At 41.4% G+C, this 288,358-nt stretch overlaps 3 protein-coding genes and 1 long non-coding RNA gene across 5 annotated transcripts in view; 3 read left to right on the forward strand and 1 right to left on the reverse strand.

Annotated features, from left to right (window-relative positions):
- Nucleotides 1-33,648, forward strand: part of LOC120563984 (synaptotagmin-9-like) — a 309,829-nt gene extending 276,181 nt beyond the window's left edge. For both annotated transcript variants that reach the window (XM_039808553.1, XM_039808554.1), the window contains one exon: nucleotides 32,184-33,648. In XM_039808553.1, coding sequence (XP_039664487.1) covers nucleotides 32,184-32,261 — 78 coding nt within the window. In that variant the 3' untranslated portion in view covers nucleotides 32,262-33,648. The remainder of the gene's footprint in view (nucleotides 1-32,183) is intronic.
- Nucleotides 33,649-74,734: 41,086 nt separating this feature from the next.
- LOC120564288 (UPF0606 protein KIAA1549L-like) lies at nucleotides 74,735-215,913 on the forward strand. Its single transcript, XM_039809145.1, has 16 exons — nucleotides 74,735-74,743; nucleotides 75,860-76,031; nucleotides 79,182-79,342; nucleotides 83,314-83,349; nucleotides 95,916-96,109; nucleotides 118,929-119,074; nucleotides 163,780-163,904; nucleotides 173,420-173,640; nucleotides 179,673-179,805; nucleotides 182,420-182,652; nucleotides 182,903-183,071; nucleotides 184,757-184,854; nucleotides 208,308-208,453; nucleotides 208,540-208,694; nucleotides 208,800-208,872; nucleotides 212,633-215,913. Exons 1-15 carry the CDS (start codon nucleotides 74,735-74,737, stop codon nucleotides 208,827-208,829), a joined length of 2,028 nt encoding a protein of 675 aa, XP_039665079.1. The 3' UTR covers nucleotides 208,830-208,872; nucleotides 212,633-215,913.
- Nucleotides 215,914-253,225: 37,312 nt separating this feature from the next.
- LOC120564591 lies at nucleotides 253,226-253,771 on the reverse strand. Its single transcript, XR_005640124.1, has 2 exons — nucleotides 253,595-253,771; nucleotides 253,226-253,481 (listed from the first exon to the last, which is right to left on the reverse strand). It is a non-coding gene; the product is annotated as an uncharacterized LOC120564591 (long non-coding RNA).
- A 17,705-nt stretch (nucleotides 253,772-271,476) lies between these two features.
- LOC120564412 (spondin-1-like) overlaps nucleotides 271,477-288,358 on the forward strand; it is a 483,039-nt gene continuing 466,157 nt past the window's right edge. Inside the window, exons 1-2 of the mRNA XM_039809345.1 lie at nucleotides 271,477-272,084; nucleotides 274,088-274,194. Of these exons, the coding sequence (XP_039665279.1) occupies nucleotides 271,853-272,084; nucleotides 274,088-274,194 (339 nt within the window). The 5' untranslated portion in view covers nucleotides 271,477-271,852. The remainder of the gene's footprint in view (nucleotides 272,085-274,087; nucleotides 274,195-288,358) is intronic.

The raw sequence follows: 288,358 nt of genomic DNA on the forward strand, positions 1-288,358 counted from the left end.
ATATGAAGCCCACCAGGTCTCCTGGTGATGTGCTCCCTTCTTCTCTGTTCAAGCAGGTACTTGATTCAATTGGCCCAAGTATTCTGTCTATTATGAATATTAGTTTGTCATCTGGTGTTGTTCCAGTTAGTTTTAAGCATGCGGTTATTCAGCCCCTTTTAAAAAAAAAAGCGGCTTAGACCCATTTGACAAGAGTAGTTTTCACCCGTCTCAAAATTGCCTTTTATTTCTAAGATATTAGAAAAAATTGTGAACGCACAGCTTAATGACTTTTAGTTAGAAATAATATTTCCGACAGATTCCAGTCAGGTTTCAGAGCTGGTCATAGTACAGAATCTGCTCTTTTGAGGGTGTCTAATGATATCCCGACAAGTGTTGATTCTGGAAACCGTGTTGTCTTGCTGTTGTTAGATCTTACAGCGGCATTTGATACGGTTGATCATAAAATTCTCATTGATCGTCTTAGAGATCAGGTTGGTATTCAGGGCTTAGCCCTTAAATGGTTCTCTTCCTATTTGAAGGATAGAACTATTTCAGTCAGTTTAGGGGACTATTCTTCTTCCGTTGCCCCCCTTGTGTGTGGGGTTCCGCAGGGCTCAATACTGGGACCAATTTTATTTTCACTTTATATGCTGCCTCTAGGTTCTATTTTTGATAAATTTGGGATTCAGTATCATCTTTATGCTGATGATTCCCAAATTTATCTGCCACTGAAACATGGGCAGGAAAGTGCCATTCAGTCTCTTCAAGCATGTTTGGCAGAAGTTAAGTGTTGGCTTGCAAATAACTTTCTCCAATTAAACGAGGATAAGACCGAGATGATTTTATTTGGAAATAGGGGGTGTGTGGATGATGACTGCCTGGGTTTGTTTCCTGGGAAAAACTGCCGCGTGAGGAACCTTGGTGTCATTTTTGACTCTGAGCTTAAATTTGACCGGCAAATCAATGCTGCAGTTAAGAACAGTTTCTTCCATCTTAGATCAATATCTAAATTGAAATCTATCCCCACTTTTAATGATATGGAGAAGGTTGTTCATGCCTTTGTGTCATCACGTTTGGATTACTGTAATGTGTTGTATCTGGGTGTGAGTCAGGCTTCTCTGTCCCGTTTACGGCTCGTTCAGAACTCAGCTGCCAGACTTTTAACTGGTACTAAGAAGAGAGAACACATTACTCCGGGTTTTAATGAAACTACATAAACTAATTGTTTACCCAAACGATACAGAATCCATTACAAAGCTTTTGCTTTTGTATGTTTTAAGTCCCCTGCATGGTTTAGCCCCGAGTATGTTAATGAATTAATCAGCCAATGTCAAGCCAGCAGATCCTGCGCATCAAATGATCAGTCACTTCTTGTAGTTCCACGTAACGGCTTAAAGTGTAAAGGTGATCGGGCTTTCTCTGTTGCACCCTAGGCTCTGGGTTCCTCTGTTTCTGTAACCCTTTTTTTTTCTGGGGTTTTTCAGAGTGCTCTTAAAACTCACTTGTTTTCCTTAGCATTTGATAATGCTTTGTAAGTTGTTTGTTTTGTTTGTATTGTTTTGGCTTTTATGTTTTTATACGTTATGTACAGCACTTTGGTTCCACTTGTGGTTGTGAAAGTGCTTTATAAATAAAGTTGAGTTGAGTTGAGTTGAGAGAGAGTTTGAGAAGGATGGAGGGAGGGAGGGAGAGACAGAGGGAGGGAGAGACAGAGGGAGGGAGAGACAGAGGGAGGGAGAACTGAAAGTTTTTTTTTAAGATTATTGAGAAAAAAAAAAAAAAAAAAAAAAGAAAGAAGGAAGGAGGAAAAAGAGAGAAACAGACAGAGAAAAGAGAAAGAAGGAAGAAAAAAGGAAGGAGGGAGCATAGAGAAAGGGGGAGAGACAAGAGAAAGGAGGGATACAGACAGAGGGAGGGGGAGAGACACAGACAGATAAGGAGACAGACAGACAGACAGACAGACAGAAGTGGAACACAAACGATCTAGCCTGATGATCATAGTTAGTCTAGTTAGTTGACCCCTACAGCAAGCCTGGAGTAATCAGTAGACTGTCTGTGAAAGGGTTGTCATGGTTACTAAGGGCCCGGGGCCATGTTTATAAACATCTCTTTGATATCTGTTAACAACACCCCCTTTTTTTTTTTTCTGAAACCCACGCAGCACTTCACACACTGAGAGCAAGCTCTCAAACAAAGCCTCGGACTGACAAAACTATAACTCCTATCAGTCAAATGATGTCATTGTGAGCACCCCCTTGGCCTTTGTGAACGTATCTGTATAAAATTTATGTTGATAAACTTAGAAATGTGGGCATATCCACGATTAAAAAGTGGTTCGTTCAGTGTTTCGCTGGGAAATATACCACGAGTTTTAACATTGGACCCAATGGAGATAGATTTGGACATCTTGTCATTTGGAAGCTCAACCAGCCAAAAGTAAAAGGCGTATCACAAAGCTGAGGTAGAATGCCCTGAAACAGACAAAAATACCTAAGTTTTGGTGTATAAATTGTGTATGACAAGTAAATATTGTGGGCGTGAGGCAGTTTACAGACAAGGAACTAAGATAATTTTGTCAAGCGTTCTCCCTCTAGCTGTGATGTCACCCCCCCTTGCACCCACCAAACGCAACCCTGCAGCAAGCGCAATACACACCCTGTTTAATCGATAAAATTTCATAAATAATCACTAAAATAAACAGAATTTTTCACAAAAATTGTAAAATATATCAACCTGAAAAGTAGACCCCCGCCCAGATAGCGGAATATTTTGTGAACAGTTTAAAGTTTGAATCAGCATTTTTTAGGTGGAAAGAATGTAAGAGGAAATACATTTTGAAGCAGAAGAAGATTTTAAGGAGTTGAACCCTGCCTCATTGACTTTAATGTTAAAAAAGTGTTAAAAAAGCTTAAAATTTTAAAAGGTATAAATAGTAGATAAGAATTTGAAGAAGTCCCATCATTAGCTGAAAGAGCTGAACATTTGAAAAGTTGAATGGTTTAAATAGGTGAAAGTATGCAGAAGTTACAGAGAGCCCAAAAAACCACGCAAGAGGAAAAAAAAAATAAAAAAAAAAAAAAAAAAAAAAACGAAGAATAATAAAGAACCAAATAACAATAGGTGGAATATGCAGAACAGCATTCAAAAAAATTTCCTGCGGAAAACCCTGAAAATGCGTGGGAATGCTGAATAAGCTGAACTGCGATAATCTAACTGGTTTGGAATAGCTGAAATCGTTGTAAGAAGTTGAAGTAGAGAGAAATAGTTGAAAAAGTGGAAATCGTTAAAAAGTTCAAAGTTGACGCATAAATTGTTGGCTTTAAAAGCTGAAAAATGACAAAATATGTAGAACATTGTGAAGTCTTTAGCTGAAGCTGAAGAATAGGTTAAGTAAGAGAGAATGGTTCAATAAGTTAAAGAAAGTAAGAGAGGGAGGGAGGAGGGATGGAGAAAGAAAGGAGAGAGAGAGAAAGGAGAAGGAGAAAGAGACAGGGAAAGGGAGGAAGAGAGGGAGGGAGAAGGCGGGATGAGAGAGAGGGAGGGAGAGAGAAAAAGGGGAGAGAGAGACAGAGAGAGATGGAGGGAGAGAGGATGGAGAGAGGAGAGAGAGAGAGAGGAGAGAGAGGGAGGGATGGAGAGAGGACAGAGAGAGGGAAGGAGAGAGAGAAAGAGAAAGAAACAGGGAAGAGAGAGAGAAAGAAGGAAAAGAGAAACAGAGAGATAGAGAGGGAGGGAGAAGGGGAATGGAGGAAGAGAGGAGAGAGAGAGAGGGAGGAGAGGAGGGGGAGAGAGAGGAGAGAGAGGGGAGAAAGAGGAGAGAGAGAGAGAGAGAGAGAGAGGAGGGATGGAGAGAGGACAGAGAGAGAGGGAGAAGGAGGGATGGAGAGAGAAAAGAGAGAGAAACAGGGGGAGAGAGAGAGAAAGAAAAGAGAAACAGAGAGATAGAGAGGGAGGGAGAAGGCGGGATGGAGAAAGAAGGAGAGAGAGAGAAAAAGAGAAAGAGACAGGGAGAGAGGGAGGGAGAAGGCGGGATGAGAGAGAAGGAGAGAGAGAGAAAAAGAGAGAGACAGAGAGAGATGGAGGGATGGAGAGAGGACAGAGAGAGAGAAAAGAGAGAGAAACAGGGAGAGAGAGGGAAAGAAAAGAGAAACAGAGATAGAGAGGGAGGGAGAAGGCGGGATGGAGAAAGAAGGAGAGAGAGAGAAAAAGAGAGAGAGAGAGAGAGAGACAGAGAGAGGGAGGGATGGAGAGAGGACAGAGAGAGAAACAGGGGAGAGAGAGAGAAAAGAAAAAGAGAAACAGTGAGATAGAGAGGGGAGAGAGAAGACAGTCAGAGAGAAGTGGAAGACCACAGACTACTGTTCATATTACTGCCTGTAGTATCTGTATAGACTACTGTTGATATTACTGCCTGTAGTATCTGTATAGACTACTGTTCATATTACTGCCTGTAGTATCTGTATAGACTACTGTTGATATTACTGCCTGTAGTATCTGTATAGACTACTGTTGATATTACTGCCTGTAGTATCTGTATAGACTACTGTTCATATTACTGCCTGTAGTATCTGTATAGACTACTGTTCATATTACTGCCTGTAGTATCTGTATAGACTACTGTTCATATTACTGCCTGTAGTATCTGTATAGACTACTGTTCATATTACTGCCTGTAGTATCTGGGTGTGTCTGTGAAAGTGTTGTCATGGTAACGAATGGCCAGTGGATATGTTTATAAACATGATTTGATGTCTGTAATCAAGTTGATGAGCAACACCTGCTGAATCTGTCAGCTGTGCTGTGCTTCAGCTATTCAGAGTCCCTGAGAGCGAAGCTCAAACAAAGCCTTACAGTGGCAAACGATAACTGCTATCAGTCAAATGACGTGATCCTGAGCATCACAAGGCCTTTGTGAACTTATCGGTATAAAATTTATATGGATAAACGTAAAAATGTGGTCATATCAGCGGGGGGGGGGGAAAAAAAAAGTAAATTGAAGCATGGAAAAAATATTGAACATCTTTTGGTTTGTTTGTTTTTGTGTTTGGGTTAAAGGTTTTTGTTTTTTTTAATAGGGAATGGTGTGGTATCTTTAATGTGTTTTTTTGTTTTAAAAATAAATATTTTTATTAAAGAATATAGAAAAATATAATCATTTGGAAGCTCGCTGAGCCAAAAGTATGAGACATATCGCATGACTGAGCAGATTTTCTGAAACTGAAAAAAATACGTTTTGATGTATAAATTGTGTATGACAAGTAGATATTGTGGGCGTGAGAGCAGTTTACAGACAAGGAACTAAGATAATTTTTTTTGAACCCCCAGGTGTATGTTTATCCACTCGCGCCCTTACACCCACTTTTTCACCACGGCAAGACGCAAATACACACCCTGTTTTACGATTAAAATTTATGAAATAATCACTAATACTTAAACAGATTTTTCACAAAAACTGAAAATATATCAACCTGAAAAGTAGACCCGTGATAGCTGAATATTTTGTGAACATTTTAAATTTTTAATCACGTCTGTAGGTGGAAGAATGTAGGAGGAGATACATTTTGAATCAGAAGAGGATTTGAAGGATTTGAAGGCTGCTCATTGACTTTAATGTTAAAAAAAAAAAACCAAAATAAATTTTGAAAAGTATAAATAGTAGAAAAAAAAAGTTGAAGAAGTCCCATCATTAGCTGAAAGAGCTGAACATTTGAAAAGTTGAATGGTTTAAATAGGTGAAAGTATGCAGAAGTTACAGAGAGCCAAAAACGTCACGGAAGACGGAATAATAAATAAAACCGAATAACGGGTGGAATGCTGTACAACAGCGTTCCCCAAAACAGGATAACAATAGTTGAGTTCGTTGAACAGCATTACTAAAAACGAATAACAATAGGTGGAATGCTGTAGAACAGCATTCTCAATAAAAACACAACAATAATATAAAATTGTTGTTCAACATTCCCCCCCTAAAAAAAAAATAACAAATTTAAGTGTAATAAAGATGTGAACCCCCTTCCCACTATGCATTTCCTCACGGAAAAATCGCGTGGGAATGCTGAATTGCTAAAAGCTAACTGGATGAATAGCAACATAATAAGAAAGTTGAAATAGGTAAGAATAGTTGAAAAGTGGAAATCGTTAAAAGTTCAAAGTTGACGCTAAACTGAATTGTTGGCTATAAAGTTGAAAATGACAAAATATGTAGAACATTGTGAGGTCTTTAGCTGAAGTTGAAGAATAGTTGGAAAAGCGGAAATCCGTTTAATAAGTATGAATTTCATTAAAAAGTTAAAGGTTATGCTAAAACTGAACTGTTTGCTTTAAAGGTTGAATAATGACAAAATGTGTAGAACATTGTGAGGTCTGAGTAGATTTTCTAACAGATAATTACCACACATGCAGAAATATGAAACAAATTGTATGAAAAATCTTAAAGCTCAAATGCATTTTCACTGCTGGGCAAGGGAATTTCAGGTTGGAGCTAAACTGCGTTACCATAGGTGAAGGGCTTGTTGGGAGAAGCTGGAAGAATATTTTATTATTATCGGATAAAGGGAAAGCATAAAATCTAAGGATGAGGATGTGAAATATAGGTGAGAAAAGAATGGAGACAACAAAGGAAGAAGAGGGAGAGGGAGGAAAGAGGCAGGGGAAGGGGCAACATTCAGGATTAAAGGCTGAAAGTTTAAAGACTTTAGTATTGAAGTATCAATAATCATATCCGTTAGGTGCGATTTCATGACCCTAAAAGGCTGAGGAGATTGGATATATTGCCCTGAAAAGAACATAATATGGATTAAAATCCCGTCCTGGAAATGACCCTGGAGGAGGAGAATTTAAGGGGGAGGGAGGGCAGGAGAGGGTGATGGAGATTAGGGGGATGGAGGGAGGGAGACAGAGGGAGAAGCTTCCCCATACATGACCAGAGATCAAGGAGAAGACACTGAGAAAGCTGGCAGAGAAAGGAGAGCAGACCACAAGGGGTAAATTCCCAGACTGGCCTTTTTGTCGTTAGAAGCGAGAGCTTCAAAATAAAAGTCTGCTGACAGACTGGCATCTGCTGTTGGGATCAGTAATAATTATATGATGGTTTGCTGTTTCAGGTTACACCACTTGTTTTGAGGGTTTGGATTTCGAAATATTACTTGATATTTTAACATGACATAAATAGTGGCTTTATTGAGATGCAGGCACACGACATATCATAATAATATTTATTTTACTATAAGTACATGCAAATATATAAGCTTCCTTGGCGAACTCCCATTCCTAACTGTGGGAGCAGTACAGCCATAGCTGGTAGTCCCACCCCAACCTGCCTTTAGACTCTGGGCTACAGGTTTCGTGTGTCTACTCCACCCACAAAGCATATAAATACATCAAGAATTTCTAATATCCACATTCGTCTATACAGCACAAAATGTAATATTTCTTCTGGTTGATCCAATACTGGATCCTCTTGAGATGGACACTAAATCACTTAGCTTGTTTGACCATAAAACAAAAGTCAGTCTAATAACAAAGAAATGCTATTTAATAATAAAAGAAATAGAATTTGCAAAAATGTATGCACCAATTCTATGGTGGAAATGTCTATGTGGGTGCAAGGAAAACAGGTCATAATTCAAAATAGTATATAACAAATCCATTTTTTAAATGTGCATATGGCAACTCATTGACCTCAATGATACATTGGCTTCATTTTAATTAAAATATAAACCCTGACCTTACTGGTGTCCAAGTATCTAATATGTTAAAATGGTTTTACCTGCTCTCCTATACTGTAATATTCCCAGGTAGTGTACCAATTATTGAAAAAATAAAAAAAATAATAAATAGAATAAAAAAATAAAAAACTTATATAAAAAAAAATATATATATATAGTATACCCCTATTATTTTGAAATTTATTGTTTATCTTTAGTTATTAATTTATAGGCTTAGTTATAGTTTTGTCTAACTAGGCTACACAAATGTTAAAATCATGCATTTCTTTCAAAGAATAAAACCTACTTTGAAAGGAAGTTTAATGATTAAATGGGAAAAGTAATTTAAAATATAAATGTCTGATCACATTAAAGTGGGTAGACCAAAAGATATACACAACAACATTTTAAGCTATTATGATATACACACTTAAGACACACTTTACACACTTTTGTCAGGAAAATGACCCCCACCAGTACAAATCATACCAACCGGCAATACCACCTTCTGACCACTAGGTGCACACACAAAATCGGAAAATGAACTCCATGGGGACCCTTTTTTTTTCAAGAACATTGCACCAGGCATATCAGTAGGTGGTTTTCTATTGATTCCAATGTTTATGCCTCTGGGGACTGAAGTTTTTGGACCCCAGGGGGAAACTGGGTCCCTATGAATGGAGTCATATTTCTCGAGGTCTTGGACCCCACCAGGTTATAAAACAAAGCACACACACACACTCACACTCCACACAAACACACACCCATACACACTCCTACACACACATTCTCACACACACACACACACATTCTTCTCTCATATACACACATAACACACTCACACACACACCCACACACACACCCATACACATAATTCACACACATTCTTTTCACACACACACACACACACATACACACTTACACACATTCTCTTCTAACACACAATATACACACACACAAACTCACACACACACCCACACACACACACCCATAAAACACACTCACACTCTTTCTCTCTCTACACACACACACACACACTCACACACATTCTCTCACACACACACACACACACATATCACACTCTCTTCTCTCTGATACACACAAACACACACACATTCTCTAACACACACCACACACACACACAGACACACACCCATACACACACACCCACACACACACACACACACATACACACCTCATACACACACACACACACACATACATACACACACACACCCTCACACACACCCACACACACACCCATACACACAGAGAGCGATCTCCACCAATCAGAAACATAGTAACACTTTGCATTGTGGGTAATGTAGTACTTCTTTATGACATCCTGTCAAACATACATCTCCCTTGTCTAACACACACACGCACACGCACACACACACACACACCCACATACACACACACACACTCACACACCCACACACACACGCACACACATTCTCTCTCTCTCACACACACACACACATACACACAAACACAAACCCACACACATTCTCTCTCACATACACACACACACACACACACACACACACACACACCCATACACACAGAGAGCGATCTCCACCAATCAGAAACATAGTAACACTTTGCATTGTGGGGTAATGTAGTACTTCTTTATGACATCCTGTCAAACATACATCTCCCTTTGTCTACAGCACACACGCTGCATTCACACACACACACACACACACACCCACATACACTACACACACACTCACACACCCACACACACACACGCACAACATTCTCTCTCTCTCAAACACACACACACACACACACACACATCCACACAAACACACACACACACACATTCTCTCTCACACACACACACACACACACACACATACACACACACACACTCACACACCCACACACACACCCATACACACAGAGAGCGATCTCCACCAATCAGAAACATAGTAACACTTAGCATTATGGGTAATGTAGTACTTCATTATGACATCCTGTCAAAAATACATCTCCCTTCTCTAACACACACACGCACACGCACACACACACACACACATACACGCACACACACTCACACACACACACACGCACACACATTTTCTCTCTCTCAAACACACACACACACACACACACACAAACACACAACCACATACATTCTCTCTCACACACACACACACACAAATACACTCACTCACACACACACACACATACACACACACACACGAAGACTCTCACACACACACACATACATACACTCGCTAGACTCACCAGACTATATGTAAATAATCAGTAATTTAAGCATGCTAAACCCACCAGACTCCATGTAAATCTATTCACGCTAAAAGTACTATTTTTTGAATGGAGCCTTGTGGGTTTAGCGCTAGCTCTTCATAGCTGTTTCTGGTAAACAGAAAGGTCTTAAATAGGTTTTAAAAAAGGTATAGCTCTAAAAGGGTAAGCAAACCAACACTTCACCATTAAATCAACACTGTATGTATTTAAAATTTTAGCAAATTATATATATATTGAATTGTTGAGGCTTGTGTCGCTAAACCCACCAGACTCCATGTAAATAATCAGTACTTTAAGCATCGTAAAACACACTTGAATCAAAGTTGACAGAAACCAAATAAAGCTATGAAAAGCCGTTTTGGGGCTTCTATTAACTTTTCTACCATCCACAACTCTAGGGTTGGTTGAAATAAAAACATAGTTTACCGGATTTACATGTGAAAATATATGTTGCCCCTATAACTCGCTAAAAGTACTATTTTTAAATGGAGTCTGTGTGTATGAAGGCTACTTGCTTCATAGCTGTTTCTGGTAAACAGAAAGGTCTTGAATAGGTTTTAAAAAGATATAGCTCTAAAAGAGTTAAGCCAATTAACTTGTCACCATTAAAAACAGCACTGTATGTATTTAAAATTAAAGCTAATTATATAGTATATGGAATTGTGAGTCTTGTGCCGCTAAACCCACCAGACTCCATGTAAATAATCAGTACTTTAAGCATCCTGAACCCACCAGACTCCATGTAAATAATCAGTAATTTAAGCATCCTAAACCCAACCAGACTCCATGTAAATGGTCAGTATTTTAAGCATCCTAAATCCATCAGACTCCTATTCGTATTCTCTCTCTGTCTCTACAGTGTGTGCCAAGTTATCTACTGAGCTAGTTATCGGTGCACCAGTTCCTGGATGCAACACGCGTGTAAAAAATTTCTTCCGAATATTCCAGTTAATATTATTATTCTTCATCTCTCCGCCACATTTTAGTCCCGCTAAGGCTCCACTCAAGCAGTAACATCACACAAACACATCAACATCATGGTAACGCTGGAATAATAATAATAATAATAATAAATTGAATTTATATAGCGCTTTCATGGACCCAAAGTCGCTACAGGGCAGGGTAGATTATAAAAACATAACAAAACAAAACGAAAGCAAACAAAACAAGTAGAACAAAACAAGATACAGATGAAAGAGGGAGGGGGCAGGTGGATCATGGGTAGGCTGAGGTGAAGAGATGGGTCTTGAGGCGGACTGGAAGATGGTGAGGGACCTGAGGTGCGGATCTCTTTGGGGAGGGAGTTCCAGAGCCTGGGAGCTGCTCTGGAGAGGGTCTCTGTCCCCCAAAACAGCTGATGAGACTTTTGGATGGAGAGGAGACCGGCTGAGGTGGATCTGAGGGACCGTAGAGGGTGGGTAAGGGGAGAGGAGGTCAGTGAGGTAATAAGGGGCCAGATGGTGGAGGGCTTTATAGGTGTGGACCAGGATTTTGTAGGTGATCCGGTGGGGAAATGGGAAGCCAGTGGAGTGGTTTAGGACTGGAAGGGATGGGCCAGGATTTGGAGCAGGTGAGTGTGGAAGGCTGAGTTCTGGACCAGTTGGAGTGGCGGTTGATTTGGTGGTGTTAGGTTAGAAGGTGGAATGGAGTTCTTTGCAGCGGTGGAATGTGAGATGGAAGGCGGGATGAGCCCGCGGCGGGGGGGTGAGAGGGTCTGATTTGCGATGCATGGCTATGGAGGTGAAAGTAGCAGGGGTTTTAATGACTTGACGGATGTGAGGCTCACAAGGGAGAGGGTGGAATCAAAGATAACGTCAAGTGTTGCCCACACCAGTGGGGAGATGGGGAGACAATGGTGCCCAACATGGTGAGGAGTGGGGGTTGTTGGTTTTGCTGAGTGTGGATTTGGACCCCATCAGAAGGAATTCTGCTTTGTTGCTGTTGAGTTGGAGGAAGTTATGTTGCATCCAGGTTTTAATAGAGTGACAGACAGGGAGTGATGGGGGAGAGGGAGGATTGTGCGGGGGATTTGGTGCTGAGGTAGACTTGGGTGTCGTCAGCATAGCAGTGGAAGTCCAGGTTGAAGTGGCGAGAGTATCTGACCAAGAGGGAGGATGTAGATGATGAAGAGGAGGGGGCCAAGTTACGGAGCCTTTGGGAACACCTTGAGTGACTGGTGGCTGGTGGCAGAGGTGTGGTTGGAGAGAGATGAAATGGGATCTGTTGGAAAGGTAGAAGTGGAGCGTCACTGCCGATACGGAGGTTCTTGAGTCTGGTGAGCAGGATGTTATGGTTCACAGTATCGCAAGTGGCCACTCAGGTTCGAGGGAGGATGAGGATGTTGAGGGAACCGTGTCCAGCAAAGGTGAGGAGGTCGTTGAGGACTTTGAGGAGAGCGTGTCTCTGTGCTGTGTAGGGGGCAAAACCAGATTTGAGAGGTTGAATAGGTTATTAAGAGAAGATGGGTTTGTAGTTGTTAGGAAGCGACTAGTGCGTTCCAGGGTTTTAGACAGAAAGGGGAGGTTGGATATGGGAAGGAATTGTTGAGAGAGGAGGAGATCCAGAAGGTTAATAGTGAGGCAAGCTGAAGTTTAAAGCAAAGGACAGTTCAAAAGAGTGTTAGAAGGAGGAGGGAACAAAAAAAAAAAGGACAGTGGAAGAGAGGGGAGGAAGGGACAGGAGTGGAGTTGAAGGAGGGGTGGGGGGGGGGGGGGGGGGGGGAGGGGGGGGGGGGGGGGGGGAAGGGACTGAAGTGGGAAGGGGTGGAGATGGAGGGAGTGGACTGGGTTAGATGGAGGGAGGGAGGGGGAGGAGGGAGAGGAGGAGGGAGAAACAGGAAGGGGGAGAGGGAAGGAGGGTGGAGTGGAAATGAGGTGGGGAAAAAGAAGAAAAAAAAGAAAAGAAAAAGTGAGGGAAAAAAAGGTCCTGGAGGGGGGGGGGGGGGGGGGGGGGGTGGGGGAGGAGGGGGGGTGGGGGTTTTTGGCAGGGGTCAGTGAGATGGTGGAGAGGTAGGCAGATTTGTAGCGAAGGAGGCATCTTTGTAGGCGATGAGAGGATTATAGGCTTCATGATGGACTGAGGGATGATTTCTTTGTCAGACTGCCCGTTGGCTGGCCAGTTTGTTTCATTTCCGGAGTGCAGGGGTGTACCAGGGTGAAGAGAGGTGAAAAGGAGAGTTTGTTTTGAGGGGGCCAGGGTGTTGAGGGAGGTAGACAAGAGGAGTTGAGGTGGCTGAGAGGTCATTGGGTGAGGGAGGGGTTGAGTCCAGGGAGAGTGGTGGGGAGCAGGTCAGAGATGGGGATTGAGATTTGAGGTTGCGGAAGGTGATTTCCTTGAGGGAGGCGGGGGCGGTTGGAGAAGGGATGGTGAACCCAGGATCAGAGAGGGGGGAAAGAGGTGGATGGAGGTCAGAAGGACGGTGGTTGGTGGAGCAACAGGAGGCGAAAGGGGGGGGAATGGTGGAATGAGAGAGAAGGAAATTTGGAATGTGAGAGCGGGGGGAGTCCATGTGGATGTGAAGTAACAATCAGATGGAGAGAGAGAGATGAGGCTAGTGAGGGAGTTCAGTAAAATCAGAGAGGAAGGAGGGATTTGGTTTAGGTGGCCGTAAATGAGGATCACTGTCATGGAGGAAAGAGTTTTGAAGGCTAGGATATATTGAAACGATGATACCTGAGGGGAGGGTGAGTTCTGTGATCCGGAAGTTCTGATTGAAAACTGGTTTGTTTTGGTGTTGTTTTTGTTTTTGACATACTCCATATAATAAAAAAAAAAAGGAATTAACAGTGTGAGGGGGGCGGTAGAGGAAGGAAGGGGATGAGAGAGGAAGGGGGGGGGGGGGGGGGGGGGGGGGGGGGGGGGGGGGGGGGGGGGGGGGGGAGGAGGAAGGAGGAGGGAGGGAAGGGGGATTGGTTGTCCCTAAAGAGGGAGATAGGGGGGATGAATGGAGAGTGGTAGTGGGAAGTGCAACTGGGTAGCCTGGATGCGCCAGCCCTATGGAACCAGTGGGGAAGAAACCAGATGACGGGACAGGTGCAACAGAGCGCAGGTGACCAGATGGATGGAATGGATTGTCCGTGGTGGAAGAAAAACAAACTGCGAGTATAGTTTCTGTGGATGTAACGGCGGTCTACTGAGAAGTCCGAAGCTGTTTTGATGACTGGGATGCAGGATGGAATGGAGAAGGTTGAATACCGTGACCAGTAGCAGAGTTGAATATTTGATCATGATGCAGAGCGGAGGGACGGAGAGCTCCGGATAGTGGTGTAGCCGTGGGCTAGGAGCACAGAGGTGGAGGTGGAGATGGATGAATGAGGTGATTGCCAAAATGATCCACAGCATGACCGAAGAAAGAGGAATGTCTAGTTTGTTTTGTTTTGTAGGACTGTGCGGTGGAGGGCGATGGTGAGGAGGAAGGTCAGCAACGCGTTACCCGAAGCCGCTGGTAGCGCTGCATGCGCCGCGTGAAGGAAGGGCAGCTAGCTGCCCGAATAGAACGGCGGACACAAGGGAAAGCCCCCCAGGCGGCTCCGGAACCAGTGCGAGACTGTTCAGAGGTAAGGTGTCCAGAGGTAGGGGTACACGCAAAAACAAAAGAAAGCAGACGAAGATGAATAGACGTGAGAAGCGGGATAACCAGCCAGCGCCCTTCACCGCCGGGTGGAGATGAAAAAAAAAAAAAAAAAAAAACACAGTTTACGTTTTGTCCTCTTTTCAGACCGTTTCAGATTTTCCCATGTGTGTGTATGGGGCCGGAATGTTGAGAGTTAGAGTGGGAGTCAGAGTGTGGAGCTGTAGTACGATTCTGGGAAATGTTTCCAAACAAATTGTTCTCCCTCCTACAGTTTTCACTCTTCATACATCATACTTTTTCAAAATGTAGGAAATCTTGTGGCCGTCGCAGACATGTAACTATGGAATCCACCGGACGTTTACTTTTTGCTCTACACACTCCAACTGCCGATAGAAACAGTGGAGTTGCAGTACGAGTCGCTAAAATTTTTTTCCAAACAAATTGCTCTCTCCCGTACAATTTTCACTCTACATACATCATACTTGGTCAAAATGTAGGAAATCTTGTCCCGGTCGCAGTCATGTGACTATGGAATCCACCGGACCTAAACTTTTGTTATTTTGAAACCAACTGCCGATAGAAACTTAAAAAAAAAATGGAGCTGCAGTGTGATTTCAAACCGGGTGAGATTTTCCCATGTGTGTGTATGGGGACAGAATGTTCAGAGCTAGAGGGGTGAAGCTGCATTATGATTTTCTGATAGTTTTCCAAACAAATTGCTGTCTCCCCTACAGTTTTCACTCTTCATTCATCATAGTTGGTCAAAATGTAGGAAATTTTGTGCCGGTCGCAGACATGTAATTATGGAATCCACCATACGTACACGTTTTGCTGTAGACACACCAACTGCCGACAGAAACTGAAAAAAGTATCTGAAGGATGCAGATGATTCCCTGTTTGTTACCTGCTCTGTGTCCCATATATTTCATACCACAAACATAAAAACCACATCAATGCATTCGCCAGACTTTTATCTCTCTGGTCAACATAATAATAAAAACATAGTTTACCGATTTACATGTGAAAATATATGTTGTCTCTATGCTCGCTAAAAGTACTGTTTTTTTAATGGAGTCTGGTGTGTTTACCGCTACATATTTCATAGCTGTTTCTGGTAAACAGAAAAGTCTTAAATAGGTTTTGAATGGTATATCTCTAAAAGGTTAAGACACTTAACACTTCACCGTTAAAACAACACTGTATGAATTTAAAATTTAAGCAAAACTGGGGTATCATAATTTATATATATTGTATTGGTAAGGCTCGCATCGCTATAACCCACCAGACTCCATGTAAATAAACAATCATTTTAGCATCGTAACCCACCAGACCCCATGTAAATAATCCGTACTTTAAGCCTCCTGAACCCACCAGACTCCATGTAAATAATCAGTACTTTAAGCATCCTGAACCCACCAGACTACATGTAAATAGTCAGTACTTTAAGCATCCTGAACCCACCAGACTCCATGTAATTAATCAGTAGTTTAAGCATCCTAAACCCACCAGACTCCATGTAAATAATCAGTACTTTAAGCATCCTAAATTCATCAGACTCGTATTTGTATTCTCTCTCTCTCTGTCTCTCTCTCTCTGTGACAGTGTGACATATGTATCTACTTATCTAGTGTTATTCGGATGTGCACCAAGTAGTAGGCACACTGTAAAAATTTCTTCCGGAATTTTCTAGTTGTGAGAATGCTGTTCTACAGCATTCCAACTATTGTTATTCCTTTCGGCCATTTTTTTTATTCCGTACGTTTTTGGCTCAGCGTAACTTCTGCATACTTTTAGCTATTAAAACCATTCAACTTTTCAAATGTTCAGCTCTTTCAGCTAATGATTGGACTTCTTCAAATTTTTTTCTACTATTTATACTTTTTAAAATATTAAGCTTTTTAACACTTTTTTAACATTGAAGTGAATGAGAGCCTGCTTCAAATCCTTAAAATCTTCTTCCGCTCCCAAAATTTTCAGCTCCTTCATACTTTCACCTACAGACGCCAAACAAACTTTAAAATGTTCACAAAAAATTCAGCTATCCGGCTATTACTTTTCAGTTTGATATCTTTTACAGTTTTTGTGAAAAAGCGGTTTAAGTTTAGTGATCTTTTCAGGATTTTTCTGCATTTCTAATGAGTCTGTGTGGGGATGTCAGGATAACGTCATTTGACTGATAGCAGTTATTGTTTTGCCAGTCTGAGCCTTTATTTGAGAGCTCGCTCTCAGGGTCTCTGAACTGCAGTTTGGCCCAGCTGACAGTTTTCAGCAGGTGTTACGCGTTAACTGATTAGTCTTCAAAGGATGTTTACAAACATTAACTGGCCATTGGTTACCATGACAGCACTTTCACAGACACACACAGATACTACAGGCAGTAATATGAACATTAGTCTATACAGATACTACAGGCAGTAATATGAACAGTAGTCTATAGCTCTGGCCTTTCACTTCTGTCTGTCTTCTCTCTCCCCCTCTCTATCTCTCTGTTTCTCTTTCCCTCTCTCTCCCTCTCTTTCTTTCCCTCTGCCTCTCCCTGTCCCTCTCTTTCTCTCTCTCCTTCTCTCTCCATCCCTCCTTCTCCCTCCCTGTCTCTCTCCCCCTCTCTCTCTCTCTTTCCATCTCTCTCTCTCTCTATCTTTCCCTCTTCCTCTCTCTCCCTCTCTATCCCTCTCTCTCTCTCTTTCCTTCTCTCTCTTTATCTCTCCCTCTCTCCCTTTCTCTCTCATCCCTCCTCTCTCCCCCTCTCTTTCTTTCCCTCTCTCTCTCTCTCTCTCTCTCTCTCTTTACCTCTGCCTCTCTCTCTCCCTCTCTATCCCTCTCTCTCTCTCCCTGTCTCTCTCTCTTTTTCTCTCTCTCTCCTTCTCTCTCCATCCCTCCTTCTCCCTCCCTCTCTTCCCCACTCTCTTCCTTTCTCTCTCCATCTCTCTTTGTTTCCCTCTGCCTCTCTCTCTCTCTATCCCTCTCTCTCTTTCTCTCTCTTTCCCTCTCTCTCTCTCACTCTCCCTCTCTCTCTCTCTATCCCCCTCTCTCTCTCTCTTTCCTTCTCTTTCTCTCTCTTTGTGTCTCCCTCTCTCTTTCTCTTCTATGCCTTAATACGAATCAAACTATTTTTTTTTCAACATCCTTGTCATGATTGCATTTCATTTTTCGTTTTCAATGCAAAGTTTTTCAGCCCCCTTCTTTTCAGGCAATATATTTCACATCTCAGCGATTGATGCTTTTTCATTCTATGCAGTGTATATGTCTGATAAAGTATTTCTTCTTTCAGCCTTTTCTAGTCAATTTATTTGAACTTCCACTTTTGACAGTATTACAGTTTAGCTTCCAGCTTTTCTAGAAATGTATTTCAGCTCTTACCTTTTTAAGGTAATGCAGTTTAGCTTCCTTCTCTGACAATTTTCCAGATTATTCAGCAGTGCGGTGCAATGCATTTGGGCTTTAAGATTTTTCATACAATTTGTTTGATATTTCTGCATATGTGAGTCATCAGTTAGAAAATATACTCAGACCTCACAATGTTCTATATATTTTGTCATTTTTCAACTTTTAAAGCCAACAGTTCAGTTTGGCGTCAACTTTTAAATTTGTAATGAAATTCACTTATTAAAACGATTTCCACTTTTTCTACTACTCTCACTACTTCAACTTCTTCTTACAGATTTAAGCTATTTATCCAGTTAGCTTAAGCAATTCAGCTATTCAGCATTCCCATGCATTTTCTGCAGGAAATGCATTTTCTAGTTATTCTTATTCCGTCTTCCGTACGTTTTTTGGCTCTGCGTAACTTCTGCATACTTTCAGCTATTAAAACCATTCAACTTTTAAAGTGTTCAGCTCTGTCAGCTAATGATGGGACTTCTTCAACTTTTTTTCTGCTATTTATACTTTTTAAAATATTAAGCTTTTTAACACTTTTTTCCGCTCCCAAAATTTCCAGCTCCTTCGTACTTTCACCTACAGATGCCAAACTAACTTTAAAATGTTCTCAAAATATTCAGCTATCCGGCTTTATCTTTTCAGTTTGATATCCTTTATAGTTTTTGTGAAAAAGCTGTTTAAGTTTAGTGATCATTTCAGGAAATTTTATCGATTAAACAGAGTGTGTATTGGGCTGCTTAGAGTGATGATGTCATCATCTAGTGTGTGAAGCTTAGAAAAAATTATCTTTGTCCCTTCTCTATAAATTGCTCTTACACCCACAATTTTTACATCGAAATGTAGGTAATTTTGTCTAGTTTCAGGCAATTTGCTCAGTTTTTTATACACCTTTTACTTTTAGCTGGTTGAGCTTCCAAATGACAAGAGTTCCACTTTTTTAAATCGCTGATATGCCCACATTTTTAAGTTTATCCATATAAATGTTATACCAATACGTTCATAAAGGCCTTGTGGTGCTCAGGATGACGTCATTTGTCTGACAGCAGTTATCGTTTTGCCAGTCTGAGCTTTTATTTGAGAGCTTGCTGTCAGTGTCTCTGAATAGCTGCAGTGTGCTACATGTGACATATTAACAGCAGCTGCTTGTTATTTAACTGATGACACTTCAAAGAGATCTCATCACAGACTTCAAAGCATGTTTACAAACATGGTCACAGGCACTTAGTAGCCATGACAACCCTTTCACAGACAGTCAACTTGAATACTCCAGGCTTGCTGTAGTATTCAACTAACTAGACTAACTATGAACATTAGTCTATATCCTTTGCGTTCCACTTCTGTCCCGCCCTACTTCTCTGTCTCCCTCCCTCCTGTCTCCCTCCCTCTGTCTCCCTCTCTCCCTCCCTCCCTCTCTCTGTCTGTCTCCCTCCCTGTCTCCCTCCCTTCCTCCCTCTCTCCCTCTCTTTCTCTATCCCTCCTTCTTTCTCTTTTCTCTGTCTCCCTCCCTCCTTCTGTGTCCCCCTCCTTCATTCTGTGTCTTTCTCCCTCCTTCTCTGTCTCCGTCCCCCTTTCTCTGTCTCTGTCTTACTCCCTCCCTCCCTCCCTCCCTCTCTGTCTCTCTCCCTCCTTCTCAATCTCTCTCTCTCTCTCCTCCTCCCTCCTCCTCTCTCCTCCTCTCTCCCTCCTCCTCCTCCTCTCTCTCTCTATCATTCCTTCTCTCTCTCTCCCCCCCCTCCCGCCCTTCCTCTCTCTCAATCCCTCTCACCCTTACTCCTTCTGTCTCTCTCTCTCTCTCTCTCCCTCCCTCCCTCCAGGGTCATTTGTGATTTGTGATTTCATCCATGTATATATATATATATTTCTTTTCAGGCAATATATCCACCTCTCAGCTCTTTAGGGTCATGCTTGTGTGTTCTACACAATGGATATGGCTGATAATAATACAAAGTATTTAAACTTTCAGCCTTTTTAGTAAATTTTAGTCAAATTTGTAGTCTATTTCTCACTTTTTCTATCTTTCCTCTCCTCTCTTTCCTCTCTCTCTCTCCTTCTCTCTTTCTTCTCTTTCTCTCCTTCTCTCTTTCCTCTCTTTCTTCTTATTCAGCCCCATTCTTTTCACCTAATATATTTCACATCTCATCTCAGCTAGATTGATGCTCTTTCGTTCTGTGCAGTTATGTCTGATAATAATACAAAGTATTTCTTCTTTCAGCCTTTTCAGGCAATTCATTTCAACTTTCATCTTTGACAGTATTACAGTTCGGCTTCAAGCTTTTCTAACAATGTATTTTAGCTCTTCCTTTAGGTAATGCAGTTTAGCTTCCAACTCTGAAAATTTTCCAGATGTTTCAGCAGTGCAGTGCAATGCGTTTGAGCTTTAAGATTTTTCATACAATTTGTTTCATATTTCTGCATTTGTGAGTCATTATCAGTTAGAAAATATACTCAGACCTCACAATGTTCTACATCTTTTGTCATATTCAACTTTTAAAACTTTTAAACAGTTCAGTTTAGCGTCAGCTTTTAACTTTTTAATGAAATTCATACTTATTAAAACGATTTCCACTTTTTCAACTATTCTCACTTCTTCAGCTTCTTCTTACGGATTCATATAGTTTAGCTTTAGCAATTCAGCTATTCAGCATTCCCACGCATTTTCTGCAGGAAATGCATTTTCTAGTTCTGATTAAATTTCAGTGTGCAGACTCAATCAGGCTCCAAAACGCCATCAGGTGCGTGTAGGATGGGAACCTAATAGGGTATGGCAGTTAGAGTAAGATTACTTAGACTGTATAGTAATTAAATTAAAAGAATAAAAATTATGGTGTTTTGGGTTATCAACAATACACTGAATCAGAAAGTCTATTTAGTAGCGTAGCATACTATCGTAACATACATAAATACAGTGTAACAACATACATAGTGTTTAGTAGCACAAATCAATTGACTTGAGAGGAGAGTGTAAGCCTACAGAGTTTTGAGGTTTTAAGAGGATTTGGAAGTTAGTTAATCTAACTAAGGAAGTAATCTTCACCAGTTACACTATGTGACAAATGTGCTATTACTATAGCACATTTACTACCTAACCTCCTGTAGCCTATATAGATTAAGTTCTCAGCAGGAGAATAGCTTAAGCCTACACAGTAACTGTGTGCTGTACATGTTTTACACATAAACATATGTGGTATCAAAGCCAGTTCAACTTTGACAATTGCTGAAGGCTATAGATAGCTGTCTTACCTGGTGTAAAATCGTTTGTCTTCTGGAGAAGAGGCAAACCGCTTCAGTCCAAATTTGGACACATGGTATGTTTTCAGTTGCTCTCGAAGTGCATTGATTTCTTGTTTTAGTTGCACGTAATGTTGCCTATCCACGCACACAGTAGGAGATGCTTCATAGTCATGGTCCATGACCATAAGGATGGCGATAGGTTCTGCTGCTGCTGGTTCAAGGACATTAGGCTCCGAGGCCAGTGGTTTTGCCCGCCGCTCCCAAACACCGGGTCGTTCCTTGGTTGAATAATTGTTCCACTCGAAGAATGAAGGGACAACACCTGCTACCAAAGCACGCCTTCCTTTCTTGGATATCACAATCTTGTGGGGCTTAACGTGCCGACTGCAACTTTTGTGTGCTGGGTTCGCACTTAATGAATCCACTTAGCCTGAAGACTTGCGTTTTTGGGGAAGCAGTGGAAACTAAGGCTACTGTTATAACGGCCTGAGGCCAAACAAAGTGGCACACAGCAGTGTTCCTTTGAGCCGTTTACAATTTTCAGAAATTTAGTAGCACTCCTGTTTTGGCGATGACAGCTGAGTTTGCTGGTTTGCTGAGTGATGTTTTGCCAGAAGTGGAGGTGCCGATTTCCTGTCAAATTCGAACGGTCGTCATGAGCATATAGGGCTTCTTCCAGTATGCAACATAACAAACATGATCTAAATATTCTTTAGAAGCTTGGGATGGTGTGAGGCAGACAAATGCTGATTAGGTCTAATCAGTATTTGATACAATCCTTTTCACCCAGCTGCAGTGTGCACTGAATGCATCTAAACCAAAATCACATTGTTATCAAAAATCAGCATTGCTTTAACTTTTTTAAAACTCAACAGTTTAAAAATACTGAAAAGTACTTTTGCGTAGTTATTTTAAAAGAAAATTAATTTTCTATGGCACATTGGGTTTTCTGGTCTAGAAACTACACATTTACTATTGCTAGGCCCTTGACTCCTATTTTTGTCTGTATGTATTAGGACTGTTTTTATCGCTGAATTTCTATAGTTAATCGCGATTAATCGCATGTTTTATCACATGATTAAAATTCTATTATTTTGAATTTCAGAAGTGTTTTTAAGTACATATTAATAATGGGAAGCAATTCTAGTGTATATTGATTGGGAATGGATACTGGTGCTAAAGCGATACTTTTAAAACAGTACCGATGCCTTAACGGTGCCTGAACCGATACTTTTTAAGAAAGTAAAAAAAAAAGAAGGGTACTAAACAACAGTTGGCAACATTAAAGAACGGCTTGTTTATTGCTAAGGCCATATGGTCAAAATTAAATGATTTAATAATAATGTAATAACTATAACAATAACTTATTTAGTAGTAAATAGCTGTTGAACGACAAAAACAACCACCAAATGGGAAAAGGGCATTTAACAATAACGTTGAATGCACCACGAGGCTGTAGGTTACCAGTTTCATTGAACGTGTCGATCTGTGTTTTTCCAACAGCTGCAGGTTGTTGCATCCCGGTGTCAGAATCCTCTACAGTGAAATACAGACAAACTTTACATAATTTAGCTTTAGCTGTCAGCATTGTAACCGTGTTTAATCCAGCTACTAGCTAGTGGTAGGCTAACGTTAGCTGCTGTCAAGTGTAGTGTGAACTAGCGTCACATGCAGCGATGTTTCTGTTGCCTATAACGTCTGTTTCGGAGCATCAGAGAGAAGCGCAGGCATATCAGTGGCACCGGAATGAGGCACCGAAATCCGCGTTGCTATTCCTGCAGCAGCAGGATGTGTTACGAAGAAGTATGGCAAAGTGCGGTAAAGGGTGAAAATAGTAGCCTGTGTTGTTTATATGGTATCGATGATGTGTTGCTGTGTAGAGAGGAATCTGCCGACACTGTTTCTTGATTATAAAGGTATATTTACAACAAGGAATTCAGCATCAATTTACAAGCTCTGAAGAGCCCGGAGAGCGACCAGTTTCCCAGATTCTCAAAAGTCACTCTGAGGTTCTGCTGTTAACACATGGTATATCTATTCTTCATAACTTAGGGTGGGTTCGATAACTGACCAATGGCTTCATGCCAACTGGCTCTATCTCAACATCCTGGGGGCCCATTGATAATGCATGCCAGATGTGTCCTGTGGCCCTTTTCCTATAGAAGTATCCCCCAAAAGTAGAGTAAAGTTCATCACTCCTAGCTACATATAGATAGTTCAGATATGGCCTAAATACAAATTATAGAATGGTCAGATAAAATAGGATGACAATACACCTCATATTTCCCCCCTTCGAGACTAATTAAGTCTCGAAACAAAAAGAGTAAGATTGGTACAAAATAACACTTTCCATTACATCATGTTTCTTGTAGTATAACCTTAGCAATCACACAAGTTTTCATAGAGTGTGAACAATGTCAGGAAACGTAAACAAACATTTTATGGAGTGTAAGAGCGAAAAACCTGTCTGGCAGCTTCTTTCCAAATATCCATCAATCAATCTAGACAGGAAAATTCTCTCACGGTCCCTCTGCCCCAGGCGACCACCTTCAGTACTCCAGATCAATTAGAAATCTTTTTATCAATTCATGTAATATCTTGGTGTACTCAAATACATATGGCAGCCTCAGAAATCAAAATAAAATCAAAACAATGTCCAAATTCAGACTGATCAAATCATCGGATCTGTAAAAGGACCTCGCCTTACCTAGACCCCGCTGTCCCTAAACGTCAAGAAAAACATAAAAACATCTGAGGTCTCCATGTGTATCCCACAACAAAACATTCTTCAAACAATTTAATACAAAACAAATATAACACAAAGTATATATCCATTGCAGCTCCTTTGCAGTGTCAAGCTTTCAGTGTACTGTCGTTGGAATCTGAACTTTCATCACTGTATCCTTGTTCAGAATTCTCCAGTCCATTTTATTGTCCATATTCAAGTATCTACCCCATATGCTTCTGGAAGAAAAGAAAACACAAACCAGTATCCTTGCAAAACAACATAGTAAAAGAAAACATCAAATAAAATATCAAAATTACTATGAACTAATCAAAAATAATATGAATGAATCACATATCAATCACGTGAATCACATTCCATTTCCCCCCTTTGATAAATAAAAAACACTAAATATTCAAAGAAATGTGAAAATGATGGCAGAATCAGATAAAAATGGAAAACTTTCCATCAATAATGTTAGATTTTATCCTCAAATGATAGGATTCAAGACTACGAAAGTGTGTATTGTCTCTCTTCACTCTACTTCCAGAACTAGAATCAGATTGAGCTGTAACAAGTGCTTCCCTCCTTTTGCAACACAAGCTAACTCATGTGCTTCCTAAATCCCTAAATGCAAAAAGCACACAGTAAAGACATAAACCATAGACTAAAAATTAAACCAAACCCTTATTTTAAATGAAATGTCCAATTCCCTCTTTGCTGACCATTAATAGTCAGCAACAAAAGTTATGTCATTTTAAAAATAACCCTTATCCTAATGTATCAATCACACCTTCAACAAATTAAATCAAACAAATTGACCAAATCATAAACCTCCCCATTTTTTTTTTAACATGTATGGATGTAGCCAATTAGAAAGAGAAGACCAAATTTATTTTAAGAGCCAATCATTTTCTAGCATGTAATTATGCACTTTCTACAATGTATCACACACAACACTCTCTTCACTGTTTATTTAACAGATAGTGGGTGTAATAAATCTCCTTATGTTATACACCCCGTCTTTCAACCTCATCTACTTGACATTCCTGTATAAACTGGACTGAGCAATATACTAGCATAAAGCAATGTAGCCACCTTGCCACATCATAAAATTATAACCATGCATATATTAGTCAGTACTGAATTCCCAATTGCTCAATGCAAACATTAACTGAAATTTAGACTAATACTTAAACTAACATTTCAACACATCAGTGTAGCATGTTGAACTGTGAAACTTATCCTAAACTCTTCATACCAAGTCTACTCGCAAATGTAATGTGCAGAACAATCGTTCCTTTCCATTACATTGTTTCTGTAATTAATAAGCCAAAATTGTAATCTCTATCAAAATTCAATGAATTGCAGAGCTTCACTCTGGAGTCTTTGTAAGTTATTTTACCTTCTAACCCTACAGGCTTCAGTAACACCACTGCAACTTATGCAGAATAGTGAAATTGATTTCTAAACCTCTATATGAACAATAAAAGATGCTGATTCATCATTGGGCTGTAATAACTGATTTCTGTTTGTGAATCTGTACTTAAAAAGAATGATATGAACAGATTACTGGCACACTGTAAACAACAAATTAACCAATGCAAAAACTTTTCATTTGACTAAGATATATCTGTGAGTGGAAGTTGTCTTATCTTGTCTCACATTATTACTATTACTATTTCCATGTATTCCATATGGTCCTAATGACACTCGTGATACACCTTGCCCTTTTTTGTGTTAAAGATAAAGGTGCATTTACAAACTACATCCAAGAATAGTTTACTGATGTTAATGTCAGGCTGTTTTTGCTAACAGTCACACAATTGTTCTAAGCTTATTTTTAATGAACTTCTGAGAACAGCACTCTCAATCTGCTGTTTTTAACAACTTTACATTAATCCAATTAAAATGTATACATGAGATCACTTCCCAATACATTATCTGAGCAGCACTCAAATAATAAAAGCATATTCAAAAGTTGCCTATGTTGTTGGTGCATAAAATAAAACGATGAAATGTTCTTTTAACATTTCCTAACACAACAACCGAAATAACATGTCTGTCACTAGTCTTGTTAGAAGCTGTCACAGGTCATTTCAAATTTAGTAGAATGTATATCACCAGGTACTGACAAAATGTAAGATTTTCATACCAAGTCTACTTAATTTAGAGGCATGTCTTAACCCTTCATATAGATGTTTTCACATAAGAGTAGCTCTATTTTAAAAGTAGAACAAATTACTTCTTTAGAGTATATGTATTTTCAAAATGTGTGTTGTCAGTGCATTACCTCCTTTCTATTCGTCGTTATGCATCGATGCGTCAGAGCAAATCCGGTCTCTCTCCCCTCCTTCTCTGGTCAGTCTGCTGATGTCCACGCTCATCTGTGGGGATCTGTACCAACTTGTGACTGTCCTTGTCCTCAATTGTTGGATTTCTTTCCAGCCCTGATGACACCTCCTTTCAGATCTTCTGGGCACCTCTGGAATCCTGGCTCCAGACTCCTATGAGGGTTCATCGGTCCTCCAGTTGGCCTTAACTGGCCCCTGAATCCTCTTCTGTAATTTCCTCTAGGATTCCATCCTGGTATATTGCAATCACAGGCAAAGTGGCCATCCTGTCCACAATTGAAACACGCTTGTGAAGATATAAAATATGGATCATATCTTCCAGCTCGTCCTCTTCCTCTTCCTCTCCAGTTCTGCATCTGTCCAGAAGCTAGTTGTGGGTATATAATAACTGGAATCACTAATGGTGACTGTTGATTTGGTGAACACTGATTTTGCATAACCAGTGCCTGCTTCTTGTCCTTCTTATCTTCCACCAGCTGCATTTGATTGAGTTTTCTGGGAGTTTCTCGGTCTTGTTCTTTCTGCTCATGTTCCTTTTTCCTATATAGCTCTACTTGGTGAGCTACATGATCTGCATAGACATTTTTTGCCATGCTTCCAAGTCCAACCACCTCTTCCAGTTTGCTCCTCACTGGTGCGGGCAGCCCCTTCTGTAGTTTGGCTCGCAAAATTGACTGCTCCATCTGACTCACATCTGGATCATTTCCGGTAATATTTCTCCACACCTGATAAGCTCTCGACACATAAGCTCTTGGTTTTTCTTCTTGTTTCAGTGGCTCAATTAGAATATTGTCCGGATGCACATTTGTTGGAAACATATCTTTCAGTGCTTTCCACAATCGACCTCTACTTGCGGCCAACAGCTCAGGATCATATATAACAGTTGCCACATATCGATTAAGTCTAGCTTTCTGTAGAATTTCTTCCATAGCTGGAACCCCAATAATATTAGTCAAAAGTCTCTTAATATCTCCCATGGCATACTGTTTTCCCACCATAATTTCTTCCAACTTTAGGATCCAAGGATGTGCTCCATCTTGAAGAACAGGTAACTTATCAAGAATATCTGACATATCGGTACTCTTCAAAGGCTTATGCTCCAGATTCTGTCCTCGACTTATCACTGGAAGCATCTTCTTACTTGTCTTCCCTTTTCTTGACTTTCTCTCCACTTTTTGTGATTCTTTTTTCAGCAATTTGTCTCTCTGTATCTTCAGCTTCTCGTATTGCTCTTCCAATCGCTCCATGTCTCTTTCAATCTCTTCTATGCTAGACGCTGCAGGATGACATCCCGTAGCTCCTCTCCTCTCCAAATCTTCATCACTGTCTTCATCTTTACTTTCATCAGAGGTGTGATCTCTTGTATCTCTTCGTTTCCTCCATTCTTCATCACCTCTTTTCTCCGCTCTGGCCAGCCTCCTTCTAATCACAGGATCATATCCATCCATGATCTCTTCTGAATCACCCTGACCATCATCATCATCATCAAACTCCATCCTTCTGAACCTCACTTTTCCCTTAGTTTCCAGACGTGTCGTTTTCTTCTTACTTTTGGAGTTTGGATTCATCTTTATGGTCGTTTCTGCTTGTCTTCTCTCTATTGTTCGTTCATCTTCATCACTGATGCAATAATCACCCTCCTGAGTGATCACTGCCTCACTGCCTTGTTCTATTGTCAGCACTGATCTGTAAAGGTCTTTATCACTTTCAGCATCATACATCTTCTGAGTCCAGGTGAAGTTGGGCTGAACTCCTCAAACTTCAGTTCATCTGTGAATGTTCAACAAAGTACTTTGTGGGCATGTATGACATTGCTTCTTTAATGTCAGTCTCTGATCATGCCCTGAAAACCATCTGGGTGTCCGCTTCAACCACTCAATCATGGGCAGTTGCAAATCTGTCACCCCTCCTTTTCTGCTGCTCCAACTCCCGATGTGTTTCTGGTGCCAGTATGTGGGGGATGGGACCAAAGTGGAGCGCTGAATACTGTGTCTGTTGGATGGAGGTCAGTTGTTGTTCAGGGTCTGGTATTGTCCATCACTGGTTCTGTAGCTTGTTGGGGGAGTGAGACAGGTCCGCTCTGACATCCATCGAGGCACACTGAATAAACACAAAACACAACTCCTCCAAGAGGCATTAGCCTACTTTAATCATACTCATTTTAGTTTTCTTAATTCTCTTTCTACATTATAACCTATGACACCATTGATTCAAAATATTGCTACAAAAATATTACCTAAGTAAGAAAAGTATCATAAAAATATGTACTTCAAGTACTAAAAGTAAAAACACAGAAAAGTCCCCACATTTTTAAACTGGAAATGATCACAGTAGTTCTATCAATCAACTAAGTATTTAAACAGGTAATCATTTCAACCAAACTTGTAGGCCTATATTTCATTGGGCAGTTTAACAACAATAAGACATCATATTTTCATAAACATATGTTTTATCTACACAAATCCTAAATCTTTTTTTTTTTTTGTTATATGTCAGATCACGATAAGGTCTAAAAGCAATTCATCTTTGAAATTACAATTAGTCTATCCTGAAAATTACCTAATTTGTCTTTTTCCTAGGTTTTGGTGCTTGTGATATAGCAGTCTTTACTATCCTCATCTAAACGTTTACCCTCCTGTAGATTGGAGCCCAAATACTGCAGTTATCTCTGTACCAACAATATTAATATGAACCCCGTTATCCTAATTCAAAAATACATTCATCTCTTTCTTTGTCTTTCTGTCACTTTCACAACACTCTCTATCTGTCTTTAACCAACTTAGTACATTCTTGTACCCTTAACTTTCCCTTAAAGTCATGCCTTATTTTCTTTCCATTGTCTCATAAAACTTTCTTTTTCCTTTCTGCAACATACGCTTACCATTTTCTCTCAACTTTCCTGACTATCTTTGGTAACAATTGTTACCCCTTTAATATACAGAGTATATGAACCAACGCAGTCTAAGGTTTCATTAGAATTGAATTAACTCACTGTTTCTTCACAGGAATCAGATTCATTCGCTCTGTTTCCCACCTTCACAAATGTCACTCATTTCCTTAGCACAATGACATGACCACATGTGACAGTAGGGAACGTTAACTTTTAGCAAAATCAAAAACCTTATAAAATTATCAAATTTTGAATTATTTTATTCAAAGTAAAATGATTTTAGATGTCTCGCCACTCAAAACAAGTGGTCCAACATTTTAGAATGGCAGAGGTGACAATCCTGGAGCCCATCAATCAGTCCTCTCATCTCTTACTTCCAATAGAGGTATAGAGGCTGGAATTTTCTTATTCCAGGGTGATCAATCACTGGTGTTGGGTTCCAGACGCAAATCACCTATGCCAGCTGTTAATCTCTTTCTTTCCTCCCCTTTTTTTTTTTTTTTTTTCTTCAGGCCTGAGCCTTGTTTATGCCTACTTTTATCCTCAAATCTTTCTCCCAATTTCTTTCTTTTCATGCTTCAGAAGCAAGCATAGTTAAGGTTTCCTAATTAGAAAGACATTTTAAATTATTATGCCATTTCTCTAGATGTTTTATGACATTTTTCTATTTTTCTTTCTTTATATCCGTCAACATAACTCTCATTTATAGATTCAATGGATCTCAATCAAATAGTTTCATAGTCAAACAACCGCTACTTTAACAAACAGAATACTGCACCTCAAGTCTGAAAGTCTCCCCCTTTCTCATCTTTGCAGCACAGGCTGCAGCACCCCAGTGCAGGCAGGGAGTGGCTTAAACGCCTGTGTACCCTAACATTCCTTAAATTCTAGACATGCGCAGTTTCAGTTGCCAGTGCAACTTCAGAGTGACAAGTTCTCTAAAATTGCACTCCCAACTCAGGAACACAAGACAAAACGCACAAACCAACACAAACAATACAAAACATACAACACAAACCCTACTTTGAAACTTCTTAATTTGACTATAGTCTATTTTTCTCTCTGTTTCCTTCTTCACTTATTTTACCCTAATCTGCCAACCTATACTTTTTTTTAATCTAAAAACATATCTTCTCTATAAGATCATAACGTCCTTCCAGAAGGCTCATACATTTTAACACATTCAACGTTCCCTCCAAAGGGGACTCATGGTTTTAACAGATTTTAACAAAAACGTTCTCTCAAAAGAAAGACTCATAACTCTTTAACAAACTTTGGAAACGTTCTCAAAAGAGAGTCATAGTTTTAACCGTAATAACCACAATATCGTAACTAGAACTCCCATTCCCAACCGAAACATATGTATCTATATATCTAATAAACAGGACATCATCATGACATATGCCACGCACACACAGTTTATCACATACCGCAGAGGCACCGCTGTTCTCACACACACACACACACTCTGTCTCTCATACACACCCAGCAACCAGAATGCATTAATTATAGGCCTATAATTCCTAAAGCATGATTCCGCCGTTTCCTTTTCTTGAATTTTTGTTACCTTTTGAGGTATAGACTACAATGCGAGATTACTTCAGACATAAATTCGTCAACCCCTGAAATCCATAATTTCCATTGCAGTTTATCCTACACCCCCAGTTCCTAGAACTGACCTGAAACTTCACCTAGTCATTTTCAGGAATTTGCGGCCCATCTAACATCGCCTCACGAGGGTCTCGTCGAGGGCTTTTATCAGCATTTATCAAATTAGCAGCGTTATCATCCTTATTTCCTTATTCCCCTTATTTCCTTCTTCTTTCCTGTATTTCCTCTTATTCCCTAGTGTTGTCGTTTCTGTTTCCTCCTCTCTTTTTTTTTATCCAACACCAATGTGACCCCAAAAAGCCTAGTTTTTACGCAGTGTCTTAACGTGGCCTACTGTCGAGCGTCCGAGGGCCCATTGTCTCGCTCTTGCACGGTTATACGTAGCTCACCCGTTACTAATTAGGCTAATGTACACATCTTCCTCTGTCCTTCACCTCACTTAACACCTTCTCCATTCCCCTTTCCGCGTTGCCTCACAACGCAAGTACAATTTAAAACAGACCCCAGCCACACAGCACCACAGCATAGAACACACATGGGTCGAACGGTGTAGGCCCCTCCTCAACGCACACACACAGAGACACAGACGAACTGACCAGCCTCCAGAGTTTGTGAGAAAAGCTCACCTTTATCAGCCAATGGAGCGGAAATCAGGTCGACCCGTGCCCGTGCTGGAACGTTGAGCCGGCCCGGCTCACGTCCCAAAGTCCTCGTCGCCAGATTTGTTGTTTATATGGTATCGATGATGTGTTGCTGTGTAGAGAGGAATCTGCCGACACTGTTTCTTGATTATAAAGGTTTATTTACAACAAGGAATTCAGCATCAATTTACAAGCTCTGAAGAGCCCGGAGAGCGACCAGTTTCCCAGATTCTCAAAAGTCACTCTGAGGTTCTGCTGTTAACACATGGTATATCTATTCTTCATAACTTATGGTGGGTTCGATAACTGACCAATGGCTTCATGCCAACTGGCTCTATCTCAACATCCTGGGGGCCCATTGATAATGCATGCCAGATGTGTCCTGTGGCCCTTTTCCTATAGAAGTATCCCCCAAAAGTAGAGTAAAGTTCATCACTCCTAGCTACATATAGATAGTTCAGATATGGCCTAAATACAAATTATAGAATGATCAGATAAAATAGGATGACAATACACCTCACCTGTTAGGCACAACGCGAAGCCGAGTGAAGTGAAAATAAATTAATAAATGGCGGCATGCGATTAAAAGAAATTAACACATTATGCTCGGCCCTTAATTGCATCACGATTAACGCGTTAATGCTGACAGCCCTAGTATATATGCATTAACTGAAGAGATTGGCTCTCATATTTTAACAATTATTTCCATATGTTAATTCAATTTTGATTAAAAATTAAATAAACCTGTTTGCATCTAACCTGATGGTCTTTCTCTCCCTCCCTTTTTCTTCTCCTTTTTTGTGGTCCAGTGGGTCGGACAGGGAGCGACGGTGAGTGGAAGCCAAGGAGGATCCACCAATTCCCTGAAGCTACCACCATCACCATGACCACACACACACACACACACACACACAAGGTGTGACTAACAAGCAAATACAGTAGCAGGATCAGCTAAAAACCATTACTTAAGCTGTTATATCTATTAGACTGAACAATGTTTTGTGTGCTAAAACTGCTGCAAAAGTTAATATCCACTTCTTACCTCCTAATTTGTCTTCACAACCAAAAATCACTTAACAACATTCCAACTGACTTACTAGTACTTTGATGTGTCACTTTAAGTTGTTACTGACAGTATCAAAAGGTTGAGATTATCTAACTATCTAGGTCAAGCTATTTTTTAACAAATTTTTGTGGACCAAAATCATTATGTTATAGGTATAATCTGTAGCTTGTGATTTGTGTATGTGATCAGGTATCATAGATGCAGGAAGAGATAAGGCCCAAACACATTGAAAGCATCTGACTCATGTGTTTTTAAGTACAAAAAGTACCTTTTGTTTTAAGTGGCATAATACACACCAAAAGCATTATGAGGTGACGTGCCTACTCCGACCTTTTTTCCATTTTGGAGCTTCTAATGAGGTCCCAGCAACCAAATCTGTTTTTTTCTGCAGTACCTGTTTGGTGAGAGCTAAAAGAAATAAAAAAGTAAGGATTTTTTCCCAGAGGACAATACTTTATTAAATACCTGCTGCTGTCCCTAGAGTCTGGCAAGCTAAATGTAGGCTGGTGGATATTATGAGTTTCTTCAAAAAAGCTGGAGCTGGGTTGTCTGGGGAGAGTCACGGAGCAGGATGTATTAGTTTGGGCCAGGCTGATGCAGAGAATAACCCCAGCACCATAGCATCTCCCTCCCTTCCCTCTCTCGCCGTGTGAACGACAGGCAGTGAGTGACTGAGTTACTGTGGTTACAACCATCTGTGTCATCAGGTAATTTTGTCATGGGGTACCTGTAGTAGGCTATATAAAAATGTTGCTTAAATAGCGTCCTTTTCCTAAAATACTGCTGGTTCTGTGTGTTGGCATTTCATATCTGATGCCGGGAGTGCGACAGAGGAGTATTAATTGAAGCTCGTCAAATGAGGACTGTCAATTATGCTTTCAGTGTATTTGCCCCTTTAGACAGGTTAGGTTACAGAATTATAAATGACAGAGAGGGCATTCCTGAAAGTTTATTGCTCTTGGACATTTTATTGGCTAATGTGTTAAACATTTAAATTTCTAATGCATTGGTAAAGTGCTGCTTAAACTCAACAAAGGAGAGTTTCTAAGGGGCACACAGAGAAGCTTTTTGATGCAAACGCACATGTCTTGCATTGTTTGGGCCGACCGTCCAAACCAGTGGTCTCAACCTTTTTGGTGCCAGTGCCCCCCTATCGCCCCGATCAAAAAAATCTAATCATTGAATGACAAACAACACATGTATTAGTTTCCCAGGTATCAAAAAAGCCATGTGAATATCAATTATTAATATTTACAGGTTTTTTTTTTAAATGCAACCATTTGACATTCAAATTAAATAACATCAACCAATCAGAATGACTAGATATGTAACATTCAAATTATAATTAGGTATTATCAAAAGGCCTGCTGCATGTCCCTGGTGTGAACCTCAGCACCTTTATAAGATGACTATAATGTGAATGTCCTTTTTTGGTTGTGAAGTGACCTTGGGTGTCATGAAAGGCGCTTTAAATAAAATGTATTATTATTATTATTATTACAAAAACACTAACAGTAGCCAATCAGAAACAGCTAGCAATTTAACATTCAAATCTATTTTTCATTCAAATCTAAATCTATTGTTCCAACGGAAAACAAGCTGGCACTTATCAAGGGGTAAAAGCAGGGTTACACACACGCACGCACGCGCACAAGCACATGCACACACACAAAAGTATTTGGGTGATGACAAACAACTTGAAGAACGACACCTACTGCTGAATGGAAATAAGTTTACAACCTTTGAAAGTTAGTAAGAGCCCTTTGTTGATGCTTGGAAGAGTCTAGGTTAGAAGAGTATATGTGTGCTATCGCCTGTCTTGCGAGTAAATAGCAGAAAAAAACGTTTGGAGAAACGCAACCCCATATCGCGCTGTGTTTTGAGGAGGTGTGAGAATCCCATACAGTAAACACTAACATCACTGCCTCTATCGCTTCCATAAGAAAGTTTTAAAACACCAAACACAAGCCCTGAACTGCCCGGGAGTTTGGGGAACACCTAAATGTTTGCCAAACAACAAAGCACAGTTGATATCTCTCGCTCATCTCTTTTCTTTCTCTCTTTCTTCGTGAAATGAAGCTGCCTTGAGGTACAGTAGGAAACGTTGGGTTCTATAAAAGATACTGTTACTGTGAAATATAAAGTCTACTTGTGCTACATTGGGGGGGTAAAGAACACAACAGGACGTCACACCACCCTGCGGCGATTGCTTTTTTTTCTGAACGCAGGTTCACGCTGAAGTATGGAGCTCATTTAAGACGATGCTCTGATGTCCCGTTTCCATGAAGGCAGCACGGAGCTGCACCAAACAAAGCTGACAGAAGCACAGAGAGAAGAAGAGTTATGATCCACCGTCTCGTCCAGTTGCAGTGCCATGAACTGGCAGGTTTTAATGTTGTAGAACACTGTTTTTTGCAAGTAGTTTAAAGTGTAAACATGTATTGTTATTGTGAATCTTTGGTTTAAACTAGCTTTCAAACAAACATCCCCCAAGGGCACCTCAACCTCCCCCTTTCCAAAATATTGCTTCCAACGCCCCCCATCATTTTCTGAATGCCCCCTGGGGGGCGGTACCGCCCCCGTTGAGAAACACTGGTCCAAACAAATTCTGTAAAGGTACTGCCTGAAAACAAACTTTTTTGAAACCTGGTCTCAGGGTGAGAAAAATCGTCCGTATCGATGATGTCATCGCCACACCCCTCGACCTCTAGTGCACGGCCACTCACTGCGGTGAAGCTAAGCGAGCATATACCATCTCCATGGTCAAACCAGCTCACTTCATCTAGCTAAATATTTTGTCTCTTCTCCCTGACACTTCTCTCTGCTCTGACGTTCCTGGATTCTACACAAGATATATTGCTAACGTTATGTAGCTAACGTTAAACATCGCTAAAGTAGCTGATGCTCCAGCAGGGACATAACGTTAGGGTTAGCTGTTATGGTTAGATGTTTATAAAGTGGAAGTAGACAATTTATCAACTAGCTAGCTAATCTGACTGCTTATCAACTCCTTGAACGGATTATAGTAACTGTTTATAAAGTGGAAGTAGACAATTTATCAACTAGCTAGCTAATCTGTCTGCTTATCAACTCCTTGAACGGATTATAGTAACTTTTACCACGGCTTATTGTAGAAAGGCTACAGCAAGAAAAACGTGTAGATTATCAAAAAGACATTGGATTATTGATGTTTGTTTGACTGCTGATGTTAGCTAGCACGCTGTAATCATGTCTGATGGCAGACAGAATTGCAAAATAAAAAGCAATCCAACAGCACATTATACAATGTAAATAAAGGCACATTTTCTTGCGGTGGCCTTTATGAAATGAGCAGTGGTAAAAGTTATTATAGTCCATGGATGTATAAAGAGAACGTTAGTCTAGCTAGTCATGTTATGATGGGAAGTGGAAGTTAACTATGCACTTCTTGTCCATTTTTTTGTGAATTTCTGTAGCAGAAACAGCACCGCCTATAGGCCTGGAATATGAAGTATTTCAATTCAATTCAATTTTATTTATAGTATCAAATCATAACACGAGTTATCTCGAGACACTTTACAGATAGAGTAGGTCGAGACTACACTCTATAATTTACAAAGCCACAACAATTGCAGTAATTCCCTCAAGAGCAAGCAGTGCGACCAGTCTGCTTATTAACTGCTTATCGACAGTGGCAAGGAAAAACTCCCTCTTGGGAAGAAACCTCAGACAGACCCAGGCTCTTGGTAGGCGGTGTCTGACGGTGCCGGTTGGGGATGCGATGAACAGTGGCGATAATAGTCACATTAATAATGGAACAGTGACTTCAAATGGTAGTCGTAGTAGTTCATGTCATATCAGGGTACTGCAGGGCGTTACAGGATGTAGCATGGCCCAGCAGAGCATGGATGGACGTAGCAGGAAGCAGCAGGGTTTAGCAGGACGCAGGATGACATTGCAGGGCACCGCTGAGCTCAGCAGGGAGTGCAGCAGGACCACGGCGACAGCTGCAACCAGGATCTTGGTGCCAACGTTCTCCAAGGAAATACGCTGGGGGAAAAAACATAAGGACTCCGGGGAGTAAACTCCCCAGAAGCTAGGATTAATAACAAGCATTTCTGGAACGGGATGCACACAAATGGTAATAGAAGGGGAGAGAAAAGCAGCTCAGTGTGTCAAAGGGAAGGAAGTCCCCCGGCAGTCTAGAACTATAACAGCGTAACTAAGAGAGACAGGTCATAAGGAGAGGTGGCCTGTTTGGGCTTGAAACTCTCCCCTGCCGGATCGGGCTGTGCTGGCCTGCCTCCCTCTACTTTTGTTATATATTATTAATCTAACAATTATGAAGAGAAGCAGGTGGGCCAGTTAGGTGGACACTGCAACTCCTAACTCCCTAACTATAAGCTTTATCAAATAGGAGAGTTTTAAGTTCATTCTTGAATGTGGTGACAGTTCCTGCCACCCGAACCCAGATTGGGAGCTGGTTCCATAGGAGAGGAGCCTGATAACTAAAGGCTCTGGCTCCCATTCTACTTTAAGAGACTCTAGGTACCACAAGTAACTCTGCATTCTGGGAGCGCAATGTTCTAGTGGGACAATAAGGTATGAGGAGCTCTTCTAGAATATGATGGTGCTTGACCATTTAGAGCTTTGTAGGTCAGGAGAAGGATTTTAAATTCAATCCTGGATTTTACAGGAATCCAATGCAGCTAGCTAATACAGGAGAAATATGATCTCTTTTCTTAGTTCTTGTGAGAACACGTGCTGCAGCATTCTGGATCAGCTGGAGAGTCTTAAGGGACTTATTTGAGCAACCTGACAGTAGGGAATTACAATAGTCCAGCCTGGAAGTAACGAATGCATGGACTAGTTTTTCAGCATCGTTTTGAGACAGGATATTCCTAATTTTGGCAATGTTACGAAGATGGAAAAAGGCTGTTCTTGAGGTTTGTTTTAGATGGGCGTTAAAGGATATATCCTGATCAAAAATAACCCCTAGATTGCTGACAGTAGTGCTGGAGGCCAGGGCAATACTATCCAGAGTAGCTAAGTCGTGTTGCGTGTTGAGTCATTTACAAATGGTTTCGTTTGGACGCAACTATTCTTGAAATGAATCCAGGGAAGATGGGTAAAAAAAAGATCGTTTTGGTATGTGTGGACGTAGCCTTAGTGTAAGCCATAGTTTGACCTCTATGGCTGCATGTCTTTTCGCCGATGTTTTTGTGTTGCGGATTTTCCTTCCGCTTTGTTTGTGTTGGAATTTTAAACTCCGGTGGATTTATGAGGACTATGTTTAACTGCTCCTCAGATCTCTGCATGGTAAATTGAGACAGCTAGTTAGACTATCTGTCCAATCTTAGTTTTCTCTTTCATGACTAAAACAACTTCTGAACGTACACATGTTCCACCAAAACAAGTTCCTTCACAAGGCTATTTTGCAGTGCCTCCTTAGCTTAGTGCCACCCAAGACAATTGTGATTGGTTTAAATAAATGCCAATAAACCAGAGCACGTTTATTACAGTAACAACGGTAAATGTAATTTGTTACTTCCACCCCTGTACATTTGTAGTTTTGGCCATTATTACGAGTGATAATGGTAAGCGGGTCGACTCCTTTTAGTTCGGTTTTTGGTCACCAAATCTTGACGGAAATTTGTCAATAAGAGGAGATTTCAGGGCCACTGGGGGCCTAGGGAAAAAAGGCAATCCCAATGTATTAACTAAACTGTCTGTTGTAAACAGTTTTAGACTAAGTTCCTGTTTAACTTTGACCTACTGTACTACTGTACTGTACTACTGTTTGCACACAGTTTTTCTGTGGAATAAGACATTATCACAAACATTTGTGGTGCACTTTCTTTTGGAGGTTTGGGCTCCAAATAAAGTGGTTTAGATATTCTGGATAAACTTTGGTTTGTATACAACTTGACTGAAGTCTGACTGCTTGTTATTTTTGCCCCACCTGACTTCTTAGCAATGTTGGCATTTTCCAGCTCTTGGCTAGTACTCTTGTGAATACATGATACATACATGGTTATCATAACTGATAGAAATTATGGAAAAATCCAAGAAAACAGAATATTCCTGATTATGGCAGATCTGCACTCTTCAGAAGGCCTTGTTTAATAGCTAACATCAAACCAGTGGCTAAAGACCTGTGCCTTTTTAATGGGGGCTTTGTCATCTTAAATCCAACAAATAAGATAATCACTCAGAATCATGTTTTTAATTATTAGTCTTTCCTTTGCCATGAAATGAGTGACTGGAGTGTTTACATTCTGAAAACTCACTTGCAGCAGCCTTATCTAACTGTAATAGGCCTTAATGTTATTCCTTTAGACCACACCCTGCAGTTGTTTTAATAAGCCAGTGTTTGTTTTTTGAAATTCAGATTAATACCAGTTTTGTTTATGTATTTGTCAAAAATAACAATGATAATTTCTTATGTGTCTGTGGGTACAGTGCATGCATAATTTTTCTGTGAGTCATTTTAAAATATCTCTTCTGAGATAATAATGGAATTGTAAACACAAGTTGTATTAGAAACTTAATGCTGTAAATTGACCATTTAGGTGTTATTAATAAATATTTCTATACATAACGGATTCATTTATGTGTAGTGTTTAATATTACTAAAACCAACAGGGCAAAAATTATAAAAATCATATTTTTTGCAGGAGCCGGATTAAGGAAACAGTCCCATGCAGGGTTCTAGGGTATGGCCTTGTCAGAGGTCTAAGCTCTCTGAGTGCCCCTCTAGTTTGGTTTTCTGCAGTACACTCCTCATGTCCTCAACATTTTGCAGCTCCTGCTGTAAAAAAAAAAAAAGAATAAAAGTTATAGTGCAGTATAATAAATTAACAATTATTTAAATAAAGGCAAAGAAAGGTCTTCAGCCTTGTTGTGTTGTGGCGGACCTGCAATTTTCTGGGAGTTTGTTCCAGTTATGTGGAGCAAAAAAACTGTACGCTGCTTTAGTTTTGACTCTGGGGACAGCAAGCAGACCTGTCCCAGATGACCTGAGAGGTGAGCCATCATAATGTAGTAGAATAATTTTGTCACCTATTTTAAAATTAGTCTTAGTTTTGTGCCAAATATCCTTGTTATTTTTAATCATATTTAGTCATTCACATATCTTTTTTTGTAAGTCAAGTTTTAGTCGACTAAAAGTCTCGTCATTTTAGTCTAGTTTTAGTCAAAAGAGAACTGAAGGTATCTTAGTCAAGTTTTAGTCAAAACATTTTAACCATTTCAGTCAAATAGTTATATTTTCGACCGGTGTGGCAGTTCGCTGAGGCGTCGCGTCGCTCGCTTTGGCCGAGCCAACCCCTTTTATTGCCTTCCCCTCAGTAAACCCCCGGCCCAACCGTGCCCTCTTCAGCCATACGGACGAACGCCAGTTGCCCGTCAGCGGGGCGGATGTTTTGACCTATACTAAAAGGAATTGCTTTTGACGCTTCCCTGATTAATTAGTTTATAGAGACACACACGCTCTCAGTCTAAGGAGAAACCCTCGCCCGGTTCATGGAACCCGAAGGCGAGACAAGAGGTTAGATACACACTACACCAGACATCCCCAAAAACACGGGCTCTTATCCCCCTGTATATGACAAGCACTGCCCGAGGGGATCTTTAAAACCAATGATTTTTCTTTGGTACTCACGGTCTGTAGCCGTCTCTCCCAGGGTCACCGGAGGTCCCTTCTCAAGGACGCCCGCCTTGCCCTTCTTGAGAGAGGAGGTGCTCAGAGGCTCTGACCAGGCCGTGCGGGTAGGGAAATGCACTCCCTGCGTGTCCAAGTCGATCCCCGCCGGGACCCAACTCTCGAAGGGCGGTTAAAGAGGAGTCTGACCTCACCCCTGTAAGGGGGAAACCCTCCCCGCTTGACAGCGGGGAAAAGACGATCCCAGAGAAAAATAAGCAACTGGCAAAAGTTGGGTCCCCTAGTCCAAAGTCGGACTCAGGTGTTTTTTATTATTTTGTGACAAAAGCAGAAATTAAAAGCAAGTGTTCCTTTATCAAATAGAACTAATAAAAATAAAGATATAGCCTCTGCACTAACAGAGGTATTTAAAGCTGCTTCTCTTTTCCTCCTGGCTCTGTGTCCCCCACACTCATATGAGTGCAGGTAATCTCCTCTCCGGTGTCAAAGAGGCAAATAAATCTTCCCCAAGCGCAAACGATGTCTGGGCAAACTAAGAGAGAAGAGCGCTTCTTAGCAAAAACACTCATATTTATACACAAAAAACATTTTACTCCTCCCAAAGTTATCAAAAGGGACGTACTTTATGTGCTTCCTTGTCCTTGTAAGGTAATGTAGGAAACACTTCACAAACAACATACAGTAATGAACTTCATGAACTCTACGGCACGTGTGCTGTGTATGGCCACACATGTGCCTTCAAGACGCACACACACACAGTTGCATGCACCCGTCAAGGCCGCAGCTTCTGCCTGTGCTCTTATTATCTGTCTAGGTGCTTTCCTACACTCTTTACATTTTCCCAATGAAAGCTCTTTTTGTCATAAAATGCAAAAACAGATCAGTATGTAAGCAAAAGACAGATTAATATGTAAGCAAGATATTTTTTGGGGGTTTTCAACACACACTCTAAGCAACGATATAGTTTGCTTTTCAAAACATATCTATTCAAGTGATTATATGGTTATTCTGTTAATACTAACAACGTTATATATGTTGTAAAGCAAGGAATGACATGGATTCTGCTATTTCCTTGTTTTGGGGTTTTCATCTGGCCTCGCGGACAACAATATAAAAATAAATTAAAGCTGCAAGCAGCGATGACAGGGCCTCGCTTCTTGCCCCGGGGGGTACTGGCAAATGCAACATCACATGTAGACCACACATTCCAAGTTTCATGTAAATCGGAATAACTTTTGCCAAGATAGAACCGTTCATGTTTTGACACCCACCTACAGGAAGTTGTTCCTCCATAACTTGCGCATTGTGTTAGCTATCAAAATTCATTTGATAACTTTTAGTCACGAGGGTCCACCGTGTCTATATCCAAGTTTTCATGCAGATTGGACTCACGGCCCAGGAGGAGTTAGACAAAGTATGTTTCCCATATATCGCAATGTGAATAATTAATAAAAAAAATTCTAACAGCGCCATGTAATGGCCGATTCACTCTAAATTTGGCATGAATGCTCAAGCCCTTATGCGGAACAACTGTGTCATGTTGGGTGGCGATCGGAAAAAGTTTTGGTAAGATACGCAACTTCCTGTTTCGACAGCCCCCTTCAGGAAGTTGGTCCTCTGTAACTTGCACATTGTGTTAGCTATCAAAATTCTTTTGATAACTTTTTGTCAAAAGGGTCCACAGAGTCTACGCGTACATTTTTGTGCAGATGGTACGCATGCTCTACAAGGAGTTAAAAAAAGTAGGTTTCGCATAAAGCGAATTTGCTAATTAATTAAAAAAATTAATAGGTTCCTTCGCACTTTCAGTGCAAGGCCCCAATGGTGCCTTGCACTGAAAGTGCGAAGGAACCTATTGTTTTTTGTCAGATTATTATTAGGGCCCGAGCACGAAAGTGCAAGGCCCCAACGGTGCCTTGCACTGAAAGTGCGAAGGAACCTATTGTTTTTCATCAGATTATTATTTTTCCGAGTCCTTTGTCGCATTTTTGAGGGCGTTAGCATGCACGAAAACTCACAAAAATTTGCACACGTCACAACTGGTGAAAATTGCAAAGTTCTGTAGTGATTGGGCTCGGGTGTTGCCAGGGGGCTCCATAGCGCCCCCTAACGTGCGCCTTAATTCCGAAAAAAGTAAGAAGTTAACATACCAACTTTTGAGGGAACATAGGTCTCATCTTGAACTCCATGGAGCTATTTTTAGAAAAGATTACAAAATTCAAAAATTTCCAAAATCTTGGTTTTCGTGCAATAATCTTCATTTTACGAACACTTGTTTGAGGACTTTAGGATGCACGAAAACTCTTAAAATGTTGCAGCTATGTGCAGAATATTAAACTCTTTCATCTGAATACAAATTTAGGCTTGAGAGTGGTATGGTTGCTCTATAGTGCCCCCTAATTGGTTTTAGCCCTTGGGCACATTTTTGACGGCCTCAATATATACAAAAACTCACAAAAATTGGCGCCCACATAAACACCTGGGGGCTTTGCGAGACTGTACAGTAATTTGGCCCATACCTGTAAGCGGGCTCCATAGCGCCCCCTAATGCGTAGATGGCCTTAACTTGGACATAGTTGCTCCAATCTCCACCAGATTTAATACCCATATTGCTCTAATCATTGCAGACATATTTCCCATTTACATTCATTAGCTCTGCCCAACCGGAAGGCGGCCATTTTTAATTATGCAGTTAGACAAAGTAGGTTTCCCATATATCACAATGTGAATAATTAATAAAAAAAATTCTAACAGCGCCATCTAATGGCCAATTCACTCTAAATTTGGCATGGACGGTCAAGCCCCTATGCGGAACAACTTTGTCATGCTTGGTGGCAATCGGAATAAGTCTTGGTAAGATACGCAACTTCCTGTTTCGACAGCCCCCTTCAGGAAGTTGGTCCTCTGTAACTTGCGCATTGTGTTAGCTATCAAAATTCTTTTGATATGTTTTTGTCATGAGGGTCCACCGAGTCTACATTCACATTTTTGTGCAGATGAGACTCACGCTCTTGGAGGAGTTAAAAAAGGAGGTTTTGCTCAAAGCGAATTTGCTAATTAATTGCAGAAATTAAAACCGCGACACCTAAAGGCCAATTGACGCCATATTTGGCAGACAGCCTCATTGGCACATGAGGAACAACAGTTTTAAGTTTTGTGTCCATCGGAATAGCCATTGGAGAGATACAGCCATTCCTGTTTCCACACCCACCTACAGGAAGTAGGTTCTCCATAACTTGCGCATTGTTTTAGCTATCACAATTCTTTTGATAACTCTTTGTCACGAGGGTCCTCCGAGTCTGTATGCAAGTTTTTGTGCCGATCGGACTCGCGCCTCAGGAGTAGTTAGACAGAGTAGGTTTCCCATATATCAATATTTTGCGGATTAATTAAACAAAATGAAAACAGCGCCATCTAATGGCCGATTGCCGCCAAGTTTGGCAGAGATGCAAACTCTGCCATGAGAAACGACCTTGTCAAGTTTCGGGCCAATCGGAATAACTGTTGCCAAGATAATGCAACTTCCTGTTTAGACAGGAAGTTATTATAACATGCGCATTTTTTCAATTATCAAAACAAAATTCTGATAACTTTTTCATACGGTCAACAAACTACCTGCAAATCAAGAAATGAAACACTGCTAGACAAGTTCGAAGAATGTAAAACACATGAAAAATGCATAATTAAAAAGGCGGTTGGGCGGACTAATGAATGTAAATAGAAATATGTCCGCAGTGATAAGTGCAATATGTGTATAAATCTGGTGAAGATTGGAGCAACTATGAGTAAGCCTCACGCATTAGGGGTATGGACGCTTACAGGTATGAGCCAAATCGCTGTACAGTCTCAAAGCCCCAGGTGTTTATGTGGGCCAATTTTGTGAGTTTGTGTATATTGAGGCGTCAAAAATGTTCCCAAGGGCTAAAACCAATTAGGGCTATAGAGCAACCATACCACTCTACAAGTAAATTTGTATTCAGATGAAAGAGTTTAATATTCTGCACATAGCTGCAACTTTTAAGAGTTCCGATCCTAAATCCTCAAACAAGTGTTGTAAAATGAAGATTATTGCACAAAACCAAGATTTCGGAAATTTTGAATTTTGTAATTTTTTCTAAAAATAGCTCCATGAGTTCAAGATAGACCTATGTTCCCTCAAAAGTTGGTATATTAACTTATTCCTTTTTCGAATTAAGGCACATTAGGGCTATGGACCCTGGCAACACCCGGAGCCCAATCACTACATAACTTTGCAAATCTTTGTGAGTTTTCGCATGCTAACCCCTCAAAAAATGGTAACGGGACTGAAAAATAATAATCTGACGAAAACAATAGGTTCTTCGCACTTCAGTGCAGACTGTTGGCCTTTGCACTTTCGTGCTCACTCACTATATAAAGTTATATAAATATCGCCTCTTCCTTATTTCACCAGTAAATTCCTGTTAAATGACAAAACAACCACTGAATAGGAAAAGGGTATTTTACAATAACATTGAACGCAGCGGGGGCTGGCTAGGCGAAGTTTGAAGTGAACGCAACATATGTGTTTTAGACAATGGCAGCTGCAGACTGTCGTACCTGTTGGAATCCTCTACAGTGAAATACAGGCAAACTTTACACCTTAGCTGCAGCATTTTAACCGTGTTTAATCCAGCTGCTAGCTAATGGTAGGGTAACTTTACCTGCTGCCAAGTAAAGTGTTAACTAGGCCGTAGCGATGTTTCTGGCCTCTAACGTCCGTTAATGAGCATCAGAGAGAAGCGCAGGCATTTAAGTGGCACCGAAATCTTGCTATTCAGTGCGGTAAAAAACGATCTTTAAGGCACCGGTCGGTGCGATATATTAGCACTGGCCCGGTAACCAACCCAAGTAACAGCTGAATATTCTATCTCATGATGGAAAAGTAGAGACGATTGTAGACCAAAATGAAGAGAATTTTATCTTAGTTTTATTTTATGCAAAACATATTTCTCATCTTTTTCGTCAACAATAATTAATTTATTCTTAGTCAGCTTTTGACATTGGCAGTCCTGTCATCGTCTCGTCTTAGTCATGGTAAAAAGGTCGCTAACATTTATCTCTCTGTCTGACAAATTAACACTAGTAGCAAATCAGAATTGTATTTCAGCCCTAAATCGTTAGTGATTTATAAACCAGCAAAATATTTTGAAATCAATTCTTTGAGACACTGAAGCCAGTGTAAAAACTTCAGAACTGGAGCAATGTGATCCACTTTCTTGGCCTTAGTGAGGACCTCGAGCAGCAGTGTTCTGAATCAGCTGCAGCTGTCTGATTTATTTTAGGAAGATCTGTAAAACACCGTTACAGGTGTCAAGTCTAGTGAAGATAAAAGCATGGACAATTTTCCAAATCCTGCTGATACAAAGTCCTTCAACCCTTATATATTCTTAAGGTGATAATAGGTTGAATTTGTAATTGTCTTAATGTGGCTGTTGAAATTCAGGTCACAGTCCATGAGTATACCAAGATTTCTGGCTTTGTTTGTTGTTTTAACATTTTCCTTTGAAGCTGAGCTGACTTTTAATCATTCCCTTTTGCTCCAAAAACAACCGATCATTTTTCTTGATTTAATTTAAGAAAGTTCTGTCACATCCAGTCGTTAATTTGTCAGTACACATAGTCGTTTTGTAGTAAATAGACTGCACTTTTACACGGGTTTGAGGCCACGCGAAGCACAGTCCCCGTCATGACGCATCAGTGCGTTTTAGCTGAGGGGATGCTAAAACATTTACAATTTGAAGTGTGTAAAACCTTGTTAACCAGTAATTAAAGGTCCCATGGCATGAAAAATTCATATTTTTTCATTAATATGAGTTCCCCACTGCCTATGGTCCCCAGTGGCTAGAAATGGCGATAGGGAAAACCGAACCCTGGGTATCCTGCTCTGCCTTTGAGAAAATGAAAGCTCGAAGGAGAATCTTGCTCCTTATGAGGTCATAAGGAGCAAGGTTACCTTTCTCTGCTTTGCCCGCCTACGAGAAAGAGAGAGACATCATGGCTTTCAAACAAGTAAAGTGGCAGTTGGTCAAGCCACACCCCACGCTCAACACCCTCCCTCTCTCCCCCAAAAACACAAGCACACCTAAGAACCTTCGGCGTTTATTCTCACCAACTGAATTTCCAAAAATCTACAAACACAGTAGCCACAATATAAAAACAAAAAGAACCAAATTATTCCCAGATAAGTTGAACCGCAACAGGGGGTTGTAGTAGCGGCAAGTTTAGCTATTTTAGCAGCTTTCACTTTTCACTAAACACCTACCACAACACACTAAATCCTTGTTGGACAAAAAGATCACACAGAACCTGGGATTTGTGAAATATGATTACTGTAAAGAAGAAGACGAGAGGTACAGAATGTAGATCAGGTCAGTGTTATAGCACACCTAATTATCTTCTACAGCTGTCCTCACACTCTAGAAACATTGCAAACATACATGGTGCTTGATGTATATAACCTTAGTGTTTTAATACTATACTGAGCCCAAAACTGTAATTCCAGACCATCCCAATGGTTTAGTATGTGCATTCTGTGTCTGTAGGTATTAGAGAGGGGGAGGGGGGGGGGGGGCTACCCTGCCACTTCAGACCATACCAGGGTCCAAACTGAACGCTATATTTATATACACGGGGAACAAAACAAAAAACTTAAAAATATATGTAGAAAAAAAAAACAAAAATTTAAACAAAGCCGGTTACCCCATGCATTCCAAATCGTCAACAATGAAAAGGGAACTCCCTGCCGAGTTCAACGATACCTCACACAAGACTCTACGTTATGTGGTTCATTAGCTGTGAAAAGGGGCGTGGCAAAAGCGTAGGGAGCGGGTCAAACCATCACCAATTAAAAAGGAAGTCTGTGCTGAGTTCAATGATACCTCACATAAGACTCTACCTTAAACGGGTCAAAAGTTATCAAAAGGGGCATGGCTTAACCATAGGGGGCGGGTCAAACCATCACCAATTAAAAAGGAACTCTCTGCTGAGTTCAATTATACCTCACACAAGACTATACCTTAAACGGTTCAAATGTTATGGTGTGGCCTGAGTAAGTGGGCGTGGCCATATTATAGTGGGCGGCTCAGTATCACATGTAGACCACACATTCTGAGTTTCATGTAAATCGGATGATGTTTGTCATATAAGACGCATTTCCTGTTGCCAGCGGGGGGCGCTATGACCAAAAGTCAATTTTGGCCTGTAGGTGTCCTCAGGCCTGGACCCTTGTCACTCGTGAGAAATTTTGGGAAGATACGACAACGTACACTCAAGTTACAACAACTTATTCGTTCATCGCTAAACACCCAAAATGGCCGCCATGCCACGCCAACACTGTCTGACGAAAAGTTTTTCTTTTAATAACTGTTAAGGTGTTGGGATGGGTCATCCAGTGCAAAAATAAACATAATGAACATTATAACTCATATAAATGACAAACTATTTACATTTCTTCAAAAAAAGGCCCAAATGTATCCCAAATATCTAAACAGTGACGCCATTCTTCTCTGTAGAACGGTCATAGACCGTAGTTATCTCTCTTTTTCACTTTACTCTTTGTTCTCGCTCCTATTTCCTGGAGTGAACTCTCTTTTTCGACTATATACTGTTTGTGTGATGGACCTGCCTTCCCATTGGTTGAAAAACGTCAAAACAGTCTTGCAAAGCATCATGGGAGATTTATACTAAACTGTAGCAGCCGGTAGCAGAGAGCTAGTGGCAGAAATGACGGAAAATTGATAAATTACGGACATCGAGTGGATAAATCTTGGATGTAAGTGTTTGGATTTATTGCTGAACAACTCCAAAAAGAGGCACAAGTTCCAGGCTGGATAGAAAACCTTTTGGAAAGGCTACGAAGACAACAAAGACACCCCCGTGATGGCTAGCTTGTTAGCTTCTAGCTGGAAAAAACGGTAAGAAGATCGATAAAAGTTTCATTAAATAATCTAAATATTAATCGGAGGTGCCGTGTGACGTTGTGGACGATGCCGTAGGGCTCTGAGGGTTAAGGTCATACAACCTTTTTTACTTTCAATTGACCTCACTACAGCTCAAATGTTCTAATAGCCCAGTTTTTCCTAAAAAAAAATGATGTACATTGATTGACTATAGACAACAGGGTTGATGTTTTACAAGCTTTTTTAGAAAATAAAACCAGACGGAAAAGGAATTGTAAAAATGGCCTTAGGTTCCTGGACATTAAAGTGATGGTTCGGAGTAATTTCACCCTAGGGTCCTTTGCACCATGACCTCGAGCCAAACACTCCCCCAGAAGCTTTTTTCACCTGGGTCGAACATTGGGAGAGTTAGAGTAGATTAGCGTTATCAGCTGAATAGCTTAGCGCAGAGGCTAATGGATCCGAAGTGTCTCTTAACATTACCCCACTAATAATGCCCGAAATGATACCAAACGTCTACAGTAGTACAAATAGGTTATGCACTCATAAAATGATGGATTGTAAAGTACACCAGAAGTGTATGTAAATAACACTTGCCTGCTGGTTTCTGCTCTCTGCTGCAACACAAATATTTATTAATTTAATGATTAAATAAGGTAATGTCTCCAAACTTACCTCAATTATAACTTGTCTCCTGCTAGTTATTCTACAGCACTTTCTTTAAAAAATAAGTTAAATTAATAAATATTTTTGTTGCATCTCTTTTCGGTGTTGTAATTTGTAGACGGCCCTAAGCACTCGTCTTACAGCAGCAACAACAACAGTGTTATATTAAGTGTTATATACATAAACTTCTGGTGTACTTACAAACTTTACAATCCATCGTTTTATGAGTGCATAACCTATTTGTACTACTGTAGACGTTTGGTATCATTTCGGGCAATATTAGTGGGGTAATGTTAAGAGACACTTTGGATCCATTAGCCCCTGCTGATAACGCTACTCTACGCTAACTCTCCCAATGTTCGACCCAGGTGAAAAAAGCTTCTGGGGGAGTGTTTGGCTCGAGGTCATGGTGCAAAGGACCCTAGGGTGAAGTTACTCCGAACCATCACTTTAAGTTACGTTTCTTGGTTTTCTTTTCTACTATTGAGTTTATTTTTCCATTTAGTAGCTTTTGAGTTTCTTTTGTTTTGTTCCAATTTTTTTGTCCTAATTATGATAATTAGTATTATTGGTATTGTTTTGATTTGACAAGTGTCTTTTGTTATTTGAATTGATACCTTGTGTTCTTTCAGTTTGCTCTTTTTATTTGCAATATTGTTTTTACTCTATTGTTGGGAGGTGAACCCCCTTTAATTGTGTGTGTGTTTCCCATTTTTCCCCCCATTTTTAGTTGCTGAGAGCTGAAGGTGATGGTGTTGGTGTCCGGGTGGTGGTATCCCCTTTCCTGTGTGCTGTGTGTCTTCCCGTTTTCATTTGCTGTGTTCACTGTTTTTGTTTGCGTGTTCACGGGTGACTTCCCCTGGGATCCTGTACCATCCTTGTTCCCTTCTCCCCCTCCACTGGTAAGCCTCAGCCCTAATTATTTCTCCCCCTTGTTTTGTGTGAATGTGTTTTAAATTGATTGTTTTTAAATTCATTGATTTTGTAATAAAAATGTATTCTTTTTGAAAGTTGAACCTCGTCTTTGGCGCCTTTTTGTAAACTGACCTGTGTGTCCTTAAGAATTATACTGATAGCATTTCAATCAGGAGAGACTTCGTTTGCAGATATGCAAAGATATTTATTGTACAACTGTATGATATTGAATGTACAAAGTCTTTTGGAGATTGGACTCCATCGAATTAATAATCTTCTTAAAGGGGTAGGGAATAGGAACATGACGCCCCGATGGAGCCCAGACACAGGTGGCGGCGGCGAAGAGACCAGAGACTGGACCGAAGAGGCAACGGAGCGGTCATCCGGGAGAAACACAACGACCGTAGGTGGCAGGGGAGGAGGAGGGTCGAGCGCTTTGCCTGAAACGACAGCTGACAGCACAAGGAGAGAACAGATTTAAAGCAGAGTTGTAAGAATGTGATTGTAAGGCTGTGATTGGCCCTTGAATTTCGTGGCCAAGTCTGATTGGTTTAACTGACAGCGTCACTTCTTTAACAGCTGATTTAATTTAAGAATGACTAGTGATTGGGTTAATGATGTCTTCCTGAAAGAATTTGCGCTGAGCTTCATTACAAGTAGTGATTCCAACTAATTCTCTGGGCGAAATTCCCAGGGTGGCGTTGTCGTGTTTGGTTTTGTCAGCTCTCGTGCCGCCACATTATTATTGTAATTTGTGTCAGTGTCTACAGTATTTAGTTATAAAAAAAGATTATCACTTATCAATACATCATCATCATGTTTGTCACAATTTGATTACAATACAATTTCATTACAATACTATCTTGTTAATTCCTTCATGTGCATGTAACTACCTGTATTGCTCTATAAATAGGAAATGTATAGAAATGTTTGTTAAATTTTTTTTACTTTTAACGATCTTTCGTTCATCAACTTGTAACATCACCTTAACTGATTGTGATTTTTAAAGAAATGATTATTAAAACTGTATTATTCATAAGTAAGTCAACTTTATTTACAAAAAAAAACACTATAATAAACATCAATCACATTAATATCAAATAAACTTGTGTATAACAATTAAAAGAAATTGAGGTAGCTGAATGAGGTGTTATTCAAATGTAGAAGTGAAATACAGGGGAATGCCAACAGAGCGAGAGGGTTTGTTTTTTTAGAGGCGAGGGATAAAACCAACATGATTGTCTCTGATCGGCCAGACACAACAGCTAGGGATTACACGCCGGTTTTCCTGACCTAATGCCCCATGTTGTCAGAAAATGTACTGCAGATAGGCGGCATATCGGAACTCTGTTTTCATCTCCGGGCTCCCTGGCTTCGCCAATCACCAACACATGATTCCTGTACTGTCTGTGAATCCGCAAGTAACCATCTTCAAGACAGTACAGGGTGAAGTGTGGCAGCAGGCTAATGCAAAGGTTGTTTACCTGTCTGTTGGCATCTCCCTACAGTTCCCACACGTACACCAGGTAAAAAACAGAGGACGGTGGGGCAGCAACCTGGTTCATCATCAGGGCATCAACAATTAGTCCTGGTTCCTTGGAAAAGAGCCGATTGGCCAACTCCCGGAGATGCACGTCACTCATCGGTTGAATGAGTACCTAAGTAAATAGATCACAGATGCAACCACATACGGATAATAATATACAACTTAAATGCTTTTCACAGAAAAAGATTCACATTTCTATCTCTAACCCAACTTTGAGGTTGAATTTGTGTTTATGATACTTCAATATTCAAGATACATGGACTGTACTGTGTCTGTCTGCATGATGTAGCCATTTTCATGTATTAGTGTTGTTTATTATGTTGCATACATTGCTAAGATCTATTAAAATACGAACCTCCGTCTGAACCCTTCTTTCATTTTGGAGGACCTGGATTCTCTCCTCCTCCTCCTCTGCATCTCTGGCACCTGTTCTCATTCCTCGTCTCCCCTCTCTGGTTCCTCCACCCCCTCAGCAGGGCTGTGGAACCCAATTGTTTTTGTAAGGATTAATCATTATTAGGGGTCCAAGCCCGAGTCTGGAAGAACTGGCGGTAGCAAAGCTCCGCTGTTCGCAAAGCAGGGCTGTGGAACCCTATTGTTTTTGTAAGGATTAAACATCATATTCATATTTAGGGGTCCAAGCGCGAGTCTGGAAGAACCGGCGGTAGCAGAGCTACGCCGTTCGCACAGCAGTGCTGTGGAACCCTATTGTTTTTCTAAGGATTATTTTCCTCCGTCATTATTCTTCTCTGCCTAAAACTCAGACTACAGCCTAAACCGTACATGGTGGGGGGTTGCCATTTTCAGGACTGGTCCGAAACTCCGCAAGGACCTCAGATGCAACAATTGACCCACTTCAACCACTAGGTGGCGCTATAGGGCGTTTCGCCCTATAACTCCCACAGCGTACACCCGACATTCAAAAAACATATATCCACGTGTTCCTTGGATCCAACTGAATCAAGTCATATAGGCCACGCCCATTTCCGCCTAGACTTTTATCATGAAAATTTTTTATTTATCAATTGATCTCTTCCTAGACCGTGAGACCGATTGGCACGAAATTTGGCAGGTAGCATCTCCAGATGGGCCTGAAAAAAAGTTAATTTAAAGAATTTTGATAGGATAAAAACTGTGCATGTTACGCACAAACAAATTTGTGTAGCTAACTATGAAAACACCAACTTTGCCATATCTCGGCCAAAATAAATGCTATCAACGTCAATCTTTAGATTCTTGTTTTTCATGAACCTCTGAAGGTCCCCCACGCGTTTTACGAAAATTGGTCACTAGGGGGCGCTACAAGTATAAAAAGTTTATATCTCATGAACAGCTCATCCGATTTTTACAAAATTTGATGGGTACCATCTAGGGGCACTCCTGAGGCCAACCCTAGATTGTGGTACTGAGGGGTCAAAGTGGGCGTGGCCTATGGGACCCAAGTCTAAATTTACACTAAATACACTAATGTGAACTTTAAATTTACAGGGTAGATAGACAATGGGTCATGGACCACACCTACCAAAAATTACACATGTGGACCACTAGGTGGCGCTATAATGTTTTTTTGCCTTTAACTCCCCACATTACACATTGCACATTAGAAAACCTTACATCCACGTCTTCCTTGAATAAAGCTGAATCACATCATATAGGCCACACCCATTTCTGCTTAAAATCTTTTTTGCAATATTGCGCAATGCGCAAAACCAACTTTTTCGAACTCGTCCTAGGTCGTGTGATGGATCAGCACGAAAACCTGGTACATAGCATATCCAGATGGACCCGACCAAGACTAACTCAAAGAATTTTGCTACGATAAATTATGCGCATTTGACAACCAAACAAATTTTCCTAGCTAGCTACAACACACATATCATCTCATCTCTCGGCCAAATTAAATGTTACCAGCAGTGAACTTGAGATTATTGTTCAACATCCCACTACAATTCTCTGTACCAAATTTGCCGAAGATCGCCCATTTTGCCGAAGATCGCCCATTTTCCGTGGGTGCTCGAGAGCACCCACGGAAAATACTGAGCACCCACGTGTGCCAGACTGCCAATTAAAATTCATTTAAAATTAAACATTGCAGTTGGTGATAAGTGGAGCGTCTGTCATAGTGTGATTGGTTATGTCGGTGGCATTGATTCTTAATTTCCCACGAGGCTGATCGCGGTAAAAGTTAAACTTTTCATCTCCAATACTATCTGTATTTGTGAGAAGTGGCACTGTCCTGAGTTAAAAGCCTACTTTACGGCTTTAATTCGAGATAATAGGCGTGTGTGTTTGTGTCGGCCGCTGTCCATTTCCTAAGATTCTGAAATGCAAACAATTTTTGACTACTTTTTTTTTAAAGGGCGTGTGCCTGTGAGCACCCACGGAGGAAAACTAAATCGGCGCCTATGACACCATAGTAGTATAAGGATGGCGGTTTCGCGCGTGCATGTGTGACGTCATCACACGCACGCGCAAACCTGCCATGCCAACTGATGATATGAGCGTGCGTGATGACGTCGCGGCCGCACGTCGTTACTCGCGAGCGCCATCTAGTGGACGAATATGTTAGTGCATCTAATCGTCGAAGCTGCGCAGCGCATCTAAGCGGATGTATGATGGCGTCGGATTATCGCGGTGCGTCATGGTTTTACGTGGGGTGAGGCATCATTTTACATTTTTTGTAAAAAAAAAGGTGTTAATACGTCTGATAGACCAATGGTTAGCTGTTAAGAATGGGTTTTGCTATTGGTTTGATTTTAAAAACGCCCTACAGGGTGGGGTTTGTGGTGTTTAAAACCCCTTGTTTCAAGGCTGTCTGCTCACTTTTTTATCCACCATTTTTAGCTGTTCTGCTAGCTTCGCTTGCTGCCTCGTTTTCTCAGACTTCCTCAAAGTACTCTGGGGTTTTCACTTTTTTAATTCTTTTTTTTTGGGAAAAAGCAAAAAGGAATCGTTTTTCAGCCATGGCTTTCCCGCATTTGGACAACAATCTGGATCATCTTTTGTTGAAGAAGGTGAGACATCTAGAACAGAGCCACTACATTTGGTATCGCCTAACCCGCAAAAAGAGCTATGGGGATGCGGTGAGACTGATACTGGAACAACATGCAGTTTGAGTCAGGCCCCTCGAGAAGAAGCCGATTCCGTTGAGGAGATCTTTCCTACAAGCATGGACCGAGCCATGTACATCTGATCTGGAATATGTCGGTGTCAATGGATACCGTTATTCAATTCAATACAGTGCAGGATACGTAACATTAGCTGTTTACACTAGTGTTGCTGTAGAACTATCTAGCAAAGCCAAAACAGCCTGTACAATTTCTGTGAAAGACTGGGGCCTTTTGCGTGATGTTGTCTCTCTGGACCTTGATAATCCTGGCTTGCCTGAGCTGGTGTATGTGTCTCAATGGGACAGTCGTGATGGCTCTCGTATCTATCGTGTGGAAGCAGACCGTTTCACTAGGCCTGCAGAGGATTTTATTTTCCGTAAGCTTATGCAGTGAAAGGGAGAAGTTAGTTGCTACCCGCGGTCATGAAGAATGGAAGTTAAAACCTTATCCTGTATCTAACGAGGAATACAACAAATGGTTTAAAAATGTGTTCTTTATACAATGGTGTGACTGGGAGATTTTGAAGAAACAGTTTGACACCATCGACTATGTCATCAGAAGAGACAAAATAAGGAGTTCTTATGAGAACATAAGAAAAAGATTGATATTTGGGGACACTGACCAACAGTCTCTGCCCATGCCACGGAACCTATACAAACCTAAAATCATCAGACACAAAGACTAGCAAAGCGGTGGGTCTAATTTGTATATGCTAATTATTTGCCAAAATAGTTAAAATGCTTTTCTTTTCTTTTTTTTTTTTTTCATGCTACTGTGATTGTAATGTGTTATTTTTTTTTCTTCCCAGAGGATCTGGAGTGGTTTCATTCAACCCCCTCAGGTACGCCTCCTAACACCCCTGGTCTATTTGCCCCCTAACGGCATCCGGATCTCCTCAACCCCTTTCATCATTGTCATCGCCATACTTCTATCGCGGAACACTTCCTGCCGCCCCCACCTACACCTCCTCTGCCACCATCTCTATTGTTTGGGGCACTTCCCCTCAGACATGTGCATATCAAGCTATACCCTCAACAACTGCTGTATTACAACAGGGAGGTGTTGCTGATTGTTCGGACACAGAGGCGCCTGATCAGACTGATGGTGTGGTGTCATCTTTGTTTATAGATAAGCGTTAAAACAGCTTCTCTACATCTTCTTAACATAGTTCTTTACAAGTATTTGGAAGAGCTTTGTTTGGAGTGTCAGATCAATCATCCAAGCCAGAAACAGCATGCCTGTTTACAGGGGCTACCAGAACACTTCTACACTGTCCACTTTGAACAGCTTATGAAAAGACTACTGACTGATAAATTCATTGGTGTCGTGCAACGTTTTCTGTCCTTGAAACATCTCACGGGCTGATGAGGGTAGAATCAGGGGAGTATCTGAAACAGTTTTGTACGAGTTGAAAGCGTCTGAAGATGTTACGACTAAAATCAGTGCTATGTATGACTCTATGATAGGGAATGATCTTGTCAAAATAGCCGAAATTAGAGATTGGTGACTATTGGAGAGATTTATATGCTAGAAAAAACTAACAGGGTGAAAATATGGGGAATTGTTTATGTGTAATGTATAACCATATCAGTGAAGCGATACCACGTATCGCATTTATCTGTTATTTTAGATCAAGCCATTGCTAATAATGTGAGCGATGTTGAAAAATACCAATGTAAGAGTGTCGATGTAGATGTGTTACAGTTGTGAGTAGGTTAGAAAAACTGATGGTGATTGTAAAGAAGACAATAAACAGCACCCTTTTAGGAGGGATGAATTGCAGATGTTATTATCAATGTTAATGACCCGTGAGCATAGTGGAAACATTTTGTGATGTCATAGCCAACATTACACGTAATTTTAAGATGCTGAAAGTTTATCACCTGCTTACTATGTATACAATGCTTGTAGACACCGTGAGTTTGTATGTGCAAGAAAAACAGTATACCGATGTCTTACAGGGTTTGCAAAAACTGCATATATTCATAATCAGTAAAAAGCAATGTATCCGTATTAGCCAATATGCTATCTATGATAGAATAGGTTTCACTGTCTTCATAACTGTCATATGTAGGACTGTGTGAGTGTGTTTTGTAAAAATAAAAAGAATGACATAACTCTAATGTGTTCACTTGTGTTTTAAATGAATCATGGAGAAGGTTATGCACAAAATATACTATGATCCGTCCAACCCAGGAGGGTTAGGAGGTGTACAGAGGCTCCGTGATTCCGTCAAAAAAATGTACCGGCTTGTCTCCAACTATCCCCACGGTTAAAAGTTTCTGCTGAGGCAGGATGCATATACACTGCCGCCCTGCATTGAAACACTTCCCAAGAAACAGAGTGATTGTTAATGGTATCGATAAGCAATTTCAGGCTGATTTGGTGCGATATGTCTGAATATTCAGCGGAAAGCGATAATGTGCAGTATTTATTGACATGTATTGATGTGTTTTCTAAATATGCCTGGGTAATATGTCTTAAAAACAAATCGGGGCCTAAGCGTGACAAGTGCCTTTAAGGAAATATTGGAACAAGGGCCACACCAGAAGCTTCAAACAGACTCTGGAAAAAAATTTTATAATAAGGTTTTTCAAAAATTGATGACACAATATAAAATTCACCATTTTCCACATCGCAGCGAAACAAAAAGCAAGTGTTGTTGAAGCGTTTCAATAGGACTTTCAAAACCAGAATGTGGAGATATTTAACGGCTGTTAATTATGCGCGCCGCTATATTGAGGTAGTACAAGATATGGTTTGCTGCTTACAACTCTGCATACCATAGGTCAATAAAAATGGCTCCGTCCTCCATTATGTAAAGACAATGAGAAAACTGTCTTTAACACTCTGTACAAACTGAAACCACATGGAACAGTGCTGTTTTAAATTTCAGATGGGGGAACACCGTTAGGATATCAAAGCACAGAGGCGTTTTTTCGTAAAGGTTCCGAACAGGCGTTTACAGATGAGTTTTTACAATATCAAAGCGTATAGGTAGAACTCCTCCTGTTTATATACTGAAAGACAATAGTGGGGAGCCGGTGACAGGTACCTTTTCGAAGCCGAGTTACAGTCTTGTAATTGTAGACAAAAACAAAGTGTTTAAAATTGAGAAAGTGCTGGCTCGAAGAAAACAGGGCGTAAAAGCTTGTACTTGTGAAATGGTTAGGATGGCCTCAGAAATTCAATTCATGGCTCTCTGAAAAGACATAGTTGATGTAAGATAAAAGCTGTACCAGTCTTGTAATATTAGTCATTGTGTTTTGTTAGTGAAAGGTATTGGAGCTATGAATAAAAGCAGTTTTTGTTACGCTGCCTAGTAATGCCTCACCAATTAGTTTATCCAAATAATAAGATTTGGCAATTCAGAACAAAACTGGCTAAACCACTCATATTACAAGAGCCGTATGAAGTTGGTCTTATTGAAATTCAATACCCCAGGGTCTGGAATAGTTTCACTGAGAATGATGCCAAGGTTGATTTCATGTCGACCGAAGCGAAAATGTTCAACAAGCTAAGGCTAAGCAGTTGGTTCTTATAATACGATCGACCGCATTGTTAAAGAATATAATATGAAATGTGCTAGCTACCCAACCTAAGCCTACATAACTATGACACACAATCCTATCACTAATAAGATTCTTTTACGCGGGAGAGCGGTTGGAATATTGTGTTTAAGGGCGTCTGGCCGAAATTCTTGGGTTCATTCCAGACTCTGTGTTCGAAATTCACATTGGCCCTCATTTAAAATGTGCAGCTCCACACCCGGCAGACATTCATGGAGGTGCGTTATAATATATTTATTTATAGTGACATTGTGGACTACCAGCTAGTCGGTGATAGTCATGTACCCTACTCCGTTGTATAAATATCTCTGATGAGAGCAAGCGTATGCCCACTCTAAGTTACGACAGTCCTCACTACACATCGTTGTCGCCGCTCGAGTATTACTGATATTCAAATAGAACTTCCGAGACGATCAGAACCAACACATCCCTTTCTCATACGGAAAAGTAATTGTCAAACTACATTTTAGACCTGTGAAACAGCATTGAAATGATGAGGAAAGCGTATACATCCGATGATGGAAGATATATGCACTATTACATGAATCAAGCTGGTGGAGAGTTGCCGGGATTCATAGGCTCCAGCACCAATACGGACATGGATTAGGGGGATATTCAGAAATTTATTTCGAATGGCTGTCCCCTTTTAAAAAAGAGGGTTTAATATAGCCAAACCTCATCTGAAAACAGCAGCAAGTGGTTTTATTGGTGATGTTGTGACTAATGTCAGAAATGCCGTGGCATCCAGACAACAGGGAAATGGGCTAATGGTGTACAGGCGCAAAGCATTAAAAGAGCCCCACCAGGATGTGGGCGTAACCGGATTATGAACAAAAAGCATAAAAGCACACCAAAAAGCGAAGGATTGTCAAAAAAAGGCATCTGTCAGCAAGGCGTAGAGCTCCAAACCGCGCTCTCTGGCCCTGACAAAAGACATATTTTAATTTTACAGAATCAATCATGGCGTTTATTCATAATCAGTCCGAAGAGTGTGTGAAGACAGAATTGGATCTGTTTACAGTACCGTACACACAAACATCTATCGAAAAATCAACATTTGTAGAAATCCCCCAATGTCAGCTCTAGCGGCGCCGGTCCTATTGAATTTTTCATTTGCGACTGGCGGAGGATTATCTAGACCTTAACGATTCATACTTGTATACGGTGTAAGGATTACAAACCCTGATGGCACATTGTTGGCTACCGCAGCTGATGTAGGTTTTATAAACTATCCTGGATGCAGTCTTTTTTCACAAGTAGATATAATGTTGGGTGATAGACTGATCACACAGTCTTCAAATCATTAATCCTTATAGAGCCCTTATAGAATGTCTTCTGAATTATGGAGAGGAAACGTTAGCTCACGCAATTTAGCACAGGGCTATTTTGTAAGGACACAGCTGGCAAAATGGATGAGACATCTATCACAGGCGATAATGAGGGGTTGGCACAAAGGGGTGAATACACATCCGAAAGCCATATTGTGGAATTAATAGCACCAGTACATGCAGATTTGTTTTTCAAGAAAAACTATTGCTAAATGGTGTTGACATGTCTTTGAAATTCATCCGTTCAAAGAGCGACTTTGTACTAATGACCCTGGGAATGTCCAATTCGCTGTGAAAATAATGTCTGCTAGTCTATTTGTCAAGAAAATAACAGTTGCACCAACTGTAAGACTAGCTCATAGTCGTGCCTTACAGCATACTAATGCAAAATATGCTATTGACAAAGTATCTCTAAAACCTTCTCAATACCTACAGGCACCGTGTTTTGCAACCAAGAAAACCTGTTCATAGGACAGATTCCTAAATTTGTAGTCATAGCTTTCGTAGATAATGAAGCATACACAGGATCGTATGCCCGTAACCCTTTAATTTTGGAAACTATAATACAGAATTTATTAGCCTTTATGCAGATGGACAGCCTCACCCAGCCCGTCCTTTTTCAGCCCTTTTTCAAAGAGGACAATATGCGGGAATATTATCAACTGATTGAATCAACAGGACGCCATTTAAAAGACCGGTCACTAGCCATAACACGATCTGATTTTGGGTCTGGTTATGCGCTATTTTGTTTTAATTTGGAACCCGGACGGTTGGGGTCAGGAGCGTTTCACTGATTAAGAGCGGCAGCGTTAAGCGGAAGTCGCGGTTCAGAAACCCCCTTCCGAGGACTGTGACCCTTATCTGCTATTCCGTTTTTGATTCTGTAATCCGAAATATCTAACAGAAGGCAAGTCCTATTGGATCATTACTAAAGATGAATACGATAGAACTCACTAAGCGTACTCAGAAAAAGAATGAATAGAGACACAAATTTCTTAGGAGTAATGCCATGTGATCATCTCCCAAAAACCGTAGGTTGTAAATTACCCGCTATGTTAGTTGTAAATACACAACCCAGTAATATGCCCGGTGAACACTGGCTAGGTATTTACATTACAGAGAACAAGCATGGTTTGTTCTTTGATAGCTTTGGACATCCACCTACCTTTTTTTTCAGGAAATTAGCAATTTCCTCTTAAAAACTTAAAAGTGTGGAGATGTGCCATTCAACAAAACAAGTTCAAAATAATTATTCTACAACATGTGGACAGCACTGTGTTTTTCTTTTTATGTCACATTCAGAAAAAGATTCCTTATACAAAAGTATTGAGCATGTATGGGGCCAATCTTGTATGCGACGATACAATGGTTAGTCATTTTGTTAGCAGAATACATCAGATGTGTGTCATGATCAGAAATTTAAATGTGTACAATGTTCATGCGCCACCTATAGGTAAAAAAATTGTGTAAAAATGGTGTAATGATGTTTTTTTTTTCAAAAAATAAAGAATGTGGAATATACAGTGTCTTACGATGTCTCAATTTTTGCATTCCTTTTTTATTTTTAAAACAAATTATACAGGAAAAATGCATTCAATAGATAAAATTAATGTAAAACATTCATTTAATGTCACAGGTTTACATACAACACAGCATTTTCATATGCCTGAAGAAATTACCCACTCAATGGAAAAAAAATTTAATAAAAAATATAAAATGTATGTCACAAGTTAACATACAACACAGCATTTTCACATAGTTGAATAAAGAAAAAAACACCTGAATAGAAAAATAATAATAAAAACAGATTTAAAATAAAAATAAATTTATGTAAAAACACATTCATTTAATGTCACCAGTTTACATACAACACTGACTTTTCGCATAGTTGAATAAAGAAAACACACCTCAATAGAAAACACATCTCAATAGAAAAATAATAATAAAAATAGGTTTAAAAAGTAAAATATAAAAATTAGTGTAATAATAAAAATAATAAAAATAGGTTTAAAAAGTAGAATATAAAAATTAGTGTAATAATAGAAAAGATTAAAAACTAGCTTGCGAGTCTTAGTAATGGATGGTGTAATACTAAAGGTTCTAGGAGTTACTAGTTTGGCCGTAAATCAGATGCCCGTTTGTGTATTAAATACAGGGGCCATTTCTTAATGCTCTAGGAGGTCTTGTGAGGATCGTAAAAGCCATCATAGGCGTTTGTGTATTACTTCAGATGATGTATCTGTTTTAAAAGCCTCAATAGAGCAGGCGTCCTTGTGTTTGGGATTACGGATATTGGCACATTTAAACTAGCTAACGTTTTTAAAATATGTTCCACCCTTTTTGGTCTAGAGGCGGTCTGCAACATTATTATGGGCTGTGACACTTTTCAGCAGATCATACAGATGACTACCTGGCACATTCTTATTTCCAACAACTATTTCCCCTTGATCTGTCCAAGATATCTGGTCATTGTGTGCGGGATAATGAAGCCAATATGTATTCCGCATTTCTTTTTGTTTCTTATAGGCATATGTTTCAACACTTCTGTTTTTAACATATTTTTCTTCTTCATCTTTTGAATCCTTTGAATCAACTTCAGGCATTGATAATGTAATCACCACGTTTCGCGTTCACCCTGTTTTATCATGACCAGGTACCTCTGTAGAATACTTGAATATCTTTTAGCTTTTTCATATACATCAATGTCCTGCTGTTTCAATATATCACTCATGGCTCGGTCCAATTCACTTTGTACAGACTGTGCACGAGATACATTTGAGGAGTCCGATGTTTGAGGATGCTGTAATGCTGCTAATTGATTTTTGTGGAACCAAAAACATTTTTCTGAGTGTGTTCCATCTCAACTCCTGTTGATAAGACTTGCTATGAATGGGATAGCAGCCCCCAGTAGAGGCAGTAGAAACCCTCCTGTTTGATTGATTGTCTTTTTTTTTTTTTTAAATGTTTAACTTTTTTTTATCAGCTATCAGTCTAATAACTTTCTTCTTTTTCTTTAACAGCTTGTACTGAATATTAGACAACGGTATTTGACCTTGTAAGACATTCAAAGATATTTCACAAAGGGCATTAATAAAAAGTCTGGACTAAGCGTTGCTCACAATGACACCTACGCTCTCGGGGTGATGCCTTATGTAGCATGTCTAACAATGTAAAATTCCTCTCCATTCGGTTTTGACATTATTACACCTTTTTTCTAAGGCATTATACAACCTGCTGTGGGGATATCAGAAGCGGTTCTGAGTCTTAAAATGCTCGGGGGTTGTGGTTTTATAATCTATCAATAGATAGCCAAAGGTGTAACTAGTTGCATCGTTAAAAGCCTCTAAAAATATTTACTATTACCGGGGAACATTTGGCGTGCCAGTAAGCTTATCTGATGTTGATCTCTAGCATTTTTGAAAATAATCATATAGTTTGTATTCAAACTGGTTATACGACTAGCTTTACCTTGAATAAACAGATTCTGCACTAGATATATACAACTAAGGCGTCTATGATGGACATACTGGGTGAAAACTTTTTGAACTTCCAAATTATCACTGGCTTGATTCATTAAATGCGTCTATAATGAGCAAATTATTCTTAGTAGTAGGCAAAGAGTGTTTACGTGCGAAGCGATTCAGGAGACCTTGTACAAAGTTTATATTCAACGTTTTAAGTAATTGATCGTATATTGGTTTGCCAGCATGAATAGATGTATACAATGTTATCGATTTTTTGTGAAATAACGCCACGACATGTTTTCAATAATGTCTTTGACAAAGTATGTTTTTCCACAATTAGAGGGACCACTGATAACAAGGCTGAAAGGGTGTTGAAGCCTACCATCAAATCCTGAAACATCCCTAGTAGCCGCCATAAGGTACAGTTGTATAGTCTTGGACGCCCCCGTCGGTTTATTGTAAGCGACCTGTACTTCCTGGTGAGTGTGTACGTTTTTGAGATGGAACTGTTTTTGTCGCGTGTTATTGTGAAGGCCGTTGTGGTCAGATGGTTAGGAGGCTGCGGCTGCTTGGTCACAAAGGATTGAACAAGCCCAATTAACGATTCATGTGTAACCACTTTGGCATTTGTGGCATTGAGGGTTACACCCTTGCATTTAACCTGTGTATTTCCTTGGCGGTCCTATAAGCATAGCATTTAGGACCCCGAGCTAAACTCAGTTATATAATCTTCGGTAGGGGGCCCACAGACTTGGACGCTATTTAGTTCATCCGTTAAATGCGCCAAGGTAAGGACCTAGAGGTGGGATCCACTTCGCCGTCTCTGCTTGTGAACAGAATGCTGTCAGTGTCAACATATAAAATACCGTTCCTGCAGTTTATCCAACAAATCATATAGCTCCATGCGAGCATAGGCTGTGGTCATGGCCCCTATAAAAACATTCACATCTTTTACTCTGGATACGACCCCCTCTGTGTATCGCCATTGGACAATCGCTACTTCTGGTGAGATGAATGAGAACTGGCCGAACATCAAAAGTGTACGCTGAACATGAGCTATTGTGAAGCCGGATGGTTCGGTTATGAGCTCAGCAGTAGTCATGTTGCTACACATGGCAAATTTGCCCCAAAGACTATTCAGAAGCAATTTATTTGTATGCCTGACAGCTTTGTTAAAACATATCTTGGTCGGATCAAGACGAATGCCTTCGTGTGCATAATAGTCATCTATGTACTTTTGTTTTTCGTCTTCCGTTTTGATATGCCCAGGGTATCCTGAAAAGCTTCTTGCTACGTTTAAGAAATGTTTTAACATAGGCTTTAAAAAGCTGATCAGTTTTTTTCTGGGAAATGCCAAACTTCAGCAATGGAAACAATCTTATACCCTTTCTCTATGGCTTTCTGTAATTCAAAGCGTCACCCAAGCGCTAGACAACAACCTCTCTTGATCGCTATGTGTGCATGGTGTTGTTTGATTCATCTGAGCAGCCACCGCCGCGTTTATAGGGAACATCAGTTTACCGTTACAGTGGTAGAGCAACACAGGGTGATACAGGCCTCTGGGCGGTGCTACTGTACATTTCACAATGCCAAAGTATTTGTTTATGTCATCAAAATCCTTGTGTATTATTTGGGGGTGTCCTATTGGATAATCTCTTTTAGACTGAACAGTTGGGTACAAACTTGTGAAATCATAGTATCTGATCTTTTCATCATTTTTCTACCTTGTGGTACAGTTTCATTGCATTTGTGTGCGGCGCCTCCAAAGAGGGATTCTGCGCGGATTGAGGACGCCCTGGCTTTTCATATGTTAACATGAACTCCTTAGCGTCTGGGTCATTGTCCACAGCCTGTCTCCAATCACATTCCCACATCACCACAACTTTCAGCTGATGCTTATTTTTTTAGAGCAGACACTCTGTTATGGAACTCCGATAGCGAGTTCACCCTGTGTTTTTTTTTTTGGTGAGAGGATTGATTTCACCTGGCGCATAGCACTTATCACAGCCGTGAAAAGAAGCAGCCATTAAATTCATAACTACGTGTGTTTGTCTTCACAATAGCCATCTACAAAGAGAACTGACCAAATGACTTTTCACCTCTGTTAAGAGCGTGCTGTATGTCAAAGGCCCTCTCTGTCTGCAAACATACTCAAGCCACTGTATTTGAAACATCAGAACATGTCTTGTTTTGCCTAAGGTAGGCCCCTTCGTATGTCAGAGCAACAGAATCTTTGGGGAGGAACAACGTTTTAAATACACCCATACATGAGGGAGGCCAATGTAGGCGTATGCAAGCGGGTCTAGGCCTGTGCACTTTCGTGGAAGGCCTCTCTGTATATATTTTGCATGCTTTAATCAAAGACCGTTACATCGTTAACACAATAGCTGAGCAGCTCTTTTCCGAAAGTCAAAAGTGTGTGTCGCGGACCGTAGCGTTACCACTCCATGAGCGTTTTCTTAAAGGCGTCACTCATAGCATCATAACCATATAGAGCTGGTGCAGGGTTACGGACCAATATAATTCTCATTCTCTACGCTTGTTAAATTCGGTGTGGGAAGAAGCCTTTGAGAAGATCGGAGAACCCCATGGCTGCCGGTGTTTTAGATAGAGCCATAGGGATAAAACTGAACGAATCGATCAAGCGTTGATTGAAAGTAGAATCGATCATCAGAAGCACCCTAGAACCGCGCATAGTAATAGTTGGACAAAGTTTCTGACTCACCAGATACTCTAAAACTATATAACTGTCAAAACCTGATGCATTGTTTTGCTATAAAAGTATAGCCTCTGTATTTCTCCTGTCTGTAGTTCTTAATGAATGATACGACACAGTTTGTTGTTTACGTAGCAGTTTTTGACCGTCCATATCCATGGCATACAAAATTAGCTTCATGCAAGCCCACATTGATAGCGTGTTTTGAAATGCGTAAAAGATATACTTATCACTACTTTCTTTGCGTTCGCGGGTTGGTATATAGCAAGAGTGCGTAGTAGCCCCTAAAGGCTCTCTACAATGTAGGCATTTAGGTTTTTACAGCTGTGTGGATTTTTCGACACGATATGTTACATGACAGGACTACGCATATTTGATTTTTATTACAGGGGTATAAGCCCGTGTTTCACGTCGGGTTTTATGGTTTTCAAAACACTGTTGCGATTTGCATATGCGTTCACAGCCTGTGCATTTTAATGGTGCTTGTCAGGTATACAATCAGTGTAACACACATTACAAAGCCAACTACAAAGGTGCCCCAGAGGGTTCTGGTTGGGTCTTGTAACACCCCTCATAAGCGTCGACGCCCCAAAAAAGCCGTTTTATTTACGATGAGATAATAATGTTACGTCATGCAAATACAACCATGCTGTTTTCACATCTGGTTGGTGGTGCGTTTTTGAAGATGTCGTGGGTTTTTACATCCGGCTACATGATGGAATATCACAATTTTCATTTTCAAATGTTTCTGAAATCTGTCAACATCAGAAGAGCGAAACCTTATGTGTGTAGTCAAAAGCCAAATCACTATGCAGATGCTTAGCATAATTCATCTTCTCATCATACGACCATCTGCTATTTACATAATGTGCCAGGCAGAGAGAAAAGCAGAGATTGTCGTTACCAGCGTTATTCTTGGGGTTATACAAAGCATTACCTTTTTCTGACAATATTTGATGGGTAACCAATGCTTCCTAGTTTTCGGCGTCTCCCGACACCCCTCCCGACATATTGCGCGGCTATTGTCACAATTAATTCTAAAGAGTCATCGGTCAGTGAATTATCGTTACTCTGCGCCGCGTGCGACTTGCTCCAGAAATGTGTCCTGAAACAATACGTAACTACCACCCTCTCTCTCTCTCTCTCTTCCTCTCTCTCCTTCTTTCTCAATCCCGCCTTCTCCCTCCCTCTCTATCCTCTGTTTCTCTTTTCTTTCTCTCTCTCTCTCTCCCTGTGTCTCTCTCTTTTCTCTCTCTGTCCTCTCTCCAATCCCTCCTTCTCCCCTCCCTCTCTCCTGTCCTCTCTCCATCCCTCCTTCTCCATCATCTCTCTCTGTCTCTCTCTCTCTTTTTTCTCTCTCTCTCCTTCTCTCTCATCCCGCCTTCTCCCTCCCTCTCTCCCTGTCTCCTTTCTGCTTTTTCTCCCTCTCTCTCCTTCTCTCTCATCCCTTCTCCCTCCCTCTCTCCCTGTCTCTTTCTCTTTTTTTTTTCTCTCTCTCTCCTCTCCATCCCTCCTCCCTCCCTCTCTTACTTTCTTTAACTTATTGAACCAATTTCCACTTTTTCAACTATTCTTCAGCTTCAGCTAGGGCTTTCTACCACAATGTTCTACATATTTTGTCATTTTCAGCTTTTAAAGCTAACTTTTTAACGATTTCCACTTTTCCAGCTATTCTCACTATTTCAGCTTCTTCTTACAGATTTCCGGCTATTCAGCCAGTTGGCTTTTGCTTGAGTTCAGCTATTCCAGCATTCCCACGCACATTTTTCCATGGAAATGCATTTTTCGTTATTATTCCGTTCTTCCGTACGTTTTTGGCTCTCTGTAACTTCTGCATACTTTCACCTATTTAAAACCATTCAACTTTTCAAATGTTCAGCTCTTTCAGCTAATGATGGGACTTCTTCAACTTTTTTTCTACTATGTATACTTTTTCAAATTTTAAGCTTTTTAACACTTTTTTTTAACATTAAAGTCAATGAGAGCAGCCTTCAAATCCTTCAAATCCTCTTCTGCTTCAAAATGTATCTCCTCCTACATTCTTCCACCTACAGACGTGATTCAAAATTGAAAATGTTCACAAAATATTCAGCTATTCGGGGTCTACTTTTTAGGTTGATATCTTTTACAGTTTTAGTGAAAAAGCCTTTTAAGTTTAGTGATTATTTCAGGAAATTTTATCGATTAAACAGGGTGTGTATTGCGTTTGCTAGAGTGGATGACATCACAGCTAGAGGGTGAAGCTTTGAAAAAATTATCTTAGTTCCTTGTCTGTAAACTGCTCTCACGCCCACAATATCTACTTGTCATACACAATTTATACATCAAAACGTAGGTATTTTTGTCTAGTTTCAGGAAATCTGCTCAGTCATGCGATACGTCTCATACTTTTGGCTCAGCGAGCTTCCAAATGACAAGATATCCACATCGTTCTCCATTGGCTTCAATGATCAAACTCCTAGATATTTCCCAGCGAAACACTGAACGAACCACTTTTTGAAATCGCTGATATGACCACATTTTTACGTTTATCCATATAAAGTTTATACCGATACGTTCACAAAGGCCTTGTGATGCTCAGGATCACGTCATTTGACTGATAGCAGTTATCGTTTTGCCACTGTGAGGCTTTGTTTGAGCTTCGCTCTCAGGGACTCTGAATAGCTGAAGCACAGCACAGCTGACAGATTCAGCAGGTGTTGCTCATCAACTTGATTACAGACATCAAATCATGTTTATAAACATATCCACTGGCCATTCGTTACCATGACAACACTTTCACAGACACACCCAGATACTACAGGCAGTAATATGAACAGTAGTCTATACAGATACTACAGGCAGTAATATGAACAGTACTCTATACAGATACTACAGGCAGTAATATGAACAGTAGTCTGTGGTCTTCCACTTCTCTCTGACTGTCTTCTCTCTCCCCCTCTCTATCTCTCAGTTTCTCTTTTCTTTCTCTCTCTCTCCCCCTGTTTCTCTCTCTGTCCTCTCTCCATCCCTCCCTCTCTCTCTCTCTGTCTCTCTGTCCTCTCTCTCTCTCTCTCTTTTTCTCTCTCTCCTTCTTTCTCCATCCCGCCTTCTCCCTCCCTCTCTATCTCTCTGTTTCTCTTTTCTTTCTCTCTCTCTCCCTGTTTCTCTCTCTTTTCTCTCTCTCTGTCCTCTCTCCATCCCTCCATCTCTCTCTGTCTCTCTCTCTGTTTTGCTCTCTCTCTCCTTCTCTCTCATCCCGCCTTCTCCCTCCCTCTCTCCCTGTCTCTTTCTCTTTTCTCTCTCTCTCCTTCTTTCTCCCTCCCGCCTTCTCCCTCCCTCTCTCTCTCTCTCTGTTTTTCTTTCTCTCTCTCTCCCCCTGTTTCTCTCTCTTTTCTCTCTCCATCCCTCCTTCTCCCTCTCTCTCTGTCCTCTCTCCATCCCTCCCTCTCTCTCTCTGTTTCTCTTTTCTTTCTCTCTCTCTCCCTGTTTCTTTCTCTTTTCTCTCTCTCTGTCCTCTCTCCATCCCTCCTTCTCCCTCCCTCTCTCTGTTCTCTCTCCATCCCTCCTTCTCCCTCCATCTCTCTCTGTCTCTCTCTCTCTTTTTCTCTCTCTCTCCTTCTCTCTCATCCCGCCTTCTCCCTCCATCTCTCTCTGTCTCTCTCTCTCTTTTTCTCTCTCTCTCCTTCTCTCTCATCCCGCCTTCTCCCTCCCTCTCTCCCTGTCTCTTTCTCTTTTTCTCTCTCTCTCCTTCTTTCTCCATCCCTCCTCCCTCCCTCTCTTACTTTCTTTAACTTATTGAACCAATTTCCACTTTTTCAACTATTCTTCAGCTTCAGCTAAAGACTTCACAATGTTCTACATATTTTGTCATTTTTCAGCTTTTAAAGCCAACAATTTAGCGTCAACTTTGAACTTTTTAACGATTTCCACTTTTTCAACTATTCTCTCTACTTCAACTTCTTCTTACAGAATTCAGCTATTCAACCAGTTAGCTTTAGCAGTTCAGCTATTCAGCATTCCCACGCATTTTCCGCAGGAAATGCATTTTCTAGTGTTAATTAAGATTACATTTCTTTTGGAGTAAGTGTTTAGTTGTTTTCTTTTGTTATTTGTAATTTACATATTAGTGTTATTGTTAGTCTCCCCCTGGGAGTCAAACCTGGTCTGATCACCCAGTATATAAGTCCCCATTGTTTCTTGTATAGGAGGTCAGTTGTATTTTTGAGTTTGTTATGTTCAGAGCTTAAGTTCAGTTTGTTTGTTTAACCTCTTTTAAGGGCCCAAACTTTATCTTTATTTGTTGTCAGAATTTTTTGTGGGTAAAATAAAAAAACCTTTTTGAAATCTCCTTGCGAATCCTCATGCCTAACTGCTTGGTCCCCTGACAAGCACCATGGATTTCGTTGTCTAGTTAGTGCTCACCTTTCTTTGAAAAAGAAGTCGCTACCAATTGTTTCCCCTCATTCTGTTTCTCTCTCCTCCTCCTGTCTTCTTTCCTTTCTTTTTGGTAGCATGATTTGGCTTTCTTTGAGAAAAGACATTTCTACAGCAGCAGTTTGCGCTCCACCAGACGCTCAACTGAACTAGCTAACGTAATGCATGCAGGTGAACTAAACCATTTGGCACATTAGCAGGGGTGAGACCTTTTGTATACAAAATAGTCAATCAACCAAGTTATTCTGCCAATACACTAACACTACATTTCATCTGATATGCATTATGAAATGTTATTAGGAAATAAAAATATCCAGGTAAAATAAAATATATTCCAGACTTTTCAAGGGCCCTCTCTCCCCTTGGGCCCTGGTAATCAGTATTGGTTTTACCCTCGGTCCGATGCCCCTGGTGTCTGTGCTGCTGCTCGTCTTTATCCAGAGAGCGACACTAGCTGAACGCACAGGTCTGCTTCAGAGCTCGCGTGTATCGTGATATATTAATTATTGTCCAACTTCTCCCGCTGTGTTTTCCTTTTGGTTAGATTCTACATCAGATTAAACAGCACAAACCAAAAATACAGACCACTGTACAATCTGCATCTGTTATTTTTATGGCAAAATAATATTTCAACTTACCTCAATTTGTGAATGTCTGATAGAAGTTCTCCTTGAAGTCACAGCTAGCAGCAGTGCTTTCCGAATGGACTGCTAACGTTTTGAGCGCAAACAGCGGCCTTTGCATACAGGCCCCTTATAGATGTCCTAAGAACTGCCTGACCAAATAACAATTAAATACAGTAAATACAGAAATTGAGAGAATTAACAACGCGTTACCGCTCACCGGCTTCATTATGAATGAGCCAATTAGTGTTGTGTGCATAACAGGCGGAAAGAGTACTGAAAATCTGTACTCAAGTACAAGTACTGTTACATTGCTAAAATATTACTCTGTTACAAGTAAAAGTACTTGTGTTAGAGAAATACTCGCGAAAAAGTACAATTTGTAAAAAAAAAAAAAAAAGTAAGTATTAGTTACTTTTAACCACCGTCACTTCTCCAGACTAGGGCTGGATGTGTGTTTTCCTTTACCAAAAGTTAAAATGCCAACAATCTATTAATCATTAATAATTGATTAGATACAAAACAAGTGTTTTTCCCTCATTTTTTTCTCAAACAGATCTACTGTACCTTTTACAGCCAACACATCAGTCATTGTTGGTGTATGAGCTACAACTTGATAGAAACACATGCTACTCCTTGGTCCAAGGACATCTAACAACACAGAAGTGGAAGACAGATTGATGATGAGGCCTCCTGCAAGTCCTTTTCTAACAAATATTGAATTACAATTTCCTAAGCGGTAATAAATGCATCATATTCATGTCCATAAAGGTACTAGCTGTCTGTGAGCTATTTGGCCTCATCTTCAAAAATGAAGTACCGTAAAACTTCGAATAGGATCCCGGAGTTTTATTTGATCAAATAGACCATTGGGACAGGCATCTATGGGATGTGGATAACCGTATGGGGTTATTTGTAGGGATGCTTGACATTGATTTTGTACCGATATCCGATATACCAATATTGTCCAATGCTTAATTTCCGATACCGATATTAGCAGATACAGATACCGAAACATATGATCGTTTATAGGCTTACTGCCCACTGTTCCATGACTCCCTTGATACTGGGGATTTGAATGTTTTGAAGGACTAGCCAGCAACCGGTAGGCTAACGGTGGCGGGGTGCTTACCTCCCTTCGGAGAAGATGCCAACTGAACATTTCTTTGACTGAGGTAAACTGAAAACAAATAGCAACACAAGAACAAAAATTCAACTCATTCCACTCATTGGGGCTTAGATCTGCCCTGCTCAAGAATTTATTTACTCTACAAACCCTGTGTGTATGCTGGTTGGCCAACAACCTACACCCAAATTTTGTCTGCATTCGCTTTGAGAGGAAACAAGCTTTCCAATAAGGTATAAAATGACATATTTTATTCATTTTAAACCATTTCAGATATTTACCGATATTGAATTTTAAAGCCAATATCGGCCGATAATATCGAGCATAGTTATTTGTCTAAATATGTGTTTCTGCCCCAAGGGACAGGCGTCTGGGACTGGGCTATTATTTGAAGTGTTACGGTAGGCCTGCAACCTTTCTGAGAGTCCACTAATCAGCATAATTCAACACAGCGTAAACTTTGACCTATTTTGATGTTTTTTACATTTTTGGGAAGTTACATTTTTCATTTTCTGCACGACTAACAAAAATGACTGATGGATTGTTTTGGCAAAAGATCTACATGTATGCAATGTTTGTTCTTTGGTGACTAGCGTAACTTGAAATGTATTGAGTTACAATTACTCAATCTCAACATGCTTGATTAGCCTAAATGTAGAGTTACTACAAGTTACAAAAAATTGTACAGTAAGTAATTACATAACTCAATAGGCCTACATAGTTACTTTGCGCCTCTGCCATGCAGGACCCATATATGTGTTCCCAGTTCAAACCCATGGCCACTTGGCCCATAAATATACCATGCAGGACCCATATATGCGTTCCCAGTTCAAACCCATGGCCACTTGGCCCATAAAAATGCCATGCAGGACCCATATATGTGTTCCCAGTTCAAACCCATGCCCACTTGGACCATAAAAATGCCATGCAGGACCCATATATGTGTTCCCAGATCAAACCCATGCCCACTTGGCCCATAAATATGCTATGCAGGACCCATATACAGTGGGGCAAAAAAGTATTTAGTCAGCCACCAATTGTGCAAGTTCTCCCACTTAAAAAGATGAGAGAGGCCTGTAATTTTCATCATAGGTACACTTCAACTATGAGAGACAAAATGAGAAAAAAAAATCCAGAAAATCACATTGTAGGACTTTTAATGAATTAATTGGTAAATTCCTCGGTAAAATAAGTATTTGGTCACCTACTATTTCTGGCTCTCACAGACCTGTAACTTCTTCTTTAAGATGCTCCTCTGTCCTCCACTCGTTACCTGTATTAATGGCACCTGTTTGAACTTGTTATCAGTATAAAAGACACCTGTCCACAACCTCAAACAGTCACACTCCAAACTCCACTATGGCCCAGACCAAAGAGCTGTCAGAGGACACCAGAAACAAAATGGTAGACCTGCACCAGGCTGGGAAGACTGAATCTGCAGCAGGTAAGCAGCTTGGTGTGAAGAAATCAACTGTGGGAGCAATAATTAGAAAATGGAAGACATACAAGACCACTGATAATCTTCCTCGATCTGGGGCTCCACGCAAGATCTCACCCCGTGGGGTCAAAATGATCACAAGAACAGTGAGCAAAAATCCCAGAACCACACGGGGGGACCTAGTGAATGACCTGCAGAGAGCTGGGACCAAAGTAACAAAGGCTACCATCAGTAACACACTACGCCGCCAGGGACTCAAATCCTGCAGTGCCAGACGTGTCCCCCTGCTTAAGCCAGTACATGTTCAGGCCCGTCTGAAGTTTGCTAGAGAGCATTTGGATGATCCAGAAGAGGATTGGGAGAATGTCATATGGTCAGATGAAACCAAAATAGAACTTTTTGGTAAAAATTCAACTCGTCGTGTTTGGAGGAGAAAGAATGCTAAGTTGCATCCAAAGAACACCATACCTACTGTGAAACATGGGGGTGGAACCATCATGCTTTGGGGCGGTTTTTCTGCAAAGGGACCAGGACGACTGATCCGTGTAAAGGAAAGAATGAATGGGGCCATGTATCGTGAGATTTTGAGTGAAAACCTCCTTCCATCAGCAAGGGCATTGAAGATGAAACATGGCTGGGTCTTTCAGCATGACAATGATCCCAAACTAACACACAGCCTGGTGAAGGGAGTGGCCCGTAAGAAGCATTTCAAGGTCCTGGAGTGGCCTAGCCAGTCTCCAGATCTCAAACCCATAGACAATCTTTGGAGGGAGTTGAAAGTCCGTGTTGCCCAGCGACAGCCCCAAAACATCACTGCTCTAGAGGAGATCTGCATGGAGGAATGGGCCAAAATACCAGCAACAGTGTGTGAAAACCTTGTGAAGACTTACAGAAAACGTTTGACCTCTGTCATTGCCAACAAAGGGTATATAACAAAGTATTGAGATGAACTTTTGTTATTGACCAAATACTTATTTTCCACCATAATTTGCAAATTAATTCATTAAAAGTCCTACAATGTGATTTTCTGGATTTGTTTTTCTCATTTTATCTCTCATAGTTGAAGTGTACCTATGATGAAAATTACAGGCCTCTCATCTTTTTAAGTGGGAGAACTTGCACAATTGGTGGCTGACTAAATACTATTTTGCTCCACTGTATGTGTTCTCAGTTCAAACCCATGGCCACTTGGCCCATACAAATGCCATGCAGGACCCATATATGTGTTCCCTGATCAAACCCATGCCCACTCGGCCCATAAAACTTCTATGCAGGATCCATATATGCGTTCCCAGTTCAAACCCATGGCCACTTGGCCCATAAATATACCATGCAGGACCCATATATGCGTTCCCAGATCAAACCCATGGCCACTTGGCCCATAAAAATGCCATGCAGGACCCATATATGTGTTCCCAGTTCAAACCCATGCCCACTTGGACCATAAATATGCCATTCAAGACCCATATATGTGTTCCCTGATCAAACCCATGCCCACTCGGCCCATAAAAATGCCATGCAGGACCCATATATGTGTTCCCAGTTCAAACCCATGCCCACTTGGACCATAAATATGCCATTCAAGACCCATATATGTGTTCCCAGATCAAACCCATGCCCACTTGGCCCATAAATATGCTATGCAGGACCCATATGTGTGTTCTCAGTTCAAACCCATGCCCAATTGGCCCATGCCTGTCCCTCATGGGGCCCATGTAATCAGCTCATATGGGCTTCCTATGTGGGACTCATACTACAAAACCTACATGGGACCCGCTGATTTCACCCAGCCAAAGCCCATGCCCACACAGTAACCATGGAACCCGTACTTAACCCATCTGGGCCCCACATGTCATTGCTGGCTGGGTAGTAATCACTGAGATTGTTTTTTAAACTGAATTAACTTTAATCTGTGGGTTTTGGACAGTTGGTGGAACAAAATAAGAAATGTTATGGCATCAAGTTGGGCTTTAAAAATTGTCACATACATTTTTCACCTTTTTCTAACATTTTATAGACCAAATAATGGATTCATTGAGAATAAAAATGATCATTAGTTGACATTCCGTAGAGCAAATTTTATACTTCTTTTACGTTAAAAAGGTTTCTGTATGGGAGCAGACTCCAAGTCTTATCACATGTTAGAGTATCTTTGAACAGACAGAATCAGAGTATCTTTGCATCAAAAAAGAGAGTTCTCAAAACTGACCCTGCTTTGACCACACATTGTCAAACCTTCAACAACAAAATAAATAGGCAAATTAATTAATAATGATTATAAATATGATTTTAATACATGGTAAACAGGTCTCAAGTCTTTATGCTTTACACAGCCTGAAGCTCTAATGGGAAGTCACAGATGACCAGTTTTATGGCTGCAGAAATGGAGGAGACTGGGAGAGGCGTACAGAGAGAGGGGTTGGGGGTGGGTGGTTGGGTTGTAAAGAAGGGAGAAATCATCCAGCCATTTAATCCCACACATCCCTTCTTTTTGACAAAATCAAATTACCAGACTTGATTAAACCGTGTGATGTGTTTGTCTAAAAAAAAAAAAGTGTTTGATGTATAATGAAAGGAAATTGAGATTTCAAATGACTCAGTTATCCTCGAGTGTCTTCCCCAAGTGCAGTTATCTTGCAGCAAATGGTTTGTCATGATCTAAGCAGCCTAGCCAATTCAGAACTTTGATTGGGCTACTGTTAATATATAATTTTAATCTCTTGGTTTGGAGATATAAAGGATTGCATGTTCAATTTGTCTGTAGACACTCTGTTGTGCTGATATTCTCTATTTTTAAAATGAACTATGCCTAAGACACTTTTAAACAAATTAGTCTAGAGCTGATATGTAATGATAATGTATTTGTATGTAGCCATAAAACATTTTTACAAAATGCCATTATCAGCTTGAGATATTGGACACTTTATTTGTCCTCTTCCAGATGGTGAGGATGCGTCGACTGCCTGGTCCAAAGAACCCAGCAGAGATGACCTATTTTGCCCAGCTGAATGGAGCACCGATCACTGGCTCCACCGCTGCCAAGACCCTTAGCAGTCTGGACTCGCAGACCATGGCTTTGACACTGGGATACTTTGTACAAGTGCAGGCTGAACGTAAGATTATTATCTTACTGGATAGTGTGATGTTACATTTTTGTGTATCATATATGTAAAGGACCAAGCAAGTCAGGCACAAGAGACACAATACAAGTTAAAGGTTTTATTTCATCAAATGCCAGTGTCCATGAGAAACACTTCACTTTAAAGTGGTTATAAACAAATTTAACCCTCTGAGGACGAAAGACGCACGACAACACTCCTACTCAAAAAGCGATATTACAAAAATGTATTTGACATTTTAATAATATATTACAGTACTTTGTTAACCTAAGACTTTGGTAAACTCATTTTAAAGCACTGAAACAATTCGCCCAACACATCAAAAGTTAAGGTTGGCTTTCAAAAGAGATTTAAGGAATTTTAAAAAGCGAACATCAATGTTTCAGCTTTAGCGCCTAATTATCTCTTTACACATTGCTCTAGAAAAAAATGTGGTCTTTACTATACGGAAAGCCAAGTTTGTTCTGAACATTTTGATATGAAACACATGGGGATCGGTTTAATGCAAATGCCCTAAAAAGGTAAATTTAAGAAGATGTGTGAAAATACCCTTAGACCTCAGAGGGTTAACAGGACAATGTAATGCAGCTCTTTCTAGCCTCCTGGGACCTGAAGACTGCAGGGAAAAAACCATGACATTAGTAAAGGGATGACATTACCACTAGCTAGTTTCTTGCTCGGCACAACCGCCTGTAAAATGGACAATTATCATTTTTACACTTTTTTTTGTACAGATTTAACAAACAGGACATAGTGAGCTTAAGAGATGCTTGTAGGTGGATTTTGTTAGCTAAATAGTTACATTCATATTACAGATGCAGTCAACGCACAGAGCACACTGTAGAGACACCACACTGGGGAAAACTTTCCCAGTTTAACTCGTTAAACTTGAGTCCAACAGATAAAGCCCTGGCTTACTGTAACATTGTGTAGCTTTTGGGTATTTCCATAATGCCCAATATCAATACAAATTCAAACTCACAAATTCAAAATCAAAGACTGTTTGTACACACTAATCTGATTAAGATAGCTGAATTAAGTTCAGGAGACTTTAGTTTTTATTTTTTTTGCAGAGTTTGAAGTTTATTAATGAAGGTAAAATCCAAAAACAAAGAGGATAGCAGGGCAAAAAAACATACAAACAAGAAGTCCCAAAAGCACGCAGGCCAGGAAGCAAGGAAGCCAGGAATGAGCAGGCACACACAGTACACCACCCAAAAAAAAACATGAAAAACTCAGAGCGATACCTGACACCACAGAACAGCACCACATGGAACGAAACATAATGAACCCACAAGACACAAAGGAAACACAGAGACTAAATACACAGGGTAATGAGGAAACAAGGGACAGGTGACACTAGGGCTGGGGAACAGGTGAAACACATCAGACAATCACAAGGGCGGGAAAACCAAAAGATAGGAAGTAAAACAAGACAACACATAAGGGAACAGAGAGACTACAAAATAAAACAGGAAATGGAAAACCAAACAGAAAACATGAAACCAACTAAACAAAGAAACTTGACACAGGAACTAGACATGACAGCTACAGTTCCATTTGTAGCACTTACTACAAGTAGTATATAAGTTAGGACCAGGCTAGGTCTAGGTCTAGGTTTGGAGGAGCAGTTTGTAGTTAAATAATAATAATACCCCAGACCAAAATGTAAGTTTGAATGCCGGCTTGTTAATATAAAAGAATAGAAAGAATTTAGAAGCAGGTAGAAATAGTAAATGGTACCAAATAACAGTTTACATACACAATTCACAAAAACATAGACACAATCTTTGCATTTAAATGCAATTTATTCAAGTTTTAACCTTTTCTTGGAATGAAAAAGAAATGAAATACTATTTTTCTTATTTTCCTATTTGGTTTCAAAAATAACTTTCAACTTAAGTACAATTAAAGTTTATTTTTAATTATTATTATTATTATTATTATTATTATCTTGAGTTAACTCAGTTTTAAGTTCTAATTTTAATCTCAGTTAGTCATAAATTCTTATTTCAACTTAGTTAGGGCTATTTTAGAATCGTTGTTATTTATTATTATTGCTATGCCAGTGAGCCACTGAAGCTAAGCTTTTGCAATATCAAACCCATTTGCCAGTTCAGCGCAACATAGGCTACATGGAAAATAACACAAGGAATGTAAAATCAAATATAACATTCACAGTTCAACAGAATGAAAACCTATGGTGAATTATATTCAACACACAGTTAAACCTTAATCAGTCTCTTTTCAACAAGTTCAAAATTTTGCTAGCACGTTGTGCAGTCCATACAAATTCCGCGTGATGTGATGCAGAAGGAAAAAACGTTGTCGGCTTAAAGTGAGTCCACTCTTACAGAAATCCCAAGTCCATCAAACTCCACTCGCATCAAAGAATTGCAGACTAGTCCTACCGCAACCAGGATGAATGAGTTGGTGTCCTTGTACAACAGGATACTTCTTTAACATGACAAATTAATAGGATGCATTACTATTAAAACTTGGATATTCATTTTAATCTTATTTAACCTGGTTGAATCATGAACTTTATACCTAATATTATGAAATTTGTCTGCATATATTTTATTGCTATTTATTCAAATTAACATTAATCTGAGCTATTTTAATCTGGGTTACACATTACAGTCATTCAATGACGTTGCAGATGCGTAAGACTCGGTAACACTGACAATCAGAACAGACTGGTATTTTTTGGGAGGGGGGCTTAAAGAGACAGGCTCTAAAAAAACAGAGCGGTCAGACAGAGGGTCAATACAGGTATATTCAGTCTGGCAGTATGAGAAAAATAATGTGTTTTTTGAACATTAAAGCATGTAAACATTTTCTAGTAGAAAGCCAAAATACAATTATGAACCTGAAAATGAACATAATATGTCCCCTTTAACCTCTTATGCTAAGCTAAGATAACCTGCTGGCTCAAGCTCCATCCAACTCCATCTTACTCTCTGCAAGAAAACGGTTAAACATATTTTCCAAAATGTCAAACTATTCTTTCAAGTGTGTACAACCAGATCCGTTGGTGTGTTTTTTTCTGCTTGTCTTGGTCCAGCCATTTGATGGCTAAACTGCTCAGGAATGATTGTACACACAATCCAATACTGAGGAAGAATATTTGTATGTTTGTAGCTGTGGTAAAGACACCGCCCAGCAACCTGTGGATCATGGCTGTTCTAACGCCTCTCTTCCTGTTGATGGTGGTGATCGGTATGGTGTCCTTCATTCTGTGTAAGAGGAACAGGGTCATCTTTAAAGCTGGCGCCTTCAGGACCTTCAAAACCCGCTCCAAGGTAAGACTGTCAAATTTAGTCGTCCAACTTTATCCCTTTACCCTGCTTTTGTGTACTTCCTTATGTTCCTTTACATCTCCTTTTTCTCTTTGTTCTTCCTCTTATTCTTTCTTTCTTCTAGTATTAATAATAATCAGCTGTTGTCTCACTCTTGAGGAGTAAAGTGTTACCCCAAAATGTTCAAAGAGCACTGCTTCACCTTAACATGTCCCAAAAGCCAATTCTATAGTTACATTTTAACAAAGATTACATAACATGGTTCTGAATGAGTGACACATCACACAGCAAACCCCCCGATTTTCCCATATTTTTGTGTCTTAGTGACTGATGGAAACATCAATTTTTGAAATTGGTCCAGTATTAAGCAAGACCGCTGCTGCACCGAAACATGCTGCAATATAACGTTAATGAGCAATCGCACACCTTCAATTTACATCCACTTGTTTTGCCACTGACATGCTAAGATGTCTGTGTCTGACATTATTATGGAAAGGATCCCTACAGAAGTTAATCTTTTTGTAGCATAAGATCCTTTTAAAAAAAACATGAAATAGCCCCAAAATTGCTATCGCCAAAACAACCAGACTCCATTTAACTAAACAGTAATTTCATCATTATAAAACACACTTCATTCAAAGGCGACAAAAACAAAATAAAACTATTAAAATCAGTCTTAGTTTGTATTTTTGCTGTTCCAACAATCACCACCCTGGTTTGGTTAAAATAAACCCTTAATTCACCCATTTACTTGTGGAAATATGCTGACTCTATACATGCTAAAAGTATTGTTTATTTAAATGGAGTCTGGTGAGTTTGGCAATTTTGGGGTTGTTTCTGGTTAAATTCAAAAGGATCTTACTCTTTGACAAAATGATATCTCTCTGTAGGGATTCTTTCAATAATGTTGTCAGACACTTAGAATAACAATCTGGAAAAATCACTTTTATTGAACCGAAATTCACAATGCCCATTTGCCTGATAGGATTACATTGCAGCCCCGTTCAGCTGCCGATTACAGGAGGTATTAGTGGACCATTTTCAAAGAATTTTGTTCACAGTAGTCACTTAGACACCAATGCATGGGAAAATAGGGTTGAAAAACAAACAAAAATACCATTCAAGTTGTTTCTTCAGGTCACACAAATGTAATCCCATCTGTGCAGGCCTCACTAATTTGTTTTTTCCACTGCCCAATAGCCCGTGGTCATTGCTAATCATGCATGCTTTGAAGACTAATCGGCCGAGGGAAAATGGGCAGGGCTCAGTGTACTGGAAGTGAACATTCGGGTAATGTTGGCCCTTTCACAATAATAGTGCTCACTTGACATCAACTCATTTGAGGTTAAATAAAAATCAATCATTTCAAATGAGTGTGAAATAGATTGCCACCAGCTGGTTTGATCAGGTCAGATTGTTCTCCTGGACACAGTGCGGTGGATGAAGCCATGAACAACAGATGCTTGTGTCACTGCAGTCAGTGAAATGGTAAACAAGCAATAAGCAGGCCAGCATAATTTGTTCTGAAGATGCTCTTGACATGGCTCGGGTTTGTTCAGAATTCCATAATCTTGAAGTTTCACATTTGATATCAAGATTAGACTTCCACTCCAGTGAGAATAACATTGTCATTGGCTACAAATGCACAGAATAACCTGCTTATTGATGACACTCTGGTTAAGGTCTTATTCAGGTCAAGCTGTTTACGCAAAGGAATCTCCCTTATGTTAAAAATAACCCAATACACAGAATAATTCTTTCTCCAGATCAAAGAAGACTTAAAAGCTTTGACAATCATCATCATTGGCCACCAGCTTTGAACACCTCTATAACTTGCAAGGCAATGATTGTGTGACCGTGGGGGTTAGCCAAGCTAGCTCTACCTCTAGCGAGTTAATCTGTTAGCATGTTTAATGCCAACTGACCACTACTTACTGTGCAAGCTATAACGTTATCTCTAGACCACACTGGCTGTGGGTTTGTCAATGTCAATGATTTTATATAAAAAATGTTACAATGGATAGACTTCACAGGGAATTGACTGTGGAAAATTACATTTGTTGTCTTTGTACAACAGTGGCTTTGAGCATGTGCTCTAAGGATCTGGTATTTCTCTGAGACATTCTAAACAGAGCTGGTGTGAGTCTTTTGCTCTCTGATAGATTCACACAAGAATTTGAGGGAAAATTCTGTGATAATAGTCTGTAATATACAGATACTGGAAACTGATTTATATTGAAGAGATCCTTAAATATAGTTTTAAAATGGTTATATATTATGATCAATATTATGAAATATTTTGGAGGGAGGTTAAAGTCTTTATTTAGTTTGTTTCTGCCAGTAAAATTGTGTTTACTTTTGAACATTTTTGCTTTGATTACATGGCAATAAAAAACTATTATTGGAGTGCTCTTCAAAGTACCTTTATATATTATTATCCACATGTAGGATCCAGCACCCAGTCTTCAAAGTCTTCTAAGTTTCAATGTGAGTTGAGCATGTTAAGTCTTATTTTTCATCGAAACTCTCCAATAAACTATGGATGTTTAAAATCGACAGTTTGTGTAAAACGTGTGTTCCCCTTTGACTTCTCTGAGGGGTGATTAAAGGATACGAATGGTGATATTCTACTGGTTATCATCAAATCCCATGAAAAGACCAAAACCAACCATGAATTGATCTAGATTGTGGGAATCTAAAGCCTGATATATCTTATTCCTATGTGCCATAGAGCTCCATTGTCAAAACATACTAATGGGGCACGCAGTTGCAATGGCCGACATGTTCCTTTACAGTACCATGAACATGTGCACTTTATTTTTGAATCAATCCCACAAACGCTGTCCTGCTGTCCAGGGATGTATTCGGACAAAAAATCAGCCCGGGACTTTGGGATAGAGCGGCCTTTAATGAAGTGCGCACCTAGAACATTTTCTGGAAGAAATGTTAATAGTAATAATACTACCTAATGTAATACAGATGTAAAACAAATAAAACTAAGCCTTTGTGGTATGAAGAGAGTCTGATGTTGTTAAAGACTTTCAACTCAGGATGTTTTGCACACCTGTCTCCTCAATTTTAATTAATTCAAAACAAGACCTGACTAAGTATAAGTGAGTTGGAACAATAAGTACCAGTTCACTGCAAACTACTGCTAACCTCTGTACCAAAAACATGTAGATGATCAATAGAGCGCACAGTCAATAACTTAAGGACAATAACAAAAAAAAGACAATCAAATACAATAAATTAAATGTGTGGCCTATTTTAATTAGTTGAGGAGTTTAGGAACTCATTTTTATGATATCATATTAAATGAATTAACTATTCACTCTCAACCAGCAAATGCACAATTTACTCCGGTTTGAGTAATGTTTGCTAAAACCTACAGTAAGTGCCTGCCCAAGCTGTTTTAGGAAATCACTGAGCCTTTTAAAGAAATGAAATTAATGTTTGTTTGTGACGCGTTTTTCAGTAGGAACCAATGGGTTCGGGCCTCATTGATTTTCAACCTCCCTAAGTATTGAGAAACACTAACAGATTGTTGGTTTTCATCTTTTCATAGGATTTGTTGACAATACTTCCTACCCCCCTACTTCCAGTGCCCTTGCTCGGACCATCCATCTTTGAACTCTGCCTTCATTTTGATCTGTAAAGTTTTGTGACTATCTTGCACGGTTGTGACGCTAATGCAGTGACCAGAATTTGGCAGCATACAGACATATAAACACCTGGCAAAGTACTCAAAACCACTTTAGTAGTTCCTGCTACATTAGATGTCTCCAGGACCACATTTTGCGATGATGCAACACACACAAACACACAGGTAAAAACAATACCAGCGTCTCTGTCACGGCTGGTAAAAATATGTCACTTCTTTCTATACTATCCAATCCTATCCTATTCTACTCTATTCTATTCTGTTATTATATTAACCCTTCCTGACCTTGTCCCTCGACTTTCTCCCTGTTTAGACCTCGTATCGAAGGGAGGGAAGTTACCACCACCAGGTATTCACTAGACAGTGGTTTGATTGATGACTGAATGACTGACTGAATTACTTATTGCATTACTGAATGAATAATTTACTGCATTGTTTGCTGATTTTGACTGACTAACTGACAGTCACTAATGGACAACTGTTGTGTTGGCTGCTTATTTCTGTATGTGCTGCCTGCTGTTGCTGGGTAAATCTGTGCATGTGGCTACTGTGCTGTCGATATGACTTATTCCCAGTGGCGCAAAAAGTGGGTATGCGCTATATACAGTGCATAGGGGCGCAGCACCATGGGGGGCGCCAAGCGATGGTCAAAAAAAAAGAAATACATTTTATTTTTTTGGTATTTTCTATATGTAGCTGCTGTTGTGCGTTTCTAATGTTATATAACATTTTAGAGGACTAACATGCTAGAATAGGCGCCCTATCTCATAATTGTCCATCATAGAACTTTGACATAGAAGAGGGAGGGGATTACGAATCCTACTATGGCCACGCCAAGACCCGCCCTTCAATAGCAGCGCTGAGTGAGCAGGTACGAGTAGTGAGTTTTCTATGGAAATAGATGGATAAAGCAAAAAAGCTGCAGGAAAACCGCAATTCCGCAAAACTGAGGTTGCTGAGCTGAAAACTGGAAAATATACACTCACCTAAAGGATTAAAGGACACTGTGTGTGTCTGTGTGTGAGTGTGAGTGTGAGAGAGAGAGAGAGTGTGCAAGGAGGAGAGGGTGACGCAACCCGGGGGTTGCTCGGTCACGTCCAGATTAGCCGTTAGCTCATTGAAGCTAGGCTATGTGTTAGCTGCACAAAAGCTATTTAGCCTCAAGAATACGATAGTGGGGTGCGTTGCAACGCCACGTGACTAAGCTAGTCAGTTAACTCTCAGACTAACGTGTGGTTGACAAAGAGACACACACTAGCTACTTTGCTATGGGCTAGCGGTTAGCTATTCAACATAAGTGACTCGCTGTTGGCCAGCTGTTCACTTGGGCGTGTGTATGTCCATACGTGTGTGTGTGTGTGTGTGTGTGTGTGTGCGTGTGTTAGTGAAAGAGGAAAGAAAGCCCCTTAGGAAAGGGAAGGCACGTTGAAAAACCTGATTACCTCACTCAATACAATAACTAAAACTCTGTGAAAGGGGAGTTAGCAGGTAGCAATTACAGTTTTAACAAGCTACATATTCAACACAACATCGTGATCAAATGATACATTCACAGAAATAGATTTGACTCGGCGGTCACAATCATAGATTAATAAATCAAACGCGCACCAATAGCGCTTATTAATCAGATCACATTAATGGCAACACAAATAGCAACAATAGCAAGTTACTCATTAATAAAACACACTATTTATCTCTGCCCAGACCATAAGCCTTCTTACTGTGTGTTCAGTCCATTTGTTCCTGTCCATAGATTTCCACAGAAATAAAACAGAACGGGTCCATGTCGCTCGTCAGCGGCCACGGAGAAAACTTCCTCTCCAAAAAGGCAGCAGGGAGAAAGTTTAGTTGACTTGAGAAGAAAAGCGTTCTTTCCTTCGTCTGCAGACATGACAACACTGGTGTGTCGTTTCATAGGATCCACAGTGCTCCCAGCACCGAAATCAAATCCACTTTCTCCAGAAAATAGAATTTTTAGCACAAGCACTTGGGCGCTGACCTGTATTGGGGACCAAGAAGCTGGTTAAACCTGATTTAATCAAAAAGGCCTCAGATTGAGCTGACCAGAGAGACAAAGGAATCGTGGCCTGTATGTAAACCCCAAAGCCTGGTTAATTCACACCTCTATGCTAAAGTCCCAGCCAGAAGGGACAAGTGTCACAACTGGCAGGAAGTCAAAGAACTACAAGATTGTAGTCTCGACACTTTCAAGAGTTTCGAGTCTTCCTATTGGGTCAGCGGGACCATAAACACAGCATGGAGTCTTGACCTATAAATAAGCCTGATCACCCAAAATCCTGTTGTCTTCACTTGCAACTCACGTTGCTGACAGGAGGCGCGCAAGCGCTTGTGCTGAACCTCCATTTTCTGGGGAAAGTGGATTTAATTTTGGTGGATCCTTGAAAACGCACCAGTGTTTTTCATATCTGCAGTGAGAAGGAAACAACGTTTTTCTTCTCAAAGTCGACTAAACTTGCCCCTTGCTGCCTTTTTGGAGGGAAGTTTCTCCGTGGCCGCTGACGAGCTCCAGGGACCCGTTCTGTTTCATTTCTGAGGAAATCTATGGACAGGAACAAACGGACTGAACACACCGGTAAAAGGCTGACGTCTGGGCAGAGATAAGTAGTGTGTTTTATTAATGAGCAAAGGGTTCGCTACCACTTGTTGCCATTAATGTGATCTGTGATTTTAATTATGTACTGGTCTATACGTGATTATTAATCTGTTTTCTGTGAATGTATAAATTGATCACTATACTGTTTGATTTTGTTGTGTTAAGTAGCTGGTTAAAACCGTAAGCGCTACCTGCTAAACCACTCCTTTCACGGAGTTTAGTTACTGTCTGCGAAACAATCGCGGAAATCAGCTGTTAGCCACTGAGTTGGCCGTTATCGATAACTAAGATCAGAGATGTGTCTTTTGTTTTCCTCCTTTATTCTGTTCCCTTTAAACACAAAAAACACGGACAAAGCAGCCACGTAGCTCCCGCTAACAACGCTGCTAGCAAGGTCGAGGGTGGGGGTTGCCCAGCAAACCCACCTCGACCTGTTCAACCCTCTCCGTGCACCCAGCACCACTATCGCCCTCTTGAGGCTAAATAATTTTGTGCAGCTCACAGGAGTAGCCATTTTGGGAGTTGTTTTGTGTTAGAACTACACCCCGACACCACCCTCCTCTTTCACTCTCTACTCACACACAAACACACACACACACACACACACACACACACACACACACACACACACACACACACACACACACACACACACACACACACACACACACAAAAACAGACGTGTCCACAACACATGCTGTTTTGTTTTTGCTTTGTTTTGGGTTGTGAAACTGAAAAAGGTATATACGTTTTATTATTGAAGGATTATTGATTGGCTACTGATAATTGGTGTTACGAATAAATTGGATTGTAATTAATTAGCAGTTGCTGGTGATTATTTGTGTATTTGTTGTGATAATTGCTGGTCGACGGGTCCGCTACGAAATCACCCCTTCCCTTTAATTCCTTTTAAAGGATTTTTACAGAAATGAGACTGTTCCACAGTTTGATTATTGGTCCCTGACTTGCAGGGTGGTGCCCCGTTTTGATTGTTTGTCGATTTGATAAAGTTATTAATAACCATATTCATAACTTTATTAATATTGATAAAACATATTTGATAATTTGCCAATGATCAAATCTGTACCCTACGTGAATCCTACACCTGTTACAACCAGAGTTGAGATGGAAAGCTAAGATTTTGGTGTGTCAGCCCAGCCCAGTCTCATGCCAGGTCGTTATATAGTCACGTTATTGTAATCTATTAAGTCGTGGACAGGTTACGTAAATGCCGTTTTTTTCGTGTGGCGATTACGAAATTGAAAGCAATGCATTTTAATGGGAAGCATATTTCGTGATTCCATAGCGAAGCAGTGAAGTAATTGATAAGGGGCGAAGTCCGCGTAAGGGAGGTTGGTCGGGGTAGATGGGTCATAAAACACAGGACTTTCGCACGCGCCCCGGAGCGACGATCCGTAGCGTGTGGCAGTACCTTTGTACCCTGGGTTCCTTACCCCGTTCTTTTTTCCTAACCCCAACCGTCTCGTTATTGTGGCGTTTCATTTCCCGTGTCCCGTGTGGCACGGTTCCTTACCCCGTTCTTTTTTCTAACCCCAACCGTCCCGTTATTGTGGCGTTTCATTTCCCGTGTCCCGCGCGTGCGCGGCCGCGAGTGGCCGCCGCCGCCGTTATTTTGGCGGGGGGGGCTACCTCATTTCACGTGTCGCGTCCCCCAGAGCAGGTTCGAAAGCGTGACCTGTACACGTTCAAAAGTCGTTGCATATACACGAAAAAAACGTAAAAATCGTAACCTGTACACGAAATTATGAATCAAAATAACGTGACTATTACACAACCTGGCGTGAGACCGGGTTGGTCAGCCGGTTTTATAGGTTAAGGCCCCATGCTGTGTTTATGGTACCTCTGAGCCAATGGGGAGATTCCTTCATGAAGGTCCACTCAGGACGCCATTTCATGGCCCCCTTATCTCCTTTCCTTCATTTAGGAGTTTGGAGCAAGGGATGTGGAACTTACATGTAGGCCTCTGTTTGAAAGACCACATGGTCTCTGAGTCTTTTGTCTCTGAGTGCCCGTTGGCCAGTGTTCTTTTGTACAAGATCAGTTTATGCACATTTGTTTGGATCCAACAACTTCTATGTCCAAAAGGTCAACGGTCAACTTCATCATAATGGTCTGCAAAAACACTTTTCATGCCATTATTTAACGCCATAACTCAGGAACAGAAGGGGAGATTGTGACCATGTTTCACATTTGGTCGGATATTGATTGGTGACACTAATCTTGGATGTCCATCTTGAAACTGTGTTGATTGTTTGGATCTTCTGTGCTTCTGTGTGTGAAGCATCCACATTTCGCCAATTTTTATTAAATTGCTTCAAAGTCTTCACTACATAAATTATGTGAGTCTGGACAGACATGGATGTAAACTGCAACTTGACTGGTTGGAGGCATACAACTGCAAGGCGGTAATTCTAGTTATATAAGGTTCTCCACTGAATGATATACTTTATCATGGCTAGACCCAAAGCAGAGCAATGGCCACAGACCATGGATAAAAAAATTGCTAGAACAGTTTGAATTACAAAGAACCATACAGAGGCCACGTCTGTGGTTACTGTTGCTGTGGTAGAGCATGTCAGCTGATTTACAGGTTATTTTGGTCCAGCCTTTCCCGTCCTCATCCCTCGAGAGGCAAAGTGAGGGATGGATGGATTACAGGAAATTTTTGTAATGGAGTAATGGAGCTAGTGTGACTCCAAAGCACAACAGGTTGTAAACACCCCCAAATATATGTACATGATGTGTCTGTTGTCCCCGCTTTACTGTATCTTCTTATACTATAGTATTATATAAACATTTAAATTTCCAAGCTCTAAGGTTTTGTTTGTTTTTACAATCCTTCATAAACATTTAACATTACAGTATGTAATAATATTTTTTTTTTACGAGAGAGCTCATCAAATATTAAAGAGTCCCGAAATATGAGATTTCACAAATGGTGCCGTGAGGCTACAATCACTGTTCCTATCCACAGCGGTATTTACCCTCTTCCAATCCCAAGTAGAGAGCAAATGAGATAAATATTTAAAACCGGAATTTGTTTGGGAAAAACTTGTAGCAATGTGATTAAAGCATAGATTCAAATGTTTTTGAATCTATCTTAATACAAGGCTCACATGCCCACATGTGCATTGAAAGACTTACAGGTCACTGTAAAATCACAGCTACTGTCCACAATAGCTGTGATTCTGACTTTCTTAGATAGTAAACACAGAGATGTGACAGGAATTGAGAGGCTTAAATTGAACAAAGGCCCCCAGCTGTACCCATACCAGGGACATTGTGATAATGTGGTGAGCATCTTAGACCCCTAAACCACCAGGATACACACATAGATCCCTTCCTAAAGGTGATTCCAGTGTAAGAGATGGGGGGCACTTGTCGGTCAAAGTTGAAATGTAAAATGATAATTTGAAAATGTAAAGTTCAATGTAAAAAGTCAAATTTAAAATGCAAAGCTTAAATATAAATGCTTAAACTGAAATCTTTTATTGAATGACAGAAACATCAAATATGAAACTCAAAATGTGAAATTGAAAACTAAATCTAAATATTTAAATACAAAAATTTGGTAATTGCTATTTTTGATTTTAACATTCAACTATTCTTTTAACATTTTTTCAAGTACTTGTCATCGTTAGACTGGAGGGTCTCAAGTCCGACAATTTTCATCCGTTATTTCCCCACTAAATTCACTTCTGAGAACGTTTTTGAGAACGTCAGATTTCGACCTCATTCCGCTCGCCAGTTCCGGGTGAGTCCCGACTGCCCTGCCGCTGACTGAACATGTCAGGTCGGCCAAAATGAACGGCGACAGCCCCCCAGACTGACGACGGCACGGGACACACCATACAGATTCGAGTCACTGACCTCGCCAGACGTCCAACGGCCAATAATCGGCCCTGTATGTCAGCACCTTTACAGCTGATGGGGTCTCTCACGTCAGACTGGAGAGTCCGACAATATATCGGAGCAAATGTGTAAGCTAGTTGCAGCCGGCATTGCCTACTCGCCGGCCGGCCAATGAAGCTCAGAGACTCCACTGTCAGCTGGAAGTCTGTCAAGTCTCCCACCAGCCATTGGGCCACGCCTCCTCATTTGAATTGATAAGTGTCACTTCAAATTGAAAAGCCTTAATGTTAAATAGAAATAGCAGTGGTGAATCTTAAAATGTCAAAAGGCAATTATCAAATATAAAATTCAAAAGATAAAACTTAAAATTGAAAATTATTACATTTCAACTTTGCTTTTTCAGTTTCTTTTCTTTTTTAAATTATGGCATCATTTTTCTTAGTAGAGTAGTAAAATAATATTTTTAATTTGATCTTGTTTCGTTTTCTCTTTGGACTTTCAATTTGAATTATGAATACATATTTCCTCCATAGGGGACCCCCTCTTATACAGTATGTCCCTTGAAAGAATTTAAGTAATCTGTTTTTCAAACTTCTATAGTCTCTATTATGTACGGAGCCCCTAAAGTCCCAAACTTAAGTCAACTTGTGCGCAGTTATTAAATTGGGTGTTGTTATTCTTGCTAAGAAGGAAGAAGTTACTGTAGTTTTTGGGCTAGGACGCTAGCGAGCTATTTGAACTAATTAAAATAGGCCATACATTTAACAGAGTTTAACAGTTAATCAATTGTTTTGGTGTCAGCTATGGCCCACAGTAGCCTGTGTTCTGGTAAGAAATTAAGTTGCAACAAAATCCAGCTTACGTCTCATCGTCTGCTTATTTAGGGACGTTACAATGAGTACTCTATCTCGATTCTGCATTTAGTTAGATCTCAATGTGCAAATTAGGTTTTTAAATCACTTTTTGCAAGGAAGACTTGCTAACTACTGTTACTACTCATAGCTTTTGTTGGGCTTTCTTTAAGCTAGCAGTAAGTGGCGGAGTTAGATGACCTTTCAAATTCCATTTTCCCCTAAAAATGTAGTCACCCTCTACTAATTGCATTTAGACTTGACCAGAAAACCTTCAGATGTGGTCTGGATGATCCGACCGCAGTGTCTGATCACAGTGCATTCTGTGTGTATTTAAACCTTAATGCCAAGTGTCATTTGAATACTAACCAGACCAAAGCAAAATAATAGACTCCATCAATGATTTATATTAGGTCTGCATCTGTGTTTAAGCATTAAAGAGGGATTTTGCGGAGTCCGGCTGACTTCATCACTCAGCACGTCTAATGTGCAGCTGAAACATTCTTCAAAATGTCTTTTACTCCCTCTGAGCTTTCTTGTATAGGCGTGAAAGCAACAGATAGTTGGCTTCCATGTGGATTACAATATAGGTGGAATCAGCAAAAGTAAAGGCAATCCATTTTTCATTTGTGAGGTGTTCAATGTGTGTTCAAGTTATTTAGCATTTTGCTGCATCATGTCCCATACCCACTCCAGGGTTTATCTAACTGGTGCAGCACCATAATGATGTGAGCCCTAGTCTACCCTGCTGTGTGTTTTATTTTATTTCTTAAATGTGGTACATTTTTTTGCATGTAGCTTTGTGGTAAGCTTCCACTATTCGCCCTGCTAGAGCTGAATCTAAATCAATATGGCTGCAGGGGGAATAGAGCATATCTCATCCATCTGCTGTACCTCATCAAGCTGCTGTTGGCTGTTGCTCTGAGTTCAAATTAGACAAGAGGAGAAGCTACAGTTTGATAGTACAGGCAAGGTAAATAAGTGTATATAATTTCGTGTTGCAGCGGGATTGTGAGCGCAGTCACATGAGTAAAAGAAATGGTTGGATGCTGTTTCACTGTCTTTCTCTCTCTTCTCTGTTGCTCTTTTACTCGTTCACTGTTCTAAATGGATATGGAGAAAACCACCTTGTATCTCTGACTGACTGATAAGAGGCTCACGCCGTACAACAAGTCTTGTCCGCCGCCAAAGATGTCTTTAAACTGAACTGAGCTGCTCAACCAAGATGAAAGATGGCCATTTGTTAAGTCAACATGCTGTCAGTGGACAGCGAAAGAGAGGGAGAGATGGTGGCGGAGATAGTAAAGATAGGGTAAAGAGAATATTCACAAAGGAAGAAGATGCAGAAGGATATGTGAGTGTGAAAAAAACAGACAGAGAAAGATTTTTTTTTTTAAACAGTGCAGTAAAATACAAGTCGTGAAATGTCAGGCGCACTTTTCAAGGTTACACCCCTCGGCCGTGTCATTTCTGAGAATCTATATTGTCTCCATGCATGACATCCATTATCCACCAGCCACAGAATGATGCATCTTTTACTGCCAATGTGCAACCCTGACACTACATGTTTTTACACACACACACACACACACACACACACACACACACACACACACACACACACACACACACACACACACACACACACACACACTTAACACCTCAGAACCAGCATGAGGGCATAGGCGAACTAATGTTGCACTCTCCATACATCTTTCACACAATATAGTCACAACTGTCATCATACATCACTTCAGCGACTACAAGGCGCATGCACATACATGCAATATCAATCCATATATTCATGCCATGGTGAGAAGGCGCATATCCCCATTCTCTCTCTAACGTGTGTGTGTATAAGCACATATCAATTTCCCGACACTGTGTTGGAACTCGCTGATGGCAATGCAGTGTATTTTTGATGAATTATTGACAACGCCTACATCCAGATGCCCATGCTGCCTGACCTCACATGCACTCAGAATTTAGCATGCATCATCAAATGCATTAGGCGTCCCATTTTAGAGCTGCTCAAAATAGAAAAGGGAAGGCAAAAAATCTGGGATTTGTCTGCTTAGTTGTGTAACCTAAAAAAGGACTTTCTTCTGTCTTCTTTTTTCTCTCTCATTCTTTATTCCTTAATTTAAAATGTATTATATATATAACACAAACACGGACTAAAAAGAAATTAAAACCAGGCGCTAAATGGAAGAGGGACATAATTTAATGTAGGCTACTGACGTACAACCACATTACGCATTGTAAAGTTTTTTTATGAATACAATAGACATATTACATACCAGAGGGCCAATTCGGGGTCGGTTTTGAATCATTTACAATCCCGTAACTGTCTCCCATCTTTTAAAAGCCCAACCGAGATTGACTTGAGTTTTCGCCCGTCGCCTGTCAATTTCTCTTTCAGCTTTTATTCCTTAATTTAAAATGTATTTAGTGATACACAGAATGTGTCAAGGCCTTGGAGGCTTTAGCAAAACCCATAATTTTTACCGTTTTCTCTTTGTCTATTTATGCAAAAACCCCTGACAGCAAATCACCTGTGTTTATCTTTTGGGTGGAAAAATAGTACCCAGTAGGCAGAAATTCATTTTATTAAAGTGGCTATGTGTAACTTTCAGTTTGTATTGATTCCAGTGGCCACTTTGGACAAAAGCGGTAGTGTTTTTAATTACACTCCTGCTGTCTTAAAGGTCTTTTCTTTTTGGTGCTGTACCCACTGTATTACTGAGTTAGGTTATATAGTTGCAATGAATATTTTGCTCAGACAGAAAATCATTTATTTACAATAAGAAAATATGTTACAGATGCGTCATTGCATTTCAAGTGTTGCATTCGGTAACTTAGCCTGGATCTATCGTGAGCTAAACCGGGTAACGTTATCAATGTCACTGTATCAGAAGCCTAAGCATTAAGAGTTTGTTGTAGCAACGAACATAATAATAACTTTAATTTATATAGAGCATTTCATGAAACCCAAGGATGCTGTACACAAGAACATGGGGACAAGGGAAAAGAAAATAGTAGGCTAACACAAACACGGACTAAAAAGAAATTAAAACCAGGCGCTAAATGGAAATGGGACATAATTTAATGTAGGCTACTGACGTACAACCACATTGCACATTGTAAAGTTTTTTTATGAATAAAATAGACATATTACATACCAGAGGACGAATTCGAGGTCGGTTTTGAATCATTTACAATCCTGTAATCCTCTTAAAAGCCCAACCGAGATTGACTTGAGTTTTTGCCCGTCGCCTGTCAATTTCTCTTTCAGCTTTTAGTTCCTAATTTTATTTCCTGTTTTCTGTGAATGCCCTGTCCCAGTATCATACCTACAACAGATATCTTCTGAAATAAAATTAAAATACAATTAGGACTATGTAAAAAAATCTCCTGCTACCCTTTTACCTGGCTGGATACTTACTAACACAGGGTTTTCTGGTGTTACCCCGAAATCTGTGACCCATCAGAATGTGTGATTGTAGAGCCGGTCTACCTGCCGTGAATCATTTTAGGCTGGGCCATCTATGCAGCACAACAATACTTAATTCAGAATGGTTTGACATATTTTGCCTTTAACAAATATTGCTCCCCCCCCATGCAATTTAGATATTGCACTAGTCCATATTGCGATTTCAATTAAATTGCAACAAAAGTGTAAGTTATTGTGGCAATAAACCCTTTTCTGATTCTGATTCTGATTTTTATATAGGTTTCATTTAGGGCTGCACAATTAGGGTGAATGGTGCATACATGAACAAGCAAACAAACATATTAAACATTAATATGAAATAAACAACAAATACAGAAACAAATATATGCATGGAAAATAATTGTTGCATAAGGAAAAAGAGGCTGAATAGCTTGAGTGCAGAATGTGCAAATATAATATATAATATGTGCAAGGGAAGATGTATAGTCCAGGATGAAGGTTAGTGCTAAGTGTAGTGACTAGGGGTGGGGGAGGGGGTTGAGTGTCAGTGACCGGGGCCTTGTTGGTAAGGCTGACTGCAGAGAGGCGTGAGGTTTTGGTCCTGATGGGCCACAGCCTCCTGCCAGAGGGGAGGGGTTCAAACTGTTTGTGTCCGGGGTGAGAGGGATCGGCTACAATCTTTCCTGCCCGCCTCAGTGTCCTGGAGGTGTACAGGTCTTGGAGAGACAGCAGATTGTAGCCAATCACCTTCTCAGCAGAGCAGATGATGCGTTGCACTCTGCCCTTGTCCAGAAGTGCACCATAATTGTCTTTGACAGGTTGAACTTCTTCAGCTGCTGCAGGAAGTAAATTTTCTGTTGGGCTTTTTTGATGACAGAGCTGATGTTCAGCTCCCAATTGAGGTCCTGGGATATGACGGAGCCCAGGAAGCAGAAGGACTCCACAGTGTTAACTGTGGAGTCACCCAGGGTGATGGGGGAGGGTGGGGCTGCGTCCTTCCTAAAGTCCACAACCATCTACACTGTCTTCAGATCGTTTAGCTCCAGGTTGTTCTGACTGCACCAGGTCACCAGGTGGTCAATCTCCCACCTGTAGGCGGACTCATCCCCACCAGAGTCCAATGAGTGTCGGCCGTGAACTGCAGGAGTTTGACGGACTGGTGACTGGAGGTGCAGCGTTCTTTTCACTGTTAATCTTGTTTACTGTTACAGGTCATTTATGATCATCAGATGAAAAATTACAGTTTCAGAAAGATTTACATATAGTTACTTTAAATTCATTTTTGATGGCGCCCCCTAACTCTGCAATAACCAGACAGAATTGTGTTACAATAGAGAACTTGTTTTGATACAGCTCATCAAATAATTTATTTGTAAACAGTATTTGCATAAAGTAGTAGGCTAACGTCCTTGTTCTATCATAGGCAAACATTCACACTAACAGCCAGACAGCAGCAAAAACTGAGTCTACAGGGTCTTATTTTAGGGAAATGGGACACATTTCTTGAGCTTTAACTCTTGAATTGAATTTCTACAAACATGAAGATGTTCAGGAGAAATTGTAATGTAGCATTTTCTCAAAATGTCTTGGGAAATAACACACTATGTGCATCTGTTGTGTGCTTTGATTGTTGAATTTATCTTGTGACCATGCCTTTTTGAGGCTACAGTTTGCTATACTTTGCTTTGAAACTGCTATTTTTTTTGTGCCTGCTTTAACACCCATTGCTTGTTATTGTGGCTTGTAAATTACATAGCACTTATCAGCTTTTATGACATAGTAAAGTGTATAAACTGTCCTGTGGAATCCTACAGAATGTTGTGTTGCCTTTTGCTGTCTTTGCATGTGTTTTTTTTCTTTAAAAAAACGCTGATTGTTTTGATGTATCAAGTCGCTTTTGGTCCATCAATCCAACAGGCAAACTGATAACAAAAGCCCATTTTATAAGCACAAGAACACCTTTCTGAGTTATTCTGCAATTAATCTTCTGGCCAATTGGTTTGAAAATGTCAGCGCCAGCATTCAGTTCCTGAATGGATTGATCTACAAGCTGCAGTAGCTTTGATCTTGTTAAAATCAAGGGTTTTCTGACTTCTGGTGTGTGTTTTCCTTTTCCTTGCCAGCCTGTCCAGGGCTTTGACTACGCCAAGAAGCACATGGGTCGAACGGGTGATAAGGCTATCTCCATTACCAAGGAGACACTGGTACTGGGGCTGCCTGTACGAGATGCTCCACTGTCACTGTCATTGGATAACAAGGTCCACCAGGATGGGACCGCCAGCAAGAGGCCTCCATCTGCTGACATACACAAAGGAGGGTAAGACAGTTATTGTCTGTCTGCTTTGGGGGGCATAAAAAGAGTCAAACTTGAAGCAGCAATAATCTTTTCATCACACATTTTAGATATTTTACCTGTTATGGCTAATCATACACTGTATGCAAAAAGACAGAACAAAACCAAGGTTGCAGGGTAGACAGCATAAAGTGTGATTCAATGGAACATAACAAACTACAGGCTATAGCCCACCCAAATATGGGCGCCTGGGTAGCACACCTGGTAGAGTGCGTACACATACAGTATATAGAAGTTTACTCCTCGACAGAGCGGCCGCATGTCTTCAGCTGTCCTGTAAAAATAAGGCCTAAAATTATCTTTAAAAAAAAGCCCACCCAAATATGCCCTAAATCAACCTCTGCCCTGGTACCGGTTTCTATTGAGTTGTGAGCTTCTTTCAGTGCTTTTCTAAATGCTGCGCATGTGGCATCAAATTGATATTTTTGTTTGTCGTCAAGTTGGTAAAGATGTTTTCTAAATGCTGGACATGTGTGGTCAAATTGGTGAACACGTTTCTTTTATTTGCTTGTGTTGAGTCTATTTGCATGTTTTCTTAGTTTGCAGTATGTTGAGCTCTCAGGGCCACCATATACAAATATTGTTTGCAATAATTAGGTTTGGAAACATTACAGAACACCAAATGCATATAAAGACAAACTCAAGCTCTTAAACTATTTGTTAAGTTACAGAACAGCAAACAGTTGGCGGGTTGGCATTTGCTGTTACTGTTTGGTGTTTGAACAAACCATCATTAAAACACAACTGTAATAGATGCCAGTCAGAGTCTGGGAGAAGAGGTCACTTCAATCACACTGCTGACATTGTAATTCATAATTCATTACAAATGTAGATGTTTTGGCAAAGCCTGCTTATTCAAATCATTCATTTAGCAATGTGGTTCTGCACAGATACAGGGATAAAATAACTGGCTGATCAGACATATTGTCTTTTCGCAGCTGGAAGCCTTGTAAAGAGGAAACACAATGTTCTTGAGAAGCTGTATCAGTCAGTGAACAAGCCAGCGACACAATACCAAGCTTTGCAGCAGAACCAGACATCAGTGTTTGTTTATGCATCTCAGTGTTAAGACAAAGAAAAGCCAACAGTAAGCAGTGCAGATTCAGACAGATTAACATAATCTAAAGATAAATCCAAGAAGCTGTTTGGAAACAGTAAGAAGACAAAATGCATGTATGTAGATGCAAATTTGGATTAAGCAAATGACTAGGTTTTTAGAACTAAGGGTGTGTGGTGTGTCCTGGTTGGCTGGAAAGGTTCCATTTAAGCAAAAAGAGGCTGTGAATTATAACAGGTCAAATATGTAAATTACTGTAGAACAAATTTGTACTGCAGGTTTGACACCAGGGATTTTAGATACAACAAATGTTGTATGTAAGAACCTCACAGCAGGTTATTGAGGGGGTTATTACTCAGCATGGGGCAAGTCCCATCCACTTTTTAAAATTATTAGTTTAGACCCATTGCATTGTTTTATCCACTCAAGGCGCTTTTCAGAGCGCTGGGTCAGGGCTTCATTATCAAATCGATTCTGCTTGCTTATTTAGAAAATGCCCAAATCAATGAAACTCCATTCCACATTTCCCCTGCTACTTTGTACACAGACAGATTCTCACATAGCACGCTCACACACACAAGCTTGCTAAATGCCTCAAACGTAGTTGTCATTTAACTAAATGTTCATATTTCATTTATTTGTTATTTTGTTCACCTGTTACTTGTTTTTATGCTTCCACACCGGATGTTCTCCAAAAAAAACTGCTAAATTGTGCGGAACACCCTTAAATATGCATATAAGAAAAATCATCAGCTTCATTTTTCAGCACCAGAGGTTGCCGCTGGGGGAGGACATCCAGACTCCCGTTAAATTGTCCCACCCACATTTTCAGTGCTTCCTATGCCCACGTTACTCAAGATGATTCCCACTACCAGTTTAAATGAATCAGGCCTCATGACAGACCTGCTAGACCCGATGGAGCTAGCTATATAATCTCATGTGAACACAGGCTCGCCACTGGACAATGAAGTGTGTCACATTTTTTTTATTAATAAATATTGCACTGTCTAGCAACTGTTAGTATCCATTTACATCCACATAAAATGTGACGTCGACATCAACACGTCCGGTTTGATGTCATTTTCAATATTTCCAGATCAATACAGTGTAGAGACTAACTTTTTTCTGTTTAGAAGCAGAAAATGCACAATTTCAATGAGGACCTTCCAGAACTTTTTTAATGTAGCCGAAAACTACAGCGTCTTTGTACAATAAATCTATAACAGATGCATCCATAAATTAATTATTATTGTTATGTAATGCTCAATTTCTCGTATTGCTTCAAGATAGCGTCCTTGTGGACTCCAGTGTCTTTTCTGAGACTTTGCACAATAAGTCCATAACAGTAAAATCACAACAGAACGGTTATTTCAGCCATCTTGACTCCCAGAATGTTGTCAGGTGAGTGTTTCAACCATCAGAGGCTGTAATTAATATTGCATAGATTCTTAGAGCAGAGCTTCAGGTCATTCAGGCAGCCCTGGATGTGGAAATTATTGTGATTTGGCCTCATGATGTCTAATAGCAGACAGGAAATACATTGGAGAATGACACAACTATCTTTTTGGATAAAACCGTATGGACTTATTGGGGAATAAACTAAATAGATTTTTATTTGTGTTAGTTACAGTTCATTTTTTTGTTGGAAAACAATTCCCACATTCCAAAAGTCTTATTCATAATTATTCTCTATGTGAATTCAAGACATTTCTGTGAGATTTGATTTCTGTTTAGTTGTTAGATAGCCCAGATTGTTCATCATCATTTTCAATCATTATTACACAAGGAAACCAGGTGACCCAAATATTGGAAAAAAAATGTGTTAGACCCCAGAGGGATATGGTGACTAATGTGATTAATACATTTTGAGATAATTGGCATGGGCTGGAGCCTGCCCTCGTGGGGCCGATTAACAAAAAATGTCTGACGACACATCTAAAGGCAGTCAGTGTCAGTGTGGCTGCCTAGAACAAAGTTAGTGCTCCCCCTTGTGTCAATTTTGGCATTCTACGGGCAGACGTCAGCATCATGACAACAAGCCTTCAACCAGCTGAACTAGCTTACAGGGCTAAAAAACTATTGTATGGGCGTCCCCAGCCCCCGCTCCTATACTCCCAATAAGAAAAACATTTATCAATTATGTAATTTGGGATGGCTGTGGGACGTTAAGCAAGTGCAATTGTGAAGCCTTTTAGCATGACAATGTAATGTTTTGAAAATGACATTTGTCGCATTTTCAAAACTATGTTGCAAGTTATAGCCTACAACTAAACAGAGACTAAAACAGAGACCATGCAGACAATCACAGTGTAAATGTTCATTTAAGTTCAGCAATATGCTGATGCCGAGGAGAAGTGAGTTGCAGTAGTCCAGTCGGGAGGAGATAAAGGCATGGATGAGTCTTTAAGCAGCGGGGGGTGTGAGAGAGGGTCTATTTTATCACATGCACACAAAAAAATCAACAACTATTTGTAATGGTATGATATCGTATCGTGTATAATAGAAAATGAAATAATATGATTATTATTTAGATATTAATAGATAATGCTATCGGAACAGCATCAGAATGTTTGCTGTAATTATCTTTTTTGAGAAGTTGAGAAAATGTGCCACAAACATCATCCCACTTCCTCTTAGAGTCATAGCTCAATAAAATCGAAACTTACAGACATTATACACAATTTGCTACAACCCCAAAAAAAAGTAATACATTTACAGTGGTGTCAAATAAACATAAACACCCATACATCTTAAAAATAAATGTTTAGAAATCATATAAAAAATGTGCTCCTTAAAACTTCAGTTCTTCACTCACAGTCATCATATTCATAGCCGTGTCTGTACAGTGTGAACAAGAACTGCTAGTAGAAAAGCAGCATGACTTTCCATGATTCAGATTTGCCAAAATTGTCAAATTCATGTTTAGACTTTTAATCTCAACATTAATCATCAGTAACCTTTCCCTGGTGTTGCACAGGTGTTATTTTTACATGAAGTTTAACCCAGGCAACATTCGCAACATAACAGTTGAGGGAAAATTGACAAAAGTGCATGCCAATCGGCAAGAGAGATTTTCATATTTGAGCAAATAGGTTTCTCTTTTTTCATTGATAAAATGGACCAGTGCAAATCTGACTTTTATTTTCCTTTTTAAATTTACAATATTTCTACCGAGACCATTACTACTGTAGTTACAGTACACAGCTTTTATTGAAAAATAATAATAATAATAATAATAAAATTTGATTGAAAAATAAGACAAAAGATGCAAAACATAGTATAAAAAGACAAATAAAAGCCAATAAAAAAACACGTAAAATAAAAATATGCAAATAAAAATAATAGCAATAAAAAGCGATACAAAATAAAAATATCAAATACATTACGCTTTATTATAGTTAAAATACCATGTTATATATGTTATTTTGTATATTTTGTGAGCATCTATACTCCTACAGTTCATATACGGTAAAAGGAGTATAAATAGCAGAAAATAAGGCAGTCCAGATGATTTCATAGAGCTTTCTCAACCACTTCCTTAGCAAATCTGAATACAGATACACCCATTGGATAGCTGTTTCAAAGGTTTTTGCCTTTTATTCAGGAAATTACAAACCCAGATTCACCTAATTAAGCCCAGGTGATTCTGTGGTTAAATAAAATTTTTGGATGAATGATTTTCTCCTAATTTTCAGTAAAAAAAGAAACTGTCCTTTCATTACCAATAATTATCAGTATTGGATTTTATACTCCCTTCAAAATGTCAAGCCTCTGCTCGCGCCCACACACATTTTTTAAATATGCAGATGACATTGAATTAGATGGTTTTATTCTTGCTGCAAAATTCTGCATCTATTATGTAGTGTGCAGATAATTATCTACAAGAAAATGTATGCAAAATAAATTGTCTTTAGAAGAAACAAGTCAGAAGTCCCCCTGACACATAATAATAATGAGTCATTAGAGAAGAAAACATGATTTAGCAATGTTGGTACCTTACTTTTACTGTAAGAAAATGTCACACAGAATATTATTTCAAAAGTGAGTGTTTTGGAGTTGTTTTAGAGGTCTGTGTTTTCATAGTGTTATTAGAAGCATGCTCTGGGACGAGACCCACTGATCAGTTACAAGCTTCGAACCTCTATTCTTATTTTTACCAAAAAAAAGTCATAAAATCCTATTACTGACCTAAACTATCAACTGAACAGATTATAATTTGTCCTCACAGGCACTGATAACCTAAAGTGAATTACACTGGTTTACTGGACACTGTATGTCTGAGATAACATTACAAAGATGGAAGATGGATATTGTGGAATTTAGGGTGCATTTGATGCTAATAATCTTCATGTTTTATGCTACTTGTCTCAACATGGCATTTAATACAGCGATACAGCTTTTTCCATATAGTTTTAGCTGTATTTTTTAACTACTCAAGGTTCATGTGATCTGTGATCTATGTGCACTAATCTTTGTTACTGTGTTCTATTTTTTATGCATGAGAGACAAATACGTTTTTTAACCATCCGTCCTAATCACAGTTTTAAATGTATTTACCAAAATGTGCAAAACTGTCTTATTCCCAATATATTTAACTAGGATTATGAGTTATAATCTATGCTATGCATGAAATTAAAAAACATTAGAAAAAAAATTATGAAAAATATTTTTTTAAACTTCCATTTCAAGACATTTTCTACTACAAGCTTCACCCACACACACACATTCAATGGTGACATCTTTCCTTTGGCAAGTTTTGAGCCATAAATAAGATGCATCATGCCTCCTCTCACAGAAATGAAAATTCTGAAACACACACACACACACACACACACACACACACACAAGACAGTGCCACATATTTACACACCACTAAACGGAAATGCATAGTGGTGGGATTAGTTGTGCTTTGCTTCTTGAGGACGATAAACACATTTATATTTATAACCCTGGCTATAGCCATGTCAGAGGGAGCCATTCAGTGTAACAATGATGACAGATAAAAATGCTGGAAGGGCTGGCATCATTGACATATATTTAATGGACCAATAGATCCCGTTGCTCTGGACGGAGACCAGTGAAGGCTATTAGAAGTACTTTTGCGGTGATCCCTTGCTTTACTGCGCAGCCTCCAACTGACGGAGACAACGTAAATGTGACGTGAGCAACGTGTCTGAAAGTTGTAAGTCTTCTGGTAGCTGTGCCAAGAGAAATCTCAATCATTCCCAATCTTACAGAGACGGAAAGCGTAGGTATATGTAAGGAGATAACATAAGCACAGGCTAATTATTGCTAACTAACATGCTAGTTAACATTAGTAATTAAACCTAAACAGCTAATGTAAGTCGAAACTGCCTGCAAGCTTCTCCTGTACTATACGGTAATTCCACTTGGTTATGACACAATCGTTAGCCTATTTTTACAAAAACGTCTGCTATGGAGCCATAACGTGAGGTACAAGGTAATGGAGCCTTTTATACATTGTCGTGTTTCTTTAGAACTAAACAATGGACAAATAGAGTCGCTTCAAACGCTTCAGATGTAAAGTTATTCGCAGTCAAGTGACGTAAAAAAAAAATGGTGGTCAGTGGAATGCTAACAGGAGGTGATACCTTTGTAGCAACAAAATGGCGCCATCGGAGGTTCGAGTTCTGAAGCGAAGCTTACCCCCTTGGCTGGCATAGTGCAATAATCAACTGTATATATTGTTATGAGAATGACTCCAAATGACTCGTAAGATGTATAGGCTAACAGTTCATTTCCTAACATAAGGTGTGCTAGTAAAGGAAAGGCTGGCTGGCAGTGGGTTGAGTGGGGCTTACCTGGAACCGCGACCTCAGCTACAGGGGCAATACCAGGATTTTTTAAGTGGGGTGGTACAGGAGGGGACCAATAATCAGTCAGGGGGGAGGGATTTTATCAGAATACAGCATAGCAAATCAGCTTAGAAATATAGGAAATATTGGATAGGATAGAACAACATAATGTTATTCTGCTAAATAAAACATCATATAAAATATCACATCACATTAAATATCACATTAATTATTAATTTGGGCCCGAGCGCCGACAGCGGCAAAGGCCCTATTGAAACTAAGGGACTGTTCGTTATTTATTTAAGGGGCCACCGCAGGAGTTTTGGGACCTTTAGCCAAAAAAGACATGACCCTCCCCTCACCAGTAAAAACATTTCTATGACCCTCCAAAACAATTTGGAAAAAAGGCATGACCCTCCCCCAACAATGTATTGATACCTTCTGTAGTGGTTTGCACTTGGCAAATATATACAGATTCCCATTTTTTTTTTACAGCCATGACATACTGGACTAAACCTCTGCATTCTCATCTGACGCATCACACTCCTCTGTTATGGTGTGGGGGCCATTTCGGTAGATTTACACCCTAATGTTGTTGTGGAAACACAGTAAGCATGGAAAATAAATGCACACTTCCTGCATTAATGCATTATTTCAAATACTAAGTTACTCCTCTAGTAAACTAGTATTCACATGAAATAAAACAATAAAACATTGAGATCATTCAGCAAGGCACTCTGGGTAACATTCAACACACAAACTGGTTGCTATGGACTCGTCACTAGGCTTCCTCCACTTCGCCGTTTAAACAAAGTGGAATAAACATATAAAAGTCCAAATCTACACAAAACCCACAATCAATTAGTAAGCTGACATCAAATGTGGCATTTAGGAAACATTTATTGCAACCTTGGCATGGTAAGATGTCCAGATAGTGCAACAGTCATTTTCGTTTTTTGCGTCCTGCTGCTCGCAGCAGGACTAAAGCAGTATATGAAATCAGATGTATTACCTACCACCATTTAGTTGTTTTGTGTTATTTAAGATATTTATAAAATATCTGATCTTGCCAGACGTAATTATATTCCACTCATTTTTTAAACAATGCAATTATCCGTTTCAGCCACCAGGAGGGCAGCTCCCCCTACCCCACAGCAAACTCATGGTTCAGACCCATCTGGTAGCGGGGTCCGAGACTAAGAGCTACATGGAAAAATTTGCATCAAACAAGCCACTTTGAAATGTTGCTGTTTCATGAATACAAAAGTTGGGTGACCCTCTCCCTCTGGACTGAAAAATGTTGGATGACCCTCTCCTCAATAAAGAATAAAAAGACATGACCCTTCCCTATTATCCTCCGGTGGTCCATTCCATAAATACCGAACGGTCCCTAAAGGAATTCTTCCTTCTTTCTTTTTTTTCCGGGAAAATGAACCGCCTTTTTGAGGGGCTTAACATACTCAAAAACTCATCAAAATTGGCACTCGCATCAAGCCTGGTGAAAATGTATGTATTTTAAGGGTTTCGGGAATAGGCGCACAAAAATGGCTCGCTAGCGCCCACTACAAAGTTTTAAAAATTGAGCCCCTGCAGAATGTTTAACGTAGACCAACGCAACGTGGTACACATATGTAGCATGTCAAGACATACAACAAAGCTCATTGGAGCCATACCCTTAACGCAACAGGAAGTCTTTCATTTTGAATTGAAATTTCGAAATTAGTGCGATTTTGGCCATTTCCACGTCGTACTTTAACAAACTCCTCCTAGAGATTTCATCCGATCGACTTCAAATTTGGTCTGTGCCATCTTAAGACATTATAGATGAAAAGTTAATAAAAGAATTGTAATGGTGCAAGTTATAGAGGACCAACTTCCTGTAAGGGGCCATCGAAACAGGAAGTGGGTGTAACTTGAGTGTACATTGAATATTGTTGAAATTGATAGAGAGTGTGGCCAACTCAAATCATGTGCGCCATATTGGAGACCAACGTCAGATGACTCTACAGTGTAACCCTATGGGTCGAATATGCTATCTTGAAATAAATTGCTTATTTTCACCATAAACGGGCATATACATGTTATTATCAACGTTTGCCAATATGTAAAAGGCGCTTGCGGAAATATTTCAGTGTAAAAAATGCCCATTGTAGTGAGTGACCAGTTGCCTAATAAGTCTCTAAGCAGTGTTTACCTTTCTAATGTCCGCTAGCATACGTACAGGCTAACTATAGCCAGTTAGCTTTGTGTGTAAAGTAACAAAAAGCCACCCATCTCGTAGGAGCGTAGCTTTTCATTCAATAAAATTATGGTACAAAAGGTGCACTAATATCACAGGTCTTATGTTGACAACATGGAAGCAGATATAGGAAACTCCAAAGGCAGTGTAATATTTACCTAGCAGGCTAGGCTAACGCTGTTGCGCTAATGTTAGCAAACATCGGCGTAGCTGTCTAAACTTGTGAAAAGCCGAACAACATCCCCGTCCAACCTGTGTTTCACTTTCCCTCCAATATTATTATTAACATAATAAAGACACCTGGACTCAGAAGTTAATGAACATGCTTTATTATGCCTCAATGGTGCAAAAATAACTTCTGTAATAAAATAAAATAAAATCTGTAACAAAATAATAGCTCTCTTTTAAAATAAATAAATATATAATATAAATAACAAATATAAAATAATGTTCTAAATATGACCTCTTCTGTGTTAGAAAATCCAGCTTCAACAAAATATCTCTTAATACCTTTTCAATGTAATAACATAAATAATAAAGACACTGAAACATATGTGCCAGCTTTGCACACGGTGCACTCCGCCTCCCACTTGTCCGGTCCCGACCTGGACGGTACGTGGGACATTTTTTTTGCTGTTCAACTGTGAAGCTGCACTAGTCTTGTTTTATGGTTGTGCGCAGGCTCCACGCAGAGCTTTCGCCGTTCCCTACGTAAGTGTCCTGATGTTTATACTTGTGCATTGGTGTGTGTGTCGAGCCGGGATATGTGTGGGGAGTGGGTGATAGAGCGAGGGAGAAGTGAGAGTGATGGCGAGTGAGTACGACTCTAGAGTGTCTCCCCTGTGTTTTCTGACCACGGTGGGAAATCTTTAGCAGGAAACGCTTCAGCATTTTGTGTGCAATGCTGCTCCGCTGTCTGCTCTGGTCCCTGTGTACGTGCGCGTCGCAGAGCCGCCCACAAGGTAGCCTCTCGGGAATTACGTCACACAACAAAATACTAGTAGTATTGTGTGCAAAGCGCCACTCAATTTAAGTACACGCTTAATGGTCCCATGGAAAAAAAGTGAAAACCGGACATTTTCATGAATTTATAAAACCCCCTCGGACGCCCCGGACATTAAGTAAAAAGTGGACATGTCTGGGCAAAAGAGGACGTTTGGTCACCCTAATTTAGGTACATGGAGTTCTAGCGAAAAAGCTAACGCTAGCATAAGGCATGGCTAACTTCAAACTTCATTCATTTCTTAAGCAGTGTTAGAACTTTTTTGACAGCATGGTACACATTAACGATGGTAATACTATATTTGTCCTATGTAAGTTGATATCATATCGAAGAGAAAAATTGACATTCACCTCACACAATAATGAACAGCTCCCATACTTTTCACCTTTTTGGTTCACGGGGGGACTTGTGAAATCTTTTGCCGCTTCCCTGTCTTTCATTGCAGCCAAACGCGAAACAGTTGGGCATTTTTTCAGTGATTTATGTCATTTTTTAAATAATTTATTACATTTTTCCACTATTCCCTGCACTATGTCAATGGGAATCAGATGAATGTTGGTATCCAACATGGAGTCCACGAAACACGTGATCACCTCGGAACCAATCGCATATAGGGATAGCTCAGAACATTCGATTCCCTAGGTCACACAATGTTTCATTGTTCTACAGAGAGAAGACGATAATTTATACAGCTCAATTGAGTAAGGCCTCACTAAGCCTACATGAGTCCCAAGGCAAATTAGCTCAGTAACGTAGCTACAGTAAGCCAAGTTGGCTAGCATTTGTTTTAGATAATGTTAGCACTTAGCTAACGTTAAATGATAAATTTGTTTCAGGATTTGTACTGCAGAGCATGAATCCAATTTGCCCACTGGGATATGTTGGGTAACTTAGCTAATAAGCTAGTAACTAACATAACGAAACAACAAACTATGATCAATACTTAAACTTTATTAATCTTGTAGGAATCTGCTGTGGAGTGGTTTGTGTTTCCTCCAAAGTGTAACGTTAGCTGTACTGAGCTGTCAGTCAAACATACTCCAAAAACTCATTAGCCAATGGGGATGCACCCCTGTCGCCCACGCAAGAGGTTTGGGCCAGAATTGCAAACAAAGACTTTGGAAGCGCAAACGAGAAAGCTGGGAGCAAAACTGCAAACGTGATGGAGAGAGCAAAAGACTGATCATTGAGAAAGAAGCAGAGGGAACTGTAAACAAAAAGACATAATATCAAACAAATAACATACCAATAGTTCAGACTACACAAATGTTTTGTTTGCAAATTTTAAGTTTTACCTTTGAGGTGAAATGCTTTTTGCTTGAGAAAGTGATATTTGTTTGATACTTGAGAAGTTTTGCTTGGAATTAAAGTCACAAAAATAATCCCATACATCTGACATATTGTGATTACTTAAATATTTAATTTTGATAATTTGTCTGCACAAGTTATTTAATGTTGTCTTGTATTTTCTTAAAACAGTGAGATAATTGTATTCTATGTAAATTAATTCAGATCTACGCCAGCACCAAATCCCCTCTCCCATATCAACTCCTGTCTGTCAGCTATTAAAACCTGGATGCAACACAACTTCCTCAAACTCAACAGCGACAAAACAGAATTCCTCCTCATAGGCTCCAAATCCACACTCAGCAAAACCAATAACCCCACTCTCACCATCAACGGAACCATTGTCTCCCCATCTCCACAGGCCCGTAACCTTGGCGTTATCTTTGATTCTACCCTCTCCCTTGAGCCTCACATCCGTCAAGTCATTAAAACCTCCTTCTTTCACCTCCGCAACATCGCCAAAATCAGACCCTCTCTCAGACCCCCCGCTGCTGAAAGACTCATTCACGCCTTCATCTCCTCCCAACTGGACTACTGCAACTCACTTCTCCTCGGCATCAGCTCTACCAACATCAACCGACTCCAACTGGTCCAAAACGCATCCGCCCGACTCATCACCCGCTCCAAATCCTGGCACCACATCACTCCAGTCCTAAAACAACTCCACTGGCTTCCTATCTCCCACCGGATCACCTACAAAATCCTGGTCCTGACCTACAAAGCCCTCCACCATCTGGCCCCCTCATACCTCACTGACCTCCTCTCCCCGTACCAACCCTCAAGGTCCCTCAGATCCACCTCAGCTGGTCTCCTCTCCATCCAAAAATCCAACCTCTGCAGTTTTGGGGACAGAGCATTCTCTAGGGCAGCTCCCAGGCTCTGGAACTCCCTCCCTAAAAATCTTCCAGTCCCACCTCAAGACCCATCTCTTCACCTCTGCCTATCCGTAGCCCCACACCCCCCCTCCCTTTTCATCTGTGCCTGAATCTTGTTTTGTTTGGTTTGTTTTGTTTTGTTTTGTTCTGTTTTTGTAATCTACCTCCCCTGTAAAGCGACTTTGAGTCTATGAAAAGTGCTATATAAATTAAATTTATTATTATTATTATTATCTGCGCTCTCTGTTTCAAGATGCTTATTGAAGACCTAAATCAAGCGGAGCTGTATTAAAAACAAAATCAATTATTTCAGCTGCAGATTGTCTGAGGAAAGAGAAAAGTCCAGACTGAATGATGAGCACGGATGAAAGTGGATGAATGAGAGCATTTATTCTGCTTACTGCATCCCTGAGAGAGCTACAGTGTGTGAGGCATGACTAAAAATGAGAGGCAGAGAGATGAACATCACTTTCCAGCGGTGGGATTATTGGTTCTGTTGTTCTTGTCTCTGGCCTTCCCACACAGATTTACATGGAATACACACTGTATTTCTCCCTCCATCCCTCCGGCTCTTTACTTAATACCAAATTACTTTTACTGAATCAGCCAGCCATTGACCGTTGCTCACTTTGCACTCTATGTCTCTGTGTGTGTGTGTGTGTGTGTGTGTGTGTGTGTGTGTGTGTGTGTGTGTGTGTGTGTGTATATGTGTTCACACAGACAGGGTGTTTGCCTCGCCTGTGGCTCCGTAATGTCCGCTCTCGCAGATTTGTGCATCTCACACCACCTGTAGACAGGCCTGTCACCTTGTGTAGCTGCTGTGGCTTACATGCCTCAAAGGCTGTGTGTGTGTGTGTGTGTGTGTGTGTGTGTGTGTGTGTTTGTGTGCTTGTGTATTCTGTATTTGGTTTTCGTGCCTGGTATGTCTGAGGCCATAACAAACAATGTATGTCTTCATACATTTTTCTGCATGAGTGTATTGACTAAGAGTCAAGTGTGTGTGTGTGTGTGTGTGTGTGTGTGTGTGTGTGTGTGTGTGTGTGTGTGTGTGTGTGTGTGTGTGTGAGAGACATATATGCATACTGAGCTTTTTCCATCAAGGTCCTTGGCTGCTGAACAACCTGCCCATCAAAATCAGGATTGTTGCTGCTCTACTTGTCCTTTACATTTGTTCTGTATGTCCCTACATGTTCTATGCATTCATAAACATTGTTTTGTAACAGGATTCATTTTATTAATAAAAACACAAATACAATAACTGCATCCTAAAATTATTATCATTCCGAAATTTGACAAAGAGCAACAATGTACAGTAAAGTACAATAGTACATAGGCACATGACAATTTTGTATTCATATTATGCTACTATAATATACTATCAATCCAGGCTACAGTCAATTATATTATTTATGCATGTATGTTGCTTTACCTAAAATAAGGGGGCTCCCTTATGTTGCTTGCCTCCTGTTCCTCGCTCATTTTCAGGTTGTGGTTGACAACTGGCGGGGTCTGCATTTTTTGTTGTATGACTTGATTACCATTTATCGTGATTGGTGGTTCACTGTGCATGCAGAGCCTGTATGTCACACTTCAAAAAACTCTTTCTATCCAAGAACACTTAAATTGGTGTAAATTACGTTGTATCAGACACAGACTTCTCTTGTAGATTGGTGTTACGCTCTAGCTTTGCGGCCCTGAACCGTAGTTGAGAGAGACCCCTGTTTTTTATGCTAACTCAATTAGCTTTACCCTAACTCGTAGCTGCTATCTAGCTTTTAGTCTGGCAACTCTGCTCTGAAGAATGGTCAGGAGACGTCGTGATGATGTTGCATTAAACAGGTGCCTTTTTTTTGCAGCGAACACAAAAGACTGTCTATTGTAGCTTCACTACCCATGGAATAGCACGCGCTTCATGTGTCTGTGGTCCTGACGCTTAAGTACTTTACTACACATGGGAGAGCCTCACTTCCCATAACAAATGCCAGACCTCACATACACATGATTCCTACATGACCACCTGTCTTAAAGGGGAAGGGTAGGCTGGTAACATTAGTCATGGAAAATGAAAACCGTGCAAATTTTCCTTTTGTATCTGTGGTAGAATTACGAACTCATGCTGTGTAAGTTGAGACGGTGGTACCCTAGGTCTCACTCAGGTCAGTGTCCAACATAACAACATAACCTGTCTCAGGCAGAGTAGTAGTTCAACTCTATATCTCCATAGATGATGGGAGACGTAGCAGCTGTATGATAAAACAAGTGCTGCCTTAGCAGCTGTATGATAAAACAAGTGCTGCCTCAAGCGCTCCCAGGTCAGTGGGGGAAGTTAACACACAACTCACATTCATATGCACACACCTAACATTCATACACACAGATGTAACGCACACAAAGAATCACTGGATAAGATGTTCTTTAACTCAGACATGTGACTTCTTACGTAGGTAAGAATAGTTGTAAATAATCAAATAACATCTTCACACATGCACAGTTGGGTGAAGAAGGACCTTACTTCTAAATATTGTACGTCCAGCATGAGTTTATATACTCCTGCAGGAAGACAGGCATTTTAGAGTCGGGATGGCATACACAACACTACGCTGTGGTTAAATTGTACTGCTCAATACTAATTCTCCTTGATCAAGATTTCATCGTATGTTTCTGTGTAAGTCATCTAACCAGACTCGAGCTGCTCCTGAGTTTTTACGTAACAGTATCAAGCAGCAAAAAATGTGCCAATGTAAATGTAATGCCATGTGACTATTGCACATGCGCACATTCAACCCAGTCTCACGGGAGTTTGTGAAATGGTCACATAGTTTAATCTTTTGATCTTTTGAAAAAGTCCTAAATTTGCTCAGGTATTGTGTTTTTGGTCTTAAATAATTTTAAACAGGTCTTAGGTTTCCTCCAATGCATATTGAAATGCTCCGCAGCGTTTTACAATGTTTTTTATTTTGATTCTGTGGAGATATAGTTCTTTCTTTCCCTAGTCCAAATAAGCCTACAAATGAGGCCAACATGCAACTTATATGGGGACTTCCGGTTATGGCGTCTTAGTGAGAAGCTGCATGTGCGTGAGGCTCGCTGTTAAATCCTTTGAAACTATCCTTAACTTGGACCAATAAACATAATTCTATTTGACCCACGTGCTTCTACTGGACAATATGCCACCAAAAAATATTGGACACGGGTAATGCTAGCAAAATACCGCTGGATATTTCCAATGAAGCCAATACACGGGAGGCATCGGAGACTCCAGAGGCACCCGAAACACCGGAGATGCCGGTGGCGCCGAATCCGACAAACAGTGACCTTCTCAAGGAAATTCTGTCGTTGAAAGGTGACATGGCTAAACAATCTACAGACATGCTGAAAGCAATTAACGATATAAAAGGTATATACAGTTACACTCTCAAAGAATCAATGAGACGGAGGAGCGAATCTCACAAACAGAAGATGATGTAACCCCTCTTCAAGGCAAAGTTAAAATACTGGAGAAAACAGAGGAGACTCTTTGCGACAGCATTACAGAGCAAGAAGACAGGAGCAGACGCTCCAACTTGAGAGTGGTTGGGCTACCCGAAAAATCGGAGGGCTCAGATATGTGGTTTTCTGGAGAAGTGGCTCCGAGATACACTGGGTGAAGGTTTCACCGTGCCCGCCATCATAGAGAGAGCACACAGGATCGGGCCTTTTACCCCTAAATCTACATCGCCACGGATGGTAATAATGAAGTTTCTGAACTACCGGGACCGGGAAACAACCCTGAGAACCGCCAGGAAGATGACGGAGGATTAACGAGTTGCTTTTTTCCCTGACCTCTCCGCGGAGACACGCAAACTGCAGCAGCGCTTCAACGGTGTGAAAACCCAGCTTCGTGCACTGAATATTCGGTATGGCATGCTGTATCCATCCCATCTGATCATCACGCACAATGACAAACGCAGGATTTTTAAATCGGTTGCTGAGGCTGAAGAATTCGTTCAGGAAATAAGCTCCCAGACTTGTGGCGACTCCGAGACTTAAACTAAGCTTCTCCTGCATGGAGCCACTGACGAGTAATGGCCATGTAAATGGACAAAATTCAACGGATAATTTAGTAAGTTGCCTTATTGTTAAAATACGTTACTGGCATGATTGTCTTAAGGTATGTTTTTTATTTTTATTTTTGTATTAACGCACTGGGTGCACGTTTATGTGCGTCAAGTTTTATTTTGGTTTGAACATTTCTACTACAGCTAGCCCATGTGTGGCTATGTTATGTGTGCAGATTTACACGTTACCCACTATGTGGATAAAACGGTTTATATAACCCAAGTTCCTAGTCTTAAAGGGTTTAGCATCACATTTCGTTTGGGAAATGTGTGGGGTTTTGTGTTAAGGGGCTCACTAGTTGGAATGTAAGAGGTCTGAACAAAATTGTCAAGCTTAAACAGGTGCTGGGCAGAATTAAACAAATGAAGAGTACAGTTTCTTACAAGAGACACACTTGGTAGATGAAGATGTGAATAAGATTAGATCTAGGTGGCCTGGTCAGGTATTCTCCTCTAATTTTACGACTCATGCAAGAGGGGTCATAATATTGATTCATAAATCCGTTCCATTTGATCTAAAAGATAAATATTTGGATCCATCTGGGAGATTTATTATACTTAGTGGAACTATAATCTCTACATTAGTCAACTTGGTATGTTTATACGCCCCCAATGGGGATGATCCTGCCTTTTACCAACATTTCTTTTTAACTATGTCAGCTTATAGGAGCCTGTGCATCATCGGAGGAGATTTTAATTGTGTGATGCATCCTGCAGTAGATTGTTAATTTAGTGGAGATTTGGAGACAACTTTATCCGAGCAAGATTGAGTATTCATGTTTTTCTGTTACCTACAAAACGTACTCTCGGATAGATTTATTTTTGGTTTCCTCTGGTCTGGTATCTATGATTCAGAATTGCTGGTATGAGACTATACTACTCTCTGACCACGCCCCAATTATCTTATCAATTAAGTTTCCCAATTATTATTCATCTCCACTTCCATTTCGGTTTCAAGCTAAATGGCTGAAGTCCGTAGAATTTGAGAAATTTCTTGAAGAAAAAATAACGGAATATTTTAATTTTAATACAGACCAGACCAGGGCATCAATAAAATGGTAAGCATTTAAAGCCTATATAAGGGGAGAAATAATGAGCTACACTTGGCATAAATCAAAAATATATCTAAATAAATTGAAAGACATTGACAAGCAAATAAAGGAACTGCAGGACCAGCTATATTACTGTGATGACACTGAAAAATATAAAAAGCTTCTCATATTAAAATCTGAATATAATGAACTCACTACCAATAAAATAGCAACTAGTTTAATGTGGTTGAAACAGTCATACTATGATCAGCGTGAGAAGGCAGGAAAACTCCTGTCTTGGAGGCTTAAAAAAATACTGACAAGTAGGGCTATTAACTCAATTGTACTTGACAATGGAGAGAATTTAGTGGATCCAAAATGTATAAATGATGCTTTTGCAGAATATTATGAAAATGTATATAAATCCCAATATCCAGATAATATGGATAAACAGGATCAGTTTCTGGACCAACTTCAATTCCCAACCTTGTCAGAGGAGATAAAAAATGATTTAGATGGAAAACTGAGCATTCAAGAACTTAAGGAGGCACTCACCCATGTGAATACAGGCAAAGCCCCTGGCCCTGATGACCTGCCTATTGAGCTTTACAAGAGATTTTCAGATAAATTATTACCTCATCTACTTGAAATGTATAATGAGTCCTATGAGAAGGGTATTCTACCCCCATCCTTAAGATTGGCAGCCATTTCACTTCTGTTAAAACCATAAACCCAGGTAAAGCCCAGACAGATATGGGCTCATACAGGCCTATATCCTTGATGTCATGTGACACCAAAATACTATGTAAGGCTCTGGCTCAGAGAATTGAACCACATATTCCTAACTTAATTTCGAACGACCAAACTGGATTTGTTCTTTTCACAATTCCCGCCGATTATTGAATATATTATACGAAAAACAATTTGCCATGGATCACGCCTTTTTGTCATTAGATGCCGAAAAGGCGTTTGACAGGATCGAATAGTGTTATCTTTTTGGGACACTCAAAAGATTTGGCTTGGGAGAAAAATATTTGAACTGGATCCAATTGAGCCCATAGCCAAAGTTGTAACAAACAGCCAGTTATTGAGACCTTTTAGCCTATGTAGATCGACACGACAAGGATGCCCATTATCACCCCTTCTTTTCTTGTTTGCTATCGAGCCACTCGCTATGGCAATACGTAATTCCCCTGATATTACTGGTATTCAAATCGGAGGAACAGAACATCTCTTGTCTCTTTTTGCAGATGACGTCGTTTTGTTTTTAACTGATCTAGGGAGGTCTTTTCCAGGCTGTTGGCCAAATTCTGAAGGTGTTTGGTGAATTCTCAGGATATAAAATTAATCAAAAGAAGCTCCCTGTTAATGCCGAACAAAAATAACCCTACAATACAAACACAATTTACATGTACCTATGAAGACTTCACTTACCTGGGAATTAAAATAAATCCTGACATAAAGAAGATTGTATCTATTAATTATGATCCCTTAGTAAAAAAAGGTATTGGACTCCTTAGAAAGATGGGGTGGGATGCCAATTTCTATGATAGGTCGCATTAATATTATTAAAATGTCCATTCTCTCAAAATTCTTATATCTTTTCCAGTCCATCCCCTTACACATTCCAGCCTCCTTCTTTTCTTCCTTGAATAAAACCCTTACCAAATTTATATGGAATAGTAAACACCCCAGGCTGCGGCTCTCCCTTCTATATCTGCCCTATGACCGAGGGGGGCTTAGATTGCCTAATGTCAACTTGTACTATTGGGCAGCTCAACTTTGTGCTGCTACTTATTATTTTTCTATCACTGATGCACCATCTTGGATACACATTGAGAACAATACATTGAAGCTACCTTTGACATCGTATCTTTATGCAGCCGAAATTAAACAATTATTAAAAAACACGAAAAATCCTTTTCTCAAAAACACTATCAATCTGGCACCAATCTCATGCTGCCTTGTTGGAGGTATCTAAGCTCTCATGCTTGTCGCCAATTTGGGGAAATCATAGATTTAAACCAGGAAGAGCAGACATGGGGTTTAGAATTTGGCTGAATAATGGCTTGAATAAAATTGGGGACCTATATAGTGAAGGAGTATTGATGTCTTTTGAGCAATTGGAAAATGAATATGGTTTGCACAAAAAACATTTTTTTAAGTACTTACAGGTCAGAAGTTTCATCACTACCCAACTAAAGTCTACTGTGAAACCCCCACTCTCCACTATAGAGAACATAGCTGTTAACCATCATCAGAGTAGAGGTCTGCTTTCCAAATTTTACAATATTTTACTACTTTTCTCAAAAGAAAGATGTCTTTCATATTTACAAGCATGGAAAATTGATTTATAAACAGAAATTTCAGATGATGAGTGGAACAATTCTTGCCTGTTGGCAAGGTTTAGATTGCTGCAGTACAAATGGTTATTTAGAACCTATATTACTCCTGTAAAACTTCACAATTTTAATTCTAATATTCCTGATGTATGTGTAAAATGTGGTGTTGACAAGGGCACTCTTCTTCATTGTATGTTGCAATGTCCGGAACTTCAGATTTTTTGGAAGGAGGTTACTACATTTATTTCCCATTTGATTGAATGTAACATGCCTATAGACGGTAAACTCTGCTTACTGCACATTTTTCCTAATGGTTTTGAAGGGACCACAAAAAAGAGGAAGCTTGTTAGTTTCTGTTTATTGAAAGCTAAGCACGTAATCGCTCTGAACTGGAAGGACACAGAAAGACCAAAGATAAACCAGTGGATTAAACTAATGTCTAGCAACCTGGCACTGGAGAAACTGACCTACATTGCGAGAGGAAAACTTAAAGATTTTAAAGATATGTGGTTGCCTTTCTTGCGCCTTGTAAAAGCATGTGACATGTAAACTATACTTTTTGTTGGTGGAGTGAGCATGGGGTTCTAGGGTGGGGGGAGGCCTTGTCTTTTGTTTTTTCCTTTTTATTTTTTCTTTGTATATTTTTTCTTTTGAATGTTTGGAAAACGTTTTAAAAATTCAATAAAGATATTTGTGAAAAAAAAACAAACATGCAACTTATATTGCAGCCAATTAGCTTTTGTGTTATTGAGTCTCCTTCTGATTGTAAAACAGACATAAAATGGATTTAGTTTTTTAGCTATGGGGAAGTGCAAATTTAGCAATACTCGGTTTGCTAACAACGTATTTGAAGCCCACTGCTTCCTATGTAAGAAAGGAATTCATTTTGTGACTCTGCATTTCTGTCGTAATATAGGTCTTAAATTGCATTCATAATGCTCTTTAAAAGGTCTAAAAAAGTCTTAAATTTGACTTGGTGTAACCTGCAGAAACCCTGTATAATATTACATTGTGCAATTGATGAACGTTAATAGCAAGAGACTAAAGGGGAAAAAACATCAGCATAATTTTTGATTGTTTGATTTAACATCACACTGCATCATTAGTTTTCAATTACTTGTTTGAAATAATTTGGGGTAACATATTAATTATTATATTCAGAAGATGATCATCATATCAATCACTGGAGTTATAGCTAGTAGCCATCCTACATATTTTCATAAGTAAGAAGGGACGAGATTAAGGAAGCCTTTTTAAGTAATTAGAAGAACAAGCAGATTGTTGGTGAGGTTTTTTCTGACAGAGCAAGATGTATATAGCTTTGTGTGGGTATATGTGTACATATACACCATGGGGCACACTGCTATCCTCAGCCTACTGCACAAAGACACAAGTCATTTTGCATATTTTGCTGAAATAGAGAGCTTTATGCAGTGGTGCAATGCCAACCATCTTATTCAACCATTTCAAAAACTGAGGAAATGGTCAAGACATGGGTCAGTGGGTATCAGTCGTCATAAATGATGAACCAATCAATCAAGTCTGCTCCTATATGTACGTTGGCGTTCATTTGGACAACACCTTTGGGTGGAAGGCCCGTGTTGAAAGTGTGTTATAATTTACAGCAGAGATTATACTTTTTTCTAGTGGTGGTGACGGCGCAGTGGATATAACACATGCTTTTGGTGTGGGAGAACTGGGTCCAATTCCCACTGCGATACATCAACCAATGTGTCCCTGAGCAAGACACTTAACCCCTAGTTGCTCCAGAGGTGTGCAAACTGTGATATATAGCAATTGTAAGTCGCTTTGGATGAAAGCGTCAGCTAAATGACATGTAATGTAATGTTTTTATGCACATTCAGGGTGAATCAAAGGATTTATGTTATACCTGTATTACAGATCATATTCATATTGGGATGTCAGAAAGGATGGCAATATCTCAAAATATTTTATTTAGCTTGCTTGTCAGGTGACTGCAATGAAGGTTGTGGAGAGAAATGGAAATCAGTCTCTCCAGGCAAGCACAGAGAATATTGTCTGATCCACGCCAAGTATGACCTCTGAACCTTCAACCCAGTACATGTTTGAAGGCTTGTCATTTAGCAACAGGAGGGGCTACACACATGTTCAACTCCTGTTTTTCTGCTGTGAATGGGCTTTATTCCGTTTCAGATTGCCTCCGCCCGCCAGCTGGCCGACCTAGCAAACAGTACATGAAACAGTTTTGTTTGTTGTTGTTGATTGTTTTTATCTTTATTGTATAAATCCTCAATCCTCCACATGTGACAAAAACATTAATATTACCACCAGTGATGAAAACCAACAGTAACATTACAACATTTTGATTTCAACTTTTAGGTAGTACTACTGCCCAAATGACTGGAGTTCTGTGGTCACTTCCTAGAGTTCCTGACAGGATATGACTGACCGTTTATTGGACCCACAGAAGAGCAGCGAACCACACCACACATCATTTGCAGCCCTAGAATATTTGTCCAATTACTTTAATTACTATAAAGACCAAGCTCAGAAGCACAAAGAAAATCTGAGACACGTAAAGAAAAAATCCGAAGCACAAAGAAAAACTAAAAATCACAAAACAAAAATAGAAACACAGACAATACAGTCATGCTGAAGCTGTGGTTGTGGATGCAAATCACATTACTTTGAATTTCATATTCTTGCTGTTTTTCATATTTTGTAATAATAGTTTTGGGTACAGTTTCTAATATTAGTTAGTTGTTTTGTCCATTATATGTATGCACACTCACATACAGACCAATACACATTTCTTTGGGTTGTAAAGCACCTTTAAATGTTTTTTTTTATGCTCTATTAATGTTATTTTCCAAATTAGATTTCAAGTTGATAGTGCCAATATGAGATGATGCACTGCTTGTGTACTGCTTGAGACTTACAAGCCCTCCCCTCTCCTTCCTCCCTTGCCTCTCTCTGTTGCCATGGATACTACAGTCGGTTGCCAAGCGAGGAGGACGGCTCTGTGTCAAGTAACGGCTCTGGGAAGCTGAACACCAGCAAGAGCTCCTCAGCCCGAAGGACGGCGACCGGCAACAGCAGCAAGAACGGCAAGGAGGAGCTTCACAAGAGGAGCCCCAATGGTGAGGAGGAAGAGGGGGTCAGAGAGGAAATATGGAGGGGGGTTAAGAGAGATGATGGATAGATAAAAAGAGATACATTCTGCTCCTCCTTTACGTTTGCACCCACCACAACGTCTGTCATAGTTAATAAACAGGTGTTAATTCCTCCCCCCCCCCCACACACACACACACATTCTCATACTGTCATATTTTACCCAAAGGATAATTAATACAAGCTTATGAAGTGCATATGAGCACAGAGTGAACATACTCATACATCCAGTGACTCAGCCTGCTTCTGCATCATGTAATTGTCAGTGACGACACTTATAATCATCATCTTTTACTCATACACTGAATCAAAAGAGACATCTCAGGTGTTTGTATTTTTAAGTGTTTATGTGTTTTAATTTGGATGCAATCCTGAAAATGCTATGGAGATAAAAAACAAAAAACAGTGGTTTGCAGGGCATGTGCCATAAGCACTGCATGAAGTTACTTTTGAGTAGAATCACAGAGGAAAGACAAGAAAGTGGGTGAATTGGTGAAGAGCTGCGACAGCCTACTGTCAGATTAGGTGTTATTCAAATCCATACAACCCACACCATATGGTTTGTGCATTAGCAAAATGACTCATCTTTAAACCGGTGACACTTTTCTCTTAATCCTACGGAGAAAATACTTTGATACACTGTGTAACTATTAAAAAATAAATTAGCATGGTCATTTTTTCCCATCTTTTTTTATCGAGGCTGTGGGTATATTAGTGATTATCTCCATCTAGTCCTAGATACACACAGAAACACATTTTCCATTCCAATCAACTTAAACACAAAAAAAACCCAGCAGGCATAACTGACACTACTACTTAATTACACCATAGACTGTGGTTACATGAGCAACAGAGCACACTACTGAATGGAACAGTCACAATCCTAGATGTTGCTATCGACAGCACCAAACCTTTTTTTTTTAAATAAAGAATTAACTTTGGGTTAATCGCTTTGTTTATGCTTTATGCTAGCTACATGCTTGTCTCATTAGCCCGTTTGCTTAAAAAAACACGTCTGGAGAACTAAAGAACGGTCTAAAAGTTTTTGGATTATAGTGACACAATCGAGACAGCTGATAAGGTAGGCCAATCTGTTGAACTTTTTGGGATATGTGCGGGGCCATAAGAAGTGTAGGGGTTCTTTCTGTGCACTAATGTATACAATTTCTTACTATCGCGAACTCTTGTCAGGGGAGGTCATTCATTTGGGTGCCAGCTATGGCTTGAACAGATAGCCTGCTATGCCACCCGATGCAGCCTATTAATGTAGTTAGTTTTTAATCAATGCAACTAACTAACTAGCGTATACTTTTGACTTTTACTTTGTTACATTTTGCAGCAATTATCTATACTTTTTACTCCACTTTATTTCTACAATGTTCCTGTTTTCTGATCAGTTTTTCCCCCTGCCAAAACGTCTTCCTGACCGTCACACGTTTGCAGTCCGAGGGAAGCCTTCAGCAGTGGCTCCTGCACCGCCACGCCAAGACCCGCCCTTCAATAGCATTTATTGGCCAGGAGCGTACTGCTCCCGGTACTACCGCTGCTCCCGTTACTGCTGCTGCTCCCGATACTCTGCTTGGTCATACGTGAAGCATCCGTTCACATAGGGTTAATATACAAACCGTATATTTATCTTAAAAACACTCCCGGTCCTCCTCAGCTGTGAAGGCACATACTTGTTATCCAAGCCGGTGTGTTCTCGCTAGATAAATGTGTGCAGCATTCTGAAGGAATTTATGCTAAAAATGTGACAGATTACGTCTGGCCTTTTCTGACTCCAATTCTTTGGTCACTACACCCTAAATAGTGTTCGTTTACTGGTAGATCAGAGAAATAAAACTGCAATTGCAATTTGCAATTACGTGTACAGGGATCAGATACTACAATACAAGTCTATCTCTCTCCTAGCAAACAGACAGAGATAAGATAAGATAAGATAATACTTTATTGTCTGTTACACATGGTTCCAGAAAATTGTCTTTGACAAGGCTCCAGTTACGAAGAGACATTCAACAGACATATAAAAACAAGACATGGGGTTAATTGAGGTATCAGCTCACTGTGGTGTTCATTTTGTGCTATTCAATATGGCTATTGCAGATGGGATGAAGGATTTCTTGTAGATGTTTTTTCGTGCCAGTGGTACCCTAAAACGCCTGCCTGATGGTAATAGCTGGAAGGAGTGATGGAGGGGGTGAGATTCCCCCAGCATCTGATGCCCGGCTAACTCAAACCCTCACTTTTTATCCATTTCTGTCCCATCTTCTGGTGGTGCTGTCATCAGTTTGGATACAGTCAAGATCTTCTCGGCTCCAGAATGGCTTCTCCCATTCTCTGGTCAAATTAGACAAGCTGTTATTGTTGGGATTTGAATACCTGTGTGTTCTTAATCTTCTGCAGACTTAGGGAGTTGCGTGAGAGCCAAGGTCACTTTCATACCCTGTGCTACACTTCTCACGCTTGCAAAACACTGCACCATTGTCGTCTCTGCCTCCTCCGGTCAGACGAGACCTTTCTCAGTTCCCAATCATTCCCCGGGTGCCAATATCCCATACTCCCTTTATAATGTCTTATCACTTTAAAAACCAGATGGCCTCTCATAACCCAGAGAAGCAGAGACAACAAGGTCAGCTCATGAACTGAAACCGCTCACCTTATTCTCACCAAATATATTCCTACAATTCACTGTCCCGTGGAAAATAATGCAAAGTCGAGCTTCATGCAGATCACCCTGATAGATAACCAGAATTGTAAGTCAGAATGTAAACTGGGCCACAGATGGTAAGCACAATTAAATTAACCTAAAACTAACTTAATTAAAATGCCACAGCCCATACTGTTTTTTTTTTAATTATTAGAATGTAGACATTAAGATAATAAATTGTTATGCAAGTACTTTTACTTTTAATACTTAAAGTACATTTAAAATGAGGTACTTTTTACTTTTACTTAAGTAGGGTTGTCATTGTGGTACTTCTACTTTTACTAAAGTAAATATGTATCTGGTTATTTGTACTTTTTACTTAAGTACTGAGATTCAGTACTTCCTCCACCACTGGTGGAGTGTGCGCGGACGCGGGGTGCGTGACCCATGAATGTAGCTAGGCTATAACAATAATAACGGCGCAAAATGGTGTTGATCTTAAATCCGTGGACATTGTGAGAAAGATCTGGCCCTAAACATCCAAGCTCGGGCGCAATTCAATCATCGTGCTACTAACAAGCTAACGTTAGCTCGTCTGGTTAGAATGGGCAAGTGTCTGAAGGTCTGGCCAGAGATGCAGACGAGGCTGAGGGCAATGGGGCTGAGGTTAGCACAACAAGCGGATCGGCGTGCGTCTGGCGCTAATGAAACGGGGGAGCTGAAAGACCCACCTGCAGGTTCCTGATCAGCTAGCAACGTAGAGAGGGTTGTGAATAAGACGATGACGGTGTTGGCAGTGCTCCACCTTTGGTAGGGTATGTTTGAAACGCAGCCAACATGCTAACGTACATTTGACGGTGTCACCCAGATGTGCAGATCACCGGGATGAGGAAAAAAAAAAAACTGGAGCCCAACTCTTTATTCCTGCTGCTATTAAGCAGCCTTTAGATGCATAAGTAGAACAGGATGAAACAATCACTGAAGCAACTGGCATTTACATTGGCATATTATATTACATTATCTTATCTAGCCAAGGTGGAACTAATTGTGACACCACCATAATGCACACATTTTATTTTTTATCATCCTTATTTATTTTGATTTTTTTAAGTTTCATAGCATAAGAGCGATTCATGCAACAAATACTTTATTGATGTTATTAGAGTACAAACATGCCTTACAAAGCTATTGTGAACTAAATATGATTGTTGAGTATTATAAAATGTTTTATTAAATTCAGGTGACATTACCTGGTAAATCATTCTTTTCTCAGACCTAAAATCCACACTGATTTTTCATTATATGGCTGTGAAGTTGGCATTAAATTTCATCCTAGGTGGTATTAAAAAGGTCTTAAAAAGTCTTAAATTTAATCCTGGGGGTACCCTGTTAAACCGTACCGAATGCAATTTATTATCCCGTCTTTTAAGACATGTCCACAATCTTTCACAATTCGCCACGGAAGGTTTGGATTGAGCGTGTTAACATAAAATAATAATAATAATAATAATAATAATACGATCATGCAATGCTATTTGTCATTATCGCGAACCGTTGTGTAAGTGCTATGACAGCCTTATAGCCTATTTTGCTTTCACTTTTAATGACAGTAGGTTATGACTGTATGTTAACATAAAATAATCATGCAATTAAAATAGTCAACTTATAACTTTGCTAAAAAATATTATTAATTTATAGCACAAAACCCGGAACCAGTTTCCTCGAATGTTAGCGTCATGATTTGTGTGCGTCTAATGGTAACCACTATTTGGCAAGGCCACTAGCCGTCATTGATGTGTTATTGCTAACGGAAGGCACAGATGTGTCTGAGATAGATTAAACAGTGTTTATTTATGTTTCATTATTAGTAGCCCTTGAATAAAAACAGTGAAGTTTTGCAAACTTGATTTTATAGATTTGACTTGGTGTTGAATTGCATATTAACAATAACATTTTTTTTCCTTTAAACACATTTGGCCTGAATTAATTAAATAGAGTGTAAGGTAAAGCCTTTCTACAATATGATTGCTGCAGTAGAAAAGAACAGCAATGGTTAGTCGTGGGATGGTACTGAAATATTGTTTTGTTCATCAGGAAAAGAGAAAACTCGCTATACCTTTAATTTGCTGTTTTTATCTTGTTGTACATTAAAAACCATAAGGGCGCGATCGCAAAAGGGGTGCTATCTATATAGGTAGATATGAACAGCTATGACTTTTTACTTTAATCCCTGGATTTCCTTACAACATAAATAATATATGCTTTCATAGCCGATGTGATTGTCAGAAATGATACGCCTGTCTCCTCATGTGCACATGCACTTTTTATTAAAGGATTTATTTAGGTTTCATGATTGATATAAGCAGAGCTTTCTACAAGCGTCGGCTTCCGGCCAAACAGCTTACCACTCATTTAAGTCTATAGGCTACTTTCCTGTCTTAACTTTTGATTCTTATAAAATACTTTTGATTAACAAGTTGCAATTTACTATGCTTGTACATTATATGTATGCCTGTATTTCCCAGATCGGCATTGAAGGTGAGCTATAGGCCCCCACGGTGTTGCACACTGTTCTGGGTTGGAAAGAGGGTTGCCCTAATGATTCATATGTGAGCATCTGGGTAGGCTTTCTTTCACGAGTGGACCTCCTAGTTTGTGGAGAGGACTATTCCTCGCTGTCGGACAGTCTTTCCCTTTCCTGGTTTTCGTTCCGCTGTCAACCACACGTCTCACTGCATAGCATCCTCCTGCACGCCCGTAGAGCATCAGCACAGGCCTCTCAGATCTCGACCGTCCTCTCGTCCAGCCTCACCTCTGGTCCTGTCCTTGGCCCACATTTCACCACTCCTGCCTTGCTGCTCGCTTCCTCTCTCTTCCACTTGCTTCCTGTGTTCCTTTTTTTTTTCTCTGTTCTCAGTTGTCCCTTTTCATTGCTCCCGGTCTCTCTACCACACCTGCCTTCAATCAGTTAATTGGTTTCACAACTGTCTTTACTCAGCCCATCAGTCCAGGCCGTGCTGCGGCCAAGTCAAAGGGAGGGGGCGTGGTCTTGAGTGGTCGGGTTTGTCCAGATCTCTCAGTTGCTGTTGCGTGATTAGAGTTTCTTTGAGGCTCACACACAGGCTGCACTTGTGTAATCTCAGTTTCTTTTCTTACTGGTATTCTCAGTATTGTGGTACATCATCATCATCAGAAGCGTCACTGCTTGGGTTCCATTCTTTCGGTTCCTTTGTGTTTGACTGACTTTTTCTGGTTCTTTGTCGACATTGTGGTTCTATTGATTGAGTGGGCGTGTGTCTTGTTGAGTCTCTTTTTCCTCCAGTTGGTGTTTTCTGTGACTGCTGGGGTAAATCTACAGGTAAGTCATTGACCAAGTGAAGCAGATTGCGATGTAGTGTTCGTACCTTGTTTCCACCTTTTTCTGGGGTCACTTTGTAGACAGGCCCCTCAGCAATCCTCTCCTTCACAACATGAATCATGCCTTCCCAGTACGATCTTAGCTTACCGGGGCCTCCTCTTTCACTCAAGTTATGCACCAACACCCGGTCCCCTGGTTCAAGGACGACGCCCTTCAGGTGGCGGTCATAGTATCTCTTTCCCCGAGAACTTGACTGTTGGCTATTCTCAGAGGTGAGTCTGTAAGCTTCCTTCATTCTAGAGGCCCATTTATCTGCATAGCCTCTAGGAGAGGTGGCTTCTTCATCAGCAGCCAAACCAAATATATCCACAGGCAGACGTGGGTGTCGGCCGTACATTAGGTAAAAGGGTGAAAACCCAGTAGCCTCATGCCGGGTACAGTTATAGGCATGGACGACTTGTGGTAGGTGTTCTCTCCATCTTTCCTTTTCCTTTTCCTCCAGGGTTCTGAGCATTTGAAGCAAGGTACGGTTAAACCTCTCTGCTGGATTTCCCTGAGGATGATAGGGAGTGGTCCTTGAGTGACCCACTCCACTGAGCTGTTGCAGGGTTTTGAAAAGTTCATTATCAGATTCTCTTCCTTGGTCATGATGTAGTTTCCATGGGTAACCAAATCGTGGAATGAAATCATCAAATCATTTTTGGTAGCATAAGCTTGTGTGAACCTGGTAAAGTGGTCTACAACTACCAGAATGTACTCAAAGCCCCCTTTGCTAGATTCCAAAAGTAGGTAGTCTATAGACACAATCTCAAGTGGTGAGCTGGTGATGATGCTCCCCATTGGTGCTCTGATGTGTAAGTGTAGCACCGGTATCACACCACTTACTGCGCCACTGGACCAGTTCTAGGTTCTAAGGAGTGGGGAGCAAGAAAATAATTACACACCAGAGACCGTTGCTTTAAATACAAAAGGCCGGCAATTTACTGAATGCAAAACACACATAAAATACAGTACACAAAACAAAAATACCCTGCAGGTTCTTAATATTGGGGTAAGTATAATGAATGAAAAGGTATTTCACTCTCTTTTTGTTCTTTAGTTCACCTAAGTTATTTTAGTCAAACTAATCTAATTTAGACCAGTCTTTTTCCTAGGTTGCACCTATTTTAGAATTCCTATTTTACTTCCTGAGTTAACTCTTTTTCCTTTTCTTTTACGGGTAAGAAAATACCTTCAAATACACAATCAAATCAAAGTGAACCACAAGCATTTCAAATCACATTCAAAAACATGAACTCAATATGAAAAAAAGTATAACACCCTAAATCCAAGTTCAAGTCCAGATGTGAATTCAATTGTTCAGTTCAATGAAGAGTTTCAGTTCGATTCAGTCCAAAAAGAATAGTTCAATCAGTTCTCAGTTCAGTTCAAAACCAATTCCTGATACTCCTACCACTCTGGCAGCGAGTCACCATATGCAGGAGATTCCCTCACTGATGCGATGGAGAAGATGAGTTGAAGGTCTGGGTCTGGCTCGCCATCTTGAATCCCGTCTGTGCATGTGCATGCCCGCACACTGCAGACCAATCCTCGCTCCGACCGAGCTTCAAACCAAGCAAAAAACCTGACCTGTCTAACAGGTCATAAGCACAATAAATCTCTTTAAATCCTCAAATTACACAACTAAATGTTTCACAGTCTCTGAGTTGTAACGTTACTGCTACGGTGTTTTTTCACCTCAGAAATGGCGGCGGAGCTGTCTCTTTTAACTCAAGGCTCCGTCTCCCACACAAATTACTGCACACATCTTTCATTTACACAGCATACATTCACTTTTATAACATTTACAGTCTTCATAAACCCAAAATATTAACTGGTAAACAGTTTATGACGAAGCATTTCCTTGTAAACAGCTACGTTTTTAGCGTTAGCTCTCTGCCAGAAAAAAAAAGGTATAACACTGCAAAAATGCAAGAAAACAACAAACCTCACCAAAACCGGTGTGGCTTAGTTCTCATAAAATCCCCGTCAGTTCCCGACCAGGTAAATTATGTTTTTCAACTGCAAAATCAACTTTTTCACTCTTTTCTGTGCTCATTAACCAACGCTCGTTCTCTCCGATTTCTCCTCCGCTCTCTCAGGTCTCTGCTGCAGCGTCAGTGAGGTGCTACGTCTAGCGTCACTAGTCCCTTAAAGGGGCAGCGACATTAATTTTCTGTCAGCATACTTTTAATCTTAAACATTAAATTATTGTTGTATAAACATTTTTAATTAACTCAGATGAATTAACTTACATTAAATGAATCACTTAACTTTCAAACTTATTTATGCAGCTTTTAAACTATTTATTCTTATTTATGTCATATTTTAACATGGGTTACATCAGACAGGTTTTTTCTGCTTGATGCAGGGACACTTTCTCGTCACATAAGCCTCAACATAATGTATCATGTATGGCAAATATAATCTGTCTCTAGTTAGGCCCAGGACTCTTTCGGTCCCCATATGACCCATATCATCATGGAGATACTTCAGGACCAAAGGTCGGTACTGGGCAGGCAAGACTAGTTGACTCCTCTGGCTGGTTTTCCTGTACAGCAGGCCATCTATGAGGTGAAGTTTCCCCCACTCATGTAGAAGTTTCCTTGTAGGACAATTAACTCCCCTTCTCATGTCACTAGTCAGAGTGTTGCTAGTCTCTTTCAGTCTGATGACTTGACTGAAGGCAGGATCCTCTCACTGAGATTTGATGAGCTCGTCAGAGCTTATCGTTGTGAGCAACTCTGGTGACTGTAAGTACAACTTCTCTTTTGACAGGTTCAGGGTGGCGACATAAGCAACATCTCCTTGCTTAGCTGCTCTGCTGCCTTCCCATGTTGCCAGAATTGTGTCTCTGGGCAGCTGTTCTGTGCATGACTCTACATAGCCGTCAATGTCTAATGGCAACCTGGAGAGTATGTCAGCGTCCACATTTATTTTCCCTGGTCGATATCTCACCTCAAAACGAAAGTCAGCAAGCTTACCAACCCATCGGTGGCTGACAGCATTGAGCTTGGCATTGCTCATCACATACGTTAAAGGATTGTTATCCGTGTACACAACGAAGTGGGGCGCGTAGAAGAAGTAATCTCGAAATTTCTCACTTATGGCCCACTTCAATCCAGGAATTCGAGTTTGCCTGAGTGAAGGTTGTAATTTCGCTCTGCAGGCGTCAGTGTCCTGGATCCATAGGATATTACTCTGAACATCCCTCCCTGACGTTGGTATAGCACTGCATCAAGCCCTTGTTCTGATGCATCTGTGTGTAGCACGAAATGGAGGGTGAAGTCAGGATAACCAAGCACTGGTGGGTTGGACAGGATATCTACAAGATGATCTAGGGCTCTTTGGTGCTCCTCCATCCACTGTATCGGTGTCCTGGATGACAGCTATACCCCTTTTCCCTTCTTTTGCTTGGGCTGAGGCATCACAGTGGCAGTGTTTTTGACTTGCAAGAGCTCATACATTGGCTTGGAGATTTTAGAGAAGTCTTGTACATATGTCCAATAATAGCTGAGGAATCCCACTAGCTTACGGACTTCTCCAACCGTGCTAGGGGTTTTCCCTCTCAAAGCCTGAATGGCCTCCAGATCATTAGGGTCGATCCGCACTCCATCAGCAGAGACCAGCCTTCCCACGTGACGGACCTCTTTCTTGAAGAGCTCACACTTAGTTGGCCTGAGCTTTACTCCGTGCTGTGGAAGGGCCCTCAGGACGCGTCTGAGTACCTCGACATGATCTTCAAATGTCTTAAAATAGCAGAGGACGTCATCTAAATATGGAATGCAGTATCCATCCCGCAGGGAGTTGAGCATTTCCTCCATGCTCCTCTGAAATGCAGCTGGGGCGTTCAAAAGTCAAAAGGGAATGCGCACCCACTCATACAAGCCCCATGGAATGATGAATGCTGTCATGTGCCGGGATCCCTCTGCAATGAAGCCTTGATGATACGCTTTTCCTTGATCCAGAATTGAGAACCAGCTGTATCCCCAGAGTGTGTCAATTAGATCTTGAATACGCGGCAGGGGGTGTCTGTCTGGGACTGTCTTTTGGTTCAGGAGCCTATAATCAATGCACAGCCTCAAGCTTCCGTCCTTCTTGCAAACACAAACCACTGGAGCAGAGTATGGGGACTTTGATTTTATTATCCACTTCTTTGCCAGTAAGTCCTGTATGTACTCTTTGACTTCTTTGTATAGAGGTTTCGGGACTGCTGCATAGGACCGCTGCACCGGGATGTCATCTTTCAGAGTTATGCTCATTTGGAGGCTTGGAACACACCCCATGTCGTTCTCATCCCGAGCAAATGCATTTGACTCCTCATAGAGCATTTTCTTCACTTCTGCTTGTTGTTCATTGTTCAATTGGCTTACATTGACGGGGGGATGCCACAGCTGGGACCGTTGCTCTGTTCAGCCATTGTCCTCCTCATCCTCCCCAACAGGTACAAGTGAGTTGACATTTTGAACCTCAATGCAGTCCGATTGGTCTGTTTCCACTATCTTGTTGATTGGCTGGATATTGCCTAACACTGTGAAGTTGCCCAATGTAATGTTGTGTTGGGTGTAGTTGCACACTGGGATTTCAACATAAGGCCGCTGGGTGTGATGAACCTCAACCAGGCCATCACCAATATCTAGCTGGTCCAGTCTCAGGTCTGGATGGTTGACCTCGAACAGCACCACAGATTCAGTGAAACCAGCAGGCACCTTACATTTGATGTGGACAACTTGACCTGGGTGGACAATGACGTCATGCCGACCAACTCTCACAAGTCCATTGTCATGTACTGGTTCCTGGGTCTGTACAAAGTTCACAATGGCCTCAGCTTTGTCATTTTCAATTTGCATGGCCTCCCTCAGCAACTTAACAATAATGGCAATCACTTCAATTTCACTCTCCTGCCCTAGGATGAGCTCTTCGATCACGATGACGCCCAATATTGGTCTCACAAGGCTCACACAACTGACCAGGAAGGGTACTCTGATGGCAAGATTTGGATCATCATTGCCAGGTAAGTTAAAGGTAACTTCCACCCATCCATCGTATGGTATCGGCTTTCCATTAGCTGCTGTGAGATCCAGTCGTCTATCTCCCATAAGCTCACACAGTGGGCACACTTCCTGTTGAGGCAGGTATTTTTGTTTCCATGTGTGGTCGTTAATGCTAACCTGGGCGCCAGAATCTAGCAAAGCAGTCGCAGTATACCCACTTAGATTACATTTCAATAAACATGTCTTTCCAATTAGCTTAGCTACTCACTGTGATGTTGACATGACCTTTGGTGATGAATGAGGAGAGTCAACAAGATTGTGGTTAACCTGTGCTGGTACTGGCTTGCTTGTATCTGGGTGGGACTGAATGCTACAGTCGGTCACCGGTTGTCCCTCTGCCATGACCGGGGGGCGTTTCCCGACGGCTTAGGTTTTTTTAAACATCCCACAGCACGGTGCCCCTCTTCCCCGCATGCAAAGCAGTGATTGCAGTTAGTCCGATTACTGGCAATGCAGTTAGGGCAACCATGTGGTCTCTCTTTTCTTAACTGTCTGTTCTGTTTATTGGGACACTGGCAGGTACACTGGGGTTGAGGCTCAGATGTTGATGGCTTAGCTGCTGCTGTAACATTTGACTGTAGGGAGCTTACTGCCTGTGCCAGGGCCTGTACTTGAGCACTCAGCTGGTGGAGTAGCTCATCTTTGCCACTGGTGTCAATGGTACACTGTCCCTTGTTAACCTCAGTGATGTTAACTTCACTATTCTGAGCGTGAGCTAATTTTGGGCGATTGCTGCGTCCCAAGCGCCGTTTCCTCTCACTCTCCTCACTTGTCATTTTTGTAACTTGTCTCAGAAGAGCCTCATCATCGGTGACGGTAGGGTCTGAGAGAAGGGGTCTTAACTCCCGCCTGATATCATCATGTTTCTCACCCAAGCCCTGATAGACTGTGCGAAGGAATACATTCTGTGCTGTTCATGCTTCATACTTAATGTCGGAATCCATCTGTCTTGATGTGAATATCACTTTTTGTTTAAGCCTCATCATTCTGTAAAGAAACTGGTGTGGCGTTTCATGCTCATGCTGTTTGGCATTCATCAATTCCTGAAACAGTTCAGTGCTGCTTTTCTCTCCTAAATGTGATTATAGGAAGCTCTTTAACTCTGTTATTGTCATTTCATCCTTGCTGGCGAGCATTTCCTTGAAGTTGCCAGGCTTTATGATACGAAACACGGCTCTGGTGATTTCGTCTTTGGTGTGTTTCTCCTTTAATCCTTGATCAATCTGTTTACTGATACTACTGTAGCTTATCTCAGATGTGTTATCCCCAATTTGTCCTCCGTGTATCTTGAATTCTTTCCTCTGCAAGAGGGGAAGGTCTTTGAGGGCAATCACGCTTTCAGTGGTGCTAGTGGAATGTCGGACAGTGTTTGAACAAGGTAACTGTGTGACATGTGCACTGACTGACTGGTTACTGTCATTGTCAGTAGGTTGAGTGTCGGCCGTGTGTGGGGTTAGGGAGACACTACCCGGTTTAAGCTTTTGACACAACTCATAACTACAGAGCAGTTTACTTAGCTGTGATTCAAGTGCATTTGTTTGAGGAGATAAAGCTGTTGTTGCAGTTTCAGTGTGTGTACCTGTAGCATGTGTGTTAATATGACCAACATCAGATGGTAAAGATTGCAAAACATCAGCCAATACACAGTAAAATCTCCCCCACCCTGCTTACGGTTGCTAATAATGTCACCAATCATATCTTTTAGGAAAAGTATCTGCGACATGCCCTCATCCTCTAACTCCAGCAAAACTGTACTTTCCATGTATGAACAAATGTAATCCATACAGGCTTCTTCGTCATGTTTGTTTAACTTAGCTGGGTCTTGGTCCGGTGTCTGTGGGATAGCTGTTGTAATCTGGAACAACTCCTCGGCAGAAAGGCGGAACAGTCCCTTCTTTACCGTTCAAACCAGCTTCTTCCTTTCGTCTGCCATTGTGTACACTCATCAGATGCCCTTGAAGTCCCTCGCTCTGGCAGCAGTCAGACTTCCTGGATTCTAGCAGCCCCTCGCTCTGATGACGTGCCACACACTGGTCCACAGGTTCAGATATCACTGGATCCACAACATTCTCCAACCATGGGTGTTGCAGATCCCGAGCAAGCCCCCATGAGCTGTACGGGTCTCAGATTGAGAACCCGTAAACAGATACAGTAAGATTTTCTGTAAAACAGGACAAAAGATCAGACAACAATACTTTTTCTCTACTTGTACAAAAACCATATAAATGTACTATCTCCCCTACACCAAACTGATCAAAAATTACAAATGTACTGTTTAACAAGATATGTATAAGTATACAAGTTTTAAAGCTTCACAAACCTGTAAAACAGGACAAAAGATCAGACAGGAGATGAGTGCTTGCATTCACTGCAGCTTCGCTCAGCAGAATGACGAAGCAACGAGAGTCTGCTCACCAAGAGTGTCCGTGAGAGCGAAGCACAGCGCCACACTGCCCCCTACTGACCGTAATGTTGTATTTAGAAAAAGCTTTGTACTCTTACCAGAAATAAATGATTAACCATTATGACTCTTATCAAACGTTTTTCTCTCATATAAATAATGTCCCGCAATAAAACAGACAAAATTACATAAAATGTGACCATACATTTTGTGTGCGTCACACTTACAGCCGCAACATCTCCTTTACAACAATTCACCACATTTACAATTGGGGAGGCAAACTCATTAAAATATGCAATTAAGATAAGTGTATATGATCGAATGTGTGTCATTAGAACATGCCAAAGACTACCAAATTTGGGCTTTTACGGCCAAACATTTCCCGCCTACATCCTACAGGATCCCTACAGAGATAGGCCTTTTTTAAAGATTATTTTTTGGGGCATTTTAGGCCTTTAATTCCACAGGACAGATGAAGACATGAAAGGGGAGAGAGAAAGGGAATGACATGCAGCAAAGAGCTGCAGGTCGCAGTCGAACCCGCGGCTGCTGCCTCGAGGAGTAATCCTCTATATATGTGCGCCTGTTCTACCAACTGAGCTAACCCGGCCACGAGATAGGCCTTTTTAAAACCTCTTTAAGACCTTTCTGTTTAACCAGAAATAGCTCTGAGGTCGCTAAACCCACCAGATTCCATTTTAAAAAACAATACTTTTAGCGTTTATAGAGCCAACCTATTTTCACATGTAAATCGGTAAACTATGTGTTTATTCCGATCAAAACTAGAGTTGTAATAGTTAGAAAAGTGGAAAGACGACCCAAAACTGCTTTTCATAGTTTTATTTAGTTTCTGTTGACTTTGAATGAAGTGTATTTTATGATGCTAAAACTACTGTTTATTTAAATGTTTTTATGTTTTAAAAAAAGGATCTCACTCTTTAACAGAAAGGTAGACTTCCTTTTATAATCCTTTCCATAATGTTGTCAGACACTTATCTACACTAACCTGAGCCGGTCAATGCAAAACGAGCACTTTTTTGAACGTAAATACAAGCTGCACGATTGCCCTATTAACTTACATTGCATCTTGTTTCGCCACTGCTGACTGCAGCAATCTTGCTTAATACTGGACCAGTGTCAAAGATTGTTGTTCCCATCAGGCACTTATACCTCTTTCACACCACCTACCAGGGTTGGGCTAGGGTTGTATGATCAGGTTCAACCCTTCTTTTGGAAATTCAAACCAAGCCAGTCTACATGGGTATATTCCTGATCATGACAATTCAGAGCTCACCTGGGTCAACCCGGGAGCAATGCATAACAGTTACCTTAAGTGCTAGAAATGGGTGGGGCTTTCACCTCATATTTAGTGAACAGCTAACATCACATACTACAGTCCATCTTTATACCAGCAGAATTAATGTTTTGTTGATGTTTCATTTTATGATTCTTTCGCAGTGATTACGTTCTAAAGCACAAATAAATAACCACCAAACACTTCTCAGATAATTTTGTGCAGTGATTCTCGTCCTCTGCATATTTATCGCAGCAGCTGGAAAAGGAAGTAGGTTACTCTAGTATTGGTTTTTGAACAGACGAGGGGAGAACATTTGTCTTTGTTAGATTTCATTAAAAGTAAAGTTGGGCTTTGCTGTTGGCCCTCACGACTCATTTAAAAAAAAGACAAAGACAAAAAAGAGAGACATTGTGCTACCGCAGCAGCCACTCTGACCTGCAGTCTGCAGACGGGTGTCAGAAAGAGCGCCGGTGCTGAGAGAATTTAACAAAACTTGTTTTTATAAGTTAACGTTCTACGCTGGGTTTTTACAGGCAGTTTTGCAGGCAGTTTTCCCTGTAAAGCTCAGTTCAGTTCAAGTTTATTTCATATGCATATTAGTACAGAGTACCACAGCAATGAAATACAATGTGCCTTGGCACTCTCTCAACACCAGTCAATAAGTAACAATTATAAATAACATAAATAACATAAAAACATCTAAGCACAGAAACCATAGTAACTAAGTTCAGTCCTCCTTCCTGTTGTAGCCTAATTACCTGGGGTTAAAAACTATCCCTGAAATGTGATGTGCGCGTTGGGATGCTCTGCAAACGTCTCCCTGATGGAAGGTGGGAGAAGAGATTGTGAGCAGAAAATCCTGAATAATACCTAGTGCCTTCTTAGTGCTGCGTTTCCAGTAAATGTTTTGGAGTGGTTCAAGTAGAACCCCTATGATTTTAGATGCGGTTTTGACCACCTTTGTCAGAAGATTTAGGTCATGTGAAGTTGCCCTGCCAAACCACACTACAATGTTGCCTGTCAGTATACTCTCAATCGTACATTCTGTAGAATGTTAAGGGACATACCATATTTCTTAAGACACCTCTGATGTGCCTTATTGATGGTAAACCTGATTGAAGGACCATAAGAGGGAGTCTGAAATGTGGATCCCTAAGAACTTAAAGGTGTTGACAATTTCAACTGGAGAGTTGTTAATATAGACAGTTGTTGGTTTTGTGGTTATATTCTACGTTAATTCGCGAGAACTTGTGGGTCCTCGTGACTAAAGCTGTCAGTCAAGGCCGCAGCCGTTCCGCAACAAATCCAGACCTGGTGGGTATTGACGGACAGCGGAGCACGCAGCAGACCCGCAGCAGAGCCGGTCCGCAGCCGTTACGCATGCTGTGGAAATGAGGAGTTAGACGGCAGCCTTGAGGTGCTCCAGTGTTTAACACTATAGAGGCTGAGTATGTAGTGCCAACTCTAACTGTCTGGGGGCGGCCTGTTACGAAGTCTTGTATCCACCTGCAGATGGAATTGCAGAGGCCCAGGTCTAACAGCTTAGATATTAAAATTTGATAGTATTAAAGGCACTGCTATAATCAACAAATCCTGACATACGTATCCCTGCCCTCTAGATGTTGGAACACAGTATGTAAAGCCAAGGATACAGCATCATCCACAGCTCTATTTGATCTGTATGCAAATTGTAATGGATCAGTGGAGACAGGTATGCTGTTGTTGATATATTCCTTCACGAGCTGTTCAAAACACTTCATAATCACAGAAGTCAGTGCTACAGGTTTAAAATCATTCATACAGGTTGCAGTCGTTTTCTTAGGCACAGGAATTATGATTGATTTTTTAAAACAATTTGGAACCACACAAAGAGAGAGTGACAAGTTAAAAATGTCAGTGACTACGTTTACATGCAGCCAATAACCCGTTCAAAACCGGAATATTAGCAATAACCCGGTCGCGCACGGTCATGTAAACACTGGCAAAAACCCGAATATGCTCATATTCCGGTTTTTAAAATATCCCCATCAAAAGGAACATTGATTTGTGTTCTGCGCATGTTCTATTCGCAAGGAATCTTGGTCTTTTGAGTAGAGGAACTTCTTGTATGCGCCAGAAAACATAGTTATAATAATAATTATATACTATAATATAGTTATATATATGCCAATGCAGAAAACCTGCGCACAGTATACCGGAAGTAAACAAGAAGTAGAGGTAAACATGGCGAGACGCAGCACAGCACCACACTTTTGGAGCGAGGAGGAAACCAATTTCTTTATTAGTGTGGTGAAAACCATGAATATAATGTCTTTTGTTGACGGCAGAAAGTACCGAGATAGTGAGATTTATAAGAAGGTGACCGAAAAGTTATTGCGTCTTAAGGTTGTCCGTAGGCTACGTCCAGACGCTAACCATGCGTCGCCGTTTATGTCGGGATATTGCCAATTGATTACAAATTCCATGTAGGAGTAACTCTCTCTGATCACGCATGTAGACGGGTTATTCCGAATGTTTCAGAAACCCGAATAGTGACCTTAACCCGACCATAACCCGAAAATTGACAGCTAGTCATTGAAAAGAGAGGCAAGTTGGCTATAACATGTCCTTAAAGGAGAATTCCAGTCGATTTCAACACGTAGCTCTGTTGTTTGTAAATTTGGAGTGCTGGCAGTAGCGAGAAAGACAAAAACAATCGGTGTTGCCTACACCGTTTCATCCTCCTGCTACAGTTTGTATGGCGTTATATATGTGCCTCATTCCTGAGCGAGTAATTGTATGTTTTGAGCACAGAGAACTATATTTTGCAGGCACACTACATTGCATTTTGAACAGAAATTAACACTCGCAAAAAATTATTTAGTTTGAGTAAACAAAAACCTATTCCATGCACAATAAATGTATTTGCATGTCTTTCTCTGCTCGCAGGTAGACGCTGCTGCGCTCCGGTCATATCTCCCTCGCTCTCAACCTCTTCACTCTGCACGCTCAACTCTAAAAACACTCGCTTTATTCATGCCTGCAGCCCGTTTCTTGACCCTGCCATGGTCTGTGCGCCATCAGAGCAAAAGGCCACACAGTTTTCCCATTTAAGGCCGTGTTCTTTGAGGTAACTGTCCATGATCTTAAACAGCTCATCAGCTGTGGCTCTATTTTCTATGTATTTGCAAAACAGCAAATCCTCGTACAGTGACCCGCCATTCACAAAGCGGATGTACGAGATGAACAAGCAGTCTTTATTGCTGTCAGTAGCTTCGTCGTCTTTTAATTTTTCTATGAGTTGTTCCTCAAGATCACTTGAAATGTTGCATATACGTCTCGCAACTGTGTCGTTTGACAGGGGGACAGCTTTTAATTTTGCTGCGCTTGTCTCGTCAAGCATAATTGACACCATGTCTAGAGCAGTGGGGAGAATGAGCTGCTCTGCAATTGTGTGTGGTTTTTTTGCATTGTGCAATTCTGTATATTGTATATTCTCTATATGAAGCCTTCTGTGCTTTACTGTTTACTAATGCAGCTTTTATCATGTGAGTCTCCTGTTGACGGTATTCTGCCAGTTTTCATTGAAAGAAATCAAGTGGCTTATTGACGTGAATGGGGTGTGTGGTCTCTAGGTGTCTTCTTAATTTGTTGGGTCTCATACTGTCTGCTGCTAGCGGTTTAAGCACAGGACACACACCTTCATCATATTTTCTTTTCGGTTGGCTTTTTGGTTGATTAGGCCCGTCTGGTTTGTGTCTCTCTGCTGGCGCTGGCTCGACAACTTTTGAGGTCCATGTCACAAATTTATCCATGTTGTGTTATTGCCCACACTAGCCTGCTACCCAACGGAAACATAGATATTTACACATATATCTATGGGCGCTATCTATTGTTCCGCTACAATTAATATGCCGATGTCACGTCAATCATTATTTTGGCACTTCGGTTCCAGGTTACATTTTTCTCGGGGTCTCATATCTAATGTTCTTTTAATTTAGATTGCATGTAGGCTAGTAATGACTACTTTGTTTGTGGGTGTTTTGTTTTGAATGTATGATATTTGTTGTCATTAAAGAAAGGCATTAATAAAGGGGTGGGGAGGGGAATTCCTGTTACACTTGGTGTCGCCCCCGGGGGTGATCGGTCTAATAAGCGGCAGTCACTCCCTAGTCTAGTGCGCAGTCTTGCTCCAGATTCCGGGAGATTGGATCTCATTTGCGGGCGTCAAGGAGCCGCTATCAATATGGGGGAGACTCCCGAGTTGGGATGTCTGGATAAAAATATAAAGGCATAAAAAGGAGAATTTCCTCCCGTTTGGCGCGCCGCACCTAGGCCTGTCACGATAGTCAATAAATCAATTAATCGCACGATAAAAAAAATGAGCTTGATAAGGCTCGACAGGCTCGGACATACACGCCACTGTGGACTCGTCAGTCTCGCAAGTGGTTTAGGAAAGTTGCTGCATGTGTCCGACAATGCACAGAACATTAACGGTACAAGCCTACACTGTCCGCGGACACGGAGTGTGGAAAGTATATCAGAGTTGCACCAGTGTTTGTGTGTGTGTGTGTGTGTCGGTGTGTGTGTATGTGTGTGTGTGTCGGCCTGCCCCCACGAAGCTCCGACCTGCAGAGGAGCAGAAGCCGCACCTTTGCCAAAATGAAGACTGAAAAACAGAACTATTTTCGTACAAACATTTACTCGCCATGTGGCAGATAGCCATAGAGATAGATTTAATTTATTAATTATATATTATTTAAATTTAATAATATTTAGTGTTACATAATTGTAAAATGTAGTACAGAGTCTGTAGTCTGAGAACAATTCCACAACTGTACATCAGCGTGAAAGACGACATACTAAAGGAGCTCAAAGACATATTGTGGATATTGTCTTCCAGTTCCAGTGTTAAATATTCTTTAGAAATAAAAGTGTATTGACTTTGAAAAGGTGTACCTGCATTATTATGGCATTATCATTATATTAGATGCAAATGGTCTCTCAACGACAATATTATCGTTTATCGCAATAATTTCTGGGACAATTTATCGTCCAGCAAAATTTGTTATCGTAGTCACGTCTCTATTCCCCAGACGCGGCCCACACTTTGAGAACCGCTGGGTTAAGGAAAACAACAACGGGGAAAGCAAACTTCACACGCGGGAACCGATCTCCGGTCTCCGGGGTGAAAGCTTGAAAAGTCCTGTGTTTTTCCCTCAGACATACATTCTTCCTTTTCCGATTGCTATTGGGCAAGTGGGCGGAGTCAAACGTTTAGCTCCACCCATGTTGAGCCACTCCTCGATCTGCGTACTGCAGTCAGGGCTTACTCAACATTAGCCCAGCATGGATAAAGTCTATGCATCCAACATATTCATCCGAAAAACTCCTAAAATGTCACAATACAGCCACTTGTAAAAGGTTTGTAATACTGGTTACATAGTTATTGTGTTTTATTAACCTTATAGGGGTGATAGAATGATTATATAGGGTATTTCACACTGTTCCTTAAGGTCTCCTAATGGGGTATGTAACATTGGTTGGGCTGAAAATGGTCTGGTTGATATTTTATTGGCCCTATGCATCCCTGTGTTTTGGCCCTATTTGTAACAAGAGCTTTTCTTGCAAATATGGTATGCTCATGAATATTTAGATGAGATGCGCGCTGATTGGTTGAGCGAATCCCCATACACACACATTAGAGACGCGCGCTGATTGGTTGAGCGAATCCCCATACGCACACATTAGAGAAGCGACAGAATCTCATATTCCAGACACTGCAATGTTTCATTACCAAATTCACTTCTGAGACTTTTTTATGCGAGAAATCAACTATATAAAGCTCAAATATGGGCCATTTTACGAAAATTGATGGTTAATTGCAAATTTGCTAAGACGTGTCGGACTTTAGGAGCTCCACACAGTCTGACGATAAAGCGGCAGCCTGCTGGGCTCCATACCCAGGGCAAAGTCACCCTTTGTGGATTACTGCACTACCGGGGCTCTGCGGCCGGCTGCCGGCATAACTATAATATATTTACAGTTTGAATTTCGTCACGGCACAGCTACCCCAAGGTCTTACAAAGCTAACAAAAGCTGTTTGAATTTGAATTTAAGGCATTTTTATGAACGTGAGGGGTCTTGTTAAGGAGCAAGCTTGCCAATTACATTGGCTAGCTAGCTACACTTTTGGTATAACTATAGTATAGTTACAGTTTGGATTTCGTCACGCCACTTATATAACATCTACCCCAAGGTCTTATAAAGCTAACCGTTGTGTCCGATTTCAAATTAAGGCATTTTTGTGAACGTCGGGGGTGTTGTTAGGAGGAGCAGCTAGCTAGCTATGTGTCCCATTCAATACAATGGGAAACGATTGCGGCTAGCTAGCTGCACTTTCGGCATAACAATAGTATATTTACAGTTTGAATTTCATCACGGCATGTATATTACAGGTTCCCCAAGGCCTTACAAAGCTTAGCTAACACTTGTCCGATTTCGGATTTCAATTTAAGGCATTTTTATGAACGGTGAAAACGATGAAAGGTCTCGTTAGGAGGAGGCTAGCTAACTCTCATTGATGGACTCCAGCTCTGGAGCTCTGTCAGGGCAGCAGCGTTTGGTAGTCCAGTCACCCAGAAAGGGTGAGTTTGCGCATTGAGTACCGTGGGGTAACGGCCGTGATGGAGCTCAATCGAGCTCACAGCCGGCCGGGGTCTGTGACGGAGGACAGGCAGGGGGCGGCGATGTAACAACCCAGGTAAATTTGCAATTAGCCATAAATTTTTGTAAAACGGCCCATATTTGAGCTTTACATAGTTGATTTCTCACATGAAAAAGTTTCAAAAGTAAATTTTGTAATGGAATAGCAGAGATCTGCGCGACCTAGATTCAGAAGACTACCTGATCTCAGGTCAGTTGTGTAGCCTATATAAATGTTGGGGCGTGACCGTTCTCTTAATACATCCATGGATGTGACAAAGGTACAGGTCTTGGGATGCTTACGTCAACTTCCAGCTTTGTGGAGATTTGCCCGTTTTCAGCGGCAGTTTCAAAATATGAGATTTTCATAGTAAAGGGGTGTCAATGGGATTTTGAGCTTCTATGTATGTCCTATTTACCCACCGAACTGTCGTTATTCAGCTATGACATGGTAAAATCGGTTTTGCATTCTATCACCCCTTTAATTCTGTTTGCCAAGGCTATATTTTATTGGCTTGCAAAGTAGCTATCTGTTGCTAACGCTAACGTTAGCTAATTTATGTCAAAAATCTGTAGCTAACTAACGTTACTGCCAAGATATGGTTTCATTTTAAGACAGTATAAACACATAACACTTGACGAGACACCTTTCTGGTCTCTAGTGAAACCATATCTTGGCAGTAGTTAGCTAACGTTTCTGCTTTTTGATATAAATTAGCGTTAGCAACGGATAGCTCCTTCGCAAGCTAATTCAGGTTAATAAAACACGGTAATGTAACCAAAGTATTAAAAACTACTTACAAGTGGCTATAGTGTGACAGGCCTACTGCTGTTCAGTCTCGCATTGCAAGACCTAACTCAGCTAGTGCTGCGAGGCCTGTTCAGATGACATGTCGGTGTCACTGCCCGATGTGAGTCGAGTGCAGATGTGAGTCGCGCATGCTCAGATTTGAACGGTTTACAGCATAACGTGTCATACCCGATGTTAGCCGAGTCAGACAGGCTCTGGTTGACAGGGTTCTAAATTTACTTTTTTGATCACCAGCCAATCAGAATTCAGAATTTCCACTAGCTAAATTTTTTTCTGGTGAAAATAAGAGAAATTATGAGTGCCACTGAATGCATTTGATCATTTTATTAAAAATGTTGGCATGAAAAATACATATAAAGTACAATACATACAACAAAATATACACAGAAAGTGCAAACATTTAATTTCAAGTTTGGGATCTATCTATCTATCTATCTATCTATATACAGTATCTATCTATCTATCTATAGTATCTATCTATATTTATATCTATCTATCTACAGTATATATCTATCTTTATATCTATCTATCTACAGTATCTATCTATCTATCTTACATCTTTATATCTATCTACAGTATCTAGCTTTATATCTATCTATCTACAGTATCTATCTTTATATCTATCTTTCTATCTATCTACAGTATCTATCTTTATATCTATCTATCTTTATAATTCAATTTCAATTCAACTTTATTTATAGTATCAAATCATAACAAGAGTTATATCGAGACACTTTACAGATAGAGTAGGTCTAGACCACACTATAATTTACAAAGCCCCAACAATTCTAATAATTCCCCCAAGAGCAAGCAGAGCGACAGTGGCGAGGAAAAACTCCCCATTAGGAAGAAACCTCGGACAGACCCAGGCTCTTGGTAGGCAGTGTCTGACGATGCCGGTTGGGGATGTGATGAACAGAGGCAATAATAGTCACTTTAAAGATAAGGAATAGTGACTTCAAATGATAGTTGTAGTAGTTCATGTTATATCAGTGCGCTGCAGGGTGTTGCAGGATGTAGCGCGGCACAGCAGAGCATGGATGGACGTAGCTGGAAGCTGCAGGGTTCAGCAGGACGCAGCATGACACTGCAGGGCACCGCAGAGCTTGGCAGGGAGTGCAGCAGGACCACGGCGACAGCCGCAACCAAGATCTTGGTGCCAACGTGCTCCAAGGAAATATGCTGGTTCATATCTGTCTTTATATCTATCTATCTTTATATATATATCTATCTATCTACAGTATCTATCTATCTTTATATATATACAGTACAGGCCAAAAGTTTGGACACACCTTCTCATTCAATGCGTTTCCTTTATTTTCATAACTATTTACATTGTAGATTCTCACTGAAGGCATCAAAACTATGAATGAACACTTACGGAATTATGTACTTAACAAAAAAGTGTGAAATAACTGAAAACATGTCTTATATTCTAGTTTCTTCAAAGTAGCCACCCTTTGCTCTGATTACTGCTTTGCACACTCTTGGCATTCTCTTGATGAGATTCAAGAGGTAGTCACTTGAAATGGTTTTCCAACAGTCTTGAAGGAGTTCCCAGAGATGCTTAGCACTTGTTGGCCCTTTTGCCTTCACTTTGCGGTCCAGCTCACCCCAAACCATCTCGATTGGGTTCAGGTCCGGTGACTGTGGAGGCCAGGTCATCTGGCGCAGCACTCCATCACTCTCCTTCTTGGTCAAATAGCCCTTACACAGCCTGGAGGTGTGTTTGGGGTCATTGTCCTGTTGAAAAATAAATGATGGTCCAACTAATCGCAAACCGGATGGGATGGCATGGCGCTGCAGGATGCTGTGGTAGCCATGCTGGTTCAGTATGCCTTCAATTTTGAATAAATCCCCAACAGTGTCACCAGCAAAGCACCCCCACACCATCACACCTCCTCCTCCATGCTTCACGGTGGGAACCAGGCATGTAGAATCCATCCATTCACCTTTTCTGCGTCGCACAAAGACACGGCGGTTGGAACCAAAGATCTCAAATTTGGACTCATCAGACCAAAGCACAGATTTCCACTGGTCTAATGTCCAATTCTTGTGTTTCTTGGCCCAAACAAATCTCTTCTGCTTGTTGCCTCTCCTTAGCAGTGGTTTCCTAGCAGCTACTTGACCATGAAGGCCTGATTCATGCAGTCTCCTCTTAACAGTTGTTCTAGAGATGTGTCTGCTGCTAGAACTCTGTGTGGCATTCATCTGGTCTCTAATCTGAGCTGCTGTTAACTTGCGATTTCTGAGGCTGGTGACTCAGATGAATTTATCCTCAGCAGCAGAGGTGACTCTTTCCTGGGGCGGTCCTCATGTGAGCCAGTTTCGTTGTAGCGCTTGATGTTTTTTGCGACTGCACTTGGGGACACATTCAAAGTTTTCGCAATTTTCCGGACTGACTGACCTTCATTTGTTAAAGTAATGATGGCCACTCATTTTTCTTTACTTAGCTGATTGGTTCTTGCCATAATATGAATTCTAACAGTTGTCCAATAGGGCTGTCGGCTGTGTATCAACCTGACTTCTGCACAACACAACTGATGGTCCCAACCCCATTAATAAGGGAAAAGAATCCACTAATTAACCCTGACAAGGCACACCTGTGAAGTGAAAACCATTTCAGGTGACTACCTCATGAAGCTCATTGAGAGAACACCAAGGGTTTGCAGCGCTATCAAAAAAGCAAAGGGTGGCTACTTTGAGGAATCTAAAAAATAAGACGTTTTCCGTTATTTCACACTTTTCTGTTAAGTACATAATTCCATATGTGTTCATTCATATTTTTGATGCCTTCAGTGAGAATCTACAATGTAAATAGTCATGAAAATAAAGGAAACGCATTGAATGAGAAGGTGTGTCCAAACTTTTGGCCTGTACTGTATATCTATCTATCTACAGTATCTACAGTATCTATCTATCTTTATATCTATCTATCATTTGAATCACATGTCTTCAGAGCTCTTCTTCTTCAGAGGTGGTGCCATCAGAATCTGAGCCACCCTCTGTTCCTTTTGTTCCATGTTTGCGCACAGTCAGGCCTGCGTGAACGCACACTGTCAGCATGCCAGATGTCAATGGCTTTGGTTGGGTCAGGTGAGCACAACCGGGTTTTAAGGAGGTCGGCATGAGCGCCAGTCACTCTTTACCTGCTTCATAACACTGAACCCTCTTTCACAGTCAGCTGTAGTTGCAGGGATGGTGAGGAGAGCATAAAAAAGATCAAGGACATCAGGACACCGATGGCGCAGCATTCTGTTCACAGTAGGCCAGGTCTTCTCAAAGGTTCTTGTAGCAGGGTGAGACAGGCAATATGCATTATGCACTTGCAAACAATTATACATTTTCAAATGCAACTTTAGTTATTAAAAGATGGCATCAAATTTGGATTGTGTCTTTAACAAATTACATTTACTCTGATTCCTGATAAACAAAATAAAACTGTCTCACAATATTAGACATTTCTATAGAGCTTGGAAACCTTTCAAGCACTTGTTTAAAAATGCTACTGATAAGGAACATCAGTATGAGATTTTTTTTCTCAAACATTCTCCAAGTACCTTGGCTGAATCCTGCTACATACAGTTCAGTCTTGAGAATTGTCCATTGATCAGGGATCAACTCCACATCCACTCCAGCAGACCGTAAAAGAGGTCGGAAGTGACTGATGAGTTTGTTTACCTCTTCATCACCAAAATCTGAGAACAAAAGGGAAAACATTAATATAAAGTTAAGCAGTTGTCTTAAAACATAAAATGCGTAAAGATTTGTTCATTACATTTTAATTGCTAACCTGAACTTGTGTCTGCCTCTGGCCAGCACTGGAAACTGGTCAGCCACATAGCCTGCAGGACACCACTGTTCATATCACTAAATCTAGCAGTGATGCACCGGCACAGAGAATCGATCAGCTCATTCTTTGCCTTGTCATGCCGGTCGGCATCAGTAGGCTTCAGGAGGACTCCCTCAGGAGTCTGTGTACAGCACTGCTCTCAGCTTAGGCCCAGGTCTATAGTTGTGCAGAGATAGATGGATGGGCGTCTTTTTATTTATACTGAGGTGAAAACACACAAACACAACCTAAAAATCAAATCATAAATTGTAGGATATAAGATACATACCTTGACTTGTACTTTTCTATGACAGCCTGAGTGGAGGAAAGGCAGCTCTGAGCTTCAGCCAGGGTTGACACTGACCTCTGCAGTGACTTGGAGAGTTGCTCAGTTGATAGATGGTGTCATGGAGATGGCAGCAAAACCTGAGCACTCCACCATCCTTGCCTATTTTGAGGAACCCCTTGGCTTTTGCCCTCAGAACAAAATTGATGTTCGTGGCCTCCAGGGACAACTGCATTATATCAGACAGCATTTAAAACTGATTAAAAGAAGCAAACATTAAATAAACCATCTACACTGCTGGTTTTAGTAGGCTATACATTAACATACCTTCTCCTCCAAGTGGCGTACAATGCCAGCATATCCCCTGAGAAAATGGTCAAGTGCATGAAGAGATGTGGTAGCCACCTACTCTGGTTGGCATCAAAGCCTTCATGTGGAGCTCCCTGAAGTGTTGCTTTAGGCTGGCCCTGTCCACTCCACTCTTATGATAAAAGGTGTAGGTCCACTAAACAGGTCCTCAACTTTCCTGGCCATCACATTTTTCCTTATTCCGTCTGAAAAGGCAAGCTCTAGCTTATGGGCCATGCAGTGGATCCCCAGCACATTTGGTCTGTCTGTATGCAGTTTTGTAACTACATCATTGTTTACTCCTGTCATTACAGATGCTCCATATGTGGTGATTGCCACTAGCTTGTTCTTCCAATCAGTGCTGACTCCACTTCCCATTATACTGCACACTGCTTCAGCTATATTTGTAGCATCTGGCTTTGAGACAGCTTTTACCTCGACAAAATCAACTTTGACCTTCCCCTCACTGGCACTCCTGACGTAGACCATTTCTTCTTCCATCGCTGCACTGTCCAGAGATCCATCTGACATGACCGAGATGAACTTGCCATCTGATAATCTTGCCCTCATCTTTCTTCTCTCTTCCTCTGCTATGTAGTGTATGAACATTTTTGCCTGGTAGTCATTTGTGTATGTCTCTCCTATCTTCAAGCCTTTCTTCCTGTCCACCCTGAAATTAATTTTTGTGTAAATGAAGCCACTGTTAGCGCCTACAACACAGTAGCTACATTTTCTTTTTGAAACCCCCAAAGGTAAAGTTTCACCTGTGTCTATGTAATTCAATTTCAATTAAATTTTATTTATAGTATCAAATCATAACACGAGTTATCTCGAGACACTTTACAGATAGAGTAGGTCTAGACCACACTCTATAATTTACAAAGCCCCAACAATTACAGTAATTCCCTCAAGAGCAAGCAGTGCGACAGTGGCGAGGAAAAACTCCCTCTTGGGAAGAAACCTCGGACAGACCCAGGCTCTCTTATGTAAGCACTCTGAATAGTATTAAATTCCATGGTTTCTCGCGCTGGTTTCACTGCAAACTGCGCGCAGCCAATGGGCGTATGAAACGTCATCACGTAGCATTACGGCACAGTGTTCTTGGGAAATGTAGGAAGTACTGCCAGGGGGATAAATGACCAAGAACAGAGCCTTATGTATCATGCATGTAATGCATCATGCATCACTGGCCAAACTGGCTACTAAGTTTTTATTAACACCCGCCAAAATGAATTTTAACCCACATTTGGCGGGTTGGCGGGTGTTAATTTAGAACCCTGCTGGTCGAGTGCAGATGTGAGTTGCGCATGCTCAGATTTAAACGGTTTACTCCATAACGTGTCTTACTGAAATTTGTGAAATCCATAAAATAATAAAAGTTTCTCTTTACATACAATAACAGAAAATGGTAATCATTTCAAAAACGTTTTAGCAATCTATGATTGTTTGATTGCTAACGTTAGCTCAAAATGCCATTCAAGTGACAGCCTTTTCTTGTGTTTGATTGCTAACTTGTAGCTAGCAGCAGCAGTTATTTCAAAAACGTTTTAGCTATGCTTCTCCGTGAACCATCACCTTATCGTGGTGGAGAGGTTTGTGTGTCTCTGTGAACCTGAGGGCTGTGTTGTCTGGAGCTTTGTGCTCCTGGTAGGGTCTCCCAAGGCAAAGTGGTCTCAGGTGAGGGGCCAGACAAAGAATGGTTCAAAAACCCCAATGGAAAAACAAGGTAGAAATGGAGTGACCCTGCCCGGAGGAAGCCCGGGGCCCCCGTCTGGAGCCAGGCCCAGACGGCGGGCCTTCGTGCGGCGCCTGGTGGCCGGGTTTGCCACGGAGCCCGGCCGGGCACAGCCCGAACAAGCTATGTGGCTCCCATCTCTCCAGCCCATGGGCCCACCACGTGTGGGAGGAACCGCTAGGGTCGGGTGCGCTGCCACATGGGTGGCAGTGAAGGTCAGGGGCCTCGACGGACCAGACCCGGGCAGCAAACGCTGGCTCTGGGGACGTGGAACGTCACCTCTCTGTGGGGGAAGGAGCCGGAACTGGTGCGGGAGGTGGAGCGCTACCGGTTAGATCTGGTGGGGCTTACCTCTACGCACAGTCTCGGTTCTGGAACCGTACTCCTGGATAGGGTTGGACTCTTTTCTTCTCCGGAGTTGCTCAGGGTGTGCGGCGCCGGGCGGGTGTGGGGATACTAACAAGCCCCCGGGCGGCGCTACGTTGGAGTTTACCCGGTGGACGAGAGGGTCGCCTTCCCTACGCCTGCGAGTTGTGGGGGAAAACTCTGATTGTTGTTTGTGCATATGCACCAAACAGGAGTTTGGAGTATTCGGCCTTCTTGGAGACCTTGAGTGGAGACCCGTACGGGGGCCAGTGGGGGACTCCATTGTTCTGCTGGGGGACTTCAACGCACATGTGGGCAATGATGGAGACACCTGGAGAGGCGTGATTGGGAGGAACGGCCTCCCTGATCTAAACCAGAGTGGTTGTTTGTTGTTGGACTTCTGTGCTAGTCATGGATTGTCTATATCTAACACCATGTTCGAACATAGGGATGCTCATAAGTGTACCTGGTACCAGAGCACCCTAGGCCGAAGGTCAATGATCGATTTTATAATCGTTTCATCTGATCTGAGGCCATATGTTTTGGACACTCGGGTGAAGAGAGGGGCAGAGCTGTCAACCGATCACCATCTGGTGGTGAGTTGGGTCAGGGGTGGGGAAGACTCTGGACAGACCTGGTAAGCCGCAAAGTAGCGGGTAAATTGGGAACGTCTGGAGGAGGCCCCTGTCCAACGGACTTTCAACTCGCACCTCCGGCGGAGTTTTTCGTGCATCCCTGTGGAGGCTGGGGGGGCTTGAACCCGAGTGGACAATGTTCAAAGTTTCCATTGCTGAAGCCTGCGGCAGGAGCTGTGGTCTTAGGGTCTTAGGTGCCTCAAGGGCGGTAACCCACGAACACCGTGGTGGACACCGGTGGTCAGGGAAGCCGTCCGACTGAAGAAGGAGTCTTCTCGGGATATGTTATCCCAGAGGACTCCGGAGGCCGTTGCAGGGTACCGGGGGCCCGAAGGGCTGCAGCCTCTGCCGTGAAAGAGGCAAAGCACCGGGTGTGGGAGACGTTTTGAGAAGACATGGAGAAGGACTTTCGGTCGGCACCAAAGTGCTTCTGGAAAACTGTTCGCCACCTCAGGAGGGGAAGGGGAACCATCCAAGCTGTGTACAGTAAGGATGGGACACTGTTGACCTCAACTGAGGAGGTAATAGGGCGGTGGAAGGAGCATTTTGAGGAACTCCTGAATCCGAACTAATAGCCCTCTATGTTAGAGGCAGAGCTGGAGGATGACGGGGATTGTCGTCGATTTCCCAGGCGGAAGTCACTGATGTAGTCAAACAACTCCACAGTGGCAAAGCCCCAGGGATTGATGAGATCCGTCCAGAAATGCTCAAGGCTCTGGGTGTGGAGGGGCTGTCCTGGTTGACACGTCTCTTCAACATTGGCGTGAAAGTCTGGAACAGTGCCAAAGGAGTGGCAGATTGGGGTGGTGGTTCCCTTTTTTAAAAAGGGGGACCAGAGGGTGTGTGCCAATTACAGGGGTATCACACTTCTCAGCCTCCCTGGTAAAGTCTACTCCAAGGTGCTGGAAAGGAGGGTTCGGCCGATAGTCGAACCTCAGGTTGAGGAGGAACAATGCGGATTCCGTCCTGGTCGTGGAACAACGGACCAGCTCTTCACTCGCGCGATCCTGGAGGGGGCCTGGGAGTATCGCCCAACCGGTCTACATGTGTTTTGTGGATTTGGAGAAGGCGTATGACCGGGTCCCCCGGAGATACTGTGGGAGGTGCTGCGGGAGTATGGGGTGAGGGGGTCTCTACTCAGGGCCATCCAATATCTGTACGACCAAAGTGAGAGCTGTGTCCGGGTTCTCAGCAGTAAGTCGGACTCGTTTTCAGGTGAGGGTTGGCCTCCGCCAGGGCTGCGTGTTCTGTCACCAATCCTGTTTGTAATATTTATGGACAGGATATCGAGGCGTAGTCGGGGTGGGGAGGGGTTGCAGTTCGGTGGGCTGGGGATCTCATCGCTGCTTTTTGCAGATGATGTGGTCCTGATGGCATCATCGGCCTCGCGACCTTCAGCACTCACTGGATCGGTTCGCCGAGTGTGAAGCGGTTGGGATGAGGATCAGCACCTCTAAATCGGAGGCCATGGTTCTCAGCAGGAAACCGATGGAATGCCTTCTCCAGGTAGGGAATGAGTCCTTTACCCCAAGTGAAGGAGTTCAAGTACCTTGGGGTTTTGTTCGCGAGTGAGGGGACAATGGAGCGGGAGATTGGTCGGAGAATCGGCGCAGCGGGTGCGGTATTACATTCCATCTATTGCACCATTGTGACGAAAAGAGAGCTGAGCCAGAAGGCAAAGCTCTCGATCTACCGGTCAGTTTTCGTTCCTACCCTCACCTATGGTCATGAAGGCTGGGTCATGACGCCTCCCTAGGGAGGTGTTCCAGGCACGTCCAGCTGGGAGGAGGCCTCGGGGAAGACCCAGGACTAGGTGGAGGGATTATATCTCCAACCTGGCCTGGGAACGCCTCGGGATCCCCCAGTCGGAGCTGGTTAATGTTGCTCGGGAAAGGGAAGTTTGGGGTCCCCTGCTGGAGCTGCTTCCCCCGCGACCCGACACCGGATAAGCGGACGAAGATGGATGGATGGATGGATGGATGGTTTTAGCTATGATTTTTTGATTGCTAACGGTAGCTCATAGACTGTGTGTTAGCTCAAAAAGCCATTAGCATCTTGGAGGCTACTTGTCTCAAAGTGACGTATGCGCAAACTCACATCTGCACTCGTCGCAAAGTGACGCATGCGCGACTCAAATTGGCGCTCGACTCACATCGGGCAGTGACAGTTGGCTGCTGTTTTTGAGCTAGATTGCTTGTGAAGGCTGAGTCAAACTAATGTTAGTCACACAAGGATATTTGAGTCAAACAAAACAACAGCATTATAGTACACACAAATATTAAGACATTTCTGTGATATAAGTCAATAATACAAAATACTGACCGAAATGTGTTTTAATCCAGTAACATTAGTCGAACAGCTCCACTGTAGTAAGTATTTGCTGTAGGTGTTGACTGAAAAAGACTGTTCCTCCTAGATTTTTGTTTCCTGCTACTTCCGATCTAATTGGAGACGAACAGCCAATCAGAATTGACCTTTAATTCTCCGATTGGTTGGTTTTGTGGCACACCTGTAACGCCATGAAAATTTGAGCAAGTGTGTCTAGAGTTGAGCGCGCAGTGAAGAGGTTGAGAGCGAGGGAGACATGACCGGAGCGCAGCAGCGTCTACCTGCGAGCAGAGAAAGACATGCAAATACATTTATTATGCATGGAATAGGTTTTTGTTTACTCAAACTAAATTATTTTTTGCGAGTGTTAATTTCTGTTCAAAATTCAATGTAATGTGCTTGCAAAATATAGTTCTCTGTGCTCAAAACATACAATTACTCGCTCAGGAATGAGACATATATAACGCCATAAGTTTGCACCCAGGAGGCTGAAACAAGGCAAGTTTTAAACGTGCTTTTAGCCTATTAACATGTTCGATATGTCATTACAAGTGCCTACCCATGTGAAGTGATTCCTTCCAAGTGAACACAGTGAATCTGACTGCAGTAGATGTGAAAGAAATGCATAAATGTGCTAATTCAGCTCTGTTTAGTTCCGGTATTGAGATGGCAAGACTTAGGAACCATCTACAGGGATACAACAAAAATACTGTATTTATTAATTTAATGACTAAATAAGGTAGTGTCTCCAAACTTACCCCAATTATAACTGCTAGTTGTACTACAGCACTTACTTTAAAAAAATAAGCATATGCCTATTTTTGAAAATATTTTTGTATCTTTTTCGGTGTTGTAGTTTGTAGACGGTCCCGAAGCACTCGTCCTGCCGTCTCAACAATTAGCAATCAATTAGCAAAACTTTGTGAGTAGGACTGATGGGAATTCTCATGGAGAGTCAAACAGCCGACATTTGATGGTAAGATGTTTGAGGACCGGCGAACAAGAGTCAGATATCACTTCTGCATTAGTGCACCACGAGTTAAAGCACACACCCCCACCTTTCGACTTGCCAGTCGTGTCTTTGGCCTGGTCGAGGAGCATTATCAGATAATCTATCTTGTTGCCGATAAAATAAAAAAAAAAAAAAAAAAAAAAAAAAAAAAAAAAAAAAAAAAAAAAAAAAAAAAAAAAAAAAAAAAAAAAAAAATGTTTGCCAACAGCATACTTGGTATTGGAATAGGTCGGTTCCGTAGCCTCACCAACAGTCCCCCACATCTTCCTCTCTTACACCCATATCGCCTTCGGTAACCAGTGCGCCAGGTCTCTGATGTTTTGATAGATGTTGTAGACAATTTTGGAGCATTTTGTCTGATTTGTCCAATAAAGTAAGTGATAAGGCTGCCTGTGAAAATCCTAGTTTTATACAGTGTATGGTGAAAACCCAGCGCAAAGCACAGTGAGACAAATTTATCTTGTTTTTTCAAAGTGTGTGGGAACCTGTGATGACCCACTGTCATTTCCAACCAATCACATAATTTGTGCTGCCCCGGCTGTTAGCAACCCAGGTTGTGCGCAGATCGTATTGAAATCAAGACACAAAAACATAGGAAAATAGGGTCCATGTTGAAAAAAACGGTAGTTATCCTTTAAAGGTGATTCTGATACTTTGATAAAAAAAAAAATAATAATAATCTTTTTAGACCCAGGATTATAAAACACACATGCTTACACTACCTGTTATCAGTGGAGGTAGTTAATGTACTGCATCATTGACATGACGTGTTCAACAGATTACAAAGCAGATAATTTTCCAGCTTTGCAGATTCAGTTTGGTGGCATAAACATTGCTCTGAACACAGATAATGCTGCAACATTGCAGAATCAAAACAAAATGTCTTTTGCATCAGCAAACCAATGTTCACAGTAATTTCTGTGATTTATAGTGTTTACCCGGAGGAGAGGAGGAGAGGATGAATAATTGTTTAATTTTCTCAGACTGGAGCACACTGCAGCTCTGTTCAAGGAAATGAAAGGATAATAAAAGCGTAAATCCAGTAAACTAGAAGCATAGATGTGCGATTCATAGAGAAAGAAGTATTTAATACAAAATCATATGAAGGACAATATAATACAGTATAGATGAAAAAAGACATGAAAAAGAAATAATAAGAGTAACAGAAGAATGCATATAAGTGGAGTATTACTATAATAACCTCTGGAGAGCACCTTTCCCACTGGGAAAAAAACCCATTGTTTTTTGTCTTTAGTGGAAAAGACAAAAGCCATTGTATTTACCCAAAGGATAATTAATGTGAGCTAATGAAATGACTCTGCAGTAGTCACAGGTATTTATCGGCTCCAGCTCCGATCTGCAGTGATGGAAACATGACACCTAGGTGGACACACCAATTTTCGCTCGCAAAATTCATTGTTGTGATGCTATGACACTTGTCGCCTCTGTCTGTAACTTATGTGTAACTTTGTCACATCAGCCACAAATTTCGTCCGTCTCTGTGCAATATTGCACAAGTGCGTTACCTTAATGCTTCTTTTCACCTGCATGATTTTAGTGCTCGGGTTAATAAAAGTAATACCCTTTTAAAGCCGTGTCTGACATTTTCAATGTTTCTGACAGCTCTTATGTGATTTGAAGGTTAGACTGAAAGGATGAAGTTACAGTGATTTTAATTGCCCTGTTAAAGAAATAGTTTGAAATGTTGGGAAATAAACATTCTGATTATATTATGATTGTCACAAGTTAGGTAATGGCGATAAGGTCCAGAATTCATCCTGGGACTCTTCTCTATCTCCTGCTCTTTGAAACGTATCAGCTTACAACATTTGAAAAATTAAGCTATCTTCGAGCCCTCTGAATGTATTACCATCTTCTCTAATTTTTAAAGTTTACCAATTATTGCCCCTGCTGTTTCAGCGATTCTAAATTCCTCCTTGTTGACAGGATGTGTCATTACATTACATTACATGTCATTTAGCTGACGTTTTTATCCAAAGCAACATCCAATTAAGTCCTTTCAACCTTCAAGGTACAAACTCCAGATAACAAGTAGTAAATGCAAGTACATTAGCTTCAAATAAGCAAAACTACAAAGAACCATATTAAAGTGCAGCTGTAAAAGAAATATATACAGTTTTTTTTTTTAACCAAGGTGCAGTCGGAAGAGATGTGTGTTTAGTCTTTGGCGGAAGATGTGTAGGCTTTCCTACTTATGGCCGTCCTGATGTCAATGGGGACCTCATTCCACCATTTAGGAGCCAGGACAGCCAACAGTCGGGATTTCGTTGAGTGATTAGTTGTCCCTCGCTGTGAGGGGGTGGCAAGCAGGTTGGCTGATGCAGAGCGGAGTGCGCAGGCTTTGACCACTGGGTTTGACCATGTCCTGGATGGAAGCTGGGGCTGATCCGTTCGTGGCCCTGTATGCAAGTACTAGTGTCTTGAACCGGATGTGGGCAGAAACTGGTAACCAGTGAAGAGAGCGGAGGAGCGGTGTAGTGTGAGAGAACTTGGGTAGGTTGAAGACCAGCTGAGGTGCTGTTTTGAATGAGCTGCAGGGGCCGGATGGCACATGCAAGCAGGCCAGCCAGGAGGGAGTTGCAGTAGTCTAGACGTGAGATGACTAGAGCCTGAACCAGAACCTGAGCCGCCTTCTGCGTTAAAAGGGGACATATCCTTCTGATGTTGTGCAGCATGTATCTACATGATCGGGGAGTTGCAGCAATGTTGGCAGTAAAGGAGAGTTGGTCATCAAGCGTCACACCCAGATTTCTAACAGTCTGGGTGGGGACTACCACAGAGTTTTCAATTGTTATGGAAGGAAAAGTCAAGATTGAGTTTTTAGATGGTGTGTGGACATCCAAGAATAAATGTCAGTAAGAACGAGGAGAATTAGTTGGGTGTCTTTTTGCGTAGCTGTGGTAGGAAAAGCCATGCGACGAGATAGTTGGTGTTCAGAGACCAGAGGAGGGGACCCAGGACTGAACCCTGAGGGAACCCAGTTGTGAGTGTGCAAGGTTCTGAGATAGATCCTCTCCAAGTTACCTGGTAGGTGCGGTCTGCCAAGCGAGATGTGAGTAAGGAGAGCGCAGAGCCTGAAACACCCAGATTCTTGAGTGTCGAAATGAGGATCTGGTTGTTCATTGTGTCAAAGGCAGCAGAAAGGACCAGAAGGATGACGGCAGAAGAGAGAGGTGGTGGCCGGCCTTGAAGCCAGACTGGTGGGGATCAAAAAGGTTGTTCTGGTGGAGATAAGTAGAGAGTTGATTAAAAATGGCAAGCTCAAGAGTTTTGGAAATAAATGGAAGAAGGGAGACGGGTCTGTAGTTATTTACCTAAGAAGCGTCGAGTGTGGGTTTTTTGAGGAGAGGGGTCACTCTTGCTTCTTTGTGGGCGGGAAACTACCAGTTGACAAGGACGCAGAGGAAAGGAAGAAGGTCTGGAGCAATAGACTGGAGAAGGTGAGAAGGGATAGGAAGTAATCAGGTTAAGAATTTGATTGGGAGATATATAGTATAGTTGTTCTCTTAGCACGCACTGAGTCAGACAACAACGGAGCTGGGGAGGATTTGTGAGCCTGCCGTGAAGTAAGAGGATAGAGAGAGTCAAGAGAGGAGGATAGAATAGAGAGGAGAGTGTCTGTGTCAGCGTTGGGAGGCATGAGTGAGAAAAAGTCAGGTGAAGGGAGGGTTGATAAAGTAGATGAAGCCAGAGAAGATGGAGCGAGTGAGCGAATGTTGCGGTGTACAGTTACAGTATCTCTTGACATATGGTTGTAAGCTTGGGAGAGTGGGAAAGAGTAAGAGATGAAGAAATGGTCTGAGGTATGGAGTGGGGTAACAACTTGTGAGTAGGAGGGGAAGGTGAGAGTGAGAGGGCAAAAGAAGAGAGAAGATGTAAGAAGTCAGAAGATATTATGCTCATTTTCAGGTTCATAATTGTATTTAGAGGTTGTACCAGAATAGGTTTACATGGTTTAATTTTCAAAAAACACCATATTTTTTTTGTACTGCACATTGCTGCAGCTCCTCTTTTCACCCTGTGCGTTGAGCTCTATGTTTTAGCTACCGAGAGAGGCATCTCAATCAGCACTGGCCCAAGCCTTTTGGGGGACCTAAGCAGAATTTGATTTGGGGGCCCCCCTCCCACCACGCGGAGTCACCTGTGCTTGACGATTATTGACACAAATGTCCCGCTATAATGTTACATTATAAATGAATACAGTGAGGTTATGTATCAATACAGTGACGGATTATGAACTACTGTCCCCCTGGGCACAGATGCATAAGGACCCTCCCCCCCTACTCTATTTGTGCAAAAGTGGGTGGAAAAGGTGAGGGGTGCTCCCCCAGAAAATTTTGAATTTGGTAGTTGTGATTTCCTGTATTCTGGTGCATTTTGGGGATGGTCAGCTGGAGAAGGGCAATACCTAAATTTGTTCAGATTCATAGCGTTTTGCTTTTTGATTTATTAAGGTAGTGACTTCACGCATCTACTTGGGCTTCAGGGCCAAACAACACGTTCTATCCCACAGGACTTTATGTTTGAGTAAAATATTACATCTATTTATCCTAATAGGGATGCATATTTAGATTTTTTTTCCTGATCGATAGCCCGCCCGTGTTAACCGCTTATTAACAGTTAACAATCAGCCGACTAAGTCCAAGTCCACCCGTCTGGGAGAGTTAGCAGCCACAATGTTGCGTACATTGTTGTTGACACATGCAGCAACTTTCCCATTCCCCAAGTCTCCACCACATCAATTAGTTTAGCTGCATGGTTGTCAGCTGTGGGTCTGCCTGAAAAAAAATCAGGATTCATGATTTAAATCGATTACCCCCTACTTAAAATCAATCTGCAGATGACAAATAAATGACAAGATCACACACACACACACACACACACACACACACACACACACACACACACACACACAGGGCATGTATACCATTAGGATTATTCATGCCAATTTTATGTAAATATATTGGTTTGAGTGTTTTCCCTACCATTGTATTGGTGCCCTCCGTGAAAGAATAACAAAATGATATTATGCTATATATTCAACAAATTATATAATTATGCTATATATTCAACAACAACTAAACGGATGCGTGAGATAAAGCTGTTTTCACACATACAGGTAATTCACTTCTCGTTCCTCAGTAAAAGTCATTTGTCCATAGTCAAATTGCCCCTATTTTCACCTGTTGCTGAGTAACGTACATTAACATGCCATGGTCTCATGAGTGTAGCATACCTGTAGCAAGCTCCATCGTAGTAATTAGCGGTAAAAAAAAACATTGAAGAGGAGCTCCATGCTACAGAGCGGTGATTGCTAGTTGTTAAAGCAGCTACAGACCTCCGTCACAGTTCGGTCGTATCAGCAGCTTTTAGTGGATGTGTTGAGCCGCATCAGAGTTCCTCAACACCGGGTCAATGGTGCTCCGTCAGGTCAGCGGTAGTTATCCAATAATAGGTGACTTTGAGCCGGGTACAGAGCACAATGAGATGCTGGTCATTTCGGCGGATATTACGGTTAAGTAAGTAATGAAACGAGTAGTTAAGAAATTAACTAATATTAGCCGCTGCCGCTGCCATGTTGTTTGTGTAACGCGTGGGGGGAGGGCTGGGCCCATTCTGAACTACGGGAGCCCAGATGGGACCATCGGCGAATGTTAAGAGAAAAAAAACAACACTCGATTGGGGGCCCCCTGGTGGCCATGTACTGTACTCTATTCTAATACCACTCAGTCATCTTAAGAAAACACTTACGGGCCAATGACAGTAGTATAAATTGTCCTTATGGCAACGGTCAGTGTTCAGAGTACACGTTATTTACATGCAGTGTCATGTTTCCGATGTGGTTCACAGCCTCTGCTGATTGTGACGTCACGCCACCTGTCCTGCCCATAACTGTTACACTCATAGTTGGTAATACAGACCTGCAAACCTTGAAAAACTTTTTTGATTTTCATTTATTGTCGAAGTTCTGGTTCATGAACACGGTGGCACACACGTGGAAAAAATGCCATTAAATGTCAAATCTGTATACATTTTAAACCCTAGAAAATAATTATGTTCAAGTAGGCTACTTGAATTAAATAAAACATGAATTATATTAAATACAATTAATTGGATCATAATATAATCCAATAAAATACATTACACTGCATAATGAGCACTTTTACTTTTGGTACTTTAAGTATATTTTGAAAATACTTTTGTACTATTACATAGGGAAGATGTTGAATGCAGGACTTGTAACTGACAAGTCATTTGTAACTCTACAACACTGTTTTTTCTACTTTTACTGCAATACATAATCTGAGTAAGTCTTCCACCTCTGGAAATCACCAACAACAGTTGTGCATGAATACCTGCAGCAGTGTTTAACACTGAAAACACACAGCTCAGTTCAGAGTTTCCTTGTAGCTCTGCTACAGTAGCAGATAACCTTTGACGTTACCTGCCGGTCACATCGTCTCTAAACAGTCCACTCACAGCGAAGTCCTGCACGGATCAACAGATGTTAGAGTCTGGCGGCTGCTCGCTCTGTTTGTTATAAGACGCACACCGAGCAGATTAATGCGCTCACAGAGCCAATCTATGCAGATGTTACCTCTCGGTGTTTGGCTAGCTAATAAGCCGTTAGCCTGTTAGCTTGAGCTTTGTCTGAAGGCGCCGAGCGGCCAGCCAAGGTCCGACAGACAACGACACATTCCGCACATCCTCTGCTCAGTTTAACCGCTAACCCCCCGGTACCGGTCAGAGAGGCTTGTTTACTTTGTGTCTCGATCCTGCGGTGCGTCCAGTAACGGGCTCCGGTCAGTTTTTAATTAGCCTACATTAGTAACAGTTAATTTTGTTACGGTATGAACTTAATCCTAGGAAAGGCAAAACATATATAAGACCGTTTGTAACGAAATCCAAGACTTTGTATACCAAATGCAAGGCTTTATTAATAATAATATAAATAATATTTCTCCAAAGTTGACAGTGGTAAATTAATTCATTTCACAATTTCACCTTTCTACATCAAATCAGTTTACCTTTGCAAGCACCGTCCTCCCTTTGGGAAACCCATAGATATATGGGGGAAACCAACCAAACTAAACAGGAATGAGGGAGGAATAACACTTGCATCTGATGCTTTCATTTTACTATCAGTAGCCGATATTAGAGGAAGGAACCCAACGCTGTGATTAGTCAAACTCTTCTTCTTTAGTTTTTTTTCCAGCATGCTCGTGGCTGCTACGCTGTTTTAGCCATAGGTTTTAGCCGTCCACTACCATCAAGTGTTACTGAGACGGTTACTGCGCGTCAACGAGTGAACTCAAAGTAGTCACCTGATTTTCGCGTAGTTTAAAGTGACAAATCGTATCACCGTATTTTGATGTCAAAATGCGTATCTACTACGCAAAATGCATACAGGTTGGCAGGTCTGGTAATAGGTGGCACAGGAACAGCAACAAATAAAGCCATCTTAGCTGCAGCCAGTATGAACGGTGACAGTGTGGGTTTGGAGCTGAGTTAATGGCAGACTGTTGTAGCCTTCCAATGAAGCAGTCTGCCATATGATGTCAGTCAGCCAGTGAGTCACAGTAGACCAAGTACAACACTGTCCATCTGCTGCTCCCTGCAATACCATACACACATTAATATATAGAGCCTCATATACTGTAAGAAGCAGACCACACAAGCCAAACAACATGAAACTGCACAGAGTTGTGTTTTGAAATCCTGAGCCATGGGACCTAAATACAATTAGTATTGCAACACAGTCTCACGGCAGTTCGTGAAATGTTCACGTAATTTTTTTATCTATTGATTCGTGTACACGGACACATTTATCTCGTTTTTTTGTGATGGTCAGCACGTTTTTTAACGTGCTGACCATTTTTGGCTTGGGTTTAGGAAAACAATAACGGGACGCGAGAGAAAAGAAGAACAGGGACGTGATCCCCAGTCTCTGGAGCACGCGGGACAACAACGGGACGGTTTGGGTTTTGAAAAGAAAAACGGGGAAAGGAAAAGTGACACGCAGGACACGATCCCCGGTCTCCGGGGTGAAAGTCCTGTGTTGTTTGACCCATCCACCACCCCAACCAACCTCCCTATGCGTATTTTCGGCCTTTCTTACTACTCGCTACCGTAGTCCAGGGGCTTAGCCCAAAGCTAGGGGGGTCCGGGGGCATGCTCCCCTGGTGGAGATTTTTTTCCCAATTACGTCAGCTAAATGCACTATTTTTCAGGCTGTTTGAGATAATAGAATGCCTAAAATTCTATACACTATCTGGGAAAATGATGATAGTTACTCAGTGTAAAAAAAAAAATAATAATAATAATAATCACCAAGTAGAGCCTACAACCTATTTTGTATTTAATTGTTAAGGATGACTCATTTTCACCCCTGGCAACTAAAAAGAGGCAACCATTATCTGACTATTTTTAAGTTAGCCTACATAGGTAAAATTGGAATTTGGTGTAAACATCATTACTAATCTTAAGAGTTCAGTTCTGTTTAGTTTGTGCTTAGCTGATAAATTTGCTACATCAGAATCCATGAAATGGAAAAAAGAACAATTGAAGCTTTAACTGCACAACAAGGTTTATCGTGTATTTTTAAACAATACACAAGTAATAATAATGTAATATAATAAAACAATAAATATCTGTTTTAAAACAAGAACAATTTATTAATTCATATATTTCAATTTATACAAAAATTATCCTTAACAGGTAAAATAGAAAGCAATTCAGGTGAGGATGAAGGCCAGGTGAGGAGGGTAGTGATGGTGTCGAGTGGAAGAAGAGCAACAGCACTTCTGATAATCCTGCAAGAAATGATAAGCACAAATCAATCCGAGGCAAAACTTACAATCTAACAACAACATACAACAGGAAAAGGTCACCACCTGCACCACCAGAACAAGAATGACAGTTTAAAATCATTTTTTTAGTTTTGAGTTGATTAGCTGATTAGAGATCTTGTCAGGTCGTATAAAAAATGATTTGTTCTAAAATTCTAATACATTTGTACTGGAGTTTTGATTTACATGAGCTGTAAGCCCTTATCAGCAAAATTAAAACAATAAAAGGCTTGAAGTATTTTACTTTTTATGTAATGAATGTAGAATATATTAAAGATTTACTTTTTAAATTAATGTATGGGGGGGGAAAAATCACTTTTCCAGTGATATTGATGCATCTGTACTTGGAATTGTTGTCATCAGGAGGAGGAAATAAACTTTCTCATGTCTTTCTGATCTTCTTTATCACTATATTTCTCAATTAGTCTCTCTTCTTATCCCACTAATGTGCCGAGATTAGCTGTAAAACATGCCCTGAGATAACTTTTGATAGCATTTGATACAAGCTGTGTGTTTTGGTTTTACGAGTTATATCCATAACTTCAGCCGGTTAGCCAGTAAGCTCGCGACACCGATGAAACATACAACATGACAACATGCATGACAACAGCCCGCCAGCCCCTGATGACAAGTTAACGACGAAGAAGAAGATTTATATTCTTCTTCGTTAGTTTTTATTGGCAGTTGGCAAACAAGCTGAGTGATGCGCGATGCATTACCGTCCGCCACCACGCACGGTAATAGAGCTTTTGTTTCATTTTTTGCCGCTCCAGTCAGAAAGACTGAGAGAGGAAATGAAACAAGAAGTTATTTTAAAAAAGAAAAAAGACTGGGTTGAGTATTGTATTGTTCTAATCTAAGGAGGGTTGCCATGACAATAATTAAATATTACATTAGTGACAGAATAAGACAAAGGTCATTATTTTGGAGTGCACATCAGGGCCAATGGAAGCATGAAAAAAAAACAATACATAACACCAGGAAGAAATCAGAAAAGCCGCCTTTCAGAATTGCGCATGAAGACCGTGATACACACACATCAAATTGTCTAACACACACACCTACTGTACATACAAGCAATCCTTTTATGTTCTGTTATGTTTGGTTGTTTACATTTATCATTTACTAGGTCAGGGGTGTGAAACATATGGCCCGTGGGCCATAACCGGCCTGCCAAAGGGTCCAATCAGGCCCACTGGATGACTTTGCAAAGTGTGAAAATTGCAGAAAAGTAATTAATTCCAATTCCAAATTCACCACTTTAATCTCAGAGAATCAGGTGTTTTCCCATAAATTTACAACTTTAATCTTAAAAATTAAGTTTTTTCTCAGAATATTACCCCTCTCTCCAGGGTCCGTATCTTTATTTTTTTTCCTACAATGGCCTTAGAATGCTGTTGTAGCGGAAGTAACTTGCATTTGCCAACATCAATCTGACAAGAAACTCTGTGGCAGATAGAGTTTCTGGTCTTTCTGGAGTGGTTTACTGGTTTGGCCCACTTGAGATCAAATTAGGGGTATGTGGCTCATGAACTAAAATGAGTTTGAAAACCCTGTACTAGGTAGTGACAGTTTTTGCTGCTAGTCCCAAAAAAATACCTGAGTTACAATGCTTTATTCTGTATCTTAATTACAAAAATGTAACATGTTTTTCTGTTTTTTCATTTGTTATTTGTAGCCAGACTTTTCTTAAACTCAATTTGCAACTAAATAAAACAATATACTCATAGACAAATTGTGTCCAAGGAAACAATGTAGGAATAAAATGCAATTGTGTGTAGAAGCAATCACACGCTGCACTTTACCATGACTCATTAAAGGAATAGTTTGACATTTTGGGAAATGATAGATGTGAGGATCAATACCACTCTCATATTTGTCCTTTCAATATAAGGCTACAGTCAGCTTAGCTTCGCTTAAAGGTATAATATTTAACTTTTCTGCATTCAAATGTCTTTTTAAAAAATTACTATACCTATGTTATACATTTTGTTGAGTTGTGTACTTTTGTATTATCCTAAATGTCTCCAACAATGTCCAAACCCAGAGAAATCCATAATTTTAATCAAGGTAACGGTCTGTTACATTTGTTTGCCTGTCATTGGCATCTTATCCCCTTTGTGCATGCATCAGCATTGTGTCATAAATATTGCGTACTTTTTATCCAGTTTTAAGCCAACAAGGAATAAAGGACTTAAGTCATAGGATGAGAGAAGAGAGAAACAAGTTTGTCACAGCCCCCCTCCAGGATGTGTCCACCTAACAGTGTGAGAGACAAACTGATTTTTAACGTGAATCTGCTTTATTCAGTGTTTTTACTGGTGTTAATCACAAAATTTGTTTTGGAGAAGAGGAGACCTCTGCGGATAATTAGGCTCCTGGTTTGATTGAGAGACCCCTAGCTGGTGGGAAATTACATATTGTACGTTTAAAGACTGGAAACATGGGTAAACCATTACCCTGGCTCTGCACATCCCACGAAACGGCACAACCTGTTTTTTTTTTACACGTTTTACAACATGATGTAAAATGTAAATACACTTTAGAGGTGTTGGAAAGTGTAGTTCTGTATTTGCTATACTAAGCTAATCATCTGCTGACTTCCCAAAATTCCCTGCACTTCCCTACTGCAGAATGACAAATAGGTGCAGTACACAAAACTCTAGCAAGCATCAAATCCAACCTTAAATGCACTCAAACAGAGGGTAAGCCACTCATACTAGGGCAAAAGCTTATTGAACACAAGGAAGGTCAAATTAAATCAATCTACATTGAGCTATAAACTGATGTGATCTGCAAGCTTTTTCCCCTATTTGACAGTTATGCTTAGAGGATTGAACAAAATTGCCATTTGAATATTGTGGGAATTTGTGGCACAATTTGTGATATGTCTATGATTGCAACTTTACAGCTTACTGGAAGTACTGTCTCTGTCTAACTCTTTCTAACCTATTTGTCTTCTTCTTCCCAGACCCATACGAAGACCATTCAGGCTCTCTGCGTCTCATCACCATTAAACCCATGACTGCTCAGCCAACATACTCTTATCCCTCCTCCTCATCCCACAGCCAAGACTCTGTGGTCCTCAATGTGGAGGTAAGTCCACATCAGGGACAGATCTACAGGGCGGAAAGCTGCCCCCCTAACTTCAGTGTTAAAAATCTGTACTTGTAAAAACACACTGCCACTATGTCCACAAGCTTCTTAAAACATTGAAACAAACAATTAATTTATACTAATTAATGATAAATAATAATTGTAGATGTAATCCTAGTCCCCTGCCCCTCATATACTTAGCTACATCCTTAGTGACTGAGCTGCCCCCGAGCCTCTGAAGGTGGAGTCAGTTTCCCCAGGTGAAGTTTAAACACACGTTTTATTTAAAGTTACATTTGTAATAAATGTAATGTATGCTAAAGGCGAGTCAGCATCAACAACAGTGTCTATTACGTTAGCCAAAAGTCAAATTGCCCCATCGTGACTTGTAAGAGCATTCTGCCCTTTGATTAGTTTTGATTTTAGTAAAGACATGAACAGCATAATACAAAATATTACAAACTGGCATGTTTTAATTCATAACGTTTACAGAGGGTTGCCGTTTCGGTGGCGTTATGTTACAACACACTACACATTGCTTGCTGAGACCGATCATTTGTATGTGATTAGTTAAAGCGTAACTCTTGCCAAAATGCAACCTAGGGTCTTTTTGTGAATGTACCCGAGTCAAACTTTCATTTAAAAGCATATTTAGGACGGAATCGCCACTTTTAAGATTTACCGTATTTTCCTTTTTCGGTCAAATGGCCTTTTGAATGGGAGTGCTATGGGCACTTTTATGCTAGCCTCAAAATAGCTATTTTAAAACACTAAGAAGGCTCGAAACAACATGAAACTTTGCTTGAAGTATCACCAGGGGCTCTACACCTTAACGGAAGCATTGAAAACATTGTTTGTGTACCCAGAGTTTACTAAAAAGAAAGGTTTTGAACAACTCACCCTAGCTTGTGTTGTTTCCGGCCGCAGCCATTTTATCAGTCAAAAACAATCGATTTCAACATAAAAGGGAGGAAAGTAAAGATGGAAAGCTCCTAAAGCTTAGTTCCATATAAATGCATGGATTATTTCTTGTTTTGTCATTATTGAAAAACAATATTGACCTTGTAATTGAAAAAGGAGCCTCATATGGAGTCTGTTCATTCGCATTCGGATATCGACTTGTTTTGACTGCCGAGGTGGTAGCGGAAACAACAAGAGCTACGGTGAGTTGTTGGGATTAAGAAGGCTAGTCTAAACATAACTGTTGTGTGCATGTAATAAATCTGTTCTGATGTTAAGTTTGTTATGCTACATAGCTACAGGGCCCTACAGTGTAATGTAATACAAGGATAACCAGAGACTTTTTACATCTTGAAGTTTGCAGGCCAGAGTAGCTGGAGATATTAGCTGAAGCCTAAAATTGGGGATATTGCCAGCTAAGAAAATTCTGAGTAGTGCACAGGAGGAAGAGGAGGGACATGAAGAAGGAGAAGGCAGTAAACTGGAGAGACCAGGAGGGTCAGAGCAGGAGAAGACCACAGAAGGAGATGCAGAAATAAGTGAAAAAGAAGAGGAAAATGAAGAATTGAGTGTGAGGGATGAAGAGGAGACTGCAGATTCAAAGAGAGGGACAGAGGCAGGGAGTGATCAGGAGGAGGCAGATGAAGACAACAGGGGGGAAGAGGCCTGCCGTTACCCCTGGACCATATGGTTTGTTTATATTCTCCTTCCATATAAATTGCAGTACAGTAGCATAACATGTCATGTCACTCAGTAAAATGACATTTTTTCAGTTTTGGGCTATTTCTATTCTGTTGTATATGTTATAGGGTTAGATATGTACAGATATACATATATACATAGATTATCTAATGATGTTTTACAGTTTCTCTATCATAGCATTTGTTTGACCTTTTGTTTGATCATAATTACTGATAAAATAATTCAATTCAATTTTATTTATAGTATCAATTCATAACAAGAGTTATCTCAAGACACTTTACAGATAGAGTAGGTCTAGTAGTTCTCCCCTTTCTACCTGCCTGGTCAGTGCTGCTGCACATGAGGAGAGAGCACAGAGGGGAGGGCGGGGCTGCTCCTCAGTCACACAACAGAAGAGAAAGGTGACTGTTTCGGCGGCCACAGGAGAGACATACATTGCGTGCTCGCTGGACAATACTGGCGACTCTTTTTTTATTTTACAGAAAGTCGCTGTCTTTTCTACAGAAAGTCGCCAGATTTGTCGCTACTCGCTTTTGTGAAAAAAAGTCGCTAAATTGGCAACACCGCCCACACACACTGGCTCGACGCACACACCAGTACACAAGTATAAACATCAGACCACTTACGTAGGCTACGGTGAAAGCTCCGAACTTCCTGTCGAAAGCATCTGATTTATTTATTTTTTTTTTAAACTGAAGGCATTTAATGGCCAAAATATTATTAATAAATATTTGAATATATTCGAATATTAATATTAATTAATAAGAAAACGAACTTCGAATATGATTTTTGGGCAAAAGTCAAAGCCCTAGTCTAGACCACAGTCTATAATTTACAAAGACCCAACAATTCCAGTAATTCCCCCAAGAGCAAGCATTCAGTGCGACAGTGGCGAGGAAAAACAGACCCAGGCTCTTGGTAGGCGGTGTCTGACTGACCGGTTGGGGGTCTGATGAACAGTGGCAATAATAGTCACAATAAAGATAATGGATCAGTAACTACAAATAGTAGCTGTAGTATTTCATGGAATAACAGGGCACTGCAGGGTGTCACAGGATGTAGCAGGGCGTAGCAGGGCATAGCAGGGCGTCACAGGACGTAGCAGGATGCAGCAGGACGTAGCAGGGCACTGCAGAGCGTAGCAGGTGTAACAGGGCATAGCAGGGCGTGCAGCAGGACCACGGCGACAGGCTGCAACCATGATTTAGGGGCCACCCTAATCCAAGGAAACATGCTGGGCGAAAAGAAAACATATGGACTCCGGGGAATAAGCTCCCCAGAGCTAGGTTAGTAACAAGCATTTCTGGAACATGGATGCACACAGATGGAAAGAGGGAGGAGAGAGAAGCTCAGTGTGTCAAAGGAAGTCCCCTGGCAGTCTAAAACTATAGCAGCATAATTAAGAGAGACAGGTTAAGGAGAGGAGCCTGGTCGGGCTAGAACTCTCCCCAACCGGATCGGGCTGTACTGGCCTGTCTCCCTCTACTTTGATTATGTCATTGATTATATGGTAGATGAATCTAACGACTATGAAGAGAAGCCGAGAAGAGAAGGGAAGGGGTGCTGTGTCTGGAGAAATACACCCTCCCCCGCCGGTCTAGGCGAACGCTGCAACTCCTCACTCCCTAACTATAAGCTTTATCGAAGAGGAGAGTTTTAAGTTTACTCTTAAATGTGGTGACGGTGGTGACATTCTACTTTTAGAGACTCTAGGAACCACAAGTAGCTCTGCATTCTGGGAGCGCAGTGCTCTAGTGGGGCAATAAGGTACTATGAGCTCTTCAAAATATGATGGTGCTTGACCATTTAGAGCTTTGTAGGTCAGAAGAAGTATTTTAAATTCAATCCTGGATTTTACAGGAAGCCAATGCAGAGAAGCTAATACAGGAGAAATATGATCTCTTAGTTCTTTTCACAACACGCGCTGCAGCATTCTGGATCAGCTGGAGAGTCTTAAGGGTTTTATTTGAGCATCCTGATAGTAATGAATTACAGTAGTCCAGCCTGGAAGTAACACATGCCTAGTTTTTCAGAATCGTTTTGAGATAGGATGTTCCTAATTTTGGCATGTTACAAAGGTGAAAAAAGGCTGTTCTTGACGTTTGTTTTAAGTGGCCGTTAAAGGATATATCCTGATCAAAAATAACTCCTAAATTTCTGACAGTAGTGCTGTCCTTGTAATGTAATAATGTAATGGAGTCCAGGGCAATACCATCCAGAGTAGCTATATCTTTGGATAATGAGGTTCAGAGGTGTTTAGGGCCCAGCACAATCACTTCAGTTTTGTTTGAGTTTAACATCACAAAATTGTAGGTCATCCATGCTTTTATATTTTTGATGCATGCTTGGAGTTTAGTTTAGCTTAGTTTCGTCTGGCTTAATTGATAGGTATAATTGGGTGTCATCGCATAACAATGAAAGTTTCCTAATAATATTGCCTAGGGGAAGCATATACAAGGTGAATAAAATTGGTCCAAGCACTGAGCCTTGTGGAATGCCATGGCTAACTTTAACGTACCTGGAGGATTTATCGTTAACATTAACAAATTGAGATCGATCAGATAACAAGGACTTAAACCAGCTTAGTGCGATTCCTTTAATGTCAACTAAGTGTTCCAGTCTCTGTAACAGGATGGTATGGTCAATAGTGTAGAATGCAGCACTAAGATCTAATAAGACAAGTACGGAGACAAGTCCTTTGTCTGAAGCAGTTAGAAGGTCATTAGTAATTTTCACCAGTGCCGTCTCTGTGCTATGATGCATTCTAAATCCTGACTGAAAGTCCTCAAGTAAGCTATTGCTATGTAGAAAAGCACATAGCTGATTGGCAACTACCCTCACAAGGATTTTGGAGAGGAAGGGGAGATTAGATATAGGTCTATAGTTGGATAAGACCTCAGGATAGAGGTTGGGTTTTTTCAGAATAGGTTTTATCACAGCTACTTTAAATGACTGTGTTACTTAACCTGTTAATAAACCCATATTGATCATATCTAGTAATGAAGTGTTAACCATGGGTAACGCTTCTTTAAGTAGCCTCGTTGGTATGGGGTTTAAGAGAGAGGTAGTTGGCTTGGCTGAAGAGACCTTTAACATTAAGTTGAAGGTCTATAGGATAAAAGCAGTCAGTTTATGTCAGGTCTTGTCGTTCTTTCTAGCAGTCCTGTGTTTTTAGGTGAACCGTTAGAAGTTGAGGGCAAAATGTGATGAATTTTATCTCTAATTGTTATCATTTTAAAATTAAAATCAGAGCTATAGGAATAGATGGCTCAGTAGAGCTGTGACTATCTGTCAGCCTGGCTACAGTGCTGAAAAGAAACCTTGGGTTGTTCTTATTTTCTTCTATTAATGATGAGTAATAGTCTGATCTGGCATTTCTGCGTGCCTTCCTGTAGGTTTTTACACTGTCTTGCCAATCTAAACGAGATTGTTCCAGTTTGGTGAAACGCCATTTATTTTAAAGTTTTCGCGAGATTTGTTTTAATTTGCGAGTTTGGGAGTTATACCAAGGAGCTAGTTTCCTTTGCTTCATGATCTTCTTTTTGAGAGGAGCAACAGAGTCTAAAGTTGTCCGTAGCGAGGCCGTAGCACCGTCTACAAATTTATCAATTTGGGAGGGACTCTGTTATATTAAGGCACGACATTGAGTTAAATGCTGTTGGAATATCTTCCTTAAATTTTGCTATAGCATTGTCAGATAGGCATCTAGTGTAGAAGCTTTTATCTAATTTCGTATAGTCGGGTAGTGAGAATTCGAAAGTTGTTAAAAATTGGTCTGATAATAAAGGATTCTGCGGAAATACTATTAAATCTTCAATTTTGATGCCATATGCCAGCACAAGGTCGAGGGTGTGGTTAAAACAGTGAGTGGCCTTATGCACACTCTGACTAAAACCAATTGAATCTAGTAGTGAGTTGAAAGCAATACTAAGGCTATTGCTGTCAACGTCCACATGAATATTAAAATCACCTACAGTAAATTGTCTGATTTAAGGACTACACATGATAAAAACTCTGAGAATTCAGATAAAAATTCAGATAACGGACCTGGAACTCAGTAAACAACAAGAAATATAATTGGATGTAATGATTTCCATGTTGGATGTTGAATATTAAGAACAAGGCTTTCAAACAAGTTATAATTTAGTTTAGGTTTAGGATCAATTAACAGGCTTGAATCAAATACGACTGGGAGGAGTGGCTTCATTTAGACTAATATATTCTTCATGGCCCAGGCAGGTTTCAGTAAGAATAGATCAGTTTGATTATCTGATATCAAATTGTTCACCAATACTGCTTTAGAAGACAGAGATCTAATATTTAATAGCCCACATCAAATTTTCCTATTCTGTTCTATCATTGCAGTCGTTTTAATTCCAATTAGGTTGTTAACTATAGCCCTTCTTTTGTTTACCTATGATTTAACCGATCTGAGTCGGGGGACAGACACCGTGGTTATTACTATGAGTTATTACTATGAGTGGGCGACTGCTCTAACGGAAGCACAGAGGAGCGCGTTGCACTGCACCTCTGATTTGTAATATCAAACTTGGGTTGTCATGGTTTATGACCGATAATAGACTCGGCCCGATTTTTTTATATGAGAGTTGCTCTGTCCAAAGTGGGATGAATGCCATCTCTCCTAATCAGACCAGGCTTTCCCCAGAACGCCCTCCAGTTATCTACGTAGCCCACATCATTAGCTGGGCACCACCCCGACAACCAGCGGTGGAAGGATGACATGCGGCTGTACATTTCATCGCTGATCAGGTTTGGCAGGGGTCCAGAGAAAACTACTGAGTCCGAAATTGTGTTTGGCTATAAGCGCTTAAGTATAACTGGCAGCGCCGGCCCGAGCCTTTGGGGGGCCCTAAGCAGAATTCGATTTGGGGGCCCATCTCCCACCACGCGAAGTCACCTGTGCGATTTTTGATACAAATGTCACGCTATGATGTTACATTATAAATGAATACAGTAAGGTTATGTATTAATACAGTGACGGATTATGAACTACTGCCCCCCTGGGCACATATGCATAAGGACCCTCCCCCCCTACTCTATTTGTGCAAAAGTGGGTGGAAACGATGACGGGGGGTCAGGGGGTGCTCCCCCAGAAAATTTTGAATTTGGTAGATGTGATTTCCTGTATTCTGGTGCATTTTGGGGATGGTCAGCTGGAGAAGGGAAATTCCTAAATTTGTTCAGATTCATAGCCTTTTGCTTTTTGATTTATCAAGGTAGTGACTTCACGCAACTACTTGGGCTTCAGGGCCAAACAACACGTTCTATCCCACAGGACTTCATGTTCTCTATTTATCCTAATAGGGATGCATATTTAAATTTCTTTTCCTGACCGATAGCCCGCCCGTGTTAACCGCTTATTAACAGTTAACAATCAGCCGACTAAGTCCAAGTCCAGCCGTCTTGCATACATTGTTGATGACACATGCAGCAACTTTCCCAGTCCCCAAGTCTCCACCACATCAATTAGTTTAGCAGCATGGTTGTCAGCTGTGGGTCTGCCTTACATACTCTGTGTTAGTAGGAAGTAGGGCTGGGCGATATGGCCTCAAAAAAATCTAAAATGGCCCCCTACTTAAAATCAATCTGCAGATGACAAATAAATGACAAGATCACACACACACACACACACACACACACACACACACACACGGGGCATGTATACCATTATGATTATTCATGCCAATTTTATGTAAATTGTATTGGGGGGGCGCCCTCCGTAAAAGAATGACAAAATGATATTATGCTATATATTCAACAAATTATATAATTATGCTATATATTCAACAACAACTAAACAGATGCGTGAGATAAAGCTGTTTTCACACATACAGGTAATTCACTCGTTCCTTAATAAAAGTTCAATTCATTTTGACTTTAGTCTGCAACCTTGCCTCTATTTTCACCTGTTGCTGAGTAACCTACATTAACATCCCATGGTCTCATGAGTGTAGCATACCTGTAGCAAGCTCTTTCGTAGTAACTAGCCGTAAAACAAAAAAAAATACATTGAAGAGGAGCTCCGTGCTACAGAGCGGCGATTGCTTGTTGTTTAAGCCGCTACAGATCTGCGTCACAGTTCGGTCGTGTCAGCGGATTTTAGTAGATGTGTTGAACCGCATCAGAGTTCCTCAACACCGGGTCCGGTGCTCCATGGTGCTCTGTCAGGTCAGAAGGCGATTCAAGTCGAGCTACATGTTCAATTTGCAATGCCGATTTGTCAAGTGGTGGCAAGGACCCTAAACAATACACAACATCGCTGCTGTTAAAACATTTGCGTATGAAACATCCGAAAGAATACGAGTTGTGCATGAAAGAATCTACAGACAGCAGCCAAAATGCACAGGTATGGCAAAGGAAGGACAGTAACAGCTAAAAACTGTGGACATTGTTTAATTCATTAATGTGTTTACTGTGTTAATGGACTGAGGATGGGAGTAGGATTCGGTATTCAGTTTCCAATTTGGCAGAATCTTAACCACTGGATTCAATATTTGGCCGAACCCAAAAAATCTGGATTCGGTGCATCCCTAAACTGGATACTGGATTCCAAAATGGCATCAATAAAATTGCTCGGCTGGCACATACCGCAAAAAGTTTATAATCTTCTGTGTTTACGTAGTAATATGTGGCCCATTGAATATGCTCACTAGTGTTTCTCCCACTGGCCCCGTCCGCAAGTTCCCATAGACTTTACATAGTGGTGACATCACAGGTTTTTAAATCGCTTTTCTTGGCTTGAGAAAGTTTTTTCAAATATAAAAAGTCCATGGATTAAAAATTCTTAATAGAAAGAGTCATAACGGACCTTGTTTGCAGTTGTGCCCTGTCATCAATTTTACAGGCTTTTCTATTACAATGGTGGTATATGGAGAAAATTATTTTTTTTCGGGATTTTGCGTTGCAATACTGTGAGTGTCCACTGGAAAAAAAGAGGCTGCAAGGCTAAGCAGCGGCACCGTATCCAGTTCTGATTTTACATCCATGATTTGTACTCAGAATGAGTGTAGTAGTTTAATAACTCCACAACATCAGCGTAACATGAGCAGTACATGGAGTGCTGTCAACTAACTTTCTCACCTACTTACAGTTCTTCACGTCGACAGTGTGTAATAACTCTCACTGCCAGAGGGAGTGACCAAAGTTAGAGACTCCAGCTTTAATATGGCAGATGTTTTTTCAGTCATTGTTTGGTCATGTTTATGTTTGGAAGTGTTTTTTTTTGGAAAGATTGTGTTTGACCTCTACTAATTTGAAGAACTAGAGATTACTACTTAAAAAAAGATATCCACATAGTGAGTGAGCTGTAACACCAGAGCACTAGTTTTTGTGATTGAGAGTGCATTAAAACTAGTCAGCAAGCGATCAGAGAAGTCTAAATAGTTGATTAGTTAATTACCAGATAAATGACTGAAATAACTAGCTGGAGTAATGGATGAAATAGTATTCTAAAAGTTTTGGATGGATCAGGGTTGTTAACTCTCACCTCTCTGTAGCTGGAACTGCGATACACAGGCTGATTATCCCTCAACTTTTAACATAAAATCAGAAAATCCCCTCGGGGCCTTCTGGTTTTCCAGTTCATTTGCAATTGATTAAGTGCGTTAGTAGAAAATATGTTTAGGGTGTGACACATTCTCTGATTGTGTCGGGAATACTTGTTAAAACACATTGATTGCAACACAAATACAAGTGATTGCGTTAGAAAGAAAGGACAAAAACATTTTTAAAAATGAAACAGTTCATCATAAAAAATGCTCTCAATTACTTGCCTCTAAGCGGATAGAGCCAGGTAAATATGATTGCTTAAAATCAATATGGATTGTTTGCAGGCAAACCATGGTGGGCTGAAACAAAAGTCTGACATTGAGCACTACAGGAACAAACTGCGGCAGAAGGCCCGGAGGAAGGGCTATGGAGAGTTCTCTCTGTCTGAGGGTGGCAGCCATGGTTACAGTCACCATGACACCAGGCACAGTCGGAACGACAATGGGGTCAAGGAGCCAATGACTGCTGAGGAAAAGAGGGCATCCTTCGCAGGATGTCATAAGAGGTATGGCGTACAGTAGATACCAGAAAACATAGGAGTTATTTAATCTGAATATAATTTAATGCACGTCATCATTGAAAACATAAGAATGTTCCTTTACTCACAGCTTCATTGGCCGTAACTGCATTGCACTGGTTAAACAAATATTAAGTTATTAATTAAATATTTAACCAAAATCACCAAACATTATGGCAGTTATGTAGAAATGTTTGACAGTCCCAAAATTAGAGGATTCAATTTATGTGACATATTCTGGTTTTGTTCCATTTTATCTCAACTATTTAACTGCTTAAAGTGCTTTACAACGCTTCCACCAAGAATTATAGATCGACTGTCTAGATGTAAAACATAGTTGCTAAGCAACACATAAGGAGTGAGTGGTGATGGGAGATTTTTGGTCAACACATTAATATTTCACAGTTCATGAAGATGTCTGTTATATCTCTTATTTTGGTCTCGAACTGATTTAACACATTCAACCTTTACACAGTTCAATAATGATTTTATATTTGCTGTTTAAGCAAAGACAAGCACTTATTTGCCTCCTGAAAGTTAAACGGAAAATCTGTGGATGTTCAGTAGATGTTGAGTGGATGTTCAGTAGTTTGACTGAAAAGTCATATCTGAAAAAAAAAAAAGAAACACCACAGCATGCAGTACCAGGGTTTGTATACAAAAATGTGAATTGGCCTAAATTAATTCCTGCTCATGCTCAATGTCCATTTTAATCACGTCACTTGTCATCTTTCTTGTAAATCTTTATATATTTAAGATTAGTTCCCTTTTCATTGCTGACGAGTTGAAGTGTCTGAGTGCCACGCAAATGCACGGTCGCAAGGAGCGGCGTCCGCCAGTAACTCCAACGCGCGCAGAGGCGCGAGGGCCTGTCCAACGCTGCTTGCAGCTTTAATTAGGGCCCAAGCACCGACAGCGGCGAAGGCCCTATTGAAAGAATTATTATTCTTTATCCGGCAAATTAATTGCCTTTTTGAGGGGCTTACCATACTCAAAAACTCACCAAAATCGGCGGTCGCATCAAGTCTGGTGAAAATGTACGTATTTTAAGGGTTTCGGGAATAGGCGCACAAAAATGGCTCGCTAGCGCCCCCTACAAAATTAAAAAAATGTAGCCCCTGCAGTACGTTTAACGTAGACTCACGAAACTTGGTACACTTATGTAGCATGTCAAGACGTACAAACACGCTCATTGGAGCCATACCCTAAACCCAACAGGAAAGCTGCCATTTTGAATTGAAAGTTCGAAATTAGTGCAATTTTGGCCATTTCCACGTGTCGTACTTTAATGAACTCCTCATAGAGATTTCATCCAATCAACTTCAAATTTGGTCTGTGCCATCTTAAGACCTTAGAGATGATAGCAAGTTATTAAAAGAAAAACTTTTCGTCATAGGGCGTGGCCATTTTGTGCATTTCACCATCGAAACAGGAAGTGGGTATAACTTGCGTGTACATTGTCCAGTTGGCTCGAAACTAAACAGGATTCACGAGTGTCCAACCCTGACATCTGCAGGCTGAAATTGGCTCAAAGTCATTACGCCCCCTAGTGGCAACAAGAAGTAGGCCTAAAACTCCTCCTAGAGATTTCATCCAATGGACTTCAAATTTTGTCTGTACCATCTCAACACCTTAAAGATTAAAATGTATTAAAAGAAAAACTTTTCGTCAAACGGTGTGGGCATGGCGGCCATTTTGAGTATTTAGCGTAGACGAGAAAGTGGCTGTAACTACAGTGTACATTGTCATATCTGATTGAAATTTCACACAACAAGAGTCCAGGCCTGAGGACATATACAGACAAATTTTGACTTTTGTTCATAGCGCCCCCTGCTGGCAACAGGAAATCAGCCTTATATGACAAACATCATCCAATTTACATGATACTTATAATGTGTGGTCTACATGTGATACTGAGGAGCCCTCTATACTATGCCTGCGTTCATGCCACCTCGGAATAACAGGCACCGCCCCCCTGGTTACGTTGTTTTTCCGACTGGCAGCGTTCACATGGTCGGGATGCGTGTTCTTCTTCTTCTGTTATATTGGTGTTTGGCATAACAACTTTTTGCATGACTGCCACCAACTGTTGGCCGTAGCCGAGAGCATCAGGTGTGTGAAAACATGGAGGCCACAATAACAAAAGATTTTCTGCTGTTTTCTTATGCGAGCATCCAAACAGCACATCGCCAGGTGTTTGTTTGTGTTATCTGCAGGACAACCAACGGGAAAGGACACGGATAATGTTTTTTTTTTTTTATACATGGGCCTATTTATGAATAATTTGAAACATATTATGTCTGTGTATGTTTCTTGGCAGAGGCATTTGTCCACAATAAACAGTTTATTGTCATTAAAATATGTTCAGTGAACCAAAGTCGCCTCCATCAAACGTCAGTTGTCAACAACGCGTCACCAACTGGGAAACTCGGGTATCAAAATCCAGCCCGAGTTTCCCACAGGACGTTATGTGAATGGTGACGTTTTCACTCGGAAAAACGTTTTTCCGATGTCCATGAACGCACGGTTTAACCACGTCCCCTTTCTCAGGCCACACCCCCTTTCATAACATTTGAACCGTTTAAGGTAGAGTCTTGTGTGAGGTATCATTGAACTCAGCAGATAGTTCCTTATTCATTGGTGATGGTTTGGCTCGCCCCCCTATGATCAAGCCATGCCCCCTTTCATAAATGCTGACCCATCTAAGGTAGAGTCTTGTGTGAGAGTTATCAGTGAACTCAGCAGAGACTTCCTTATTCATTAGTCATGGTTTTGCCCGCCCCCATTCATAACTGGTGACCCATTTAAGGTAGAGTCTTATGTGAGGTATCAATGAACTCAGCAGAGACTTATTGGTAAAGGTTTGCCCCATCCCGTATGCTTTGGCCACACCCCCTTGCACAGTTAATGAACTATAGAATGTAGATTATTGTGTGAGGTATCATTGAACTCAGCAGGGAGTTCCCTTTTCATTGGAGACAATTTTCAGTGTCTGAGTGCCGCGCAAATGCACGGTCGCAAGGAGCAGTGTCTGCCAGTAACCCCGACGCGCGCAGAGGCGCGAGGGCCCATCAAACGCTGCTTGAAGCTTTAATTGGGGTTGTGTTTATTAATGAAGCCTCAGCCTTCAAATAAAAACAAAAAATGTACAATGCCATTACATCTGCATTGAAAATAAAATACAAATAATGAAATGTCACTGGCTACAGAAACCCCAAATTACAAATGTGTCCTACTCCTGGCACTTACCAGTACCTCTTGCATTTTGCTGCATCAAAATGAGACTTGGCCCTCTTTGAATTTTTCTCATCCACCTTTCTCCTTACGTTTTCTACTTGCCATTTTCACATCTGATGTAGGCCTATAGAATGGGTAAACTAAGCCCGATCTGCCGGCAATTTGATTTCGCCCTGTAATGTTCAATCTTAAAAGATTAAGCTTGTTCTGGTGATAGCCAGACTAGTAGGCCTACTCTTCTTCCTCAGTTTTTTTTTACACGTAGCATATAAGTGATCATATTAGCGCCCCCTGCTGTTGGCTGTTAATATCGCTTTATTAGACTTTTTTTGTGCTGATGGCCGTCGGTTGGACAGCCGTTCTGGACTTTTCCCGAATGCACAGATTGTCAGTCTGTCCCTGGTAGTAGATAACATCAAAAAGTGTATATGCTACGTATATATATCGTATAACATCTCATACATACAAGTTACAATAATTAAATAAAATTATAAAATTAAAATTAAATAATTAATTAGGCTGTTTTGAAAGTAAGTGAGAAAGACATGCAGAAAGAAGCACTTAGTGCACGATACAAAAGGTGTTAAACGATCAGCCAAATGCAGCATAAAAAAAGGTTTTACTAATCAGTTAACTACAAATGTCCACTGTAAAACATAATGGAACTGTACATAGGCACCGGCAGGAATCTATTTCACAGTACCGCCTGCCAACACCTTGGTTCCCACTTAGAGAGCGACTGAGTGAGCAAGAGAAAGAGAGATTGATTCATGTTTTTTCCACTGAAGTTGAAACAGGCAGGGTTTACACAATCATCATTGCAGCCTTCATAAAGTAGCTCATATTTGCAGAAGAGTCATGCAGAAGGTCAAATACACCACACAGCCAGGAACAAGACCAACACACACACACATTCTATTTTTGTGATTTACAATTTCTTTATTTTTTTTATTTTTTGGGGCTTTTCCCTTTATTAGACAGTGGATAGATATAAAAGGAGGAGAGAGAGGTGGAACGACATGCAGCAAAGGGAAGCAGGTCGGATTTGAACCCTGCACCACTGCAGCCAGAGGCCGCCCCAATTACTTTATTTTTTTAAACAAACAAAACATACAATTCGCAACATGAACATATATCCCGCCCTTTCATCATCACCACCCACCCAGACAAGAATCAAGAAAAGATAACACAGTAACTACAATATTCAAGACCATTCAACAAAATAGTAACAAAATAGACAAAAACCATAAATCAAATAAACATATCTATAAATGACAACACCATAAGCCCATCATACACATCTCTCCCCAGCACAAAGCTTCTTAGGAGCCCTCCAGAAAGCTCAGGTACTTTCCCCACTTCCCACTTTCCCCTTATCTAAACATTCTAGTGCCTTCGAGGTTGAAGAACAGGATCCAAAAATCCCCACTAACAGATGACGAAGTTGCAAATATCTAAAGAAATTGAGACCTTGGGATTCCAAATTGATTTACCACTTCCTCATAGGATTTCAATATGCCACCAAGATACAGATCTCCCAGTGTGACAATTTTCCTTTTCCAACCAATCCCAAAATGTGAGATCTACCAATACATAACTTTGGATTTCGACAAACACTTTATGAAGTATTTAGATATGGATCCAGTTCAAAGAGCCGGGCCGCTTAAGTGAGAGATTATCGGATGTGTTTTTGCCACACCATACTGTTTAACAGACAGGCTTTGTAAAGGCTATAATGGGGCAAGAACAGATTGCTCACAATACCAGGGTGGGGCTCTCTCAGGAGGAAATGACCAGTGGGCCAGATGCCTTAAGTTAAAAGTATAGTGTGGTGGACTCACCCAGTAAGAGCGTTTGCCCCATGTTGGTGGAGTCCTGCAGCGGCGTGGGTTTGAATCCAACCTGCTGCACTTTGCTGCGAGTCATCCCCCATCTCTCTCCCCCTTTCATGTCTATCCACTTACAAATAAAGGGAAAAGCCCCAAAAAAGTAATCTTTAAAAAAAGTTCAAAGTATAGTAATAATACAACATATTTGGTAGAACCAAAACTCCTCTATCAATTGGTCTTTGTAAATTTATTAAAATGTAACCTTTTTTTTCCCATTCCATATAAATGTCTTTGTTATCCTGTCAAACCATTTAAAATATGACAGGGGAACCTCCAATGAAAGAGATTGGATAAGGTAATTCAGCTTGGGAACACAATCCATTTTTATAACTGTTATGTAGTGACTGTAGGATTACATCCTACGACCAGTAGGGGACTCCATTGTATTGGTTATAAGGAGTTTACACAGAGCGGGGAGCGGCAGTAGACCGTAGAGTAAATACGTCATGTAGGTCATGTTGTAACGTTACCAAACTGTTGCCTGCAATAAAGCTAGCTCGACGGAAGTGTCTGCATTATTAATGGATATCTGAAGATATCACAATAACATTGACCTTCCCTGCTATTGAGAGATTGAATGTCACCCATCTATTAACATCACAAGATATTTTATTCAATAATGGATCCAAGTTAACTTTAACTAGGTCTTTTAATTGGGAGGGAATAAGATACCCAGATATACAATACTGCAGACTGCAGTCTAAATGCTGAAATGTCCTTCGGCACAAATGTGTGTTAATGTTAATAATCTGATGCGTAGGTGGCACCTCGTATGGTAGCCTCGGCCACCAGCGTCTGAATGTAGAGCGCTTTGGGTAAAGACTGGAAACGCTCTATACAAATGCAGTTCATTTACAGTTTTTTAGAGTGTTTTGTCTTACACCTGTCCATCAGGTACTCCCACCCACGGGAGCCCACCTATTGGAGCCGGCAGTCTCTGAGCAGCCCAAGCCCAGTAGAGACGGAGATGGACCTGCTGGTGCTGAGAGAAAGATCCAGGAGGGGCATCCGGAACAACGGCTACGATGTGAGAAACTGGACAAGTCATGGATCTTCTGATGAATGACGTGTCAATGTTATTTGTTGTATTTGAAAACACTAAGAGAAATTAGGTTAGAAAAACATGTCAGATACAGGAAAAGACTGTAGCTGAAGCAAACACCTCTATAACACTTAAGTTTGAACCAGGATCGAGTGAGTAGAGAATGTGAGGGATTTACTGTAGGAGAAATTCAGAGAGGAAAGACCATGCATAGCTTTTAAGAATTTTGAAGTTGGATCCTGTAAGAAACTGTAATAAAGCAGCTGAGGTTCAAACTCTGACCAGGTGAGTCATACAGAGCGATAATGAAACTGTGGATGGATCCTTCTTCCAAAAAGCTCACATGATAGTTGTAGCAATGTAAACCTCTGCCACTTTGTCAAACGAATAAATAATTAATTAGTCCTTTCTTTTCCTCCTTTACTCCAACTCTGATGCTGTGAGCTTACACATTGAAGATTAACAAATTCCCTTTCAATGAACTTTATAAACCTACACCAAAAAAAAGAAAGATAAAGACAAAGGGAAGTAATACAGAAAGAGAGGAAATGACAAAAGATTAGAGAATATGCACTTCCTTCATTTTAATGGCAGCAGAACTTGGAAAAAGGAAGAAAAAATAGGTAAAGTGGAGACAACAGTTCTGCAATAAAGACCACCTTCATGAAAGTTATAATGTTAACAGAGTTTCTGATTCAAATGTATGGTTATTTTGGAGGATGTAGTTTGTGGTGCTGTATTGCGTTGCACTCACACACCCAGTTCAACAGCAACACAAACTACATCCACCAAAATGATGATACAGTTGAATCAACACCTAATAAACTGGTCACTAAGTGTATATTAATTATTATTATTATTGTTGTAACTGATGTACTGATGTAGTAATATTGCAAGAGAACCTGCTCCATAGAGGGTAAAGGTCTGATGATTCAACCTGATGATGACAGAGAAAAATGTCTGGGAAACTGCAGACGTGTGGTGCATTTTCTATGGCTATCTACTTCATACTATCTTGACTCACTAACTTTAGTGAGTGCTGCCTGTTTTCAGCTTCTCCATGAACTGAGAATACTTTTTCAGAGATGGCAAAAGTACTCACTTCCCGTACTTAAGTAGAAGTAACAAAGTACAGGCTTTGAAATGTACCAGGTTTTGAAAAACCAGGTTCTTTATATGCCATTGTCTACGTTTTAAATGGATGTCTGCCAAACATCACATATATGATTATTGTGACAGAGACTGGGAATCCAGCTTAATAAGATTCTGACTGAGTAGCAAGATATGAATTCAATTGTGATTCTGTGAGAATTCACAGATCCAGTTTCTCTTTTTTAATCGTCCCCTTAACATTTAAAGGAATCTACATGTATGTGTGTGTGCTCAAATATAGAAAGAAAATAAAGGATACAATATGAATTACTAAACATAGATTAATTAAGAAGTTCCCCATACTTTTAGAGTTACACAGCACATTGGCCAGGAGTCATACTTGATGCCTCCTAGCCTATCTCAAACATCTCTCTCAGATAAGGCCAGGGATGATTGGGAACGTCTTGCTGCTTGTCTGCCTAATCTCTGGGATCTCTGTTTTCTTCATTTTCAATCATGTCGCCGTCCATACTACTAGTGCTAACGTTACCGCCATCAAGCTGCAATTATTTGCCGCAAATGAATGCAGAATGCGGCCGAATCTGTCGAGTCGTCTTGTAGTGGTGCGTTACATGCAACGTAGCCTACAGTATATTCCCATCCAATTAGATTGAATTCGGTATTGATCACATGAAAAATAATAACGGTAACTCCAGCGAAATTATTTGAAACTTGTTAGTGAGGACTAGATTAGGACCGTATTTAAAGCTGATGCTGGTTTCCAACTTCGCACCCCCCCTCCCCCCCAGGTGTGTCTGTAAAACACGGACAGAGACAACTTCTCTCTTTTGATGCTTTACAAGCAACGTGAAACCTAGCTAACAGGTGAAGAACACAAACAACTAAATCACTAGCTAACCTACTTTAACTGTGCAGGAACTATAGAACAATACAACAACAGGCTTAAATGAACTGACAACATAAGTTATACGACTTAGAGTTCTCAAGGACACACACGATCTCAACTGATTATCCTCCGGACAGCAGTTCTTTCTTTTTTTCTCACTTTTTTCTGTGGCAGACGCTACCGGTCGGGGTGAGGCGGTGGTCCGCTATTCTCCGACATTATCACGCCCTCTTGTACAAAACTAAAGTAACGAGCCAATTTTTAAAATGTAAGGAGTAGAAAGTACCGATATTCGTGTTAAAATGTAAGGAGTAAAAGTAAAAAGTCGCCACAAAAAAAAAATAGTAAAGTAGAAATATCCGAAAAATCTACTTAAGTACAGTAATGAAGTATTTGTACTTCGTTACTTCCCATCTCTGTACTTTTTAATACCAAAATTGTTCATATATTCCAGAGGGCATGTGTTCTTACGTTCATACAGTAGGTGGGTAGAGATGGAGACTTGATTTGTCAGAAACACGTGTTATTTCGATGTCCTCATCCCTTAATGGCTAAGTTGATGAATGCACCCGTCTTGCTGACAGTGTGTGTGCTCTGCAGGGCGAACCAGAACCGTTTGAGGAGACCAATGTGGACCGTCTGATGAGCTCTTTGGGTTACGGAGGTGTCACCGTGAACGGCAGCCTTGGGGTGAAAGCTCATTGTGGCTCCGACTCCTCCACACTCAGCTCTCAGCCTTCCATTGATGAGGTCCGCACGCAGATGCATATGTTGCTGGGCAACGCCTTCAGCCTGGCACCTCCGGACCACGCCCCCCCTTCTCCTCCAACCAAGTAAATTTATAATTTTCACAGATTAGTTATTTCTTAGCATGCCTGATTTACAGTATTGTGGAAAGGATAGAGAGAGTTACCATGATACACAATTTGTTTAAGAGTGTACATCCCACCACAAGTTGTAGAGTAGATTTTCTGAACATGTCTGCTTGATTTTATATAGTACACTAGAGACAAACTAAAAAGAGAAGGTGTGCATCTGTTGACTTTTTCTTTTTTGTTAACGTTTTTGTTAACGTCTCATCAGGAGCCACTACCATCACCACCATCATGCCCACAGAGCCTACAACCCATCCCACACCAGCCACTACAGTGACGGGGTGACCAGTGCCCCAGGGACCATGAACCATCCCTGTGGAGGCAGGCAGAGGAGTGCAGGCTACGAGGACATGCATCAGTGTAGCCTGCCCAAACCGGTAAGCAATAGAAGGACTTTTAAGGGCCAAATTACCCAAATTATATAAAAAAAAAAAAAAGTCCTTAATTTCAACAACAGATGCTTTGTTTACATGAAATGTAATAATTAGGATACCAGCAGGTGCATTGTCATATCCTGACTAATATGCCCAATGAGTGAAGAAATGTTGCGAGAATTAGGCCTACCATAGAAAATGAACTTACACAAACCTCAAAACCCGACAGTAAACCAGATACAGATCCTAGCTATTAGCGTTTCTCCAGAGATGCATTCTTGCAGGCTAGTTGATTGCCCTACCCTGTGGCTTCTAATATGAACCTTAGCCTCTAACTATAATCCAAGGAATCTCTATCTTTCTGTTTGTCCTTCACATATCTCGCAAACTGTTCATCCACTCTACTTTACCTAAGAACTTGTATTGTGGAATTTGGTGCAATTTGGACACGCAACATGTTCAATATTAATCAACTTTGAATAAACAAGCAACTAGCTGTATGCAGAAGCGGGGGCTACAGGGCTCTGTGGAGTTGAACATGTTTTCCACAGTGGGTTAAAGCTACTTCATAGCACGGTGGTTATGTCAAAGCAAGCTACTAATATGCCTATTTTAAAATTAAAAGGTACAAACACCGTAGCAACATGTCCACAGATAGAAGATGAACAGTACTGTGTGTATGACTGATTTAATGAGAGACAAATGAGAGAGAGGTGCTGAAAAAACAGTATATTTATACAACTCAGAACAACTTCAATTTCACTACTGTTCATGCTTGGAGCAGCCATTTTGGATTGTGATGTAGGGATTGGTGAGGTTCTCCCGACTTTCGAAATCGGAAATCCGACAGGGGGGTTCCAGTTGACATTTCCGACTGGGACTGGGAAATTCCAACTTCCCAAGTCAACTTCAATGCACCAGTACTACAATTACAACCAAACTCTTATTCACTTCGAATGTATTTTACCGGTGTTTCTGATCGTGAGTTGCCGTGAGTTGGATGTGTGATGAAACTAAGTCATGCTCAGGTGTATTGCTCAGGACCCAAGGAAGCGCAGTGGTGTACAGTAGTCACAACAGGACCCAGTGCATGCTACTTACTAGTTATGAAGCATACACACAAACATACACAAACACACACACACACACACACACACACACACACACACACACACACACACACACACACACACACACACACACAGTATATATATAGTAGGAAAATGTACCTAAATCAGTTTGAGCCCATCATATCATCATATGTTGGTTCATCTGCATATGCAGGTATATACATTTTTGCACACATTTAATTTTTATTTGTAGATAGGGCCACGCAACACAACATTTCATACAACCAACATCCTCAAATTATTATATCATCACTAGATCCTTTAAAATGTTTCCACACATACTTGTACAGAGGTTGGACAGAAAAGCTGCCGTTAGTGCTCTCAGTATATGAATTGTCAACAGCTGATCTGCAAGGGAGAAGCTTTAAAGAGATTAAAGAGACTAATGCAGCTTGAATTTGTATTTATCTTCTGTTTTGCTCTGATCAGACATCCATCCGATTTTGTAGCCCTTTTTATCCATCAAGATTTGTTTGTTGTTCCGTACACCATTGTGGCATTTTGTACTTTGTAGAGTCCAGATGCTAGTTAAATATGTGACATTTGTGGCTTCTGCAGGGTTTTCGGTTCACCCAGCTTCCTGATATGGGTATCGGGTGTCCCCCGCCACTGATTCCCTCAAGACCAGGACCACCACCTGGGACCTCATTACGACGGTACCACACACACTCACACAAATATAGACAACAAAAGACACTCGGATGAGAAAATTAATTAATTAAATATATAAATAAATAAATGTAAATTTATCGAAACAAATAAACACAAGGAACACACTGCACCCTCTGTAAAGGATAATATATAGACTAAATGCTATAGAGGTAAATGCTCTACCAGGTAGCAAAACATCCACTGTGCTGTTAAGATTAAAAAAAAATGTTGGGGGGCATTAGTAGAGTAGACATGCTTCCAGAGGCTCCTCCGTGCCAATCTTCATATTTAATATTTTCAGAGTCTCACATCTCATTTCACTTGCCTCAGGAACTTCCCTCATACAGTGTAGTCCAGGTAGTGGACTTTTCACGACACTATGCTTAATATTGAAGCGGCCTCACCACTTTAATGAGAGGCGCCGCTCTGCTATGTTTCAGAGAATTTACATAGTTTGCCTGTTTATTTATTCCCAGGAGGAGTTAACAGTACAAAGTACCCTTTGTTTTTATACAGTACAGGCCAAAAGTTTGGACACACCTTCTCATTCAATGCGTTTCCTTTTTATTTTCAGAACTATTTACATTGTAGATTCTCACTGAAGGCATCAAAACTATGAATGAACACATATGGAATTATGTACTTAACAAAAAAGTGTGAAATAACTGAAAACGTCTTATATTTTAGATTCTTCAAAGTAGCCACCCTTTGCTTTTTTTATTAATAAGGAAAAAACTTCCACTAATTAACCCTGACAAGGCACACCTTTGAAGTGAAAACAATTTCAGGTGACTACCTCATGAAGCTTATTGAGAGAACACCAAGGGTTTGCAGAGTTATCAAAAAAGCAAAGCGTGGCTACTTTGCTTTGTTTTGGCTTGAATAAGTGGGCGTGGTTAAAGTATAGGAGGCGGCTCAGTATCACATGTAGACCACACATAATGTCATATAAGGCGGATTTCCTGTTGCCAGCGGGGGGGCGCTATGACCAAAAGTCAATTTTGGTCTGTAGATGTCCTCAAGCCTGGACCTTTGTCAATCGTGAGAAATTTCGGGCAGATGTGTCAACGTACACTCAGAGTTAGAGTTTTATGAATCATGAAACGTTTTGAGCCAATTGGACAATGTGGGGCGCTATGAACAAAAGTCAATTTTGGCCCCTGGACCCTTGTCAAGCATGAGAAATTTCGGGCAGATATGACAACGTACACTCAAGTTACAACAATTTCTTTGTTCATCGCTAATTAAATTTTAATGATGATAAGACGGAGGTGATGGTTTTTGGTGGTACCACTGGGACCCCCCTGTAGATCTGGGTTCCTTGGGACGGTATATTAAACCTAGCATTAAAAACCTAGATCAAGGCTGTTGTCAGATCAAGCTTTTTCCACTTGAGGCAGCTGGCCAAAATAAAGCCAATACTGTCAAGACAAAATTTTGAAACGGTAATCCACGCCTTTGTTACCACTCGGCTGGATTACTGTAATGCACTTTATGTGGGGGTAAGTGGGTCCTCCATCGCCCGTCTACAGATGGTACAGAATGCTGCTGCACGTCTTTTAACTGGCACACGCAAATATGAGCACATTTCCCCCATCTTAGCCTCACTCCACTGGCTGCCTATTCAATTTAGGATCCATTTTTAAATTATTAGGGCCCGAGCGCCGACAGCGGTGAAGGCCCTATTGAAACTGAAGGAATTATTCTTTCTTTCTTTCTTTCTTTCTTTCTTTCTTTCTTTCTTTCTTTCTTTCTTTCTTTCTTTCTTTCTTTTCCGTCAAATGAATTGCCTTTTTGAGGGGCTTAACATATTCAAAAACTCACCAAATTTGGCGGTCGCATCAAGTCTGGTGAAAATGTATGTATTTTAAGGGTTTCGGGAATAGGCGCACAAAAATGGCTCACTAGCGCCCCCTAGAAAGTTAAGAAAATTGAGCCCCTACAGTGCGTTTAACGTAGACTCACGAAACTTCATTAGAGCCATACCCTAAACCCAACAGGAAGTCCGCCATTTTGATTTCAAAGTTCGAAATTAGTGCGATTTTGGCCATTTCCACATGTCGTATTTTAACAAACTCCTCCTAGAGATTTCATCTGATCAACTTCAAACTCGGTCTGTGCCATCTTAAGACATTAACGATGAAAAGTTGTTAAAAGAAAAACTTTTCGTCATAGGGCGTGGCCGTGGCAGGGCGGCCATTTTGTGCGTTTCGCCGCCGAAACAGGAAGTGGGTGTAACTCGAGTGTACTTTGTTCGATTACCTCGAAACTTTTCACGATTCATAAGAGTCCAACCCTGAGGACAAATAACGGCAGATATTTACTTAAAGTCATAGCGCCACCCAGTAGCAACAGGAAGTAGGCCTAAAAGTCAAGGTGCTATACTTTAACGAACTCCTCCTAGAGATTTCATCCGATGGACTTCAAACTTGGTCTGTACCGTCCCAACACCTTAACAATGAAAAGTTATTAAAAGAAAAACTTTTCGTCAGACGGTGTGGGCGTGGCGTGGCGGCCATTTTGAGTGTTTAGCGATGAACAAAGAAGTTGTTGTAACTTGAGTGTATGTTGTCGTATCTGCCCGAAATTTCTCACAATTGACAAGGGTCCAGGCCTGAGGACACCTACAGGCCAAAATTGACTTTTGGTCATAACGCCCCCCGCTGGCATCAGGAAATCTGCCTTATATGACAAACATCATCCGATTTACATGAAACTCAGAATGTGATACTGATCCGCCCCCTATAATATGACCACACCCACTTATTCAGGCCCCGCCCCCTTTCATAACATTTGAACCGTTTAAGGTAGTCTTGTGTGAGGTGTCATTGAACTCAACAGAGACTTCATTCTTCATTGGTGATGGTTTGGCCCGCCCCCTAAGCTTTAGCCACGCCCCCTTTTATAACTAATGACCCGTTTGATGCAGACCCTTGTGTGAGGTATCATTGAACTCAACACAGACTTCCTTTTTAATTGGTGATGGTTTGACCCCGCCCCCCAAAGCTTAAGCCACGCCCCCTTTCATAACATTTGAACCATTTAAGGTTGACCCTTGTGTGAGGTATCAATGAACTCAGCAGAGAGTTCCTTCTTCATTGGTGATGGTTTGGCCCACCCCCTATGCTTTAGCCACGCCCCCTTTTATAACTAATGACCCATTTCATGTAGACCCTTGTGTGAGATATCATTGAACTCAGCACAGACTTCCTTATTCATTGGTGATGGTTTGACCCGCCCCCTATGGTTAAGCCACGCCCCCTTTCATAACTTTTGACCCGTTTAAGGTAGAGTCTTATGTGAGGTATCATTGAACTCAGTACAGACTTCCTTTTTAAATTGGTGATGGTTTGAGCCGCCCCCTACGCTTTTGCCACGCCCCTTTTCACAGCTAATGAACCATATGACGTAGAGTCTTGTGTGAGCTATCGTTGAACTCGGCAGGGAGTTCCCTTTTCATTGTTGACGATTTGCGGCGTCTGAGTGCCGCGCGAATGCACGGTCGCAAGGAGCGGCGTCCGCCGGTAACCCCGTCGCGCGCAGAGGCGCGAGGGCCCGTCCATCGCTGCTCGCAGCTTTAATTTTATTCGCTTTTAAAGCCTTGAATGGTCTTGCCCCGCCCTACCTCTCGGAGCTTCTATTCCCTTATATCTGCTGCTCCTGAGTGTGCCTAGAACTAAGCGGAAGCTCAGAGGAGACCGTGCCTTTGCTGTGGCGGCCCCTAAATTATGGAATGATCTGCCTCTGCACGTTAAACAGGCCTCTTCTGTTTTTAAATCCCGTCTTAAAACCCATCTCTTCTCTGTGGCCTTTGACACCTAGTGTGATGTTGACTTGATGTACTTCTTTTAATTATTTGGTTTGCTTGGTTTTCATAGTGCAACTAATATTTTGTATTCATGTTATATTGTTATGTATTTTATTTATGATGTTTGATTTATTTTTCTGTACAGCACTTTGTTCAACTTTGGTTGTTTTAAAGCGCTTAACAAATGAAGTTGGATTGGATTGGATTGGATCGCTAAACACTCAAAATGGTCCCCACGCCACGCCCACAACATCTGACGAAAAGTTTTTATTTTAATAACTTTTCATCTTTAAGGTGTTGGGATGGTACAGACCAAGTTTGAAGTCCATTGGATGAAATCTCTAGGAGGAGTTCAATAAAGTATAGCACATTGACTTTTAGGCCTACTTCCTGTTGCCGCTAGGGGGCGCTATGACTTTAAGTAAATATCGGCCATTATTTGTCCTCAGGGTTGGACTCTTATGAATCCTGAAAAGTTTCGAGGTAATCGGACACTTCCTGTTTCAGCGGCGAAACACACAAAATGGCCGCCCCGCCACGGCCACGCCCTATGACGAAAAGTTTTACTTTTAACAACTTTTCATCGATAATATCTTAAGATGGTAAACACCGAATTTGAAGTTGATCGGATGAAATCTCTAGGAGGAGTACGTTAAAGTATGACATGTGGAAATGGCCAAAATCGCACTAATTTCGAACTTTGAAATCAAAATGGCGGACTTCCTGTTTGGTTTAGGGTATGGCTGCAATTAAGTTTTCTGTACATCTTGACATGTTACATATGTCTACCAAGTTTTGTGAGTCTACTTTAAATGCACTGCAGGGGCTCAATTTCTTTAACTTTCTAGGGGGCGCTAGCGAGCCATTTTTGTGCGGCTATTTGCGACACCCTTAAAATACGTAAACTTTCACCAGACTTGATGTGACCACCAAATTTGGTGAGTTTTTGAATATGATAAGCCCCTCAAAAAGCCAATTCATTTGACGGGAAAAATAATAGAATAGAAACAATAATTCCTTCAGTTTCAATAGGGCCTTCGGCGCTCGGGCCCTAATAATTCCTTCAGTTTCAGTAGGGCCTTCGTCGCTGTCGGGGCTCGGGCCCTAATAATTCCTTCAGTTTCAATAGGGCCTTCGCCGCTGTCGGCGCTCGGGCCCTAATAATTCCTTCAGTTTCAATAGAGCCTTCGCCGCTGTCGGCGCTCGGGCCCTAATTAAAGCTGCAAGCAGCGTTGGACGGGCCCTCACGCCTCTGCGCGCGTCGGGGTTACTAGCGGACCTCACTCCTTGCGACCGAACATTCAGACACTGCAAATCGTCAGCAATGAAAAGGGAACTCCCTGCTGAGTTCAATGATACCTCACACAAGACTCTACGTCATACAGTTCATTAGCTGTGAGAGGGGGCGTGGCCAAAGCATAGGGCTCAGGGCAAACCTTTACCAATAAAAATAGAAGTCTCTGCTAAGTACATTGATACCTCACATAAGATTCTACCTTAAACAGGTCACCAGTTATGAAAGGGGCATGGTATAAGCATAGGGGGCGGGCCAAACTATCAGCAATGAGGAAGGAACTCTCTGCTGGGTTCAGTGATAGCTCACACAAGGGTCTACCTTAATCGGTTCAAATGTTATGAAAGGGGGCGTGGCCTGCGTAAGTGGGCGTGGTTAAAGTATAGGAGGCGGCTCAGTATCACATGTAGACCACACATAAGTTTCATGTAAATTGGATGATGTTTGTCATATAAGGCTGATTTCCTGTTGCCAGCGGGGGGCGCTATGATCAAAAGTAAATTTTTGAATGTCCTCAGGCCTGGACCCTTGTCAATCGTGAGAAATTTCGGCCAAATTGGACAATGTACACTAAAGTTACAACAACTTCTTCGTTCATTGATAAATGCTCAAAATGGTCGCCATGCCCACACCGTTGGATGAAAAGTTTTGCTTTTAATAACTTTTCATCTTTAAAAGGTCTTTAGAATTTGAAGTCGATCTGATGAAATCTGTAGGAGAAGTTTGTTAAAGTATAGCACCTTGACTTTTAGGCCTATTTCCTATTGCCACTAGGGGCGCTATGACTTTGAGTAAATATCGGCCTTTATATGTCCTCAGGGTTGGACACTTATGAATCCGGAAACGTTTCGAGCCAATTGGACAATGCTCAAGTTATACCCTTCTTGTTTCGATGGCAGCACAATAACTTCAGTTTTGTTAGAGTTTAACATCAGAAAATTATAGGTCATCCAGGTTTAGCTAGCTGACTGGTTTCGTCTGGTTTGATTGACAAGTATAATTGGGTGTCATCCGCATAGCAGTGAAAGTTAATTGAGTGTTTCCTAATAATATTACCAAGAGGAAGCATATATAAGGAGAATAGAATTGGTCCAAGCACTGAGCCTTGTGGAACGCCATGGCTAACTTTAGCGTACTTGGAGAATTTATCATTAACATTAACAAATTGAGATTGATCAAAGAAATAGGACTTAAACCAGCGATTAGAGCGATTCCTTTAATGCCAACTAAATGTTCCAGTCTCTGTAACAGGATTGTATGGTCAATAGTGTCAAATGCAGCACTAACATCTAGTAAAACAAGAATGGAGACAAGTCCTTTGTCTGCAGCAGTTAGAAGGTCGTTAGTATTTTTCACCAGTGCCGTCTCTGTGCTTATGATTCTTTCTAAATCCTGATTGAAAGTCATCAAATAAACTATTGCTATGTAGAAAATCACATAACTGATTAGCAAATACCTTCTCAAGGATCTTGGATAGAAAGGGAAGGTTAGATATAGGTCTATAGTTTGCTAAGACCTCAGGATCGAGAGTGGTTTTTTTCAGAAGAGGTTTTATCACAGCTATTTTAAATGACTGCGGTACATAACCTGTTAATAAGGACATATTGATCATATCTAGTAATGAAGTGTTAACCACGGGTAATGCTTCTTTGAGTAGTCTCGTTGGGATGGGGTCTAAGAGACAGGTAGATGGCTTAGCGGAGGATATCTTTAACATTAATTGTTGAAGGTCTATAGGATAAAAGCAGTCTAAGTATATGTCGGGAATAGTCGTTCTTTCTAGCGGTCCTGCGTTTAAAGGTGAACCGTTAGAAGTTGAGGGCAAAAGGTAATAGATTTTATCGCTAATTGTTATAATTTTATCATTAAAGAAGCTCATGAAGTCATCACTACTCAGAGCTAGAGGAATAGATGGCTCAGTAGAGCTGTGACTATCTGTCAGCCTGGCTACAGTGCTGAAAAGAAACCTTGGGTTGTTCTTATTTTCTTCTATTAGTGATGAGTAATAGTCTGATCTGGCCTTTCTTAGGGTCTTCCTATAGGTTTTGAGACTTTCTTGCCAATCCAAACGAGATTCTTCCACTTTGGTGGAACGCCATTTACTTTCGAGGTTTCGCGAGATTTGTTTTAATTTGCGAGTTTGGGAGTTATACCAAGGTGCTAGTTTCCTTTGCTTCATCATCTTCTTCTTGAGGGGAGCAACAGAGTCTAAAGTCGTCCGTAGGCAGTTCGTAGCACCGTCTAACTGAGGTTAACAGTTATGAGGTTAACATAAAGGTCCTCTGTTATGTTAATGCATGACATAGAGTCAAATGCTTTTATCTAATTTAGTATAGTCAGGTAGTAAGAATTTGAAAGTAATTAAAGAATGATCTGATAATACCGAATTCTGTGGAAATATTATTAAATCCTCAATTTCAGTACCATATGCCAGCACAAGGTCGAGGGTGTGGTTAAAACAGTGCGTCGCCTTGTGCACACACTAACTGAAACCGATTGAATCTAACTCAATAATGAGTTGAATTTGAGTATTAATATGACTGGGAGGAGTGGCTTCATTTAGACTGACATATTTTTCATGGCCTAGCCATGTTTCAGTAAGACAAAATAAATCAATTTTATTATCTGATATCAAATCGTTTACCAATACTGCTTTAGAAGACCTAATATTTAATAGTCCACATCTAATTTTCCTATTTTGTTCTATCGTTGCAGTCGTTTTAATTCTGATTAGGTTGTTAAGTATAGCGCATCTTTTGTTTACCTTTGATTTAACCGATCTGAGCCGGGGGACAGACACCGTGCTTATTAGACTATGAGTTGGCGACTGCTCCAACGGAAGCACAGAGGGACGCATTGCACTGCACCTCTGATTACTAATATCAAACTTGGGTTGTCATGGTTTATGACCGATAATGGACTCGGTCAGATTTTTTGATATGAGAGCGGCTCCGTCCCAGGTGGGATGAATGCCGTCTCTCCTAATCAGACCAGGCTTTCCCCAGAACGCACTCCAGTTATTCACATAGCCCACATCATTAGCTGGGCACCACCCTGACAACCAGCGGTGGAAGGATGACGCACGGCTGTACATTTCATCACTGGTCAGGTTTGGCAGGGGTCCAGAGAAAACTACTGAGTCCGACATTGTCTTTGCGTATGCACAAAGTGACTCAACATTAATTTTAGTGATCTCCGATTTACGACCATTTACGTGAAGTATGATCTTACTGTATTTACAGTTCTTTTTAGCCAGCAGCTTTAGATGGGATTCTATATCGCTCTAGCCCCGGGGACACATATGACCGCAGCCGCTGGGGCCGCCGGCTTCACATGTCGCAGTATGGAGCTCCCAATAACCAGAATTGGCTTCTCAGTGGGTGTATCACTGAGTAGGGAGAAACTGTTAGAGAGGCGAAGATGCTCCGGTTTAGACCGTCATATGTGCACTCCCTGGTTTAGATCTAACGCTACGCTTCCCTCGGACAGTCACCCACTCGCCCTGCTGCTCGGGGTCTGCCGGGGGACAGCTAGCAGAAGCTACAGAAGCTACAGTATGTTGGCCCGCTTCAGCTACGTGGCGCTGGCTAGCTACGGAAGCATATGATTCTGATTCCATGATGAGGAGCCGTGCCTCCAGAGTAGCGAATATATTACATTTATTACATGTATCGTTATCACTAAAGGAGGGAGAGGAATAGCTAAACATTTGACACAGATCAAGAGAGAGCAGGAGAGGGAGAGGAATTAGCCATTGCTAAAGTAGCTAACAGCGTTTTCACAACTGTAAGATCAGCGAGGCAGTCGCTGTAAGGGAAGCGAAGTATAAGTGCTTGAGTAGAACAATTGTAATTCAAATGCAATCCAGGCAAATAGCCGCTAATTTAAACAATAAAGCAGAGTTGAGTAAGTTTTTGCTGGAGCAGCAAACTAGCGTTTGTAACACGGGAACACTGGAACACCGGAAGTGACAATACGCTTACCGTACACGTCAGCACGTCAGAGTCGTTCGATAACTGACTGCAGGAAGGTTCTCTTTTCAGGTCTCCAACAATTGTGTCTCAATGTCCTCTGCTATTTCCTCAATGCGCCGAGTGATGGTGCTAGCCGAAAGAGGCACCTGTGCTATCTTTTTAACCGTAGCCTCTCCTAGAAGTTCACGGCAAATGTCTTTAGTGGCGGGCACGATCAATTCTTCACCAATGGTGAATGGCTTCTTAGCCATAGCAATGCGATTAGCCACCAAGTATGGTGCTCTCAGTGCACTCGCATTTGTTGATGTGATGGCCCTCAGTAATAGCTTCTGTCCTTCTTGTTCATGCTTTTTTCTTTCAAAATACTCCGAAGGCTTGTCTTTTAATGCAGGATGCTTGGTTTCCAAGTGGCAAAGCAGTTTTGAAGGCTTCATTGCCTCATTAGAGAGCCGGTCGCCGCATATTATGCAGAGCGTATCACCTGTCGCGATAAATCCATATTTTAAGTAGGACTCCTGGTATTGTCTGTTAAATGCAGCTTTCTTTTTCTTGGAAGTCGTAGGCTCTTCTTCTGTCTCCTCACTGGGCCTTTTCCCATTCGCACAGAAAATTTCCAAAAACGTTTGTTTTTACTCATTTTGCTAGCTTGTGGGTTTAATTTTAGAGGCAACGTATCACGTGACCGAGACAAGCGTCAAGAGTGAGTCATAGACAGATGTATCAGAGGGAATCAGGTCATTTTTCAAAATAAAACATTGTTCAGACTCAGATAATGAATAAAACAGGAATAATGTAAGTTATTTATTCTTTCGCTGCGGCCCGGTACCAAATGACCCACGGACCAGTACCGGTCCGTGGCCCGGGGGTTGGGGACCGCTGCGCTAACCGACAACCACAGACCGGGCTGCAATGTAACCACACATACGTACAAATGTGCATCGCTAATTTTAAAACCTCTTTAAGACCTTTCTGTTTAACCAGCTAGCGCTAAACCCACCAGACTCCATTTAAAAAAACAATACTTTTAGCTTGAATAAATCCAACATGTGAATCGGTAAACTATGACTAAATCAAAACTAGAGTTGTGATGGCTGTAAAAAGTGGAAAGATGACCCAAAACGGCTTTTCATAGGTTGATTTTGTTTCTGTCAACTTGTATTTTACGATGCTAAAATTACTGTTTATTTACATGGTGGCTTTAGCGAAGGCAATTTCGCGAATGTTTCGTTATGAGGAGAGGTTAGTCTGTAAAAAGAAAGTACGGTTAAGATCGGTATCTATTAACGCAGTGGTTCTCAAGCTTATTTCAATAATGTACCCCCTTTGAACAGTTTTTTTAAGCCATGTACCCCCTAACCAGCGCGAATAGTTTTTGGTAGAAAAAAAAATGAAGTCTCTATATAAAGAGGAACAATACAGCAATGTCAGCGATAGATTTACTAAACAACTTCAACATTTAAATGCTGATTTTTTTTTTTTTAAACAAAACCTTGGGAAAAGACGGTAGAAAGAAGGAAGTAAGGCAAGAATAGGTCGAAAATAGTAATACAAACTTAAAAAAAAACAGTATGACGGAAGGCAACACTATAAAAGATAAAAGTTACAAAAAATTAAAATAGGCGACAAACTGAAAAAAAGACGGTAGAAAAAAGGAAGAAAGGAAGAATAGGTCAAAACAAATGACACAAAACCTTCAAAAACAGGGAAAAAAAACTTTGAAAAAAAGCAAAGAAAATGACAGTAGAAGTAACTACAGCCCAAGTACCCCCTGCAGTCCTCCAAAGTACCCCTAGGGGTACACGTACCCCCATTTGAGAAACAATGTATTAACGTATCTATGTCTTTATACAGCAGAATGAATGAAATTCATTCAATGAAAGCATATTCTTTAAATATTACCCTTGCTCCAGTTTGTAGCGCCTGCTACAATTTGTCTCTGAGTTGTGAAGACGGCGTACTGCTTTCTGTAAATTACAAGACCAAAAAAATACACTTTTATAAAGCAACTCACCCGCTTAGCTCTGCTAATGAATTGTGCTGAAAGAAGGCAGGCACACAGCTGTGCTGCTCGCATGCATGGTGTGGTTTAAAACATTACTGCCAAAGTCCAAGTAGCCACCTGTTTAACATCCAAAGACAGTCATTGTACTTCTCAAGAGTTAATAAACAGTACAGACTAGCTCGCAGTTTCATTAATAATCATATACTTACATTGTCTTTTCCTTTTCTGTGGGCGCATCTTTACAGAGCCCCGGAGGTGACATGGAGGAGAAAAAAAAACGCTCCGTACATCTTGAACAACTCCTGTGTGATTCCAAGTGAAGTTTGACAGAGTGTACAGAAAACTCTTTTACCAGTTGGCCTGAAATACTCCCATACTTTGGAAGCTTTTGATCTAACTCTCGGAATCATCTCCCTCTGCTATTTTTCAAATCGAAGCAGTGAAGGCGGGGCGGGGGTAGGGGCAGAGTGATAGAGAAAGACAAAGAGGAGGCAGATTAACCAGCAGGGCGCGAACAGCGCACACACTGGTGTGGAGGTGAATTACAGTGAGTTTTAATGAAATACTGGGAGTTTAATAACAATAGGACAATTCAAGTCCAGATTATGAGGCCATTTCAGCAGAGCCAACAGCTTCATATGCCATGGACATGTGAATATGGTGCTGAATTTGCCAGTACTTTAAAAAGACAAATGGTTGGGACTTTGTCATGCAATGACACAGCTGATATGCTTTATGTGAAGCACAGTGTTTTGGTCAGCAGAAAGACTTCTCTTAGAAAACTGTACAATGGTGCCTCTGTCTCCATTCCACCAGACAATCTTGGATGAGCAAGACCAAAGAAAGGTCACTGTAGTCATGCCACTATGCACACTGGTTGAGCTCTAGGAGACTGAATGAATCATGGAATGCACATTTTACCTTTGTGGCGAAGCCTGATTAAAACTAATTGTTGAAATAAATTGGTATGTGTATCTTTTTACATAACATTGGTCATTGCTAATGGCATACACAGTAATTAATCTAGCATACTTTCATTAAATAAATCAGTTCAAGCTCAAATTTAAGAGTCTACAATTAGGCTATACTGAGCCTGATCTAATACCTTTTAGAAAAATGTCACCTGGGGTAAAACTCCACCTGCTGCTACCCTGATTTGCATTTGTATAGCTCACAGCATTTTCATTTACATGTTAAAGCCTCCAATAGAATTAGGGGGAGGGGGGGTCATGGAGGGACAACTGCCAAGCAAGGCCCACGTCAATTTCCGACAATTCACGGCAGTTTTCGGTGTTGCCTGTAAATTGCCGTGTACAGTCGTAAAAAGTTCCACGACAATCTACAGTGCCGCTTACTGACGAAAATCCCACTTTTCATGCAGTGAGACCCTGCAAGTGACAGACCAATCGCTCTTTAGAATTGTGACCAAAAGGTGATAAGTAATCTTCTAGCCACAAAATTGGGTAAGCATATCTCAACAATTGTACATCCTGTCCAGAGTGGATGTATATTATCATTTAGCAATATTTGTCTGCTTTTGAATACATATGTGTTCCATGAGAAGGACACTCAAGCTGCCATCTTATCTCTCGATGTCCAGAAGGCATTGGATCAGATTGAATGGTCTTACATGCTAGAAACGTTAAATCGATTTGGGTTTGGAGTGAACTTTATAGCATGTGTTAAAATAATTTATTCAAATCTAGTATCTTCTATTCCGACTAACAGACAAATCCCAACCTTTTGATCTGCAGCGCAGTGTGAGACAGGGTGATCCCCTTTCCTCCTGCTGTTTGAAATTGCTTTGGAACCTCTTGTAATAGGAATCAGGGGTGACTTGGGTATCCAAGGTTGAAAGTCTTGTGAATCTGTGTGGATGATTTATTAATTTGTTTATCTGACCCGCTAGTGTCAGTGCCCAACCTCCTGAACTACATTAAATAATTTTGTAAACTAGGGCTCCTGGTTAGCTCACCTGGTAAAGCGGGGGCCCATGTATAGAGGTTTACTCCTCGACGCAACGGCTGTGGGTTCGACTCTGACCTGCGGCCCTTTGCTGCACAGAAAAACATAGCAAAACCCTCTCCATGCCAAAAACTGTGTCAACCACTAGTGTGGATGCTATACAAATAAAACATTACATAAATGTAGACACTCTGTGTTAGACTGTGGACATTAATAAAGAAGAATCAAAATTTCATTATGATACCTTATTGCACAAACGACATGGTGTCAGAAGTGGGATATCGTTCCTGGAGACATTCCTCGGACAACTTCGTCTGTAGGAATTCAATTCAATTCAATTCAATTTTATTTATAGTATCAAATCATAACATAAGTTATCTCGAGACACTTTACAGATAGAGTAGGTCTAGACCACACTCTATAATTTACAAAGCCCCAACAATTCCAACAATTCCAGTAATTCCCTCAAGAGCAAGCAGTGCGACAGTGGCGAGGAAAAACTCCCTCTTGGGAAGAAACCTCGGACAGACCCAGGCTCTTGGTAGGCGGTGTCTGACGAGCCGGTTGGGGGTGTGATGAACAGTGGCGATAGTAGTCACATTAATAATGGAACAGTGACTGGATGTAGCGGGAAGCTGCAGGGTTCAGCAGGACGCAGCATGACATTGCAGGGCATCGCTGAGCTCAGCAGGGAGTGCAGCAGGACCACGGCGACAGCTGCAACCAGGGTCTTGGTGCCAACGTTCTCCAAGGAAATACGCTGGGGGAAAAAAAAAGCATAAGGACTCCGGGGAGTAAACTCCCCAGAAGCTAGGATTAGTAACAAGCATTTCTGGGATGGGCTGCACACAAATAGTAATAGTAATAGTAACAGTAATAGTAACAGTAATAGAAAGGGAGAGGAGAGAGCAGCTCAGTGTGTCAAAGGAAGGAAGTCCCCCGGCAGTCTAGGACTATAACAGCGTAACTATAACAGGTAACTAAGAGAGACAGGTCATAAGGAGAGGTAGCTTTTTCGGGCTTAGAACTCTCCCCCTGCCGGATCTGGCTTGGCTGGCCTGCCTCCCTCTACTTTGTTATGTATTATTAATCTAACAATTATGAAGAGAAGCAGTTGGGCCAGTTAGGTGAACACTGCAACTCCTCACTCCCTAACTATAAGCTTTATCAAATAGGAGAGTTTTAAGTTCATTCTTGAATGAGGTGACAGTTTCTGCCCCCCGAACCCAGATCGGGAGCTGGTTCCATAGGAGAGGAGCCTGATAACTGAAGGCTCTGGCTCCCATTCTACTTTTAGAGACTCTAGGTACCACCAGTAACTCTGCATTCTGGGAGCGCAGTGCTCTAGTGGGACAATAGGGTATTAGGAAGTAGCCTACGTCAACGTTTTAAGTTTCGACCACGGTAAGCAACAACACCAAAATGGCAGATGGATTCAGATGTCCGGACCCTCTCTTTTTCGACGAGAGTTTGAACGAGAATATGATATTTTCATTGCCGCCGCATACAGTGATAAACCTGCCCTCACCAGAACTTATATACTCCTTAACCTTGCAGGACCAGAGGCTATAGAGAGGGAGCAGTCATTCACCTATGCGCCCGCGGTACTAGGAACAGATGACAACATCGTTACTCCAGCGGAATCCAGAGAGGACCCTGAGTGTCTTAAAAGGAAGTTTAAAGAAATATGCAACCCTGAAACAAACGTGATAATGGAGAGGCACAGCTTCAACACCAGACATGAAAAACTGGCGAAACGATCGAGGCATATGTGAGTACATTGAGATATCAGGCTAAAAACTGCAATTTCGGTGCATTGGAAAACGAACTGATAAGAGACAGACTGGTCTGTGGAATAAGTAGCGAGAGTGTCAGATGCACACTGCTAAAAGAGGCTGACCTAAAACTGTCCAAAGCAGTATGCATTTGCCAAATTAGTGAACTCACAGAAAAACATAGCAAAACCATCTCCACGACAAAAACTGTGACAACCACCAGTGTGGATGCTATACAAATAAAACATAAAAAAGTCTACAGCAAAATGAAGCGCACTATGAAGGAAAATTCCTCATCCATCTCCAGCTGTCGAAATTGTGGGGGAACCCAATCAGCAGAACGTGACCATTTGTCCAGCTTTTGGCCAACATTGCCACAACTGCGGGAAGCAGAACCACTTCAAAGGCCAGTGCAGGTCTGCCAAGTCAAGTAGACCAAACAGCTATATGCCGAAACAGACTCTGGCAGTGACAGTGAAGACCCATTCACCATTGAAGGCTTGTCTTTGCATGATGATGAAGGGAAAACTGACAAGGAAGGACACGGAGACGTGGCTCTGTGGATTAATACCGGACTCTGCGCTGCAGCTGGCAGGCTTCCAACTCTACAGAGCGGACAGAGACACGGACCTCTCCGGCAAAACTAAAGGTGGAGGAATCGGTTTCTACATCAATAGCGGTTGGTGCAACGACGTGACAGTGATCCAGCAGCATTGTTCTCCTAACCTGGAATATTTCATCATAAGCCTTTTTATTCACCCTGTGAGTTCGCGTCATTCATTCTGGTCGGTGTTTACATCTCACCGCAGGCCAACGTGCAGGACGCGCAGCGCATGCTTGCCGACCAGATTCTGTGCGTGGAGCGGACCAACCCGGAGTCCCTAGTTATTGTCCTTGGTGACTTTAATAAAGGGAACCTCACTCACGAACTCCCTAAATATAGACAGCATATTAAATGCCCGACCAGAGAGGAGAACATTCTGGATCACTGTTACACCACAGTCAGGGATGCTTATCACGCCGTCCCCCGTGCTGCACTGGGACACTCTGACCACGTCATGGTCCACCTGATCCCCACCTACAGGCAGAAACTAAAGCTCTGCAAACCTGTTGTGAGGACATCAAGGAAGTGGACCAGTGAGGCTGTGGAGGATCTCCAGTCGTGTTTGGATTCTACTGACTGGGATGTGTTCAGGACTGCTACCAACAGTCTGGATGAGTACACAGAGGCTGTGACGTCATACATCAGCTTCTGTGAGGACTGCTGTGTTCCATCAAGCACCAGGGTGAGTTACAACAATGACAAACCCTGGTTCACAGCCAAACTCAGAAGGTTAAGGCTGGCTAAGGAAGACTCGTTCAGGAGCGGGGACAAAGACAGATTTAAAGAGTCAAAGTACAAGTTTAGCAAGGCGGTGAAGGAGGCTAAACGACGGTACTCTGAGAAACTCCAAAACCAGTTCTCAGCTAATGACTCTGCAACTGTCTGGAAAGGACTTAGGCAGATCACCAACTACAAGCCTAAAACCCCCCACTCCTTCGATGACCGACACCTAGCCAACGACCTGAACGAGTTCTACTGTCGATTTGAAAGACAAAAGGACAGTCCTGGCACCATCCCCCACGACACCTCCCTACAGCTACAGCCACTGTGCATCACCTCCACCTCCCCCACCTCAGCAGGGCCCTGGGCCCCCCCACCAATGCCCTCCTTAAAGGTCTCCACCTCCACCCCCCTACCCACCTCAGTGACGACTCTCTCCATCCACGAGAGGGACGTCAACAGACTCTTTAGGAGACAGAATCCCAGGAAAGCTGCTGGACCAGATGCTGTCTCCCCATCAAGCTTGAAGCACTGCGCTGACCAGCTGTCTCCAGTGTTCACAGACATTTTCAACACCTCACTGGAGACATGTCACGTGCCAGCCTGCTTCAAGACCTCAACCATCATCCCTGTCCCCAAGAAGCCAAGGACCACAGGACTTAATGACTTCAGACCCGTCGCCCTGACCTCTGTGGTTATGAAGTCCTTTGAGCGCCTTGTGCTTTCACACCTCAAAGCCATCACCGACACCCTCCTGGACCCCCTGCAGTTTCCCTACAGAGCCAATAGGTCTGTAGATGATGCAGTCAACCTGGCCCTCCACTACATCCTCCGGCACCTGGACTCCGCAGGAAACTACGCCAGGATCCTGTTTTTGGACTTCAGCTCTGCCTTCAACACCATCATCCCGGCTCTGCTCCAGGAGAAGCTCTCCCAGCTTGGTGTGCCTGACTCCACCTGCAGGTAGATCACTGACTTTCTGTCTGACAGGAAGCAGCATGTCAAGCTGGGGAAACACGTCTCCAACTCACAGACCATCAGCACCGGATCCCCTCAGGGCTGTGTTCTTTCGCCTCTGCTCTTCTCCCTGTACACCAACAACTGCACCTCCAGTCATCAGTCCGTCAAGCTTCTGAAGTTCGCGGACGACACCTCCCTCATCGGACTCATCTCTGATGGAGACGAGTCCGCTTACAGGTCGGAGGCTGACCACCTGGTGAAGTGGTGCAACCAAAACAATTTAGATCTCAACGCTCTAAAGACAGTGGAGATGGTTGTGGACTTCAGGAAGAACCCAGCCCCACCAGCTCCCATCACCCTCTGTGGCTCCACAATTGACACTGTGGAGTCTTTCCGCTTCCTGGGAACTACAATCTCCCATGACCTTAAGTGGGAGCTGAACATCAGCTCCCTCGTCAAGAAAGCACAACAGAGGATGTACTTCCTGCGGCAGCTGAAGAAATTCAACCTGCCAAAGACAATGATGGTGCACTTCTACACAGCCATCATTGAGTCCATCCTCACATCCTCCATCACCATCTGGTACGCTGCTGCCACTGCCAAGGACAAGGGCAGACTGCAGCGTGTCATTCGGTCAGCTGAGGTGAGGTGCAATTTCGCGCCCGAACTTTCCGCTCCAGGACCTTTACGCCACCAGAAAGCGTGGGGAAAGATTGTGGCTGACCCCTCCCACCCGGACACAAACTCTTTGAGCCACTCCCCTCTGGCAGGAGGCTGAGGTCCATCAGGACCAAAACCCCCACGCCACAATTAACAGCTTTTCCCTCCGCCACGCCTTATTAACAAGGCCCGGAAACCACCCTGACTCTCCACCTGGCTCTTCATGCCACTGTTCTCTCTGCTGTAATGCTCTTTGCTCTTTATTTATTTATTTTATTTTATTTCTATCTTTATTTTTAATTTAATACATACTGTGTACATATACTTATATTGTTTATACCTATACTTATATTGTTTAATATTACATTTAGAGAATGTGTGATGTGCACCAACAACACCAAAACAAATTCCTTGTATGTGTCAAAAAACGTACTTGGCAATAAAACCCTTTCTGATTCTGATTCTGATTGCTTTGTGACTGTTAATGACAAACAACTAAGTCTGTAAGTGGACACAGGAGCGAAATGTAACGTTATGTCCTTACACACATACAATATGCGCATCTGCATAGACCCCAGAAACCATAACAAGGCCCTCATGGGCCCCGACCATCCCATGCGCACGGTGGAGGAGGTTGCCGCTCAGATGTCAGGTGCCACTATCTTTTCCGTCCTTGATGCCAAAAGCGCCTTCTGGCAAGTCAGGCTGGATGATGCCTCATCTCTCCGCACAACATTCACAACTCTGTATGGCCGATTTAAGTTCCTAAAGATGCTGTTCGGAATTAGTACAGCCTCAGAAGTGTTCCAAAAAGCCATGGAACAAATCTTTGCAGGATATCCATGTGCTATAATCGTGGACAACATCATCATCGGTGGCAAAGATCCTGATGAGCATGAAAGAAACCTAAAAACGGTACTGGATCATGCCAGACAGGTAAAACTGAGACTGAATCCAAGCAAACGCAAGTTTGGACTCAACGAGGTGAGCTATGTTGGGCACACATTCACAGATAAAGGAATAAAAGCGGACCCTAGCTCTTCAGCGCTTTTTAGGGATGGTAAACTACTTGGGCAAATTCTTTCCAAACCTAAGTGAACTCAGGTGTGAAGTGGTGTGGAATTGGGCGGAGCACCAACAGAATGCTTTTGACAAGTTCAAGACCTGCATCACAGCCCACCTGTACTCCATTACTATGATGTAAGGCAACCAGTGACACTCAACCTGCGATGCTTCACAATATGGTTTAGGAGTTGCCTGCCACCAAGAGGGGAATCCGGTGGAATACGCGTCTTGCACACTGACCCAGACGGAGACGAGATACACAGAAATAGAAAAGGAACTTCTAGCAGTGGTCTTCGCCTGCTACAAGTTCCATGACTACATCTATGGCAAGCCGGTCACAATTGAGACCGACCACCAGCCCTTGGTCACCATTTGCAACAAACCATTTCACACCATCCCAGCGCGCCTGCAATGCATGATGCTACAGTTGCAAAAATTTGACCTGACTCTCACCTACAAAAAAGGAAAGCACCTCTACTTAGCCAACACAATTTCCTGTGCACCAAGATGCAACGTCAGCCCCCAGAGGTCAGAATGGCCCGATTTTTTGGTGATGACAGTTCAACTAATATCTCCACGGCGCCTTGTCGAGCTCCGTCAATACACTGCTACAGACACAGTGCTGCAGAAACTCACCTATTTCACCCAACAGGGCTGGCCAAAACATTCGTGCAGTGTACCTACAGAGTTGAGAGCATTCTTCAGTTTCCGTGATGAACTCACCATCGAAGACAAGGTCATCATGAAAGGAAACAGGGCAGTCATGCCCACTGCCCTGCACTCTGAATATCTGAAGGTGCTACACATGAGACACCCAGGAGTTGAATCCACGAAGAGAAGGACGAGGGAAAGTGTTTTCTTTCTTTGTTTTTTTTTTCATATTTGCATTTCTATTATAAAACTGCTGTTAGTGCAGAAGTATGTGATTCTATGTTTCTCATGTTCAGGAGCCACAGCTAAAGAAGGGAGACGTAGATAGTGGTACTGTTTAACTGTTTTGACCCTAAAGTGTTACCGTACTATGAGTGGGTCTTGCGGGATGGACTTCGGGAGTAGAATGTTTTTGTAGAGCGGGAACTCCATACAGACTGTGGACGTTAATAAAGAAGGATAAAACTTTCATTCTGATACCTTATTGCACAAACGAAAAAACCCTAAGCTTTTATTTAAACAAACTTTTCTGGACGTGGTAGACAAATTAAAAGATAACATTAGGAACTGGAAGTTGCTTCCCCTTTCAATGATTGACCGAATCAATGCTATCAAAATGGTTGCACTTCCAAGGTTCTTGTACCTTTTTTAAAACCATCCTGGTAATTTAACAATATCCTTTTCTTAACAACTGAACTAGGTTACCCTCTTATTTGTCTGGGCAGATAAACCCGCTCGCATTGCTAAGGCCCACCTACAGAAGAATGTCAAAAGTGGTGGCCTCGGCCTTCCGATATGTAAGCATTATTACTGGGCTGCAAATACAAGGGCTCTCTCTTTCTGGCACTGGGGCTGTCCCAACAACAACTGGTCTGACGTTAGATTTTGTTCTCTCTACAAGTGCTTGAAAGAAAATCATGTGTTTATTAAGCTAGTAGTGGTGTGCGATACTGCAGTATTTGGTATTGATCCGATACCAAGTAAATACAGGGCCAGTATCGGTGATACAGATACAATATCAATACTTTTTAATAATTAAGATGGATGCATCATAAAATTGCTAAATCTGAATGAATTGTTATGACCTTAAGTGTTTTTGTGATTTTACCTTTGGATTATTAATTAATTAAAACCCAGGAAAGAATTTTCATATGCTTGAATACATCTGTTGTGTTACCATTGTATCTTACAACCTTTTTACAAATCATACAGCTTCATTTTTGGACTGAAAATATAGCCACACGGCGCTACTCTTCCTGATTGATTGATTGATTGATTGATTGATTGATTGATTGATTGATTTTATTTGACCACTTAAATATAAAAAAAAATATGAAACAGCACTCTGTGTCATACATTATAAATACATAAATAGTCAGTGATAACACAATAAAGCCCAAAGACACAATAAAGCCCAAAGACTTATTTCCATTGTGGTCCCTGCCATTCTTCTGCCATCTCTGTCCTGCTTGTGTGTGTGTGCTGCTGGCCACTGCCAGGCCTGGCTGCTTGCTTGCTTGTTTGCCTGGCACTGAGTCACGTGACGGTACAACATCAAATCACAAGAGGGGAGAGGAGGAACAATGTGTGCCTGCTCCGCGCTGTGACAGGAGCAGCATTTGAAAGCATCGGTACTTACACAAACACAGACAGCCAGGTCGCCTTTTTGATGAAACCGCAGAAACTGAAACTAAACTATCGATCTCATACACTGGTATTGATCAATATCAATACCAACGTTGGTATCGATATTATCGATATTTAGATCGATCTGCCCACTACTATAAGCTAGTATCTACCTTTCACTCTAAGCAATTCCTGCAGTTAAGATAGCACACCGGAGAATACAGAGTTTTAAAATGGGCTAAAGAATTTTAATCAGCATCATTTGAACCAACTGCCCTCCATCCACACTATCTGTGTCTCTCACTCTTTCTCTTTCAGGCCCATATGTTAGTCTGTATCATTTGAACCGAGCAGCTTCTTAATTTAAATGCTGTTGCTGTGTGCACCGTGTTGCTGGGCACTTCAGCACTGCAGAGAGTGATTGACTGTTCAGCTGTTGTGGATTGCATGGAGAGACATGTTTGCCATCTAGTGGACAAACTGATTAAGTAACACTTACGAGTAAACATGTTTGACCTGCAATGTACTGCAGACTGCCAGGAACAAACTGACATTCAGTAAAATTAATTATTATTTGTATTTAATTTTTTGCAGTTGTTCACCTTTTTATAATGTTGATATATAATGTATAATTGAGATATAATACAGGACTTCAAATGTTTGTATTTTGTATGACAAAGACAGCTCTGTTGGTTTTACAATTATTTAGGGTGTGTGACCATTATTCTTGCTTGAAAACCAGAAACAGAAATGTGTGAGTAGTTAATAAGTCAGCTTGTCATACATCAGTTCCTCTGTGCCCTCAGGGTGGAAGAGTGCGGCATTTTAATTCCTCTTTAGTATGCAGTGTGACTGAGGCATTAGTGTGCATAGTGCATTATGGTCCTGAGCCCTGGCAATGACATCTCTCATCCGGTCTCATGTACAGTGGCTAGTATTTCTAAAATTCAGAAGAGGATGCTGCAATGTAGAAGAGGTAGAAAAGGATAATGACAATACCTGTCACACTGAAAAATTGTGATCTACACGGAGAACAATAACAAGGCTCTGGAACAAGGACATTGCTAAGGTTTTTCAGATGGTGAGGTCATGAGTTTAAGTACCCAAAATTTCAACCTGACACCAAAAAAACAGTCCAAAATAGGTTTTAATTGTTTGGATTTGTTATATTGTATTTGTTATGTTTTCTGTAATATTCTGTCAATGGAAGTTCTAGTTGCAAAGTTGCAAGGCCTTCTCTTTGTTACTAGGAAAACAGTTCTGGTGGGGAAATATTGAATAATTAATTGTTTTTGTTGGCCTATAAGTGGGAACAATCAAATCTAAATTCACTGAAATTAGCATATACAATACCAACCGTTATTTTTCTACTAATTCCACCTCCTTCCCTGGAATTTTAGTTTTAATGGCAGCATATATATATTAAAATATACATAGCTAATTATTTAGTATTTTGACACCAACATTTGGGTGTTTTGCTTTGACCAGATGTTTGCTTTGAGTGCAGTGTTATTGGGCAGTGGATATTTTTATCCTTAAAATAATTAACGATTTCATAAAAATTAAACTACAGTCATATCATAAAAAAACAATTTACATATTTCCCTCATCTTTCACTTGCTGTGAACAAAACATGCCATTACAACAGTATTACTACTGTTGTAATATATAGTCATTAGTATGCTATGCAGCAGTCTTTTAGAGACCTTGGCTAAAAATATTTGGGTATAATCAGCCCATACTTGTCTTGAGTCTTGTGTGTCTATTGGAATAAGTAATTTAAAAAACAAACAAACATGACTATTATGCCTGTTTTTTGGATGGCCTTTGATGGGTGTAAATTGTCTTGAATTTAAACACATCAACCAACCTAATTTTGACTCTTCAGCTGACTTACCTAGTCACTGCTTTGATACCAACTGAAACTTCAACTGTAAACATCTTACAAACTTCAAATTCATCTCTGACCCCTTACAATTAACTGAAATTTCAATTGCTTTCATCATTTGCACTTTAGCTGACATTCCAACTGCTTTTCTTTCTCTTTAAATGATAGTTCATCTCCTTTTTTTTCAAATGACAGTTCAACAGCTTTCAGCACTTAATAACTGTCATTTCAGCTCACTTTCATTTCAGCTACCATCACTTACTTTAGGGGTTGGCAGTAGCTCAGTCCGTAGGCACTTGGCTTGAATTGAAAAAAATCTAATTTCCCATTTCTGGGATCAATAAAGTATGTCTTCTTCTTCTTACAGTTCAGATGTCAGTTCACATGTTCAACTGTTACGTTAACGGCTGCAGTTGTGTGATTACTGTAGATCAGGTCAACATCCATCCCTCCTCTCCACTGACAGTTCCACCCCTGATGTTAGTCTGAAGCCCCGTGTGTCAGAGGCCTCAGACCTGCAGGCCCAGCAGCACAACGGAGCCCCATACCTGCCGCTGTCCAGGACCCCCTTCCCTGCTGTCACTGTCGACCAGTCCATCAGCACCTACTCAGGTATGACATAGTGGTGGTGTTGTAATACAGACAGTAGCTATAAGTGAAGTTCAGTCATTGGCTAAATCGATCTTCATATCTTACAGGAAACCCAATAACAGCAGTCTACGCTATATCTGCCAACCGCCCTGGTTACTCAGACTACTTTGTCATGTCACCGCCGTCCTCATACCGTAGCCCATCCTGGATGTCCTACCCACCTGAGCCTGAAGACCTGCCGCGCCATTGGAACGACACACCAGTGAGACACACACATGTAGTTTACAGTCATACATGACAAGCTGCAAACACTTTCTGAACCAGTATTTTGTTCAGTATGTGAAGTATTTCTTCTCTTCCCCCGCAGAACTCACGTCATCTTGAAACCATCTGCTAAAGTCGTCTGCCTGTGACACTGAGTGGAAACAGCCGATAGCTTGGTGGGTCATACCATCTCAGCACTGCAATGTTATGTTGTCATGCTTGTATACTGGGTGGAGATTTGTTTTTTTATATTTAAAAATATATTTATACCTCAAGACAGCAGATATTTGGTACTTTTGGTGAGAAATGTGATAGTATTTAGATATTAAGATGCTAGATTTTGATGAAAACTATTATTCCAAATATGACAATATATCGGAATTTGACACAGGTCATGTAAACAGCATGTTCCATTTGGATATTCTGAATATGGCCTTCCAAATATAGCATTTTACGATTAAAATGTGGGATATGTCGGTAATATTTGGGTTTTAGAAGCATTCTTTGGTGATACACAAAGATGTTTGCAGCGCATTTGAGTTATGTGTCTCAATTGGGTTTTTTACCGCAGTTTGAAACAGCTTACAGCCTCTTGCCTGTTTACGGCTTATGGACAGCTCTGTGTGTTGCTATGGTTGTTGTACACAAACAAACTAGCTAACAGTTTGCAAGGCTAGGGTAGAGATGCATACCCAAAAGAAAAGCCCACATTTGTGATTGGAAGCAGAAAAACACCTACATTTAACAATAGTTAAAGAAAGACTTGGATATCAATTAGTTATCAGTTGGTTATTGGATTGCAAACAACGCAATAGCAACCTCATTAAGTAGGTGGTTGAAGGAATGAAAGAGGGCGGCTGTGTTTGCAAATCCACCACCGGTGAAAAATAATCCTATTTTGCACGGCTGCATTTAACGGGAATATTAGTGGAATATTAATTTTCATTAGCCATGTAAACGGCTTAGTAGGAAACTGACACTTCACTTAAAACACATTACATTGTAATGTCTTCTGGTGTTTCTAGTTTCCCCTCACAGACTTTCTGGAAAGTTATTGTAGAATTTGTCCCTGGGTTGGATACAACAGGCTGTGTAGATTGTGTAGATTTTTACTTTTGTAAAAAAAAAAGCATATCTATTGTTGCATATATGCACTACTATAATCAAAATAAACAATTTGACATATATCTGCAAACATGTGACCCAAATGTCCTCTTTTGCCATAACAGTATGAGTAGGTGTAACAGATGTGATTAGGGTGTGAAGACAGACAACCTCAGCTGACAGTTTTCCAAGATGTATTTTCTCTGCAGAAGACAATATAACATTAATTTGCTTCTGGTCTACTGTTTCCTTCTATCTACACCTCTGCTCCTCAGCAATACAAGACGTTATTGTCAGGGTGATCTCATTTTCTATCATACGTACACAAAAATCACATCACAGTATAGCATCTCACTCAACTCTTAGTATGCACATTGTTAGCCAACAGGAGCAATTAGAATATACTCGGAAAACCTTACTTGAATTATAACAATAGTCTATGTGACAAACATGAGAACCAACATTTTATACTTTTTAACACTTTCAGTGGGCAAAGTTAAACAGTACGTGGGTTTGGGGACTGCACAGATAACAAAAAGAGTATAACGTCTAACAAAGAAATACACATACCTGCAGAAGACAATATAACATTAATTGGCTTCTGGTCTACTGTTTCCTTGTATCTGCACCTCTGCTCCTAAACATTAAATAACAGAATTTACACACTCAAACTGGACCACTGAGCCTCCGTTATTTACAATGCACAGAAACAGCGCAAAAATGGCGCAAAAAGAAAGAGTTAAACAAAGCATCGTTAAAACTTATATTTAATCATAAAAATGGCACTAAACAGCTTAGTTAATATCGTATTAGCTTAGAGGCCCTAAATAGTGAAGGGTCACAACACAATTTTCAAAGAAAACAATAAAATAGCACAGCAGCATTTTACACACAACCTACCTCAGCAATACAAGAGGTGAGGAGAAGACGGAAGTTACGGCGACTTAGGAGGTACAATAGAGGCGCAGTGAGCAACAACATCTCCGCCGGAAACAATAGAAATATGATAAATAAATTAAACTCAATGAGATAAAATTCACAAATACCCCAAAAATCATTAAATAATGATTAAAATATGATTACAATTAAATTAAACACAAATTGGAAATTAGAATTAATAAAGTGCATTTTTAACTCCATTACATACTGTACGTAGGGCAAAAACACGGCATTACGCCAACCAAGCAGGGAAGGAGACTGCTAGCAAGCCAACATAGGTGTAACCTCTCAAATTAAAAAGCTAAAAACAGCTTTGTAAATGATTATTCTGTAAAGAAATGCACTCAACATGTTTGCTAGGCCTCAAGGACACACATAATGCTCAGTCCATCCAGAAAAACGCGATTATGCGATCGCATAATTCAATGCATAATCAGCCAAAGTCTGCATATTTATGCGGGGGCCGCATTTTTTCAAATACGCCGCACTTTCGCCGCATAAATTGCCGATTTCCACGCAAAATATGCAGGACTTGCATGATTTCATAATCCCCGCGTTTTCATTGCAAAAAAGTCACATATATCTTAACAGAAAGTTAAAATATGTTAAAATATGTTAAATATGTAAAATATGACATAATTACGCAACGTGAACATCATCGAAAAGCAGGGTGTTGGGGGAATCACTTTTTTTGCAAGTTCCCCCAGTTTTTGCAAGTTCCCGCAATTTCGTTGCATAAAATTGCATAAATATCCCGCATATTCCATCGCATTTTTTAAGAAAACGTGCCGCATAATCAAGGATTTTTGCCCGCAACAATCACGAAAAAACTCTTTTTTCTGGAAGGACTGAATGCTTTTTGATGATTAACACTGATTGTGAACAATAAACCTACACAGGGCACTTTTAACAATACCAATACATGTACAACATATTACTTAAACTCTGCCTGTAAACATTTATTTTGTTCAAACGTATGTTGTTATGTTATGTATGTTTGTTTTTGCCTTGTTTGTTGAACTTTTGTTTTGCTGGTCTAGAAAGCCTTTGGCACACATTATCTCTGTTGGAGTTTAGATTGCAGACCAGCCTTCAGGCGTTGCACTAGTGCTCAGTGGAAGGCGACGCTGTACCTATACTGATGCTTTTTTAAGTCAGTTTAGAAAATACTTTAAATTGAACCAGAGTAGATAATTAAAGCTTATGTGGTAGTAAATTTACTAAACTGTGTTTAACATGCAGTGGCACCCCTTCAATTAGATAAAAATACAAAAATAGAGGAATAACACAAAAAATCCCACATCACATAAAAACAAGTCAGCAGGGAGACCTAAATTTGAGACTTGAAACATCATTAAGTCACACAATAAAGTGACATTCACAATATCTCTGCTGTGCATTTTGTTCACCTTTGCACACCATTTTGTGCAATACAAAAGTTATTGAAGAGGAAAAATAAAGCTGCCAGAGCTAACAAACTTGCTAATGGTCAGTTTTCAACATCATAATTGGTCACTAACAGGACAATAAGTCCAAAACGTTTATTCAAAATATGTGTTCTGCAAATCATTGCTCTTTAGTTGATCATTTATATTACAGAGGAGGACAAATACAAATGTTTTATGTGTGCAACACAACTAATAAGCTCCAATAGCTTCCTCTATTTGGATTCTCCCCTCAAAGGTCAGCACTGTCAAGACAGCTTGTTATTGATCAACAGCACAAATTTGTGTGCAATTGTTCAGTTGAACTCTAAACAAATTGCGCCATTTTGAATCCTTGTGTGTCCAGGCATTTGTACTGAAGGACACAAATAGTAGCTGATGAGTGAACATTTAACCTAAATCTGTAATGGAAGAGCAGGTCAGTTATACTGTATGTGTTTTTCTCCAGGTGTCTCTTTGGATGGGCAGAAGACCTCCCTCTCACTGAAAACTCCCTGGAGCTATATCACCCCACCTTCACTTCGGCCCGGTCTTTGTCCTGTCTGATTTATTCATCACAGGTGGACACGCCTCCGCTACCACCTTACCCCCACCTCCTCCTCTCTCTGCTGGGCTTGCCTCCTTCTATCCTCTTTCAGCCCGCTTCATCTGCAGCTTATAGCGTTTCTCATCCACCAAAACTCCTTTGTCCCATAAGCCCCTTGACCTGGTCAAAGCTCTGCTTCAATCTCCTTACCAATGTAAATGTTCAGCCATAATTCTCTATCTTGTATTCTCTCTGAGCCCCTGGCCTCACTGGCCCTAACAGGCCCCTCTGGGCCTCTAGTCACTATATATTTGTACACTGCCTCCTCTGTGGTAACCACCATTGTACAGCAAGAGGCCCCTCACACTGCTGATCTGAACTGAGCTGAGCTGCGTGAAGCTTTACTGTGCTTCCCTGTGTAATAACACGTGCAGTATGGATGAACAGGGTGAGTACATTACAGTGTGACATGCAGGGCGACATTTTAACTAGTTCTCTGCCCCAGCAATCATCGCACAGTAGCTGCATCTGCCCAGCACACGAACGCTGCATTATCAGTATCGTAGTGCCCCAGCCGTGGCCAGTAGTCTACTCCTCTCATCTGGACTGGACCATCCTGGACTTGTCCCTAATTTCCACCATAAAACCAGGAAACCTGGACTGACTTAAAACTGTGCTTTTTTGATGAATCCAAATTCCTACTGTATGTAAACATTATACAGCTGGTTAATATGTGTATTTTAAACTTAAGTGAGAAAACAAATCTAAAGAAAAGGGAGAAAAAAATCTTGTCTTGAGCTGTCTCAATTTCAGTTTTTTAATATTTATGTGCTTTTGTCTTTTACTTTTGTGCATTGATTATTATCAATGGATTACTGTACAAAAAAAACTTAGTGAGTGTTTCTCTTTCACTCACAGTATTTTAAGTAAAAAAATATATATTACATTTTTCAAAACAGAGAAATCGGTGGCTTAGTTGTCAATGGTAATAATGGCATTACTGTACTTTTAAAAATAATTACTTTGTTTACTCTCTTACTTCATCAGATTCAGTAATGAAAATAGGAATAAGTCACTTTGTTATGTTGATCATCTAATTCTGAAGTTTTTGTCTGCTAATCATTAGGCAGACCTGGGTCAACTATTCTAAGTTCTGCATTTTGTAGCTTTGCAGCCGCTGCAGGATTTGTTTGACTTCTGACAAAAGATAAAAACATTTACTACATGATGACTTTGATTTTAACTTCTTTCAATTCTGGTTTGATGCAGGTCTGATGAAATTATGAGAACACACAATTATTTATAGGAATACAGTTATTTTACTTGAAAGGTATTCTACTGTACAAGGACATTTGACTTGATTTGTCTTGATGAATACTTGGTCACTGGACTATGGTGTAGTATTGTTCAAGAGACTTGCTGGGCTCAGATGAGCCTTATATGTAACGATTAAATGTATTACTGTATATAGCAGATTATTTAACAGAGAGATTTATGCAAGTACTGTGGGAGGGATACTTCACTTGACATTTTTCTGACCTCATTTTTCTTTCTTAAATTTCCACTTCGTTTATGATGGACTTCATAGTATTACTAAGAAAAAAGAGGACAGAAAATATTACAGATAAATACATTACTAAAGGAACAGATGGATGTACAGTATTATTTATGTTTGAACAAAGCCATATACCAGTTAAAATAATGCATTTTTTGCAATTTCTTCAATACATAGAATGTCACAGTCTAAATTATATTTACCTTATTTTTTTTATATGGTAACTGGAAATCTGTGAGCACACTGTGTGTAAGGCTCCTCATCATTTAGATGGTACAATATAGTCATATGTTAACAGCTAGGATATACAGTGTTATGTTAAAAGTGGCAAATGATACCAAATGAGAAAATATTAGATAGGAAGTAATGAGGTAAGTAATAAATATATAGTAAAGATAGAAATGTAAAGATAGGTTAGTATATATATAGTTAAACATGAGATGAGCACTTTTATAAAGAGCCCAAACTTTGGCGAAAAAAAAGCAGAATCATTGTAAAAATGCTGTTGTATAGCATGGAATATTTAGATTCTATAAATCTACAAACCATTTGGAATTTCTTTCAACTTAGCCTGAAACTGTACAAAGGTTTTTAATATTGTTTTTTTTTTCAACTAAATTACGATTCACTTTTCTGGACAGGACATGTTCACAGTATTATGTTGGGGAACATTCTGAAATGTGACTGTTATAGGCCAAAAGGTAAGTAACTAGTAAAACATGTGATAGCTTTGAAACAGACAGTTATGTAGGGAGATAAAATTTACAAATCAATAAATTCAATTTTGACAGTTACATTAATAGAGGATATATGGAAAAAGAAAAATTTCAGACTGCTTTGGAGGCTAGTCAAAAGTTTCTTAGGGGACTTGGCATACATTAGAGGACTTTGTAATCTTGACCTCAGTATTTCTACAATCCTGGCTATAGCCTGCCTCTAGATTTATGACTTTGAGATTGAATTCCAAAGGCAATATTAATATGTAGAATATATCTACATGCATTTAATACAAAGCCTGTATCTGGAAAGTAGCAAAGATAAGAAGTCATCTTTCTTTCATCGGTCAGACAGTCTTCCCCTTTTTAAATCTAGGCCTGCACATTAGTTATGGTCATCTGGGGGGAGTGGGAGCAAAGGTAAGAGATGACAGTACTAGAGCATTATGAGCGCACACAATTGGTGTTTTAAATCATCATTATCTTCACTGGAGATCTGCAGCAATCATATTTAAATCATACTCTGTATACTGTATAAACCAGCATATGGTTGAAAATAAAACTCTTCCACTCCTGTTTATCATTTTATTTGACTCCATGTAAAAGAGAGGGGTGGGTTTTTGTTTTTAAGCAGTAACTTTAAGAAGGAGACTTGATGCTATGCTATAAGTTAATGTGCAATGTTTGTGCTTTACACGGGTAGCGGCAAGATGCTTTTATTGACGACGGACTCTAGGATGGACTGACAGTCAGTAGTTTTTTTCTGCCGTTTGAGCCATGTCATGATGCTGAGATATCATGGCGGCGCTGATGATGTCACACTATCTTTATTCGGGTGTTGATGAGGTCACAGTGACAACAATAAATGCTGTTGGATGTAGTTAAAAAGAAAACTTTTTGGTGAATTTAAAAATAAAGACAACTTACAATTCTTTTGGTTCTCATGCTTTTTATTGTTGTGTCATTTACTCTTTTTTTACAATACATTTGTGATACAACATATATTGCCTTGTTGATATATGGTCCATATTATTAACTAATTAACTTCTGTGCATGTATACATTATACAGTAGATCCCCATATTATGACCACTAGAGGGAAGCAGACATATACAGTACAGGCCTTATCTTCAGCACTCCTTTCGGACATGCTTCTTCAATCAGTGTTTTCCCCATTTGGAAAATTCTTAAAGCAAGTGATCAAAATTACTTATCTGTTTATTTCTGTGTTGCGTGTGCTGGCAGCCAGATGCAAAATAATGGAAATACATTCTGTTTTAAGGTGAGGGAGTTGCATAATGAATAAAACAGCTCAGCTGGTCTAACAGCCTCCAGTCAGTGACCTTGACTCTTCAAACCCAAGCAAAAAGACAACAGGAAGAAATGTGGCTGTGGTGATTTTGTTTACAGACACTGCTACGAATCACAGTACAGTCAGCCCTGCTCATTAGGCCTCTGATTGTAGCCTAAATTAATGGTATGTGCAACCTTAGTCAATGAATTTTTTTCTTAGAGAGTTTTGAGCCGAAAACATTTTTACAATTTTTTGGTATTGTATTTAGAACGAAGGAAAGAACAGCTTTCCAGGACCTGGTTGCACATTTGTGTGAAATTTGGAAATTAGAATTAATAAAGTGCATTTTTAACTTGCATTACGTTACATACTGTAGGTAGGTTAAAAACATGGCATCACGCCAACCAAGCAGGGAAGAAGACTGCTAGCAAGCCAACATAGGTGTAACCTCTCAAATTAAAAAGTTAAAAACAGCTTTGCAAATGATTATTCTGTAAAGAAATTAACTCTTTGCAAAATGCAGCCATTTTCCCCTGTTGCCATGGGAAAGTTATGAAGTGACGTAATTACGCGACGTGAACATCATTGAAAAGCAGGGTGTTGGGTAATTTCACTTTTTCACTTCATAATATAAAATTGCATAAATATCCTGCATATTCCATTGCATTTTTTAAGAAAACGTGCTGCATAATCAAGGATTTTTGCCTGCAACAATCACAAAAAAAACTCCGCATTTTTCTGGAAGGACTGAGCAGAGCCAGGAGGAGTGTGTTTGTAGGCAGAGCTGAAGTCCACAAACAGCATCCTGACATAGGTTCCTAAGGAGTCCAGGTGCCGGAGGATGAAGTGAAGAGCCATGTTGAATATGTCGTCTACAGACCTGTTGGCTCTATAGGCGAGCTGCAAGGGGTCCAGGAGTGGGTTGGTGAGGGTTTTGAGGTGAGCCAGAACAAGGCGCTCAGAAGACTTCATAACTACAGAGTTCAGGGCGACGGGTCCTGTTATCCTTGTTTTCTTGGGGACAGTGATGATAGTGGAGGACTTGAAGCAGGCTGGTACGTGGCATGTCTCCAGTGAGGTGTTAAAGATGTCTGTGTGTCTGTGTCTTCAAACATTTTCCTATTTATACATCTAGCAGACATGAAGCAATGTTCTTATTCATTTGAAGCTGTTTCAGCCTCCTGATAATGTAAGTTTTATGTAAGACCAAAGGCCACCAAATCATGAGGGAAATATTTCGCTATTTAGCCACAAAATGGTGATATTCCCTATGGGTTTTTCACAGCAAGCGACTCATTTCATATTACACATTATACAGTCATTTGATGTATTGTAAAAATAAAACTATCAATTAGTGCAGATTTAAACAGCTTTTTTGCCACTTCTGGCCTGAGCAACAAGCTGAAACACAACATTAACATAACATTACCATATAAAGTTGTCTCTGATATTTACTCTACTTTTTACTGCTTTGGTCTGCACCAACTCTTGAGGAAACATATCTGGCTGTTCGAATATTATATTGTTCAAAAAAGTGTAGTTCAAAACATGGTTTGTATCTGTAACCATAGTTTTTTAGCTGCTAAATGATTCACTATGTCCACCAGCTAGTTATTAGCATTTAAATGGTAATTTTGGTATTTTTCAAACTGGACTCTATTTTCCCATGCATTTGTGTCGAAGTGACGAATGTGAAAAAAATTCTTTTAAATTGGTCCATAATTGAACGAGAATGCTCTAACATGCAAATGTGCACCGTCAATTGACTAGAAGTAGTTGTTTTTGCCATTGACAGGTTAAAATTGTTATTATAAATGTCTGACTACATTATGGCAAGATTAGAAAAGTTATGGAGGACTAAAAATGACAGAAGGAAAAATAAATAAATAAAAGTATAAATAAATGCAGAAATATAGTGAAAATAAATACATTTTGGTAAAATAAATGGCTATTTCTGTATTTTTACATGTATTTATTTTTTATGCATTTCTATATGTATTTATTTATGTATTTATACATTTATTTATATATTTATGTATTTATATATTTATATATTTATTTATTTATATATTTATATATTTATACATTTATTTATTTATTTATACATTTATTTATTTCTGTATTTCCACATTTCTACATTTATTTATTTCTGTATTTTCACATTTCTATATTTATTTATTTCTGTATTTCCACATTTCCACATTTATTTTTCCCTGCACCTGTATGCTAATTGAGTGGGGGGTGCCAACATCAGTCTGAAGAAGGATTGGTTAGCTGGGGGCCGTGTCGCTAACCAGACAGAAGCAAACGATCCATCTATCCATCTCTGGATGCAGGCTACCTATGAATGCTGCAGCTAGTGTGTAATACGGTGTAATACAATCTATGGTAATGAGTCGGGCGGTGCTTAAAGAGCAATGTGCAGGTTGAATTCATAACTGAATTAATAAGTAATTTATTGTGTTTGTGCTGGTTGCACAAAGTCCAGTCTGTCAGAAAATCGTGTACATCATTTTCCTTGTAGGAAAAGCAAGGTTTTTCGTTTTTGGGTGCGTTTTGTGCAGGTGAAGTGAGCAGACTTCACTGCCGCGTCTGTCACCACACACTCGGTCGTTTGTAGTGCTCATTTCACTCCGGAGAGTTATAGACCTGGGGTCTCATTTATAAAACTGTGCGTAGGATCCTTACTATAAGTGTACGTGCGCCCAAAAGCCCAAATTGGCGTACGCTGAAAAAAAGTCAGATTTATAAAACCGTGCGTACGCACACCTGTAAGCAATGTTCCCTTTATAAATCACAGATTGACTACAAGTGTGCGTACGTGGATCAACCTCTTATCCCGCCCTGTACACGCCCATTTTTAACCATAAATAGTCAATGTAAAGCACCTCGTGAATGCTGATCAGTATGTTAAAGACCCTGGCAGTTGTTCTTCGTTACACCGAAACATGCCGAATCATGACGACTGGCGGAGAAAAAAAAAAAAACTCTCAGACGCTCGGGAATTGCTGCCAATTGAATTGATTAATTTTGGCCTGTTGTCGCACAGCGTATGGAAAACGGATCTATAGACTACCTTTATTCATAAAATCTTCCAAATCAGCAGGCATTACGGTACTCGGGGACAGCTTCGATATACCAGACGTATATAATAAGATTTAACAGAACTATATATTATATCCAAACAAGCCTTAGTGATGAAGTTGAAGATTATATATAATATTTATTTAAAAAAACACTTAGCTGTCAGCCATTTCCCTCTGGAAACAGCCGGTTTCACCCTCTGTGGTGAGGACCTGTATTTGGACTGGGATGGCACGGTTCCGGCGCGTTGCCCTCTCTACTGGACCCAATTCAGTACATAGATCCAAGAGCGCAGCTATATTACTATTACAGCTACATTAGGGAATTTAAATCGGCATATGAGCAATCGTCATCGTCATGGTGCCTGAAATCTCTTTTTCTCCTGATTCTTCCATTGCTGTCCTCCTGCAGGGCCAGCAGTGCCATCATGCAGCATTACACACGGGTTCACCGCAGAATTTATGTTTAGTCTACAACAATTTTTGATTGTTAACACCTTGCTAAAATCACAGCAACAACTGGTATCCCCCACCCCGAGATACAATTTGAAATCGAAATGTAATAGGCAAACACACTTTTCTTCATGCAGGGTTTGTTATAAACAGTATTAAATTTTAGACCGATAACAAGGACATAGAGCGTAACGATTGCGCGAGAGCTTAATGGCTGTATTTCCAGACTTTGACATTTGATGATATATGCACAGTTTTAAAGACAGATATTTAGTTATTTACACTGTGTTGTGCAGTTATCTAATGGTAGGGTATTTGATGCTATCCTGTATTCCATGCAGTCGGGCCATCTCCTACTCCTGCGCTCCGTAGCGGACAATGTGATGGCAAGACAGCGCTGATTAAATATTAAGAATGAGTTTTTATTTAAGATTTGAGTTTGAGGTGTTTATGGAACAATTATCACTCAGTACAAGCGCAAATAACACTGCTGGATTTAATCTTCATATGGTGTGAAGAAATGTGCATGAGGCATTATTTTTTAATACATATTAAGCAACACATTCTCACACCCAACTCGTAAAATAAGGACGTTCGGTCAGGAGCCTTTCTCGTTCTTATTTGACGTTAAAAGTCTCCTTTAGCGTCTCATGTAAACGTGCTTGGTCGCCACTATTGCCGTCCCTTTTTCGTCCCTTTTGACGCGCTTTGCGGAGGTTGGGTTTAGGAGAAAAACAACGGGGAAAGGACGCCTCAAAAGCCGGGAAATACACCGCGGGTGAAGCGCGACAATAACGGAATCGAGGTTGGGTTTAGGAGAAAAACAACGGGGAAAGGACGCCTCAAAAGCCGGGAAACACACCGCGGGTGAAGCGCGACAATAACGGAATCGCGGAGGTTGGGTTTAGGAGAAAAACAATGGGGAAAGGACGCCTCAAAAGCCGGGAAACACACCGCGGGTGAAGCGCGACAATAACGGAATCGCGGAGGTTGGGTTTAGGAGAAAAACAACAGGGAAAGGACGCCTCAAAAGCCGGGAAACACACCGCGGGTGAAGCACGACAATAACGGAATCGCGGAGGTTGGGTTTAGGAGAAAAACAACGGGGAAAGGACGCCTCAAAAGCCGGGAAACACACGCCGTAAACGGGGGAAACAAAAGAAAAACAACGGGGAAAGGACGCCTCAAAAGCCGGGAAACACAAGCCGGAGACAGGGAAACAAAACGCCATAGACGGGGGAAACAAAAGAAAAACAACGGGGAAAGGACGCCTCAAAAGCCGGGAAACACACTCCAGAGATGGGGAAACAAAACACCACACGCTGGGCGCGAACCCGAGTCTCCTGAGTGAAAGTCCAGTGTTTTACCCATCCGCCACCCCAACCACCGTCCTTATGCAGCAATTTCCCATTACATACCACTCGCTAAATCTCATCCAACTGCGGCTCTCCCCAGTACGTTACACACATACGCCGAAGGGTGCCTTTTTCGTCGCATCAGACGCTGAAGGACACTGACCAAACGTACTTATTTTACGAGTTCGGAATGAGAACGGGTTGTATTAAGAGTAGCCTAACCCTTATTCCCACTGCAGTCTTCAGACTTCAGTTCACCACCTCACCATCTGCGTCGCCAATTCCTATTTTGTCTCCAAAATGTGCGTACGCATGGGTCAGAGTTTGCGTGGAGGACCGCACATTCTCCCATCGAGTTTGTCAAGGACACTGGCCCTCATTTATGAAACGTGCGTACGACCTAAAACAGGCGTACGGTGGGCGTACGCCGATTCCTACGCAAAGCTCGGCATTTATCAATTTGGACGTGAGCGTAGGCTGCGATCAAATCTCACGTCTGGTCTGAACTCGTTTACGGAAGTTTTCCAGTGTGACTAGCAGTGGTTCATGGTATAACCACCCGGTTCAGTAGATTGTGGTGAAATGTTTATTCAGTCGCCTATTTAAACGAGCGCATTGGCAGTCCTGAAGTTGAAGCAATGGCAGATCTGGCTCTGTTAGAGGACCTTAATGCTCGCTTAAGACGCGAGAGGGTTTTTCTGGACCGTGCTGATTTCTTTATGGAGAGTGACCAGTGGCTAATGAGTCGTCTTCGTCTCCCAAGGCATGTCCTTCTGCAGCTATGCCACGATTTAGAGCCTCGGTTAAAAAGAGAGACTCACCGGTCCAATGCCATACCTGTGTCAGTGCAGTTGCTCTCTACATTGGGGTTTTTGGCCACCGGGACCTTTCAGCGGGAGATCGGGGACAGGTCTGGTATATCACAGCCAACAATTAGTAGAAGTATGCCAGCAGTTTTGGCGGCTATCAAGTCCCTTGCTGCTAGGTATATTCAATTCCCATATGATGATGCTCAGCAAACTGTGATTAAAAGACAATTTCATGAGATTGCTGAATTTCCAAATGTGATTGGGGCGATTGTACTTATGTGCGTCTGAAGCCACCATCCATGAATGATTACGCATTCATCAATCGCAAAAACGTTCATTCAATCAACATTCAGATCATATGTGATGCCAGGATGTCTGTTCTGAATATGGTAGCCCGGTGGCCTGGGGGGACACACAACTCTTTTATTTTTCAAAACAGCAGCGTTGGAACAAAGCTACAGGAGGGCGCACTGCATGGCCGGAGTCATCTCCTCGGTGAGTTATGCCCGCGTACAATTAGAAAAGTTTTACATAGTTCTTCGGTGAAACGGTTTGATGTGATTCCTCTAGGTGACAAAGAATCAGAATCAGAATCAGAAAGGGTTTTATTGCCAAGTACGTTTTTTGACACATACAAGGAATTTGTTTTGGTATTGTTGGTGTACATCACACATTCTCTAAATGTAATATTAAACAATATAAGTATAGGTATAAACAATATAAGTATATGTACACAGTATGTATTAAATTAAAAATAAAGATAGAAATAAAATAAAATAAAATAAATAAATAAAGAGCAAAGAGCATTACAGCAGAGAGAACAGTGGCATGAAGAGCCAGGTGGAGAGTCAGGGTGGTTTCCGGGCCTTGTTAATAAGGCTAGTGGCGGAGGGGAAAAAGCTGTTCATGTGGCGTGAGGTTTTGGTCCTGATGGACCTCAGCCTCCTGCCAGAGGGGAGTGGCTCAAAGAGTTTGTCTCCGGGGTGGGAGGGGTCAGCCACAATCTTTCCAGCACGCTTCAGAGTCCTGGTGGCGTAAAGGTCCTGGAGCGGTGGGAGATTGCAGCCAATCACCTTCTCAGCTGACCGAATGACACGCTGCAGTCTGCCCTTGTCCTTGGCAGTGGCAGCAGCGTACCAGATGGTGATGGAGGATGTGAGGATGGACTCAATGATGGCTGTGTAGAAGTGCACCATCATTGTCTTTGGCAGGTTGAATTTCTTCAGCTGCCGCAGGAAGTACATCCTCTGTTGTGCTTTTTGACGAGGGAGCTGATGTTCAGCTCCCACTTAAGGTCATGGGAGATTGTAGTTCCCAGGAAGCGGAAAGACTCCACAGTGTCAATTGTGGAGCCACAGAGGGTGATGGGAGCTGGTGGGGCTGGGTTCTTCCTGAAGTCCACAACCATCTCCACTGTCTTTAGAGCGTTGAGATCTAAATTGTTTTGGTTGCACCACTTCACCAGGTGGTCAGCCTCCGACCTGTAAGCGGACTCGTCTCCATCAGAGATGAGTCCGATGAGGGAGGTGTCGTCCGCGAACTTCAGAAGCTTGACGGACTGATGACTGGAGGTGCAGTTGTTGGTGTACAGGGAGAAGAGCAGAGGCGAAAGAACACAGCCCTGAGGGGATCCGGTGCTGATGGTCTGTGAGTTGGAGACGTGTTTCCCCAGCTTGACATGCTGCTTCCTGTCAGACAGAAAGTCAGTGATCTACCTGCAGGTGGAGTCAGGCACACCAAGCTGGGAGAGCTTCTCCTGGAGCAGAGCCGGGATGATGGTGTTGAAGGCAGAGCTGAAGTCCAAAAACAGGATCCTGGCGTAGTTTCCTGCAGAGTCCAGGTGCCGGAGGATGTAGTGGAGGGCCAGGTTGACTGCATCATCTACAGACCTATTGGCTCTGTAGGGAAACTTGCAGGGGTCCAGGAGGGTGTCGGTGATGGCTTTGAGGTGTGAAAGCACAAGGCGCTCAAAGGACTTCATAACCACAGAGGTCAGGGCGACGGGTCTGAAGTCATTAAGTCCTGTGGTCCTTGGCTTCTTGGGGACAGGGATGATGGTTGAGGTCTTGAAGCAGGCTGGCACGTGACATGTCTCCAGTGAGGTGTTGAAAATGTCTGTGAACACTGGAGACAGCTGGTCAGCGCAGTGCTTCAAGCTTGATGGGGAGACATCTTTCAGCTTTCCTGGGATTCTGTCTCCTAAAGAGTCTGTTGACGTCCCTCTCGTGGATGGAGAGAGTTGTCACTGAGGTGGGTAGGAGGGTGGAGGTGGAGACCTTTAAGGAGGGCATTGGTGGGGGGGCCCAGGGCCCTGCTGAGGTGGGGGAGGTGGAGGTGATGCACAGTGGCTGTAGCTGTAGGGAGGTGTCGTGGGGGATGGTGTCAGGACTGACCTTTTGTCTTTCAAATCGACAGTAGAACTCGTTCAGGTCGGGCGTAGGTGTCGGTCATCGGGGAGTGGGGGTTTTAGGCTTGTAGTTGGTGATCTGCCTAAGTCCTTTCCAGACAGTTGCAGAGTCATTAGCTGAGAACTGGTTTTGGAGTTTCTCAGAGTACCGTCGTTTAGCCTCCTTCACCGCCTTGCTAAACTTGTACTTTGACTCTTTAAATCTGTCTTTGTCCCCACTCCTGAACAAGTCTTCCTTAGCCAGCCTTAACCTTCTGAGTTTGGCTGTGAACCAGGGTTTGTCATTGTTGTAACTCACCCTGGTGCTTGATGGAACACAGCAGTCCTCACAGAAGCTGATGAATGACGTCACAGCCTCTGTGTACTCATCCAGACTGTTGGTAGCAGTCCTGAACACATCCCAGTCAGTAGAATCCACAGCCACAGCCTCACTGGTCCACTTCCTTGATGTCCTCACAACAGGTTTGCAGAGCTTTAGTTTCTGCCTGTAGGTGGGGATCAGGTGGACCATGACGTGGTCAGAGTGTCCCAGTGCAGCACGGGGGACGGCGTGATAAGCATCCCTGACTGTGGTGTAACAGTGATCCAGAATGTTCTCCTCTCTGGTCGGGCATTTAATATGCTGTCTATATTTAGGGAGTTCGTGAGTGAGGTTCCCTTTATTAAAGTCACCAAGGACAATAACTAGGGACTCCGGGTTGGTCCGGCTCCACGCACGCAGAATCTGGTCGGCAAGCATGAGCTCGCGCTCCCGTACGTTAGCCTTCGGGTGAGATGTAAACACCGACCAGAATGAATGACACGAACTCACGGGGTGAATAAAAAGGCTTACAGTTTATAATGAAATATTCCAGGTTAGGAGATCAATGCTGCTGGATCACTGTCACGTCGTTGCACCAACCGCTATTGATGTAGAAACCGATTCCTCCACCTTTAGTTTTGCCGGAGAGGTCCGTGTCTCTGTCCGCTCTGTAGAGTTGGAAGCCTGCCAGCTGCAGCGCAGAGTCCGGTATTAATCCACAGAGCCACGTCTCCGTGAAGCACAAAACAGCACAGGTAATGGTGTGCGTAATCCTTGCTGGCGGAGACGCACAAGCACACCGGCCCATTTCCCTCTCCTCCGGCGTTTCGCTGCATGAGCAAAGGTGAGCGCACCTTTGACCAGAATGTCCAAAATTTACAGTGAAGGGAGAAGAAAATTTATTTAAAAAGGTTATCCCCTGACTGAGTACCTTATAACACCGCTTGCAAATCCCCAAAACGAGCAGGAGCGCAGGTTCAACAGTGCGCACACACGCACACGAACCACAGTGGAGAGGTGCATAGGTTTGCTCAAGGGCAGGTGGCTCTGTCTTGGGTCAGCGGGGGGAACTCTGCTATACACCCCAGAGAAGGTCTGCAACATAATTATGGCATGCGGGGTTCTTCATAATATTGCGCTGGAGAACGGGGTGCCATTCGATGAAGTAGGCCTACAGCCAGATGACCTTATGCATGGAGATTTGTGGCCACATCAGCCACCATTGGGGGCTCTACGAAGGAGACAGGATCTAATTCAGCGCTTCTAATATAGTACGTGCTATCTTTGGGTAAGAATACCTCAAAAAATACAATGTGGAACGTTTAGTGAGAATAATTCATTTATTTATTGGAAATGCACTTCAGGTTCTCATTTATCTCTTTTAATGTATCATTAATGGCCAGAAGTGAACTATTTATTTCACCCATCCATCTGCAAATTTCTGCCTGTCTCTCCAGGACTTCAGCCGTTAGTACAGAGGCCCGTGGTGGTGGACCAGAACGTAGAAAAGCTCTCCTCTTCCGCCGGTCTGTGTGGACACTGCTCTGCGGAACTTTGAGCACTGGTGCTTGGTTCGGACTGATCTTTAAAAAGAGAAAATAAAAGATTCAATGCACTTCATTTGTGTGATTATTTAAGGCAGGCAACAAATCAGTGATACTTTTGTAGGTAGCATCCAAAAACAACATTTGTTCCCCAAATTTTTTAAGATGCTCCAGCTGCCATGTGGAACTGTAAATCTGACAATCATCATGGGTTGATCCTCACTATGTGAGAGTGGTTGAAAAAGTAAAATACTGTCTTTCAACTCAGACTGGATTAGTTTTTCAACAGATACACTGTCATTTCCATCCATTCTGATGTATTTATTGAAACTGTCTCTAATTTGTGTTATGTCCTGTGGAGAGACAAATAATGTTCTGTCCATGAAGTCTGTTTTTCCCCAGCTCTGAGACCAGTCAATGGATTTTAAAAGAATGGTGCTATTTGAGAGTCCTTGAGGAATACCACCGTGAATGAATTCAACCAAGTCCTCGTTTATGCGGTTCATTCTATTTTCTTTTGAGTTGGTTATGTCATGGCCACTATGCTCGCACATCTGCCTCACAACACAACCCCTGATATTGGCAGATGTTATGAAATGGAAGGACACATATGCCGGACAGGAATTTGCCCTTGTCGTCTTAGGGTCACCAGCTGAAGAACCTGTTTGACGGTTTGATCGCTCACACCTCCACTGAATTACATTTTTCCTGTTCTTCCTATCGGAGAATGTCCCTTTTCCATTCTCATTTAGGACATCCAGTTGGTTCCTCATGAAAAGGTCAACTGGAATAGTCATTTCATTCACATTTTCTATTGTGCGCTCTATTTTTGGATCTCTGTCTTTCTTAAAGGAGAATTCCGGCCAATTTTTACGTTAATCTTGATCGCTATAGCTACGCGAATACTTTCGATAGAAAAAACCCCGACCCGAATCAGTGCAGGTAACACGGAGAAGCTGCAGCTACGTACGACAAGCGTCCCCTGAGTTAAAACGGCAGTGCTCGGGGCAAGTTTTAGAGTGCCTTTGTGCCTCTTAACAGACACAAAATGCAATTAATATGTCTGTGCCACATGAATAGGGCCCTTACGTGTCAACAAGATGCGTTTTCAACTCAGACATTGTTTAAATTCACCTACCCTGGTCCCTGTCTCGATCCTGCCGGTAGCTAGCTTGCCCTGCTAGCTGATAGACGTTAGCTGCTAGCTGCCGTCCGGTGAGTGTATTCAGACAGGCTTCTGTGATAATCATCCCAATAACAATCCACAGAGCGGTGGTGGTGTGGCTATGTCCTCCAGAGGACAGGTCATGTCACGTCTTGAAGTGTGTAGTGCGAAACAGTAGTGCGGTAGTAGCTGTTAGCTGCTAGCTGCCCTCCGGTGAGTGTGTACATCCAGATAGCTGTTAGCCGTTAGCTGCTAGCTGCCGTCCGGTGAGTGTATTCAGCCAGGCAGTTACTGAAGGCTAGCTTTAGCTTGTGCTTGGAGCAGCAAGTTCATCTGCCTGTTTCCCCTCTGTCTGTCAGTCTCGTTCTTTCCAACTCTTGTGAGTTGTGCTAGTTCTTCGTCTGTATACTCGGGTTCGAATAAATAAGGACGACCATCAAACTCAAAAGGCTCTTCCGTGTGTTGTATATCTGCTATATTCTTCATACTCCAAGCTTCTTCCCTCATAAACAACTCCGCTTTTCACTCTTCACACACTACGCTCCAATCTGCACACTACTGTTTACCTTTTTCTGCTACAACTGAATTCCCAGGAGACAGCGCGATGCAACAGCTAAGCTTCAGTAACGCTATTACTGTGCAAGCCACAGACATCGTTTATCCCGTTTCCATGTAGTTACATAGTCACTGATATGGTCATAACCACTACAGTGCTCAATTACCTATTTTGAGGGGAAAATAATCTAAACCTTTCGCTGCAAAGGCATGATCTGTCCTATGCAGGACATCCACCAGCCCACCGGGCGCTCCATGGATTTTTATTGGGATGATTATCACAGATGCCTGGCTGAATACACTCACCAGACGGCAGCTAGCAGCTAACGGCTAACAGCTATCTGGCTGTACACACTCACCGGAGGGCAGCTAGCAGCTAACAGCTACTACCGCACTACTGTTTTTTTTAGGGGGGAATACACTTCAAGACGTGACATGACCTGTCCTCTGGAGGACATAGCCACACCACCACCGCTCTGTGGATTGTTATTGGGATGATTATCACAGAAGCCTGTCTGAATACACTCACCGGACGGCAGCTAGCAGCTAACGTGTATCAGCTAGCAGGGCAAGCTAGCTACCGGCAGGATCGAGACAGGGACCAGGGTAGGTGAATTTAAACAATGTCTGAGTTGAAAACGTATCTTGTTGACACGTAAAGGCCCTATTCATGTGGCACAGACATATTAATTGCATTTTGTGTCTGTTAAGAGGCACAAAGGCACTCTAAAACTTGCCCCGAGCACTGCCGTTTTAGCTCAGGGGACGCTTGTCGTACGTAGCTGCAGCTTCTCCGTGTTACTTGCACTGATTCGGGTCAGGGTTTTTTCTATCGAAAGTACTCGCGTAGCTATAGCGATCAAGATTAACGTAAAAAATTGGCCGGAATTCTCCTTTAAGACCATCCTCAATGGACTTTCTCCAATATGTCTCCATTCTCTAAAGAGGAGGAAAATAGAATAGATTATACATAGCACAGGTACATATACCTCCTTATCTTGTCAACTATTAGCAACCAGTATAGCAAAGCAACTCCTCATCTAAGCCTTACCCTTAACCGTCTTATGTCTAGGTGTCTTAAAGTTATCTAGCAACAACTGGATGTCTGTGAGTAACTCAGTGTGACAACATCCCCTTAACTGCCTTGCAGGTATCTACAATTCAACAGGCTGCCTCAGAGGTAGCCAGTATTACAAAGCTGCTTGGAAGTTAGTCTGTTTTAACCTACATATGTCTGGGTGTCTCCAAGTTATCTAGCAACAACAAGCTAGTTGGAAGTCAGTCTGTCTGTACCTAGCTCTTTCTGGATACCTTCCAGTTATCTAGCAACAATTGGCTACCTTTGAGGCACCTAGTGTTACGACATCACCTCAGCTGCCTTGCAGGTATCTAAAATTCAACAGGCTGCCTCAGAGTTAGCCAGTATTACAAAGCTGCTTAGAATTCAGTCAAGCTTTACCTAGCTCTGTCTGGATACCTTCCAGTTATCTAGCAACAAATGGCTGCCTTTGAGCTACCAAGTATTACAAAAACATTGTCTGTGCTGCCTTCCAGTTATCTACAATTCAACAGCTGCCTCAGAGGTAGCATGTCTTATTGCTATGTCTAGATGTCTTACAACTTATCGGGAAAGACACCCACTCAACCACTGATCCGCTGCCGTTACCTGCCACAAATCCCACACCACCTGAAACTATCTGCTCACATCAGGATAGTCAATTCATCACCTTTTCCTAGCTAGCTGTACAATTAGTCACAGAGATAAAAAAGGTTTTCGATCAGCCCGTTAAAGGCAAAGAAATTTTCAGTCGGCTGTTATCTCTTTGCCAGGAAGCTAAATCTGTGGCCGAATACTCCATTGAGTTTAGAATCCTAGCAGTTGAAAGTGGTTGGGGTGAGATAGCACTCCAGAGCATTTTTTCTCATGGCCTCTCTGAAACCATTAAAGACGAGCTGGCGGTGAGGGATGAGACCCAGTCCCTCAAGGATCTGATTTCCCTGGCTACAAGATTGGATAATGGAATGAGAGAGCAATGCAGAGAAAAAACCCACTGTCCCAAAACCCTTTCCCTCAGTCCCAACCTCCCTTCCAGAGCACTTCAGATTACCCCTCCAGTACACATTCTTTCCCCAAGGATCCACCCGACGTCTCCAGAGCAGAGCCTATGCAACTCGGACGCACCCGACTCACCCCTTCAGAAAGGCAGCGGAGATTCAGGGAGGGGCTCTGCATTTACTGTGGACAAGCCGGACACCGTCTTCAATCCTGCCCGCAGCTGCCAAAAGCCTAGGCTCACCAGAAGCAAGGGGAGTTCTGGTGAGCCAAAATCAATCCTTCTCTCCCATTCCCCGTCTACACACACAGATTGAATCGGTTTTAAAGTGGGAACAATCTTCCTTCCCCCTCAAAGCCTTCATTGACTCGGGAGCTGATGATAATTTCATTGATGACACCTTTGCTCTCCAATGCGGTCTACCCATTCATGAACTTCCCACACCACAAACTGTTAGAGCACTGGATGGCAGGCTTCTTTCCAGGGTTACCCATCAGATTGCATCCATCACTCTCCTTCTGTCAGGCAACCATCGTGAGTGCATCCAGCTGTTCCTGATACCTGCCCCTAACATCCCACTGGTACTAGGTCAGCCCTGGCTTCACCTGCACAACCCCCACATAGACTGGTTCTCTAGCACAGTTAAAGGCTGGAGCATTCACTGCCATGCTGTCTCCAATCAGCAATGTCATCTCCAGCGCTCTCAATCCCTTCAACTCCTGAGCCCCCAGATCTGTCATCAGTCCCCAGTGTTTATCGCGACCTAGCTGAAGTGTTCAGCAAAGACAGAGCCCTTAGTCTTCCTCACATCGACCTTAAGATTGTGCTATTGATCTGCTGCCAGGAGCCACTCCCAGTTGGCTCTACAACCTAGCTCGCCCTGAGAGAGCTGCTATGGAGAAGTATATACAGGAGCTGTTCTCTCTCAGTGTAGCCCCAAAGATAACAAACTTCACCCCTGTTCTGCCCCCACTTTGTGTTGCATTAGAGACATCTAGTGGTTGTATTGCATTTGAGTTCTGATATTTTAGTCCCTCCTCTCTTGCCGTTGGTTTCCTTTTTGCTTCTGACTCTGGTCTACATAGAGTTGCTGAAGTTACTCTTGTCTCTTTGCCTTTGCTAGTTTTGAAGGTCTAAGTCTGTAAGTATTTCTGTATGAAGTATATCTACTTTGATATAGTCTTTGTGTATTTTCCGTTTTAGCATAACATGTATGTTGTATTACTAGATGCTAATCACGATTAGCATTTCTCCATAGACATCCATGGTAAAGTTATCTTAAATGCTTATTAGTCCTGCAAGTCTCATGATAATGGCCAATTTTTCTTATGGGATCGCTATATGTTAGACTTGAGTTGCATATTCATGTGCAGTACAGGCCAAAAGTTTGGACACACCTTCTCATTCAATGCGTTTCCTTTTTATTTTCATGACTATTTACATTGTAGATTCTCACTGAAGGGATCAAAACTATGAATGAACACATATGGAATTATGTACTTAACAAAAAAGTGTGAAATAACTGAAAACATGTCTTATATTCTAGTTTCTTCAAAGTAGCCACCCTTTGCTTTTTTATTAATAAGGGAAAAAATTCCACTAATTATCCCTGACAAAGCACACCTGTGAAGTGAAAACCATTTCAGGTGACTACCTGATGAAGCTCATTGAGAGAACACCAAGGGTTTGCAGAGTTATCAAAAAAAGCAAAGGGTGGTTACTTTGAAGAATCTAAAATATAAGACATGTTTTCAGTTATTTCACACTTTTTTGTTAAGTACATAATTCCATATGTGTTCATTCATAGTTTTGATGCCTTCAGTGAGAATCTACAATGTAAATAGTCATGAAAATAAAGAAACACATTGAATGAGAAGGTGTGTCCAAACTTTTGGCCTGTACTGTATATGTAAATATGGGCAGTTTGTAATGCCATATTATTATGTTTCCACAGTTTTACAAAATTGGAAAGATCCTTACCAAGGGCCTCTCTCTACTCCGGTTTCCTGGATCTTTAATTTCATGGATCTTATGTTAGCTATCTGCTACGCTAACCTGTTAAAGCAAGAGCAGAATAGTAAAAAGACTTAAAATTCAGTCTGCTATCAAAAGAAGAGTGAGTTTTCAACACTGCAGTCCAGAAGCTCAGCATATAGATTTAACAATCTATCACACTGCATGAAAAGTGGGATTTCCGTCCCCGTAAACACCTGGAAATGCCCGGAAATCCCCCTAATTTTCAGCAGTTATCGACAATTTACAGGCTGTGAACGTCACGTTCGTCTGTGCCACATATTGTCGGAAACGAACCATGACGTATGTGGAGAGCTCCCGCGGAGGTGTTAATGGATCTAATTTGAATATGAATAGCAGCAACACCGCGCCTGGCCAGAGAGTGTCTGGCCTGGCTGGAATTTCCTCACTCAGGATTGGATGCAACCACTACTTTTAAACAAGAAAAATCTCTCATGAGTGGTTGATAGGTCTGTCATGGGTTAGGCTATTGGTCACCCTGGGCCATTATTATTAGAATTATAATAATAAAATTATATATATATTTTATGTATTATATATTTATGTATTATATACTTATTTCATATATGCTATGTTTTATATTCATGTCATTGTTATCCTAAGGAAAATGATTTGCCAGGAACGTGCTGTTTATTCAAAAATAGAGCTTTATTGACACAAAACACAAACACAATCAGAAAAAAACTATGTACAAAGTATAGGAGACACTCACAGCACACACAACAAATATCCCACGCTCACGAGAAGCAGCACCGTCAACCCCTAACCCGCGGCCGCCTCGGAACTGTTGGTAACCGGCAGCATTCTGTCTGAATTTGGTCCATTTTGCAGGCGTCTGTGGTGCTTTGTCCTGTATGTCTATGATGGCGCACTTCCAAATGCCCAACTCACCCGCAGCCAGCACACTCTGTCTCGCTTCCAGCAGCTGTAAAATCAATCAATAAAGACAATCAGTACTGCGCAATGCACTGCTTATGGACACAACACATCTATGAATGCACCTGAAAAATATTCACATTAACCAAACGTTAATACGTTAACCACATTAATCTTACCGTCTTTTCTTCTCGACCGACTCCAAGCTGAATTCTTCACAGCTTCTACCCGTGATGCCAGAGCTGTTGTTTCTCGCTGAAGCTCCTGCGTGCTGTCTCGTAGTTTACAGGCAGCTGGAAAACAACTAAACGAGAGTGGTATGAATAAAAAAAACAAAAAACATAAGTCACAGTGAAATTAAACAAGGAAAGATGAAAAAGTAAAATACTTACACACAATGGCATCATTATCAGCGTCTGGTAAATCTGGACTTGCAGACGTAGCTCCGAGCAAATATAGATCACAGCCTCGCTATGAGGCGAGGTTAGTCTGTAAAAACAAAACAAAAAAACAACAACAAAAAAGATCGGTATCTATTAACGAATCTATGTCCTTATACAGAAGAATGAATTAAATTTATTTAATGAAAGCATATTCTTCAAATCTTACCCTTGTCTCCGGTTCGTAGCGCCTGCTACAGTTAGTCTCAGAGTTGTGAAGATGGCGTACTGAATTCCTGTAAGACCAAAAATACACTTTTATAAAGCAACTCACCCTCTTAGATCTGTAATGAATGGCGCTGAAAGCAGCCAGGCACACAGTTGTGCTGCTCGTGTTTAAACTTGCAGGTTTAAAACATTACTGCCAAGTCTAAGTAGCCTGTTTAACATCCAAATACAGTTATTGTACGATCAAGAGTTAATAAACAGTACAGACTAGCTCACCGTTTCATTAATAATCATATACTTACGTTGTCTTTTCCTTTTCTGTGAGCGCATCTTTATGGAGCCCCGGAGGAGAAAAAACAACTCCTGTGTGTTTGCAAGTGAAGTTTGACAGAGTGTACAGACAACTATTTTACCAGTTGGTCTGAAATATTCCCATATTTCGGAAGCTTTTGCTCTAACTCTCAGACTCATCTCCCGCCGCTTTTTTTCAAATCGAAGCAGTGAAGCCGGGGGTAGGGGGCGGGGCAGAGTGATAGAGAAAGACATAGAGGGGCAGATTAACCAGCAGGGCGCGAACAGCACACACACTGGTGTGGAGGTGAATTACAGTGAGTTTTAATGGAATACTGGGAAGGCTTAATAACCATAGGACAATTGAAGTCTAGATTATGAGGCCATTTCAGCAGAGCAAACAGCTTCATATGCCATTAACATGTGAATATGGTGCTGAATTTGCCAGTATTTTAAGAAGACAAATGGTTGGGACCTTGTCATGCAATAACAAAGCTGATGTGCTTTATGTGAAGCCCAGTGTTTTGGTGTCAGCAGAAAGACTTCTCTTAAAAAAACTGTACAGTGGTGCCTCTGTCTCCATTCCACCAGACAATGTTGGATGAGCAAGACCAAAGAAAGGTCGCTGTAGTCATGCCACTATGCACAGTGGTAGAGCTCTAGGAGACTGTGAATGAATCATGGAATGCACATTTTACCTTTGTGGCAAAGCCTGATTAAAACTAATTGTTGAAATAAATTATTTTGTGTATCTTTTTTACATAACATTGGTCATTGCTAACGACATACAAAGTAATTAATCTAGCATACTTTCATTAAATAAATCAATTCAAGCTAAAATTTAAGAGTCTACAATAAAAAGATCTATTTTAAGAGATTTTCTTAAAATGAAGTTAATACCTTTTAGGAAAATGTCACCTGGAATTAGAGGGAGGGGGGGTCATGGGGGGACAACTGCCAAGTAATCAATATCCGACAATTTCCGGCAGTTTTCGGTGTTGCCTGTAAATTGCCGTGTACAGTCGTAAACCTGAAGTTCCACGACAATCTACAGTGCCGCAAACTGACGAAAATCTCACTTTTCATGCAGTGTCATGGAGGAACAAAATGAAGAAAAACCTCTGCCATACTCAGAAGGTGGGCAGTCTCAATACTCCTACCATTCCAGATGCTCAACCCATTCTAGTCGTGCCTCATCACACGGTTCTGCTGCCACAAGAGCTAGAGCTAAAGCGGAAGCTGCAAAAGTCAAGGCTTCATATGCGCAAAAAGAAGCAGACATGCTAATCAAGCAGGAGAAGAATTTAAGAGAAAAACTGAGCTTGAAGTGGAACTGAAACGTAGGAAAACTGAGTAACAGGTCAACCTCAAAGCACTGAAAATACAGGGTGCTGCTGAAGCAGCTATTACAGAGGCTGAAATCCTTGAAGCAGCTTATGAGGAAGAAGTTGGAAAACCAACACAGCAGAATGTGACAAAATTAGCTCCGTATCACTCTCATCAACGCACTAGTGAGTATGTGCAACAACATTCTCAGGAGCACGAGGAGCAACAGTCTCAACTCATGAAACCACAACCCATCTTTTCACCAAAGCAGCAGCCAAACATGGACAACAGTGATACAGATAATCGTGGTACCCAAAGACACATTTTGGGAGAAATTAGCGATGTCATGTTCCAAGAATTACCAGCAAAACGCCAGAGCATGAGCACAGCCTACGCTCAGCAAAGCCACACACGCCCTTTGAAGTTCTACCAAGATGAACGCCGCCCCCTACAGACTCCCATCACACAATCTAAAGGTAAAACCTACTTCTTGCCCTCTAGAGCACCCCTGCATGATCAGTCAGACACAACAGACTTAGCCAGATACCTGATTCGCAAAGAAATAGTTAGCTCTGGACTCCTAAAGTTTGATGATAAACCAGAGAACTACTGGGCCTGGAAAGCTTCCTTTGTCAACTCCACCAGTGATCTGAACTTAACCTCCAGGGAAGAGCTAGATTTATTGACTAAATGGCTGGGACCACAGTCTGCAGAGCAGGCCAAACGCATCCGTGCAGTTCACATTAATAATGCCAGCTCAGGACTCAAAATGGAGTGGCAGAGATTGGAAAAATGTTACGGATCAGCAGAAATGATAGTAAACGCTCTGCTTAAGAAGTTAGAGGAGTTTCCAAAGATATCAAACAAGGACAATGAGAAGCTGTGGGAGCTAGGGGACCTGTTGCTAGAGCTGGAGGCAGCTAGGAAAGATGGATTCTTACCTGGACTATCCTACCTCAACACACCACAGGGAGTCAATCCCATTGCACAGAAGCTCCCCTATAACCTTCTGGAGAAATGGATCTCAGTTGGCTCTAAATATAAAGACGACCATCAGGTTCAATAGCCTCCCTTTTGCGTCTTTGTTAAGTTCATCAGAGACCAAGCAAAGACGAGAAATGACTCCAGCTTTGCCGAACTGACCATGAGTGGTTCAGTCAAGTCGGATAAACCTCTGAAACCCACCAAACCATCTGTGTTCACCAGGAAGACTGAGGTTTCTTCAGAAAGTGAAGATAAGCAAAACATTATGGAGAAAACGGTTGAGGATCCTGATAGATTATGTCCATTACATAATAAGCCCCATCCTCTAAGAAAATGTCGTGGCTTTTGCAACAAGACCTTAGATGAACGAAAAGCTTACCTCAAAGACAAACATATCTGTTTCAAGTGCATCAACAAGTCACCTCGCCAAGAACTGTGACAAATCTACAAAGATACAATGGACCCAACAATGCTCCATATGCTCAACAACTTGACCTCGGCTGGGTCATTGTTGGACAAGTATGTCTCAGAGGAGTCCACAAGCCTAGCAGCATCAATGTTTACAGGACCGATGTTCTATCTAATGGGCGTACGTCTTTCCTTAGACCATGTCCTAGTGTTATTCACATCTAAGAGAAGTTTGACAAGAGGATATCAAGTCACAGTATTCAAACCTTGAAAGAGATGGACATACTGGAAGACGACACCGATGACCTTGGAAGCACAGTATTCAAAAGAACAAAAGAGGATGAGAAAATAGCTTTGTCTATTGAATATCAAGCCTTCCTTGAGATCATGGACAAAAACGTCCACATGAATGATGCAAACAGTTGGGTAGCTCCCTTACCCTTCCATTCCTCAAGGCACCATCTCCCAAATAATAGAGAGCAAGCAGCCAAACGTCTCTCATCTCTGTGTCAAACACTGGAAAGAAAGCCAGACATGAAAAAACAATATATTGATTTCATGCAGAAAATCTTTGAGTCAAACCAGGCAGAACTAGCTCCGCCATTGAAAGAGAATCAAGAGTGCTGGTATCTACCAACATTTGGCGTCTACCACCCTAAGAAGCCAGACCAAATACGGGTGGTGTTTGACTCCAGTGCCAAGCACGAAGGTGTCTCCCTCAATGACATCCTCTTAAAGGGACCAGACCACAATAATACTGTTCTTGGTGTCCTTCTTCGTTTCCGCAGGGAGCCCTTTGCAGTCACAGCAGATGTGCAACAGATGTTTTACTGTTTCACAGTCTGTGAGGACCACCGTGACTTCCTAAGGTTCTTGTGGTTTGAAGATAACGACTTCACAAAACCAGTGACTGAGTATCGAATGACAGTACATGTATTCGGTAACAGCCCTTCACCACCTGTGGCCATTTATGGCTTGAGACTGGCAGCGCAAGAAGGACAAAAAGAACATGGCCAAGATGCTAAGCAGTTCGTCATGCGGAACTTTTATGTGGATGATGGACTCACCTCATTCTCCACTGCAGATGAAGCCATCGACGTTCTGAAAAGAACAAGGGAGATGTTAGCTGAGTCAAGCATCATGTTGCACAAGATAGCATCAAACAGCAGCACTGTTATGAACACTTTCCCATCTGAAGATTGTGCCAAAGATCTTAAGGATCTGGATCTGTCATCTGATCCTTTGCCTCTCCAACGCAGTCTAGGCCTCAGATAGGACCTTCAAACAGACAGCTTCTCCTTCTGCGTGTCTGATGAGGAAAAGCCATTCACTAGAAGGGGCATCCTTTCGACGGTCAACAGTCTCTATGATCCCTTGGGGTTTGTGGCACCAATCACGATTCAGGGAAAGGCTCTGGTGAGAGATATCTCCATAGAAGAGTACGATTGGGACACTCAACTACCAGACGAAAAAATTATCCAGTGGAACGCCTGGAAAGATTCCCTGATGGAACTTGAGCTGCTCCAGATCCAGAGGACCTACCTTTCCATTTCTACATTCATAACACGTCCAGGAACTTCTATGTCAATGTCGCAAACAGAGTGACAAGAATCAGGAAGTCCTTGCACTCTACTCAGTGGCACTACATCAGCACCAGCCATAATCCTGCAGATCATAGATCTAGGTCTGTCCAGCCGCTCTCCTAAAAGACACCAACTGGTTTGCAGATCCAGCTTTTCTGACAAAACCTGAGTTGGATGAGTCTTCTCAGCCAAAGGTATTTGACCTTCTACATCCAGTCTGATGCAGAAATTCGCTCTTAAGTTTCAACCTATGCTACAAAAGCTATAGGTGGAGTTCTCAGCTCTCATCGGTTTAGTAGATTCTCCAGTTGGAAATCACTTACCCGTGCAACAGCCAGGCTCATCCAAAAGGCCAGAGCCTACTCCAAAAATACAGACCACAAACAGAGAATGGATGAACTTCCTCAAGCAGGACTCATAATCATGAGAAGCGTACAACAGGACTTCTTTAAAGAGGAAATGAAAAGCATCTCAAAGGGTAAAGAAGTCTCAAGACACAGTTCAATCAGAAGTTTGGATCCCATCGTTGATGATAATGGTTTGCTGAGAGTTGGAGGCCGAATATCGTCAGCAGACATGTCCTGGGAAGAAAAGCATCCAATCCTTCTTCCCAAAAACCATCATGTCTCTACTCTGCTGGTAAGACACTACCATGAACAGGTTGCTCACCAAGGACGACACTTCACTGGAGGTGCAGTTCGAACAGGTGGACTGTGGATAACTGGGAGTAAGAGATTGATGTCAAGTGTGATTCACAAATGTGTGATCTGCAAAAGATTAAGAGGAAAGTTGGAAGAACAAAAAACTCCTCCAAACCCCTCCCCTGCCCCCCCCCCCCCCCCCCCCCCCCCCCCCCCCCCCCCCCCCCCCCCCCCCCCCTCACATCCTCCACACTCCTCTCACATGGGTGGAGTGTGGGAGAGGATGATCGGTGTTGCACGCTGCATTTTGGATGCCATGTTGTTGAACTGTCGCCTCTCTCATGAAGTACTTGTGACACTCATGGCTGAAGTCATGGCAATCATGAACGCAAGACCCCTAGTTCCAGTGTCCTGGGTGCCAGCTGCTCTCACGCCAGCAATGCTGCTCACTCAGAAGATTGACCCAGTATCTGCTCCTTTAGGGAACATGGATCTTAAAGATCTTTATAGCAAGCAATGGAGGCAAGTCCAAAGCCTCGCTGAAACTTTATGGAGACGCTCCGGCCCCACAAGAAGTGGAAATCAGAAAGACCAAACCTGCAAGTTGGAGATGTGGTACTCCTTAAAGACACTCAAGTTAAAAGGAATGAGTGGCCCACAGGTGTTATTGTGGAAACCATCCCCAGCCATGATGGCAGGACCCGGAAAGTCAATGTGAAGATCATGAGACAGGGTACTCCCAAGGTGTATTCAAGACCTGTTTCAGATGTTGTACTGCTCCTCAGTAAAGGGACATAGTGGTATTATTTAATACCAGGCGGGGAGTGTTCTGCCCCCACTTTGTGTTGCATTAGAGACATCTAGTGGTGTAAAGTTGTATTGCATGGTGTAAAGTTGTATTGCATTTGAGTTCTCATATTTTAGTCCCTCCTCTCTTGCCGTTGGTTTCCTTTTGCTTCTGACTCTGGTCTACTGAGAGGACATGCTGCAGTTACTCTTGTCTCTTTGCCTTTGCTAGTTTTGAAGGTCTAAGCCTGTAAGTATTTCTGTATGAAGTATATCTACTTTAATATAGTCTTTGTGTATTTTCCGTTTTAGCATAACATGTATGTTGTATTAATAGATGCTCATCGCGATTAGCATTTCTCCATAGACATCCATGTTAAAGTCAGCTTAAATGCTTACAAGTCCTGCAAGTCTCATGATAATGGCAATTTTTTCTTATGGGATAGCTATATGTTAGACTTGAGTTGCATATTCATGTATATGTATATATGGGCAGTTTGTAATGCCATATTATTATGTTTCAACAGTTTTACAAAATTGGAAAGATCCTTACTAAGGGCCTCTCTCTGTTGGAAATCGAGAACTCTTGGCAGTGGTTCTGGCTCTAGAGGAATGGTGTCACTGGTTGGAAGGATCTCAACATGCCTTTCTGGTATGGACTGACCATAAAAACCTTGCCTACCTCCAGTCCGCCAAGAGGCTGAACTCTCGCCAGGCAAGGTGGTTCTCATTTCTGGGGAGGTTTAATTTCACCTTAACATATCGACCAGGATCCCGCAACCTGAAACCAGACACTCTGTCTCGCCAGAGTGATAAGGACACACCCAGTACAGCACCTGAGTCTATTCTTCCTGAATCCTGCATTGTTGCTACCGCTGTCTGTGACATTGAGACCAGGTAAAGGTAGCACAGTCTATGCAGCCCATCCCAAGTAACGTGCCCACTAACCGTCTTTTTATGCCTGACTCTATGAAATCCCAGGTTCTACAGTGAGGACACTCCTCTAAACTCACCTGTCATCCTTGAATCCATCGCACTCTGTCTTTCATCCAACAGCGATTCATACCCTCCATTACCAAGGACACTCAGGATTTTGTGGCTGCCTGCTCCGTCTGTGCCCGTGGCAAGGCTTCTCATCAGCCCCAGGACTCCTATGCCCCTTCCTGTTCCAGGTCGTCCCTGGTCCCATATCGCTGTGGACTTCGTTACTGGACTGCCCCTCTCGGAAGGTAACACTGCTATACTGACGATTGTAGATCGTTTCTCTAAAGTTGTCCATTTTGTTCCCCTTCCTAAGTTACCGTCAGCCTTGGAAACAGCCAATCTACTGGTCCAGCACGTTTTCCGCCTTCATGGAATCCCCAAGGACATTGTTTCTGATCGAGGGCCCCAGTTTTCATCTCAAGTTTGGAAGGCTTTTTGTGCGGCGCTGGGTGCTTCTGTTAGCCTCAGCTCTGGATACCATCCTCAGTCTAATAGTCAAACAGAGCGGGTGAACCAGGACTTGGAAGCGGCGCTCCAGAGCACCCATCTCCCCTGGATCGAATATGCGCACAATTCACTCTCCACCTCTGCCACCGGTATGTCCCCATTTATGGTCGTGCTGGGTTACCAATCTCCCCTGTTTCCTGTGCAGGAAGAGGAAGTGGCGGTTCCGTCTGTGCAGGTACACCTTCGTCACCGGGTCTGGAGAGAGGCCAGAGCTGCACTGGTGCGCACCACTGCCAGGAACCAGCGCCTGGCTGATCGCCATCGCACTCATGCTCCTGCCTACGCCCCGGGTCAGAGAGTGTGATTGTCCTCTCAAGACCTTCCCCTGCAAGTGGAATCACGTAAGCTGGCACCTCGTTATGTTGGACCCTTTGTGATCGATCATGTCATTAACCCTTCCTCCGTCAGGCTCAAGCTGCCAGCTTCCCTGAAGATTCACCCCACCTTTCATGTCTCATTGCTCAAACCCGTCTCATCCAGCCATTTGTCCTCTCCGGCTGATCCCCCGCCTCCCGCCCGGGTTGTGGATGACCATCCTGCCTTTACGGTGCGCCGCATATTGGATGTGCGCCGCCAGGGTCAGGGTTATCAGTTTTTGGTTGACTGGGAGGGATACGGCCTTGAGAAACGCTCTTGGATCCCTTGGCAGTTCATTCTGGATGCTGCCCTCCTTCGGACTTTCTATCGGGAGCATCCTGATAGGCCTGGGGCGCCCGGTGGTGCCCGTTGAAGGGGGGGGGGGAGCTAGCCGTAACATGTATACTGCACACCTACATAATTCACAATGGAAAGTAAAACAGTTCATTCATACCATTCTCAACTTCAGCAGCTCACTCAGCATTGCGCATAAAATCCAAGAGTTACAAGTCCATGGCTTTCCCTTATTACTTTTGCTTTGAAAGTGGTTGACCACTTCTCCAAGAATTTGTTGGCTGTGGCCTCACCAAACAGAAGTCTGAAATCTTGTTCTATCTGCAATTTAACACACAAAGACAGAAATGATGAGTGTTACCTGATTGGATATTTTGATGATGCAGTGATTTAAGTTGTCATACCAGCCCTGGTGTGTCCAAAAATCTTGGGAAGACCAAGAAGACATCTGATGATTTGGCTTCATCGTTGACCATTGCTTGCTGATATATGTTTCAAATATATTTATTGTGAAACATTTCATTCAACAAAGGAGTTTGCATGGCATTTACATGTTTCCTTAAGAATAATCAAAACAACAAAAAACAGTAACAGACATCATACAAATAGTAACAGAAACAGTGACAGACGTAATACAAATTGAAAATATATATACAAATAAAAACCCGACATAACTTACCACCCCCTCCCTTTAACTCCTCTAAGGATCCCTTTCTTCAGTTACCCACCCCTCCCACCCCAGGAGTGTATTCTTACTCATGTCTTAAAGGCCTTCTCTGCCAAGGTAAGAGATTTCTCAAAATCCCTAAGCTTTTCCTTCAGGATGAATCTAATTATCTCCAAGTGTAGAGTATCGGTCAGTTCTGTCAGCCAGTGCTTGAAGGAGGGCACCTCTTTCTTTATCCAAAAAAGTAAGATAAGTTTTTCTGCGATTATAGCACCATATGCCAGAAGACGCTGTTGTGCTACTCTTAACTTCCTTAACTCCTCAGATATACCCGGAACTATTAAAAACAGGGTCAGGCTCTATCTGGACCTCCAAGATCATAGAGAGAAAATGAAATATGTTGCACCAGAACTCTTGCAATTTGGGACATAAAGTGTGGCTTCGAAGTAAGGTAGCATCCATGCATTCACATTTCTCACAGAGGGGTGACACTTCTGGAAATATTTTATGCAATATGGCTTTAGAATAGTGAAGTCTGTGAATAATTTTAAACTGTATTAAGCAATGTCAAGCATTAATGGAGCAGTCATGGATATAGTCCAAGCTCTCCTCCCAAACATTTGGTAGTATTGAGACATCTAGTTTCTTTTCCCATTCTTCTTTTAAACGGTCCATATCTGGAAGACACATGCCTTGTAAAGTCTCATATATTTGAGAAATTATGTAACGTGACTTAGCAAACAGTTGTAAGCAGGTCTCTAACTTATCTGGCTTTGCATTGTCGAAATTGGGAAGATGAGCTCTGACATAATCTCTAATCTGAAGATATCTGAAAAAATTATTCTTAGGCAGGTTATGTTTCTCCTGAAGTTGTTGGAAAGATGCAAACGTCCCTCCCACATATAGGTAGCCTACATTCCCAATCCCCATTGGCTTCCAGATATTAAAGGTCCCATCCAGGGTGAAAGGGGTAAAGGAGGGATTTGCTGCAATAGGTAGCAAAAATGACAACGCATTTTAATGGCATTGATTCTACCCATCAGAGAAATTGTGAGTGTTTTCCAGAATTGGATATTGCATTGAAGCTTGTCTAACAAGATAGGGAAGTTAGCTTTATAAAGATCACTGTACTTCTTGGTGACCACTATCCCCAGGTAAGTTAGATTGTCTGATGTGACTCGGAAGGGAAGCTGACTGAGCCATTCTCGATATTCAACTCGTATTGGTAGTAGCTCACTTTTGTTTCAGTTTATTTTGTACCCAGAGAAAGTGCCAAATAGATGAAATACCTTTAGTATTGTTGGAATTGTTAGCTGTGGTTGGGTACAATATAGCAAAATATCATCTGCGTACAGGGAGATTTTATTCACCGTATATTCTGTATTATAGCCATGAATCTCGGTATGTGATTGAATAGTTTCGGGAAGGGGCTCTATGGCTAGCAATAGCGGACTAAGTGGGCCTCCTTGCTTTGTAGCCCTACCAAGCTGAAATTGGGTAGAAAGAGTTTGATTACTAAGTATCCTAGCACAGGGGCTATTGTATAATAACTTAGTCCAGGACACAAACTTCTCTCCAAAATTAAGTTTTTGCAAAACTGCAAATAAGTATGGCCATTCCACCCAGTTGAATGCCTTTTCGGCATCCAGACTGAGAATAATCAGGTCTTGTTTGGGAAGTCTGGGAGAGTGCATGATATTAAAAAGACGTCTAAAATTATGAAAAGAGTTCCTGTTGGGGATAAACCCAGTTTGATCAGGGTGAACCAACTTTCCCATAAAAGCATTAAGTCTTGTGGCCGTTGTCTTTGCCAGAATTTTTTGATCTGTATTTAATAATGATATTGACCTATATGAGCCCACTTCTTCTAAATCTTTCCCTTTTTTGGGAAGTAGAGTGATAGTGGTTTCAGTCAGAGTCTGAGGCAGTATGCCATTCTCATATGACCGGGAATATAATTTACATAAATAGGGAGCAAGTAGTCGCCCAAACTTCTTGTATATCTCATTGCTTAACCCATCGGGACTTGGGCTTTTGCCATTCTTCAACGAACCACTGGTCGCTAGCAATTCTTCATAAGTGATGTCTGCATCTAAAGCACTGCGATCCTCTTGACTTAATGTTGGGAGTTCACATTCGTCTAAGAATGACTGCATTGCTTCTGGTGAAACATTTAATTCAGATGTATATAATGCCTCATAGAACTGTCTAAATCTATCATTAATGTCTTTAGGAGACACAAGGATATTACCTGTTCTTGATTTAATCCGGTGGATGGTCCTGTCATTCTCAATTTTCCACAGTTGCCTCGCTAATAGTTTATGTGGTTTATCACCAAATTCAAAGTATTTCTGTTTCGTAAACATAAAGGCTCTGGTTATTTTACTTGATAATATTTCATTAAGTTTGTACTTAAGTGCGTTAGTGTGATTATATAAAGAAGGTTGATGGGCATTTTCCAAATCTAACTGACGTATTTTTTTTCTTCCAGTTCCAGTTGTTTTGCTTTGTTGCGAGGACTGGAAAGAAATAACACATCCTCTCAAATAAGCCTTGAAAGCTTCCCACAATACTGTAGGAGAGCAATAATTTTTATCATTGGTTTCAAAAAAGAATTTAATATGTAATTCTAAATATTCACAAAACTTCACATCTGAGATAAGTTGAGGGTTAAATCTCCAGTTTCTCTGGGTTGAAGTATTATCGCAGAGTTTCAATTGAAAACTAGAACTGCAAGCAGTTATGACGGGGCCCAAGCCTCCGATGCCAGTCGCCCCCGACGCCCCAGGGAGCCGTGCCAGTAGCCCCCAATGAACCGGGTAGCTGCGCCAATGCGGGACATGAAGCATTACGCAGGGGGGGCAAACGTTGGTGAATATCGAGAGGTTTGATGCACAAGGTCTGCGGTACTCTGCCATTGCAAATGTAGTGGTTAACAGTTCATCTCTATGCATATACAGACTACCTTTAATAATTATCTACGATACACAAACGTCTGAATCCCCCTGACCACAGGGGATAGCAGAAAGAAATGAGAGAGTGACTGAGAGGGTGGAGGGGGGGAGGTAGGTGTGGTGGTTGAAGGAGCAGGGGAGGTGGTCAGGTTGTTGTAAATGGTGTCATAGGCGCCGATTGAGATTACCTCCGTGGGTGCTCACTAGGGGTGGTACAGTTCATGATAAACGTCCCAACCGCTCGGTTCGCTAGTCTCGGTTCGGAACGTGTGTGTACCGCACGGTTCGTCAGTACACTGTTAATGTGCACTAACCACTTACTGCCGTAGTGCCCACTTTCGACACCTATGTTAAAACACTTAATGGAAATGATGAGCGGGATGAGCGTGACGAACGCAACCCATGGCAGCTGATTGGACGATCGCATCACATGGGTCTTGCTGCTCCCGAATTTCAAAACAGAGTGTCATGGCGGCTCGTTCATAATACGATCTCATATTGTAATAAAATAGTTTACCGAAACGTGTTTCTGAAAACATTTTAAGTGAGAAATAGGCCATGCAGTTGCTGAATCTGTCTTCATTTCAGATCGACAAAGATCAGTTTAAAAGATTTTTATAGTCTGGTGTGTGAGAACATTTTGGATTTCACGTTACCTATGATGAAATAAAACAATATATAGAACTGCCACTGTGTGCATTTATTGTGCAACATGCATTCAATATACAAATTTTAGCTATATATCATTATGCTTAAGTATATTCTGGAGTGTTAAAGATTAAAAGAAAAAATAACAAGAACCGTACAGAACCGAAAACCCTGACCAAAACCGTGATAAGAACCGAACCGTGGGTTTTGTGAACCGTACCACCCCTAGTGCTCACAGGCACATGCCTTTTAAAAAATAAAAAATAAAGTAAAAAATTGTTTGCATTTGAGAACCTTAGGAAATGGACAGCGGCTGACACGAACACACTCAATAATTTAGTCGTAAAGTAGGCTTTCAACTCAGGACAGCGCCATTTCTCACAAATACATAATGAACATTATAACTCATAAAGGACAAACGATTAACATTTCTTACACACAGTGTATCAATCTTGGATGTAATAGTATGGATTAATTTCACAAAGACACAAAAAACTCTGGACTTTTAGACTGGATGCAAAACCTTCTGTAAGGGCTAGGAAGACAAAAAAACATCTGCATAAAGGGGAAATTGTTAGCTTTTAGCTCCAAAAGTTTCGACTATTTATAATTATGAAGTTATAAAGTTACGAATCAGTAATCAATAACTGTCGTTGGACGTTGTATACAACATGCTCGACCTCAGAAGGGGTTAAAAGGCCCAAACGGGTATATGTTGACTATAGCCCCCCTTAATGGCCGATTTTCACTAAATTTGGTAGAGAGCCTCAGGGCTACATGCCAAATGAGCATCACAAGTTTTGTGTTGATTGCTTTTACTGTGGCAGAGATATTGTAATTGCAGATATCCCATTTAAATGCATTGAGTTATTGGCTGAAAAAAATAAACGTTGCTTATAGCGCCCCCTAAAGGCCGATCTTCGCCAAATTTGGTACAGAGCATTGTTGTGTGATGTTGAATAAGGACCTCAAGTTATTTGCTGATAACATTAAATGTGGCCGAGATATGATATGATACATGTGTGGTAGCTAGCTAGGAAAGTTAGTTTGGTTGTCAAATGTGCATACTTTAACGTAGCAAAATTCCGTCTATAACTTTTTGTCAGGTCCATCTGGAGATGCTAACAACCAGGTTTCGTGCAGATCGGTCGCACGGCCTAGGACGTGTTTGAAAAAGTTGGTTTTGCTCATTGCACGATATTGTGAAAGAAGTTTTAAGCAGAAATGGGCGTGGCCTGTATCAGGTTATTCAGCTTGATTCAAGGAACACGTGGATGTAAGAATTTCTAATGTAGGATGTGTACTGTGGAAGTTAAAGACAAAAAAACATTACAACGCCACCTAGTGGTCCACATGTGCAAATTTTGGTAGGTGTGGTCCATGGCCCATTGTCCATCTACCCTGTAAATTTAAAGTTGTTCACATTAGTGTAAGTGGTATATCTAGACTTGGGTCACCTTGGGTCCCATAGGCCACGCCCACTTTGACCCCTCAGTATCCCACTCAAGGGTTGGCCTCAGGATTGGCCCTTGATGGTACCCATCAAATTTTGTATAAATCGGATGAGCTGTTCATGAGATATAAACTTTTTGTACTTGTAGCGCCCCCTAGTGACCCATTTCCGTAAAACGCATGTGGGACGTCCAGAGGGTCATGCCAAAGAATAATCTAAAGTTTGGCGTTGATAGCATTTATTTTGGCTGAGATATGGCAAAGTTTGTGTTTTCATAGTTAGCTACACAAATTAGTTTGTGCGTTATATGCGCAATTTTTATTGTACAAAAATTCCTTTTATAACTTTTTGTCAGGTCAGTCTGGATATGCTACGTACCAAGTTTCGTGCAGATCGGTCGCACGGTCTAGGAGGAGTTCGAAAAAGTATGTTTTTGATAAATCGCGATTTTTCACGCATAAAAGTCCAGGCGGAAATGGGCAAGGCCTATATCACGTGATTCAGTTGGATCCAGTGAACGTGTGGATGTATGGATTTTGACTGTCGGAAGTACAGTGGGGGAGTTATAGGGCCAAACGCGTTTTTTCTGCTATAGCGCCACTGGGTGAAATGTGGAAATGGGTCAGTTTTTGCACCTGAGGTCCTTGCGGGGTTTTGGACCAGTCCTGAAAATAGCAACCCCCCACGATGCACGGTTTAGGCTGCAGTCTGAGATTTAGGCGGAGAAGAAGAATAATAAAAATCTGTAGAAAAACAATAGGGTTCCACAGCTCCGCTGGAGATGTGAACCGCGTTGCCTTGCAACACGCGGTTCCCATGCCCCCTCGGGCTTGGACCCCTAATAATCAGTAGAAAAACAATAGGGTTCCCACGCTCCGCTGGAGATGTGAACCGCGTTGCCTTGCAACACGCGGTTCCCATGCCCCCTTGGGCTTGGACCCCTAATTAAAGCTGCAAGCAGCGATGGACGGGCCCTCACGCCTCTGCGCGCGTCTGGGTTACCGACGGACGCCGCTCCTTGCAACCGTGCATTTGCACTCAGACACTGCAAGCCATCACCAATGAAAAGGGAACTCCCTGCTGAGTTCAATGATACACAATACTCTACCTTAAACAGGTCACCAGTTATGAAATGGGGCACGGCTTAAGCATAAATGGCGGGCCAAACCATCACCAATGAATGATGAAGTCTCTGCTGAATTCATTGATACCTCACATAAGACTCTACCTTAAACGGGTCACCAGGTATGAAAGGGGCGTGGCTTAAGCATAGGGGACGGGCCAAACCATCACAAATGAATAAGGAACTCTATGCTCAGTTCAATGATACCTCACACAAGGGTCTACCTTAAACGGTTCAAATGTTATGAAAGGGGGCGTTGCCTGAGTACGTGGGCGTGGTTAAAGTATAGGGGTCGGCTCAGTATCACATGTAGACCACACATTATAAGTTTCATGTAAATCGGATAATGTTTGTCATATAAAGCGCATTTCCTGTTGCCAGCGGGGGGCGGCGCTGTGACCAAAAGTAAATATTGGCCTGTAGATGTCCTCAGGGGTCTTATTTATAAGCGTGGCGTATGCACAAAACGGGGCTGAAAACGTGCATACGCCACTTCCCACGCAAAGGTTGTGATTTATAAAAAACAAACTTGACGGGAGAATGTGCGGTCATCCACGCAAACTCTGACCCATGCGTACGCACATTTTGGAGACAAAATAGGAATTGGCGACGCAGATGGTGAGGTGGTGAACTGAAGTCAGACTGCAGAGAGTAAATGGGAATAACGATTACTTTTAATATGTTAAAGTATTAATGCCTCACGCACATTTCTTCACACCATGGGCCCTATTTTAAAACGCAAGTATCAAACGTGAAACGCAAGTAGCTTTGTGGGCGGATCTTGGGCGCTGTTGCTATTATACCGGCGGGATAAATGACTCTTGCGCCCGACGCAAATCTAAAATGGGTTGGTCTGAAGTAGCTAGGTGTGGTTTGGGCGTAACGTGAAAATAACCAATCAGAGCGTCATCTCACATTCCCTTTAAGAGCAGGCACGCTTGTTCCATGGCGGATTGCTATCGCGAAAAATTCCGTACGGGAGCTGTCCGAGATGCGGCAAAGTAATAAATGCCCGTCTTGGCCGGGTGGCGATGTTGCTGCGGCCTCTCGGGCGCATCTTTCCCAAGTCTGGAGAGGATTGCTGCAGCCATGGAGCGTGGGCCTCCAAACGCACCGCCTGCACCTGTTGTGCCACTTCCTCCTCCCCCCCACTCCATTGCCGTCCACCCGCTCCACCAGGAGTACATCGAGTGTCCAATCCCACCGTAGTTCAACATCACATCTCCTTAAGTCTTCTAATATTTCCTCATTTATGTCATCAGCACATCCATGATTCATGGAAATGTTGTGTAAAACACAAGCCACAAAGAATGCTGCGACTTTTTGAGGACTGTATTGTAAAGTGCCTCCTGATCTATCCAAACACCTAAAGCGCATTTTCAGTAATATTTTTCTTCTTCTTTCTACATTATGGCCAAGCATGCGCCCCTAAAATAGCATCTGAATAATGCGCTATAATAATAATGCGAATAATAACTGACTTTAGACTAGCGCCACTGACTTTAGACCAGGTTTTTCCTGGTCAGTGGCGGAATTGTTTTCTGAAACTGCAAAATACCACCAGGGAACTTTTGCGCCTGAACACGCCTCCTCTTTTCATTGAACCGCCCCCGGGAGCGCAAATACATTCCCTAATTTACCGACGTGCATCTGTGGAGGGAAAAGTCCGCTGTGCGTCAGGTGCAAAATAGGAATGATACGTCGGTGTACAAAGGCAATTGCGCTGAGTGCAAGATAGGGCCCCATATCATGATATCATGATCATGATTAAATCCAGCAGTGTTATTTGCATTTGTACTGAGTGATAATTGTTCCATAAACACCTCCAACTCAAATCTTAAATCAAAACTCGTTCTTAATATTTAATCGGCGCTGTCTCGCTGTCACATTGTCCGCTACGGAGAGCAGGAGGAGGAGATGGCCCGCCTGCATGGAATACAGGATAGCATCAAATACCCTACCATTAGATAACTGCAGAACACAGTGTAAATAACTAAATATCTGTCTTTGAAACTGTGCATATATTATCAAATGTCAGTCTGGAAATACAGCCGTTAAGCTCTCGCGCAATCGTTACACTTAATGTCCTCGTTATCGGTCCAAACTTTAATACTGTTCATAACAAAACCTGCATGAAGAAAAGTGTGTTCTGAGATTCCTTAATATAGCCGCAATAGTAATATAGCTGCGCTCTTGGATCTATGTACTGAATTGGGTCCAGTAGAGAGGGCAACGCGCCGGAATCGTGCCATCCCGGTCCAAATACACGTCCTCGCCACTGTGGGTGTTTCCAGAGGGAAATGTCAGACAGCTAAGTGTTTTTTTAAAATAAATATTATATATAATCTTCAACTTTATCACTAAGGCTTGTTTGGATATAACATATAGTTCTGTTAAATCTTATTATATACATCTGGTATATCGAAGCTGTCCCCGAGTGACGTAATGCCTGCTGTTTTGGAAGATTTTATTAATAAAGGTAGTCTATAAATCCGGTTTCCCTACACTGTGCGACAACAGGCCGAAATTATAGTTCAACTGGCAGCAATTCCCGAGCGTCTGAGAGTTTTTTTATGTTTGTTTGTTTTTCTCCGCCAGTCGTCATGATTCGGCATAACGAAAGAACAACTGCCAGGGTCATTAACATACTTATCAGCATTCACGAGGTGCTTTGCATTGACTATTTATGGTTAAAAATGGGCGTGTACAGGGCGGGATAAGAGGCTGATTCACTACGCACGCTTGTAGGTAATCTCTGATTTATAAAGGGAACATTGCTTACAGGTGTGCGTACACACAGTTTTTTAAATCTGACTTTTTTTCAGCGTACGCCAATTTGGGCTTTTGGGCGTACGTAAACTTTTAGTAAGGATCCTAAGCACAGTTTTATAAATGAGACACGAGGCCTGGACACTTGTCAATCATGAGAAATTTCGGACAGATACGACAACGTACACTCAAGTTACAACAACTTCTTTGTTCATTGCTAAACACTCAAAATGGCTGCCATGCCCACACTGTTTGACGAAAAGTTTTTAAAATAATTTTTCATCTTTAAAGGTGTTGAGATGGTACAGACCAAATTTGAAGTCTATCGGATGAAATCTCTAGGAGGAGTTCGTTAAAGTATAGCACCTTGACTTTTAGGCAAACTTCCTGTTGCCACTCGGGGGCGCTATGAGTCAATTTTGTCCAGTGTTATGAATCCTGAAAAGTTTCGAGCCAGTTGGACAATGTACAGTGAAGTTACAACCACTTCCTGTTTCGGTGGCGAAACGCACAAAATGGCCGCCCCGCCACAGCCATGCCCTATGACGAAAAGTTTTTCTTTTAACAACTTTTCATCTTTAACGTCTTAAGATGGCACATACCAAATTTGAAGTAGATCGGATGAAATCTCTAGGAGGAGTTCGTTAAAGTACGACATGTGGAAATGGCCAAAATCGCACCATTTTCGAACCCTGAAATCAAAATGGTGGACTTCCTGTTGGGTTTAGGGTAGGGCTCCAATGACGGTTTCTATACGTCTTGACATGTTACATATGCGTACCAAGCTAGCGAGCCATTTTTTTGCGCCTATTCCCAAAACCCTTAAAATACGTAAATTCTCACCAGACTTGATGCGAACGCCAATTTAGTGAGTTTTTGAATATGTTAAGCCCCTCAAAAAGGCAATTAATTTGCCTTAATAATAATAATAATAATAATTCCTTCAGTTTCAATAGGGCCTTCGCCGCTGTCGGCGCTCGGGCCCTAATAATGCAGTAAGGCTCTCAGACTCGTCATTCTGTATTTCTTTTCAAATATTTATTCTCCTGTGGATCAACTTTTCGCATTTAATGTTATCTCTGCTGAGTCAACACACAAGCCTAGTTTCCATCCACATGTTTTTATGCGAATTAAGTGATATAGAATGAAAAATGCCTTATGGAAACAGTAAAATTCGATTGAATTTCATGAAAATCGACTCAAAGTTTATTCATTCGGTCTCATCGGATTTTCTCTTATCGGTAAACGGCTTTTGCGAAAACGCTGATGGAAACGTTATTTGAATAAATGATGAATTGCAATTAGGTTTTAGGTTATTTTATGGTTAAACAGGTCAGAAGTGATGAAGATTGCCGCGTCATGCGCACTACCGGGAGTGCAGACGCAAATGTCCCTTATGAGGCAACAATCGACTACTACAGCCTGTAGTATGATTCATGGCCAGCCCTTTCTATTGATAAAATCCCTGTTGTTGTTAGGCTCTCATTTTTCAGAACTCAGAGGAAGGCCCACAGACACTGAGGAGCAGTTAAAGGCCCCGTTTACACGAAGGGAAGACGCAGATATTTTCCTGCGGTTTGGCCTCTCATTTACACGAAAACCCAGTTTTTAATCACAAAAAAACGATTATTTCTAAAAACTCCGGCCAAAGTGGAGATTTTGGAAAACTTTGTTTGCACGTTTGCATGTAAACTGAGACAAATGGAGGTTTAGGCAGCCGAGAGAGAGAAAGAGGTCATGATTGGTTGCTGTTGCTATTGTCGGGATTCTGATTGGCTAACGTGGGCTTGAGCTTCTCGTTACACTGCCACTTACAGGTCTGGCGTGCTCTTGACTGTGTTGACGGCATATATACACGGGTACATATAAACGAACACTTTTCTGAAAACTGAGAGGTTAAAATGTCCATTTATGAAAATAGCCAGCCACGTGTAAACATAGCAAAAGTGTTTATTAGCTCAAACTTGGAAATAAACAGAGAGGAATAGTCCAAGTAGTAGCTCCAGGTGGGGACTGAAGCTGGAGGTCGGCAGACAGGTGTGTGGCCAGGCAGGCTGAGACTCGACGGAGGGTGAGCGGTGATGAGAGCTGGGTGAAGAGGCAGGTTGCGATGAGAGCTGAGTGGTGAGGCGAGCAGGCAGCAGGAAGGCAGGTATCAGCAGGGTAGCAGCAGGTCCAGAGACAGAATCTGAACAGAGGAGATAACGTGTAAACTAAAGCACAATGTAGCAACAAACACAGAGCCAGAAAGCTGGGATACTAGGAATGGAATCACTAGTTGAATGTAATGAGCCAAGTTACCACTGGAATGGTTGTTAACAAACTGGCGCTGAAGAGGTGAACAGCCCGGGTAGATAACTGCTAGGTGATTAGTGGAGATGAGCTGCAGCTGAGCTGGAAACAGAGCAGGAGAGAGTGGCCACGCCTCTTGACCTAGATTCTCTAGGACACGCCTCTGGCCACAGCAGGTGGGAACAAACACACAGACAACAAACACAGGGGAAAAAGGGAAGAGGATAACAGGCAGGACAGGGAAACAGAAAAAATATAAAAACAGGAGAATTAGCCTACCTTTGAGCAAGTTTGGAGGAAAGTATGGAACCATTTCAAACAAGTTATGGGCAGTGACAACATATGTGTTGGCTTTGTCGAGTGCATTAAGTGCGGCACGCTGCTCGCCTATGACAGCAAAAAAAGGGGATGATGAACAAACACATGAGGCAGGCTTGCCATGGCAGAAAAGATGATTCAATGTCCTCTTTTGTTACTTCTCCAAGCATACCCCTCCTAAACAGATTTCTGCAGTTCAAACAACTCTGAATTGTAGCTGAGAACGTCAGTTATAATACAGCCCACGTATTAAAAAAAATGTTGGGTTTAAATCGGGCTCGGGCTCATAATTACAGTTAATGTGTCGGGCCAGGCCGGGCTCGGACACAACGTGCACAGGCTCGGGTAGGGTCGGGCTTGAGTTTTTGGGCCCGATCTAAGCTCTAGGCTGCACGTCTCACTCCAGCTGAGTGGCTGCAGCGCAACCAGGCGGGTGACTGCCTTCATTTTGGGGACGCAACGCACTTCATTGCCAAATGTCCCAAGCGGCCATAAGGTGGGAGTACTGGCGGGCCAAGATTTGATTTCTGTGCCCACGGCCCCCCACTTCCAAGTTCCTACTAAATTGCTAAAGAATAATCTTTCTCTGCAATTGTCCCCTCTTATTGACTCGGGGGGCGAAGATAACTTCCTCGACCATAGAGTGGTTAAACAAGCCGGTTTTCAAGTTGAATTGCTACCCTCTCCAATCAGAGTAACAGCCATAGATGGACACCATCAGTAACCCATCGAACTGTGCCTGTCAGCTTAATTCTGTCCGGCAATCACCGTGAAAAGATTAGTTTCAAACTCAGGTCCGCTGCTACAACTCCACTAATCCTCGGTTTTCCTTGGTTAAGACTCCACAATCCACATATTGATTGGCAAAAATAACAGATCCTCAGCTGGAGTACACATGCCGCTTGTCTGCTCTCCGCTGTACCTCCTAAAGAGGGCACACCTATTCCACCTCCTAAGCCTCCTGACCTCATGTCAGTCCCCAAGGACTACTCTGACCTGGCGGAGGTTTTCAGCACTCTCGCTACCCCCTCATAAACCGTACGACTGCACCATTGATTTGCTTCCGGGTGCTCCTCTGCTGCTGAGTCGTTTACACAACCTATCCCAGCCTGAGAGAGTAACCATGGAGAAGTATATTAGTGAAACGTTGGCAGCAGGCATCATTCATCCCTCTTCGTCCCCTCTGGGAGCTGACTTCTTTTTTGTTGAGAAGAAAGATGAAACATTACGTCCCTGCATAGACTTCCGAGGCTTAAATAACATCACGGTCAAGAACAAATACCCCTTGCCGCTCATTAACTCAGCCTTTGAACCCCTTCAGGGCGCCACGGTTTTCTATAAACTCGACCTGCGTAATGCCTACCACCTCGTTCGTATTCGGAAAGGTTAAAAATGGAAGACAGCATTTAACACTCATTTCAAGTATTTGGTCATGTTGTTTGGGTTGACGAAAAAGCTGTTTTTCAAGCCATGGTATATTATGTCCTGAGAGACTTTTTAGTCCAACATGTATTCTGTCCCCATGGATTACCTGTGGCCCACAGTTCATTTCTCATGTCTGGAAGAGTTTCTGTTCCTCCCTAGGGGCGTCAGTGAGTCTGTCTTCGGGGAATCCAGAAATCTTCAAATGCAAAGCATTAAAGCCATGCTAGCAGGGATTCAGTTCCATATGCGATGCCAATACCCAGCTTTCTCGGGAATCCTTCTATCCAGCTGCTACTCAACAGCTTAAAAAGCATGTCCTCCAGGCAATGATAAAAGACTGCCTCTCACTATTTCACTGGTGAATAAGCTGGTGTCAATGTTAAGGCTAGGTTGTTTTTCACTATGTTGGAAGCAGTTCTGCTAATGGCTTTCTATGGGTTTCTCAGGTGCTTTGAATATACAACCAGATCTCTTGCCTTTAATCCTCACCATGATCTCACTTTCTCTGATTTAACCGTAGAACACATGTACTCTACTGTATATTTCTGAAACATTCAAAGTCTGACAGATCTTGCCAAGGTACACCAATTATTATTGTTAAGACTGACACTACTTTCTGTCCTTTCTCCTCCATGATGAAATACCTGCATCATTGCTCCCCGACTCATCGGTCGGCTCCCGTTTATCAATGATGGTTGTAAACTCTTGACAAGATCCTGGTTCTCCTCCACGCTGTGTGATCTATGCTAGAGTGGCGGCCTACCCCCAGAACACTATACCCCTCACTCTCTAAGAATCGGCGCAGCTACAACTGCTGTGCTTCATCTGCCTACCTCAACATTAAAATCCCTGGGCTGCTGGTCATCCATTGCTTACCAACGCTATGTCAGACTCCACAAGAAGGAGATCTTGTCTACGCAAAAGATCATGCACCCCATAAAGCTTAATAAATATGTATAGCTGGCTTACTGTCTATCCCATTATCGCATATCAGGTGGTTTCTTGGGTAAGGGTATTCATCCATGTTAGGATAACTGTAATGTTCTTAAAGGAGCACTGTTTTTCCATTAGGTAGTATATTCCCCTTGTGGCTGAGGAGCTCATAGGGAATGGCCACATGGCAACTTGTGCCAGGCCCACACATAGCAGTTTCACTAGATAGAATATTCCCCCTGTGGCTGAGGAGCTCACAAAGAATGGCCACGGTGCCAGGCCCACACATAGAAGGTCCTTGCATAAATAGCACCAGCCTCCGATCTATGTAGTTTTGGGGGGAAGCTACTTTATCATCACTCCCTAGTATCTCATGTAAACCCAATCTGTGGGGAGTGATGAGGTCGAAGTCGGGCCGCCAAACAAAATATTTTGCTGGTATAATAAAAATTTCAAACATGAGTTGTCTGACTGTAATATATAATACTATAATAATAGTATATCTCAGAAGGTTGAATTCAATTTATTCAGGGCAAGACAAAATTATTTTTAATCGTGAGACAAAGCAGGAAAACTACTTGCTAAATACATAAAACAGATGGAATTGGCTTCAACTATTCCTGCAGTTAAATCTAATTCTGGAGATGTTTTTACAGAAACTGTATGTTAACAAGATTTTTAAAGAATTTTACACTGATCTCTATAGGTCATTATCTACCTCTACTGATGAAGAAATGTGTTCCTTCATAGAGCAACTAGGGTTTCCCAAACTGACAGAGGAGCAAATAGAACTCCTTGCGGATGCTCACGTACAAAGCCTGAGATTTTAAAAACTGCTGATGGCAAACTGATAATGGAAGATGAATTCCTAAACTTTCTTGTCACTAGAATGAAGATACGTAATGATGATGGAATTGTAATGCTGGCTGTAGGGACCCTTTGCCACTCAAAAAACGTCCACTACGATTGCTGGGTGGTTTAATTGAACTATTTAAGACGCGCGCACTATGTGATCCAATGTCAAACCTCGCCAGTAAGCATTTATTTTACACTTAGGCAATTCCCATACATAGAGTCCATTTATATGTGTAAACATCAAGACACAAACACATTAATTCCACTTTCCTTCTCATACAATGTTGCACGGTCAAAAACTGTTTGCTCCCTTCTCCTGCCACCACCTGTGCCCAATTGGACATTGATTAAATCACCTCTGTCCAAGCCAAATGGACAGCGCCCTGGGTACCCCTAGTGGCGGGAGGTTTAACGGCAACAAATAATAAACATAAACCCAAATGGCTCTCACACACCGGCCCCTAATTGTTTCTGGCAGAAGACAAAATAATTAATAACTTTAACACAAGGAGCCATTGAACTAACATAAAAGATAGACATATAGACATATACTATCTAACATAAAAGAACTCCCCATAGTCCAAAAACGAATAATCCTTGGCCTTCCATTGACCACAGTTAGAACTTCCATTGATTCTTATTAGTCTCTTATCAGTCTGTTGCTTCACAAAGAAGACAAATCTTTGTCACCGGTCTTTCGAGTACACTGGTCTTGGTTTGAAGACGAACAGAACGTACAAGTCCTTTCCTATCAGGAAATGTCTGCAGTATTCGTCCAAGTATCCAGGATCCACGGGGTGCTGTTGAATTGACGACAACAACTACATCTCCAGGTACGAAGCTTCTTTTTACTCTATTCCATTTTTGTCGTTCTTGCATCAATGGTAAGTATTCTTGCCTCCATCGCTTCCAGAAGAGATCAGCTATGTAGTGAGCTTGTCTCCATCTCCTTTTAATGTACAGATCACTTTTTTCAAAGAGTCCAGGTGGAAGAATAGGTTTTCCTTTCATTAACAAAATGTGATTTGGTGTTAATGGCTCATGATCATTGGGATCTTCAGACGATCTTGTAATAGGACAATCATTAAGTATGGCTTCTGCTTCACATAACACAGTGTGAAATCCCTCATCGTCCAAACACTGCTGGCGAAGAACAGTGTTCAGAATCTTTTTGACCATACGTATGATCCGTTCCCATACGCCACCATGATGGGATCCAGCAGGGGGGTTGAAACTCCATTTTATTCCTTCCTGTGCCAAAGCATTTTTCTCCTTTGAGCAGTTTTTGACTTAGTTGTAGGGACCCTTTGTCACTCAAAAAACGTCCACTATGATTGCTGGGTGGTTTAATTGAACTATTTCCCAATGAGCAAAAAGTCATCTAGAACACGTATAATAGATGTCCTTGTTTGACATCCAGAAGACGTCCTCACAGGAGCCAGAATGAAAGTTTATTTAACGTCTTTTGTGGACGTTAATTATAGACGTGCTACAGACATCATTGTTAGACATCCAGAAGACGTCATCACAGGGGCCAGAATTCTGGTTGTCATTGGACATCCATATTATAGCCAGTGTCAACGTCTATTCTCACCTAGTTCTGTCTGTTAGTGGACGTCTAGATTATGGCCTGACAGGACATAATTTCCCAGTGTCGTTAATCAACTAATTCTGGATGTCAATGGACGTTCAGATTATAGCCAGTTTGAACGTCTGTTCTCAACAAGTTCTGGCTGTCAGTGGACGTTTAGATCGTGGCCTGATTGGACATCTTTTTTACGTCATTTAGCAACCTTTTCTGGATGTTAACGGACGTCCAGATTATAGCCAGTATGAATGTCGGTTCTCGAATAGTTCTGGCTGTCAGTGGACGTTTAGATTGTGGCCTGATTGGACATCATTTCATCAACTGTTTCTGGCTGTCAATGGACGTTCAGATCATGGCCTGGACGGACGGATGTGATATCAACCTGTTTTGTACGTCCACAGACATCGCTTGCTCAGTGGGTTAAGACGCGTGCATTATGTGATCCAATGTCAAACATCGCCAGTAAGCATTTATTTCACACTCTTTGAAGTTTGTCCGAAAATGACTCAACACAGGGTCTTCAGAAGGATAATAACGTCAAAGCGTGTCTTAAGGTTCTTAACAAGTGTGGGAAAGACTTCTCAAGATTTGTATCGTTTTATCTGGATGAGCTTCCACCTGTTACATTTAGCAGCATTGATGCATCAGCACTCCTTGGTAGGATTGAACAGCTAAACAAGGAAGTGTCCGGCGTGAAAAAGATTCTGAAACTCAAGCAAGCGTATGTGAAGATCTGCGAGCGGTAACTGCGGTGGACCAGCGTGTGGCCGAATTGGAGAGGCCTTGTGTACCAACTCATGACCACCAGTATTGTTCCGGAGGGAGATGGATGATGAGCGAGCACCCTGGTTTCAGACATTCCAACGGGAAGCGCAGCATTAAATATGCCTCCACCAACACAGTCACAGTCACCTAAATGGTGCGTGATTGTGAAAGACAGCCGGTGTTTAAAGCTGATGCAGAATAACACAAACGCTGTGGCAGGGCATCCACAGCCAAAACCCTGTAACACTCGTGAACCAGCGAGAAGGGAAGGAAAGCAGATGGGAATAGTTGGAACTGGTAATGGGAGCAATATTCAAGTGATCAGAACCAAGCTGGTGAGTGTATTTGCTACTAGATTTGCTCCTGATCTTGAAGCTGACACCTTCTGTGATTATCTGACTAATAAACTGGGCAGATCAGTTACACATATATTATGATTTTGCCATTGCGATCATATATCGTTTTCTCTGTCTCTTAATGTTAAGAAGCTACCAATTTTATCTACTGTGTATAATGGCATTAACACAGGAAGATTAGCGTGGTCTAAAAAAAAAAAAAAAAACATAGAAGATGTCCAGAATTATCAAATTAAGACTGACGGGTTGCTGGGAAAGATTGCACTGCCCAAAGATGTCATAACATGCTGCAATATTAATTGTAAGAATTCACAACATAGTAAAGATTTATGTTTTATATGAATCGATTGTGGAATCACTTTACATTGGCAGTAGGCATTTTTATGAATTTAAACGTATTATCAAGCCCAGCTGCATGTCACTTTATATTATTTATATAAATTTAGCACAAAAAGTAAGGAAATTTGTGTTTGGTAGATTACTTCTCTGTGGTAGCAATGCTTTTTGACAATAAATCTTATACCGTTGGAAAGCCTGTTTAGTTCCCTTTCAAATGGTGCCCCATTTGTAAGGAACATACATTTGTGGGATGAGCAGCAGCGCCGAGTATGTGGGTTGCGCCCATGAAATATTTGCCAAATCTTCTCTGCCATTGTCAAACATATGCAACACGTGCACTGGAACCTGAACATGTGGAGGAATGTTATGTTCAGTGATGAGTCCAGATTCTGCCTACGGCAGTTGGATCATAGGGTCAAAGTGTGGAGAAGACGCGGAGAACGCTATGCTGATTGCCGCACCGATAGAGTGACACCTTTTGGTGGAGGCAGTGTGATGGTGTGGGGCGGCATCTCCCTCAATGGAAAAATGAGGCTTGTCATCATTGGAGGCAATCTCAATGCAGAAAGATATAGAGATGAGATTCTGCAACCAGTGGCAATCCCATATCTCTGCAGTCTGGGACCGAACTCTATCATCCAAGATGACAGTGCTCGCCCCCACAGGGCGGGGTTTATCAGAGACTACCTCCAGAATGTGGGAGTGGAGAGGATGGAATGACCTGCCAGCAGTCCTGACCTCAAGCCCATTGAACACTTGTGGGATCAGCTTGGGCATGCTGTTCGTGCCAGAGTGACCAACACAACCACGTTGGCGGACTTGTGACAAATGCTGGTTGAAGAATGGGATGCCATCCCACAGCAGGAGGTTCAGTACTTAAAAGCACACAAGGAAGGCAAACACGACGTAGGTCAACTCTGAGCTGGATTGGGGGGCTGAGGCGGGCAGGCGGAGGAATGTCCAACTTTCTAGCAGGAATCCAAAACGGGAGGAGCAGACGGTACAGCAAGCCACAGCAGCAGGTCTGGGATGTAGGTCTGAACAGGGAAAAGCAGGACGTTAGCAAAGGCACAAGAAAAATCACTCTAGCACTAAACTGACAAACAAAGTTTGATTTGGGAGCCTAGTTACCACACTGGTAGGTGAAACGATCTGGCGCCGGTGGAAAGCCATGCCCAGGAATATATGCTACATGTTAGTGAGTGTAATCAGAAACAGCTGCGCAGGTGAGTATCAGTGGAATCGCCAGCAGCTGCTGCAGAGAGGTAGACCACAGCCACGCACCTTGACCTACTTCAGGAGAGCCCACATACACACAGACAGACATCACAGACACAGAGGGGAAAAAAGGGGAGAGACACACACAGGACGGGGAGAGAACAGCTACCCACATAACACAAACACCAAACGAGTCAATGGCAGAATAAGCTGTTTGGCATTGGCAGAGAAGATTTGGCAAATTTTTCATGGACGCAACCCACATACTCAGCGCTGCTGCTCATCCCACAAATGCATGTTCCTTACAAATGGGGCACCATTTGAAAGGGAACGGTATAAGATTTATTGCCAAAAAGCATTGTTACCACAGAGAAATAGTCTACCAAACACAAATTTCCTTACTTTTTGTGCTAAGTTTAGCTTTAAATAGTGTCAAACTTACCATGCTGGACAAAGTGAAAGTCACTTTCCTTGCCTTCTTGCCCGCAAACTCAACAATAAAGTCTTTGTAATCCAGTGTTTGTGAAATTGGCTGCACTGTTGTGTAACTGACATTGTTTCTCCCGTCTCCTTCTTCCTCGCTTGCACTTTTCCTGCAAACGCTACTGTAACCATTGTAACGGCGTAACATCTTAAATGAAAAAAAATATTTTCAGATTTTTTGACAAACTGGAATTTCATTTTAGATCACATCAAGTCAAGAACATCACAAAGAAAATATTGAAAAATACACTGCATTATTGCAAACCAGGCAGGCGCAAGGCCCTCAGAGGCACGAGGCCCCCAGAGGCGCGAGGCCTTGTGCTGTCGCACTGTTGGCACAAGCCATGCGACGGTTCTGGACTCAGGTGTTACATCATGTTAGATTACAAAAAAGAAAATATACACATGTACATATATACATAAACATATATAGACATATACATGCGTACATGCAAATTTAATCCTACAGAACCCCCTGGTGAGAGTAGTAGAAATATCCATTCCAATGTAGGACATATAAGGCTCCCATGTTCTATAAAACACATAGGGCTAGATTTATCAAGCCGTTTGCGCCTGTTTCCAGGCGCTAATTGGTCGCAAAGACGGACGTAACCGATGCGGGCTATTTACAAACAGGGCGCACTTGGGTAAAATCGCAGATTGTCTGCCACATGAGCGAGAAGAGACAAGTTGCGCTTTCAATATGCGTTCGTGGGAGGGTCGTGGGGAAAGTGGGAGTTCCACCCAAAAAGGTGGGAGGATAAGCGCAAAGTGCACCTAATTATATATTCCGTGGTATTTACAAAGACTGTCAGTAAGAGCGGGCCTCTATTCTGCGGGGGAAATTCTCCGCCTCTTAAAAGCAGGTCTAAACCAGCCGCAGTCGAGTTTCCTCGTAGACCTTTGTGCCGCTGGTGAAATGGCAACAGTAATTTAAGCAAGACGAAGACATAGGCGAGGCTGAAAATATTTTTAACAGAAGAATCACACTTTGTCAGTGAACATCATTTAGCGTTACAGATCAAGCAGCCGTGCAATATTAGAGTTACTGGAAGAAATCAAAGATGAAATTGAATCTCCCACTCAGCGTTCACATCCCATTCCAGCAGTTGTTAAACTCCTCGCTACATTACAAATATTGGCATCAGGATCATTTCAAACAGTCATAGCATCAGCAGTGGGAATATCGCAGTCTGCACTCAGCTGTATCACAGCACCAGTACCGCTTTGCTACAGCGCAATTTACGGTGTAGTGGGCGGAGAAAGACGCTGATTGCCTGATGGGTGTCAGGGTTGATAAATACTACGCAAAATGTGGAAGCATAGCGTGCGCTATTACCGAACTCGCATAAACGGACGCAGCGCAAACTGCGCTAATGTTAGTAAATCTAGCCCATAATCTTTAGAATGTACCACACAAGTTAGGTAATCAAGTGAGATATATTCAAGTATGACCTTATGCCACTGTGTTTTGGTTGACTTTGTCAGTTTTCCAATTCAGAAGTATGCACTTCCTTGCTCAGAACATTAACATTTTATACAGATTAGATTTGTATTTATCAGTAATGGAGCGGTTTGGTATTCCAAATACCATGCATAGTGGGTCATTTTCTAAATGAATGGTTAAAATGCTGTCAATTTCCTGACCTATAATGTGCCAAAATCTCTGACTTTTCCCCAGGACCACAGGCAATGGGTGAGAGTAGCCATTTCCATGTTGAACTTGAGGCAGAGAGGGGAAAAAGCAGCATTAAACTTATGGAGTAAAGAAGGGGATATATGAGCTCTGTGTATAATCTTTAGTTGGATAGCTTTTATTCTATTATAGACGCTGAAAGGGGTGATAGAATGATTATATAGGGTACTTCACACTGTTCCTTAAGGTCTCCTAATAGGGTATGTAACATTGGTTGGGCTGAAAATTGCCCAAATGCTATTTTATGGGCCCTTAACAACCCTATGAATATGGCCCTATTTGTAACAAGAGCTTTTCTTCCAAATATGGTATGCTCATGAATATTTAGATGAGCTGCGCGCTGATTGGTTTGAGCGAACCACATAGAAACACATTGGAGACGAGACAGCAGGTCTCATATTTCAGACACTGCAAAGTTATACATTGTCTACTATTTTGTTATTAAATTCACTTCTGAGACATTTTTATGCAAGAAATCAACTATATAAATTCGGACTTTAGGAGCTCCACACAGTCTGACGAGAAAGCGCCAACCTCCATACCCAATGAAAGTCACCGTTTCTCGGTTACTTACTACCGGGGCTCGGGGCTCCGCGGAGCTGGCCGGCTGCCAGTTGCCGGCATAACTAGAGTATACTTACAGTTAGAATTTCGTCACGCCACTTATATTACAGCTACCCCAAGGTCTTATAAAGCCAACAATTGTGTCCGATTTCAATTTAATGCATTTTTGTGAACACGAGGGATTTCGTTAGATGCTAGTGTCCCTTCAATCCTATGTGTACAGATCGCGGCTAGTTAGCTACACTTTCGGCATAACTAAAGTATATTTAGGGGTCCAAGCCCAAGGGGGCATGGGAACCGCGTAATGCAAGGCAACGCGGTTCACATCTCCAGCGGAGCTGTGGAACCCTATTTTTTTTCTAAAGATTTTTATTCTTCTTCTTCTTCTCCGCCTAAAACTCCGACTGCAGCCTAAACCGTACATGGTGGGGGGTTGTCATTTTCAGGACTGGTCCAAAACCCCGCAAGGACCTCAGGCGCACAAATTGACCCATTTCCACCACTAGGTGGCGCTATAGCAGAAAAAACGCGTTTGGCCCTATAACTCCCACACCGTACACCCGACATTCAAAAACTATACATCTACGCGTTCCCTGGATCCAACGTGATATAGGCCATGCCCATTTCCGTCTGGACTTTTATGCAGGAAAAATTGCGATTTATCAAAAACCTACTTTTCGAACTCCTCCTAGACAGTACGATACAAGTTGCGCATATACAAACTAATTTGTGTAGCTAACTATGAAAACACCAACTTTGCCATATCTCAGCCAAAATAATTGCTATCAACGCCAAACTGTAGATTATTCTTTGATATGACCCTCTGGAGGTCCCCCATGCGTTTTACGAAAATTGGTCACTAGGGGGTCGCTACAAGTACAAAAAATGTATATCTCATGAACGGCTCATCCAATTTATACAAAATTTGATGGGTACCATCAAGGGCCAATCCTGAGGCCAACCCTAGAATGGAGTACCGAGGGGTCAAAGTGGGCGTGGCCTATGAGACCCAATGTGACGCAACTCTAGATTCACCACTTACACTAATGTGAACAACTTTAAATTTACAGGGTAGATGGACAATGGGCCATGGATCACACCTACCACAAATTACACATGTGGACCACTAGGTGGCGCTATAATGTTTTTTTTGTCATTAACTCCCACAATACACATCGCACATTAGAAATTCTTACAGGTTTTGCATCCAGCCTAGAAGTCCAGAGTTTTTCGGGTCTTTGTAAAATTAATCCATACTGTTACATCCAAGATTGATACACTGTGTAAGAAATGTTAATGAAATGTTTGTCAATTATGAGTTATAATGTTCAATATGTTTATTTTTCCACTGGATGACTCAAAATATATAGAACTGTAGATGTGTTGCTCATTCGGCATGCCAAATTGTACCAAATTTGGCAAAGATTGGCCATTAGTGTGCGCTATAATCAACATATAAGTGTTTTGCCCTGTTAATCAATGTTAATGGCATATTTGCAATGGGAATGTATCACAGACCTTGCAGCTCACACTTCTCAATATTTACTGATGTTTACCTCCTACCGTTATGTTTTGGTTTTCGCTTTTGCGTTCTCCCCTGGTGTTCTACAATAAACAAACTTCTTAATCCACCTGACAAAGTTTCTACAACCTTCACAGTAGACAAATGTAACTCTTTTCTCCCACTTTTTCAATCCAAAATCAACACCATTCATAGGCGCTGATAACGTGCAATTAAACATTGCAGTTGGTGCTAAGTGGAGAGTCCATCATAGTGTGATTGCTTATGTCAGTGGCATTGATTCTTAATTTCCTACGAAGCTGATCGCGGTTACGTGTCAGTTAAACTTCTCATCTCCAATCCTATCTGTATTTGTGAGAAGTGGCGCTGTCCTGAGTTGAAAGCCTACTTTACAGCTTCATTATCGAGTTAATAGGTGCGTGTGTTCGTGGCGGCCGCTGTCCATTTTCTAAGGTTTTGAAATGCAAACAACTTTTGACTACTTTTTTTTTTGTTAAACAACGTGCGCCTGTGAGGACCCACGGAGGAAAACATCAATCAGCGCCTGTGACACCATTTACAACAACCTGACCACCTACCCTGCTCTTTCAACCACCACACCTGCCTCCCCCCCTCCACCCTCTCAGTCACTCTCTCATTTCTCTCTGCTGTCCCCTGTGGTCATGGGGGTTAAGAGGTTTGTTTATAGTATAGAATTGTTAAAGGTAGTCTGTATATGCATGGAGATGAACTGTTAACCACTACATTTGCCATGGCAGAGTACCGCAGACCTTGTGCATCAAACCTCTCGATATTCACCACCGTTTGCCCCCCCCCCTACGTAATGCTTCAGGTCCGCATTGGCGCAGCTTCCCGGGTCATCGGGGCGACTGGCGCGGCTCCCCGGGGCGTCGGGGACGACTGGCATCGGAGGCGACTGGCATCGGAGGGGGGCCCCGTCATAACTGCTTGCAGTTCTAGTTACAGTTTGAATTTCGTCACGCCACTTATATAACAGCTCCCCTAAGGTCTTAACAAAGCTAAAGCTCCGATTTCAATTTAATGCATTTTTGTGGATTTTAGAGGTCTTGTTAGGAGGAGGCAAGCTAGCTAGCTCTCACTGATAGAGCTCCATCCAGCTCACTCATGGACAAGAGGCATTTATTTCCCCAATCGTTTGTTTAAATAACTCAATACACGGGGGTATCGAGCACCGTGGGCTGCCAGCCGTGACGGAGCTCCATCTACCTCACAGCAGGCCGGTTTAGCCATCAATTTTTGTAAAACGGCCCCTATTTGACCTCTACATAGGTGATTTCTTGCATAAAAAAGCCTCAGGAGTGAATTTAGTGGTAAAACAGCAGATGAACAATTTCTGAGATCTGCGCGACATATTCAGAAGACTAGCTGACCTCAGATCAGTTAGTGGCCTATGTAAATTTTGGGGCGTTACAAAGAAGACATAGAAGGTAGAACCAAATAAGGAGGAGTTTAGAAGTTGACGTCAACTTTTAGCTTTGTTCAGATTCGCCCGTTTTCAGAGGCAGTTTAAAATTGTGAGATTTGCAGAGGAAAGAGGTGTCAATTGGATTTTGAGGTTCTATGTATGTCCTATTTACCCACCAAACTGTCGTTATTCAAATACGATAAGGTAAAATCGGTTTTGCATTCTATCACCCCTTTAAGATTCTCACACCGTGCCAAGCATCGTCCCATTGACCATCTGTAATAGCTACATTAAATCTAGATAAATATGACTTACGGATGCAGACACTGCTGAAAGTACCCGTGCCGTCTTCTTCTCTGGAAAGAAGTTGTTTACAAATTGTAAAACCGTGGGCACAGTTTAAATTAAATCAAGGACACGGATTGTAAATCCGTGGGCATAGTTTATAAAACCGAGGGCATGGATTTGTAATCTATGTGCACGGTTAAATTTGTTTTCCTCAGATGACACCAGGGCGACTCCGTACAATAATGATTTCTTCAAACTGAATAAAATAATTGGATGTTGAATGCAGGAATGTTACTGGCTGGTATTCAAACTGATTTTCCATTCTGAAAGGTCAGTGGGTTGTTTTTCTCCACAGATGGTCAAGAGTAGCTCCAGACGTCTGCCATCCGTCAGACAGTTTATAGTGCAGAGTCACTCCAGATGGGATCCATCACACAGAGACATCCAGGCTGATGCTTTTTAGTTTAACCCACTCCAGCTCTGAGAACTGCTTTCAGTTAGGTAACTAACTGAAAAAGATTTGGACACACACACACACACACACACACACACACACACACACACACACACACACACACACACATACACACACACGTAACTTAAACAACATTGATCATTTGATTGTAGTGTTTTAAATATAGCCCAATTCCAATGAAGTTGGGATGTTGTGTAAAACATAAATAAAACAGAATACAATGATTTGCAAATCATTTTCAACCTATATTCAATAGGAAACACTACAAAGACAAGATATTTAATGTTCAAACTGATAAACTTTATTGTTATTTGCAAATATTCACTCATTTTCATTTTGATGCCTGCAACACGTTCCAAAAAGCTGGGACAGGGGCAACAAAAGACTAGTTAAGGAAGTAGATAAGTTAAGGAATACTCAAAAAACATTGGTCACGATCGGGTATAAAAAGAGCATCCCCAAAAGGCTTAGTCGTTCACAAGCAAGGATGGGGCGTGGTTCACTACTTTGTGAACAACTGCGTGAGCAAATAGTCCAACAGTTTAAGAACGTTTCTCAACTTACAATTGCAAGAAATTTAGGGATTTCATCGTATGCAGTCCATAAAATCATCAAAAGATCCATATAATCTGGCGAAATCTCTGAACGTAAGCAGCAAGGCCGAAAATCAACATTGAATGCCTGTGACCTTCGATCCTTCAGGCGGCACTGCAATAAAAATCAACATCATTATGTTAAGGATATTACCACGTGGGCTCAGGAACACTTTGGAAAACCATTGTCAGTTAACATAGTTTGTCGCTACATCTACTAGTGCAAGTTAAAACTCTACCATGCAAAGCGAAAGCCATATATCAACAACACCCAGATACGCTGCCAGCTTCTCTGGGCCCGAGCTCATCTGAGATGGTTTGACACAAAGTGGAAAAGTGTGCTGTGGTCTGACAAGTTCACATTTAAAATTGTTTTTGGAAATCATGGACATCATGTCCTCCGGGCCAAAGAGGAAAGGGCGCATCCAGATTCTTATCAGCGCAAAGTTCAAAAGCCAGCATCTATGACAGAATGGGGGTGTGTTAGTACCCATGGCATGGATAACTTGCATCTGTGAAGGCACCATTAATGCTGAAAGGTACATACAGGTTTTGGTCAACATGTTGCCATCCAAGCAAAGTATTTTTCAGGGATGTCCCTGCTAATTTCAGCAAGACAATGGCAAACCACATTCTGCATGTGTCACAACAACAACAGTACAAGAGTGTGGGTACTAAACTGGCCTGCCTGCAGTCCAGACCTGTCTCCCATTGAAAATGTGTGGCGCATTATGAAGCACAAAATATGACAACGGAGACCCCGGACTGTTAAGTAACTGAAGTCATACATCAAGCTAGAATGAGGAAAGAATTGCACCTCAAAGCTTCAACAGGCATCAAATTCAAAATGAGTGAATATTTGCAAATAAACAATAAAGTTTATCAGTTTGAACATTAAATATCTTGTCTTTGTAGTGTATTCAATTGAATATAGGTTGAAAAGGATTTGCAATAATGTTACGTTACGTTTTACGTCCCAACCTCATTGGAATTGGGGTTTGTACAAGGAAAGTCTAAGTTAAAGTTAATATAAGTTTAGCATGTTTGTAATTCAGACAGAAGAATAGAGGATTACATGTACAATGTCATAAAGGAACAAAATAAATTTGAAAAAGTAAATGGATCAAATATATTACCTAACCTCAACTTATTTCTTCAGCTGAGTCAAAACTACACATTTAATATGAAACCTTAAACCCTGCATTTCCATTTTCCCTCATATTTTTCTCTACACTATAAAACTTGAAGAGATGGGAGAGTAAAGGGAACAGTGATGAGGAGAGTGACACATTTACTAAGTAGCCTAGCTCTAGAGTCTAGAGGAGCTAAAGGTGCAAGGATACTATGGCGACACCTAGTGGCCAAAACACAGTCTCCTATTGTAAATGCGGATGTCCTGTGAAAGTGTTTACAAGAGATTATAGTCAGCGGCTGCGGTCGAAAGGTCCAAAGAATTACCTCCTAAATCCTTTCCTAACCACTTTGACTTAACCCCGATGGTAAATGTCATGAAGTCAAGGAAAGGTGTGAAGGAGAATTCAAAAGGAATTAGGAAAATACAACAGCGGTACAAGGAGAATCCGACTGGCCTTAAGGCCGTTTTACAGTTGTGCGGAGGCTCCACGCAGAGCTCTTGCCGTAGCCTACGTCAGTGGCCTGATGTTTGCTGGTGTGTGCATCGAGCCGGCATGTGTGTGTGTGTGTGTGTGGGGAGTGGGTGATACAGCGAGGGAGAAGTGAGAGAGTGACGGTGGTTAGCTCTGGAGCAAGTACCAACTCTAGAGTCAAAGTGAGAGAAACAAAGCGTCTCCCCTGTGTTTTCTGACCAAGGTGGGAAATCTGTAGCAGGAAAAGGTAACCCTCTCCTTGATTTCACGTTGTTTATGGAGAAGGAGAATCAGGAAATGAGCCGGGGGAAATGCAACGCTACCAAGCCACGGCCAGGTGACGTGCGTCGCTGCGACGTGTAGTTACATTTTTCGAGAGGTGCGCGTCAGGCTACAGCGTAGGGTCCAGCGTAGACGCAGAGGGGTCTGCGGGGCTATGCCATCGTTTTTACACACAAATATAAAATGGCCTTTACACTCGGCTGCGTAATCATGCGATGGCCGATCGTATATATCATCAACAAAACATATATAGTGAAATAAGCCAGGGGGGATCCATTGGGTTAGAGTGCTGTCAATCTGACAAATTTGATTTCCATTGGATCAGAGTAGTCACTTTGCTGCCTGCCAACCACTGCCTTTCCATTTGGTAAATGGATATATACTTTAAACACACATTGTATGGCAACTGTGTACTTTGTTGAAGTTTTGAGGACAGTTTAGAAGTAGAAACAGCAAAATTACATTGTGTTGTTCTATCCAATATTTCCTATATTTCTAAGCAAATTTTCTATGCTGTATTCTGATAAAATCCCATGGGTCCCCCCTGACTGATTATTGGTCCCCCTCCCTGTGCCACCCTACTTAAAAAATCCTGGAATCGCCCCTGGTGAGGAGATGTGAGGAAAGCTAATGGCTGCTTCACGTACACCAGATATCCATACAGAAAAGCATTTAGTCTACAAGGAGGTTATCAAATAAAATGACAGCATCTTATAATGGCACTCATGTTCATACACTTTAAGGTTTATTAGAATTAAATCATTTTGGAATCAATGTGGAGCAATTAATAGAAATAACATTTGAAGTTCGGTTTTGCACTCATGAGAGGAGCACGCAGCTCAGACTGTATTCTGGTGCATGCTCATATCTAGAAAGCGCAACTTTGTTGTTGTTTGTTTGTAACTTAGGAGCATCGAACAGTGGTATGATGTGCTTGTTATTCAGTGATATTAAGTGACAACGTAACAGCGAAACAGATTTAAAATCTTTAAACCTAAAATTTGCCGTCGAACAACAAGCAGAACATTTGTATGTTTCCCCAAAAGGCAGCTCCGCGTGTGAGTTCTACACACAGTGTGTGTAGGCTACTGTATGCGTGTGTGTAACTATGATTGTGTCTTAGGGGAGGGCTGGCTCTTATTAAAGTGCGGAGCTACAGTTTGGACCTTCCCTCGCCTCAAGTCAAGGAGACATCCGCGTGCACCCGCGCTCGGTTATTTTACGGCCCCCGCTGCTTCCATGCTCTCTCTCAACCCCACACACTGATCCGCGAACAGCAACAGCAGCTCCTCTCTCTTCTGTTCCAGCTCAGCACCGCTTAAACGTGGTGCGCCTCTGACGCGCTCTCTCCAGTTCAGGATGGAATCGTCTCCTTCTCTTCACCTTTACCACTGACTCTGACGCTGCTGTAGTTTGGTGGGAGTTCCTGGGGAAGTGCCTGGAACTGGTCCTCTGTCTGCTGTTTCGCCTTTCCACTGGGCGTAGGCTACTTTGACTCATAACTACAATTGTACACTTATCTCCGGGCTCCGAAATGGGACTGTATTTACATGCGCTGTTTTTGCAGTACTATTTCGTCTCGAGTTTCGTGTGCAACGCTGTCGCTGTCGCTTTCGTTGAGGAGCCCTCCGGAGGCAAGTCGGACGGGTACTGCGGGCGGATCATCCGGGCGCAGACCCAGGGGACTCGGAGGGATGGGCACCATGAGTTCAGACTCAGAGTGGAGGGGGACCCGGAAACCTATCAGCCGGGCAGCACCTACAGAGGTAGAGTTTTTTCAGTCCCATCTTGCAATCAGTGCGTATCTTTATTGTATTATGTTTCCAGAAAACTTGAGTAAGTTTAACCACCTAACATTGCAACTAATAGCCATAGTAATCTAAATCTGTACTAGAAACTGAAGTCTGGAGGACACCATTTTCAAACTAGTTAGTCTGCCTCATCTGGCTCCTGCAGGGAGAGTTGTGGTTTGATAAGGCTACTTAGTGTTATAATGTCTGACCTATATTCACTTCCTCTCCTCTTTCTGCAAGCAAGGGGACACACACAAACACACACACACACACACACACACACACACACACACACACACACACACACACACACACACACACACACACATGCATACATCCAGATCTGGCTCTAATTATGCTGACCTCTGGGTACGCCTGGTGGATTTGCCTACTCACAGAGATGTGTGGCTAGTTCAGAAGTTAACACTAAGCTTTTTTCAAAAAATAACAACAATCGAAATGCAGCTGTTTCACTTTCTCTGTTTTAAAATCCAAACTTTAGTCATACAAATTCAAATAACTCCAGGAATACAATCTGGGGGGTTTTAACAAGACCTGCCATTCTCCAGTTTTGACACAGGCCTCAAAAACAAACACAAAAATCAAAGGTCTGACATCATATTCCAGATCATGCAATTGTTTTGCTGTGATGCCACATTTAGCAACCAGGGCTTAATTATATTCAGTTATTAGGGACCTGTAAAGGACATCAACAAAGAAAAAGAAGTTATTCCCTAAGCCTTCACAGCCTTTAAAGTGATGGTTCGGAGTAATTTCACCCTAGGGTCCTTTGCACCATGACCTCGAGCCAAACACCCCCGCAGAAGCTTTTTTCACCTGGGTCTAACATTGTGAGCGTTAGCGTAGAGTAGCGTTATCAGCTGAATAGCTTAGCGCAGGTGCTAATGGACCCACGTATGTATCTCGTAAATGACCCCACTAATAATGCCCGAAATGATACCAAACGTCTACACTAGTACATATAGGTTATGTACTCATAAAACGATGGATTGGAAAATTTGTAAGTACACCAGAAGTTTATGTAAATAACACTTGCCTGCTGGCTTCTGCTCTCTGCTGTTGTTGTTGCTGCTGTAAGACGAGTGCTTAGGGACGTCTACAAATTACAACACAGAAAAGAGATGCAACAAAAATATTTTTTAATTTAACTTTTTTTTTTAAGTAAGTGCTTTAGTATAACTAGCAGGAGACAAGTAATAATTGAGGTAAGTGTGGAGACATTACCTTATTTAATCATTAAATCAATAAATATTTTTGTTGTATCTCTTTTCGGTGTAGTAATTTGTAGACGGCCCTATGCACTCGTCTAACTGTAGGTAGCAGCAGCAGCAGCAACAGAGAGCAGAAGAGAGCAGGCAAGTGTTCATAAACTTCTGGTGTAGTTACAAACTTTCCAATCCATCATTTTATGAGTACTAAAATCTTAATCCTAATCTTTCAGTTGATAACCTTAACGCTCTACTAAACGCTCCCAATGTTAGACCCAGGTGAAAAAAGCTTCTGGGGGGGTGTTTGGCTCGAGGTCATGGTGCAAAGGACCCTAGGGTGAAATTACTCCGAACCATCACTTTAATTAGCAAATAAATTCACTTTTTAGAAACAAGGTACGATTGAAAATATTGACATCTTCCTTCTCGGCGCCACAAATCTTAAGATAAATGGGATGGCATGAAAAATGGGTCCCGTTCCTGGCTGGTTCCCCGTACCATACCCCCGCCATGAGATTTACAGGCTCTCTTTTATTCTAATGTGAGATGCTAAGCCTATATATACATCCCTCCCTCTACCACAACACACTGATGCTCACAGGAATGCTGCTGTCATGTGTGTTTCCTTGGCATCATCCAGAGTGACCCTGCGTCACGCGGCGTGCCCCTGATGTGTCCATGTCTGTGCCTCTTCACTGCTCAGCGTCTCTGTGTATTAAATACACACTTCCCTCTCCTCCTTAACAGTGATCCTCCTGGCAATCAGCCCTGCTTATTTCAGAGGTTTCACTCTTATCGCACTGAAGGAGGGCAGAGAGGGCACCACAGACGACGACTACACCGGCCAGTTCCAGGTAAGGATGAGCAAGTGTGGAGAGGAAAGGAAGAATTGCTGAATACTGAATGTGCTCTGAGTTTTCTGGAAAAGTTAGCAAAAGCTAAACTCATTTGCATGCACATGGGAATCGACGTACTGCTTCCCGCTTTCTTCTGAAATGAAGGTTAAAGGAGTTGTTGCTGACAAACTCAAACAGCTCCCTCGGTTGAAGCCAGAAAACTGAGCTCTCCTGTTGTGTTGGAGAAGAAAAGAGAATCTAGTTGCCTCTTTGGTGCAGCTCTTCTCTGGTGAGGCAGACATGGCATATTTCCCACTAAGTTGCAAATATGTCCTCCAGCAAAAGGAGAGAGGGAAGGAGATGGCAGAGGAGGATAGAGAGGCAGAGGCATGTGAGGACAGAGAGAAAAGAGATAAACAGAGAAAAAGCAGGAAAGGGATGTGAGATGTTTGGTTCAGTAGTAACCCAGCTCCCACTGAGTGCTCTTGAGCCAGACTTCCTCAATTACCTCTTGCTCTGTGTAAACAGGAACACACATCTGCAGCTCTCTTTCCACATGGTGAGCCTAACCAGACTCTCACCAAAAAGAGCAGGAGGCTGTTTTAATGTAGCAACAGTAAGATTTTGCTTCTTGTTTCCACAAGCCCACTGTCTTTAAAAGAAATGTTTGTTGAGGTTGTGTAGAAATGCTGCTTTCCCTACATTCAGACAGAACAGTTAGTGTATTTTTTCATTTCATTTCATTTTTATTTAAATAGGGACAGATGCTTAGACAGACATTTGTGCAACAAATCTCCAATGTACAGCATCACAGCATTTATAGCTATTGCTAATTTACAATGCCTGTCCCTAGAAGGACTTTTAAACATGAAAACAAACATTAAACATTGGCACAATTAAAATATATAAGGCACACAAAACACCTACATCTGTACCCACCACCCCACCCCATGCGCCCATACACCACTCCATTGATGATAAAGGGAAATAAACTACAGTGATCAATTTCTGGTATGTGGATGAACAGGCAATCCAGAAGCTGGCTCAGCCTTTTTACATGCAAAGAAATTCTATATTGTTATGAGGACAACTCTGTTTGTCTTAGGGTCTCTCAAGAGTTTTTGTGTAGCTTTCGTATATGATGTAAATTAAGCACACATTAACTTAAGGTGGCCTTTGGAGTGTTTGACCACTATGGAGCAATGTTTTAAAAGTGGGTCCGTGTTTTACTTGGTATTGTTCATTCACACGGGATGAAACGGTTACTGGTTTAATGATAAACCACCTTAAAATTCCTGATGGTAAGTATTAGCGTTAAAATTATCATTAAAACCGTGTTTTACTCCTGCACCCATGGTAAATACTGTACAACATCTATTCCAGCGGTTCCCAACCTGGGGTCCGGGCACCCCTCAGGGGGGTGGCAAAGATCACAGGGGGTGCGCAAGTCTTTATCTGGTTTGAGGTTGAGGTAAAAAATTCTTGTTGTGTCATAAATGTGGTGGACATTATATTATTAACATAATACATATTTCAATACAATTCAGATTTATTTATTTACTCTTAGACCACACATTGTGGAGTACAAAACATAAAACAAAACAAAACTCTGTACAAAGGTAAATAACCAGAATGGATATTTAACACAAACTAAATTATTGAAAGAAAAAAACATTGCTCAAAAAGTCCCCTAATCCAAATAGTATCCTTTATTTATCTGTCTGTAACAGCACCACAAGCTACAACATCCACAATGGTCATAAAGATGAATCAACACCTCTCTATGAAGGTTGGATTTGTTGCAAGACTATTAGACTGTTATTAGTTTTAGCTACGTTTACCTAATAAACTGAGTGTAATGTGCACTATATGGCCAAAGATATGTGGACAGTGGAGTGAAGTCAATGGACACCTCAACTGTACATCTACTCCTAAACCATCTGGCTGCAGGAATTTCATAAGTGACACAGGAAACGCCCACAAACACCAAATTGTTAGAGAGTAATTGTAAATCATACAGTGTCACAGAAATATGCACAGTTAACAGTAATACGTAATTGTTTCTGCACACAGCATAATTTTTGTTTTAATTACATGCCACTTTGTAACACATTAATGAAGTAGAGACGTAATTTATTGATATCATACTATGTCATTCCAGTTTACTACGTTGCCAAGTGGCTCTTACTAATGCTTAGTCTCTAAACTGTACGGTAACGTTATAGGGTGACAACAAAGTTTAACATGCTCATAATGTTATTTCTAGTAGGATTGTTTTGATCATGGTTAACAGTGCTGGGCCACCACACGACAAATTCACCACGTAATGTCAGCTGTATGGGTGGTCGACTAATCCAATGCTAAGGTAGCCAGCAAGTGCACCCTGGTCCGTCTGCCTCATCCCGGTAAGAGGCTTCGTCGGGATGAGAGTGGACAGCCCCAAGGAAGCCAGCAAAAGGTGACGGTGAGCCGGGTACGGAGCACCGTGAGGTCACAGTTGTTTCAGCGGCTGTTGCAGTTAAAGGAGAATTACGGCCAATTTTTACGTTAATCTTGATCGCTATAAATATGTGAGTACAGTCGAAATCGGTGCAGTCAACACGGAGTAGCTGCAGCTACGTCTATGAGCTTCCACTTAGCTAAAACGGCAGTTGTCTGGGCAAGTTTTAGAGTGCCTTTGTGCCTCTTAACAGACACAAAATGCAGTTAAAATGTCTGTGCAACATGAACAGGGCCCTTACGTGACAACAAGATGCGTTTTCAACTCAGACATTGTTTAAATTCACTTACCCTGTCTCTATCCTGCCGGTAGCTAGCTCTTCCTGTTCGCTGCTAGCTGTTAGCTGCTAGCTGCCGTCTGTGATAAGTGTGTTCAGTAAATCTTATTCTGTGATAATCATCACGCAACCGTTCCGTGTGGATTTGTAGCTCATCCATTTTGTGTGTGATCAATCTGGTGTTGGTGAGTAGGAGGCTTGGCATTGTCAATCTGTGTAGTAGTTTTCTTAGCCACGCTAGCAGGCCTGACCGGGATCCTTGCTTCTGATTTCTCCCCACCTTCGATGCCTCCCGCTCCCGAAAACAATCCAGTGAGCGCCCGGTGGTCTGGCTATGTCCTCCAGAGGACAGGTCATGCCTTCACGACGAAAACTTGTAGTGGTTATGACCATATCAGTGACTATGTAACTACATAGAAACGGGCCAAATGATGTCTGTGGCTTGCACACTGATAGCGTTAGAGAAGGCTATAGCTGTAGTCTCGCGCTGAAGTCCCGGTGTAGCAGGAAAAGGTAAACAGTGTGCAGATCGCTCTGAGAAGCAATCCTTGCAAGTCACAGACATAATTTGGCCCTCACGCTTGAAACAAAGATTGAAGATGTCAATCGACTACAATTTTTAATCCCAATTTATTGCATGAGTGTCCTAGTTAACTAGCAATATAAAGCAATATAAAAATATATATATATTTGCTCTAAATGTACTTTAAAAGGGATATTTTAAAAGTTTTTAATGATCAAGTGGTATTTGAGACTAGACGTACTCCGGTGGTATCTCAGTTCGACAGTAAATGCAAATAACTTACTAGTCTTGTGGAGAGAACCATCTGGAAGGGCTTTGAAACTCAATTTGCCCTTCAAAAGACCCTTTTCTTTATCCATTTCTGCCCAAGGAGCTTTGTTTCTGCTAGCCATCCACTCCTGTTCATGAATATATATAATTATATATATAAATATATATAAGACCCGTAGGACCAGTTCCCATTCCACGCCTCATTTCCTTTTAATCCAGCCCTAGTGAGCTCCCCAAGCAGGATAGATGAAATTAGAAAACGTTTTTAAGTGAAGTTTGGTGCTTAGAATTCATAGTGATTGTTGTTATCAGTTTTCACAAACACATACTTCTTGTATGAAAACAAAAATTACTGGGTAACCACATTGTTTTCTAGCTTACAGTAGAACCTTGGTTTGGTCTGAATTGAGTCAAAGGTAATTTTGAGATATCTGCGCTGTGTAGTCACACATTGCAGCTAACTTGCTCGTATCCTTTTGGTTTAAACACTTTATGCTTAAATCTCATCTCATCTCACTCTGCTCTAGTTGATTTCTGCACCCTGCACAATAAATACAGTCACAACCTCAGAGTCCCAGCAGAACCTTGAGTCAGGTAGAGACTATGGAGTAGGCAGTACAAACTGGAACAGAGCTTGAACAAAGTTAAAGTTGACATTATGGCTTTGCAAGCTGTTTAATGCATATTGGCAAATCCATCAGGAACTTCTTGTTGTGTATTTGACAGTTGTAATTGACACCTATGTCTACATTTGGAAAACAATTAGGGTCTCTAGAGATGCTGCTGTCAAAACACTGTCAAGAGAAGTTGACTGTATGAAAAAGATGTGTCCTGCATTATGCTACATTATAAGAACTAGGGCTGAACGATCCTAATCGCAAAGGCTGCGATTTGGTTACGTGACTCACAAGAGCAAATCAGTCTGCACTCCGCAGAGAAACTGCGCCACCACCCCTACCCCTACGCCGTACCTTGAGCAGATTTCTGTCATTCAAACAACTCTGAGTTGTTGTTTGTTTGTTTAAAACTGAAGTTTTTATTTGGTCTCCAGTCCATACATGCAGTTAATGAATACAGGCACGCAGAACTGAAGGCTCGGTTAGCAATGATTAGCTTTGATTAGCGGTTATCTCCAGTTAGCAGTTAGCTCCGATTAGCGGTTAGCTCCAGTTAGCTCCGTTATAAAGATCTGGGGCCAGTTGTTCAAAACATTTAATCTGGCTCAAAATTATCCGGATTTGGAAATCCCATTTTTTGCTATCCAGGATCAGGTAATCCGTCTTACTTTTATGCCGGTTTTTCAAAGCAACATTGGATTGGATCACCCTTATCCAGATAGACAGTTTTCAAGATTACCAAATCTGGATTACCAGTGCTCTAAATGGGACAACATATCACAATGTGGGTTACCAGCTATGTAAAGAACAGGTAGGAGAGCCAACATGGGGTCACTGTGTTTCTTATTTTGAGACAAAACACAAAAATAACATAACCATCCACTTCCATTCATAATTTCTTTTATGACCCCTCATCTTAGTTACAACAAATAAAAACAAATATACATTAACAAATATATTGTGGATATTTTGAAAATGTCTTAAAAACAAAACAAAAGGCTAAATGTCTAATAGTTTACAAAATACAGAATGTTCAGGGTTCTTCTTCATCTGAGGAGGAGAGACCAGCATTTCCAAGCCCAGCTTTTAGGAGGCGGAGCTGAAGTTTGGCTTTGGTTTGCTGCAGATTGGTCAGCTTGATTTGTTCCTCTGCCAGGAGTATCTGTGCTTCTGCTCTTTCAGTTTCTCGTTTAGACATGGGGACATCATTTCTATTTTTGTTTTATTTTTACTTTACTATACTGAATAGCTTAATTGGTAGCCTATGTCTACTTCATCTACTTTATCACAGTTACAACGGTTACACAAGTCAAGTGCAAAATATAAATAAAAGTATATACACTACATGATACAAATGTATTATTTGACCAATTTTAAAGTGTTACTACATTTTCTTCCTGGAATCTACCTTGAAATCCTACACCCTGTTGGGATCAGGATAATCCTGTTTTTTTGGATCAAAGTTATCCAAATCCTACTGACAAGTTTTGAACAACACAAACTGAAGGTTTGATCCAGATTAAAACTAGGATTGGATTCTGTAATCTAATCGGATTTCAGAATCCTTCTTTCCCTTTTGAACAACCCATTTTCAAGATTTGATCCAATCCGATAACCTTTGAACAACTGGCCCATGGAGTCGAGGAGACTGCTGCGGAGAGGGGTAACAACCAGACTCTGAGAGGGGTAACAACCAGACTCTGATAAATGACGTTCGGGGGCCACGTTGTTTCAACGGTTTTATTAGTACAGTTAATCCCACGGCAACACCTGCATGCTACTACTAATGTAACAATAGCCTCTCTGAGCAAGTGCAACGTTGTTGACGCTGTCATGCACACGGCACGCAACTTCATGAAGGGGAGGGAGGGGCTGGAGGCAGCTCCTCTCTGTGTGCAGTAAAAGAAAATACACCGATGTATATATTTTTACTTATTTAACTGTCTAGTAAAGTTCAAAGACAGTGTTTAAAAAGTGCAATCAAAATTTTTACATATGTAAATAATAAATAAATAATCTAAATACTAAGTGTGGTAAAGCCACATTTGTTTTTATTTTTCTGCAATCTGCACTTTAGTTTGTGTGATTTGTTTCTGACTTTCATATGAATGTTTACACCAGGCTTGGTCAGTGCTCAATATACTACTGTGATGGAAGTAGTTAAATATTCATATAAATTCATGCATCACCTAATTAATTTCATCGTCACATAGGCTACAGACCTGGCCTCCAGGAAAGAACAGTTTGTTTAATCTATCTAATCTTGTGTTTACTATACAATGATTTATTGCTAGTTTTTGTTGAAAGCCCATGTTGCAGGGTTTATTTTCTAACGAATTTTTGCAATTTGCTTGTTGGTAATAAACATTTAAACTGTTACCCAACAACATCAAATACAATGGATATCAAAAAAACCAAAAAAAAAAAAAAAAAAAAGAATTATTTTGTGGCGGGTTTTTTTTCCAAAAAAAAACAAAAACAGGCCCCCGCCCCCACCCGACCAGGAACAAAAAAAAATGCCCGTCTCAGTTCACTGTCAAGGTCACGGTTTCTGCTACTGGTCTGGCAAAATATGGCTTTTGGTCTCGACCGAGTCAATGTGTCTTTATTATGTGTATAATAATATTGGAGGGAAAGTGAAACACAACTTGCCCACAATCAACCTCTGCTGCTAAAAGCAGTCAATCTGCAGTGATGTTTGAAATGGAGACACATGGATGTGTTAGCTGTCGTGGTTAGCTCGCCGAAACTACTCCCGAAGCTGCTGGCTGGCTATGCAACGTTAGGTAATGTCCGCTTGCATACGTACAGGCTAACTATAGCCAGTTAGCTTTGTGTGTAACTAACAAAAACTCACCCATCTCGTAGTAGTGTTAATTTCGTCAGACGAGAGACTAAATATGTTCGTCAACGACCTTTTTTTCCATGATGAAGACGAGACGATGACGAGACTGCGCCAATGTCCAAAAACGCTGACTAAAACTAAATTAACATGCATTATTGTTGATGAAAAAAGACGAGACTAAAAACTAAGAAAAAATCTCTATTCATTTTCGTCTACAATCGTCTCTACTTTTTCATCATGAGATAGAATATTCAGCTGTTACTGAGACCCGGTGATACGGTACCGACAGGTACCCTAACGACCGTTATCTACCGGACCGAATAGCCTGCGCTTCTCTCTGATGCTCCTAAACGGACGTTAGAATCAACCGAAACATCGCTGCACGGGGCGGTAGTTAACACTACACTTGGCAGCAGGTAACGTTAGCATACCGTTAGCTAGCAGTTGGATTTAACACAGTTAAAATGCTGATAGCTAAACGGTGTAAAGGTTTGTCTCTATTTCCAACACGAGACGTACGACAGTCTGCAGCTGCCATTGTCTGAAAAACAACACGTTGCGTTCACTTGAAATACGCCTCACCAGTTTCGTGCTGCATTTATTTTATTGTAAAATATCCTTTCCCCATGCAGTGGTTGTTTTTGTCGTTTACTAGTGAAATAAGGAAGAGGCTCAATATTTATATAACTTTATAGCATTTATTTATTTTTATAACTATTTGACTGAAATGGTTATCAGAAATAATTTATTTAAAAAAAGACTAAAATGTTTTGACTAAAACTTGACTAAAATGGCGAGACTTTTAGTCGACTAAAACTTGACTAAGATACCTTGAGTTCTCTTTTGACTAAAACTAGACTAAAATGACGAGACTTTTAGTCGACTAAAACTTGACTAACAAAAAATTTTGGCACAAGACTAAGATTAAGACTAAATTAAAAATAGGTGACAAAATTAACACTATCTCGTAGGAGCGAAGTTTAACGTTTCATTCAATAAAGTTATGGTACAAAAGGAGCACTAACACCACAGGTCTTATGTTGACAACGTGGACGCAGATATAGGAAACTCAGAAGGCAGTCGTAATGTTTACCTAGCCGTCTAGGCTAACACTGTTGCACTAACGTTAGCGAAACGTCGGCGTAGCGTTAGCTAGCTGTCTAAACTTGTGAAAAGCTGAACAGCATCCCCGTCCAAGTAATAAATAAACACCAGGCAAATATGTTGTTACTGGAGCTAGTAGGCTACCATCAAAACGTGAGATATCTAATCAATATGTGTTTACAACTGTCGGGGGATTTCACAGGTGGGACTGGCAAGTTAGCCCATAGCTAGCATGATACCTTGTATTTTCTAGATCTAGATAAGTTTACCGGTACTTAGCTGAACTAACGACATGATCACTGTTACTAGATATAAAGAAAACATTGACTTTCACTTGGTGCTATTCACTGACAGTAAAAACACCTCATCCCAGTCAGTCACCATAGTTCTAGTAGTAGGATGATACACGTCTCCCCAACGTGATGTCATCACGTGCGTTAAAAAACCCACTAATACCAAAAACGACAAAAACCTGACCAAAACTGGCCTTTAACACTATTTTGAGACATTTTTAACAATGATATACATATATTGAGTGCTATATGTACCTATTAATCAACAGTGGTGATTAACCTGCAACATGGGCTTGAATAATACAGAAGACAAAGATCTTAAAAAAATAATCGCATATCGAATCGCAATCGCAATATTTTTGAAAAAAATCGCAATTATATTATTTTCAAAAATCGTTCAGCCCTAATAAGGACTCTACGTTATATCTACTTTCGTTGACTCTTTGTCATTGAAAACTTTAGATAGATCTAGTATCAGAAATTAGTTTCAGAATGATTTCATTTAACAAATATGCTGTCCTTTGTGTCCCAGTTATATGAAGGGGTCGACAGCGAGGTTGGCTTTTTATCTGAATTACCTCAGTCCATCAAACTCAGCTTCTCTTTATCAGAGAGGTTTAAATAATAATACTTATGTAAAATGAAGTTTATACAACAATTCATATTCCTGACAGTTTATTCCCCACAAGTTATTTTGCAGCTATTTTTGCAATGTCATGATTGTTTTCGTGCAGGGGAACAGGAGCCAAATGAACACAGTTGTGGTTCCCCGTGCAGCTGTTCTCTTCCCTCACTCTCTGGTACTCAGTTGTTTCTGGCAGCTGTCCTGGAATGTTCCCGCCTGCTGTTTCACTAAAACACCACAACTGAGAGTTGCTGCTCATAGTTTTTCCCCATTACTACCATTAAAGTATGTCTGTTCTGTGTTAATGTGTCAGACCTTAGAGAGTTTGTCTATGAGTGTGCATCTGTGTGTGTTTGTCATAAACTAAGTAACAATAGTGTTAGCCACGATGCTAACAGCATTGATTACTAAGCCAAACGTTGCTGTCACTACTATTTTAGTAATTTATAAGCAACCTGTTTCTTGCAGATTGTCATGTTACTGAGAATACAGCTGTTAGAAGGTAATATGTGAAGTCGAAGCTAACTCTGACAGCTGTAGGGAAGCTAACATTAACTTTGGTTATCTGTGCAATTCAGTATCCCACTGAGTCTGCAGTCATTGTCTGCTTGGAAATTTGTGTCTTTGTGCTTATATGCACCTAATGTGCATTAAGGCTGTTGGAACAAATTCTGAAAGTTGGATATAATTTGAATAGTAAAAAAAATCAATACTATTCAAATGCTGAAATTACTATTCAAATGTATTTTCTTTTTTTATAAATAGATAGGTTGGCTAATGTTAGCTAATCTCCCTCTTCTCATGTCTGATGAACAATAAGTTACGGGAGAGAGAAACACAAGGCACTGTGAGCTAACGTTACGTACCGAGTAATGTTAGTACAGGGGGTGACAGGCTGTGGCTGGAAAGTGGAAAAAGGATGGGAAATTGTTTTAACATGACTTTAAAATCGAGATCCACTGAGCCAAAATGCTTATGTTATCAATAGTTAGCTCATTCTGGTTTCCTAACTGCTGTGAGTTATAGGAGCTTAGCTGGGAGCTTCATGGAGATAGCCAAAGTTAAAGTGATGGTTAGGAGTAATTTCACCCTAGGGTCCTTTGCACCATGACCTCGAGCCAAACACCCCCCCAGAAGCTTTTTTCACCTGGGTCTAACATTGGGAGAGTTAGCGTAGAGTAGCGTTAGCCGCTGAATAGCTTAGCGCAGAGGCTAATGGATCCGAAGTGTCTCTTAACATTACCCCACTAATAATGCCCGAAATGATACCAAAGGTCTACACTAGTATATATAGGTTATGCACTCCATAAAACGATGGATTGGAACCCATACAAAAATGTAATATATGGCCATATATGTACTTATATTTTAAATAGCATGACATATATCTATACATATATTTGACTTATCTGAGAACACAATATATGCCTGCAACATATATGAACATTTATGTGTCCAAACATGTGAAGAAAATATTTGGAGTTCATCCATATATGATACCATATATCTGCATATATTACAGTATCATATTGGTTTCTCTATATATGGACAACATTAAGTATAAATATGTGACATACATATTTGTTTTTCCAACATATTTAATAAATGTATGTAAACATACATGCATGTGATACTGATGCATTTTAAAGCTATGGCATATGGTTATGGTACTTTGTCGATGTATTTGTCAAAAATGACAAAGAAAACACTGCATTATTGTATTAAAAATACTATATTTGGTATTCACACAATACAGACACAAAATCTCCAACTATAGGCATTTAATTACAAGGCATTCAGACATAAGATATAAAACATTAAATTTTAAATATTGGCATTTGAGGTATTGAGACATTAAGTATCATCTTTTTAAACTATTCAGACAAGCACATACATTTCTATTATTAACTGGCATTTCATTACATGACATTTTGAAGTACAGCAATATTCTTAACTATTAAGTGACATTCCACATTCAGACATGTGCGGGCAGTATTCTTACTATTTAGGACTCCACTAGATATCAGACATAAGTTCATTCTTTTTTAACCTATTGACATTTCATGTCAAGGTATTCAGGGTTAGACAATATTCTTTTAACTATCAATTGGCATTTCACTGACAAGCGAAAAACTCTTAAAGATTGTGTTTTCACTATTTGGTCTGCATGGGTAAAAATGTTTTCCATTCTTTGACCCCTTTGTTTTGTTTTTAATCAATTCGTCAACTCATTACGATTCAAAAACATAAAAACATAATTAACATTCAGGTTTGGAAGATTCATAAAGAGACACTTTCTCTGAATAACTGCAGCTGGAACAGCTGTCAAATGCCTAACTTTTTGCCAACAGCAACAAAGTGGTGTGGGTTCGACAATGAAGCAAAAAACTGTGTCGCTTTGTTTCAAAATAATGTCCTATGGCGCAGCGTTCTCCACTTCCTAAGTCTGCAACAACAAACGTATCAACACTGAAAATACTGTTATCTGTGAAGGACTACAACATGCGGAGTTTCTCTTCCTCTCTCTCGAATGTCTTTTTAGAGTGCGCAACTTCACCATTAATTACTGCCCTGTCACGGTAACTGACAAGAAGTTCTCTCTCTATGTTATAAGCTACATTGTGGAGGGCAAGGTAGTCATCTTGCTCAAGTCTTACTTTCTCATGTCTGCCTCCAAGTACAATGACCTCTTTACACCTTATTGCACTCTGGGTGTGTGTAGGACTGACTAAGTCTTCAAAGGCCGAAATGCATTCCAGAGGATGCATTTGAAAGTGTTTTCTTGGCATATAGGGCAGACCCTTCTGTAACTGAAATGTTTTGGCAATCTGCAAAGGGACCCCTTATTTGTGCTCTTGATCATTTTGAGCAGCCTGTGATTATATGACTCAAATGTAAAGCTGAATGAGCCCATAAGGACCCCAGTTTCGCACACTTTGTGCAAGGTGAAGAGAGATGGACATTATAGGACACATTTTGTATACCATAGAGATCCCCCATTTCCATCACAAATCTCCTAAGCATGATGTCTGCTTCCTGAATTTGTTGCAAGGTGACACTTTCAGTTAAGAGCAATGCCAAAGCCTTCACAAACCGTGTCCAGTGTATTAGATAGCTCTGGTAAGATCCCTTTAAGCACTGGGATGCTATAGTAGAAAAGCCACATATACCACTCATGCGCCTTCCAATAGTTTCTCTCTTGCAGTGATCTAGGCACTCTGGAAACACAGGAGGGTGGTTGGATAAGGTGAAGTTTTTGATCAATCTCTTGGATACACCTTCCTACATACCATGGGTTTTCATGATTGTCACTTCTAACCCACATATAAGTCATAGATCTTGCACACCCAAGAAGACAAGGCGTGAATGTGGTCCAGATACAGCTGTATCAGGGTCAACTGATGGGATCAAGGACAAAATAGACGGTCCCTTTCACTCCTTTCACAGTAGTGTGATTTTCTATAGCCTCTCGAGCGAAATTTAGGCTGCTACCATGATTTCTGCTTTCAGTATCAGACTCAAAAGGATAGACCCGTACATGACCTTGACCCTTCTCAACCACTGTACCTTTTGTAAACAGTATGAACATCCAAATTCTCCATTGAATTGCTTAAAATTTTGAATCATCGGTCTTGCAACAGAATCACATAACTGCCACCAAGGGAAATACTTTGGAACGGCCACGAATACCATTTGCACTGATCCACTCAAACCCATGAGTAAGCAATTGATTGCATTCTTTCACAAATGGTGATAAGTATGTGTTTCGGTTGGCTTTGATGAACCAAACCATAAAGGCTGACAACATGACTTGTTTTGCTCTCAGATCAGGTGGTAATTCATTGACTGTAAAGAAGTGGCCAAATACTGTAAGAAGATTTCTTAAACACAGGTACCCGTCAAAGCTAAAGGTTAGTGTGAGATTGACTTGATGCTCAGATTGGCCTTCACTATTTCCGTTAACCCTCTTGTAAAGCTCACCATCTGTGATATCTGTCAGTGGGCTAGAGTGAGCACCACTGTTAGGCCCTAAGCCAACTGGCTGAAGAGTTCCTCTTGTTCCATCATATTCCTTAATTGTGATTCTAGTGGAAAAACAATAAAGAAGTGCCCCTGTTTCATGTGATCGGCTACACTACAAGAATATTGACAGTTAGGACAAACCACTTTTTCTCCGTCAATGTTTTACAGAAATTGTGCATCCCTCACATATGTAGTGAAACTGAATATTTCTTTTCAAGTCATCAAAAGTTTTGTAAAAGGTGTTTGGTAGATGACACAGCATGCCTCTGACTTATAACGTTAACAACTTTAAGTGTGTCTTCTAAAAGCTTCATCAGTCAGTCCATGCTTGAGTTTTAAAGCAAAAAGTAGCAACTCATGCTGTTTTTCTTGTATCCTCGACAGTAGCAGTTTGCTGTTACCTGCCCATTTGCACAGGAAGTGTTTGTAAGAGGTTTGGTGGACTGGTGGTATGAATGAGAGGGGAGGTTCTTCACAGACCTGCAACACACAAAGAAATTTAAAATATTATTTTATTTCCGCCAACAATTCCAAATATCAGATGGTAAAGTAAGTGTATTAATCTTACTATTATAAAGTAAAACTTTCATAACAATTAACATTCAGGTTTGTTTGAAATTTCACAAATAAGCAAAAACGGCGCCTTAATATGTGACCGGGAGTAGTTTATAGAATTTAATATAATAGTATTTTTTTATTTAATATTCATAGTATTCATAGATATAGAGACAGCTATTAACATTTACCGATATAGTACCTAATAGAAGTGCGGGATGGGACGAAGTGCAGGAGCACAGGAGGCAAGCGTCTTGAGATCAGGATCATGTGAGTCGAGTGCAGGACCAGGATCACAGGAGACGAGTGCAGGATCAGGACCATGTGAGTTCAGTGCAGGATCACAGGAGACGAGAGCAGGATCAGGACCATGTGAGTTCAGTGCAGGATCACAGGAGACGAGAGCAGGATCAGGACCATGTGAGTTCAGTGCAGGATCACAGGAGACGAGGAGCAGGATCAGGACCATGTGAGTTCAGTGCAGGATCACAGGAGACGAGAGCAGGATCAGGACCATGTGAGTTCAGTGCAGGATCACAGGAGACAAGTG

The sequence above is a fragment of the Perca fluviatilis genome, chromosome 8 (assembly GCF_010015445.1).
Source record: "Perca fluviatilis chromosome 8, GENO_Pfluv_1.0, whole genome shotgun sequence".
NCBI lineage: Eukaryota > Metazoa > Chordata > Actinopteri > Perciformes > Percidae > Perca > Perca fluviatilis.

Excerpts from the sequence above, each read along its gene's own strand:
- LOC120564288 (XM_039809145.1), top strand. Across the intron at positions 76,032-79,181 it reads TGTACAAGTGCAGGCTGAAC|CTGTGGTAAAGACACCGCCC; the intron begins GTAAGATTATTA and ends GTATGTTTGTAG. Across the intron at positions 119,075-163,779 it reads TCACAAGAGGAGCCCCAATG|ACCCATACGAAGACCATTCA; the intron begins GTGAGGAGGAAG and ends TCTTCTTCCCAG.